Source organism: Pelodiscus sinensis, chromosome 16, assembly GCF_049634645.1.
Source record: "Pelodiscus sinensis isolate JC-2024 chromosome 16, ASM4963464v1, whole genome shotgun sequence".
Taxonomy (NCBI): domain Eukaryota; kingdom Metazoa; phylum Chordata; order Testudines; family Trionychidae; genus Pelodiscus; species Pelodiscus sinensis.
The window spans coordinates 35822423-36110780 of record NC_134726.1 but is presented as its reverse complement, the minus strand read 5'-3'; positions in this window follow the sequence as shown (position 1 = coordinate 36110780).

The following is a 288358-nucleotide window of genomic DNA, read 5'->3' as shown; positions in this document are numbered from 1 at the left end:
CTAGCAGTTAACCAGATCTCAGCTCCTCCGTGTGCCAGGGTGAGTCAGCTAAACAGTCCTGCACCTCTGTAGGGAATCCTGAAACTTGATACTTCCCCCTGCCTCCATTTCTATGGCTGGAAATCACAGTTATTTCATGTTTGTATGCTGGAGATAGTTATCCTCCCCTCTCGGCCTACCAGGTTCCACAACAGCTGGGGAAGTTTATTTTCCTAAGCTAGAGCAGCCCCAAGAACTAATGTGACCTAGAGTACAGGCCGACCAAAGTAGCTTTCACAGGCTCTGACTGTAAGATCTAGCATCAACACTCAGAGACAAGGTATTACCCATCTCCCCACCAACAGGGGAATGAACGTCTAAGTTATTTTAAAGACCACAAGAAACACAAACCTGTACAGTATTTAGCATCCCCTCCTATATTCTCTGCTTACCCTGAAATGGAAGAGGATGTTTTTTATGGCTAGTTACCCGTTTCCCGAGTTGAAGTGGACTTAAAGGGTAAGTTATTCAGAAACAGAAAAAAAAGGATCGGTCAAAAATTGATGGGCCCCAGACAATTTTCCCTCTAATCTTTTCCATCCACGTGCAGATGTTTTCCATGCATGTGTGGAATAAATGTTTCAAAGTGCACTGGGGCTTGTGCAAATGTGCACCACCAGTCGAAACAAAAAGTCCTCATTGCTGCTAATCAGCTGGGCGGCATTTGAATCTGTCTTGAGCGGCCGCACCAGTGCATGGCTTACATTGAACACTGGATTGATTCTCCTGTGAAACAAAGCTATTGTCCTGCAGCATCTTCACAGGTGACCCCAAACCTAGCTCTTGCTGGGACATCTCCAGGCCCAGAAGTACCTCAGCGTAATAAAACCATCAGAAACACGGCCTGTGGAACGCAGGAATGCCCAGCCCCTGAGGTGGGCCTGAGATGTGAAAGCGAGATCCAAGTCCTGCTAGGAAGCCAAGCGTCAGCCAGAGATATAACGTGTAGGGTTTAGTACGGCGGCACCAGCTGCAACGAATTGTCTACGTGTCTTCAGAGGGAGAACATGCCGGGTACTGAATTGTTAATCTTGATCCGTCTTACAGGACCTAGGTGCTTTCCCAGATGCTGCCCCTGCCTCAGAGACAGGTAGGAAAAGGGGATTATCCTCAGGAAGTATTTATATGCCGGTAGTGCCCAATGGGGACAGACTCGTTGGACCCTCGGGCGAGGTGGGGGAGGGGTGGCTCTACTCTGCAAGAAGGGGAGGGGCCTCGTGTGAAGGGGGCGGGGCTGGGGCAGACTGCACCGTGTCTTCCCACCCCGCCCGGCCCTCAGCGCTGCCTGGCCGGGAAGGGCCAGGGCTCCGGCTGCTGCCACGGTAACAACAGCAGCAGGGAGCCCCAGGCCTTTTGAGTCGCCAGGCCCCCGGGCAGTTGCCCCCTTCGCCTTCTCCCCCCTCCTTGACAGGCCTGGCCTTAGTTAGGATCCGGGCCCCACAGAGAATCCTAGAACACTAGGACTGGAAGGGACCTCGAGAGGTCATCGAGTCCAGTCCCCTGCCCTCACGGCAGGACCCAATGGGTACGTCTAGACTCCATGGCTCCGTCGATGGAGGCAGCCGCGTGGCAGGCGGCTAAAGAGAAATGTCACTTTCCCCTTAAAACACCGCTTCTCTCCCACTGGCTCTGTGGCCGCCTGGTTTTCCGGCTCACACCTCCCTCCTGGCCCTGCTGCAGGTTGCCAGGTCTCCTGGACCGGACATCACTGCAGTCAACGGTGTCTGGTCTGTCCAGTCCGGGAGAGTTAGCAACCCCCTTTCCACACAGCTTCAGGCGCCCTACGGGGTGAGGTACCAGTGCTGGACTGTACCAGCACTGGTAGGGACGACTCTGCTCCATCCAGGCTTCCAGCTTGTCCAATGTGCTCCTCCCCCCTTTCTGCTCCTCAGCCTTCCTTCGGAAAAAGCTCTCCCCTCATTCCTCTTCTGGGTCTCCCCTCTCCTTACCCATCCCTTTGTGAATAGGACCAGCGGGGTCTGCTAACTACCCCAAGCCAACGGATCTCCAGCCAAACAGGAGCATCTATGGGTGGGTGGCTGATCCATCAGAGGCCAAAAGACCTCAGAAAGCATACCCTCACTGCCGCTGGGAACAGTCCTCACTGCTGTGCGGACAGGCCCAGACTGGCAGGCCCAAATTTGCACGCTAACAAGCTGTGTGGGGATTTCATAAGAACATAAGAACGGCCAGACTGGGTCAGACCAATGGTCCATCCAGCCCAGTGTCCTGTCTGCCGACAGTGACCAATACCAGATACCCCAGAGGGAGGGAACACAACAGGTAATCCTCACGTGATACCTCCCCTGTCACCCACTTCCAGAGAAACAGAGGGTAGGGACACCATTCCTACCCATCTTGGTTAATAGCCATTGATGGACCTAACCTCCGTGAACCTATCTAGCTCTTTTTTGAATCCTGTTAAAGCCCTAGCCATCACCACATCCTTTGGCAAGGAGTTCCACAGGTTGACTGTGCACTGCGTGAAGAAAAACTTCCTTTTGTTTGTTTTAAACCTGCTGCCTATTCATTTCATTTAGTAACCTCTGGTTCTTATAATGAGGAAATAAGTAAATAACGTTTCCTTATTCCCTTTTTCCACACCAGTCATTATTTTAAAGACCTCTATTGTAACCCCTTAGTCTCCTCTTTTCTAAGCTGAAAAGTCCCAGTCTTTTTCATCTCTCTTCGTATGGAACCCGTTGCAAACCCCTCCCTTGCCAAGGGAGGTGGTGGAATCTCCCTCTCTGGAGATATTTAAGAACAGGTTAGATAGACATCTGTCAGGGATGGTGTAGATGGAGCTTGGTCCTGCCTTGAGGGTGGGGGGCTGGACTCGATGACCTCTCGAGGTCCCTTCCAGTCCTATTATTCTATGATTCTATGAAACCCCTCATCATTTTTATTGCCCTTTTCAGAACCTTTTCCAATGCCAGTATATCTTTTTTGAGATGAGCGACCACATCTGTACACAGTATTTAAGCTGTGGGCATATTATAGTTTGCTACATCAGGACTATCACCACCCCTAGGGTTTGGGTAGGTTTGGACGTGCACACTGCTATTTTTACTGCACTAGCTAGAGAGAGTCCATCTATCCAGGCTGGGCTAGATGGGCTGACCCATCTTCTCTTATTCCTCAGGTCCCCAGTAACAGCACAGGAATGTTGGGGTCCCCCCCCCCCGCTTTGTCTTGTTTGTTAATATTACAAACTCTTGGAGCAAGGGACTAATTCTTACTACGTGTCCGTACCTAGCACAACGGGGCCCTGCTCTCAGCTCTGGGCCTCTACCTGCGACTGTAGCAATGTAAATTCATCCCCGGTGTCATTCTCTCTGAGCCAATAGAGCTACACTAGGAATTCATCTGACTCACGTGTGGCTTTGCCTGTAAACCTTCCTCCATGTCAACTGCAAAGAGGGAGTCTCTCTACACTAATCCCCACCGTCGATCTCATCTATGGACTTCAGCTATGCCAATAGCATAGCTGATGTCGATGTACCCACTGCGGTGTCTTGTGTGCAATGAGGTCGGCAGGGGCTGCTCTCCCATTGACTCCGGCTATTCTTCTCGTCTTGGTGGACTACCGGCGGGACAGCACTCGGAGATTGATTTATCACGTCTAAGCAGACATGATCAATCGATGACCAGTGGATCAATTGCTGCAAAAGCATAATGGAGATGACCCCCTGAAGGGTTTTACTTGGAAAACACTTTTATTTTATTCGTGGTGATCCCCCAAATACCACTTCCCTGCACACTTTGTCCAGGAGAGCATTGGTTCATGTCCCCCCTCACCCTCAGAGCATGTATTGCCATTAAAGTGCTCCTGAATTCTTCCTTTCTGGAAGCCTTTTGTCTCCTCGTTGATACTACACCGGCTCTATGTGACTCCACCCTACTTTAATGATTTCCTCTGGAACGTTTGGTCTGCAATACGCCAGCGTGGTATTAACCTGAGGTGAATCTCTTGCACAGCAAAAGAACAACGGTCCAGGCTGAGGTAGCGGCCTCTCGTCAGGGCCTGCTATGCTAATTATCCCGTGGAAGGGCTTTTCACATGGCTACGGTCCCTGTGCATTGTAGGCCAAACACCAGCTGCTTCTGAGACCTCTAACATTCATCAGTCAACCTGGCTACAATAAGCAGCGACTGTTTGGAGAAAAGCAAGGTCGATATTTTGAACCAACTGTCAGAAAGTGGGGAAGGGGGCAAGGAAGGCTAGGCTCCTCCCTCCCCCTGACTCCCGAGGGCCTCCAGATGGGAGCATGTATGGGATGGAACCAGAAACCAGCCACACACAGGGGTGCAGGAACAATTTGTACAGTGGCTGTGCTGAAAGCCACTGAATCAAACTGCAAACCTTATGTAGAAGGGAAACCACTTCAAGCCAGGGGGTGTGAGTGCACCGCTCGCACCCCTAGATGCACCCCTCAGGCATTATCTTCCCTTCCAAGCAAATCTCCCCTTGCTAGAATTTTGCTGGAAGGCAAAATGGAAGCTGCGGTGAAGCAGCAGAGGAACTGTTCTGCCATAGAATCCAAGAACACTAGGACAGGAAGGGACCTCGAGAGGTCATCGAGTCCAGCCCCCGGCCCTCACGGCAGGACCTAGCACTGTCTAGATTGTCCCTGACAGGTGTCTGTCCAACCTGCTCTTAAATATCTCCAGGGATGGAGATTCCACAAGCTCCCTGGGCAATTTATTCCAGTGTTTTACCCCCCTGACAATTAGGAAGTTTTTCCTCATGTCCGACCTAAACTTCCCCTGCTGCAATTTAAGCCCCTTGCTTCTTGCTTGGGGAGAGGCAGCCCATCTTCCGCATTAGGCTTCTTGGGTCTGCCACACAACTTGCCCCAGCAGAAGCCTCCTCAGTGCAGAAGGCAAAGAAACTTTCTCTCCACATCTCCCCTCCCACTGGCCTCCCATGAAGGGCAGGGAGAGCACTTGGTTCAAGGGGATTGGTAACGGGAGCCTGGCTCGTTAGTCTGCATCCGGTCAGACGTTCTTGGCCACTGGTTTGTAAGCTGCGGGTGAAAATTCAGGGGTGGAGGCTGTAACACAGGGAAAAAAAAAAACAAAAAACAAAAACGCTGCCCCTTTAAGACCAGCCTGTGGCCCAAGCAAGCTTCTGCTGGCCGCAGCATCAGCTCTCACTGCCCCAAGCGGCGCCCTGACCAGAGAAAGGAAAAAAGGTCAGAGCAGGGGAACGCAGAACAGGTGCAGGAGCCAAGCTGCGGGTGCGGGAGGCGCAATTTTTCCTCTGAAGAGTCGCACGTGGCTCATGAGCCGTGGGTTGGCCACCCCTGCAGTAGAGCATTGAGTCTGCCCTGCTGTGTCATGGGGGGTGGGAGAATAGGCAATGCCCCTCTTTCCCGAAAACCCCACCACCTCCCCCACCCCGAGGACCTCCACTGCTCACCGCCTCTCTCCCCTGGAGCAACGCAGAGAGCCAACAGACTGCTGCTGGGGCCGGTGGCTCAGCGGGGTGGGGGGGGAATGTGGCCTCCAGGGCGAGCCAAGCTGGGACTCAAGGAGACGGCTCCATTCTGGGGCTGGCCTGGCACTCAGGAAGGCTACTGGCTCAATCAGACACTGGGGCTGGCTCAGAGGCTGTTGCTGGAGGAGCGGTGGGGATGTGGCACCTTGGGTCAATGTGACTAGGGTGGTAAGGTTGGGGCTTCTCTCATCTGCGGACCCCTCAGGGCTTCTCCTTTTACAGGAGGGAGAGCTCAGGGGGGCTGACATGTCAGGGCAGGGCCTTAGGTAGAAGGAGCGGGGCTGGTAGGCCTGCTTCACCCTCTTCCCAGGACAGGCCATTACATTTCATCCAGATCTCCCTATGCTGAGCCCAGCACCTTGTGTGTGGCTACGGCATGCTTTCCAGAGCAACACCCAGTCTCAATCAGAAGACCTGGAAAGCTGGAACATCCACCACTTCCCCTGATACTTGGTTCCACTGGTGAACCACTCTGACTGTTAAAAAGTTGTTTCTAATTTGAATTTGTCGGGCTTCTGCTGTCAGCTCCTGGTGGGTTGCCCTGGTAGATGGAGACTTTACTTTTGTTCTTATTTGTTTAGCTGTTTCACCTTAAGAAGAAAAGTCATTTAGATGGAAAACACCCCCCTCTGCCTTTGGGTGTGGAAAGAAATGTCATGCTGGTTTCTCTCTCACTCGTGTGTGTGCGCGCGCGCACGATGGTGGTTCTTTTTAGCACACTTGCGCTGCCCCGGATTCAGTTGTGAATAGACAAACAAAACTGCATGGGGTAGAGGACTTGATCCAATGCCAATGGAAATAATCTCACTGATTTCAGTGGCCCTTCTATAAGTAGATGTAAAATCACTCATATAGTTGCGAGCTGTAGCCATTCACACCTGCAAATTATTGTCTACAGTCAAACCTACCTCTGCAGGACCAAAAAAACAGGTTAGGATGTTTATCCCCATATTTAACCTGCTGCGCTTAATTACACGCTCATGCATACACCCAGCAGTACCTGAATATGTTGCAAGATCAATACCTACTCTCCTTGGAAATTAAAGCCTCATCATCTTTCTTTTCATTATTTGGGGAGGAGCTGAGTCTGACTCCAGTGCATGCCGTTTGCTTTGTCCCAGGCCAAAGACTGGGTGGTGTCTCTGCTAGTCAACATCTCTCCAATGAGGAGACTGAAAAGCTAATGGCGACTGTGCAAACGAGCTAGCAAATAGTCATAGGAAATGAGCCAGCGAGCAATTTAGAATCCCCCTCAGAATTAAGAACACGAAATATAAAGGAGTGTGTGTAAAATTGCAGCTCATTGCACGGCGCCCCGGATAATGGTGCCGTGGGACGGGAGGCGAGTGAGTTTTAGGGGCGTTCCTCTCGAAGGAGGAGTCCATCACTGTGATGAGATCCCGTCATGGGGCGAACATTCGCCCCCAGGAGTCCCGGAGGACAACAGCGCTCCCAACTCAGAGGGCCCCCTGCAGGTCGCTGTCCCAGCTTCTGGTGCAGGTCTTCTGCTGCTTCAGCCCCATGTACCTTCCTTCCTTGCACTATGCAAGGTCAGTGCCCCTGCATTCTGGAGTCCTCCCCTCCGAGGGAACCCCCGATTCCCCTACACCCAATGACACACGGCCAGTCATCATCTAGCCCCTGCCGCGGGGCAAACCGCAGCCTGAAATAGCCACTCCTCCTTGGCAAGGGGGGGTGGACCTGCTGCCTTTTGCCGCCCTGGCTGCCTCCCTGTAGCCCTAATACCCCTTGGACCTTGCCTCAGGCCCAAGGAGAGGTCAGGCCAGGATCCTCCACTCTGTCTGCCTGCCTTTCCCCAGCCCAGCTCTGTCTCAGGAAGCCTCCAGCTTCCCTGACAGCCAGGTCCCTTCTGTTCTCCAGCTAGAGCAAGAGTGTGTTCTCCCCTGCCTCCTGAGCCCTTATTTATATAGCCCCAGCTGGGCCCTAATTGGCTGTATCTGCCTCAGCTGTGGGCTCCACACTCTCAGCCTTCTTCCAGGGCTGTAGTTTGACCCTTATAGGGCCAGTGCAGGGCAGATGCCCCATCACAGACCCTCATCAGAAGGTAGAAATCATGCCTTAAGAAAAGGTTCTTTCCTGTGTCTCCAGCAGCCAGTTTTAGATGACAAAAAGGGAGAGGAAGGATGACCTAGTGGTTAGGGCATTTGCCAGCGATGCAAGTTCAATTACCTGCTCTGACACAACCTTCCTTTGTGCCCTTGGGTGTGTCGACAAAACCGCCGCATTCTTTCGATTTACTGTCGACAGAACGTGGCGGCAGTCTAGGCGCAGGTAAAGATTTTTTGGAAAAAAGGCTGCTTTTTTCAAAAAATCCCTGTAGTCGAGACACACCCTGAGGGTTGACTGGAAGTTGAAGCGAGACCCCTTCAGGCTGGCAATGCGGCGTACGTTTTTAACGGTGAGCGTTATTAACCGTGGGCACGATTTACCAAGGGTCATGGTGGGTGCTCTGACCATTTTCGAAACAGGATCGGGTGGGTTTCTAAACGATCTGCCACAGGGACGATCGTGGGGACAGTCTCAGAAGGAGATCTGACTCATTGCCCCAGTGGTCTGCGGTCCGTTCTGGCCTTGGGAACTGTGAAAGAGGCAGGGAATTATCCCGAGTGTACAGATGGGTTATGTCTACACTCGCGGCTTCTTGCGGGAGTAATATGCAAATGAGGCTAAGCGTGGAATATCGCTGAGCCTCATTTGCATACCTAATGAGCCACCATTTTTTTCAGAAGTCTACACTGCCCCTTCTTGCGCAACGCCGTTCTTCCTGTCAATAGGTGTCACGGCGTTGCGCAAGAGGGTTTTTCTTGCGCAAGGAGGGGCAGTGTAGATGCTACTTCTTGCGCAAGAGCATCTTCTGAAAAAAACGGTGGCTCATGAGGTATGCAAATGAGGCTCGGTGATATTCCACGCTTAGCCTCATTTGCATATTACTCGCGCAAGAAGCCGCGAGTGTAGACATAGCCATGGGGCAATGGAGGCTCAGGAAGGTGGGTAGGCCTCCGGGACACACCATGAGTCAATGAGAGATAAGGAAATAGAATTACTCCTTCCACTCCCGTCTGAGACAGGGCAAGGTTCACAGTGCCATGGCCGTGGGTGTGAAGAGGCCTGCCGATGTGGGGGGGAGGGGCAAAGGAGGCAAATGCTCCAGGGCCTGGTGATTCAAAAGGAACCAGGCAGTATTGCAGCGGCTGGAGCCCTGGGCCCTTTCAATTGCTGCTGGAGCACCATGCAGCAAGCTCCGGGTGGCTCTGAGGGCTGCCTGGCGGTGCAGTGCGCTCTGGGCAGTATTGAAAGCTGGCGGACCACAGCCCCACCCCTTTCACCCGAGGCCCCGCCCCTTCTAAGAGCACCCTCCCCCCACCTCGCCCAGGGGCCTGGCGACTCCGTCAGCCCCCGTGGGTGTGAAAACCACACTGCCCGGATTATCTGTGGAAAAGGAGCAAGCGTGGTTTTGGCTTCCCTCCTCTCCAGCTCGCTGCTAAACCTTCCCAAGAGTTTTAATTAACTTCAAATGGGGAAGGGAGGGGATTCAAAAAAGGAACTGAAGCAAAGAATCAGGACAAAGTGTACTGGGACAATCTGACCCTCCAACATGGGAATGAAGCAAACCATCAGCACTCTGAAAAGCAATGCTGTCCCTCTTCCCCCACGATTTCTGCACCAAAAGAAGTTCCCATCCTTGGCCACTCACGTTAATGCAACTCCATCTGCAGCCCTGTCCGAAGCACAAAAAATCATGCCATCCGGGAGTCCAATTAGTCTGATTGCCCGCGGCCTGGTGCTAACGATCCGACTCGTGTAACTCTGGACTTACGGCAGCAGCGGTTTGAAGCGAGCGAGACGCCGAAAGCCGTTTCTCCAGCGTTCAGTTTTTCTTTCAGTCTTCGAGCAGCCTTGCCAAATGTTATAAAAATATATCAGTGTGTGCCAAAACATTTAGCACTCCACTTATTACTTGAAGGTTGTAGGTTAAACAAATTCCTTCTCAGGATTTACTGTGCTCATTTGAGCTTCACGCCACGGCCCAGCTAGTGGTGGATATATTTCACACTGTAATACCTCCCATAAGTATTAAGGGGTGTATGTGGGGGAGAAAGTGGCCGTCTCGATGTTTTATATGAACAAAAGCTACTATATAAAACTAGCTGAAAACAAGTCCTTTATAGAAAATGGTTTGTAAAAGTTATTTCCCAGGAACCAGTAAACCCAGGGGTGTAAAGGAAATTCTGCTTTTAAGCAGACCGATCGTTTTCTTTTCTGCCCTCTGTGTTGTTTGCTAGATCAAAGCGAACGGTGGGCAAAATCTAGGCCTGGGGTAAGCAGGTGCCACTCCACTGATTTCAACGGAGTTGAATCTGGCCTGTGCAAGCCTGCCGACAGAGCAGAGGGGGAACAAGGGGGACAGTTGCCCTGGGGTCTGGTGAGTAGCCATGGTGGTGGCTGGTGCCCCAGACCCCTTTAAACAGCTGCCAGAGTGCTGCATTGCATGCTCCAGGAAGCGCTGAAGGGCCGGGTGGGGGCACAAGGCTGGCTGCCTCGCTCCTTCCTCCCTGGCCCTTCCATCTGTGGCCTCGCCCCTCCACTTTTGGCCCCGCCCCTACTGAGAGCTTGGCGCTACCCCCCATGACGTATGTGAGTTGAACAGATAGCTGGAAACTGGGGCCACTTAGGTTCGAGCTCTAGATCCAAGTGAGTAGTTAGAGGAGGGTGACTAGAATCAAAACTCCTAGGCTCTGTCTACACTCGCGGCTTCTTCCGCAAGTAATATGCAAATGAGATTAAGCCTGGAATATCGCCGAGCCTCATTTGCATACCTAATGAGCCACCATTTTTTTCAGAAGAGGCTCTTGCGCAAGAAGGAGCATCTACACGGCCCTCCTTGCGCAAGAAAAACCCTCTTGCGCAACGCCGTGACACCTATTACTTTTCAGGAAGAACGGCGTTGCGCAAGAGGGTTTTTCTTGCGCAAGGAGGGGCCGTGTAGATGCTCCTTCTTGCGCAAGAGCCTCTTCTGAAAAAAATGGTGGCTCATGAGGTATGCAAATGAGGCTCGGCGATATTCCACACTTAGCCTCATATGCATATTACTTGCGCAAGAAGCCACGAGTGTAGACAGAGCCCTAGGGTCTGTTTCCAGCTTTGCCACTGATTCATTAAGCCAAATGCAGACATTGGAATGATAGGATCATAGGACTGGAGGGGATCTTGAAAAGTCATCCCCTGCACTGTGACAGGGCTAAGTGTTATCTGGACCATCCCTGACAGGCGTCTGTCCAACCTGCTCTTAAGTATCTCCAATGATGGAGAGTCCACAACCTCCCTAAGCAATTTTTTCCAGTGTTTCACCATCCTGACAGTTAGGAAGTTTTTCCTCGTGTCCAACCTAAACCTCCCTCGTTGCAGTTTAAGCCCGTTGCTTCTTGTTCTCTCCTCAGAGGTTAAGGAGAATAGTTTTTCTCCCATCTCCTTATAACACCCTTTTATGTATTTGGAAACAGTTGAATCTCCTCTCAGTCTTCTCCAGATTAAACAACCTACATTTTCCAGTCTTCCCTCCTAGGTTATGTTTTCTAGACTTTTAATCGTTTTTGATGCTCTTTTCCGGACCTTCTCCAATTTGTCCACATCTTTCCTGAAATGTGGTGCCCAGAACTGGACACAGAACTTCAGCTGCAGCCTGATCAGCATGCAGTAGAAACGAAGAATCACACTGTTGCCTCATATGTACCTGGCGATCCACACTGACCCCTAGATCCCTTTCCGCAGTGACTCCTTCCTAGGCAGTCACTTCCTATTCTGTATGTGTGCAACGACCGGTTGCACCTCCCTGGTCCGGCACGGTCGGGACCTGACCAGTCCCGAATGACAGGATTTGCCAGATCAGGGGTGGTGTCCCCTGCCACGAGCCATGAGCCAGCAAGTCCTCTGTCTCTGGCCACATTTTCCATTAAAAGCATTTGTGGAAAATCATGCCAGTCTAGACGTAGCCTATATGTTTAGAAGTCTCTATGCCATGATCTCTAAATTAGTGCCCAAGCTGCTCTTAGCTCCACCCAGAATAGGGCACTGCCTCCTGCTCTGGCCCTCAGAGCTATGCAGAGCATCTGGCACGGTACAGCGCTCTGGCAGCAACTCAAAGGGAACCGGGGCCCCGACTGCCAACGCTGCCACAGTATAAGCAGTGGTGCCGTCCGGGCCCCTTCGAAATATCAGGCTTTCCTTCCAGGTCCATCCAGAACTGGGCTCTTCCAGGTTCTGCCTCTTCCAGGACTCTTCCAAACCACAAGGAATCCTGTGGCACCTTAAAGACTAACAGCTTTTGTGGGTCAAAGCCCACTTTTTTGGGTGCATGGTTTGGGCGTATGCTTTCATGGGCTAAGACCCACTTTGTTGGATGCATGGTTTGGGCGTATGCTTTCATGGGCTAAGACCCACTTTTTTGGGTGCATGGTTTGGGCGTATGCTTTCATGGGCTAAGACCCACTTTGTTGGATGCATGGTTTGGGCGTATGCTTTCATGGGCTAAGACCCACTTTGTTGGATGCATGGTTTGGGCGTATGCTTTCATGGGCTAAGACCCACTTTGTTGGATGCATGGTTTGGGCGTATGCTTTCATGGGCTAAGACCCACTTTGTTGGATGCATGGTTTGGGCGTATGCTTTCATGGGCTAAGACCCACTTTGTTGGATGCATGGTTTGGGCGTATGCTTTCATGGGCTAAGACCCACTTTGTTGGGTGCATGGTTTGGGCGTATGCTTTCATGGGCTAAGACCCACTTTGTTGGATGCATGGTTTGGGCGTATGCTTTCATGGGCTAAGACCCACTTTGTTGGATGCATGGTTTGGGCGTATGCTTTCATGGGCTAAGACCCACTTTTTTGGATGCATGGTTTGGGCGTATGCTTTCATGGGCTAAGACCCACTTTGTTGGATGCATGGTTTGGGCGTATGCTTTCATGGGCTAAGACCCACTTTTTTGGGTGCATGGTTTGGGCGTATGCTTTCATGGGCTAAGACCCACTTTTTTGGGTGCATGGTTTGGGCGTATGCTTTCATGGGCTAAGACCCACTTTGTTGGATGCATACACAGGCTAACATGGACACAGGCTAACACGGCAATCCCTCGGATAAGGCCCAGACAGAATCAGGAGAACCCACAAATCAAAATGAGGTTACGCAGTGAACCTTTGGCAGGACTTTACCCTAATGTGGGGCTTGTCTTCAGAGCAGCAGGACTTCAGCCAGTCCAGTGCTTCCTCCTACCACATAACGTATCCGACCAGCAATGTACATCAGTTTCGGGGCTGCAATCCCACTTCCCTCACGTGGTGGGGCTGACCGCTGCCACGGGCCTGCAGTCAAGGTACGGGGGGGCCCCAGCTCAGTGTCCTGGAAAGGGCGGGGCTTTGGGAAGAAGGGGCGGAGCTTTGGGAAAAGGGGCGGGGCTCAGGGCAGTCTGCTCTTAGCTCCACCCAGAATAGGGCACTGCCTCCTGCTCCGGCCCTCAGAGCTATGCAGAGCATCTGGCACGGTACAGCGCTCTGGCAGCAACTCAAAGGGAACCGGGGCCCCGACTGCCAACGCTGCCACAGTATAAGCAGTGGCGCCGTCCGGGCCCCTTGGAAATATCAGGCTTTCCTTCCAGGTCCATCCAGAACTGGGCTTTAAACTCCCCACTCCAAGGCGGACCTCTGCTGGCATTGCTGCTTGGGTCCAGAGGCCCGGTTCTCTGCTGCAAACCCAACCTGCTTTTTGGTCACGGAAACGGGGACCGTTTGTGAAGACGTCGGTGAGAGTTGCCAGGTGGCCTTTTAAACATCACATGGCGGCTTCGTAAGATCCCGGCGCCCCTCCAGCCACTCCAGCAAAGCTATCTACCCCCACTCACTTGCCCTGAGTCTACCCCCAACGTGTCCCCGGAATCACAGCCCCATTGGTTTCTCGGTGAGTTGCCCGCCTTGGCTGAGAATGAGATTGCTGTGAGGTGGCGCCATCTTAAACGCTGTCCTGTGTCACGATGAGGTGGCTGCATTCTGGGAGGGCGACACGATTCGTTTGGTCTATTAGGGTGGTCAGGTGCTCCAGGGTTTGACTGGAAAGTCCAGTCGGAAAGGGGACCTGACGGTGTCCAGTCAGACTGGCTGACTGGGAACCCAAAGCCTGGTTAATGTGAGTGGAGGAGGCAGGGAGGTACCATCACATATCGCAGCCCTTACTCAGCTGGGGCCATCCCTGGGGGAGGGGGAAGTGGGTGGGAAGGGAAAAGCAGAGAGTGATGGAGGGAAAGGAAAAGGAGTGGACGGGGTGAGGCCTCAACGGAAGAGAAAGGGCCAGGGTGAGGCTCAGAAGAAGAGGTGGCTTTGGGAAAAATAGGTGGGAGCAGGGGTAGGACCTTGGGGGAAAGAGGCAGACCTGGTGTAGATCCACCTCGCCTGGTGTCCAGGTAACACCAGGTTTTAAATATTACCAAGTTGGCAACCTCGGTTTTCTATATGCAATGTGCAAATCCTGCCATTGATTTTGACATAAAACTCCCGATGATGGGAAGTTCTGGCCCATTCTTCGTGAACTCCTCAGAGAACCTTGGGTCTGTTTCAGCAGCCCACCCAGGCACATTCCTAGAATGTAGAAAGCCCAACAATTCAACTCAGAAGGCCCCAAAGTGCTTTTCAAATGATACAGACGGGAATGGTGTCACATGTTTCCTGCTTGCTGGCTCGTCCTCCGTAGCTATCGCTGCCATGTTCGCACCATGATCTCTAGGCTATGTAAACCCAGTGCTCATCGCCATAAAGTGTAATCTCTGTTTAACAGATCGGAATGCTGTGCAAAAGGCAGTCAGAGAAACCAGAGAAGAAACACGCTGCCCGCTGAAAATGCCCGGGGCATTTAGACAGGCAACCTGCTTTTGGAGTTTGCTCAGGAGTCTGGAACTAGCGGCCTGGGTCTCAGGGCCGGCCCACGACATTTTGGCACCTGAGGCGGGGCGCTCAAACGACGCCCCCATGCCCCCTCGCTTGGGCCAGAACTTCGAAAGGTCTCAATTCTGCCCTCCTTCCTCCAGCACAGCACTCCGCCATCTCTGGGCATCTAGAGCAGAGAGAATACACATGCACCAGCAGCAGACACAATTTTCTACACTCTGGGTCCTAGTGGCGCCCCCCCACCATCTGGCACCTGAGGCAGCCACCTCAGTTCACCTCATGGAAAGGCCAGCCCTGCTGGGTCTCGCCAATGGAAGTCTTTCCTGACACCCTCTGGTGGCAGAGTCGTACCTAGCTAATTTGGCGCCTGAGGCAAGACCGTCCGTGGCGTGGGTGGGGGTGTGGTCGTGGCGTGAGGCACAAGCAAAGACAGTGTAGTAGCTGCCTTTTCTGCGTCCCCTCAGCTGTGCACCAGAGGCAAGTGCCTGACTCGCCTCGCCCTTGTTACGGCCCTGCCCGGCGGTTTTACGTTTCTTCTCTGCCAGGAGCACAGGGCCCACAGCACCCTACTGGTGTGCAGGGTCACTACCGGCTCCAGAACGGAGTCCCATGAACGCCACTTACAGAGCCTTGGTTTCCCTTGGGCGGGCAAGTATGGCTCAAGTGGGGGATTTAAGGTTCGCTTCACGGAACTGTAGAATACAGATACAATACCTGGATGAAGACACTAGAGGGAGCTTAAGGAAGGAGGCGGGGGAAGAAAACTGAAAGAGGAGATGGTGGCAAAGCTCATATTTTGCTCAAATAACGAATCCAGCAGAATCCCAGTGCTTGCTCAGCATGGCCATTCTTAGCTTGCGAGATCTGACAGCATCTCCCATGTTTATTGGGACCTTCCTAGCATCAAAGTGCTGAGAGGTACGTAACTCACCGCTTTACTGATCCTATCCACACAGCAGGGGGCGCCAGGACATTCTCAGAATTCCATCCCAGGAGACCCGGCGTTCCATGTAAACCCTCAACATTTGGGAGTGGTCTCTGCTTTGGTGGTGCCCAAGCCCCCGTCAGGAGTCAGGAGGGATGGTTTTCGACTCACACGCATATGGTATCCAGCCCTCCAAGATTCTTACCCACCAGGCTCGTCTCCAGGGAGCAGCCTGTTTTTAAAAGTACAGTTTGGTCCTGGTCCTGTTTACAGCTTGGGTTTCACGTCAGGACGGGGAGTGGAAAATCAGACATCTAGGTGTCTTGTATGTGAGCTAATAAAACTGGGCCCGTGGATTGAAGCCAGAGGCACGGAGGGACCGTTTAGAGGTATCCGTCACATAAATGAGGAGGTGGAGGAAGTCTGGATGATAGTAACCCCATATTAAAAAATTCTGCCCTGTCAACAAGCAAGGAGCTATATGGTGGAAATATGCCTGCGTCGAGCTGTGAAACCAGATGTCCTCAAGCAATAACCCTTGTACAAGCAGGAGGGGACGGTGGAGGGAAATGCTGGTATGGCAGATGAAAAATAAAAAATCAAATCATAATCCTAACAAAAGCTCTCGCAGCCATGGTTTCAACGAAAACGCCCCCAGGCAAATATTGCTGCCATTAATGGCATGGCCAGCTGTGACACCACACTGCAGGATTCTGAGACATTTGCTGGAAGCAACATCTGCAGCATAATCCCAGAAGCCAGTCGATAGACTCAGGAATCCAACAGGTGGATCAAATTTTTCCTGGCGACTTGGGTTTGGGAAAAGGCCCCCCCAGGAGGAGGGAACCCTCCCACCTCCCCCCTTACGGGAGAAGAACCAAGTTGCATTGCAGTCTGCTTATTTGGATCTCCTCTCTGCTCTTGACGGAACAAGAGCTTGGGCTAGTTGGCTGGATCCTTTAGGGGTGTGGCAGAGACAGGAGGATCTCCACGTATGAGTGTGGGTTTAGAACATGAGGGACGGCACTGTTTTCCTCCAGACAAGGAGCAGGTGTTGGATTGTACAGAAGAGGCTGCACTTGGATGGACCGTACATTTAATCTTAATCGGTGTGGTGGGATGCCCCTCCCCGCTCTGTGTGGCCCTGGGGTCGAGCCCTTCCACACACAGGCTCTGAGGCCTAGTCCAGGCTCTGGGAGGATGGGGTAAGGGGACCCGGGCCCTCCCTCTCCACCGGGCCCCAACCCAGGGCCCTATTAATGGTGGGTGGTTCCCACTACTGGCTCAGCAGGGAGTTCGCCCCAAAACTCGCCAAGCCCACCGGGGATTTCCCTGCTCCCTGCCCTGGGTTGCTTTCTATCCCAGCCCCCTGGCCGATGGAGAGCCCACCCGCAGGCGCTGGGCTGGCGGCAAGCCCGATGTCTGGGGCAGCAGCGACGGGGTTGTCCACCATGGTGGGGCTGGCTGCCCACCGTGGTTGGGGTTGCGGTCGCGCTCGGCCTGGGGATTGTAGCGGTGGAGGAGGCAGGCCTGGCGGCTCTTGGTCTGGCAGCAGGTCCGGCTGTGGCTCCGGAGGTTGGGCAGAAGTTCCTCCCTCCCCGGAGGCTAGCCCCAACTGAGCTGTCTCCCTGGCCTTTATACCTGGCCCGCAGTTGGAGCATGCCCAGTACTGCTGTGGGGGCGGGGCCTGCCCAGCTAGGCAGGCCAGCTTGCTCCTCCCTTGGCAATGCAGGGCTGGACCGCTCCGTCACAATCAGTCTTTAAAAATAACGAGCCCCAGTTCTGCAGTGGGTGCCAGCGAGGTACAAGTTTGCAGGACAGATGGCATTGCAGTTACACTTTAGAAAATGATGTTTTAGAGTGTGCAAATTCAGCCATTCACTGGAAGTAGTTTAACTCCCGGAGCAGAGCTTTGCATTTTGGTGCTCTTCCTGGGGGAAGGAAACACAATCAAATCCCGTTTGCCTCCCTCGGATGGAAACTACTCATGGGGATAGGTGTGGGTAAAGTGAGGCGGATTTAGCTCACAGTGCACAGCTTGTGTGAATAATGAACAAATTTGGTGAACAGCCCCATCCTATTAGATAAATGTCTATTAGGGATGGTCTAGACAGTACTGGGTCCTGCCCTCTCGAGGTCCCTTCCCGTCCTAGTATTCTGTGAGTCTATGATTCTTTTAGAAGGTGTTGATCCTGCGGGGAAAGGGCTAAGCACTTTCTGGAGATGGGAGTGACTTTTTGGGAGAGAGGATCTAGGGTGTGGGCTGAGGAGTCTGGGGGAGGATCATTAGGTGTAACTCACCCTGGTAAGGAGGCTTCAGCTGATCTTTACGTCATCACTTTGTTTTATTTGCTATTGAAGTTGACCTCCATGAAGAGGACTTTAATATTGTACAGACTGTATCTGTAGGGTAGGTTGGGAAGGCTGCCTGGTTACAGATTCATTGGATCGGCATAGTTAGCTTCCTGAAAATTATCCTAATCGAAGCAAACTATGTGTATCTCTTACGTTTCTTGTGGTTTTTTTCTTCACCTTAATTTTATGGCTCAGGAGAGATGCAATAAGGCAGGATCTTTACTGTTTATTCATCACAGCTTTTATATCGCCATAGACAACACAATGCAAAATGTCCCCGTCTCAGAGCGCTCACAGTAAGGAGAGCTGTTTGTAAAGAATTCGTACCCAAATCTGTTATATCGTCCCCATCTGAAGCCACATTTCTAGAAGGCCTCCCGGATGCTGTGGATTAAGATGCCATAAACTGATGACAACCAGGTCAGAGTAGAGTGAGGCAGTGGGAAGAAGATGTGGGTTGTGCCCTTGAAAGTTCATGATACCATCTATGACTGTGTCTAGACTGGTGAGTTTTTCTGCAAAATCATCTGCTTTTGCGGAAAAACTTGCCAGCTGTCTACACTGGCTGCTTGAATTTCCGCAAGAACACAGACGATCTCATGTAAGATCGTCAGTATTCTTGCGGAAATACTGTACTGCTCCTGTTCGGGCAAATGCCCTCTTGCGCAAATCATTTGCGCAAGAGGGCCAGTGTAGACAGCACAGTGCTGTTTTCCACAAAAAAGCCCCGATGGCTAAAATGGCGATCAGGGCTTTTTTGAGAAAAAGCGCATCCAGATTGGCCACGGATGCTTTTCCTCAAAAAGTGCTTTTGCGGAAAAGCATCCTGCCAATCTAGACGTGATTTTCCGAAAATGCTTTTAATGGAAAACTTTTCCCAAGCAAAATGCAGGACAATGTAGCACTTTAAAGACTAACAAGATGGTTTATTAGATGATGAGCTTTCGTGGGCCAGACCCACTTCCTCAGAGGGTCTGGCCCACGAAAGCTCATCATCTAATAAACCATCTTGTTAGTCTTTAAAGTGCTATATTGTCCTGCATTTTGCTTCAGCTACCCCAGACTAACACGGCTACATTTCTATCACTATTTTCCGTTAAAAGCATTTCCGGAAAATCATGCCAGTGTTGACGTAGCCTACATGTTTTGTTAGTTTCTAACATGCTGTTACACTATTCGTTGTTTTTTACGTTTGTCCAGTTATGGGACAACTCGCCTCCCCCTCTGAAGCAGTGGGAAGTGTTAGTTTTTTAAGGAATAAAGGCCCTAGGCCTGCAGCCACAGGGTTGGGGTTAGGGTTAGGATTCATATGCATAGTTTCATTGGGGTCTGTGAGACGCACCGCCTGTTAAAAATTAGGCCCGTGTGGGATGGATTTGCAGGCTCACGGCCAACTTTTATATTGATGAAAATCCCCCAATAATAACAAACAAATAAACATGCCAATAAACCAGGATTCACAGACAGATTTGGGGTTCTAACCAGGTTTTTTCCCCCTGAAATCTCTTCATGAGGGCTCAGCTGTTTTTTACAAGACACTTTCAACACTAACCTGGCAAGGAAGAAGTTAAACTCAGACACCCGAAAGGGCTTTGAAGACATGTTAAAGAGCTTCCTAGACAAAAAAGGAAATGCTTGTCAGTGACACCGAGTGGAACTCTATTACAGTAGGAAACTCACGGAAACATGTTAGCGCATGTTAAATTGGGTGTAAAATTGATCTTCACCCTTTCCCTCTTGCCGTGCATGTCATCGGCTGAGAGGGGCTGCCATTCGGCGCATGTGTCTGCTTTTGGAATATGATCCTGCATCGCAGCAGGTGCTTTTCTATCAAAATAACAGCCACACAGATGCGGCGAGCCAGACTCTTAAGTATGGGAGCTTGTGGTTGCTGGTAATGCAGAATGGACAGATATTCCAAGGGAGTGAGTCTGGTGTATTCCACGTGTCCATCAGCCGGCTTGCAATGGTTTGTGTTTGCCAGGGCAGGTCTTCTCAGATCTTTGGTGCCGGGCAGCGTGGTGTCCAAAACAGCTCATTGAAACATTGCAGGAAAGAGTCCTTTCAATTTTGTCCTCATTTTAGGGAAGGGCTTGGTTCAAAGCACCATTCAGATGTCCCCAAACGTCTGGGGAAATCCATTGCCTCAACTGAATGTCATGGCCAACGCTGATTTTTCTACAATGATCATCTCTCCTCTCCTCTGTGGTAAAGAACGGATGGGCCTCATTGTGATTGAGTCTAGAGAGGATTTTTTATTGCACTGTTTGGGCACAGTATTCTCCCCGGTTGTCTTGCTCCTAGATTAACCAACTGGCTTGACTTATCGTGTATTGCCATTCAGGGCGGATATGTCTTGGCTTGGACTTACCAGCCAGGTCTACAAACTATGCTACAAGTTATACATAAGCTCTTTGTCAGGTCCTCCAAAGACTGTCTCTCTAACAGAAGTTGGTTTAATAAGCAAGACATCCACCTGTCCCCCAAGACTGGTTAAAAACCTGAATATGTTCACGCAGACCCCTTCCTCCAGCTTGTAGATTCACTTCCTTTACCATCACGCTGGCTATTTCTCAGCCACCCGAGAAGTCTCTCCCTGGTGGGTTCTCCCTGAGGATCGTCATCAGTTTTCTATAGCAACTGCTGCTAGTTTCTTAGCCTGCAAGGGTAATACCTAAAGAACCGGCAAAGGGGCGCAGTACTAGAATGCCTCTAAAACAGGAGAGAGAGACTGGCCTCTTGGGCTTTGTCTGGAGGAGTGGAAAAGGCCAGGTTTAGGCCAGGTTGAGTTCATATGAATGAGGTCAGGTGGAAATAAACTCGACCACCGTGCCTAGCGTTCATCGGATGACACCTTCAGTTTGATTTTAGCCAGAAGGAGCTGCTAAACGTGGAGCGTCTTGCACCAGTGCTAGGAAAAATCGGCAGCTTCAGGTGAAACTTAACTCCTCTGTGTTAGCTAAACTTGATCCAAGTGTGACCATTTTCCTAGGCTGGACACACCTATTGGATCTATTCCGGAAAACGAGTCTTCAAGAATAATATTCTGGGGAACCATGATTATTCTGTCACAGGCCCTGGTTCTGTAACTCTAGACTCTAGAGCATACACTAGTGGGTACTTGTCACGTTACTGGATTTTGAGGGGAGCAGCCAGATCACTGCTGCACCCCTGGGGGGGTGTTGGCCCCAAAAATGGCATAAAAGGGGGCCATGTGAGGTGTTGAATAGAAGCTTACTGTCTGCTAATCCTGTGTATGCTGTTCATGTGATTGTATAATGCCTGTGTGTGAAATTATAAGAATGTATTTTGTATGGATACTGAATATTTCCCTGCATGTGGTTGAGCATGGGGCAGAGCCCGGCCTAATTAGCGAGGCCCTGTGGGACAATGGCACTCAATGGACCAAGGACACACCTAAAGAATGAGGGCTGACACCTGAGGGCTGCCAGCAGGGAACACAGCGATAGGCCACTGGCCAGGTGACCTGCTGCAGCCAAGAAGAGACCAGGAAGGATGTATAAAGAGTCCATGTGGTCGACTCCATCTTGGTACTCAGCTCAGCACTTCATCCCAGAGGCAGCAGTGCAGGGATTGAAGAGCCCGAAAGACCTGTGGACCCATCCTGATCCTAGGATGCGCAACAAGGACTCTTAAGCCAGCAGCCAATCCTTTAGAATCTACCATCTAAAGGTTTATTACCACAAGAAAGAAAAGCATGAGAGTAAGGTTGCTAAAGTATCATACATGACATGCATCGAATCTCCCAGTTCTCGAGGCAGGCTCTAGCAGAGATGTTACAGCTGCTGGCTTAAGAGACCATTTTTGGGGCCAACACCCCCCCCCCATGGGTGCAGCAGTGATCTGGCTGCTCCCCTCAAAATCCAGTAACGTGACAGTACTTGGGCAATTGGTGGGATGATGTGGATGCCATATGCCTAAATCTGGCCCCGTTACATCCCTCCTTCCCCTGTAACATCCATTCCAAACGAGAAATGGTAAATGCAGACTGAACATCAAAATGAATGTAGATTTATTAGCTCTCATAGACTATGAACGTTTTTCAGTAGAGCTGGGCACCTAACTCCTCTAGGCCCTCTGGAAAATCCCCATCTAAATTCATCACAAAAAACTACAACCTAAACATTCAAATAACTTCCCAGCCCCGAAATAAATCATTACTAACCCCCCCCCCTCCAAACCTCCCTCTGTAGGATGCCAGTTGGCATAACCAACAACACAGGTCGAGAGTTGTTTTCCTACAGACCCGAGGAGATCTCCCTCAGTTTTCAAGACTCATGGTGTTCTCACGTCAGTTTCACATCGCGGAGCACAGAGATTAGGCATGAGAAAAGGAAATTAACTCCGCAGTCTTGAGGCTGTTTTATGCCACTAAAACAAAAGGACCCAGGATCTGGGCTGTTGACAGACCTACGACTAAGAGGGGGAAGCAGAGTGAAGGAATATTGTGAGTGAGAAGAGAAATAGGTCAGAAGAAGAAAGGAGCCGTAGATTACGCAGTAGAACTTTAGTTTCTTAGTATCTGTGTAGCATGGAGGAATACATAATAGGAGGACATATGTCACCGGGTGGCAATAGCTCTTTAAGAGGGAAGAGGGTAATGCAACTGCGCCTTGTCAGCTCATCACTGTTGGGCTCAAAAGAGGGCACCAGTGGACATGAGAGACTTGGGGCAGCAGGGCGGCTGATAGCGTCAATCAGGAACAGGGCAGGGAGGGAGAGTTCTGGCAGTTGGGAGGTGCCTGAGACGAGAAGAAAGCAGGAGGTCCTTGGAGGAATCTATAGGTGGTTCCTGGGGGAAGGGTGATGGCAGGGGAGCAGCCGCAGACGGACTTGACCTCCGCTGACTCTGTGCTAGCGGGAAAACCTAGGTGGGGCCACTTTGTCACAACGTGTTGCTCCACAGTTGGAAAAACCACTCCGTGAGACGAGACGGTCGCCACCACAAAGAACTAAGGGTATGTCTACACTACCACCCTAGTTCGAACTAGGGTGGTAATGTAGGCAACCGGAGTTGCAAATGAAGCCCGGGATTTGAATTTCCCGGGCTTCATTTGCATAAAGCCGGGCGCCGCCATTTTTAAATGTCCGCTAGTGCAGACTCCCTGCCGCGCGGCTACACGCGGCACGGACTAGGTAGTTCGGACTAGGCTTCCTAGTTTGTTTCATGAGGAGTAACGGTAGTTCGGACTAGGAAGCTTTTTTTTTTTGCTCAACAACATTTTTCCCTTGGCTCTTTGTGCTGTATCCACCGCTATTTTGGCTCTTCATCTGTAATGGGTTGGCCACTCCTGCCATAGTCCATCTAGCCCAGGATCCTGTCTCTGACGTGTCCAATGCCAGGTTCTCCAGTGGTAGGTGCAAACCATGCAGCAGTAGGCAGAAGCGGCGCTAGACTTTCCTGCTATAAAGCATTTCAGGGCGAACACAGAATCATAGAACTGGAAGGTACCTCAAGAAGTCATCAAGTCCAGTCTCCCTGCAATCACGGCAAGACCTAGCACCCTCCAGGCCATCCCTAACAGGTGTCTGTCTAACCTGCTCTTAAATATCTCCAGAGATGGAGATTCCACAACTTCCCTAGGTAACCACCCTGACAAGAAGTTGTCCCTAATGTCCAGCCTCAACTTTCCATGATACAATTTAAGCTCATTGCTTCTTGCCCTAGAATCAGAGGCCAAGCAGAACAATTTTTCTCCCTCCTCCTTATAACACCCTTTTAGATACTTGAAAAGTGCTATCATGTCCCCTCTCACTCTTCTCTTTTCAATAGTAAACAGATCCAATTCTTTCAGTCTTTCTTCCTAGGTCATGTGTTCTAGACATTTAATCATTTTTGTTGTCCTTCTCTGGATCTTCTCCTATTTGTCCACATCTTTTCTGAAATGTGGTGTCCAGAACTGGACACAATACTCCAGTTGAGGCCTAATCAGCGCAGAGTTGAGTGGAAGAATGACTTCTTGTGTCTTGCTCACAACACTCCTGTGAATGCCTCCCAGAATGATTTTGGTTTTTTTGCAACAGTCTCACATTGTTGACTCATAGGGTATGTCTACACTGCCACCCTCGTTCCACGAGGAGTAATGGTAGTTTGAATTAGAGAGCCTAATTCAAACTACCTACTCCGTGCCGCATGTAGCCGCGGGCACGGAGTCCGCACTAACGGGGATTTAAAAATGGCGGCGCCCGGCAAGATGCAAATGAAGCCCGGGATATTTAAATCCCGGGCTTCATTTGCAACTTCGAATGCCTACATTAGCCACCCTAGTTCGAACTAGGGTGGCAGTGTAGACATACCCATACTTAGTTTGTGGTCCACTATGACCCCTAGATCCCTTTCTGCAGTGCTCCTTCCTGGACAGTCACTTCCCATTTTTCCCTTTCTCTGAGATGGCTAATGCCCTGGAACTTGTCTTGCAGGGTGAATGCATCAGAGAGATTCAGAAAAGAAACCGTTTTTGGATCTTCCTGGAGGTAAATGAAAATGATAGCCATGTAGAAGGGCTGGCTTATGAGGAATGGCTAAAAGGACTAGAACCAGGAAGGTGAAAGGATGACATGAGAGAGGCACATACAATAAAGAATGGCTTAAGAAACCTCTCCTAGAAAGCTTGTATTTATAATTTCTTGTAATACAAGACCAGGGGTGGGCAAATACCAGCACATAGTCTGGATCCAGTTCCCTGGGGTTAGCTCCTGGCGGGCCTCTGCCACTATATTTACCTGCATCTCCGCATGTACAGGTGACTGCAGCATCTGATGGCCATGGATCTCTGCTCTCATGGGCTGGGAATGGTGATCTGCGGGCAACAGGAGCTGCAATCGCCTGTACCAGTGGAGGCACAGGTAAATAAAGTGGCAGAGGCCTTCCAGGGGCTAACCCTGGGGAACTCCTGCCATTTTACTACCCACCCCTGTACAAAACCAAAGAGATGCACGGCCTCACTCCCATGCACACCATCTGAAGATCTGACCCCATCTATTTAAAACAGATACCAGGAAACAGTGCCTTTGTTTAATCACAATACATAGTTAACCTGTGAAACTCACTGCTGCAGGATCCTAGCTATGCAACTACTGTAGTCAGATTCCAAAAGGGTTTGGCATGTATATGGATTAGAGTAGGAAAGGTTTTGGCTGCAATGAAAACAAGAATAGCCAGTTAGATTGGTGGATACAAAGGCTACGTCTAGACTGGCATGATTTTCCACAAATGCTTTTAACGTAAAAGTTTTTCCGTTAAAAGCATTTGTGGAAAAGAGCATCTAGATTGGCACGGACGCTTTTGCGCAAAAGCACTTTTTGCAGAAAAGCGTCCGTGCCAATCTAGACGCACTTTTGCGCAAGAAAGCCCCAATCGCCATTTTCGCGATCAGGGCTTTTTTGCGCAAAACAATACCGCGTTGTCTACACTGGCCCTCTTGTGCAAAAGCATTTGTGCAAGAGGGATTTTGCCCAAACGGGAGCAGCATAGCATTTCCGCAAGAAGCACTGATTTCAGACAGTAGGAAGTCAGTGTTCTTGCGGAAATTCAAGTGGCCAGTATAGACGGCTTTTGCGGAAAAACTTGCCAGTCTAGACGCAGCCCTTAAGGTGTTGGATCTCTCCTGCTTTCATAATAAACCAGTGCCATGCGCAGAACCCAGGAATCCTGCCTCCCTATGCAGGCTGCCCTATCCTGCCTCAGACTAATTGTGAGTCTTCCCTGCAGCGTAGATGAGCTATTTCGAAATAAGCATGCAATGTAGATGTATTCTAAGGTACCACGGGACTACTTGTTTTGAAAGTTACAGACCAACACAGCAACCCTTCTGAGACTTCTTTGGGATGGAGTGCAAGGTATCACTGAGGGCAGAAATTACCCACTTGTGCGTCTCTTGATTGTTGTGACGTTCCTGTTCCACTCTCTTGGGCATGTAGAGGGCCATTCTATAGGAAGCGAGGCTGCTGTCGTTTTCAATGAGAATGCAGGTGTTTGAGCGATGGTTTAGAAGAGTCCACTAAAGAAACCCAGAAAGACCAGAACCATAGCAGACTTAGCAGACAGACTTAAAGGTGGTTAGAAGTCTCCAGAAAGACAGAGATTCCCCCTTCTCTGCAACCCCCACCCCCCCCAGACTATCCATTTTCAAATACCCCTCCCTTCTGGAACAGGTTTTCGCAGCAGCCGGAACATTGGCCAGCTCAGGTTGGTGGTCCAAATTCAGTCGCTTGTGGGCAATTTGAGAGAAAACCACGGAGGAATTTCAAAACCATTTCTGCCCATCGCAGCCTGGCAATGAAGAGACTGACAACCAAGGCTCGCCACCACATGATAGCATCAACAGAGACATTAGCACTCTTTTTCCAGTTCCCAGGCGAAGGGGAGGGGGTTGGCTAAGTCAGGAATGATGTGTGGGAAAGGCAGCGGGCCAGCTACTGCCGCTGTGGACAAAAGCACGAAAGGGCTTCCAGTTCTTGACTATCTAAAGCTCAATACCCCGGAGAACATCCCAGTCCTGTAGATGACTTCCAGAGTGACCCCAATGGGCCTGGGGGAAGTCGAGAAACACCCACTCTCTCCTCCTCAACAAAGAAAATAACAGAACACCACTGGCCTTCACCTACAGTCCCCAGCTAAAACCTCTCCAATGCATCCTCAGTGATCTACAACCCATCCTGGACAATGATCCCTCATTCTCACACACCTTGGGAGGCAGGCCAGTCCTCGCCCACAGACAACCTGCCAACCTGAACCAAATTCTCACCAGCAACTATACACCGCACCACAGTAACTAACTCAGGAACCAATCCCTGCAACAACCTCAGGGCCAACTCTGCCCACATTCCTATACCAGCGACACCATCACAGGACCTAATCACATCAGCCATATCATCACTGGCTCATGCACCTGCACATCTCCCAATGTAGTATATGCCATCATGTGTCAGCAATGCCCCTCTGCCATATTCATTGGCCAAACTGGACAGTCCCTACGTAAAAGAATAAACGGACACAAATAAACGGATATCAGGAATGGTAATATACAAAAACCTGTAGGAGAACACTTCAATCTCCCTGGACACACAGTAGCAGATTTTAAAGTAGCCATCCTGCAGCAAAAAAACTTTAAAAACAGACTTCAAAGAGAAACTGCAGCACTACAATTCATCTGCATATTTGACACTATCAACTTAGGATTAAACAAAGACTGTGAATGGCTAGCCAACTACAAAAGCAGCTTCTCCTCCCTTGGTGTTCACACCTCCTCATCAGCTGCTAGAAGTAGGCCTCATCCTCCCTGACTGAATTGACCTCGTTATCTCTAACCTTTCTCTTGATTGGAACTCTTTTCTTATACCTCTATATTTATACCTGCCTCTGAAATTTCCACTACATGCATCTGACCAAGTGGGTCTTTGCCCACGAAAGCTTATGCTCCAATAAATCTGTTAGTTTATAAGGTGCCACCATACTTCTTGTTTTTTTCTCTCCTCCATGACTCCTCTGTCTGGGCACCATGGCTTTTTACTCTCCTTTGCTCTGAGAAGAACACTTGACCTTAGATGATGGAGCCAGGTGCCGGAACGCTGCCTATGCATCAGGAGGCAGGAGCAGGCTTTCAAGAAAAAGGCCAGGCTTAAATAGCAGGAAGTAATTCAGGATCCAGGGGGTCGGTAGGAAAGAGGGGCAGTCTACACTGCAGGGGAAGCGATGTGTGTAAAAGAGGGATATCCCCAATACTACTAGAGAGAAGAGAGGGAGGAGATCCAGGCCAGAGGTACTCAATGAGCTCACAACAGCACATAGCTCACAGGGGACTGAGCACCAGAAAATCATGCCAGTCTAGACGTAGCCTCATTGTATGAGGAATAAGGGAATTTGGAAGAAGAGGGCTCTATTTCGAAATAAGTGCTGTGTGGTCACTCCCTATTTCGAAGTGAGATATGCAATTGATGTAGCACAGTTTGTGTAGCTTATTTTGAGCTAAGCCCTGCAGTGCAGACGTACCCAAAGGGGAGGGAATACCAACATGCCTCTGTTTTATTTCTCTGGGAACATCCTAATTGAATACTATGAGGCTGTGTAGATCTCAGAATAGTTTTCGTTATAAGTATTTCCGGAAAAAGAGCGTCTACATTGGCAGGCTGCTTTTCCGGAAAAGCCTTTTTTCCGGAAAAGCATCTGTGGCCAATGTAGACGCGCTTTTCCGGAAAAGAGCCCCGATCGTCATTTTCGCGATCGGGTTTTTTTCCGGAAAAGACTACTAGGCTGTCTACACTGGCCCTTTTCCGGAACAGTGTTCCAGAATAAGGACTTATGCCCGAGCGGGAGCAGCGTAGCTTTTCCGGAATAGCGGCTGATTTTGTACAGTAGAGTGTCGTTGCTTTTCCGGAAATTCAAGGGCCAGTGTGGACAGCTCGCAGCTTATTCCAGAAAAGCGGCTGATTTTCTGGAATAAGTGGCCCAGTGTAGACACAGCCTGAGTGAATAATGCCCAAATAATGCCTAAGTCCCATGCTAGTCTTCTGCACTGGTGTAAATTTCACGAGGCTGAAGGAGTAGCCCATAACGGTGACAAGATATCACAAGCAAAAGCGTGTCCCTGACAATGAATCCCAGTGCGAAAAGTTTGGACGTCTTTAAATGGAGGAAACCATGTTTCTCCTTATAGACTCTCCGTTGGTATAGTCCGGAAGCTCTCCTTGCCTGATGCCAACAGCAGTCATGCCTGAGTAAGGCCGGCAGGAAAGCAAGCCCTCGGCGGAGGGTTGAATTTCACTGCATGCAGATCAGCACATTTCCCCGAATCTCTGCCCAGCTCAGGCCTGGCTTTTCAGAATGACAACAGGGTCGATTTCTCGGGTTGCTCAGCATCCACCTGATTTCAGTGCCACGACTTAACCCACTTCAGATGTTGGGTTCTTTCAAGGGAATTTGCAGTCCAGCTGCGAGCGCAGCCGGAGCGTGGGTTCGGCGATGTGTTTCCCAGGCTTGACTAAGAGTTAAAGGAGAAGAAAACATTTGGCTTTTAGTGGTTTACAACAGCCTCATTACAGCTGAAATAAAGAAACCACTAAATCTTGTGTGGTTACCGAGGTCAGAGGAGCTCTGGAGCACTGGCGCCATTGCCAAGACAAGAATTTCGTTTTCCTCAGAGGAAACGTGCACACAAAGAGGAAGCAATGGCCACAGAAGTCTCTCGCCGCCTTGCTTGCAAAGGGAATGGGAGAACCCCTGGGGCCTTCATGCAGGTCAGTGGCTGAGGTGCTTTCGTTAGCCCCGTGAATTGTCTGCGCACAAGAGAGACCCGTCTGAAGTCAGCCAGGGAGTTGCATGTGGGTTCCAGTTAGAACCGCGATAAACGTGCCAGGGGTGGAGATGGCGCAATTACGAGGGACGCTGCTAGAGCAGCCTTCATCCCAGGAGCCTTTGCTAATGCTCACAGCACCCAGGTTGCGGATGAAGGCACTGAGGCTCTGTCTGTATTGAAATCACAGGGTGTAGATCTACCAGAGCTAGCTCAAGGCTCAGGGAGGCCAGGAAAGCACTGACCACATGGATGGCAGGTGAAAGCCCAGCTGGAAAAGGCAAGTCCAATTCCCGCCCCTTCCACCCCAAACCACACCCCTTCCGTGAGTCCACGCCCCTTCAACAACCTCCCCCGCTCACCTAAGCCCCACCTCAGCGCAGCCCTCAAGCCTGATACTTCCTGGCCACCCAGAGGGCTGGGGCGGTCGTGCAGTGGTCCCAGCCTTCCTGGGTGGCCAGGCAGCGTAGGCAGTATTGGGAAGACAATGCCTTCCTTTGCTGACATTACCCGCTGCCCATGACTGGCCTGAGCTGAGGCGAGTCACCTGAGGAATTATCAAGGGTTTTGGGCAGACTTGGACGGAAGAAGTGTCACTGCTCTGGTACCAAAGCTGGTAGAACTAGTTTAGACATGTCCACACCAAAGAGGAGCAGTGGTGAAATCAGAAGAGCATGTAGGAACGTTGACTAAACCCTGAATCCTCCAAATGAGACACTGGCCTGCGTTTACCCTTGACTACACGACTGTTCTATACCAGGGACGCCATTTCAGATTTTGGTGGGGGGTGAGGGTGGGCTGACCTGGATATGCCGTGATGGTGGGGGAAAGAGAGTGAGAGCATGGGGTGGGGGGCAGATGAGAACAGAAGCTTCAACAGTGCTACTGAGCATGCTCAGTACAAGCCAAGCAGCAGATTGGGGGGTTGACCCTATCCACCTCTCCCCTACATTACCTCTTTCCATGGGCTACTTAGGTGCTGGAAAATACTACGTTTTTTGGCACATAACTTAGCAGTTAGCTGACAGGAGCACTGTACCTAAGTCCTATATAAAAGAAAGCAGATTAAATAAATATTAGAGACCCGCTCAGCTCTAACATTAACATATTCTGACATCTTGTGGCAAGTCACTTAAGGGGCACTGATTAGCCTTACAGTTTTAATATATATTCTTACTTTGTTACCAACTCTGCAAAGAAAGAGAGTGAGAGAAACCCTAGCAGGACTCCTGGGTCCTAACCCAGCTCTGGAATAGGAGTAGGGTCTAGTGGGTCATGGCAGAGGCAGAAACATTTTGTCTCTATATAAGAACACGAGAACGGCCGTACTAGGTCAGACCAACGGTCCATCTAGCCCAGTCTCCTGTCTGCCGACAGTGGCCAATGTCAAGTGCTTCAGAAGGTCTGAACAGAAGAGGCAATCATCGTGAAGCTAGGGACACCATCCCTGCCCATCCCATTGATAGACCTATCCTCCTTGAACTTATTTTGTTCTGTTCGGAACCCTGTTATGGTTTGGGCCTTGCCACCATCTCCTGGCAATGAGTTCCACTGGTTGACCGTGAAGTAAAAACTTATTTTGTGTGTTTTAAATGTGCTGCCTATAAGTGGGTGAGATTCTTGTGTTATGTTAGTGAAGGAATAGATAACATTTGCTTATTCTATTTTTTCACACCATTCATGATTTTCTAGATATATCCACCACCTGTTAGTCATTTCTTTTCCAAGCTGAAACGTCTCCATCTTTTTAATCTCGCCTCATACGGAAGCTGTTCCTTACCCCTAATCATTGCAGTTGTCCTTTCAGTGCCTTTTTCAAATCCAATACATACATGGAGTGAGCAAATCTGCATACAGTATTCAAGATGTGTATGAACCACGACTTTATATAGATTCAATATGGTATTTTCTGTCTTATTATCTATTCCTTTCCTAATCATTTCTAATCGTCTGTCCGTTTTTTGTGTTTTTGTTTCTAGACTGCTAGTTCACGTTGAGTAGATATTTTCAGGGAACTATCCACAATGATTCCAACATCTCTTTCTTGAACTAAACCCTATCATTTTTGTATGTATAGTTGGGAGTATATTTTTCCACACCATTACTTTGCATTTTTCAACACTGAATTCCATCTATTCTTGTGTTGCCCAGTCACCCGGTTGTGTGAGATCCCTTTGTAACTCTGCAGCCAGCTTTGGACTTAACTGTTTTGGGTAATTTTGTAGAATCCTCACATTTTGCCACCTCGCTGTTTACCATTTTTTTTCAGGAATATTTATAAATTTAACAGGGCTGGTCCAAATGCAAATCTCTGCAGCACAACACTCATTACTACTCCCCCACCTCTTTTAAGTGAAATGCCAGGCAATGTTTTCACGATGATCTAACAATCCTTCAATTACTTGAATGACCATCCTTTTGTTATTCTTAGTCATCTGCCTCCCTGCCTCCTCCTACCCCAAAGGCAAAGCTGCAAGCAGCTTAAACTCTGTTGCAGTTAAAAGTTGCCTTCGGAGTCAGGGAATGGGCTTTAAGCAGACCTCAGGGATGAAATCCAAGGGTTCAAACCTGGGCAAGGGACCCTTCCATAGCCCCTCATAAATGTTTCTCTTGGTCTATAGAAGTGGCGAACATACCCTGTGACTGCAGGTAGACATAGCCTGTGACCAAAGAAGTGAAGTGATTTACCTGAGTGAGTTGGGGCAAAATCCAGATGTCAAGACTCCTAATCACCTCTAACCACCAGACTGTTCACTCTCTTTGGTGTGTAGCATAGAGTCCATTGTTTCACTCTCTTCTCTTACAGCGGACATAATCATAATACAAATAATCATATATATTTATTGTGGCAAGGGGCCCCTTTTCCTGGCCAGCGTTTGGGCTGGCAGCCTTTTCCCCTTTGCCAGACGTTGGGCTTGCAGCTGGTTTCTGGGATAGGGAGCCCAGCCACTCCTTCTGGGACTCCCCCCTCCCCACCACCTCATGCTGTCCCTAGCTCTATAACTGTGGGTACTTCATCTCTCCCTCGCTCTTTCTCTGCCTCTTCTTTGCTCCCTCACCTTTTAACTGGGGAGGCTTTTAAAGGCTTCCAGCAGGCCTGAAGGAGCCAGCTCCCTGCCAGCTGCTTCTAACTGTCCTGCACCATCTCTAATTAGCAGGCCTTTTACCCTTTTGGGGCTGCTTTTCTCTCTCTCCCTCTCTCTCTCCCACTCCCTCTCTCTCCTCCACTCTCTATCTCTCTCGTCACAATACACACACACACACACACACACACACACATATACAGGGCTCGCCAAGTGGCGGTGAGCCCTGCTCGCCAGCTCCGCGGAACCGTGTGCTGCGCATGCACAGACTGCGCTGCACGGCCGCACCAGGCTAAAATCTATTTGCCACGGGCGAGTAGATTACATTAATTGTCAAGCCCTGTATATATACATACACATACACACACACACATACACACACTCTAGCAGACTTACCCAGCATTGCTTGTGTCCTTCAGGGTAATTAGAAATTAGTCCAAGGCAGGCTCTGTTAATGTGGACGTGCTACCTCAGACTTAGAGCCCTAGGAAGCCCTGGGGAGTAATTACTTCAAATGCCTCTGGGGACTAGTTATTTCGAATAGCATCACTGGAGTGTCTGTACTACCATTATTTCAAAATAACTCTTTCAGAATTAGCGTTACTCTGGTGAAAAGCAGGCGTACAGATTTCGAATTAAGTGGCCTGTGATTTCGAAATAACGGGCTTGGCAGTGTGGATGCTTCTGCTTATCAATTCGACCTAAGGGGGTTATTTTGAAATAAAGTCCTAGTGTAAACCAGGACTAAAAGAGAAAGTGACTGGAGCCCAAATGCAACTGACTAGTCTAATTTCATTGCCTACTCTGAGAGAAACGCAAACACGGTAGCTTGACCAAGGACACTCAAGAAGTCTGTGGCCAGATGACTGTTCTTCCCTCTTTTTGTTAATTTGAGTGCCAGGGACAGGCTCCGCCACAGTGGTAATAAAGAGCAGAAAAAGGCAGGCAATAGCTTTCCAGACTAGGCAAGGGACGAGGGGAAAGGCGACCCTGAAACATTGATGTGTCTTTCTTCCTTCAGATTTATGTCTCAGCAACAGAATCATCATCCTGCAGTTGCCCAAGGAGGGAATCACCGATGGAATACTAAAGGCAAAAAGAAGCACAGGGTTATGATTTTCATATCCAAATCCCTTTCTTCTCTTAAAGCCCTGCTGGGATGAGATCAGCCTTGAGCTGCTGTTAAGGATGAGATAGACGTTCTCTTTTTCCCTTAGACCACAGGGCTGGGAGAACACATGGCGTAATTAATTTTGACTTACAGAAGCACTATTAAATTGGATAGAACCTGGTGAAAATAGGATTAGGAATAGTGTTTAGCCGAGAGCAAACAGAGCTAAAACTCCCGAAGAGCAGGTCAATACAGCTGATATCACTGATGCAATGGAAGTTGACAGCGCTGCACATTTTTGAGGGATGGTTTAATGGTGCCAGGCCAGAGGAGAATGTTAAAAACTGATTTTTTGGGGGTGTATGTGTTATTTTCTTATCTGCTCTGAGCCCACTTCTTTCTAAGGATTAATTTTGAAACCATTGTGCAGAACAAGCAAAAGTCTCAATAAACCCCAACCGGCCAAAATCTGCCTGGTGCTTTCAACACACAAACCAAAATCTAATTAGTACAGGATTAGGTATGCCAGAATTCATCAGGAATGGAATGATTCTTCCAGAAACCAAGCTCTCACCCTGCCCTTAAAAAAACCCAACAGTGTAGAGCATTTGATAACGTAAAGGATAGGCCAGATATTCAGCTAGTGTAAATCCGGGGGCTCTGTTGACTCTCATGGAGACAGACTGATTTATCCATCAGAAAGTCAGAGGTTTTAAAGAAGTGGGCTAATGCTTTCTTGGGCCAAGAGCAATAAGAATCCATTGAAGCTGTGTCTCGCGTCAGTTGGGCCTGTTGTGTTACATTTCCGAGTTCTGCCTGGCGCATGTGGGAAAAATCTGATGGGCAAACAAGACCAGAATTTGGCCCTGGGATACACCAGTGTAAATCTTGTGCAGCTACACTGAACCTCGTCCTCTTCTTTACAACTGTACAACTCCACTGAAGTCCTTCACGGTTTACACCACTGTCACTGAACTGAATTTGCCCAGTCGTGTGATAACCACACAGTGCCTGGTCAATCTACTCCCCAAAATGCTTTCCAAACATTAACTAATCAGCCTGGAGCTTGACATTTCTCCTCCTTCCCCCCACTTTAATAAATAAAAAATCAATTCAAGGCCACAGGCTGCTAGCTTGCGAATTTGTGCAGGGGTCACCAAGGGCTCTGTTTCTTGTCTGAATCAAATTTCGGCAGCTACTCGGCGCTCTGTGCATAAACACGCACCGTCGTTTTTTGCAGGGTTTCCATGGTGCCTGCCTGGCACTGGATTTCATCTTCTTTCTAAAGCAGATGCTTGGGGTTGTATTTGCTTTGGTTGAGGAAGCACATAGAATTGCTAGGAAACCTTAAAAGTTCTCCAAAAACGGGAACCGTCGAGTAAAATTGCGCATAATCACCAGGGCTCGTGATGTACCCCAATAACGTTGGGCTTCTGCTTCCCACTCCCTGTGGCTGCTAGTGCAGGGGTGGGCAAGATATGGCCCGTGAGCTGAATCGGGACCACTAAGCCATTGGATATGGTCCATGGGAGCCTGATCTGGTCTATGGGCTGCCCTGCCAGGACCCTGGGGCATAAAGCAACCAGCCCCTTCAAAGTAGCCCTATTCTGCTTTAAGCAGCTGGTTGCTCCCTGTAGCTCTCTACTCCGGGCGGAGGGAGGGGGAGGGGAAGGCTTTGCAGAAACCAGCCAATGGGAGCTGAGAGATTTTTCTGGGGGAGGGGCAGTGTGCAAAGCCTCCCCCCTTGCCTGGAGCAGAGAGCCACAGGGAGCAGCCAGTCATTTTGAGCAACTTGGGGCTGCGGCCAGCAGGGAGCCTGCTTCAGGGTCCTGCAGGGCCGCTGGCCGGGAGCCACCTTGGTAAGCGCTTCCTTACCACAGCCTGACTCTGGCACCCCAGCTCCTCCCTGCCCCCAACTCTCTGCCTCAAGTCACCATCCAAACCCTCTGCATCTCCTCTCCCCTCCTCCCCCAGGTCGCAACTCCCTCCCAGACCCTGCCCCTACTCCTATACCTCTCCCTCAGGCCAAAATCCTCTCCTGCACTCATACCGTCCGTCTCCCAGTCCCTGCACCCCAATCACCTGCCCCGGGTCACAACCCCCTCTTTCTCCCAAACTCCCTCTGAATCCTCACACCCTCTCCTGCATCCCAGTCCCCTACCCCGAGCTCCCTTCTGCACCCAACCTCCACCCCAGACCCTGCACCCCCTCCATAGAAAAGTGCGGCCCTTGACCACTTACCAAAACCTGGGAGTGACCTCCCCCCATCAAAAATAATTGCCCACCTCTGTACCAGAGGGTGGAGAAAGCAGTGTCCGGTGCCTGTTTACAAATGGATTAACTGGGGTCCAGAAAAACTCTATGACAGGAGGCCGTGTGCTGAATTGGGAATAGAACCGGGAATCCAGGTTCCCTAGTTTTCCAAGAAAGCAAAGTCTCGCTGTATTTTTTTCTTCTTTTCCTATTTTTTGGACGTGCGGGCCAAACCCAACCAGCCAGACTCTCAGTCAGGTGAAAGGGAAACAGATTTTTGATACCGAAAACCCTCCTGAAGGCTCCGGCACCGGTTCGCCCACAAGAGCACAGCCGCTTAGACATGGGGACCTGCATAAAGAGTCTGTGGCACAGCGGGGAGAAGATGCATCTGAATAAGAAACGAACGAGACAACGGAACAGAAAGATGTGTTGAGCTAAGGTCAGCGAATTAGTTTCAAATCCCTCTCTCGGGCGGTTTAATAGCTAATGGGATTATTTTCATTTGTTACTGTATAATTCTACAGGTGTTACCTCACATATTTGGCTGGGCAGATCAAAGCTAAAATGCTGGCAATCTTACCAGCGTGCAGATTCCTTTATATTTGATCCTACCTGACCAGTCATGCATGCTGAATGCTGAATGAGCAGCCAGCAGAAACTTCACAGGGGTGCTGTCGAAATGAGGGTAATTACAATAGAGCCCTTGCAGTAAAGGCAGAGAGACAGGAGGGATCTGAAAAACAGTTTTTCTTTTCTGGAACAGAGTCTGAAAACTCTAGGGTACAGCATTATGGAAGAGGATTCTCCAGACTGGAGGCTGATCATACTTGTCACTAGTGCTTTTTTGGTGACGGTACTGCCCGGTACTCAGTACAGGTAGTCCCCGAGTTACGCAGATCCGACTTATGTCGGATCCGTAGTTACGAACGGGGATTTCTCGCCCCAGAGAACTAGAGCAGCGGGACGCCTGGTCCCGCCGCCCGCCTTCTCCAGGGCGAGAAAAGCTGCTCCCAGTCTCCCTGGTCTGCTGGCAGAGCCAGCAGACCAGGGAGACAGGAGCAAAGCGGCGGAGCACCCGGGGCCGGACCCGCGCCCGCTTCCAGATCAGCTGGAAGCGGTGCGGGTCCTGCCGGGTGCTCCGCCGCTCTGTTCAGCGTCTCCCTGGTCTGCAGAACAGGGAGATGCTGAACAAAGCGGCGGAGCACCCGGGGCCGGACCCGCGCCGCTTCCAGATCAGCTGGAAGCGCCACGGTTCGGCCCGGGTCCTCCGCAGCTTTGCTCCACGTCTCCCTGGTCTGCTGGGGGGGGGACGCAGCTAGTGCCCCCCAGCAGACCAGGGAGACGTGGAGCAAAGCCGGGGGCCTGTGGTAGAGCAGGTGGGGCACTGCCGGTTGGTCCCGCAGCACCGCTTCTTGGCGCTACTGGACCAACCCGGCAGCACCCCAGCTGCTCTGCCCCAGGCGTCCTGATTCAGCTGCTGATCAGTTTCAGCAGTGGCTGAATCAGGATGCCTGGGGCAGAGCAGCTGGGGTGCTGCTGGGTTGGTCCAGTAGCTCCGAGGAGCAGCCGCGCTACTGGACCAAGCCAGCAGCACCCGAGCTGCTCTGCCCCAGGCGTCCCAAAGTCAGCCGCTGCTGAAACTGACCAGCGGCTGACTACAGGAAGCCCGAGGCAGAGTTGCTCTGCCCTGGGCTTCCTGGAATCAGCTGCTGATCAGTTTCAGCAGCAGCTGACTTGGGGACGCCTGGTGTTCTTATCTTGAATCTGTATGTAAGTGGAACTGGTGTCCAGATTCAGCGGCTGTTGAAACTGATCAGTTTCAGCAGCGGCTGATGCCAGTTCCGACTTACATACAGATTCAACTTAAGAACAAACCTACAGTCCCTATCTTGTACGTAATCCGGGGACTGCCTGTACCCGCACCTCCAGTCAGAGCTTACCAGCACCTCTGTATGCAAATGTCCGACAGTTGTGTGTCTTAAAGGGCGTGCGTGTCTTAAAAGGGGCTCAACAACTTTTTTTTTTTGCTCAACAACTTTTCCCCTGGAGTACCAGCACCTTTTTTTTTTTTTAACAGAAAAAGCACTGCTTGTCACAGTATACTAGTGAGGTATGTCTGGCATTCATACTTTATGATAGACCAGTGGTTCACTAGTGTGGACCCTGAATCACCTCCCCAAACCATTCACGGACCCCCAATCACCCACCCCCCACCTATTTGTGGACCCCCATCAGAGCTAATTCTAGCCACAATTCTAGTCGTCTGTGGAGTATTATTTCATTTTTCATTTACTTACGTCTGTTTGATTATATGTTCCACTTATGGATGCTTCACTCTGCTCATCAGTATCCTTTCTCTTCAGCGAGCCTGATTTCAGCCCCAGATCCACGTGGACTGTAGGGCTAAGGTTTATATGCTTCTAACCACAATTGTTTCATCACATAAAGGCACCACAACATAGATTTTCGGACAGCAATTAATGACATTATTGGAAGATGTTTCATTTAAAAATAATACTTGATTGCAACGGTGCAATTTATTTAAAACTTATTTTCTATGATCCTTTCTATTTATCTTTTATTTTTTTCATGACCCCACTGCAATCCCCTCGCAGGCCCCCAGGAGTCCGCGGACCCCAGGTTGGGAACCATGGTGACAGACAATTGCAAAATGCAAGAACCAAATTCTACCATCAGCGCTAGGATTGGAGGGAGATAGCTGAACAGGTAGGGCATGTCTATACTAGGAATTTATTCTGAAATAACTAACTCAACTGAATAACTCCTGATTTTACAAAATCGAAATAGTGTCCCCCCCGCATGGGAAAATCTTGAAATAAATCCAAGGCAGGCTCCGTTAAAATGGATGTGATACCTCAACTGAGAGCCCCAGGAAGCACTGGGGAGTAATTAGTTCCAATGACTCTGGGGAATTGTTCTTTCGACATAGCAGCACCGGAGTGTGCCCCCTACAGCTATTTCGAAATAACTCTTTTGGCATTTTTGTTACTCCTGATGAAAAGCAGGAGCACAGATTTCGAATTCTGCAGCTTAGGATTATTGCAAAATAAAGTCCTGCTGTAGACCAGGGCACAGAGTAGAGCTTAGAGACTTGGAGGACATTGGCTCAGTCCCCTACCAGATCTGTTGTATGACTTAGGCTCAATCACTTACACCGTACCTCAGTTTCCCAGCTGTAAAATGGGGATAATAGCTGGAAGAGGCTTACATTCTGCGGTGGGAACTGATTAATAATTATTTGATTTGGGACTCTTGAATTAAAACGCCGAACAGCTTAAACCAGGGGGAGGCGAGATATAGCCTGTGGGCTGAATTCAGCCCACCAAGCCACTGGATCTGGCCCACAGGCCTAGACCAGTGGTGGGCAAACTGCAGCCTGAGAGCTGCATGTGGACCATCAAGGTTCAATGTGTGGCCCACAAGACATTTTTGTTGGCTGTTGCCCACACGCAGGGATGGCAGATTCTCCCCCTCTCCATCTACGTAGTTTTTTTCCCTACCGGTGGTATTAAAGTAACACGTATGCAAAGCAGGGGCAGGGGAAGAGAGGCATGGGCTGATTGCACACAGCACTGACTGCGCTCCCCCTGCAGCCAATCACAGCACTGCTACAGTCCTATCGGCACCCCCTGCAAATTCTAGGGAACAAGCAGATTGAACAAAACTGCCCTGTCCTGGGAGACATGGAGGGCCAGTTGCTAGTCTACATAAGAACATAAGAACGGCCGTACTGGGTCAGACCAAAGGTCCATCTAACCCAGTAGCCTGTCTGCTGACAGTGGCCAGCACAAGGTGCCCCAGAGAGGGTGGACCGAAGACAATGATCAAGTGATTTGTCTCCTGCCATCCTTCTCCAGCCTCTGAAAAACAGAGGCCAGGGACACCATTTCTATCCCCTGGCTAATAGCCTTTTATGGACCTGACCTCCATGAAATTATCTAGTTTCTCTTTAAACTCTGTTATAGTTCTAGCCTTCACAGCCTCCTCTGGCAGGGAGTTCCACAGGTTGACTACACGCTGTGTGAAGAACTTTCTTTTATTAGTTTTAAACCTGCTATCCATTAATTTCATTTGGTGTCTTCTAGTTCTTCTATTATGGGAACTAATAAATAACTTTTCTTTATCCGCCCTCTCCACACCACTCATGATTTTATAGACCTCTATCATATCCCCCCTCAGTCTCCTCTTTTCTAAACTGAAAAGTCCCAGTTGCTTTAACCTCTCTTCATATGGGACCCGTTCCAAACCCCTAATCATTTTAGTTGCCCTTTTCTGAACACTTTCCAAAGCCAAAATATCTTTTTTGAGGTGAGGAGACCACATCTGTACACAGTATTCAAGTTGTGGGCGTACCATAGTTTTATACAGGGGCAGTAAGATATTCTGGGTCTTATTTTCTATCCTTTTCTTAATAATTCCTAGCATCCTATTTGCCTTTTTGACCGCCGCTGCACACTGTGTGGAAGTTTTCAGAGAACTATCCACGATAACTCCAAGATCTCTTTCCTGATTTGTCATAGCCAAATTAGCCCCCATCATATTGTACGTAGAGCTGGGGTTATTTTTCCCGATGTGCATTACTTTACACTTATCCACATTAAATTTCACTTGCCATTTTGTTGCCCATCCACTCAGTTTGGTGAGATCTTGTTGGAGTCCCTCACAGTCTGCTTCTGTCTTGACTATCCTAAACAGTTTGGTATCATCTGCAAACTTTACCACATCACTGCTCACATTTATGAATAAGTTGAATAAGATTGGTCCCAGGACTGACCCTTGGGGGACACCACTAGTTACCCCTCTCCATTCTGAAAATTTACCATTTATTCCTACCCTTTGTTTCCTGTCTTTTAACCAGTTCTCAATCCAAGAAAGGACCTTCCCTCTTATCCCATGGCCATGTAATTTACACAAGAGCCTTTGGTGAGGGACCTTGTCAAAGGCTCTCTAAAAATCTAAGTATACTATATCTACTGGATCCCCTTTGTCTGCATGTTTGTGAACCCCTTCAAAGAACTCTAATAGATTAGTAAGACATGATTTCCCTTTACAGAAACCATGCTGATTTTTGTCCAACAAATTATGTTTTTCTACATGCCTCACAATTTTATTCTTTACTATTATTTTGACTAATTTGCCCGGTACTGATGTTAGACTTACCAGTCTGTAATTGCCAGGATCACCTCTAGAGCCCTTTTTAAATATTGGTGTCACGTTGGCTACCTTCCAGTCATTAGGTACGGAAGCCGATTTAAAGGATAAGTTACAAACCACAGATAATAGCTCAGCAATTTCCCATTTGAGTTCTTTTAGAACCCTTGGATGAATGTCATCCGGTCCCGGAGATTTGTTAACATTAAGTTTTTCTATTTGTTCCAAAACCTCCTCTAATGATACTTCAATCCGGGACAGTTCCTCAGATTCATCACCCTCAAAGGACGGTGCAGATTTGGGAATCTCCCTAATGTCCTCAGCCGTGAAGACTGAATCAAATAAATTATTTAGTTTATCCGCAATGGCTTTATCGTCCTTGATTGCTCCTTTTATATCTCGATCATCTAGGGGACCCACAGGTTTTTTAGTAGGCTTCCTGCTTCTAATGTACTTAAAAAATGTTTTGTTATTTCTTTTTGAGTTTTTGGCTAGCTGTTCCTCAAAATCTTTTTTTGCTTTTCTTATTACATTTTTACACTTGATTTGACAGTGTTTATGTTCCTTTCTATTTATCTCACTAGGATTGGACTTCCACTTCTTAAAAGATGCCTTTTTGTCCCTCACTACGTTGCCCCCCTCACTGGATTTCCGCTGTTATTGGGATATTGGTGGTGGTGGTGGGGTGCAGATCAAGGAACATTAAGTTTAAAAACCCAACTTTTGGGTTTCTCAACAAAACAGCTGCCTAGAGCAGCCGCCCACTGAGCCAGCCCCATGCTAACGACACGGCACTAGACCACCAGGCACATGATGCTGAAAGGGCCAAAAGTTAGCACACCGCCCAAACGGTGAGAAGGGCGCTAGAGCCCAGAGGCTCCCTTATGCCCCGAGATTAGCTCAGCACATGATATGGAGCCAGTCTGAGAGCTAGTGATGGCACCTGAGTCTCTGGGCTACTCCGCACTGGCGTAAACCAGAGCAGACACACGTCAGCTGTGCCAGTTTGCAGCGGTTCCTCAAGAGTCCAGACGGCAGCTGAGGTTTGCCAGCGCACACCTTGTTCAGGTCACAGCCTCACACATGGGCCTGCTGTGGGGATGGCTCCGTTCACTGGCTGGGGAGTTCTGCGTCAAGCCGTTGGAGAGATACAGGGCAGAAGACAGCCTTGGAGTTTTAAAAGTCGCGGACTCAAATTCTGAAGTTCTGACTCAATTCAGGGAGAATTGGCTACAGCAAAGATGGAGTAAAGAGGACAGGATTTGGCCTGTTCGGTTTATGAATGTTAGTGGGGGATTGTAATGTGATTTGTATCTCGAAAGCTTCTCATTGCTTTTGGAAAACTGAGAATTCCCAGCTCTCGTTTCCTTTGTTTGCACAATATACCAGCACTTCCACTGCTTGCTGGGCTCTTAGAAGACAATTGGGGTAAATTGGAGCCAAAGAACAGCATAGAACACTGAGAGCCAGGACTGGGGGCTGGAAACAAACTTTATGGAATCGTGTGAAACTTGGCCACACCCATGAAAAAAGTGGCCAGAGAGCTAACTAAAATCATGCTGGACCACGGCTGTTGCCGGACCAGAGAGGTTCATCCTATACTCAGAGGTATGAATTTTTCACACCCTTAAGCAACATAAATAGGCCAATCTAAGTGTTGACCAGGGCTCTGTTTGGGAGGAGGAAGAGGAGACTATAGGGACATAGAATCCTAGAACTGGAAGAGACCTTGAGAGGTCATCAAGTCCAGTCACCTGCCTTCATAGCAGGACCAAGCACCATCTAGATCATCCCTGATAGATGTCTGTCCAACCTGCTCTTAAATATTTCCAGTGATGGAGATTCCACAACCTCCCTAGGCAATTTATTCCAGTGTTTAACCACCCTGACAGGAAGTTTTTCCTAATGTCTAAACTAAACCTCCCTTGTTGCAATTTAAGCCCATTGCTTCTTGTCCTATCCTCAGAGGCCAAGAAGAACAATTTTTCTCCCTCCTCCCTGTAACACCCTTTTAGGTACTTGAAAACTGCTACCCTGTCCCCTCTCAGTCTTTTCTTTTCCAAACTAAAGAAGCCCAGTTCTTTCAATCTTCCCTCATAGCTCATGTTTTCTAGGCCTTTAATCATTTGTGTTGCTCTTCTCTGGACCTTCTCCAATTTCTCCACTTCTTTCTAGAAATGTGGTGCCCACAACTGGACACAAGACTCCAACTGGTGCCTAATCAGTGCAGAGTAGAGCAGAAGAACGACTTCTCGTGTTTTGCTCATAACACTCCATGCTGGATTTAGTTTTATTCTGTTTAGATTCTTACACTAAATTTAGCACCAAAATAATTTGGCAGCTGAAGTTAATCTGGGAGAAGAGAGAGGGAGAGCCTCTAATTTACTCCTAAATATCTTCTAGGAGTCCAGTAAGCAGGGAAAGTGTTGGTGATGCTGCTAGACAATACTGACCTTCCAGGGTTTGGCAAATTCTTTGGTTTGGCACCGGTGAGATCCTGAGGGTGCCAGATTAGAGAGGCACCCTGTATCATAGTTAACCTGTGTGATAGTTAAACCAACCTCCACCCTGGTATAGACACACCTAGGTGGAGGGAAGTCTTGTTCTGTAAACTTCACTCCCTTTGCATGGACATGTCAGTTACCTACCTCGATGGAAAACAAACCCGTTCTTTAATGGAGGAAGCACCTACACTATCGCAGCATCCATAGTGTAGATATGCCCGAAGCAGTCAGACCAGTTCCCATCCCCATCTGTGGGTAATCTAGTGGTGTCTGTCTGATCTAGGATGTCTGTAACCCAGCTCCCAATGCTCACAGGGTGACAGCTGAGCCTAATCTCCGACCAGGATAAAACACCCGTTCGGAAATCAATGAGAGGATAGCCCCTGACAGCAATAGGGCCAAGATTTCTCCCTCTTCCCTTGACTCCCACGGACGATCTGATGGAGACGGTGCTGCATGTTCCAGGGAGCCTCGTCTCGGCTTTCAAACTAAACCACCACCCGCGCCATTGCCTCGGCTCCGCTCCTTTTAAATCGCTCCTCGTCTGGTGGGCTGGGTTCCTGGGGAAAGAGAAGGGCCTTCCAGTCTCCGCACCTGCATAGCAACTGCAGGTCCGCGCAGGAGGGGAGACCAAGCCAAGCCAGAAACTGACAAGGCGCATGAATGAGGTAATTAATGGCCGTGCCGCTGTGTGGGAGCTGAGGGCTTTTTATTTTTGAAATGACAAGTGGGCAGTGTGAGTGGGGTTTTGACATCAGCACTTCCTGTCTGATTAGCTCTTATTCAGCATGTGCTAATGAGCTTGAACTCTGACCTCTCCGGGAATGATTTACATATCTCCAGCCCGATACTGGGGGAATCTGCCTGGGAAGAGAGGCTGTGTTATCCGTCAGACTGAAAGCTTTTCTTTGAGTTATTTATTTATTTGCACTCCCTCAGTATCATAACGTGACCCAGCTGGGAAAGAGGGGAAACTAGCCAGGCCGATTAATTGGTCACTTGCATGCTCGTTCCAGCCTACACCAGGAACTGGCAGATGAATGCAGATTGTGCCAGATTAACCCATTCAGTGCTGGGCATAAGCATTAACATGGTTTCATGGGGCCCTATGAGTTCTATGAGTCCCATAACATAAGAACTAGGGGTGACCAAATGAAATGAATAGGTAGCAGGTTTAAAACAAATCAAAGGAAGTTTTGCTTCATGCAGTACACAGTCCACCTGTGGAACTCCTTGCCACAGGATGTTGTGAAGACTACGACTTTAACAGCCTAATGACTTAACCAACCAAACAATGGGTACTTAACAAGTTGCACCTTTTCTATCAGCTTCTTGTAACATGAGCACTCTAATTCACTACTTTTTTCCCTTCCCCCTCCCCCATCCCCTATTTATTTTGGAACTGGACTTTTAAATACTCCAGCCATCTGAAGAAGTGGGTTGTAGCCACGAAAACTCATGATGCCATGTTTTGTTTGTCTTTAAGGCGCTATTACACTATTTGTTGTTTTTTAAGCTTTTCCAGCTACAGACTAACTCGACTCCCCCTCTGAAGCTCACCCACCTTTGTTTCTCTTCTTCCTAATTAGCATGTGTCGGGTGCTTGCTTTTTGTTGTGCCTTTCTGTGCCGGAGCAAAATGTCCTTTACTACTCAATATTTTCTGCGCCACTCAGCTGGGCCGCCGCGGGGGAGCAAGCTGAGCAAGCGGCTGTTTGGGCACCGTGGTCCCCCGAGTGAGAGGCAGGAGGGGGAGGAGAAGAGACAGAGAGAGAGGCAGGAGGAGGAGGAGAGCTGAGAGAGAGAGAGAGAGAGAAACGGAGGCTCAGGGGAGAAGACCGATGTGGAGGAGAGACCTGAAAATCCCGTCTTATGAAGGGCTAATTGGCTAGTATATTAATAGAAACGCAGTCACTGCTCCAGCATCCACTGGCACCAAAGCTGGGAGGGCCAGTTGGCTACCTCCCCTCCCCCACTTCTTAACAAAAGAAATACAAGCACAGAATTCATGTTCCCCACAGATTCTCCCTCCCCCCCGCAGAATGATCGATTCTGCTGGGGAGGCACGGCCATGATACTTTTCGCCCACCAGGGACTGCTGTGGCACAAACGCTCTGGCTGTTCGGGCACCCTGGTCCTCCATCAGATGCCTCCCTCCCCCAGGCTCTGAGGGAAACCATAAGTGCTGCAGCATGCCGGGATGGGAATCGAACCCCGCTGTCGGAGGATCCGCTCACAGCACCTGTCCCGAAGAGCTCACCATTTGTACACACCGCAGAATAACACCTGCGAGAAAATAAACTAAAGGGGTTTACAGCGAAGGTTAACGCAGACACAGTCTTGGTGAGCCTCTTAACGAGAACTGACAGCCGACCGGTTGCCAAGAGCACTATATTTGCGCTGTGGGGTTCAGAGCTGGACTCGGCCTTTGTGCTAGGAGCTGTACAAACACCAAGTCCCCGCTCCAAGCACCTTACAAGCGCATTAAGATTTGATGCCACAAGTGGGCCCAACAAACAGGGTGGGAGCAGGAGGAAGAGGAGAACAGGGTTGGGAACTGTGGGGGCTACACAGACGCCATAGCCTCACAATACTAATCCCAAAGGCGCTCCAGCGATGGAAGAATTATTTATAGATGTGCTGGTTAGACCTCCCTCGGGGGAGGGACCCTCGGGACCTGACTGGTCCCAGATGAGGGATTTTACCAGACCAGGAAAGGTCATATCTGGCCCTCCAGCTACCAGCTCCCCTAGTGCTGGACTAGCTGCAGGCCACACTGCCCTGCTGGTGCCTGCTCCCCTTTGCCTGCCATGCCAGGTAGCCCTGCTGCAGCGTGCCAGGCTCCCAGCCCCTGCAGGCAGCCCAGCTGGAGCGCATCCGGGTGCCTGGGGGATCTAGGCTCCTGGTCCTGTTGTTGCAACCCTTCCAGCCCAGAGGGCTCCTAAGTACCAGTCTTCCACCTGGACTCTGGTCCTGGAATATCTGCAATCCTGCTGGACCAGGGGTGTCGCTGAACCAGGGAGTCCCAGTTTACAGAGGTTCAGCCAGTAGTAGACTCTCTGTTGCTTCAAACTGTTAAATCAAACTAAAAGAGATGCTGATGCGCTTGGTGCCGAAACTAGGGGGTGAGGTTCTTTGGCCTGTGTTAGGCAGAAGATCAGTCTAGATGGTCATGATGGTCCCTCCTGGCCTTAGACCAGGGCTACTCAACATGAGGCCCGTGGCTGGTCTGTTTGTCACCCGTGGGGCGGTTTGGGTTGACACGAGGCTCAACACGTGGCCCACAGATGGGATCCTTTGAACACAGCCGGTGCTGGGAACATGCTTCACAACGGCAAGTCAATAGAATGGTCTTCTGTTGATATGCGTTTTAGTAGTTACATTCCTGGACTGTCGTTGCTCATTAAGGGTACGTCTACACTGCGACGCTATTTGGAAATAACTAGCGCGATTCCGAAATAACTTAGTCCGTGTCTACACAGCAGGCAGTGATTTCGAAATAGTGTCAAAATCCTCTTACTCCGACTCTGTAACCCTCATTGTACGAGGAGTAAGGGGAGCCGGAGGAAGAGCGCTCTATTTCAAAATAAGTGCTGTGTAGAGGCTCCCCATTTCAAAACAAGATACGGCAATCCATGTAGCTCAATTTGCGTAGCTGATTTCGACTTAAGCCTTGCAGTGTAGATGCATCCTAAAAGTGCTGTCATATGGATGGAAATTGGGTAAATATTGCATTTTATTAATAGCAGCAGAACTGACTTAAATGGGGACTTTGTGTGGTATAGTCTTACCTTAATCTTTGTATTCATGCCTGTCTTTGTGAAAGAAGCGATTTGCATATATTTGCATATATATTTGCGTGTATATGCAACCACACTTAAGTTGCGGCCTTCGGGATGTGCTGTGAGTATCATTATGGCCCCCGGGGCTTCCAAAGTTGAGTAGCCCTGGCTTGGATGCTCTGAATCTGAGCCAGAACAAAGTCCTTTGTGGGTGTTAACACAATAACTTCTCTCTCATGTGGCAATAGACTCCAGAAAGGCCCGAGTGAAGTGACAAGACAGAAGAACAATACTTCACAGGCCCATTCTCTGAAGGAATCGTTAAGTTCATGGGAAAGAAAGGGGAAATGTCGGTTACAGGTCTTGTTCCAACTTCCTGATCCGACTGGAAAATACCCTTAGAACTCACTTGGCAGTGAGTTGCATGCCTTTGATTCACCTTGCTTCCCTTTTAATAAGTGACTGGTAAACACTGAGAAGCAACAATCAGCATTTTGTGGTGAGCAAAAGTTGGAATTCCCTGAAGTTATTGACATGGGAAGAGCACAAAGACAGTCTTAATCTTTCACCCCAGTTTCCCATGAACAGGAAGAACTTCTCGATGTGACAGAATGGGTTTCACCCCTCCCTCCCCGACACTCCTTCCAACAAACTGTAGGCAAAGCTTTTTGATCCCATGAGACCGATGTGGCTGGAGTGTAACTCTGCTGATTTCAGTGGCGCTAATCAGGATTCCAACCAGCATGAAGGATTCTCATCATGGTTGGTCACAGCAGATTTGCTCAGGTGACCCGTCGGAAGGTGATGTCTTCTAGTGATCTTTGCAACAGAATCAACCCAAGAACCCAAATTCCAATGGCAATCTTCATGCCTTTCGCACTGCCATCCTGCAACCAAATTTCAGCTGATCGCTGTTTATGATGCAAGATAGAAGAGAAGCGTCCATCTGCTTCAGACCTGCAAGAGGTACCAGGAATAAAATAGAGGGTTTGAGAGAAAAATCAGCAAAGCTGATTCCAAAGATCCCGAGGGACTGTTTTTTTTTTTTCTTGTTGATGATCCATTGATTTTCAGGGAAAAAAATATGATGGTACGGAGGAGAAAACCTCTCTTTCTAAGGCCTAATTGTATACATACAGCAGCTGCTGTACAAACACCAGGCCAACTGCCGACATGGGACTCAATAAGTTGCAATAGTTGCTATTTGCACAAGATGTCTTCCAGGGCCAGCCCGAGCCATTTGTGCGCCCTGGGCTCCGGAAGCGCGGCACCGCCTGTGGGAGCGCAGTGCCACCCCCAGAAGCGCGACGCATGAGTGGCCCTGCCCCTGGGTGTGCAGAGCATGCGTGGTGCCGCCCCCACCCGGCCTGGCAGCCCCGCATGGCGCCCCCTATACTGAGGCGCCCCGGGCGGTAGCCTGGTCAGTGCGTACCTTGGGCCCTCTCTGATGTCTTCTACTCATGAGATTTTCAAAACCAGATCAGACCACTGAGTCAGGATGTCCAGTGTCTAGCAGTAGCCAATCCCTGACACTTCAGAAGCAAGCAAAAACCCCAACCAACCAAACAAAAAACATAAAAAACTCCCAATCTCCCTGGAGTGTCTTTGTTTCCCTTGGATCTAAAATACATCGAACCACATGACACTGACCCATTATATTCTTACGTACCGTACGATGCTGCAGATGGGGTGAAGGGAGCCTTCTCGAATCCTAAGAGGAGCTCAACAAGTGCACTGAAGCCTGGACTTTGATTTCCCTCCTTACAGTATCTACCAGAATCATTCAAGATCTTAAAATTATCCCTCCCCGCTTTTTACACCCAACCACATAGTTAGTTTATAAGAACATACAAATGGACATACTCGGTTAGACCAAAGGTCCAGCTAGGCCAGTGTCCTGTCTGCCAACAGTGGCCAATGCCAGATGCCCCAGAGGGCGTGAACAGAACAGGAAATCATCGAGTGATCCCTCCCCTGTTGCCCATTCCCAGCCTCTGACAGAGGCTAGGGACACCATTCCTACCCATCCTGGCTAATAGCCATTGATGAACCTAACCTCCATGAATCTATCTAGTTCTTTTTTCAACCCTGTGAAAGTCCTGGTCTTCACAACATCCTGTGGCAAGGAGTTCCACAGGTTGACTGTGGAACTGCGTCAAGAAAAACTTCCTTTGGTTTGTTTTAAACCTGCTACCTATTCATCTCATTTGGTGACCCCTAGTTTAGTGAGCTTTGATTCATTTAGGGCCTGATCCAAAACCCATTAATGCCCATGGGCCTTGAACCAGGTGCTTAATGGCATTGTTTTCATAAAAGCCAATTAGTTGCTAAACTAGTGTTTGGCAGAAATACAGAATTCATTCCTTCAGGGTGGATCCAGCCCAGATGGATTGTTTGTACAGCCGATTCTTATAACCAGGTATTTGTTATCTGAGTTTCCTTGGACTTCATGCTCTTTTCACTCTGCATCCTTTTTTCAGTGGTATTAGCAGGAATACCGTAATAGGAGGACTCTGACAAGTCTGACTAAGGAGACTGGGGAAGGCTAACCTTTCTGGGGGCTCACATTCTAATCCGGGTCTCTTCTCATGCATCCTGTTCACCTCAGTGTTTTTCATCACTTGTGTTCGGGTTATAAGTAAGGTGTCTTTTTTTTTTCTCAACTCTTGCCAGAGTTGAGACTGTTCGATGCAATCAGGCCCATCAGCTCACTAAGCCCACTAAAATATTTATGAGTAGCCTAAACGGCGTGGCCTCTTGATAATTTGATCTAAAAGTGTCTGGTCAGTGATCCCTTTCTCCCCACCCCCCCACTGATGGTGTAGCGGTGCACAGTCATTGCAAGATTTGCTAGACATCGTTAATAATCCTGCCATTGCTTTCTTGAGAGGACGGTGGCCAAATTATCAAGGCTGTCATCGTGGCAGATTCCGGCTTTTGAGTCCAAATCCCTCCCTTCGCCTTTTTTCATTTCCTGGCTGAGCATCGGGGGAAGGGATTATGTGATCGGATAGGTAAAATTATCCCATCAGAGGTGAGCCTTCTAATAAAAGGCTTTGCGGGCCTGGTTGTATGATATCCCTGAGAAGGCTACGTTCCTCTGGAGGTTTGTATTGAAGGGAACTGTCCGTCCCTATGGAAACCCAGCAGCACAAAAGGCCTGCTTTGCCGCAGCAGCGGCAGAAGGAAGAAAACGAGGCACACACAGCGAGGGAGAAGATGGCAAAACGGCCGTGTTGCCTGTTTAGAAATTCAAAACGAGTCGGAGCTTGGCTGGAAAGCTGCCGGGAGTTCTTGCAGCCGGTGAAAAGTTGGGATGCCGGGGGCCAGTAGTTCTTGGCATATTTTTCAAAAACAAATGATCAGGGCTTGCAAGCTGCCTAGCGTGAAAAAAACAAAAAAGCAACTTGCAGGAATCTTTTGCTGTAACGCTAATCCCTTTCTCCACTGTTTAAACAGATACCCTGTTTCTTGCCTAGTAGTTATAGATGGAAGCTTCAGCCGGTAGCCTCTTTATTGATACCTACAAATTGGAGAAGGTCCAGAGAAGAGCAACACAAAGGATTAAAGGTCTAGAAAACATAATGTAGGAGGGACAATTTGTTTAGTCGAGAAAAGAGAGGGGATATGATCACAGCTTTCAAGTACCTAAAATATTTGATACAAGGAGGAGGGAGAAAAATTGTTCTCCTTAACCTCTGAGGATAGGACAAGAAGCAATGAGCTAAAATTACAGCAAAGGAGGTTTAGGCTGGACATTGGGAAGAAAATCCTGATGGCCAGGATGGCTAAGCACTGAAATAAATTGCTGAGGGAGGCGGAGGAGTCTCCATCAGTGGAGTTATTTAAGGGCAGGCAGGCATCTGTCAGGGATGGTGTGGATGGAGCTTGGTCCTGCCATGAGAGCTTGGACTAGACTTGATGAGTTCTCGAGATCCCTTCCAGATCTAGGATTCTATGATTCTACTTGGAGGGATTTTAAATCGTACGTTTTGCACCAGTAAAAGGAGACCGATTGTCAGCCCAGGAGTCTACGTGACAGGGGGAACATCAGCCGGGACAGTGCCTCTTTCTCCTAACCACACTGCCCCACTAATGTCACTTTCGTCTGGACGAGTCGTCTCCATCTCTGTGCTTGCTGAGGGTGCCAGTCTCTGAACAGGACAATGATCATTTAGAACAGGGGTGGGGAACCTTTTTTGGGCTGGCAGCCGCTGACCCACAGAAAAATCAGCACAGATTTTGTGTGCTTCAGTCCTGTGGTGGGGCCAGGGCCGACTTAACCATTAGGCACAGTAGGCACAGTGCCTAGGGCCCACGATACTTGTAGGGGCCCACAAAAATGTTTTAATTTCTTTTAAAATCAGAAGAAAAAAAGTGAACTTTTAGGGTCGAAGAAAATGTTTTAAATTTTTTCTCACATCAGAAAAAAAATGAAACTTTTAGGGCCCATGAAAATCTATTACATTTTGCCTAAAACAGAAAAAAAAAATGTTGAAGTATTGAAAGTTATATCAAAAATAACTTTTAATATTGATATTATTATGGTGGGAGGGGCCCATGAAGGCAAAAGTGCCTAGGGGCCACGAAAGTCATAATGCGGCCCTGGGTGGGGCGGCAGAGAGGATGGGGGGCTGGAGCACCCGTGTGGGCTCCCCAAGGCTGAGGGGAGCCCTGAGCCGCAGGGGGCTGGCTCCAGGGAAGTCAGGGGCTGCATCTGGCTCCCAGACCTGAGGTTCCCCATCCCTGCTTTAGGAAACAGAGCAGCCGGAGACTAACAGCCAACAGGGGTTAACAATGTGATGTCACCACCAGTCTATGGCCAGGGACTGCTTGGGCCTTTTTAAAAAGGGCGACCGACCCCTTCCACCAATGGTGGCTGAGCAGCAGAGGCAAATCCGAGCGCCTGCATTTCTCTCTCATTGCCAGACTTTGGAATCGAAACCAGACAGAGGCATTTCAGCTCCTTTGCAAACATCCCTACTGAACTCTTTGCCTGCCCCTTCCCTGGCTGTATCGCTGAGAGTTTGGGGCAGGGGGCGGGGAACCTTCTTGCCATGTTGCACCCATGCCTCATTTCCCAGAAAAATCTCTTTCGGAACTATGAGTGATAAACTTCCCACGGCCTTATTGCTTCGGTATTTCAGGCTCCTCTGTAAAGCTCCTTTGGCCCGTGCCTCATTTCTTGACTTCTATAAGGCCAGGATTCCACCCACGTAACCAACTCTATGGGCCTCAGAGGAAGAAGCGGCTATATCTTAAAAAAAAAAAAAAAAAAAATCAGAAGTAGCTTTTCATGGTCCAGTAGCGTTATAACGTCAAAAGTCCAATCTCTGAACCTCGGCGAGCTAGAAGCAAGTGCTACATGAACCGGTAAACTGGGAATCTTCTCTTTGAAGTGGTATGAAACTCCTATGTGTGGTCTTACTGGGTCACAAGATATTTATCTAAGGCTATGTCTTCACCACGTGCTTTGCTGGACGAGGCATTGCAAATGAAGCGTGGATTAGCATTTTCTCGCGCTTCATTTGCAAAATCTCTTCCGAATCCGTTTTTGCGCAAGGGGGTTTTTGCGCAAAAACGAGCAGTGTGAACATTTCTGTTTTGCGCAAAAAAAACCCTTTGCACAAGATCCTTATGCCTCCCCCCCGGCATATGTCCACACTGCTTGTTTTTGTGCAAAAACGGAGCGGAAGGTATTATGCAAATGAAACATGAGAAAATGCTAATCTGAGCTTCATTTGCATTGCCTCCTCCGGCAAAGCATGTAGTGTAGCCGTAGCCATAGTGTCCGAGGGCTTGTCTATGGATTGCAGCCAGGCATGCTAGAGGGGCGTGGCTTCTAAACCACAGCCATATGCTGCACACTTATGGCCCATATAGACCCTGATGCCATGAATTAAAAGTCCCCTACAAGACGCTGTCCATTCATATTAGTGCCAAGAGCATTTAGATGAGCCAACATGGTGAGCAACGTGGAATCAACCCCCTCTACTCAGAGAATCCTAGGGCTGGCAAAGACCTCAGGAGTCATCAAGTCCAATGCCCTGCCCAAAGCAGGACCAACCCCAACTCAATCATCGTAGCCAGGGGTTTGGCAAGCTGGGACTTAAAAACCTCTAGGGATGGAGATTCCACCCCCTCCCTAGGGAACCCAGCCCAGCGCTTCCCCACCCGCCTAGTAAAATAACATAAGAACATAAGAATGGCCGTACTGGGTCAGACCAAAGGTCCATCTAGCCCAGTATCCTGTCTGCCGACAGTGGCCAGCACCAGGTGCCCCAGAGAGGGTGGACCGAAGACAATGATCAAGTGATTCCCTCTCCAGCCTCTGACAAACAGAGGCCAAGGACACCATTTCTATCCCCTGGCTAATAGCCTTTTATGGACCTAACCTCCATGAAATTATCTAGCTTCTCTTTAAACTCTATTATAGTCCTAGCCTTCACAGCCTCCTCTGGCAAGGAGTTCCACAGGTTAATAAATAACAATATCCAAGCTAGGCCTCCCGCAGTGAACATTTCTGCACTGTGTGGATAAGTTCACAGATCACTGCCTGTCAGGGATCTTTAGCTGGGATCCTTTGGAGGTGGGAGAATTCCACAGGTGGAGCAAAAGGAGGACATGTTTCTGCAACTCACTTTTAATAGGCAGTGCAGTGATCAGTGGCTGGCACCAGGGGTGGATGAGAGTGCCGCGGGGCCCAGGGCAGCACCGCGGGGCCCCGGGCAGTGAAATTTTGAGGGGGCCCTCCTTTGACACGGCGCATGCGCGGGGCCTCGGGAAGCGTGGGGCCCGGGGCAGCTGCCCCGCTCGCCCTGCCCTAAATCCGCCGCTGGCTGGCACCCTGAAAAACACCATGGGGAGAAAGATTAACGAGCATTGGGACAGCCCATGGTACTGCTCAATGCAGCTCAGCTGGTAGGCCGGCCAATGTTCCCGACCGGATGGTTCCGGTCCATCTGGTTGGCACATGACTCAGCCACTTATCCCTGGCCACTGCAATTTACTACCCCAGCATATGTGGCTAGACCTATGCTTGCATGGAAAGGCAAAATCCCCAATCTTCCAGCTGTAGAGGTCACTTGCTTTTGTTAGATTTGTTCTTCAGCAGCTGGAGAATTGGCCACTCACCTATGGCTCTCTGGTGCTTCTCACACCGGGTCCAGCTGGGCCAGCTCCCTGGCCTACCACAGCCAAGGCACGGAGCTGAGATCCCTGTCCCCCCGCCGCCCCCAGAACCTGAACCTCTTCCGATCCAAGGAAAGTGCAGTTTTTAGGGCTCAGTTTCCCTGGGATACCACTCCCCTACTGGGATCAGAACCCCAAAGGAATTATTTAGGGAAGCCCCCTTTGACAATGAAAGGGGGAATGGACGCCCGGATTTCCTTCCCCTCGCCCTGCTAACAATTATTTACACTGGGCTTGGTAGAAAATAAAAGTGACTTTATTAAGTACAAGCAATAGGATGTAAGTAGTAATAGGTGAGCACAGGCAGAGCAAAGATTACAAACTCTAACTCAACAGAAAATGCTCAGCTACTTCTACACTCAAACTTCAGTACAAACGTATCACAAACTCCCCCTAAAACTGTTTCCTTTCCAGCTAAGCCTTCTAAACCAGGGAAGTCTTTTCCCTGAGGCCTTTGGTTCATTCCCTTGGGGGGTTCCTGTCAAAAACTAAGCTCCTAAGTTTCCCATTGTTTTAAAGAGTCCCATTTTTGCATGGGAAGCTACTTGACCAGTCCCTACCAATTAGGGCGGTCATGTGACTTCCTAAAACCAGCCACAGCTAAGACTTAAGGACAAAAGGCTATTTGCATATGATTGCCCAGACATCGAGGCCTTCCAGTCTTGGAAACACCCTTGATGGCTTCCACTTACACATTTAAAAATCATAACCCGTTCCATCTTCCCTATGTCTAATTTTCCACCCAAGAATGATACACACACCAGAATAAGATAAACAGATCCAGTGGATTAAGACATGAAGTTTGATAGGTTACATGAGGCAAAACGTCCCAAGCATCTTTGAGTTATGCATATTTGTGTCCATAAGTCCATTTCATAAAGCATGCGGGGGGGGGGGGAGTCGCAGAGAGATGGATACAATCCTTCACCTGTAGAAAAGCATGTTTTCAATTAAAAGGAAAATAAAATAAATCAGGGGGGAGGGGAATATTTCAGTAAAACGCATTGGAGCAGCTCTGCCATTGAGATGTAACCAACAGTTTGTCTGTGACCATAGACAGGTGGTTCCTGTTCTTATTAAAAATGAGTAATCCAAGATCTCTGAGGAGGTTTTCAGACAATCTGGATAGATCTGGGAGTCCTCTGTGCCTTTTAAACCCACAACTGTTTCCCCTCAACATCCCAAAATTCTCCTTTTTGAACATTTTAAGGGGCTCTCGTCTGGCAGATCAGAATCCTCTTGCTGCACTAAAGGAGAAGAAAACCAGCAAACATAAATCATTAAGTCTGCCTCCTTCCAGTCTGCAGGGGAATTCACGTGGAGCCTTTTTAGTGTGGGCGCATTGAAAGCATTCAGACAGTGGTCCCATTTTATCTTCTGTTGTGCCTCCCCAGGCCTGTCTGGGGCCCTCAAGAGGAGAGAATTTCACAGGGTTAGCCAAACTTCTGGGATTGTTAGAGTTCACCTACCAATTTCCCAGGGATAGGCTACCAAGCAGACCAGCCATTCGGCTCTGCCCAGAGGAAGGAGTCAATGATAATATTCATTTAAAAAAAAAAAATCATGGTCTTGTTTGGACTTCCCGTTGAATCCTGTTTGGTTCAGAGGGTGACCTCTTGGCCCTTGTGTAGACGGTGCGGTGCTGTCAACCTACTTCAGCTATGTGAATAGCGGAGCTGAAGGCGACTCATTTTCCACGCTGTCTTGTGTGCAATATGGTCATGGGGGCTGCTCTTCCAGTAGTGCCAGCTACTCTTCTTGTCCGGGTGGAATACCTGCATCGATGGCAGAGTGCTCGGAGATTGATTTATTATGTCTAAGCAGACATGATAAATCAACAGGCGGTGGATCGATCAAGTGGAGACAAGTCCTTAGTAGTGGTGATTACTTGTTACCTGCTGTAGAAGATTCTCAATAAAGGTAGTCTCTGCTTCTAATAGGACTACTATGAGAACCACACAAATTCTGTCGGTAGGCGTGGACATGTATGTATGTGAGGGCTATTTCATGCACCCCACTGCCTCTTGGGTCCAGATACTTGCCTCCTTGGATCTCTGAAGGATATGTTGGTGTCCTAAAAGCCTTACATCAGGGCTATTCCACTTTGGAAGCCCCAGAGGCCACATCAATACTCACAGCACCTGCTGAGGGCACAACTTTAATGTGGTTGCATATACATGCAAATATATATGCAAATATATGCAAATAGCTTCTTTCACACTGACGGGCATGAATGCAAAGTTTAAGGCAAGACTACACAACACGCAGGCCCCATTTTAGTCAGTTCTGCTGCTATTAATAACATGCAATATTTACCCAATTTCCACCCACATGTCAGCACTTTTAATGAGCAATGACAATCCAGGAATGTAACTACTAAAACGCATCTCAACAGAAGACCATTCTATTGACTTGCTGTTATGGAGCGTGTTCCCAGTGGAGGCCATGTTCTACGGATCCCACCCACGGGCCACGAGCAGAGCCCCTCAGAAACCCAAACCGCACTGTGAGCGGCAAACAAACGGGCCGTATGTTGAGTAGCCCTGCCTTACATTGTGCTGTGTGCCTATGGGATGCATGGAGGGTGCTGTGGACATTGGAAGGAGGCCGAGAACTGTAATGCTTTCTCAGGGCCCCAAAACCAGAGGTCACCATGTCACCTCCCCTCCCCCCACTCGCCTCTGCAAAAGGGACTGGCTGGGGTTAAACTATGTGTCACTTCTCTGACCCTCTGAAGCAACCTCCTCCAACAAGCTGCCTACCCTTACTTTGCCTTGCAGGTAATGTTTGGTGCACGCTGGTTCTTGAGGCCTTTGGAAGACCATGCCCCTAGAATTCTCAGCCCCCGTCTCTGGACACTCCCAGCAATCACGACCTCCAGAGAGACAGGGCACCCGCCAGCTTGTCTGGCTCAAGGAGGAATTCACACTTGGCTTCCGAGTGCTGCTCTGAGTTGGTCCTCTGAGCAACCAAAGCAGATTATTGAGAAAGGTGGAGATGTAAGGGCTATTGAGCAAGGACAGTGGGAACAGAGAAGGTTACAAGTCAACTGCAGCATAGCACATTTCTAGAAGACAAAGCATAAGATTTTTAGCTCGCTACGGTTTGTCTAACATGCTCAGGAGTTTTCCTGTCCCTGCAGGCAGGCTAAGGGGCTATGTCTACACTACAGGGCTGTGTCTACACTGGGCCACTTATTCCGGAAAATCAGCCACTTTTCCGGAATAAGCTGCGAGCTGTCTACACTGGCCCTTGAATTTCCGGAAAAGCAACGACGCTCTACTGTACAAAATCAGCCGCTATTCCGGAAAAGCTACGCTGCTCCCGCTTGGGCATAAGTCCTTATTCTGGAACACTGTTCCGGAAAAGGGCCAGTGTAGACAGCTCAGTAGTCTTTTCCGGAAAAAAGCCCCGATCACGAAAATGACGCTCGGGGCTCTTTTCTGGAAAAGCGCGTCTACATTGGCCACAGATGCTTTTCCGGAAAAAGGGCTTTTCTGGAAAAGCAGCCTGCCAATGTAGACGCTCTTTTTCCGGAAATACTTATAACGAAAACTATTCTGTTTTAAGCATTTCCGGAAATTCATGCCAGTGTAGACACAGCCCAGGGGTTTTGCGCAAAAAACCCGCGGCGCGTCCACACCTCAGGCGTGTTTTCGCACAAGAAAATGTACAGTAGAAGGGCAGCACAGAGGGCTTTTTGTGGTGTTAGCATAACCTCCTCTTTCTACGAGGAATAACTCCTTTTTACACAAAAGTTCTTGCTCAAAAAGGCACATGTGGACGCTCAACAGAGGTTTCTTGTGCAACCAGAGCCTATCAGAAAAAGCACAGGTGTTCTGATGGCCATCCTGTGAATGGCCATCAGAATTTTCTTGGGTAAGGGTGTCCACGCAGTGTGGATGCTCTCTTGTGCAAACGTGCATCGCTTTTGTGCAAGAAGTTTTTGCGGAAGGCAAAGTGTAGACAAAGCCAGGGGCTCTGTGATGAGAAGCAGGATGAGCTGTGCCTCGCTGCTTTCAAGAGCAGCCTGCTTTTTCTCTCTCTGCGTTTGAATCCTTGTGTTTTGCTCCGAGTTCTAAGGCCCAAAGAAGTGTCGCGCAGCAAACTTGCACGCAACAGCATATAAGTGTTGGTCTATTATTGCTTCTGTGCTTATACGACGAACATAACAATGAGAAGTTCTAGCAATGTGTTTTGATGGCATCCTGTTTTTTACCTTGCCTTCCCCTCACCATCAGTGTTTTATGAGCATTTGAAGTTTTTCAAACTTGTTGCAGTGCTGACTCCTTCGCACATACGAATACGTCTCACAATCCCGTGTTCTTTCCTCATTGTAAGAGGAAGAAGAAGAAGAAAAAAAGACTAAATATGCTTCCCCTTCATGACCACACCACAGTTTAACTTGATCTCCTCGGGGAATAAAAGAATACCACATGCCGCGATCTTTTACTTAACATTGCAATGTTTAATCTTGCACAGTCAGCAGTTTTTGAACATATTCCAGGAAAGCTTTTAAGCTTGATAAAGCCAGGGGCTTTTGCATTTTCGAGTGATACTCTAGCTATAAATGACATGCTCTACTTACATTGTCATTTGGCTTCAAGGGAAGGTAATTAAAATCTTCCTAAGGGTTATAGGAAAGAATAACGTGAATGAAACAAAAAACAACAGCAACAACTAAAGAAACAAAAAAAAGGGTTCAAAGCTAAAAGGATCAAAATGTACAAAACGATTTGGCTGAGGTGGGCTTGCGATATATGATGCTCACAAAAGCGATGCTAGGTACTTCCAACCCACTAGATTTGTATCTATCGTGAGAGTGCCTGGTGGTACAATCCGGGCTCTGTTGTGCTAGGCGCTGTACACACACAGGGTATGTCTACACTACAGCACTAATTCGAACTAACTTGATTCGAATTAGTTAATTCGAACTAAGCTAATTCGAATTAGTGCATCTAGACCTAAACACTAATTTGAATTAGCGTTTTGCTAATTTGAAATAGCATCTCCACATTAAGTGGACCCTGAACCGAGGTTAAGGATGGCTGGAAGCAGTGCCGGCAGGACATCAGGTTAGGACTTAGAGTGTGGAGCTGCTGCTTCAGGCTAGTGAGGGCTGTGCTTAAAGGGACCCGACCCCCACCCCGGACAGACAGTTCTCAGGGTTCCCCGCTTGCTTGTCTACCTCGATGAGAGACAGCAAAGCAGTCCTGTCTTGGAGTGCCCTGAGTGCCCACAGTCGGCACATCACAGCACTTGGCCATCAGCCCGGCTGCACATGCCACAGGCTGCCATCGGGGGGGGTGTCAATCGGAGGGCTGTCAGGATCCAGGAGGCCCTGCAGGAGAGCATCCACCCCAAGGAGCCCTCAGAGCCACCCCAGTCCTCCCCATCGGGGGCTCATGCCCCATTCCTCCCTCACCTCCTTCCAATTACCCCTCCCTAACCCCCCCTTCCTGATGTAAAAAATAAAGGACATGTGTGTTCAAAAATAGAAACTCTCTTTATTTAACAAAATGGGGTGGGGGGGATTAACTTCTGGGGAGACTGGGAAAAGGAGGAGAGAGCGTGGAAGAGGGGAGGGGGAAACCTGGGAGGAGGGAGCTGGAAGGGGGAAGCCAGAGGAAGGAGGAGGGGAAGTATAAAACTATGGTACGCCATATCTTCAGTACTGTGTACAGATGTGGTATCCTCACCTCAAAAAAGATATTTTGGCCTTGGAAAGGGTTCAGAAAAGGGAAACTACAATGATTAGGCATTTGGAACAGGTCTCATATGAAGAGAGGCTAAAGAGACTGGGACTTTTCAGCTTAGAAAAGAGGAGACTGAGGGGGGATATGATAGAGGTCTATAAAAGCATGAGTGGTGTGGAGAGGGTGAATAAAGAAAAGTTCTTCATTAGTTTCCATAATAGAAGGACTAGAGGACACCAAATGAAATGAATGGACAGCAGGTTTAAAACTAATAAGCGAAAGTTCTTCTCTTTAAACTCTGTTATAGTTCTAGCCTTCACAGCCTCCTATAGCAAGGAGTTCCACAGGTTGACCATGTGCTGTGTGAAGAAGTTAGATAAATTCATGGAGGTTGGGTCCATGGAGTTTTATTAGCCAGGGGATAAAATGGTGTCCCTGGCCTCTGTTTGTGGAAGGCTGGAGAGGGATGGCACGAGACAAATCGCTTGGTCATTGTCTTCGGTCCATCCCCTCCGGGATATCTGGTGGTGGCCACTGTCGGCAGACAGGATACTGGGCTAGATGGACCTTTGGTCTGACCCAGTATGGCCATTGTTATGTTCTAAGCTCAGGGCTCAGGGTCGGGGGTCTCACTGGACCAACTTGATTTTCATGGAAACCTGCTCCTGGGTTCGCATGTGGCCTTTGGTGGCCAGGCTGGCAGCTATCCTGCCCTAGATGGCCTCATTCCTGTGCCTAGTGCGGAGGTCATGGACGTTGGAGGCCTCCCCCCAAACCTGGTCCACGATCTCTGCACTAGACCAGGCAGGCGCCCAACTCTTGCGGCCCCAGGCAAGCTCTTGGGAGCCGCCAGCCTGGTCCTGGGAAGAGGCAGAGGGCTGGGTGGCAGTGGGTGGCTGGCTCATGCTGTGCCAGGTGCAGGGTCTGCTGGCTGGGTGCTGGCAGGCTTACAATTGGCACAAGCACTGAAGCCAGACTGTGCCCCTTTAAGGGCTCCGGGGCCGGGAGGGGGGCAGAAGAGTTTCCCTGGTTTGGCCCAGAGTGGCCACCAGGGCAACCTGGGAAGGGCTAGCCTCCCACTAGTTCAAATTAAGTGGCTACACAGCTCTTAATTCGAACTACTTAATTCGAACTAGGCGTTAGTCTTCGTAGAATGAGGTTTACCTCGTTCGAAATAAGCGCACCGCTAGTTCGAATTAAATTCAAACTAGCGGTTTGTATGTATAGCCGCTATTAAAGTTAATTCGAACTAACGGCTGTAGAATTTGATCATCTAAGTACAAGACGACAAACGACAGCTGGACTGTGCACTCTAGCGCGGATCACAGAGAACCAGTAAGATGATTCAGTGTAGTAAGTAACGGTCGTGTTAAATAACGAATTGCCCTTGGCACAGAGAAATGTTAAAGGCAGAACAGTGTGGTGCTCTGCTCCCAGCTTCCTGAGCTGTTTGACAGCATGAACAATGTCTCCAGAGATGTGAAAACCATCAGGGATGGTAAAACTTAACATTTGTGCCTCCCATCTCAAAGCACAGTGCTCTAAAGCCTGATCCAGCACCCAGTGGGGCCAATGGAAAAATGTTAGATCTGACAGCTGAGTCTTAGAACATCCTTGCAAAGGGAAAGCAAAGCAAGAAAGAACAAACATAAAGCACCCATTCAAACGCACACAAGCAACGGCTTACCATTTACCTAGCTAAACACACCACATTTACCTTTTGCATTTTAGAGGTCGACTACTCTGGCTTACATTGATTTTCTTTTGGTAGTACGACGGAGCACTATTCTCTCCTCATGTTTTAGAACAGTGCTGTGTCTGGCTTCTTAGCAACATAAGGGAAAGTTAAAGACGCCTTTAAAAAGTTTGCAATTCATTTATTTTAGGGCTGGCATGGTTAAATGGGGCAGTGTGGTTGTACATTTTTAATAAAAACCTAGATTTGGGGATGTCAAATGAACTTAAGAGCATTCCTGGAAAATTGTGTATTAACTATCTCCATAGAGTGATTGTATTAGTTAGTATGAAAAAACGAGTATTTTTTAAAGTGCTTCCCAGCATGTCTGTGAGCCAGGAACACAGTGCTCAGATGGCTAAAATGAAGTAAGAGATACTTAAAGGATCACTCCAAAATAGAATGTCAGCTGAAGAAGTGAGATCAGAAAATGGAGGCATTCCGGTTCTCTAACCATTAACCACTCCCTAAATGGCATCAGTATTGTCCTTACTTTTCCAATCGGCACATACTCCTGGGATTGCACATTCTGATCCTTCGGTGGGGGAAAGAGGAGGATGACAGAGGTACATCATGCGTAAAGATCTTTAACTTCCAACCAGCTGAACTAATTCAGGGACGCTCCAGCCACAAAAAGGGAGAAATGAACGTTTTCTCATAGGACAACATCAAGTATGTGTCATTCAACAGCCTCTGGCTGATTCAGCCATCAAGAGAGGGCGCTTGAGGAGTTCAGCGAAAACAGACACGGCTCATCCTCCAGGATCAAATGCAAACTAAGAATCTTCCCCACCCCCGCTTTTTTTTTTTTCCTGGTGGCTATCCTGGTATGAGATAGGATTTAACAGCTGGTAAGCTCTTTGTAACCTGGAACTTCCTTCCTGACGGCTGCTTCTCTTGTGAAGCAAGGACAGTTGGCTAAAATAATATTCATTTCTTGTTACTGATCTGGTGGTGTCACTAATTTTAGTTAAACTTCTCTGGGATCCTGAAGAGGGGTAGGCGTCTCACAAAGCAAAGGAGCATTCCTTGTCCTGAAGAGGGCGCAAACCTCAGCTAAGTTGCACCAAATGGCGTTTGTTAGCAGACAAGATGGGAGAAGGAGAGCTGGAACCAATGTGATTGAGCAATCAACAAAGACCAAAGCTGGGATCCCCAGGCTCCAAGCACAGGCCTCTGCCATTTGAAAAAAAGAGATTAAATCCATTTGCTGAAAGGAGTAATTACATGGGCGGTGGGGCTGGCGGACAATGTTCCCTCTAAGTTTTTCCATTCACGTGCAGAATAAATTTTGTTGTGTGCGCCATGGCAAGTGCAGATGCGCACCACCCATAGCATCTCTCTTGGGCGGCTGCTCAAGCGCTCAGCTTACAGGGAACACTGCTTGGGGAGGCAAGTGTGCAGCCCCGCCTCCAACCTCACCCCTTCTGCCCAGGCTCAGCCCTCTAGCCCCATGGGGAGGGAGGAGGACATGTGGCCCCAGCCTCCCTGGCCCTGGACCATGGGGAGAGTGAGTGCGGGGGGCAGCAACACTCCTCCCCAATATGCCCACAGCAGGAAGTCTGGGGGTGTAATGTGGATGGGGCCATGCCTGGTGGTTGGGGAAGGCTGTGCCTTCCCCTGCCTATGATATCCGCAGCCCCTGAGGAATGGCCTGGAATGCTCTCATGAGGTCTAGCAATAAGAGGGCTACAGAGGCATTATTGGCCCATGGGGTTCAGTAGTGGGGCAACCGCCCCTCTCTCGCGAGGGAGGGGTTAAAAAGCAGGCGGGGGGGAATCCCGTTCAATCCCTTCCAATGAGAGAGAGGCTTATAGGTAGCCAATCACAGGGCAGTTTGCTGGGGCAGTTCCAATATAAGGAGCTTCTCAGTAGAGCAGAGGGCAGTTGGGTCTTGACCAACCAAGGAGAAGGATTGGTTGCCTAGGAGAAGCACCTTGGGCTGAGCCGCACTGGGCAGGCTTAGGGGAGCCCAGCGAGAAGGGGGCTTCGGCCTGGTACTTGCCAGGCTGTGGCCTTGATACCAGGGCTGAGACGGTGCAAGGGTCATGGGGAAGTGGCCCAGGGAATGGGAGCAGTCAAGGGGAAGGAAGGAGGGCAGGAGATGGGTCCCTTGTCGCCAGAGGGTCCCTTGTTTGGGACCTAGAGTAGCAGGTGGGCTGGCTAAGGACTGCTGATGCCCTCGCAATGGGGGAGAATGGCGCAGTGTCCTAAAACAGACACCTCTGTCTAGGGGGCGACATGGGTCCACCGGAAGATGGTGGCGTTGAGCGATGATGGGCGAGACACCGTCCAGAAGGTGGAGCCCTCCAAGGGACGAAGCTAATCCCCGGTGGGACCAGTAGGAGGCGCCATGGCAGTAAATCGACCCCAGATTCCTCTTCAGAAGAGTGCACCTAGCCAGAGAAGGGTCCCCGCGATTCCTCTCCCCATCTGCCTGTGTGCGCCTCATCCCCCTACTGCTCTCTTCCCTTTTTGTAGACCGGCGGAGGGGCGGGGGCAGGAGACGAGATTTCAATAACAAACGAGCTGTGCTGAACTGAAATGGAATCGCTGGCCAATGGCAACGCCCCAGGGCCCTCTGCTCACTGCATCGGTCTAGCGCAAGCGGCAGAAGCGCCTTAAAAGGACCCGCCGGGCCAGGCGGAGGAAAGGGCCTGGCTCAACCCCCAGGAAGGGGCGGGGCATCAGGCAGAAGGGGCGGGGCCTCAGGTAGAAGGGGCGGGGCTGGAGCTAGCTTCCTCCAGGCAGCCTTCCGTGCCGCCCGGAGTGCATTGCGCCCTCCTCAGGCGGCCCTCGGAGCCTCTCAGAGCGCACAGTGCGGGGCTCCAGCAGCAATTTAAAGGCTCGGCGCTCCTGCGGCTGCAGCGGTGACCTGGGGCCCTGGGCCCTTTTGAATTGCCAGGCCCCAGGGCCAGGCCACAAGCTCTAAAAATAGCCTTGCGTCTCCAGCGTGGCACAAAGCCGAGGGCCCGGGCGGTCTCACAAGAAAAACTGGTTTCCTGGAATGTGTCTGCGCCGAGGGATCAGGTTGCCAGGTGCCTGGCTTCGGAGCGGAAAGTCTGGCTGACAGGGGACCTGTACAATGTCTGATCAGACGTGCTGAGCGGACACTGAAAGTCTGGTTACCACAGGTGGAGTGGGCAAGGCTCCGGGGCTGCCTCCTTTCTCCTGTCAGAGGCTGAAGCGCCCATTCCAGCCCCAGAGGAAAGCAAGCCCAGATGCAGGGGGAGGGGGAAGGAGGGCTGTGGAGACGATTGAGTAATGAGGAAGCGGGGGAAGAGTCGTGAGCAGTGGGGAAGGAGGAGTGAGGAGTGAGCAAGGGGCGGGGCCTTGAGGGAATGGGCGGAGAAAGGGCGGGGCCTTGAGGGAAGGGGCGGAGAAAGGGCGGGGCCTTGAGGGAAGAGGCAGGGAGTAGAGTCTAGTTTTCCAACATTTAGGAAGTTGACAACCCAGCCAAGCGAGGACGAGCAGCTGCATGGCCTTGCAATGCCTGGCACTGAAGGAGCCCCCACCAACAGAGGTTGATGGGCTGGTGACGCTGGCAAGGAGAGTTGGCTTCACCAGAGCTCACCACAGACATTCGGTTTCACTTCAGGGCAGCTTCTGAAATGTCCACAGAGGTCTGTAGTGGCTCATAACGGGAATGGGCCTTTCTTCTGCCTGCCTCCTCCTTTGCTGCAGGCCCGAAGAACAATCCAGTGCTTCAGGCACTAATCGGATGACCTGGTTTCAATTCTCTGCCCTGCCACAGACTTCCTGGGTGACCTTGGGCGAGTCACTTAAGGCTGGCTTTTTAAATGTATTTAGGTACCCCAAAGGAGTTAGCTGCCTAGGTGCTTTTGAAAGCCCCCCGGTAGGCACCTAAATACCTTTAAAACAAATTGGCCCCTGGAGAAGCAAGGCACAGAAACCACCTGCAAATGCAGGAGAAAGTGCTTCTTGGCCTCACAGGACTGATGGGAGTAGAGGCTATAAACATGGTGGCGTGTTCTGATACCATGGAGATGGGGGCCACATACCCACTCAAACCAGGCCTCCTTCTATACTAATCCTAGGAGGTTGGGTGTGTTCTTCAGTCCCCCTTAGTCGCCTTTCCTACCCAGTGTCACTACTCACAATACTCCTCCTCTCCCTGTATGCCCAGCAGAAGCACCATCCTTTTATGTTGGGGGCTCATAGGGGGAGCATGGAAACAAAATGGCTTCCCTTTTTTTTTTTTGTTCAAAGCTACAAATATTTTTAATCATGGCAGATACGTTCCTGTTTCATTTAGCACGCATGAATCCCAAGTTGGGTCTAATAATAAGCACGTGGCTGCGTAATTGCTGGCCTGAGACTCATGTTAGGTTCTTCACTCCATTCTTCCTTAATTAAAACACACACAACACAGACAACCCCCTCCATGTTGGTTTTAAAAAGCAGCTGACAACGTCCCTGTAAAAGCCGAACGATCTGCCTCTCCTTGCGAATAAGCCGGCGAGTTATTTTTAAGCCAGGGTGAGTCACTGTAATGGGATGCTGTGGTCGAGAGACGTTCGAAAATGACGGTACCCGAAATGCAGCTTTATTTCCGGTTAGTTGTCACAATGACTCAGCAAATAGGTCATGGGTTAAAGCAGGGGTGGGGAATCTTAGGCCCGGGGGCCGGATGCGACCCCCGGCTTGCCTGGATCTGGCCCCCGAGGCCCAGTATTGGGAAGCCCACGGTGATGTTCTGGCTGGGGTGCACAAAATTGAAGAGGTTGGCCCTCCTTAGGCTCTGGTGTGTGAGGAGAATGTGGGGCGTGTCTTTCTCCCTCTCACTCAGGGGCCACATCACTGAGGGAGTTTGTTTTGTCTTTTGCTTCTCACCCCCGAGTGATTTTTCTGTTGGTCAGTGGCCCCAGGGCCGGCCCACAACATTTTGGCACCTGAGACGGGGAGCTCAAATGACGCCCCCCTGCCTCCTCACTGCACCAGCAGCAGACACAATTTTCTACACTCTGGGTCCTAGTAGCACCCCCCCAACCCCCCACAGTCTGGCACCTGAAGAGGCCGCCTCAGTTCACCTCATGGTAAGGCCAGCCCTGAGTAGCCCCTGACCCAAAACAGGTTCCCGACCCTGGGGATAAAGGGTGGGCGGAGACGATTCAGGGTGAAGACACCCATGTGTCCAGGCAAGAGTGCACCAGGTGCAATTTCATCCCGTTTTCCCTTCGCTGTGCTGAATACGATTCCTCAAACTCCCTATTGAACTGCCTCTGGGATTAGCTCAAACCAAAAGTGCTTCCTGACTTTGCACGATCAGAAGAATTTTAAGACCTCCCTATCCCAACAGGCCAGCGTTAATGCCTTAAAGCGATGGCGTCAGACCAACAGGTGTAACATTTAAAAGTGGCGGAGAGCGAGAAAAATGAAAACATCACGTATGTCGCCTCAGAGACAAAGAGAAAAAGGCCTGTGAAGTTCAGTAGCTCAGATCAAAGATGCTGCAATGACTTTTTGCTGACATGTTACAAATGTGATCCTAGCCATTAACTTTAATGACCTACCATTATGTGAGGAGAAGGGCAGGGAGGGAGGGAGAGAGGGACCTAATTTATTGTAATTACCTTAATTACGACCCCATGGTCTCATTTGGGGCCTCTAGTTTTTCAGTCAGGTGATTTAAAGAAAAAACCCACAAAAACACATCTTTTTTTTTTTTTTTTTTTTTTGGGCCAGGCCTTCCCCAATTAGATAAAATCATCCAGAAATGTTATAAACTATCTTTTCAGCTTTAAAAGCAACGATTAAAGAGGAGCAACATGCATCAGTACGACTTTGAAATGCATTAACTGGAGCTATAGACATTTTTTCTTAACCAAACGTAATAACAGCCGCTTGGCTTAGGTCAGGCCTAGACAAAATATGGCCCATGGGCCGGATCTGGATCGATTCCGCAGACACTGTGGGGAGCCCCAAGGAGGCTCCCCGCTTGCCTCGCCCCACCCGCATGCTGCTCAGAAACGCAGCTATAGGGTGTTTTTCTTTTAAAACTGTGAATCCAGAGGGGAGGGGAGAAGCTTTAGGAGCTGCTCCCACCCCCAGCACAATCCCATTGGTCGGTTTCTGGCCAGAAACCGGCCAATGGGAGCTGCCTGTTTCAATAACAGGCAGCCACGAAGCACAAGGGGCTCCAGAGCATATGGCTGCAGCCTGTGTGGGGGCAGGGCAGGGAGGGAGACTGGTTCAGGTAATGTTGCTAGCTGGTAAGTCTCCTAGCAGAGCCTACCTCTGGTATCTCAGTCCCTCCATTCCCCAACCCTCTGCCCCACACTCCTGCCCCCTACTCCACATTCTCTGCCCCCCTCCTGTACCCATATCCCCTCCCGGAACCGGTACCCCAATCTCCTGCCCCAGATCACAGTCTCCTCCTGCCCTAGCTCCCAACCCAAATCCTTGCACCCCCTTCTGTACCCCAATTCTCTGCCCTAGGTCACAAGCCAACCCCCTCTGCCCCAGTCCCGTGCCCCAGGTCACAACTGCCCCCTTCACCCAAACTCCCTCCCCTACCCCTCCCTTCTGCATGCAACCTCCAACCCAGACCCCGCACCTCCTCCATTAATATGGAAGAGTGCAACCCTCGACCACTTTCCAAATTCTTTTCCCCATCAAAAATTATTGCCCGCTCCTGGCCTCTTTGTTCAACTGTGGAGACCTATGGAAATACCAGAGGCCTACGGAATATGTAATCAGTGCCTGCTTTCTAAGGGCCCGATCCTGACAACCGTTACTTCTGTGAGGCGCTCCACTGACATTCACAGGACTGGTCTCCGTAATAAAAATGACCCACATAACTCAGTTTGCAGAACGGGGCTGATAGCGCTGTTTACTTCTCAGCATCTGCAGTGTTCATAAGCAGAGCACCCAAGTGTATTTAGGAGCTCGACAAATTATGAGATAAGGGCACGATACACGAGAAATCGTGTCAGCTCAGCGTAGGATTGTCCAAGGAGGAATGTAAGGTTTACGTAACGTCTATTACAGGTTGAACCTCTCTTGTCTGGCACCAGTCTAGACCTGAACTGGTGCCGAACCAGAGAATTTGCCAAACCAATCTTCCTGGACACACAATTGCAGATCTAAAAGTAGCCATCCTGCAGCAAAAAAACTTCAGGACCAGACTTCAAAGAGAAACTGCTGAGCTACAGTTCATCTTTAAGTTTGACACAATCAACTCTGGATTAAACAAAGACTGTCAATGGCTTGCTAACTACAAAAGCAGCTTCTGCTCTCTTGGAATTCACACCTCCAGATCAGCTGCTAGAAGTGGGCCTCATCCTCCTTGATTGGATCCACCTGGTCATCTCCAGCCTGATCCTGGCCTGCATATTTATTCCTGCCTCTGGAAATTTCCACTACATGCATCTGACGAAGTGGGTCTTTGCCCACGAAAGCTTATGCTCCTACACTTCAGTTAGTCTATAAGGTGCCACAGGACTCCTCGTCGCTTTTGCAGATTCAGACTAACATGGCGACCCCTCTGATACTTGCCAAACCACGGGAGGTCAATATTGCGTGGCAGCATTATCAGCACTTTCACTGTTTGCTGGACTCTTAGAAGACATTTAGGAGTAAACCAGAGCTGTATATTACCAGACACCGAGAGCCAGGACTGTCTGTAAACAAACTTTATGGAACTGTGGGAAACTTGGCCACACCCAAGATAAGTGGACATCCAGCTAACTCTAATTATGCTGGACCATGGCTGTTGCCAGACCAGAGAATGCTGGATTACAGAGGTTGAACCTGTGTTAGTTCCTTCTTCTTCTTCTACCAGATTTGAGTATTATCACACGGAGGGGATTAATAGAGATACAATGAAATAACATTCTATATAGCATCATGAGCTTTCGTGGGCAAAACCCACTTCTTCAGATGAGCTGGAAGCTGGACTGGAAAGAATAGGGACCCAGAATTTATAACAGAAAAGGAAGGGAAGAAAAAAAAATACTTTCAATAGCAGTACTGCTAATGAGGCTGATTGAGTAGGCTGGACGTGTTGTTTTTAAGGTTACAGACTCACATGGCTACCCCTCTGAGACAATAGAATAACGCTTATCACGTGGCCAGCCTGTGTCATTCAGAGATCTGGAAAAGCGGAAAGATGAAGCATTCTCAGTTTTACGCTAAGGAACAGAAGGGTGCCCCTGCTCTGGGCTGCCTCCAAAGGAGCTACTTAGAAACGGACTTTTTAAAAGGGGCTTCACTGGTGGACTGACATCAATTGGGGAAGGATGCACTCGCTGTAACATTGTCTGCTCTGATGACTGTCAGGAAAGGGAGCATCGCTGGTGCCCTCCCCAGAGACCTAGATAGCCTTTGGGCAGCTGTGCGAGGCAGGAAGAGATATTACATGGCTCCATCAGAGAGGATGCTACCTTGCTGGAGAACAGCATGGTCATGGCACTTCCTCCCAGCAGGCCAAAAGCTGGAGGGGAAGATTGGCAGTGGGAGAATGAATGAACGAATGATGGAACGCTAGAATTGGAAGGAACCTCGAGAGGTCATCAAGTCCAGAGCCAGTATCGTCTAGATCAGTGTTTCTCAACCAGTGGTACATGTACACTTAGGGGGACAGTTTTCCCCTGCCATGTTTGGCGGGGGCAGGGGAGGGAGGAGTGCTGGGCCATTTAAAGGTGCAGCGACTTTTTTTTTTTTGCTCAACCAAGTTTGTCATGTTCGGGGCAACCAAACAAACACAGCTGCCCAGGCAAGAGGAGGAAGGAGGAGACCACCACTTAGGATGTGGGGTGCCAGTGTGGATGTGGGCCCTCTTTACTCCACCATGTCCCAGCCCAGGCCCCTAGCAGTGGCAGCCCGGGCTGCCACTGGGGTCAGAGGTCAGAAGGGGTCTGGCCTGCAAGATGCTGACACACCCTAAAGTGTTGTGAGATCAGCCTGACAGTCGTCGGCTTCCCCATGGCCACTGCCTGACTCCCCCATAGCATCTACCTGGCCCCACATGGGCTGCCGGCTCTCGGGGTCATGGCAGTCTGCACCCTTGGGCAGGGTAAAGAAGTCTCTTCTTCAGGCCAGGGGCGCAGCAGTCCAGGCCTAAAGAACAGCACAGAACACTGAGGCTATGTGTACACTCGCGGCTTCTTGCGCCAGAAATATGCAAATGATGCTAAGAGTGGAATATCGCCGAGCCTCATTTGCATACCTAATGAACTGCCCTTTTTGCAGAAGAGGCTCTTGCACCAGAAGGAGCTGTCTACGCTGCCCCTTCTTGCGCAAGAAAATCCCTCTTGTGCAATGTCGGTATTCCTGAAAATAATTGGCGTAATGGCATTGTGCAAGGAGGGTTTTTTTGCGCAAGAAGGGGCAGTGTAGACAGCTCCTTCTGGCGCAAGAGCCTCTTCTGCAAAATGGCGGCTCGTTAGGTATGCAAATGAGGCTCGGCAATATTCCACGCTTAGCCTCATTTGCATATTTCTGGCGCAAGAAGCCACAAGTGTAGACATCGCCTGAGAATCAGGTGTGTTGGCTGTAAACCAACCTTATGGGACTGTGAGAAACTTGACCACATTCATGATAAGTGAAAATTCAGCTAATTAAAATGCCGGACCATGGATGTTGCCGGACCAGAGAGTGCAGGACTAAAGAGGTTCAGCCTGTACTATTCTTTCCACTGTACCTACCAGCTCTAGCATCGACCTAATTAAAGGTACTTCCCCCTTCTGCTCAGCAACTCCAGCTTGGCACTGATGCCCAGACCTTCATTGTATTTGGCCTGTTCCACATACTAATTGTGAGCCTTGATGTATGGGTGGGTGGCCTACATGTTGTGTCTGGTGCTGGCTCACTGGGATATTCAGCGGGGAATCTCCGTCATGATGCTGCTAACCCCACCGGAGCTTCAGATTCTGAAGGCTATGTATGCTCTGGGTTCTCTCGGAGAGGAGCTCCGTGCTGGTTTCGTGGGTCCTGAGGACAGGCTAGTCCTCTGGAAGGAGACGTTCAGTCGCTCTCAGTGGGGGTCCTGCAGAGACATAGAAGGAAATGGAGGCCTTATGCAAATAAAAGATCTCTCTGTTCACTCCAGGGATCTGGCCCATCTCTCCCACGCGTTGACTCTGAAGGCTACTGATGCTCAAGAGGTCCAGTGACTCCTGTGTCTTGTGGTAGAGACAGATACAGTAGAGAGGTGATACTGATAGTGACTTCTCCTCCTCTCTCTACAAGGGGCAAGCCACTTGTCTGGTGGGGGTGGAAGGTAATAACTTCCATCACGTGACCTATGATGCATGCAGTGTTCCACATGCTGGTTGTCCAGTCAGCTGTATTGTCCATTCTGGGGGGGGGGGGGGAGGTGTTATTTTAGGAGCACAGAGGGCACATTGTATACGAGGAAGGATGGTTTAGTGACTAGGCCACACCCCTGAGTTGTGTCTACACTGGCCGCTTGAATTTCCACAAAAGCACTGACTTCCTACTGTAAGAAATCAGTGCTTCTTATGGAAATACTATGCTGCTCCCATTCAGGCAAAAGTCCTTTTGCGCAAAACTGTTGCGCAAAAGGGCCAGTGTAGACAGCTCAGATTTGTTTTGCGCAAAAAAGCCCCGATCGTGAAAATGGCGATCGGGGCTTTTTTGCGGAAAAGCGCGTCTAGATTGGCGTCCGTGCCAATCTAGACGCTCTGTTCCGAAAACTTTTCTGTTAAAAGCATTTCCGGAAAATCATGCCAGTCTAGACGTAGCCTTGGTGTTTTGGAGACCTCACTTCAGACCATTTTGGGTGCAACATGGAGCAAGTCACTTAGTCTTTCCGTATCTCAGTTTCCCAGTGGAGAATAGCCCTGCCCTGTCTCACAGTATGTAGAGGCTACATAGAGTTTAGATCCAGAGAGCAACTTATCCTTGTCTGTCTACAAGAGGCCAGCTGCTCATCTTTTAGCAGTCAGGTGAGTCGATGACGCTAAGCTAATTTATACCCCATACAGAGATGTGTAAAGAGCACAGAATCACTGCCCTTAATGTTTTAAAATGTCAAGTGATTACTCATTTAGTTCTGCTGTCCCTTAGTCCTGATTCCTTCGCTTTACTCTGTACCTGTCACAAATCTTAACATGCCCCAAGCCGGTTGTGAAACCTGGTGAATATACTGTAACATGCTCTGAGAACCTGTGAGGGGAAGCACTGCTTTTATGAATATTACTGTGGCTGCTACCCTATGCTTACAGGGCGGCCGAATTAAGGGCATGGGATCAAATGAGCAAGGGCCCAGCTAGGACCGTGACTCCATGGGACGTGTTCGGAAGTGGATGCCGCAAACCTCCATTGAGTGTTATTCCCCTAGCAACAGAATCTCTGGTGCTTTCACTTTTTCTGGGGTTTGAAACGTTCCCCCATAAAACAGAAAACAACTTCTCTCCCCAGTGCAAAAAGCCATTGTGCGCACTCCCCTCTACCCCCAGCTGCCCGGCTGATTATTATATGCTGCGCATGGTACAAGAAAAATGATGCCTTCAAATTCCTGTCAAAGGCATTGGAGTTGTCACTGAGATTAATCTGGTCACTGTCTTCCCTATCAAAGAGTGATGGATGAGGTACTTCTTAGCAGAGTGATCCTAGTATTCTGGTCAGGCTAATTAACGATTAGGAGGAAGCATGATACTAGGTGATGAAGAGTAATTAGGGGTTAAATCCTGAGGTGGAAGGTGTTATAGGGAGCTTGGGTCATCTGAGCCATATTCCTGGCTCCGTCGCCGTCGGAGCTGAACATAAGAACATAAGAACGGCCATGCTGGGTCAGACCAACGGTCCATCTAGCCCAGTGTCCTGTCTGCTGACAATGGCCAATACCAGATGCCCCAGAGGGAGGGAACACAAGCAGGGAATCCTCACTTGCTTCCTCCCCCGTCTCCCACTTTCAGAGAAACAGAGGCTTGAGTCACCATTCCTACCCATCCTGGCTAATAGCCATTGATGGACCTAACCTCCAAGATTCTATCTAGCTCTATTTTGAACCCTGTCAATGTTCTAGTCTTTACCGCATCCTCTGGCAAGGAGTTCCACAGGTTGACTGTGCGCCGTGTGAAGAAAAAGTTCCGTTTGTTTGTTTTAAATCTGAGGTGAGTCACAGACCACTGCATTTTCAACAGTGGCTGCGGAATTTACATGTTTAATTTTTTTTCATGTGGCCAGCCTGAAAAAGCAGAGGCCTACTTTTCAGAGGTGCTGAGCAGTGCAGCACCCAGTCATTTCACACTGAGGTGTGGAGAGCTCCACCCTCCCACGGAAATCTCTAAAATTGCCTCAGACACCCCAAAAAAGTGGCAGTACCCAAAATCAGTGCTCCCTTTGGGAAGCTTGGGTCTGCCTTCCAGAGGTGCCCTGAGGCCAACTGGAGCTGCCAGGGCTGAGGACTTTGGGAAATCAGGCCCTGAGCATGTATTATATGTGAGTTCTTTCTGTAAAATGGGCATAATACTTTCCTGTTTCACCGGGATGCGAATGGGAACTCCGTGGCCATTTAGGATTTGTAAAGAAGTGGGAGGACCTTGCAGGGAAGGTTTCCATGACAAAACTGGAGCTAATAACAGGCGGAGCCATTCAAACCCAGAGCCCTTGCCAGTCGGACCTGTTCACTCACAATTCCACAGCTAGGGAATTTCAGGCATGGCCAGGAATCTCGTAGCCAATGTAGAATTTCTTTCGCCACCCTTGGCTTACAGCCATTGTGAGCCAGGATTCCAGCGCTCAGGCTGCTGGGAAAAGATGAGCAGCTGTAGGGGCCATATTCTGCGCCATTTCACCATTGTAATTCCAATGACATCCGGGGAGTCTCCCTGGATGTACAGTGGTGGAACTCGAGAGCAAATTTCCTTCCTCCTCCTCTGCCAAAGGTCTCAAAGGCAGCGTCCCCTCCTGAGAAAGTGAGTCCACATGGTTCCTTCTTCCTCCTCAGAACCAAGAGCGATACCATGTGACTTCAAGCCACTCTTCGGGGAATTAATACAATGTCTCTGAACTGTGCCCTGACATTCTCGTGGGCAATTAGACAGCAGGGGGAAAACAATCAGGCTCAGCGTTGATTAACATTCCTGGGGGGGTGGGGAGAGGTAAATCACGGTCAAGATCATGACCTGTCAACTGGTGTTTCCCACCTCAGGTTCATTTTGCATTAAATATTTCATGCAGCCCCCAAAATCCTGTAATTTTCCCAATTTGGCGCAGTGGGGTAGGGATCTTCCACTGTCACCGAGGAGCCATGATTCAAATGGAAAGCCGGACTCTCCCGGGAAGCAGGGTCTGTCACAGGTTGCATCTCTATGAACTGGAACTCTCTGGTCCTGCAACATCCATGGTCCTGCCGGACCATGGATGTTCCAGGATCAGAGTCCTGGCAAGATGCAGGGGATGGGGGGACCCGGGAGCCCGGTACGATGCGGAGGTGGAGGAAGTCCAGCCCGGAACTCAGCTGAGCTGAGGTGGTGGGAGCCAGGAAGACCGGCACGGGGCTCAGCTGGGCTGGGAAGGTTTGAGGGGAGGGAGGAAATTTGGCTGCTGGGGGAACCGGGAAGCCCAGTGGGGCATCAGGGCAGGGGGTGGGGCCAGCAGCAGGGGAGCCAGAAATGACTTCCCCTGGTCCTGAGAGTGCGGGACCAGGGAGGTCCAACTTGTACTCCATTGTAGTAAGTGGAGAGCATTGATAAAACAGGAATGGAAAGGTTAGCAAAGGGGGAGGATACAGCTCCAGGGATGGGCCAGGATCTGGCACTGGGAAGGCAGGATAAGGGATGTCCTGAGGTAGGGAGGCGGGATGGGTTCTGGAGTGGCCGAGAGGACAGGGCAGTAGCCCGGGGACCCGAGGGAGCTGAGCTAGATATCTGCCCTCCCTTGGAGCAGTCTTCCTTCGCCCCCCGTTCAGCACCCCCTCGTGAACAGCAAACACTTGTGCTGTTACTGTTGTAGTGCCTACAGGTCCTAAACATGGACCATCCGTGACCCCGTTGTTCTAGGTGCTGTACAGACAGACTGTCCCTGGCCCAAACAGCTTGGTGCCAGCTGGTCGCCCCATCCCAGAAAGGATACAGAGGAACTGGAGGAGGTTCAGAGAAGGGCAACAAAAGTCGAGTAAGGACCTGGAATGGCTTGCTGCGGAGGAGAGCCTGGAACGATTAAGAGGACAAAGGGGAGTGTGACAGGGAAGGGTAAAAAGCCTGTTAAAAGGGAAAAGGGGCAGCTGCAAACTAATTAAGGGCCAGGTGAGTTGAATTAGGCTTTACAAGCTTTCCCTCGGGTAGAAGGAGGAGGAGAGAGAGTGGAGGAGGAGTGTGGAGAGGAGCGAACAACCCAGGGGTAAGGAGACTCAGAGAAGCGGAACAGGAGGAACCTCCAGCCCTGCTAAAGGCGGCAGGGGGAGGTAAGGGGCATGAGCAGGGAGTGTTGAATGGCTCCCTGTCCCCACAGGGCTAGAAGAGGGCTCGCTACTCAGCTGTGGCTGACCCAGGACTAAAAACTTGGCAAGTGAGAGCCCCGCTGCAGCCCACAAAGGGTGAGAGAGTGGGCAGCACAGGGGTCAGGATCCCAGGAGGGGGACTGACCCGGTCAAAGGGGATATGAGAGATGTCACCATCAGCACGAATGGCGTGGGGGAAAGTGACTAGAGAAGAGTGATTTACCCTTTCTCACAAGACAAAAAACAGGGGTCAGCCCATGAAATGATTAAGCCGCAGGTTCAGCACAAGCAAGAGGAAGTACTGTTTCCCACAGTGCGCAGTTAACCTGTGGAACTCATTGCCATGGGCTGTTGGAATGCGCCTTGTCGATGTGCCCTCTGAGCTGGCTTAGTGCTTGACGCTCATTCCGCCACCAGCTGTGGGACTATAGTCTAGCTTTGCACAGGGCTATGGCCTCAGGCCGCAGAACGAGGAGTTCCCTGTGTACTGCATGCCCACATCTCAAACAGGCTCAGCGGCGGCTTCCTCTTCCGGAAGCGTAATGCCTGCTGGCTTCTGTTCACCGAGCAGGGAAGCTGACAGACGTGCCAGGCCCCTGGGCAAGGTGGGGGAGGGGATTCTGTGCTTTTGGAAGGGGCGAGGCCTCGGCTAGAAGGGGTGGAGCCTGCCATGCCATGCTCCCAATCTCCCAGGCAGCCCTCCGAGCCACCCAGAATGTGCTGCCCGGTACTCCAGCGGCAATTTAAAGGGCTCCGGTCACCACCACTGTTGCAGTAGCAGCAGCAGCAGCCAGATCTCCAGCCCCTTTTAAATCACCAGGCCTTGGGGTAATTATGCGCTTTGCCTCGCCCTGTCTGCAGGCCTGTCACCAACTCACATGGAAGGTGATGATGAGCCAAGGCTGCTGGGGCTATTGCTTCCCTCACTCCCAGGCCCTCTTTCAGGCCCAAGCAGGGTGAATCACCATCAAAAACCAAATCGGAGAGCTGAGGAGGGGGAAAACTCCAAGCCAACAGTTATGAATTCAGCCCAAGCCTTTTCATTTCCATCTGTGCTGTGCTACTCGGAACACGTAAGAAATCTTTCTGCCCAGTTAAGTCCGTCTCTAAATATTCTAAAGGAAGGATTTGTTTCTCCCCTGATCCCAGCCCAGGCCTGAAAACGAGCCTAACTCATCATCAGTAAGAGATGAGCAAAACACAAATCCATTTTTGCCTGCGTTCTAAGCATCCCATCTCCTCTTCTCCTGAGTGTCTTCGAGCGGGGCGGGGGCCTGGTTATGCATGTTGTGCAGCTCTTTGTCAGAGCGAGGGTTTGGCACGCAAGCCTCTCGCCTGAAAGACAGCTTTGGCAAAAGGGAGGGGATGGAAGCGAGGTTTGGGGTGGGATTTTTTTTTTCAGAGCTCGCCTGGTTGTCTGTGGGTGTCTACAAAAAGAAGTCACCCCCAACGTGACAGCTTTATCAATGCAAGAGGATTGCCAGGAGGAGGACGGAGAACGTGGGCCAAATTATTTGTTGTCGTTCAAATAAATTAGGTATCGAGTGATAAAACAATAGCGTGGTGACAGAAAGCTGGAAAGCAAGAGCGGTCCTAATCAGAGGCAAGCCTGCTGCGTATTCTGAAGCCTCAGCAGGACACGGGGAAGGGATCTTTAGTGGCGGGGGAGGGAGGGAGAAGAGAATCTGCAATCCATCTGCTGGCCCGGGGAGAGGGGAGGGGGCTGGGAAATAAACGGCAAGGGACTCGTCGTTAACGTTTTTGAAGGCTAAGCTGTGGAACTGTTTTCTCGGAGGCTCTCACTGCACGTGACAAGGATGAGTTGCTAATTTGGATTTCTGTAGCGCCCACGGGCCATGATGCGCTCGGCGCTGCATGTGCCCGCAGCGAGGGCGCGTCTATACGGCAGCGGCAAACATGCTTCCCAGCGCGGGTGAACAGATATGCCTGAGCGTGCTAAAACCAGCCATGTGGCCATGGGGGAAGGGCTAACTGAATCCGGGGGTGGGGAGCTTTTGAGCAGTTAGCCTGGTAAATTTCCATGGGCAGCCCGTGAAGGTGAACCCCACCCAGCCCCGCCCCTTCTGCCCAGGCCCCGCCCCTCAGCATCACAGGGAGGTGGGGACATAGCCTCCCTGCTCCTAGTAGGCATTGTGGGGGCAGAGCGAGGGCGGGGCCCGGCTGGCTGTTTGCCTTCCCCCACCTAACATACTTGCCGCCCATGTGTATTTTGCTGCAACTACATATTGCAATCCATCTGAAAGAAGCCCAAAGGTGGGGGAAAGGCAGTGTTATTCTCTCCCTTTTGCAAATGGGAAACCCTTAAGTGATGGACGGTATTTGGTTGTGAGCTCCTTGGGGCAATGCCTGGGTTTGTACAGCACCGAGCACAGTGGCTCCATATGTAGATAACATCTGTCTACACTAAGCCCAGGCCGGTGGACTCTGCATTTCCATGCCCACACTTATAAATCCAGGTTTGCAGTGCCCCCTGGACACTCGGTTGCCAGGCGTGGATCTCACCGTTGCGCTACTGCGTCTCATAGACTGGGACCATTATGATCATCTAGTCTGACCCTCTGCACAGTGCAGGCCACAGAATCTCACCCACCCCTCCATACTGCATTGCAGACCTTCTGACGTGGGTCCGTGGCTTGCCTTGCGTCCACGCTGCAAAATGACAGGGCTTGGACCTAAGTCACAGCAAGACTGTGCTTCCCCCCTCGCCCCACACCTCACCAGCACGGTCCTAGGGCCTGGGTCCTGAGCGCTTGCTGAGCCCACTCAGTCTGATATGCGAGGGCAAAAGGCGGGGGGAATGGGGTTCCCATTCACCACTCCTGTGCCTCCTCGTGTCTAGGTCGTGTGGTGTTGAGTGTCTGCTTCAGTTCTCTGCTTGCTCTGCAGTAGTCGCTCTCCGAGTCCTGGTACCTGGGCCCTCTGTCCAAGCACCATGTAGTCCACCCTTCTCGGGTTACAAAGTCCAGCAGGATCCCTGTCCAAAATCCCAGTCGCTGTCATTTCTCTGGGCTCCTTCTGGCTCAGCCTCCCTATCATCCCCACCTGCTTCTGCATTTACCTCTTCCCCTGGCTACTTCAATCCCCTTGCCAGACACCTTCCTGCAGGGCAGGATCTCAGGGCTTATCCTTCCCCCTAGATTTCCTCCTTGTCCTTGGTGGCCTCCCTCATCCCAGGGAGGGTATCTTCCTTTCCCCGGCGCCTTCCCGCTCGGTCTCTCTGGAGCTGCAGTGTCATCCCAGTCCCTCCCCAGCTGGGTTTCACTCTTAATTCACTGTGGGCCTCTCTCTTACAAGTGTCACCAGGGAACCTAAACAGCATCTCCGGCCCTTGTTGACTCTTTCCGGCATGGTGTGCCATGCACACTCCATCACGGGGGGCTTGGGCTCCGAGTTCCTGCCCCTACTTCCTCTGCAATTCACCTAACCAAGACTACGAATGTGCCCCGTGTCAGACAGGAAGACTGTGTCCGTGAATCTGGTTCTCCCGAGTTATGAGTCAATGCTCCAGATCTCTCCTAAGTCATGTTGGACCCCGGCCCATGATGGAGATGCTATTATTCTTCCATTACAGATAAAGAAACTGAGGCACAGAGACAGGGCCAACGAGAGACTCCTCTGGAAGGGGTGGGGCCACAGGTGGAAGGGGCAGAGCTAGGGACGAGCCTCCCTCTGCCAGCCCTTCTGCACTGCCGGGGCTACAGGGCGCATGCCATGCAGGCCTCCGGCCTCTGCTGCTTCTGCTGCCGTAGCAACAGCAGCAGCCAGGAGCCCCGGGCCCTTTTCAATCGCGGGGCCCTGGAGTAGCTGCCTGCTTTGCCCTCCCCCATTGGCGGCCTCACATGGAGGTTATGAATGTCGCCACGCGCACACAAAACACCCGAGACTGAGTTCTCTCTGGGCTAAGTGTCCCCCTCCAGCTAGTTCAGTGGAAAGCCCGGAAATGTAGCAGCCTTTTGGCCCAGGTCCAAGCTGAAAATAAAGGGCAGGAAATCACAACACAAACATGCCGCTCGGGCCAGGTGCCCGATTTTGCTAGCCAGGAGTCTACCCGAGCTGGAAGTGCAGGGCGGCGGGTTTGCATCGGCAGAGCTGGGAGGGTAGAAGGAGCAGGGCTGGGGGAGCGGGAGAGTGGTGGATGGAGGTGGAGTGTGGCACGACCTCAGAGCTGTGAGGGGGGACTGGACAGCAAAGGGCGTTGTGGATCACCACTGAGGCGAGCGGCGAGCGGTGGGACAGGCTAGTGCTGGCGTAGCAGAGGGGTTGTTTCCTGTCAGGAGGACACGAGAGACGAGCTCTGCTGCCGAAAGAGAGAAGCTTTCACACTAGACAGGGCTCTCCCTCGGGACCAGGCCTGGCCTTCGGGCAAGGCGGTTGCCTTGGGCCTTGAGTTGTCTTGGGCTGTTGCCTTCAGGGCCCTGCTCTGCCCGGTACCCACCCGCCTGGTCGTTCGCTCCCTGCCCTGGCTGGGAACCACCTGGCCACGCGGCGCAATCGATCACAGTGTGCCGCCTTAGGCCTTGCAAACTCTTTGGCCGGGCCTGCTCGGGACCTCCTTAATATCCTGGGGCCAACACTGCAAACCACAAAGGAGGACATTGTAAGTACAATAATGACTCGTTTAACACGTGCCCGCTTAATACGTTTTCGCAATAACACGATTATTTTTAAGGGAACATTTTTCGATAATACAACCATCCCCGAAATAACACAAAAATAATCAAGTGGCGGACTACTTCGTGTGGCGGTATAAGTTGGTGAAAACAGCGGTAATACGCATGAGCGGATGAATACACATCGTCACAACACTCCTCTGCTCACTCACGTGTTTATCTTTGTGTTTTAACAAACCGCAGCGACTTGTGTTGCTAGATATCTAATGTTGACGTTGATGACCGAGCACCAACAAAAAATTGACTTTGCCACCACCACCTGAAATGCAACCCCCCACCTTTTCCATTATTTTTAATGGGAAAATTGACCCTGCATAGCATGTTTTTGCTTAGCATGAACATTTTCAGAAACGCATCTTTAGTGTTAAATGAGGAATTCCTGTAAAGACCTGCATGGGCATCTCCCACAGAGCCTGCCTGTACAATGGCCGCCCTGAGCTTCCCTTCACTCTTACAAGCCCGTAATTCCCTCCAATCCTAAAAGAGATGGCTGGCTTCTTAAGCACTGGACCCCCTCGAATGGCTGAGCTCCCTGGACACCCACTTGTCTAGCCCCTTGCAGGATGAAGCCATCAGCTTCCCCTTCAGAGCTCTCCTCCCGACCCACCTTAAGCAAGGCAGCTGGCATCCGGCATGTGGTGCAGACGGATTAGCCACGGCGCATGTACAGCTGTGCATATCCGACACACAGGGGTTGGCTTTGAGACGTGCTGGATTGGCAGATTCCCTGGGAAGGGGGGGGCGGAGGGGCGCAGACACCCGCAGTTGTTGCCCCGAGAGTTTGCTATGTCCACCGGCACTAATTACACTAATAACCCTCCTTCACAGCAGGCTCAGCGTTGGAATCCGAGGCGCCCCCTCCCCACCCCGCCAGGGGCCCTCTCCCCTGATTCTGAGTCACGGTGGGATTCTCGGCCCTGCTCCACAACTGGAAAAAGCCCCCGGGGAGGAGATTATTTCGGGTGGATGGAGGGGAGGGCGCAGATGGTGCCACCAGCTGTGAGGTTTTTATTTCCTGTTGACATGACGCCCTCTCGTAGTTACTGTAAGGAAGCAGGAATGGACGGAGCCGGCGCCAGCGGATGAAGGAGCCAGTTTCCTCAGCACTGGCCCTGGTGCTCTATGTCAGGAGCTGCACGTTCCACAGTGAGAGTGGATAGAGAGTCACGAGCACGGAGCCTGGTCTGGGTTTTCCAAAAGCAAGACACTCTGTGGCACTGGCATGTTCCTTTCCATGGTCTCTACCAGCCTCGTGGCCGTTAGTTTTGCTGCTGTCGGACCACACACTTGCCACTACATTCTTGCTTTCCTTCCGACTGGTACTTTGGGGATGACATTGCAACTCTGGAAAAGATGACTGGTTGGCCATGCGTGATGTCATCTCTAGAAGTGTTGCCATGCTGCTGACAGGGTAGGCCTTTGTGTATGGAAGGCTTCAAGTTGATGAGTAACAACTTGTGTTTATGCTTCGCCATCCTTGTCATGTAGCATGGGAGAGTAGGCCTGTAATTCCTCAAGTGAAAAGTTAAGAAGCTGTTGGACAGACCCGATGGACTACACGGATAACAGTGACAATTACTTTAAGTGGCCAAGCTCACTGAACAATTGTTATCACTCGTCACTTCTAGGAGCCGGAGTTATTGGCTAGAAATGTGTTAGTCAAGTGCTATATGGTCACAGAATTAAAAGAGAGTTTACCATCTAACGGTGCATTTCATTTAGACCTACCGATCCAGTCTTGCACGCACGTTAAATAAGTCGATTGTTGAAATCACCTTTGAGCTTCTGGAACATTCTATCTTATTCTGAGCGTGTTGTTCCAAAACTTTGAAATACATTGTCCATCCAGATGCACACATGGCCCTATGACAATAATATCTGAGCACACTTCAGTCTGGAGTTTCACTTCCACAACTCTCCGGTGACATAGGGCATTGCGGTCCACACCATTTCACACTGGGGGAACTAAGGCACAGAGCGGCAAAAGGATTGGGCCAAAGCTGCAAAGCTCTGTGAACCTGACAGGAACATTATCTAGGACTTCTGGATCCTACCTCCAACAGCATCACTCAAAGACTGTGTTTCTCAAACTGTGGGTCCCAACCCCCTGGGGGGTTGCAGCTACTTAGAGGGGAATCACGAGCAACTTAAATGGGGGTCGCGGTATCACAAAGTTTGAGAACCCCTGCTCTAAGGCTATCCATCCCATTACATTCCCTCCCGGTTGCAGAGAACCTATGGCTGTGGTCCCCAACACGGTGCCCGCGGGCGTCATGGCACCCACGGGGGCACTTGCATGCGCCCGCCAGGTGCTCGGGGCTGACCTGGCCCCGGGCACATGGCGCGGCGCCTGTGGGGAGCGTCGGCCCCGGGCGCGCGGCGCTTGCGGGGGGGCGGAAGGGGGAAGCCCCGGCCCCGGGCGCGTGGCGCTTGCGGGGAGGGGGAAGCCCTGGCCCCGGGCGCGCGGCGCTTGCGGGGTGCTTGCAGGGGGGGACCCCGGCCCCGGGCGTGTGGCTATGGGGGGGGGCCCCGGCGCTGGGCGTGTGGCTATGGGGGGGCCCCCGCCCCAGGCAAGTGGCTATATGGGGGGCCGCCCCCAGGCAAGCGGCTATGGGGGGGGGCCGCCCCTGGCGCGCAAGTGTCCCCGCCCCCCGGGCGCCCGGCGGGCGAACGGCCACGCCCCCTGGTGCCCGACAACGTCAAAAGATTGGGGACCACTGACCTATGGTATAGTCTTTGTTACTTTCTGAGGCATGTAGAACCAGGTCTGCTAACATCCATTGGGCCCTCCCCCTGCTGCTACAGGCTAATAGGGCTGGTTGATTTCTAGGGCTTTGTCTACACTGCAAGTTTTTGCGGCAGAAAATATGCTAATGAGGGACGCATTAGCATGAGTCGCAATGTCATTAGCATATTTTCTGCCGATTCTTCTTGCGCAAGGGGTTTGGAGAGGCATAAGGATCTTGCAAAAAGGTTTTTTTTTGCGCGAAATGGAAGCGTTTACACTGCTTCTTTTTGCGCAAAAACCCCTTGCAGTGTAGACATAGCCTAAGATATTCCTTTTAAAATGCAACCAAAAAATAAGCCCCGTCCCAGACATAATTAGCCGAAAAGGTAGAGCCTGGATTGGTTTCAAAACTCCATTCAACACCACCAGCTCAATTTCCGACTTCCTCCACATGGTTGTTGCTCATTTTCACCAAGACGGTCAAATGGCGAGAGCCCAACCACAGCCACCTTCAAGAGGCTCGCTGTTCAAAAGGCAGGTGAAACTCATCGATGTCTCCACTTTGCTATATGAAAATGGAGGCACCCACTTTTGAAAGCCTCGCCCTCCTGGCCCAATCCAGCTGTCACTGAAGTCTATGGAAGGAACAACATGGACTTCGGGTGGCAGTTGGAACCTGAAAGCGTGAAAGAAGATCAGGTTTAATTTGTGTGTAATCACTAAAACCTCCACTGAAAGCTGTGCTCTGCTCAGGGGGAGATCTCAATGCCATGGAAGCGGTTCTCCTCTCAGGCAGCTTTGACTTTCCTTTCTACAAATACGGAAGTGTTTACACGGCATATAGTCTAGAACCAGGAGCTCTGCAGATTTGTCTCTGCACTAAAGATGTAAACGAGGTACTCTGGATACATATAGCAAACTACAGTCTTGAAAATGGACTGTTTCTCTTGGGCTAGGTCTACACTATAGAGTTTTTGTGCAAAACCAGCCGTTTTTGCACAAAAACTCGCGGCGCATCCTCACCTCAAGCGCGTTTTTGAGCAAGTAAAACGAAAGAACAGAGGAGTTTTTCTGGTGTAGGTACTCCGCCTTCTACGAAGAGTTCTTGCACAAAAAGGTGTGTGTGGATGAGCAAGAGGGCTTTTTTGCACAAGAAGAGGCCATCGAAAAAAGCACAGGTGCCCTGGTGGCCATTCTGTAAATAGCAATCAGAGTTTCCTTTCGAGAATGCGTCCATGCAGTCTGGACGCTCTCTTGCACAAAAGCACGTTGTTTTTTCGATGCGCTTTTGCACTGTGGGCACGCTCTTGCACAAAAGCACGTTGCTTTTCTGATGCACTTTTGCAGTGTGGACACACTTTTGCACAAGGAGTTTTTGCGGACGATATCTCCCGCAAAAAGTTTCTTGCGCAAAAAGCCTGTAGTGTAGACATAGCCTTGGAAGGGACTAGATTTAGTTGTAACATATACCCAGAGCGGGGGAGGCGGGACTGACTCCTATAGCTACTGGAGCATGGCACCATGTCCAAACAGTTGTCTGGCAAGGGGATTCCTGGCAGAAAGTCTCACCACCCGGCATGTGGAATTGTTGGCTTCCTGCGTGTATGTATATATTATTCCTAACACATGTGATCTGAAATTGAAGCCAGCATTAGAAGACAGCTAGCACGTTTGGATTATTAGCTGGAGTCCCTCCAGTATGAATCCTGGAGACTTGTGAAAATTCTCTTTAAGGCAGAGCATCTGTGGAGAGGCTTGAAAACGGATCTGATCTGGAGCGGTGAACGTTTTTAGACACGAAGCCCAGCCCTTGCCCAGGTTTCAGATTTGGTCTTAAAGGCGAGGGCACTCAGAATGTACCCTGAAGCCTGTGAATGTTTTCCACAGGTTGAGTGACTCTGAGTGGATGCAGGGCTGGATTAAGCCATGGGCTAGCCAGGCAGTTGCCCAGGGCACCAAACTATGGGGGGCGCCTGATGGCAGCTGTAAGGGGTGCACAGTGACCCTTATAGCTGCCATCAAGCGCCGCACGTCTGGATCACGGGCTGCAGCAGCTCTCAGCGGCCACCCTGCAGCGGTTGCCCGCGGCGGGGGCCGCGTTAACCCCTGCAGCGGTTAACCCCTGCATCCAGCAACACCCTTCCCCCTGCAGCCACGGGGTCCTGCATGGCCAGGCTCGGCCCGCCCCGGGCGGCCCCGAGCTGCGCACCAACGGTGGTAGCCGGGCTGGGCCAGGCCGGGCACATGCATCCTGCCGCTGCCAGCTCCGTACACCCTTCCCCACACGCTGGGTGGGGGCGGGGCTGCGCATGCGCTCTTTCCCAACCCGGAGCGCAATTAAACTGTCTGCTTGGGGCGCCGGAATGGCTCGGTCCGGCCCTGAGTGGATGTATTGGTTTTGCATTAGAACCATGCTATGGTTTTATTTTTCCACAGTCTCTAACTTATATACTCGATCATAAGCCTGTGTGTTCATAAGCCAACCCCGTCCAAGTAAAAAAGAATGTAAAAAATGCAATGATCTGTTCTCTATATCGGCAATTTGCAAACTTCCAGTCCCAGCTCATCAGCATAAGCCTCTGGCACGTCGGGACATTTTGTTTACCTGGCGCGTCTGCAAGCACAGAGCCTCTCAGCTCCCATTGGCTGCTGTTTGCTGTTCCCAGCCAATGGGAGCTGCAGGAAGCAGCTGGGTCAAACGATGTGCTGGCCGCCACTTCCTGCCACTCCCGTTGATCCGGAATGGCGAATATTGGGAGCTAAGGGGCTCCGTGCCTGCAGCACTCCAGGAACATAAAACATCCCAGTGTGCCAGCGGTTTGCCCTGCTAGGCTGGGAACTGAAGTTGCCGACCTTCCCAAGTTAAAAACACAATGACCCGTTCATAAGCCGACTCTCGCTCCTCACTGCGTCATTTTTTACCAAAAAAATTAGGTTTATGATTGAGTCTATACGGTGTCACCATGGTATCTGGAGTGTAGTCCGCTATCACTTCTCGGATTTCTCAGACTAGGTGAAGAGTTAGGGACAGGACATGCTGTACGGCAGGGATACTCAGCACACGGCCCGTGGCCTGTTTGTTTGCGGCTTGTGGTGTGGTAGGGGTTTACATGGGGCTCCTTTGAACGTTGCCTCCACTGGGAACACGCTCCACAATGGCGAGGCGTCTCCCAGGCAGGGTGAGCATTGAAAGACGCAATCCGACGGGCTGGCTGGAACAGACGGGTACAGGCTGTCGGAGTTTCTAGCCCCCAGGAAGGAGGTGCCGGGAGCAGTGGGGCATTGTGTGAAAGAAGCTATTTGCATATATTTGCATATATATTTGCATGTACATGCAACCACACTTAAGTTGCGATCCTTGGCATGTGCTGTGAGCATCACTGTGGCCCCCGGGGTTTCCAAAGTTGAGTAGCCCTGCTGTACGGTGACAATAGGCAGAACAGACTGTGCGAGTGGCATGAGAATTTCAAGGGCTCTCTGTGGAACCCTGCATGTTTGCTGGCATCCACGGATCGCGGCTCGGCTGTGGCTACAAATTCGGTACCCGGGCAGGATTCTATCTGCGGACAGCGCCCTCAACAAACAACCCTCGGCTCAAGAGACAATTCTGTCCATTCCGTGCGGCGCCCCTCTCCGTACACAGAGGGAAGAGCACAACCACAGTGCAAAAAGCTGTGATTTAGGCATGAGCAGAATCACTTGCGGGGCCAAAGAGAAGCCTGGAGATTTGCAGCCGAGTTTTTGCAGTTCTTACAATCCTGTCCAATTGCCTACAGCTCTCCGCCAGCCGCCCCCCCGTGGAGCAGGACACTGACAGGCAGCTGTAGCTTAAAAAGCGTGTCGCCGGATTGGCCGTTGCATGGGACCCACTGTGCCGATCAGACTGGAGAGTCGGGCATGCAGATTTTGTGATTGTGTGATTTTGTGGTTCCTCTGGCGGAAGGTTCAGAAAAATGCAGGGGAGAGTTTCTCCCACTTTTTGCAACCTCTGGAAGCTTTAGGTTGGAATTGCGGATCAGGCGTCAGAGTGGTTCTTATTTTATCCAAAGCTCTTTTCTTTTCCACGTCCATCAGCAGAACCTGCGGTTGTGAAAAAGGGTCGTGGTGTCAAAAATCTGCCCATCGCCAGTAAAGCTCTAGTCCCAGTTTGGATGGGCAAGGCAGTGGACAACCTCCATGGGCCCCTGGGCAGCGTATGTGTGGGAGGCAGCTTCATGCCCCCAAAAGGGGCAGGGCCTTCGGCTGAACGGGTGGGGCTAGCACACCCCCTTCCCCAGCCCTCAGAACTGCCTGGAGCATGCAGCACAGCACCCCTACCTCCCCAGGCAGCTCTAAGAGCCACCCAGAGCGCACTACGCCCTGCTCCGGTGGCAATTTAAAGGGCCAGGGCCCCAGCTGCCTTCTTCACCCCCTCCCCCCCGCCCACCATATCGGCGGGCCTGATGATGGGATGTGCACCAGGCCTGCCTGTGAGAAGGATTCATGTGGGATCTGGCTGCATCTGGAGGGTGATCAGGGCTTCACCAAAGATAAAGCCCAACTGTGGGAGGAGCAGGGTGATGGCCCCAAAGAATAGAACATCAGACTGAAAGAGGGCTGAGGTCCCTCCACGGGTCTGAAAGCTCTGCAGGGTTCGTACACGTTAGCTGCTGAGCGATATGGGGCAAAGGCGGAGGGGAGCTGGAGCAAGCCAATTACTGTTTCTCTGCAGTGGGAAACTCTCTGAAGTGTTTTAGGGGGGTTTCCCTCCACGAACGTCTGTGGGACGCTGGCAGGAGACAGGAAGGTGGGTTTCACTGCTGCCTTTTCCCGGCGCACAATGGCATTTGGATAAATTACCCACACGACACTTTTTTTTTTAACCCATTGCTCTTTGTTCTTGTTCTAGCTGGGATTTGCTCAGAGCTGGCCGGCAGTTTGGCTGAAAAGGAGGAAGCGGAGACTTTCCTGCCGGGGCATGTACCATTGTGCTGGCATTTTTCAGTTTGCATTTAGATGAGGCCTACCCAGAGCCAGTCTTAGGGGCGGGCAAGTCAGGTGGTCTCCCGGAGCCACCAATAGAGCTGGCCCGACCTCCCAAATCCTCCCCCCGACCTTTTTTTTTTGCTTGACAAATTTTTGTCCATTTTTTTTAAACATTCTGGCAACCCTACGAGCAAGTCAGGCTGTCGTCCAGGGCCGCCAATTGGTTAGGACCAGCCCTGGGCCAACCAAGTCCTCATGTGTCATGATTCTCCATGTGCCCCTTGCAGATCCGGGTTGCATGTTGGGCTGTGGCTGGGATGTGCAGCTGCTCTTGCCTGATGGGCAATAAACTCAAGAGTGAAGTTGCTCTTATCCTCTGGTGGCTAGCAAGCCATGGGAGAGCCCAAGAACGTGGGGTGAACAAAGGTGGCTTAACCCCCAGGCCCAGCAATGGAGAACTGCTGCTGTTGTTTCATTGCTCTCAGATCTGATCCGGGCTGTCAGGTTTGGCTGCGGGTTTATCCTTCATGTCGTCAGGCAAAGATCATGTTTAGTGCCAGTGAACACCTCCCCCCCGCCCCAGGTATTTCCCCTCCCAGGAATGACTCTGGAGTTAGAGCTGCCTGGCTCAAGTCTCCTTGGGTCCATTCACGGCTCTGCTACTGACGTGGTGTATAATGCCGGCCAAGTCACTTAGCAACTCCTTGCCTCGGTTTCCCTTAGGTGGGGTAGAAGAGAAAATATGTTACTGTTTGTAGAGGGCTTTGAAAGCCTTGTATGAAAAGTTCTGCTGGAGAGTTAACTGCCGTGCTGTGATAGTGTGGGCCTGGGAAAGTAATTCAGGGGGCCAGGGAGGAATCAGCTGATCTTCTGAAATGACATATGAGTTATCCTGTCATACATGGGTAACAAAGATTGGCTTGTGAGCTTGCTTCTTGGTTTAATCAAAATATTCTGAGTGACGGACACACAACAGGTTGTGCTGAAGGTAGGTGTGTCTCCAATGGAGTCAATAGACCTATGTCAATTCATACCAGCAGAATATCCTCTGGCCCTCCCTAGATTCCCCCATGGAAAATATTAGTGATGGAAACACCCATTTGGGTTGATTAAACAACTAAACGTTTGGATTTTTAGCTCACGTGCCGCCCAAACCTCCACAGCTCTTGACTGTGCCGAGCAGAGGGGGAAAGCTTCGAACAAGGGGGGCTGGCAGCATCCCTGGTACCACTCATGGTGGTTTTTAGAGGCTTGCCCTGCCGTAAACCCCAAAGAGTCCACTGCCCTTTGTCCTGCAGAAGCAGAGTCATTTCGACGGACTCCTTGGTGAAGCCAAATTCCTTCCAGTTTTGCATTTGAATTTCTTTTTTAGCAGTCCGACAACCTCACGTAAAGGAGCAAGGGCTATTCACTGCTTCTCTTGTTCAAAAAACAAAAAATCTTTTGGCTCAGGAGCAAGGCGGAAGGTGCCTGTAAGAGTGGATTTTGACGTTGCACGTCTCTACGATTTCTACCCCACAGAGCACACGTGAAGGCTGGAGATTAACACCCGCCGCGCCACTCAAAGCGCACACGCGGCTTCCCTCTCGCGGCAGCCATAAAAGCTCAACCTCCGATCCAACCCTTCAGAACAGCGCGCGAGCGTAGCCCCCATTCCACTCAGCAACGGGGTGCACAGGTGAGACTGGCTAGGCCCGCGGCCAGCAGAAACCTCAGCCAGAGGCTGCAGCAAGCCCCTCGCCAGTGGCTTCAAGCCATCGCACGTGTGAGTTTATCCCTGCCTGAGGTTCAGGAACATAAAAACACAGCAGCTCGTCCTCAGCTTCCATTTGCATCTGTGGTGAGCAGGGGTGGCCCCTCACTGATCCCGAGAGGGAAGAACCCTTCTCCAAGCCGGGGGGGGGGGGGGATGAGTCAGGTCCTGCCCCTTAAACTCCCCGGAAGCCATGGGGCAGGGCAGGTAGGATAAAAGCCCAGCCCAGGAGCTCAGTAAGGCCCCAGCCACCGGACAAAACAGAGGCCTACCCTGAGCTCCCAAACCAGGAGGGCCTGCAGACCTTGCAGAGGCTGAGAACAGGCTCCAGTTTACCCCTAAATGCCTTCTAAGAGCCAAGTAAGCAGTGGAAGTGTTGGTGATGCTTTTAGACAATTTGTGGTCCAGCAAATTCTCTGGGTCAGCATCGGTCAGGTCCCGAGGGTGCTGGACTAGAGATGTTCAACCTATAATGATGCATTTAGGCAAAAAAGGGCAGGTCTCTATTCTGCCTAACCTCTTATTTATACCAATGTGTTCAGTCCACAGGTAGGTTCGTATTACCTCCTCTGGACATGGGGAATCCTTATTCCTTACAGGGCCCTGAGGAACCTCTAGTCCTAGTTCTTCTTATGCTAAGTAAGGGGAACAAACCAACCAACCAACCCACCCACCACAGTGGAGTAAAGCATGAATTAAATAAATACAAACTCTAGGGTCTCTGCATATTTCCAATAAGAAATTGGATTCCACATTATCAAGGCATTTTGGCTTGGAAAGAATCGGGCTGTCGCCAGAAATCTTTACATCCCTAATTCTATACTGGCTGGAGAATGGAACGCTTGGCATTCCTGCTCTGAGGAGTGGGCAGGAAAAGAGAGCTGCCCACAAATATGCTACCCATCTGCATACATTAGTGGCCCTTGAACAATTTCTCATTGTCCTGACTGGTCCTGGACTGGCACACAAATCCAATGTTGGGAGGAGGGGGGAAGAACCTGAGTGGGCCGCAAAGATGAAAGCTCAGTTGTGTGGAGGCTGGCTTCTGAGAAGTGCATGGTGCCCTCTGCAGAGCCCCTGTGTAACTGGGAGGAACCATCCGCGGAGATGGTCCACCATGAAATTTTTTCTTTACTGGGAGCTCAGGAAAGCGGTAGCTTTCCAGCTTGGGTACAACCAGTCTACTTACATGGCCTCTTTTATCGATTTTTTTGAGCACCTTACAATTTTTTAAACTCTCTGTCGTCTCAACACACCTTTGATGGGGGGGCGGGGAAAGTGCCCGGGGGCCCAGAAATTCAAAGGGTCCCGGGACCCCTTTTACATCACCACTGGAGCACTGGGCCATGTGCTCTGAAAAGCTGGGCTGGGGAGGGCGCTGCACTCCATGGAATGCTGAGGTCAGGCTGTCCTCAGCCCCGCCCCTTCCACCCTTGGCCCCGCCCCTTCCACCCATGGCCCCGCCCCTTCCCGGAGTGCAGAGCCACCCCTCCCCCAGCAGCCTGCAGAGGCTGTTGGCTTCACTGCCGGTGAGACAGGGGGGAACTGAGGCACAAAGAGGCTCAGCGACTTGCTCCGAGTCACACCCAAAGCATATGGCAGAACAGGGATCTGACTTGAGGTCTCCCAAATGCCAGGCTTGCGGCTGTGTCACTAGACCATCCTTCCTGTTATTCAGTGTGCCCTCAGTGCTCCTAAAATATAACCTCCCCACTCATACAGCTGACAGGACAACCAGCACGTGCAACCCAGAATGCATCATGGACACTTAACGGGAGTTATTGCCTTCCTCTACCCACTCACAAATCAAGGCTCACAATTACCATACAGAGCAGGCCAAACACAGTAAAGGACCAGGCACCACTGCCAAGATTGGATTGCTGAGTAGGAGGGGGAATTGCTTATAGTTTTTACCGTGGGACTCTCTGTCTCTTTTTTTAATATTTGAACTGAGGGTCCTGGTGAGCAATGTATGAAGGAGACAAGCACCAGTGCTCCTTCATATGATGATATCATACAATTAGGCAGGCTCCTCATCTAACTGAGTCACCTGGCATTGGAATCATCTGGGGAGGAATCCGAACGCCGTAGGAGGTTGGCAAGAGGGTAATTCCGACATCACCCTTTTTTAAAAGCAAAGAATGGGAGCGTCAAAGCCCGGTGAGATATGTACACAATGAAGGTTACAACAGCACAGTTGTATCAGCCTGCGTATGTGGGCTTAAGCCTGTAACAAAGCAGCTGTCTACGTGGATGGAACAGGATTTTCCATTATTGTAGGCATCTCCCCGAACAATAGCCACTGTGTTGACAGAAGCAGTCTTCCTTCAACGTAGCCTCGCCTACAAGGAGGTTACGTTGTGTGGCAAAGGTCCAGCCATTCCCCATGGTTCTCGCGCTACTGGTGGATAGAGTTTGCCTCAGTGGCTTGCTCCACACAGCCTCTTTCTCTTTAGTAGAGGCAGAGGGCATGGCTTATTGAGTCATACTCATCACAGGCTAGTTCATGCTTTGGGGGTGAACACCCCTCCATTGTCCTGGTCTCCCTTCTCAGGGGCAGTCTCCGTGTGGGGGAGGGTTGAGGGGACCCAGGCCCAAGCACTCCTCCAGGTTTCGGCCCAGGGACCCTAAGGCAGCAGCTACAGACACTGGCAGCTTTTTCCCTGGGCCACTTTCCAAGACAATCCCTCCCAGTACCTTCCCTCTGGTACCTGCTAGTTCGTCTTCAGCTCTCTCGCACACACACAGCTCTTCTGTACCAAACTTCCTCCTTCCAGCCCATCACTCTTTGTCTCTCCCCCTGGGGGAAACCTTTTAAAGGGTGTCACAAGGAGGAAGGAGAAAATTTGTTCCTCTTGGTTTCTGAGGACAGGACAAGGAGTAATGGGCTTAAAGTGCAGCAAGGGAGGTTTAGATTGGACATTAGGAAAAAATTCCTAACTGTCAGGGTGGTCAAATATTGGAATAAATTGCCAAGGGAGGTGGTGGAATCTCCCTCTCTGGAGATATTTAAGAACAGGTTAGATAGACATCTGTCAGGGATGGTGTAGACGGAGCTTGGTCCTGCCTTGAGGGCGGGGGGGCTGGACTCGATGACCTCTTGAGGTCCCTTCCAGTCCTATTATTCTATGATTCTATGATCTATAATTGGCTGCAGGTGTTTGATCAGCTTGCTCCTTCCGGCAAGTCATTAACTAGCCCCAGGGGTCTAGTTAATTTCATGGCAGCAGTCTCTGGGAGTTTATTTGGGGAAGAGAAAGCTGTTTACCCAGTGCCTTGCATACCTGCCCTCCATTAGAGTGCGGCAACCAGCTGGTTTGAGTCTGTCACAGTGGGCAACACTGTGTCACTCACAGATGCAGTTTTTTTCACACCCAACCATTGTAGCTATAATTGAACTAATTCCTACGTCTCGGGGAAGCTGTGTTAGTCTGTAACTTTAAAAAAAACAAGCAGTCCTGTGGCAACTTAGAGACGAACAAATATATTAGATCATGACCTTTTGTGGGTAAAACCCACTTCGTCAGATGAGTTGGAGTGGAAATGACAGAATCCAGGGTATACAGGGCAGCCCGTCCATATAGGCGAACTAGGCGGTCACCTAGGGCGCCAAGTTAAATGGGGCGCCAAATGGTGGCACAATATCATTGAGGGGTTTGGAGATGGGGACGTCAATTGCATGGTTCACCTAGGGCGCCAGTTGCTGGCAGCTAGTCTAGGGCTGCCCATGAGGGTATATATAACAGCAAAAACAGTTACCTGTCAGTCGTAGGACCAGTGTTAATGAAGCTAATGAAGTCAGGCTGGATGTGTCCCATACATAGCATCTTAATTAGCTTCATTAACACTGTTCTGATAATTGACAAGTAACTGCTTTTGCTGTTATATATACCCTGGATTCTGTAATTACCACTCCAACTCATCTGATGAAATTAACAAACAACAAATGGTCTGGTAGCATTTTATAGACTAACAAAACATGTAGATGGTATCGTGAGCTTTCGTGGGCACCGCCCACTTCTTCAGATGACTGGCGTTTCATCTGATGAAGTGGGTTTTACCCCTAAAAGCTCAATGACCTCATAAAATTGTTAGTCTATAAGGCTATGTCTATACTGCATCACTCTCTCGACAGAGGGATGCAAATCAAGCATGTCGAAATTGCTAATGAAGCCAGGATTTAAATATCCCATGCCTCATTAGCATAAACATGTCCGCCACTTTTCTTTTAAGCAGAGTTTTTTTGAACCCCCCCCCCGGCAGTCTAGACGTGGATCTGTCAAAAATAAAGCCTTTTTTTACAGATCCGGTAAACCCCATTTTTTGAGGAATACAGGATCTGTTGAAAAAGGCTTTATTTTTGACAGATCCATGTCCAGACTGCCATTTTTTTTGAAAAAACTCAGTTTCGAAAAAAAGCGGTGGCTATGTTTATGCTAATGAGGCACGGGATATTTAAATCCTGGCTTCATTAGCAATTTCAACGTGCTTGATTTGCATCTCTCTGTCAACAGAGTGGTGTAGTCTAGACACACCCTCAGGTGCCTCGGGACTGCTCGTACCTTCTAAGTGTGCACCAAACCATAGGCTAAGTCTTAGCACAAGGCTTGTCACCCACTTCTTCAGGCTGACAATTGAAGGTTTATTCACATTTGAATATTAAACTGGCATAGCGCTGTTGGTCAAGGATATGTAAAAATGACTCCTCTGTCCGACGTAACTATGCCAACATAACTGCACTGTATGCTGACAGAGGGGTGCTTCTGTCGATGTAGCTCATGTCCTTCAGGGAGATTTATGTTCTAACATAAAACCCTCTTCTGTTGGTGTAGGCTGCATCTACACTAGGGAGCTATGCTAGCATAGCTTTGGCACTATAATCTCCACATAAGAACATAAGAACGGCCACACTGGGTCAGACGAGAGGTCCATCTAGCCCGATATCCTGTCTTCCAACAATGGCCAATGCCAGGTGCCCCAGAGGGAGTGAACAGAGCAGGGAATCATCAAGTGATCCCTCTCCTGTCATCCATTTCCAGACTCTGACAAACAGGACAACATTCCTACCCATCCTGGCTAATAAGTATTGAAGGACCTAACCTTCATGAATTTATCTAGCTCTTTTTTGAGCCTTGTTAAAATCCTGGTCTTCACAACATCCTCTGGCAAGGAGTTCCACAGATTCACTGTGCACTGTGTGAAGAAAAACTTCCTTTGGTTTGTTTTAAACCTGCTACCTATTCATTTCATTTGGTGACCCTTAGCTCTTATGTTATGGTCCAGACATAATGTATGTCTAGGTCCTGTACTGCAATTGTTAAAACATGTTACAGTGCAGTAGCCTAAGTCAAGACTGGGGCTACAACTCTTATCTGAGTAATGGGTGCTTTTTTTCGCTTCAGTGACAGGAAGTATCTCTAGATGTGGGAAAATTAACATGTCCTATAGCTGTTCCTGAGTCATAGCTCAGTGATCCATAATCACTGGCCAGGCACTCAAGAAGATCAGACGGTGATTGGACCTTGGAAGGAACCGGGTCTCGATTCTAGATCTTCTTGCTCAAGGATCTTGCTTAGCTGTTTCTGTTCTGAGCTGGGCTCCTTGCAGCATTCCTATGCAAGTACACTTGCTATCAAGCTTCTTCATAGAATCATAGGACTAAGCTATTCGAACTAGCGGGGTAATGTATGCATACCGCACTTGCTAATGAAGCCCGGGATTTGAATTTCCCGGGCTTCATTAGCATAAGCGGGGAGCCGCCATTTTTAAATCCCCGCTGCTTCGAACCCCGTGCAGCGCGGCTACACGGGGCTCGAACTAGGTAGTTCGGACTAGGGTCCTATTCCGAACTACCGTTACTCCTCGTGAAGAAGCTTCATAGGTCATGTTCTCTAGACCTTTAATCATTCTCATTGCTCTTCTCTGTACCCTTCTTCATAGACAGCTCAGATTTGTTTTGCGCAAAAAAGCCCCGATCACGAAAATGCCGATCGGGGCTTTTTTGCGCAAAAGCATGTCTAGATTGGCACGGACGCTTTTCTGCAAAAAGTGCTTTTGCGGAAAAGCGTCCGTGCCAATCTAGATGCTCTTTTCCACAAATGCTTTTAACGGAAAACTTTTCCGTTAAAAGCATTTGCGGAAAAGCATGCCAATCTAGGCGCAGCCCAAGTGTTAGGCTTCTGCTTAGAAACCAACCAGTCTTTTGGGCTCAAGACGAGGGATAAACGAGTGAAATACTGTGGCCTGTGAGGCCTAAGAGGTAAGACTAGATGATCTAATGATTCCTTTTGGCCCTGAAATCCACAAAACCCCTGAAATCCACCTTTATCAGCTTCTGCGTCTTGTTCCTGCCTAACGTCATGGGCCCAGAGGAGGGACAGTAGATATTTGGATAGACCAGCAATGAGCAACCTAGGCTAGTGAATGGGCTGCATGGGTAGCCCTCCTCCACCTTGGTGGGCCGCAAGTTTGTAACCAAGAGAGTGTCCCGGGATAGGGCAGTTCTGCCTAATGCACTTGCCTCCCTAGAATGAGTGGGGGGGTGCCATTTGAACCATAGCTGCGCTTTGGTTGGACGCAGAGGATGCACACGGCTCTCGCGGCCCATGTTGTGTGCAATCAGTACCCACCTCCCTTCACGTGCCCCGGCTTTACATGCGTGCCACTTTAGTAATACCAGGAAGGGGAAAAAACCCCTATACAGATGGAAACCAGCGGAACCTGGCAACTCTGTCTGTGGACAAGGGTAAACAAAGTGTCTCATGGGCCACACACAGAATCCGGATAGGCCGCAGGTGGCCCCCTGCTGGGGTAGACAATGCTGTCGTTTTCCTCGCACGCATCCTTTTGCCATCCAGCTGGGAACGTCCAGGCCGTCCCTTCGACAGGCAGTGATTTGGAGACCCTGAGCTGTTGCAAGGCAGGAAGGCAATAATGGCTTTAAGTGGGGAGTCGCCGGGCCTAGACGCAGCTGATTTCAGACTGCATGTCTTGCAGCTATTTGCCAGTTCCTGGAGCATGTAATCTTCCCATTTCCTACACTCAAACTCCCTTTTTTTTTTGCACACTTATAATTAGGCGTGTTTTTTTCTTCTTTCTTCCCTTAACCTCAGGCTCCAGGCTTACAGCTTCCGAAAGCAACTCATGCCGCTTCCCTTCACCCCCCCCCCTCCTGCCCGGGGGTGAGATTATGCTGAGAATCTGAGGAAAATGTTTTGGTCACAGCCTCCCGGAGCCTCTCTGAAATTAGAGGGAGCCAAGGAAGCGCGGTGGAGAGGGGTGGGGGGAAGGGCTCCGCGGGGTTATGCTGAAAAAGGGGGGGGAAGGGAGCCCATGGCTGGCAGTGGGCTGGTCCTGTGGGAACCATATCTGCCGTGAAAGACTCTCTTCTTCACAGTTAACCCCTTGGTTTCAAGCCGCAAACCCTCAAGCAGAAGCAATTTCCCCTCTATTACTTCATGGCTTTGACCTGATTACATAGGCGAACTTACATCTTTCCCTGTATAATGGCTGGTCCCAGCCCAGACACATATCCTCATAAAACAAGACACCTGAATTGATCCCACCTTGATGGCATTTCCCACCTCAACTCCAGCCACGCAGATCGTGGGGTGTTGGCCATATGGCCCCCCGTCCCTCCTCGCCCCGAGCTGTGGGTCTGAAGCCCCAGAGAACGTAGCAATGTTGATGGGCCCATCGATTGGTTGTGTTTATTGGGTGTCCCTTGCCATTGTGTCTAGAAGCCGAGTCTGAGGAGAACAGTGCAACCGGCAAAAAATCCAACACGACTCTCGGAAAACGATTCTCATGGTTAATTGCCCTCACCGTTAAACATTTAAGGAGGGGGAAACAATACCCATGGTAGAGCAGGCATGGAGAAGTTCTGATAATCCCCGGTTTACACACAGGGTCAGGAGACACTTCAAGTGGTGGACAGACAAGAGGTCCAGGTGATTACTTTGGTTTATACACGGGGCAAATAGGACAGCAGCACTCTATTGAGTGTGTGTCAAAAGCCAAACATTTTGTATAAAGATCAGCTGGGCACCAATTATCTTAAGATTAGAACATTTTCCAGGTTAACCCAGCAACCTGAAGCAATAGTATCTCCCCAGTACTGCACAAAAATAAATACGATGAATCACAAGGGGTGTTCTTAACATGGGCTAGCTTTCTCAGGCTCAAGTAACTGTGAAAATGCAGCAACTCCATTTTTGACTCAGTTTGGTCGCTCAAGTTCAACACCAGGCTCCCCTACAGGTTTTAATGGAAGCTGCTAATTCCAGTAAAAGGCAGAGTTGCCGCTGTGATTTGAACCACAGTGAAGAGCACATTGTTTGCACTGTAGAGATACTTTAAAAGATAGGACCAGAGACAAAATCAAAGGAGTAGGTAGTGGGGTGGCTGCCCCACTCTGGCAGGGAAGGGGTTAAAGCCGGCTGCAGACAGCCCTGGCCAATTAGGAAAGGGCTTATAAGAAGCCAATTGGAGAGCAGTTTGCTAGGGCGGCCGGATATAAGGAGCTCCTCTGCAGAGCAGAGGCAGTTGTGCTCTGACCAGCGAAGGGTGCAGGACTGGCTCTCGGTGAGGGAGAAGTACCTTGGGCAGAGCGGTGCTGGCCAGGCAAAGGGGAGCTAGAGGGAGGCTCTGGCCTCTTACCTCCCAGGTTGTGGCCTCGATGCAAGGGCCAAAAAAGTGCAAAGAGTCATGAGGAAGAGGCCCAGGAGTGAGAAGCAGTTAAGGGAGCATGAAGGAGGGCGGGACAAGGCTGCCACCAGAGGGTCCCTGGGCTAGACACAGAGTATTGGGCCGGTCTTTTATTTGTGTGTCTTTTTCAGGGGCATGACGGTTGTCTGCTTTGTGTCAGTTACAACGGGGCCTTGCTGATGAGATAAGGCCTTAGGTGAGGGATAGGGAACCTCCGATGTGCCGGCCGCATGTGGTTGGTCAAGGTTGGTCAAGGTTGGTCACTGGCAGGCCACGAGACATTTTGTTTACCTTGCACACCCGCAGGCACGGCCGCTCGCGGCTTCCAGTGGCCGCAGTTCTCCATTCCCGGCCAGCGGGAGCTGAGGGAAGCAGCGCAGGCCTGGTCACTGCTTCCTACACCCCCTTGGCCAAGCATGGTGAGCTGCGGAAGACTAATTGGCTTGCGGCCCGCCAGTAGCTAACCCTGATGAGCATGTGGTCCCCGAGCCGGAGGTTCCCCAACCATGTTGACATAAAACCTTTAGAAGTCAAGAATAACCTTTGGATGTGACATCAAATTAAACGTGTTGGCACATTGGAAAAAATACTGCGCATTGCGGTATTCTGTATGAGCTGTGAGCACTCAGGAGAGAGGCCTGTTCATCACGGCAGACAGCTCAATGGAAACCTGTGTCCCTAGGATGTTTTGAAAACCCCGCCCCAACCCCGAAATATTAGACTGTATAAAAAATATAGGCTCTGGTCTTCAATGTTACCTCAGGGATATCAGTGCCCAATTCCAATTACAAATATTTATATGAATTAATTAAAATTAACGCCAATTGGGAATCCAAATCCCATAAGCGCCTTCTAAAATCCGAGCTTTCATATATGGTTGCCCTTTCTTCCAACACTACAACCCTGTTCTGATGACATTGGCACACCTCTCCCAAGCAGTCGCGGATGTCCAGGCCAGTTTTCCTGTGGAGAAGTCTAGGTGTTTTCTTAGTGTTTGTTCAAGGACACATGGATATCTACTAACAGAGTCGATCCCTTCTTTCAGGAATTGGAGCCCAACACCAATGCCTGATTCCTAAAGGGCAACCCTGCCTCAAGAATTAACCTTAATCCGAGACCAAGGGACAGAACAAACTCTCGTGCTGCTCTAAAGATTGCTACCTCTACACCAAATTTTGCTGCGTGACCATAACCAAGACATCTTCTCAAGAATGGACATTTGCTTGCACACTGGGGCTACATCTAGACTACAAAGAAAAGTCGGAAAGAGATATGTAAATTGCGAACCGCAATTTGCGTATTTTTTCCCCGCTTTTCTTTCTAAAGAGGCTTTTCTGAAATTTGGCTGGTCTACATGGCCAAATTTCGGAAAAACCTGCTCTTTTGAACCATCCCTTCTTCCTCATAAAACGATATGTACAGGGATGGTGAAAGAACGCGTCTGGTTTTCAAAAAAATTTTTTGGAAAAGTGGACGTGTTCCTTGGACGTGGTATTGCTTTTCCAGGATACCTCTGGTATCCCAGAAAAGCTCTGAAGTCTAGAAGTAGCCTAAGAAAAAGAACTAAGAAGAGTAGGAGCAACATGTCGTAGATGCTTGTGGTGTAGATACATTTCATTAATCTCTGTATTAATCATTTTCTCATTGAAATTTTTATTTTAACTTTGTCCTTTTATAAGTTAGGTCCTTTTATATAGAAACTTTCTATACTTTCATATAGAACATAAAAACTTTTTATTAAGTCTTTTTACATAGAAACCTTGTATTTTGTAGACTTTGTACCCCGTTTTGCTTAATTGATTGTTCTGTCGAGTGAATGAGGTGTGAATGGATAAACTTAAAAAACAACCAATAGTCTGGTAGCACTTTAAAGACTAACAAAACATGTAGATGGAATCATGAGTTTTCATGGGCACAGCCCACTTCTTCAGATAAGCAGGAAAGACAAGCACCTCTGGGCACTTGCAAAGGTTGGAGAGGGGTGGAAACCAGATCCAGGAACAATGGGACCTGTGAAGTGAGCTCATTGAAAGACGACTAGACATATGGACACCTTGGGAGTCAGCAGCAAGTGCCTGCTTTTGGAAGCCCCCTTTTTGAAGGAGAATGTGGCAGCCTTGAGACACCAGCCAAAAGAAGGTGCCACAGATGTCTGACTATATATGCATATAATGACTCTCACAGATGATGCATATGCATGTGATGATTAACTGGTAGAGATCTGCAGGAGAGGGAAGACACTATAAATCTAAGGCATCTTGCAGAGGGACTCTGGGTTTTCGTCTTGTCAACATGGGAGCACCAATTCAGATCGGCAGAAGCCCGGCTCCACCCGTCTCCCCCACCTAACTCACCTGGCCAGTGCAGTTAGGGAGAGCAACTATTGGCAACAACAACAAGACGGGGTGTGCTGGTGTGTGTGTGTGTTTGATATCATAGGCATATGATAAGTGTTGATTGATACATGTGCTACCAATAAATGTGGCGTTTTGCCTTTTCCCCCGGAAAAGATCCCATGCAGTACTTTAAAGTACAACAGTGGGATGGTAGCACTGCCACTATTCAAATTGTGCCAGCACCCTTGCAATGCCACCAACTAGCTGCCACATATCTAGGCTATGTCTAGACTACATCCCTTTTTCGTAAAAGGGATGTAAATTAGACGCATCGCAATTGCTAATGAAGCGGGGATTTAAATCTCCCGCGCTTCATTAGCATAAAAATGGCTGCCGCTTTTTTCCGGCACGGAGATTTGCCGGAGAAAAGCACCAGTCTAGACACTGATCTTGCGGAAAAGAAAGCCTTTTCCAAAAGATCCCTTATCGGGATAAGGGATCTTTTGGAAAAGGCTTTATTTTCCACAAGACCAGCATCTAGACTGGCGCTTTTCTCCGGCAAAGCTCCGTGCCGGAAAAAAGCGGCAGCCATTTTTATGCTAATGAAGCGTGGGCGATTTAAATCCCCGCTTCATTAGCAATTGCGATGCGTCTAATTTACATCCCTTTTACGAAAAAGGGATGTAGTCTAGATGTAGCCCTTATGTTTAAGGAAAATATGGTAGAACTGCAGTTACAAACTTGTTGGGAACAGAGGTTGTTCATATCTCGGAAATGTTGTAACTCTGAACCAAGCATTATGGTTGTTCTTTCAAAGCTTTACAACTGAACACTGACTTAATACAGCTTTGAGATTGTACTATGCAGCAGAAAAAAATGCTGCTTTCCCTTCATTTGGTAGTAGTTTACATTTAACACGGTACTGCACTTGCTTCTTTTTCAGCCTCTGCTGCTGCCCGGTTGCATAATTCTGGTTCCAGCTGAGGTGTGTGGTTGACCAGTCAATTTATAACTCTATTGCTTGTAACATTAAGGTTCTCTTTTCAGACCACTGGTATTTTAAAGTCATAATATATATTGACCAGTGTTCAGTTCCAATTACTCTCTCCTGAAAGAGGAACAGCAAAGATGGAAGGGGCGCAGAGCCAGGTAATGAAAATGATTAAAAGTATGGGAAGGTTTCCACATGAGGGGAAATGGAAAAGGTCGGTTCAGTTTAGGAAAGAGATTAATAGAAAGACACAGGACAGAGGTACATAAAATGATCCAGAAAAGAGCATGTTGATGCTCTTGGTGATTGAACAATGAACTTAAAACATGCCACACTATAAGCAGTCCAGTTAAAGTTAACGGGGCCTGCTCAAAATCTGGCACCTGCTTAAGTGTCTTGCCGAATCGAGGCCTTAACTATTGGACCATTTTATTTTGCTTATTTTTTAATAGCTCCTTTATTTTTAACAGGTCATTATAAACCATTCACACCCCTATTAGTACATTTTCCGAAAACCAGGTGCAACAAAGCAATTTCCTTCTGTTATACAAGAGAATTGCACAACTAGATTTTTTAAAGATACAATTAACACTTATACTGTTGAATATGTGTTACAGAATCAAACCTGGGACCTCTGGCACTTAGTGCATGAGTCTGTGCCACATGAGCTAAAAGCCAGCTGGCTCGCAGTTAAGTGCAGAGTAGACTCATTAGGCTCTCTGTAAGTGGTCTCCCAGGCTACTTCTACACAACAGGGCTGCATCTAGACTGGCATGATTTTCCGCAAATGCTTTTAATGGAAAAGTTTTTCCGTTAAAAGCATTTGTGGAAAAGAGCGTCTAGATTGGCACGGACGCTTTTGCGCAAAAGCCCTTTTTGCGGAAAAATGTCCGAGCCAATCTAGACGCGGTTTTGCGCAAGAAAGCCCCGATCGCCATTTTTGCCATTGGGGTTTTTTTGCGCAAAACAGTTTTTAGCTGTCTACACTGGCCCTCTTGCGCAAGTACATTTGCGTAAAAGGGCTTTTTCTCCGAACGGGAGCAGCATAGTATTTGCACAAGAACACTGATGATCTTACATTAGATCGTCAGTGTTCTTGCACAAATTCAAGTGGCCAGTGTAGACAGCTGGCAAGTTTTTCCGCAAAAATCTTGCCAGTCTAGATGCAGCCCAGGGGTTTTGTGCAAAAACCCGCGGAGCATCCACACCTCAAGCGCGTTTTTGCGCAAGTAAATTTACAGTGAATCAACAGAGCAGAAGGCTTTTTCCGGAGTAGGTATTCCTTTTTCTACGAGGAATAACTCCTTTTTGCGCAAGAGCTCTTGTGCAAAAAGGCGTGAGTGGACGGGTACAGGGGTTTTTTGTACAAAAACAGGAAAGAGGAAAAAGCACAGGTGCCCTGGTGGCCATTCTGTGGATAGCAATCAGTGCTCTCTTTCGAGAGAGCGTCTATGCAGTCTGGACGCTCTCTTGTGCAAAAGCGCATCACTTTTTTGATGCGCTTTTGCCGTGTGGACACTCTCTCGTACAAGAAGTTTTTGCGGAAGATCTCGTCCTCAAAAAGCTTCTTGCACAAGAAGCTTGCAGGATAGACATAGCCCCAGTGCCATTAGGTAGGACAATGCACCATACCCAGAAGGTATGTAGATTGCATATGCACAGATCAAAACGATGCCAATATTTAATAATCCATCAACCTATATAAACAGAAAAATGACAAAATTCAAATGACCACTGACAAATAATGGACAATATATATAAGTGTATCTAACAATCTGCTCTGAATCTTCAGGTGGTAAAACTCCATTAATTTCTTATTATTAATATTATTTTTGAAAAAAATATTATTCAATATTCTTTTGGGACAAGCTTTAATTCAACCGTGCAGCTTTTACTGGGGAAAGATGGGTTATGTCAGATACCAAAAGTTCACAACAGTACGGGTTATTTTCAGATCTCACTTCTTTGACTGCATGGTGCTTGATTTTTTTTTCATTGAAACATTGTCCTAATGAAATCTGCGGTTTCACAGAACTAGAAATTGTTCAAGGGAAAATGTTGAGGGCAAAAGTTTATGATTTTTTTGACGGGAAAATTATAAAAAAAATGTTTTGTATTGGATCAACATTTCAAAATGAAAAAGTGACAGTTGTTAACATTTCTAAAGGAAACATCTCTTTTTGATGGAAGATGGCAACATTTTTCAGGGCAACATTTCCAAGTTGTCATTTTTGGGGAACTTTTATTCCAAGTGATTTCTTTTTAATATTTTAATTTTTCACCCCATGTCTGCCCCCTCCAAGCTGTCGGAGAACTGATCTGAGAATGGTCTCCCAGGAATTAATTCCTTCTGAGAAGCAATTCACTTAAGCCCATTGATTTCAGTATTGGGTGAAAGATTGACCATAGAAATCAGAAGGTGGCCTTTTGGTACAGCCATTTGGGAGTTGTTCAAGCAAATAAGAGGCCATCAGCAGATCACTTGGTCAATGATTAAATGACCGAGTATCTTTGTTCTGTGGTTTTTTCTTCTCCAATACAGTGGATCTTTCAAGGTCAGCCAATTGCCCGGGTTTTATAACCTAATTGCTGAACTTCTCTTCTTTACTGTTTACGTCAGGGTCAGAGAAATGCCTTCGCCAAAGGCTAGAAAGCTACAAGATACAAGATGGGCTTTCCACATGAGCTTTGGTTAGTCCCTTTTCACAAGAAGCAAACATTCGCCCATAGCTGGTTGTTCTCCGCTGACCGGAGCAACCCTCCCTTCTAAAACGTCTGGCTCGTACCACTCTCAGTTGATGGATAGTTGCGGATAGCAACAGAGGCAGATGGCTGATAAGGGAAAGCCTTTTACAACAACAGATTAAGAGTCCTTTGGACAGCTGGCCACTGGTATGTACTTTACTTAGACAACTTTTAAATGTGGGTTAATTTGTTTGTTCAATGGACTGTAACTAGCTCCGGGAACCCTCTGACTCAGAGTGAACCAGCTGGGGGCAGAAACTGTAAAAATGACTGTAAAAATCCTTCTCTGATTTTTTGCCCCAAATTTCAACTAAATCTGAAACCTCCTCAAATCATCATTTTCCCGGTGACCTTTGATGCACAGAATCCTTGGGCTTCGAAATGGAAAAGCCCCACGAGCTCACTCAGCTGCCTCCTGGGTCTAAAGCACAGTTATGCATTTTCTTTAGCCAGTGATTTAGCAGCCAGCTGAGAACAGGCCTCATGGCCAGTGAAGGGACGCAGGGAATCCCGGCTCCTTGACAGCGCTGGCAGGGACTCTGCTCAGGTTCTCTAGTGAGCCGTCTAAAGCCTGCAGGGTGTTTTTGGAAAAGTGACAGTGACGTCGAAAAGAAGCAGACGAGTGACAAGTTACTCCTGGATTGCTTGTGCTGGGGCCTCAGTCCAGGCATGCAGTAATGAGGAACAGAGGCGGTTTTCATTCCCCCCCACCCCGCGCTATATTTTTCTTTCCACAGTTCTCTTTCTGCTGCCTCTCCTTCCTTGTGCCGGCTCTGGTGGGAATTGTCATTGGCCCCGGCTGTATTTCATGGCCCTGCTTGGCATGAGGGAGCAAAACGTGTGCTTTGCAGCTCACCTTCCTCAGTGAATTGGCCCTCTCAGGCTATACAGAAATGCTTGCAGATTGCTATGAACCCGCCGCTCTCAAGGTATTTTAGCTGAACTGTGATTGCTCACCGGGGTAGGTCAAATTTGGGAAACATTTTACTCCTATTTTTCATCCTTCTATAGCAGGGCTACTCAATTTTGCAAGTCCCAGGGGCCACAATGATACTCACAGCACATGCTGCAGGCTGCAACTTAAGTGTGGTTGCATGTACATGCAAATATATATGCAAATATATGCAAATAGCTTCTTTCACACTGACGGGAATGAATACAGTGATTAAGGCAAAACTACACAACACGCAGGCCCCATTTAAGTCAGTTCTGCTGCTATTAATAAAATGCAACATTTACCTGATTTCCACCCATATGATAGCACTTTTAATGAGCAACGAGAGTCCATGAATTTAACTACTAAAACACATATCAACAGAAGACCATTATTTTGACTCCTTTTTTGTTTTGGCTCCTACCTGCGGGCCACGTGTTGAGCTTCGCGTAAACCCAAACAACACTGCGGGCCTCAAACAAATGGGCCATAGGCCACATGTACCCCATGGGCTGCCTGTTGAGTAGCCCTGTTCTATAGCTACCATTAATCCTTCTGGCATCTGCGCACCTCACAATTTTCATGTGTTTATGAGGATCAGCACCTCTGTGAGCAGAAAGGAATCTGCAGCACAAAGATTTAGGCCAGGTCTATACTAGACCCAGAAGGTCGGCTTAAGATACGCAACTTCAGCTACGTAAATAATGTAGCAGGAGCCGACATACCTTAAGCTGAGTTTGGCATCATTGACTTCCTTTACTCCTCATGACCGACCAGGAGCACTGTCAGCATTCAAGTTAGCGGGTCTTTACTAGACCCTCTAAATGGAATGCCAGAAGATCGATCTCTGGCGCAAGAGGAGATGTGGCCAAAGTGACTTACTCAAAGTCACAGAGTAACTGAACATTGGTTTCTGCCAGCACCGATTAGTGTCCTAGCCACTGGCCCATGCTAGGTACCCAAGGTGCTTCCACAAAATACAAATAAATAAAATAACATAGGCAATAAAGAAATACCTGTTTACACATGCACTGACTGTCACTGTGGCATGAGTACTGGACCCAATCCAATGCACAAGTGGTATCAAGGACAAAACTTGTATTGAGTTCAATAGGAGTTGTACACACATTTTTTTACATATGGAGCATGAGCCTTCGTTTTTCAAAACACCAGGTGTTTTATCTTTATCTTTCCCCCCTTAATCCTTTCCTTCTGGCTCAGATCCCCTCCAGCTCAACATACAAAAAAGACAAAACAAGAAGAGCATTCATATGATATAATTGTCCCTCTGACCAACAGGTTGAACATCTCTGGTCCTGCAACATCCATGGTCCAGTATGATTTTAGTGAGCTGGATGTCCACTTATCATGGGCATGGCCAAGTTTCCCATGGTCCCATTAAAGTTTGTTTACATCCCTCCAAGTCCTGGCTCTCAGTGTTCTGTGCTGTTGTTTAGCTTTAATTTGTCCGCTGCATGTTTTCTAGGAGCCCAGTAAGCAGTACAAGTGGTGGTAATGCTGCTAGACTATATTGAGCTCCCATGGTCTGGCAAATACTCTGGTGCCGGACTAGAGGGGTTCAACCTATATTAGTAATTGGCACATGTTCATTTTGAACTGTGCTTCAACACTTTCAATCGCTGCTTTTAATGCACAGTTGACACCTGCATATTTCTATCTTTCCCTTCTTTAAAAATTCAGTGTTATATTGATTTTGGTTCCAGTTTGGAATCACTGTTGAAAATGCCTCCCCAGCTTTTTTAGCTTTACCTTCAGCTCTTTGATATTTCTCCACACACCCGAGACTCTCCATCTCAGTCTGTAGTCATCTCCCTCCTCCTCCAGGCTTCCTAGACATCTGCTGCTTCTCTAATACTCATAGCTTCTTCATAGATTTCACCATGGTGATCATCTAGTCTCACTTCCTGTAAGACACTGGCCATAGACTTTCCCCCAAATAATTCCCTTTTAAGATAGAGCTTATCCTTAAAAATAGCTTCCCTGACCTTTCTTCTCTCCCAGCTTTCTTGGATACCCCCCTAGTCTCTCCTAGTTCCCATGGTCTGCTGCCCATTTGTGGTTGCCTGAAATAGCAGTGTCCTGGGTTTGATGTCCTAGAAAGTCCTGGCCAGCCTTATGGTCTTACGTTTCTGTTTGGATGTGCGCCTATCCACCTTTACAGTTACTTTTATGATCTTTCATTCTCCTCTACCACCTTCTACTCATCCCCCCTAAGACCCTAAGCTTCTTTTGGGCAAAGCTGGTCCCCCAAGGCTCGTAGGCAGATATGTCTCAGGAGCTGTTGATGCCAATAGAAATCGCCATTGGACTGGCCTCTCACATGCCGAATGGGTGCAGAATAGAAAGGGATTTCATTACGGCGGGTCTTTCTTTTTCTAAGCAGTTAGCTGACGTCTGAATGGGAGATATGAATATAGAAATGATTCTTTGCTGCAAGCTGCAGAAAAGCCACAGGCCTCCGATCAAACAAGTTTTTGTGCCACAGCAAAATTAAACCCTTGCGATTTCCATATTCTTCAGTCAACAGGCCGGGGCCCAAACAGTTGCCATGGCGACGTAAGCACAGCCTGTCAGGAGCAAGGGGCGAGCGCAGGGAGACGCACTGTCCCAGGGTTAAGTAGCTTTTTAATTATTCAGCCTGATATGTGGAAAGCACTCCAGCTTGACAAAAGGGGAGTGTCCTGTGATCTCCGGCTTGATGGATCACTTTAACCCTTTCACCGCCCGTGCGGTTCGCTAACCACCGGAGGAATGCGAACCACGTTCTGAGGAGAGGGAGAAAATGTGGATTTTTTTAAAAAAAGATTTGCCTAGACTTGCTGAACACCCTCTTTGGTCCAATGAGCCACTGGGATAAAAAGAAGAATGCGAGATTTGTTAATAAGAATAATAAACAGTGATGCATTCAACCCGGCACATCCGACTGCCAATGACTTCCATTCAGGCTAGGGGGTATAAGAACTTCACCATCAACATGCATCTCTTCTGGGCTGGAGCGCAGAGCACCCAGACAGATTTTGCTGAGTATTCCGTTTTAGCCACTGGAAACAGTTTGAAACAAGGATATAGATTCAGGTTCAGACATCATGGCCAGAAGGGACCATCATGAACTGACTAGTCTGACCTTCTGCACGTTGTGGGCCACAGAACCTCATCCACTCACTCCCGTAGTAGGTCGATAACTTCTGGGTGAGCTACTGAAGTCCTCAAATCTTGATTTAACAGACACGATGACAGAGAATCCACCCTTTAGTTCAAACCAACAAGTGACCTCTGTCCCATTCTACAGAGCAAGGTGACCTCCCCCCCATCCAAGATCTCTGTAATCTCACATGGGGGAAAATTCCTTCCTGCCCCCAAATAGTAGGCCTGGTTCTCAGAAAACATTTAGGGGGAAATTAAAGCTAAATAACAGCACAGAACACTAAGGCTGTGTCTAGACTACATGGCTCCATCGATGGAGCCATGTAGATTAGGGTTGTAGGCAAAGGCAAATGAAGCCGCGATTTAAATGATCGCGGCTTCATTTAAATTTACATGGCTGCCGCGCTGAGCCGAAAAACAGCTGATCAGCTATTTGTCTGCTCAGCGCGCTAGTCTGGACGCTCCCCTGCCGACATCAAAGCCCTTTGTCGGCAGCCCCGTTATTCCTCGTGGGATGAGGTTTACCGGGGCTGCCAACAAAGGGCTTTGATGTCGGCAGGGGAGCATCCAGACTAGTGCGCTGAGCGGACAAACAGCTGATCAGCTGTTTGTCGGCTCAGCGCAGCAGCCATGTAAATTTAAATGAAGCCGCGATCATTTAAATCGTGGCTTCATTTGCCTTTGCCAAAAAAACAAATCTACATGGCTCCGTCGACGGAGCCATGTAGTCTAGACATACCCTAAGAGCCCAGTAAGCAGTACAAGTGGTGGTAATGCTGCTTGAGCTCCCGTGGTCTGGCAAATTCTCTGGTGCCGGACAAGAGAGGTTCAATTTGTATTACTAATTGGCACATGTTCATTTTGAACTGTGCTTCAACACTTTCAATCACTGCTTTTTAGGAGATGATTAAAATGTTGATGTTTCCAGGCTCTGTTTTGTAACTGAGTATTTTCAGTAGCGGAATGGAGCATGGGTTAGTGGTTAGAGCAGGAGACCAGAGCCAAAACCTTTAGGTCCTCTCTTGGGCAAGTAACATACCCTTGCAATGCCTCGGTAGAGGCAAAGGAGGGCTAAGAATCGCTCTTGCCCAGGGGGGCTAACAGGGTCAGCTTATTAATCTTTAGAAAATGCTTTAAGAGCTGGGCACAAAGGAGTGCAGAGAAATGCAAAGTACCGTTCCTGAGAATTGCAAAACACTCAGTGAACTGGCAGGAGGAATCGGCTGCCTTGAGGATTCATCCAGTAATGTTTTTCTCGGCTTTGCATGAGCAGCATATTGGGAACACAGGCCTTTTTTTTTAATGGAGAAAAACAATGAAAGTACTTGGAAGAAGTACAACTATGCTGGTCGAGTCTCCCTCATTAAGGAGACTCTTGCCTTCCCATCGCCTTTCCTCCCCCTACGCCCTAGCAATTTAACCTCAGAGTAGCCAAGACCCTCTCACACCAGGTCCTGGGCTTTTCTTTTTCATAGCTCTTTAGTTTGAAAATGGAAATCAGATTAAAAGAGCTGCCCCATCAAACACCTGGTAATTGTGCCAAGCTGGTAATTGTGCTGTCCCGTGATCTGAGGTAAGACAAGGTAACAGCCCCAAATCCATCATTTAGTTACTGCTGGACACAGAAAAACTGCATCAGTGATCAGACAAATGTGTCAAAAGGTAATATGGACGGCCGCTAGGGCTTTGGCTACCTGACTGGTGCCAACAGAAAGAGACAGATTGATGATGTCTGTACTCCGTTGCTTCTGTATTCTTTTCTTAACCTTTATTTTCCAGAGTAGACTTTTAGACAGATAAAGGACAGTGCCTGGTTAATCATTTATCCATCTGCATGTCCAGCCTCTCTTTTCCTATTCCTCTCTCTGGCCTCAGAGGGAAAATTAACATATTTATTTTCTGGTTTCTCTACCACAATTCTACAGAAGTGATTTTAGTCACAATAGGAAGTCTGGACTCATCCAACTCAGTTAAAAAAAAAAAGAGAGTTGAAGAGTGATTTGAAGAGTCCAGAGACGATGGGGAGATTCTTCCTTCAACTGGCAGCATTTGAAACACTTTCTGCCTCTGTGTATTTTTAGCTACTGCAGCAAAAATGATCCACTTACTGCTCTGTCTGGCTGAGAAGCCAGCTTGCTGTGCTGCAGACCTCCATGTTAGACAGGGTTTCACTACAGACTTTCCTCCTGGTGCTTTTACATTTGCCTTGGACCAGATATGAAATCTTTGCTCAGTCCTGAGTCATGCAAGAGTGCCACGGAGTCAAATTCTTGTGCCTTTTGCTCATTTTGCCTTCCCATGGAGTACAGAGGACATCCGGATATGAACCACTGACTTCCACGATGTGGCTCATTCAGGGGTGCTGGAACAATTTCTATAGTGGAGGTGGAAATAGGGTTGCCAGATGGTTTAACCAAAAATACTGAACACCCTCTTCCCCCCGCAAAAAAACACCAGGGAAAACATTCTGTTGAGAAAAAAAAAAGGGGGGGGGAGACCAAAGTTGTTGAGAAAAAAAAAGACCCCGAGAGTTGTTAAGCATATAAAAATAATTAAAAAAATAAATAAAAAAACCCAGCATGGCCCCTTTAAGAAATGCTTTTGAGGCTTTTTGGTCCTAACAGGCTACTGGCGGCTGTCCACCATCTTGTATCCCTGCTCCAGGCAAGCTGGCTTCCCTGCGGAACCCAGTAAGCACCCGGGATTTTCGCCTCCCGGGTGGGAAAAAATCAGAAAATACAGACGTTTTAGGCGTCCTGTATTTTCTGAACTTTTTACCGGACAGGAGGCAAAAATACCGAACTGTCTGGGTCAATACCGGACACCTGGCAACCCCTAGGTGGAAACCATATATGTGGTGTTCGAGATTACTACTTGAAGCCATGGGGTGTGGAAGCATTTTCAGCATCTCTAGTTCCAGCACCACCAGGCCCGTTGGTCATTTCTGCTACCTTCCAAAGACAAATCACTAGAAACGGAGACTACACAAAATCCAGCGAAGGTCTCAGTCTGTTGATCAGCCATGGTGGCCTGAAAGGACAGGCAGTGCCATTCTAATGCATCATGGGGAATGGTGAAATGGGCAATACCCAGAGCTGCAGGAAGGCATGAACGTGCACCATAGAAAGGGGAGACAGATGGATGTGCAGTACCAGAATTTTGCACAGATGTTGGCTACTTGGTCCAGGTCTACACTAGAAGGTCAGGGTGAGGTATGTAGCTGGAGTCGACTTATCTTAAGCTGAGCTTGGCACTGTCTTCACATGTTAACATTGGCTTCCCTTACTTCTCATGACTGCGAGAAGTACTGGTGCTGCCTGACCGGAGCTACCCTCAGCATTTGATTTAGTGGGTCTTAATTTTTTCTGCATTTTCCTTAGATTCTACCTTGCAACTCATCTTGATGGCAGACTCTTGGCTCACAACCATTGCCTGGCTCCTCATCTTGATCTTGCTTTCCCATTTTTGGATTAAGACTGTTTGGGTATGTCTACACTACCCTCCTATTTCGAAATAGGAGAGTAATGTAGGCATACCGCAATTGCAAATGAAGCCCGGGATTTGAATTTCCCGGGCTTCATTTGCATAAGCGGGGCGTCACCATTTTTAAATCCCCGCTCGTTCGAACCCCGTGCCGCGCGGCTACACACGGCACGAACTAGGTAGTTCGAACTAGGCTTCCTAGTTCGAACTACCGTTACTCCTCGTTACTCCTTTTCTCAGCAGACACCTCAGCTTGAGAATAAAGGACTGAGGGAAGTGAGGTGTGGGAGAATAAAACTGAGCTCTGGAGAAATGTTTGGCTAGAGTTTCCCTTACAATATGTACCAGTTCCGACTTACATACAAATTCAACTTAAGAACAAACCTACAGTCCCTATATTGTACGTAACCCGGGGACTGCCTGTAGTGTCAAAATGCGGTCAAGCTGGAGGACTTCTTACTCTGACTCCTGTAACCCTCGTATGAGGAATAAGGGAAGTCAGAGGAAGGGGGCTCTATTTCGAAATAAGTGCTGTGTAGACGCTCCCACTTTCGAAATAAGATGCGCAATTGACGTAGCTCAATTTGTGTAGCTTATTTCGAGTTAAACCCTGTAGTGTAGACGCACCCTCAATTTGGTAACTGACTGACTTGTGCTTTAGGTCTGGCCTGGCCATGGGTTCATCTTCAGCCTATATATGGAGCCTATATATGGAGCAGATCATCCAGTTCCCACAAGTTCCCCCTACACTCACAATAGTCAGTTTAGCCAATCAAATTAGCTGACTCTTAATCTGGGTGGTGACAGGGAATGATATTTATTGAGGAAAATTTCTTATTATGGAGGAGAATGATGAGAATTTATTATTATTATGCACATCCACTGCCTCCCCGTACGTTTGCAAAACATTAAATATATTTCTTATGATTAATCTGAACGTTGAAATATATTTATTATGCTTAATCTGAGCGTTGAAATTGAGATCACAATGGCTGGCTCTCTTGTTCCAGAGGACTTTTCCTACAACTGCTTGGAAAACAACATTTTCTGAGAACGGATAACACTATCTGTGATATGAGTGGCTGTCAAATTTGCATGATCGACAGCTTAAATAAGGAAAAGTCACGGAGCACAGTGATCATCTGTGGTTTAACAGTATAATTTTGGATTTAGTTAAGGTTGTCTGAATTTTGGGTGTTTTTGCTTTGACCTAAGGCTAAATAAATTACATGTTGAACCTCTCTAGCCCTACATCCTCGGGACCTGACTGGTGCCAAACCAAAGAATTTGCTGGACCATGGGAAGTCAATATTATCTAGCAGCATTACCAACACTTTCACGGCTTGCTGGGCTCTTAGGAGACATTTAGGGGTAAATTAGAGCTAAATAGCAGCACAGAACACCGAGAGCGAACTGGTGGCTGTAAACAAACTTTATGGAACTGTGAGAAACTTGGCCACACCAATGATAAATGGCTAACTAAAATCATGCTGGACAATGGATGTTGCCGGACCAGAGAGTTCTGAACTAGAGAAGTTCAACCTGTACTATTAATAATAATAATAACCCTTCCTTCCAAAATAAACCATGTATATTTATGGCCGTTACTCATGTCCTAGTAGCAACAAACTTCAAAATGCGCAGTGAATTTGGGTGCCCAGCTTGGGACACCAAAAAAGTCTGATGTTGGGAAGCACTGAGCCCCCAGCCTCTGAAAATCAAGTCCCTTTATGGCATCTTGAGTTGATCACCCCAAAAATGGAGGCACCTGAAATTGCTATTCACTTCGGAAAATGTAGACTCTGTGCAACACCTTCCCTGTTCCATGCACGCCCATACATGGAGTCTAGAAAGAAATCATAGGAATAAAAGGCAGTGAAGGTCAATCCAGCCCTTTTCAATGGGGACCACACCAAACAAAGATGGGACATATGCCCAAATAAAGGCCACATACTGAAAAAAGAGTGCTTGCCATCCAAGTGAATATGCAAAGACAGGTCTGTTAATAGAAGGAGCTCTCACTATACTGAAGAAGAAACACGAGTAATGTAAGGTTAAATCAGAGTTCTTAGCCACTGGCCCTGTTGCCTTCTAAGCCAAGACTCCAAATCTTTCTTGGTTCGTATTTAAGGCTCGTCAAGGTGGATGGATATTTCCTAGGGGCAAAGCAGACAGCATAGAATTCAACCAACAGCAAGTTTGCTCTGTCTGCAATGCTAAGTAGCTACTTGATAGCATCTCCTATGAAACACAAGATCATATCTTTGAGTTGGACCCATTCTGACACACCTTAGCCTGCTCGCATGAGGGACGTTTTTGTATGGAGCATAATGCTGTGAAGCCGCCTGGCAGATTGCTTCCAGTAATTCTGAAGTCAGTATGATTTTGGAAAACAAATCAGCCTTATTTATGCCAGGAAAACAACGAGCAGTCCCTTTGGCATCTTACGGTGCATCTACACTGCACTTGTAGCTCAAAATGAGTTACACAATTTGAGCTATGCAAATTGCGTAGCTTATTTCAAAATAGCTTATTTCGAAATTTGGTGCCGTCTACACAGCACTTATTTTGAAATTAAGTGCTATTCTGAAATGCCCCTTACCCCTTGTGAAATGAGGTTTACAGGGATGTCGGAATAGCGAGTCCATTATATTTCAAAATAACAGAAGCGCTGAAAAGACGTGGAATAGCTATTTCGGGGTACCTCCAGTATCCAGAAATAGCTCATCAGTGTAGACATAGCCTTAGAAACTAACACATATATTAGGTCATGAGCTTTCCTGGGTAAAACCCATTTCATCAGATGAGTTGGAATGGAAATTATAGATCTAGGAGATGAGGTGGGTTTTACCCAAAAAAGCTCATGATCTAATATATGTGTTAGTCTCTAAGGTGACCCAGGACTGGTTGTTATTTTTAGTTACAGACTAACACGGCGGCCCCTTTGAGAAAAGAAAGAAAGAAAGAAAGAAAGAAAGAAAGAAAGAAAGAAAGAAAGAAAGAAAGAAAGAAAGAAAGAAAAATCCTTCTGATTTCACAGTGGAAGTCAGACTAACAGGCCTGTGAACACAACAGCATGTGCCTGTGTTGAGATTAATTTGCTTAATTGTTGCATGCTGTTAGCAACAGTCACCATGTTTACCGGATGAGTCAGTAATGCTTGTTAAACACTAATTCAAAGAGACCTCAAGTAATAAAAAACAGCCTTGGAATGATCTTACCCATCAGCTACTGTTGCTTTGCTCCAACAGCCCAATCTGGATAAAAGTCTGTTTCATTCTAAGAAATTACGTCCTCTATGGAGGAGTCCAGGAGAATTTAATTGTAAAAAAGCATCGCTTCTTTTACAACTAGCACATCGAATTTAATGGAAACGGTGCTCTAGAATTGTATGGGATGGTTCTAAAACCGACAGGAAGATCTGATTTGCTCTTACATTTCCTGACCCTGATACTCCCACTCCATTTCACCAGTGTAAAGCCAGTTGGTGGGAAAGGATCAAAGGCTAGGCCATGCTGGTGTTTAGTTTTCTACAGAAAAGAAATGACTATTGCATTTGAATAGGCACCTGCCATTTATAGCTTAGGGAAGGCAAAGGGGCCCATAATTGTTACTCCCTTCTATATAACTTTCCTCTAAAGACCTTTGCATCTAGCCAATTAAGCTGGGACTTTTCAGCTTAGAAAAGAGAAGACTAACGGGGGGATATGCTAGAGGTCTATCAAATCATAACTGGTGCAGAAAAAGTGAATAAAGAAAAGTTATTTACTTGTTCCCATAACATAAGAACTAGGGGCCACCCAATGAAATCAATAGGTTGCATGTTTAAAACAAACCAAAGGAAGTTTTTCTTCATGCTGCGCACAGTCAACCTGTGGAACTCCTTGCCAGAGGATGTTGTGAAGACCAGGACTTTAACAGGCTTCAAAAAAGAACCAGATACATTCATGGAAGTTAGGTCCATCAATAGCTATTAGCCAGGGTGGGTAGGAATGGTGTCCCTAGCCTCTGTCAGAGGTTGGGAATGGGAGACGGGAGAGAGATTGCTTGAAGATTCCCTGTTCTGTTCACTCCCTCTGTGGCATCTGGCTTTGGCCACTGTTGAAGGATGAGACACTGGGCTAGATGGACCTTTGATCTGACCCAGTATGGCCATTCTTGCATTCTTATAATCCAGAGAAAAGAGTGTGTGACCAGTTGAGTTGTGCAAATTAATAATGCATATAAAATATACCACTAAATTGTGCATACTTTCTGTGCATTTACTGGTCTCTCTGCTTCTCTGGATACTGCACATGAAGAAGGGATTTTCTTACAGAAACAGGCAACAATGAGGTGGCTTTTGACCCTGTACAAGCCACACTGACAGGAGGTTCTAATTTCCCCAGACAACCAAAATACGCAGTGCTTATTTTATTCCCCCTCCAATTTTCTTGCCATCCCCTTCCTCTGCCAACCCCCTCTCTCACTCTTGATGTCGATATGCACGATGGCAAAAGCTTAGCAGCATTCTAAAGAGGATCAGCTATTTAGACGGATAACAAGAACGTTCCCAGTCATGATACACACTCCATGAACATCGGGGTTATAAGCCCCTTTGGTTCTGGATGTTCAGCGTTGACTAAATTGCTGGGAATATTTTTCCCTAATTATCCATTGAGGGGGTCCTTGCATCTTGTGTAGTATCTGGCACTAGCCAGTTGTCTGAGACCAGATACAACACAGGTCTGATCTGATATGGCAATGTCTCTTTTCCATAAAGGCAGTTATATGTCAAATGGAAATTTCCGAGGTAGCAGGAAATAAAAGAAGAGAAGGAAAAGAACATGAAACAAGGAAGCAGAGTGAGTGGAAGAGCCACGAAACTTCAAGGTGACGGTGTTAAGTGCCGCAAAATAAAGACAACCTTTATGTAAATGTGAGGTGCGGGCTGATTGTGAGAGCCGGGTGCTCCCTCTGCAGCCAAGCACAGCGCTGCTACGGTTCAGTCAGCACTCCCCGCAAATTCTAGGGACACCAGCACAAGGAACAAAATGACCTTGTCCCGGAGCCTGTCTTGCGGCCCACTGAGATGAAGGAGGCTCACGTATGCAGCCCACCCTCTCGTCTCTGGTGTAATCTCTTCTACCTCTCCTAACTCTTGCATGCTGGCTGCTAAGTATGGCATGGCAGGTATCAGCCACTTTCTGTTGGGTTCCTCCAATGGACATGGGGTTTGGGCAGGGGATGGAATGAGGTTTTGGAGAAATGGTTTTCAGGTGGAAAAAATCAGGGTCATGATGAGATCACCTGGAGGCATCAGCCACATTCACATAGCAACAAGAATGATGAAAGGTCTAGAGAACATGAGCTATGAGGGAAGGCTGAAAGAATTGGGTTTGTTTAGTTTAGAAAAGAGAAGATTGAGGGGGGACAGGATAGCAGTCTTCAAGTATCTAAAAGGGTGTCACAAGGAGGAGGGAGAAAACTTGTTCATCTTGGCCTCTGAGGATAGAACAAGAAGCAATGGGCTTAAACTGCAGCAAGGGAGGTTTAGGTTGGACATGAGGAAAAAGTTCCTAACTGTCAGGATGGTCAAACACTGGAATAAATTGCCCAGGGAGGTTGTGGAATCCCCATCTCTGGAGATATTTAAGAGTAGGTTAGATAAATGTCTAACAGGGATGGTCTAGACAGTATTTGGTCCTGCCATGGGGGCAGGGGACTGGACTCAATGTCCTCTCGAGGTCCCTTCCAGTCCTAGTATTCTAGTCCTCAGGTCATTATAAAAGCGGACTGGCATGCAGACCACAGGCTGGTGGGATTGAGGTCCCCCTCCCCACCCTGGGAGCAGCCGAACAGCCAACACAGGCTGCCCCAGAGCAGGAGCTGGCTCTAGCACTTGGAAGGCCAAGCCAAACTAAAAAAGAGCCCAAGGGAAGTTTACAGAATGTGTAAGCACCAGGAGAAGCAAATCACAGCAGGAAATCCATGAGTTGCCCCCTCTACTTAGGTAGCAAGAACTCTGACTTTCAGCTGATATTGCTCAGTGTTATAGTGAAAGGAGGTGAGCAAACAATTTGCCACCGACAGGTTAGCCATCATATGTCATCTTTTTGTGGTGGTGGTGGAACATTCCCAGTCCGTTCCCAAATTCACCCGTGTACGCTCCTATTTGGGATGAGATGCCAATTCCTTTCACAAATTCCTCCCCAGCCAATATGACTCGAATTCTTTTCTCCGCAGGGTTCATACCATGTTCATCGCTGTGGCATTCGAGTCCTGGTTGTGAATGCTCTGTGACTAAGCTTACAAATTCATGCTGTGTGGGTTGTAGTTATGTAAGCCATATGGTCTCATTTCTGTTATCTGATTGGAAGAGCTCTGTAACTAATTCACACAGCTCGCCTTTGGAAGACAGTCAAGCATTCTAGCTTATAATTCACTTTTCATGCTATTAAATATTGACTGCTCAGATGTCCTATCCTGTCCTTTGGCATCCATTATCCTGGGGCTCTAGCAGGAATCCACTGTAATGGGCTGGAAGGCCTAGTCAGAGACTCCAGTCTCTGGGGCTGGAGCAGCCAAAGCATGGATGTCTGTGCTGGCGTGGAAGAGGGGGTGAAATGGGGCCCAGCTGGGTCCGCCCAGCACCACCCTGGAGCCAGAACTGCCTCTCGGGGGGCACTAAGGACAGCTGGTGCCTGCCTTCCCTCCTCCCCGCATGAGGCCTTGAGAGAAAACCACAGAAAGGAGCCAGCCGGAGACGCCAGTCAGTCGGGGCAGATGCAGTCAAAGCAGGGACGTTAGGTCCTTTAAACCGTTAGAGATCTTGCTACAGTTTTGCCCGGACTTTCTGCGTGCTGTGCTGCTTGGCTGTTCGCTTCATGCCTTCAGCTCCTGCTCTCAGCCTCTTCACCTTGGCTTCATTCCATGCCTGCCTTCTTCTCCCCTGCCACTCCCCTCACCCCTTCCCTCCATTTTTCCTCCCTAAGGATGCCCTCCTTCCCCAGATATGTGGTGACACTAATTAGGCTACGTCTAGGCTAGATTACGTCTAGATTACATCCCTCTGTCGGCAGAGGGATGTAAACGAGGCACTTTGAAAATGCAAATGAAGCGGGGATTTAAATATCTCGTGCTTCATTTGCATAACTGCCTAATGGCGTTCTTTCGAAAAAGTGCCATTTCAAAGTCAAACCGCGGGCTAGACACAGTTCTTCGAAAACAGCAGGCTTTTTTGAAAGATGAGGTTTACAGGATCTTTCGAAAAAGCCTGCCGTTTTCAAAAGAACCGCGTCTAGACCGCGGTTTTACTTTCGAAATGGTGCTTTTTCGAAAGCGCGCCATTACGTGATTATGCAAATGAAGTGCGGGATATTTAAATCCCCGCTTCATTTGCATTTTCGATGTGTCTAATTTACATCCCTCTGCTGAAAGAGGGAGATAGTCTAGACGCAGCCTTGCTTTCTGCCATCACCGTGTCACTCTGCTTGAGCGTTAGAGCCCTTTCCCCAACTGGGGTCTCTTGTGGCTATTTCGACTGGCAGGGTGGGGCAGAGACTGCCAACTACTCTCCCTCCTGGCTGGACGTGGTGTAGCGTCTCTCCTCCTCCATTGGCGCTCCCTGCTGACAGCTGCTGTGGCCCTGAAGCAGTCGGCCTCTTCCAGGGACTTGGCCAAATCACTTTTAGTCCTGCCTCTTCTGGGGAAGCCCAAGGCCAACATGCCACAGTGCTGGTGGCATCATGCCAGAGCTCCAGCCCAATGTCAGTTTTTTGGTGGCCTGCCAGCCCTTGACTCTGGAGCCTTCACACCCCTGCGCTTGGTGGGCCAGTAGGGTAACCCAGGCTGGTCCTGTCTCCTGGGCTCCAGCCCAGGAACCCTACACAAAGAAGAGGGCCCCTCTGCTATATGCCTGGGCTCCTTCCTCCTGTGGCCACCAGCTAGGCCTTCCTCGGCTAACATTCTGCAGGCCTCAAACCGGCAATGTAGCTGAGGAACAAATGAAGCAAAAATGTTCTTCACTGGGCCTATTGGTCCCAAGGTAGTGGAGGAGTCTCCACCTGCAGATGAGCCTTCCTCACACGTACCTTTAAGGCAATCTCCAGTGGGGCTCTGGCCCTGGCCATCCTTCCTACCCTCCCCAGACAGCTATTCCTTCCCCAGACAGCCACCACTGAGCTGGACTTTTGTCTCCTCTCGCCAGGCCTGACAACTGGAGCCAGTGGAAGGAGATGGGGCTGACTGGGCCAAGAGTCTCTCGATAACCCCTTGCTAGTCAGTGGGATGTCTGAATAGTCACATGCCCCTCAGGTCTATGGCTGAAGGCAAGTCCATCACTCTAAGGAATAACTATCACGTCCTAACTTATATTATTATTACCCATGGGTGTAACCTGATTGCCCACAGCAGTGCAAAGAAACCAAACCAAAGATGGGTTCCTATTGTAATCGGTACTGTACAAACACTCTCCGGTCACTTCCTGTGCCTGATGTCCCATTCTCTTCTCAGCACACAATAAGTCAGGGTGGGTGTGTGTCATTCACATGCAAACTCCCCACTTTTCATATTCACATCCGATGAGGCACATCCAGCCTGACTTAATTAGCTTTGTCAACACTGATCCTACAATTGACACGTAACTTCTTTACTGTTATATATACCCCGGATTCTGTCATTTCCACTCCAACTCATTTGATGAAGTGGGTTTTACCCAGGAAAGCTCATGACCTAATAAAGTTGTTAGACTTGAAGGGCATGTCTACACAGCAGGGCTGAAACCGAAATAAGCTAAGCAACTTGAGCTACGTCAGTTGTGTAGCTTAAGTCGAAATAGCTTATTTCGGCTTTTGGTGCTGTCTACATGGTAGGAAGTCTGAGAAAGAGCACTCTTCCGCCAACTCCCCTTAGTCCTTGTAAAATGAGAGTTACAGGAGTCAGAGTAAGAAGCCTTCCAGCTTGCCATTATTTCAACATTATGTCGAAATACACATTCTTGTAGTGTAGACGTGGACTATGTTATTTTGGAATCACCTCAGTGATTCCGTGCGTGTAGACTTAGGCTCATTGTTTTTAGAGAGGAATGGGGTGGAAAGAATCTTTGCTGGGTTCTAATGTCTTCTATCTCTAACGCGGTGATATACAGACTGAGGCTCACAGACCACAAGTGGCTCTTTAATGTGTCTCCCGTGGCTCTTTGTAGCAAATGATGTAATTATTAACCAACCAGGATGCTTTTACTATGTAACTAATCAATTGCAATTGATAAAATAATACTCCTTGGTCAGTCATTTTGCTGTGAATAGATAAACAGACAGACAGACAGACAGACAGACAGACAGATAGATAGATAGATAGATAGATAGATAGATAGATAGATAGAGGGGGTGGGATAGATAGATAGATAGATAGATAGATAGATAGATAGATAGATAGATAGATAGATAGATAGATAGATGGGTGCATGGGGATAGATAGATAGATAGATAGATAGATAGATAGATAGATAGATAGATAGATAGATAGAGGGGGTGGGATAGATAGATAGATAGATAGATAGATAGATAGATAGATAGATAGATAGATAGATAGATAGATAGGTGCATGGGGATAGATAGATAGATAGATAGATAGATAGATAGATAGATAGATAGATAGATAGATAGATGGGTGCATGGGGATAGATAGATAGATAGATAGATAGATAGATAGATAGATAGATAGATAGATAGATAGATAGATAGATAGATGGGTGCATGGGGATAGATAGATAGATAGATAGATAGATAGATAGATAGATAGATAGATAGATAGATAGATAGATAGAGGGGGTGTGTGGGATAGATAGATAGATAGATAGATAGATAGATAGATAGATAGATAGATAGATAGATAGATAGATGGGTGCATGGGGATAGATAGATAGATAGATAGATAGATAGATAGATAGATAGATAGATAGAGGGGGTGTGTGGGATAGATAGATAGATAGATAGATAGATAGATAGATAGATAGATAGATAGATAGATAGATAGATAGATAGATAGATAGATAGATGGGTGCATGGGGATAGATACATCTGTCTGTCTGTCTGTCTGTCTATCTAAAAGATTCACACACACTCTAAATATTTCCCCTGTCATCTTGTTTAAGCACCAATATATTGTACTGTAGTAAATGAAAATCAATTCACAGTGCTGTGGCTCTTCTGGGTAAGACATTTCAGAGGGGGAGCTCATTAGTCTGTTTCAGCACAATCAACAAGGCATTTGGTGGCACCTAACAGACTAAGAAATGTATTTGGGCGTGAGATTTTGTGGGCTGGAGCCCTCTTCGTCAGATGCATGACGAACGGTCTTCTGGGTAATGTTGATTCCTAATTTGTCTCCTGAATGACTGAGGCCTGAGTATCACTGCTCTGAAGTCTTACTTCAGGCTCTGAAGGCGTGTTCTCAAATTCCCAGTAGATATACACACAGGGGGAAAAATCTCATTACACAGAAAAACAAGGCTAGATGTTCGGCATTTACGGCCAGATTTTCACTTACCGCCACGTCTGTGCAATGGAGTAAAGAGGCTTCATGCACTTCCTTGTGCCACCGGGTGGTCTTGCATGACTAGTATCTGGACAAGAGACGTCATACTTGTATTTCTCCTCCCCATCCATGTGAACAAGGGTTGGGTAATATGGAAAGTTTTGTCTCCATTCCAAAGGACTGGCCAGAGCAGCTGAGATTGTCTGGAAGGGTAAGAAATCTGCTACTGATATGATCCAGTAGTCTAACTGTTCTTTCTTGGAAGTAGTGGGAGACTTCCACCACTCCACTCCTTCAGGGCTAGAAGATCAATAATATTCTCGCACCTTGTTATCCCTCATGGTCGCAATCAGGTTTTTATTTAATGCTTTGCTATGATATTTTCCACTGCAGTGACTGAATAAGTACAAGTCCCGGCAATGGTGGCAGAACCGAGATCTCAGATAAGAAACTATGGGCTAAGTACCCAACTGGTACGCATCAGAAGTAGCTGCCATGACCTCCACATGCCATCGCTGGCAAGGATCCTTCCGCATTCAGGTGTCTTGGAAAAGCAATTCTATTTCCCTGTGAATAAAAATAAAAGGGAAACAGCGATAGGAAATATATGTGAACCATCCCTAATCTGTCAGGAAATCAACTCTGCTAGAAGCATGTGTCTCATCTGGGCACAGAATGGGAGCGAGAAGAAACTGAGAGAGAATCAATTTTTACCACATTCTGTGGCGCAAACCCTGCCTCTGACGGACATGAGCCAGCTGCTAATGTCAATGCAGAATTCTTTCAGGACTAACCTTTCAGAACCATGCTGCACTCCTATTGGCTGCACACCCACAAACTTGGGGGGCGGGTAGGGTCTATATGGCCAACAGCAAGTCCCTTATTACTAGTGGTGAGGAGCAAAAGTTCAGCGGAGCCTGAGGGTGCTGGAAAGAACCTGGAGCTCCTAGTGGAGAGGTACACTGGGGACATGTGCTCCAGCAACATTCTTCATCAGATGATGTACTCACCAGTCACTTCTTCTACCCAAGTAGGGACACCAAGATACAAAGCTTAGCCATGATTTACTACCCATAATTCCCTTCTTTACCCATAATTCCCTTCTTATGCTGCCCTGTCCCTTTATTCCTTGCACATGCTCATTTCATCTCCTCCCCCCTCACATTCCCTTCATTTGCTGCCCATCTTCAGGGTCCTGTCTAGGAAGGAGTACTGCAGAAAGGGATCTAGGGGTCATAGTGGACCACAAGCTAAATATGAGCCAACAGTGCGAGACAGTTGCAAAACAAGCAAACGTGATTCTGGGAGGCATTAACTGGAGTGTTGTGAGAAAGACAGGAGACCACATTTAAAGAAAGACATAGAGAAATTGGGAGGGTTTAGAGAAGAGCAACAAGAATGATTAAAGGTCTAGAGAACATGAGCTATGAGGGAAGACTGAAAGAATTGGGCTTGTTTAGTTTGGAAAGGAGAAGCCTGAGAGGGGACATGAGAGCGGGTTTCAAGTATCTAGAAGGGTGTCTTAAGAAGGGGGGAGAAAAATTGTTCTCCTTGGCCTCTGATGCTAGGACAAGAAGCAATGGGCTGAAACTGCAGCAACAGAGGTTTGGGTTGGACATTAGGAAAAACTTCTTCACGGTCAGGGGAGGTTAAACATTGGAATAAGTTGCCTAGGGAGGTTGTAGAATCTCCAAGGGTATGTCTACACTAGAAAGTTAGTTCGAACTAACGGATGTTAGTTCGAACTAACTTTCCTATGCGCTACACTAGCGCTCCGCTAGTTCGAATTTGAATCGAACTAGCGGAGCGCTTAGTTCGAACTAGGTAAACCTCATTTTACGAGGACTAACGCCTAGTTCGAACTAGCTAGTTCGAACTAAGGGCTGTGTAGCCCTTTAGTTCGAACTAGTGGGAGGCTAGCCCTCCCCAGGTTTCCCTGGTGGCCACTCTGGCCAACACCAGGGAAACTCTATGCCCCCCTCCCGGCCCCGGACCCCTTAAAGGGGCACGGGCTGGCTACGGTGCCCGTGCCAGGTGCAAGCCTGCCAGCACCCAGCTAGCAGACCCTGCACCTGGCACGGCACAGAGCCACCCACCCGATGCCCCCCAGCCCACCCCCTCTTGCCGGGACCAGGCTGGCGGCTCCCGGGAGCTTGCCCTGGACCGCAAGAGGCGGGCACCTTCCTGGGCTAGTGCGGACATCGTGGACCTCGTCCACGATCTCCGCACTAGGCACAGGAAAGTGGCCGTCTAGGGCAGGAGAGCTGCCAGCCTGGCCACCCAGGACCAGGTGTGAATGAAAATCAAGGGGGTCCACTGAGACCCCCGACACTGAGCCCTGAGCTTACAATGGCCGTCCTGGGTCAGACCAAAGGTCCATCTAGCCCAGTAGCCTGTCTGCCCACAGCGGCCAACCCTAGGGACCCTGGAGGGGATGGACCGAAGACAGTGACCAAGCCATTTGTCTCGTGCCATCCCTCTCCAGCCTTCCACAAACTTTGGGCAGGGACACCACTCCTACCCTCTGGCTAATAGGACTCCATGGACCCAACCTCCATGACTTGATCTCACTTCCCTTTAAACTCTGTTCTAGTTGTAGCCTTCACAGCCTCCTGCAGCAAGGAGTTCCACAGGTTAACTATTTGCTTTGGGAAGAAGAACAACTTTCTCTTACTAGTTTCAAGCCTGCTACCCATTCCTTTCCTTTGGTGTCCTCTAGTCCTTCTTTATGGGAACTCAGGAAGAACTTTTCTGAATGCACCCTCTCCACCCAACCCCTGCTTTTACAGACCTCTATCCTGTCCCCCCTCCGTCTCCTCTTTTCTAAGCTGAACAGTCCCAGTCTCTGTAGCCTCTCTTCATCTGGGACCTGTTCCCAACCCCTGATCATGTTAGTTGCCCTCCCCTCTCCCAGCCTTTCTCTTCCCCTCTCCCACCTCCTTTTCCCAGTCTCCCCCAGTTTTTTTCAATAAAGACAGAGTCAATGTTGGAAGAAACGTTATCTTTATTTTGTACATCAAGAAGAAGGGGGGCTAGGGAAGGGCAAGTGGAAGGAGGTGAGGGAGGAATGGGGTACGAGCCCCCGATGGGGAGGACTGGGCTGGCTCTGCGGGCTTCTGGGGGTGGAAGCTCTCCTGCAGCCCCCCAATTACTCCCTCTCCCCAGATGGCAGCCTGCGGCAAGTGCAGCCGGGCTGATGGCCGAGTGGTGTGATGTGCCCAGTGTGGGCACTCAGGGCACTCCAAGCCAGAACTTCTTTGCAAGCGGGGCACCCCTTAGAACTGTGTGTCCGGGGTGGGGGTCGGGACCCTTTAAGCGCAGCCCTCGGCTAGCCTGAGACAGTATCTCCATGCTCTAAATCCTCCTTTTATGCCCTGCCGGCACTGCTTCCGGCCATCATTAAGCCCTGTTCAGAGTCCACTCAATGTGGACTTACTAGTTCGAACTAGCAAAACGCTAGTTCGAACTAGTTTTTAGTTCTAGATGCGTTAGTTCGAACTAGCTTAGTTCGAATTAACTAATTCGAACTAAGTTAGTTCGAACTAGCGCTGTAGTGTAGACGTACCCCAACTCTGAAGATATTTAAGAGCAGGTTGATAGACATCTATGAGGGATGGTGTAGACAGTGCTTGGTCCTGCCGTGAGGGCAGGGGACTGGACTCGATGACTCTTGAGGTCCCTTCCAGTTCTCGTGTTCCAGGAATCTATTATTCTTTGCATCAACGAGGCCAAGCTATGGTCATTCCCTGTCTCTCTCCATTGTGCTTACCGGGCCTGACCTTACCCATATGCAGAATACACTGTTGTGCCGGTCACCCAAAGTTTTGGGGCACCACTGGGTCTTCTCGGCCACCCTTCTGCCTCTTCCTGTCCCTGTGTTGTGGCTCTGCTTCCTCCAGAGAGGCTCTAGTGAGCCATAACAGTGTTATGAGTCAACAGTGTGATGCTGTTGCAAAAAAAGCAAATATGATTCTAGGTTGTATCAACAGGTGTGTTGTAAGCAAAACTCGTGAAGTCATTCTGCCGCTCTACTCTGCACTAGTTAGGCCTCAGCTGGAGTACTGTGTCCAGTTCTGGGCGCCACATTTCAAGAAAGATGTGGAGAAATTGGAAAGGGTACAGAGAAGAGCGACAAGAATGATTAAAGGTCTAGAGAACATGACCTATGAAGCCAGGCTTCATGAACTGGGCTTGTTTAGTTTGGAAAAAAGAAGATTAAGGGGGGACATGATAGCGGTTTTCAAATATCTAAAAGGGTGTCACAAGGAGGAAGGAGAAAATTTGTTCCTCTTGGTTTCTGAGGACAGGACAAGGAGTAATGGGCTTAAAGTGCAGCAGGGGAGGTTTAGATTGGACATTAGGAAAAAATTCCTAACTGTCAGGGTGGTCAAATATTGGAATAAATTGCCAAGGGAGGTGGTGGAATCTCCCTCTCTGGAGATATTTAAGAACAGGTTAGATAGACATCTGTCAGGGATGGTGTAGGTGGAGCTTTGTCCTGCCTTGAGGGCGGGGGGCTGGACTCGATGACCTCTTGAGGTCCCTTCCAGTCCTATTATTCTATGATTCTATGATTCTATGAAACGTGAAAAATCTTGACAGAGCAATTAGCAGAACCTGTGCAAGAGCCAGTCATCTGGCAGTGAAGCCATTTAACAGGCATTTGCCAACCCCTGTCAGTTTCTGACTTTACTGTGTTAGTCTATAGCATGGGCAGCAGGTCAAGGCCCAACTGGGGAAGGCAGCCGAAGCCCCTCCCCTTCCACCCAAAGCCACGCCCCTTCCCCTCCCCCTCCAAGCCAAGCCCCGCCCACCCTCAGCTGAGGGACAGGGATGTCACATGGTGTGGCCCCAGCCTTCTCCAGCTACCAGTGAGCAGCACGGCACAATCCCAGCCTCCTGAGGGAGCCGGGCTGCCGCGCGACGCATCCCCAACCCCTCCTAGGTGACTGGGCCGTGTAGACAGTTTTGGGAAGGCAATGCCTTCCCTTGCCTGCATTACCCACCACCCATGGTCTATAGGACCTGACTTTAAAGTCTGTTTTAAAAATATTTCATGAGCATATTGATGAAGATTATAAAATCACATCTCTAAAAAATTGTTGTCTCCTGGCTATGTCATTGGGCATAGCAGCACCTTGCTCCAAGAACACGACTTTCCTTTTTTCCGTTGTCCCTCAACTGCTGGTATCTTCTGATGTGGCAAGTAGTTCTAGACTTGCTCATGGCTGGCAGCAGCTCTGCTCCTGCTTCTAGACCCAGTGTCCAAAAAAAGCTCCATATCCTCCCATCCTCCTTTTATTCAGAAACAGCACCTGAACCGAGTCAGGTAAGGCTCCTCCTTCTTGTATCAGTTCCTCTTTGCATAACAAGGAAACAAGGACGAGATGAGAGCCCCATGTGTGACCTGCCAGATCTTCTCCTTAGACCACAAGCAAATTTGCTGGGAACGGCTAGTTGGACGCAGGGCACATTGGGGTCTGTGGAGATACATCGCTGAGGTGGGACAGTGACCAACCCAACCAGGAGAGTGCAGGAAACAACGGGCCCTCTACAAAAAGACAGTGGTAATTAGAAATCATTGGCTGGATGTAGCCTTCACAATTAAACTTCCGGGCAGCAAACCCACCCAATAAATGTGGCTTGAACAGGGTTCTTGTTCCAATACATAATAGATATTAGAACATAACAAGGGCCATAATGGGTCAGATCCAAGGTCCAGCTAGCCCAATATCCTGTCTGCCGACAGTGCTCCCCTTGGCCTCCCGCTGTGGGGACACCACAAAGCTCAGCTTAAGGGATGCTGACTCCGTCTACGTATTCTGTGTAGCTGGAGTTCTGCCCCTTGAGCCGAGCTGCCGGGTGTAGTGTAGACCTGGCCGCAGGCTTGCAAGACTCGGTCTGCGGGGCTGTTTAATTGTGGGGTAGACATTTCGGCTCAGACTACAGTCCAAGCGCTAGGACCCTCCCAGTTCACAGAGTCCTAAGGCCCAGGGCCCACCTTACCCCTAGACCTCTACACTGCAGCCTCGCAGTGTGAACCCTGCAAGCCAAAATCAGCTGACCCGTGCCAGCCAGGAGGTTTTAATTGCAGGGTAGACAAACCCTGATGTACCAGGAAACAGAATAAGCTACTCTACCATGAGCTCCCATTTAAAGCAACTGCAAAGAACAGAACATAAGAATGGCCATACTGAGTCAGGCCAAAGGTCCATCTAGCCCAGTATCCTGTCTGCCGACAGCGGCCAATGCCAAAGGCCCCCAGAGGGAATGAACAGAACAGGGAATCAAGTGATTCCTTTCCTGTCACCCATTCTCAGCTTCTTGCAAACAGAGGCTGGGGTCACCATTCTACCCATCTTGGCTAATAGCCATTGACGGACCTCACCTCCATGAATGTATTTTTGTATATAAAATCAATACTGACATTCAGTTCAGCACTGGGTGGTATATTTTATATTTGTCAATTCTAAATCATGTGGACCAATCCTCTGATTTACCAACCAAGCTTCTACGAGGCCCTAATGCAACAAAAGGGTCTATGGAACTACCTGCCACTAAAATGAAGCAATCGCAACAGCCCACAGGGCACTCCAGCCACGTGGGACCTCTCAGACAGGGCTGAGAGTGCACCGAAGGAGGAAGTATGGGACTCAGATGCCACCGTGATGGACGGCAAATAGGAAATGTCTCAGGTGTTTCAGAATCCCGCGCCAAAGGTCAAACATATTGTCATGACAAGGAACCCTCTTTCATGAGCTTTAAGTGGTGTGTGCACGAGAAGGATCTTTCTTTTCTTTTTTTAAAAATATAAGTAAAATGTGCTGGTTTTTAGGCCAAAAAATAAACAAACACGGATCCATAGCGAAGATCCGGTTTGGGTGGATTCATCACCTAGGCTGTGTCCAGACTCAGGGGTTTTTTCGGGAAAAGTAGCCTTTTTCCGAAAAAACTTCCCCTGCGTCCAGACTCAAGCCGCGTTCTTTCGAAATTAAATCGAAAGAACGCGGCTTTTCTTTTGATGGCGGTAAACCTCATTTCACGAGGAAGAACGCCTTCTTTCGAAAGTTCCTCTTTCGAAAGAAGGCGTTCTTCAATGTAAATAGGGCTTCTTCAAAAGAGAGCATCCAGACTCACTGGATGCTTTCTTTCGAAAAAGCAAGCCGCTTTTTCGAAAGTTCAACGTGCAGTCTAGACGCTCTCTTTCGAAAGAGGCTTGCAGTCTAGACATAGCCCTAGTAGGAAATGTGCAAATGAATTGGATTCCTCATTGAATCAGGATGCTGTCTTGGTTCCACTATCGGGTCTTTCTCCAGGGAGCAAAGTTGTGATTTTCTAGGACAACTGAAGACGGCTTTGTAAAGACAGCTATGACCTACGGGCAAGTCTGACGCGCTCCCATGATCGCTGGGGTGCTTGCTGCACAGAGTTAATGTTCACACTTCTTTGGGGTATCCCAAACAACCCCTGCAGGCTTGTGGCCAAATTTTGTTTTGACTTGGATCCAAGCATGCAAGCCAACTGTTTCTGCATTTCATTTCTGTCATATCCTGCACATTAAAATGCCATTAATTCAAACCTTTTGTGTCTAAGCACAACTGTGCTGTAAAGCAGCGCTGGAAAAGCTGCCAGAGTTCTTTTTAAACCAGTGGAAGATCACGTTCATTCACTCAAACAGGGACCCCAAACCATAGTTTGGTCAAATACATATTGCAAGTAACAACTTTCTCCCCCTGAATTAAAAAAAAAAAAAATAATTAGGGGGTCAGCCCAGAAGCCAGTTTCTCCCCTGACCGTTGGAGCACCGAGGTTCTTTTCTCCCTTTTTTTCCTTTCGCCGTCAAAGAAAACAGAACAATCTGTTAAAAGAGTCTTGTAGCTGTTGTGAAATAGATTAACCTTGGACTTGTGATGTAAGTTGTCCCGTACTACTTGTGTTGGCTTCCCATGGGTAACATGAGACTCCTTTTCGGATTTGTCCTTACCTACCCGCGTGGCGGACTCATGAAAATCTATACTATCTAGCTACACGCATATGCTCACCACACTATAAAACCTATGCAGGAGATTCCTTCAGAGACATGCTCTAGTGGTCTGACCCCAAATTGGAGCCAGCAAGTAGAAATATAATCCTGATTCTAACACGGTGGCCTCTAGCAATTCCCTTAATCTCCCTGCCTCAGTTTTCCCCATCTCTAAAATGGGCGTTACATTACTTAATACCCAGAGCGCTGGGTTTAATTAGCTCATCCTCTGAAGAAGGAAAGGTCTATAAAGTGCATCTCTTGAAAAACTGCATAATGAAGTCAGGCCGCTGCCACCGAGACACAACTGAAACTCTTTTTACTTAGCATGCATGTCCAGTGCTGTACCATTTGGTCCTACCAAGGCATAATAAGGCATTTGTCAGACCCTGTTGGCGAGACAACAGATTGCGCTGCTGGAGTGAGGTGGGAAAAGAAGATTAAAAGAGATATGTCCAAATCAAGCCTTTGAATTTTTTTTGATGGATTTGGCCTGGGTTGCATAGAAATGTCCATATTCCCGTTGAAAATGGATAACTGGGTACGTAAGAAAAGTGGCTTAGAAAAAATCCCCCCCCCCCATGGTTTTAAAAAGGAGGTCGCAGACTGATGGATTAATTCCCCAGCCCAGGTAGGATTAAGACCATACATAAGGTATGGCTCAGAGCTTTTGTCTCAGGGCATCAGCTGTAATACCTTCCACATTAAACTGGTACAGCACAACATTGGTCCTTTCCCTTCACCAGGCGTCTTCTTTTTCCTGCACAGGTTTAACTCTACAGGACACTTAGGCCAGGTCTACACTAGACCTGGCAGCTCAGCTTATGGTATACAACTCCAGCTATGCAGAATACCAAAGGCTGGATTTGGTTTGGGAACAAACCAAAGGAAGTATTTCTTCGTGCAGCTCACAGCCAACCTGTGGAACTCCTTGCCAGAGGATGTTGTGAAGAGCAGGACTTTAACAGGGTTCAAAAAAGAGCTAGATAAGTTCATGGAGGTCAGGTCCATCAATGGCTATGAGCCAGGATGGGTAGGGTTGGTGTTTGTCAGAAGCTAGGAGTGAGTGACGGGGGATGGATCACTTGATGATTCCCTGTTCTGTTCATTCTCTCTGGGGCACCTGGCATTGGCCACTGTTGGCAGATGGTGATGAGGAGTCCTGTGGCACCTTATAAACTAACGGATTTATTGGAGCATAAGCTTTCGTGGGCAAAGACCCACTTCGTCAGATTTCATGGGTCTTTGCCCACGAAAGCTTATGCTCCAATACATCTGTTAGTCTCTAAGGTGCCACAGGACTCCTCGTCGCTTTTGCAGATCCAGACTAACACGGCGACCCCTCTGATACTTGTCGGCAGTCAGGATTCTGGGCTCCATGGACCTTTGGCCTGACCCGGTGTGGCTGTTCTTATAGTCTTATGTTCTCAAGTTCACATTTCCTGGCCCAGATGCATAGGGTGCGTCTACACTGCCGTGAACGACCTGTGACTGGCTGTGATCAGAGGACTCAGGGTAACAGGGCCATACGTTTGCACTGTAGACGGACGGGGTCAGGCTGGAATCTGGGATCTGACACCCCAAGGGGGGGTGGCCTCCGAGCCTAGGCCCAAATGCCAACCCTGCCATTCTTTGCCCGGCAGCCTGGGTCAGCTGAGCCAGCCACGAGACTTGGGGCAGTCCTGTTGTCTGGTAGAGCGGATGCACCCAGCGCTTCCCGCACTCATCTAGACTGGCCCCTGTAGGCCATAGGGCACAACGCTTCCTCCTGGCGATGGGGCAGCGGTGGGATTCTCTGGGTGGCCCGCGAGACGTTTTGCAACTTGCAAGGTAGCCAGGTTCTGCTGGGTTCCATCTGTGCAGGCTTTGCCCTCGGGTGTTACTCACGTGACAGGCGCGTCAAGCCAGGGCACGTGAAGGGCGGTGGGGACGGACGGCACCCAGCACGGGCCGCCAGAGCCGGGCACTCCCTCTGCGCCCAATCCCCGCGCTTCTGCGGTTCAGTCGGCACCGCCCGCACGCTCTAGGGGCACCAGCTCAGTGAGCAACACGCCCTTCTCCCGGGAGACCGGCTTGGTTACAACCACCTTGCAGCCCATGGAGGGCCATTCACGTGGCCCTCTTCCTAACCTGGCTTGCCCATCACCGGCACAGAGCTTCCCACAGGCCATTGATCCAGCCCACCGGGCTGCGGAAAGGCGGGGGGGTGGTAGGGTTAGCAATGGCATCCAGCTCCTTTAATGGAGAGGACGCTGCCTATTTCCCAGATGCAGGGACTGCGCTCATGAGAGGCCCCTGACTCAAGGAGGCAGTCGCTTCTGGGACCTGAGACCCCCGGACACCTGAAGGGCTCGGACCATCTGGCCCGTTGTAGCGCACGCCTCAGCTATGCACGTGGAGATCAAAGAGAAGCTAGAAGCTCGGGGCAGGAATTGCCGAGTGAGTTTCTCATGCAGGTGGCTGGACTGGCCCAGGGGTTTTCCAATGACGGGGCGCGCCCCAGGACTGGGCGGGGGTATGTCGGGCGCTGCGGCTCGTTGCTGCAGGGGGATCAGGTGAGCGGGGGGTGGAGGGCCTAAGGCAGCTTCCTGCCTGGCCTGGCACCACAGACTGCGCTGTGCCCCAGAAGCCGCCAGCAACAGGCCCGGCTCCTAGGTGCGGGGGAGTGCACAGGGCTCTGTGCAGTGCCCCAAACTCTAGCTCCACACTCCCATTGGCTGGGAACCGGCTGCTGGCTGCTTCTGGGGTGCAGCCTGGTCTGCGGTGCCAAGAGAGGCAGGAAGCTGCCTTAGCCCCCCACTCCCTGCTGCACTGCTGACTGGGAACTGTTTGAGGTAAGCCTCTCTTGCCCCCCCAAAGCCAGAGCCCCCTCCTGTGCCCAAAACCCCCATCCCCGGCACATCTCAGACCTCACACGCTAGTCAAATTATATTGGGGTCTTGGGGTCGCGGCATCAACAATTTTCCTCAGCAGCAAGCTGGCCCCTGGTACCCAAAGGGCTGAGAAACACTGGGACAGATGCTCCCAGCATCCCTGCTCCGGCCTCAGCATCTGTGAAGCCACAGGTGAAAGGCACAGAAGCGACTCTGTTTATCCCCACGAGGCCGCCTCGGAGCTTCTCTCCTAGCATGATGGCTTTTTAAAGGTGTGTTGAAGCCTCTAAGTTAAACCACTGAAAATCGGCACCTGTCTGATTCCCAGCCACGGCCCAGGATCCACCAGGAGATTTCAGGTCCATGATGGTTGTCCAGTAGTGTGCTCTGAGGGGGAGAGGGGACTTGAACCCACCCACCTCCCTGCCTTCAGCCTGTTTCTTATCCTGCCTTCCTAATACAAGAGCCAGCCAGCTGTATCAAAGGGTGTGTCTAGACTACAAGGCTACATGTAAAGTAGTTTAGTCGACATAGATATACTCGAGGTTTACCGGAGTGGACGAAAAAGGCTTCCCTTGTCAACCGCGCCGTGTCTAGACTGCCGCGCTGTGCCGGATCAGCTGATTGTTGGCACAGCGCAGCGGCCATGTTTATTTTAATGAAGCGGGGATTAGTTAAATCCCTGCTTCATTGACTATGCCGAGTAAACTACTTAACATGGCTCCGTCGATGGAGCCATGTAGTCTAGACACACCCAAAGGGGTTTGCAAAAGCCGAACAGGCTTTTTAATCACACACGCTCCACCCCTCTCCTTGGGGCCGACCAGGAAGCCGTATTTTCAATGGAACTGAAAACACCGTGAGTCCTACATTGCTAAAACTCAGCTCAGAGAGAGAAAAAAGAAAGAACAATCCCGTCCCACCCGGAGAGAATGAAAAATCTTTTCCCAGGCTGCAAAGCCTGAAGAAACCCGATGAATTTATGAGCTGGTGGCTAACCTAGGGCTTCTGGCATCCAAGACACGCCGCGGAACAAGCTAAAAGTACAAATGAGCGATGTTTGGGGTAATTATGCCCCCATTTGGTCTAGCCTGGTTTCTAAAATTTCCCAATCATATCCTGATTTCCCCCCCCCCTTCTCTCTTTTCTCTGTGGTTTAAAAACCCTTGCTTTGGCTCTGGTTGCAAAGAATCAGGCAATGTAGACAGGGAGAGGAAAAGAATCCCTCTCAGCTGCTAAATGTATAAACCTGCAGATTTATTTAGTAGTAATCCCTGAAGGAGAAACATATTCAATACTTCATCATCTGAGAAACTGCCCACATCTGTTCCCAGACAGCAACAGGCGGTCAACAGCATGTGCCAGCAACAACAAGACAACCTGTTGCTATTTTTTCCTCCTTTCCTAACACTGAACCTTGCAAATAAGCCCAAACACAATATTTCTAGAAAGTTTTCTTCTTTACACAAATTCCAGCTTCTTCAGGAGGGAGACTGCCTCAGTTTGTTAAGCAGCGTCTGTCCCCTGGGAAATATAGTGCCAGCAAAAGAACATTAGAAGAAAATGAGTGAAAATCCCCTCTCTCTTAAGCTGTTCTCCAGGGTCATTCATTCCCCAAGGGAGTCAGAGAAGTATCTCATTTGTTTAGATTTCATTTCCAGCATTGGTGGCAATGAACTACAGGTTGCGCCTCTATAAACCGGAATTCTCTGGTCCTGCAACCAGACCACTGATGTTCCAGAATTAGAGAGTCCAGTGCACTGCGTGTGTTGCGGGGGGAAGCCGGTGCATGTCTCGGGGTGGGGGGGGGGGGGGGAGGGTGGTAGTTCAACTGGGCTGTGGGGGCAGCCAGGAAGCCTGTGGTGATGTGGAGCCAGAAGCGACTTCCCCTAGTCTGGAAAAATCCCTCATCCAGGATCAGTCAGGTCCCAAGGGTGCCAGACTAGGGAGGTCCAATCTGTGTAGACAGTCAGTCACACCAATAACAGAACTCACCATCCATCACCATTTTAGCTTTCCCAGCCAGGAAAAGCTTTGGCTAATGTGATCTAGGTCAGTGTTTCCCAATTTTATTAGGCCACGGAACCCTTTTCATCTTAAAAGCATTTCAAGGAACCCATAAGGTTGCCAGGGTAAAATTTCTAAGCAAAAAATAAATAAAAATAACCCCCCCCCCCACCAGAATTGGTCAAGCAAAAAAAAAAAAAAAAGCTGAAAAATAGAATCCGTCTCTTTAAGAAGGGGTGGGGGGAGTGCCGCGTTCTCGTGGAACCCTTTTTTTCACTTCATGGAACCCCGGGGTTCCGCGGAGCACCAGTTGAGAAACACTGATCTAGGTGTATTGTGGAGGTGAGACATGGCCATTTATTCTTGTGTGACCCCCTACTGGTCAAATTAAAGATAAGGCAGATGGAACAGGAGGTTGAGTTGCTGCTTTGATACATTTGGTGCACAGGACAGATTAGTTGCATGATGTCATGAGTCACAAACACAGTCTCGTGTTGCACACTTGTGATGCTATTGTGCAGTTGAGTTTCATGAAAATTATGAATATTTTCCAACAATGTTTTATCTGGATGCCTCTGAAATGTTTAGATTCTTCATTAGATGATTTTTTTAAATAGCTTTGAATTTTCAATAGTGCTCAAACATCATTTGAGTTCATTTTTGCTTGGAAATGGGTTTTTGGTCTCACTGGAAAATGGGATCTTATCTATTTTAATTTGTTGCCTACAGAATAAAATGAGGGTGAAATGGAATACGCCGAGAAAGAGTTTGAAAGACAAAAGCAAGAATTTTCACATTTTAAGTAAAGAGAGGTTCATGTGAGCACTTTGGTATCCATCAGTGTTCCCTCTAATTTTTTCCCTCCAGGTGCGGAATAAATGTTCTTATGTGCACTGAGGCAAGTGTAGATGTGCACCACCAATATAAATACATGCTACCACCTGCAGATGGCTATGGGTGCTCTGCTAACCAGGTGGGTGGCACTTGAATCTCTCCTGGGTGGTCACCCAAGAGCTCAGCTTAGGGATCACTGGTGTCCATCTCCTTTGGACACTGACATACAGGGTGCGTCTACACTGCACCGTTATTTCGAGATAACTAGCGTTATTTTGAGATAACAATGTGAGCATCTACACAGCCATTCCGTTATCTTGAAATGATTTTGAAATAACGGGTGGCTTATTCCGAAATCTGTAAACCTCATTCTATGAGGAATAACCCCATTCCGAAATAGCTATTTCGTAATAAGGCGTGTGTAGACGCTCGACTGCTGTTATTTCAAAATAGCCCCTCACCAGGGCCATTCTAAGTTATTCCTCCCAGTGCCTCCTGGGGCTCTAAATCAAGATAGCACGTCCACATTAGGGGAACCTGCCTTGGACTAATTTTGAGGCTTCCCTGCAGTGTAGACATGCTATTTCAAAATAAGCTATTTTGGAATAACTATTCTGGAATAGCTTCTTTCAAAATAAGCGTGCAGTGTAGACACACCTTCAGTGTCCACTTTGTCTATCCTCAAAGCCATTTCTGCATTGCTGAAGTTGGCCTTAAGTTTTGTCATTAACTCTTAAAATCTTTCTCTTTGGCTGATGCCTTCCAGGTCATCTCCAAAGGCAGAAACTGGTAGCTGAACATCTAGCCAGGCTGATGTGGTGTCGTATAACGACAGAAGCCACACTGGAGAAATTTATAAAGATTTAGTTTAGGGAGTTGGCATTGTTATGTCAATTACTTTGCTTGGATAACGTCGGGCCTGAACTCTGAAAGAACTGGTCTCACATTGGAGAGCCCTCCTTTGGGGCATGTGTGTTTATGAAGATCTTTCTTTCTTCATTTGCTCCCGATATTAACCTCCTTCCATCCAGATGAGCTGTATAATGGGTGATGCAATAGAAGCACGGTTCCTAAACTGCACATGACTTATTAATGGCATCCTGGTACCTCATATGTAGCCCAAAACATTCTGGCTACGTCTAGACTGGCCCCAAATTCCGGAAAAGGGATGCAAAGCAGGTAAGTCAGCATAGGGAAATCCGCGGGGGATTTAAATATCCCCCACGGGATTTAAATAAACATGTCCGCCGCTTTTTTCCGGCTTGGGGAAAAGCCGGAAAAAAGCGTCTAGACTGGCGCGATCCTCCGGAATAAAGCCCTTTTCCGGAGGATCTCTTATTCCTACTTGAAAGTAGGCTTTATTCCGGAGGATCGCGCCAGTCTAGACGCTTTTTTCCGGCTTTTCCCCAAGCCGGAAAAAAGTGGTGGACATGTTTATTTATATCCCGCGGGGGATATTTAAATCCCCCGCGGATTTCCCTATGCTGACTTACCTGCTTTGCATCCCTTTTCTGGAATTTGGGGCCAGTCTAGACGTAGCCTCTGTGTTGGGGTCCAGAATCTACTGTGTGCTATGAACGAAACTAGGAACATTCGTGGGTAAATATACTTTTTCATTGTATATAGCAAGCTACTTAGTTGAGAACCTAATCTCAGCATCAGATGTAAAGTTTTCCTCGCAGGGCAAGAGTCTGACGTCCCAGCAGCTCCATTACTGACAGTAGCGATAAGAACATTAGAACAGCCTGACTGGGTCAGACCAACAATCCATCTACCCCGGGGTCCTGTCTACCGACAGTGGCCAATGCCAGATGTCCCAGAGGGAGGGAACACAACAGGGAATCCTCATGTGATCCCTCCCCTGTCACCCACTTCCAGAGAAACAGAGGCAAGGGACACCGTTCCTACCCATCCTGACTAATAGCCATTGATGCTCCTAATCTCCATGAATCTATCTAGCTCTTCTATCTAGCAGCATTGCCAAATGGGTAGGACTCTGTGCCCACTCAGAGGTTCCCGGCTGACACTGACCCCGGGAAGCTGTCTCTCTCTTTATGTGCGATGCTCCCTCACCCCCGTCTTGGATGCATCTTCCCTTTTCAACTGTCAGTTCATTGGCGCGGGGTCTGTCTGTTGCCCTGGGTCGGTGCAGAAGCTCCAGCGGCCGTGCTCTGCTTGTTGGAATAACAACCGGAGAAAAGAAAAATGCCAAGGACCGATTGACATTTGTCCCTTCGGGTAGACAAGATGCTCCATGCAATGTACATGCAACGTTTCGAGTTACTCTGCACCCAGCATTGGTTTGCATCTGCTGTGTCGAGTCCCTGTTTCCATAGATTTATGAGGCTTCTCACATTTTCTCCTGGCTTCCTCCTCCCTCCTACGACTCCCCCCCCCGGCCTCCCCCTTGCCACCCGCGCCACTGAAGCATGTGGAACTTTGCACACCGGGCTCGCGCACGCCCACACGTTAGGGGGCTGCTGTTCTTTAACAAGACGTGGCAGCCACCTGCCTGTAGTTTGATCCTGAGGACATCGGATACGTCTCCACCGCAATGAAATACCTGTGGCATTGAGTCAGTTGACCCGGGCATGCGAGGCTTGGCCTGCGGGGCTAAAAATAGCCACCCAGACATTTGCGTTCAGTCTGCAGCCTGGGCTATGAAGGCTTCCCCCCCTCGGGTCTCCGAGCTCCCCGACCGACTCCCTGCAGCCTGCCGGTCGGAGAGGATGCACGTTTGCGGAGGCACAGCACTTTATTTCCTCCTGACACCGGCACGTGACCACGTGGGGTCTTGCCCACGGAAGCGGATGCCCAAACCCACGGGGGAGTTTTGAAGGTGCCCTGGGATGCCGCGTTTTTGCGGAGGCTGACCCGCACCGTGACCCCGCTGAGACTGATTGCCTCTCTGCTGTCCTGCCACCCTCAGGCAAAGTCTCCTTCTCCAAATTTCAATGAACCCCCGAACCTGATTACTGGCATGAGCTGCGCCCCTCCCCCGCTCGGTGGGGGAATCAGGATTTTTCCAGCTGAGGGAGAGGGAATAGCAGGAGACAGGAGGTGGAGCAGGGAGGAGGCCAGAGGAGGAGACGACTCCCGCCAGGCCTGTCCCATCCATGCCTGCATCCCCTTGCCTGTGCCCAGCTCCTACTTCTGGCTGGAGACCGGCCCTGCTGCCTGGCCCCTAAGAGGTCCCACTATTCACTTCTGGCTGTGGCCTGAGCTCCCGGCAGATCCTGGTGGCAGCATCCCCGGCCAGAGCTGCGTCTGAGCCCCCCGCCTGGCCCTCACCTGCCTGGACTGGCTGCAAGGATGCTCTGAGCCACGGAATGCAAGAGGCCACCTGGTCGGGGGAGGGTGCTGGGACTGGAGCTACCTGCAAGGGGCTTGGGTGGCCGCCCGCTGTTCCATCTTGCTCCTCTACTTTTCCTCCCCGCCTGCAGAGCGTCTTCTGAGCTGGCCTGGGCAAGGAGGACTTAAGAACATAAGCATGGCCAGACTAGGTCAGACTGACGGTCCTTCCAGCCCGGTGTCCTGTCTGCTCACAGTGGCCAATGCCAGATGCCCCAGAGGGAGGGGACACAACAGGGAATCCTTACATGATCCCTGCCCTGTCACCCCTTGCAAAGGTGGGGCAGCATGAGGAGGGTGGGGCCAGTGCTACTGGGAGCCTGGGGTGGAGCTGGAACCGGGTCATGGGGTTGCCCTTTACAGTGAAGCTCCCAATGGGGATCAGGGTGGATCAGCTGATGCCCCGCAGGCCAAAATCTATCCTCTGAGCTGCTAGTTGAAGAATATTGACCTGGCCTGTCTCTTCTTCCTTCCCTGTTCCCTCGTCTTACCCGCTTCTGAGTTTTGATTATTTGCGATAGCACCTGCGAGCACAGGTGTCAAACCAGGCCTCATCGTGTCAGGCGCTGTCCAAACAGAACAAAAGAGAAGGTCCCTGTCTCCGGGAGCAATTGCTCCTCTCAACATGCGCTGCTGACAACGCAAGAGCCTTCTCCCGTGCAGCCTCTAGCATCTGGACAGCCCATGGTATCTCTCTGGGCAGGTCTACACTACCGGAGAAAGTCGAGCTAAGATCCACAACTCCAGCTACAAGAAAAGCCTCACTGCAGTTGACATACCTCAAGACAACTTTCTGTGGTGCCCCCACAATGGGAGGTTGATAGGGGAGGTTCTACCATTGACTTCTCTTACTCCTGGAGGCCCCAGGAGGGTGCCATCAGTGGCTGATTTAGCTGGTCCTTATTAGACCCACTAAATTGAACCTCGAAAGATTGATCTCTGGAGCGTCAATCTCTTGATAAGTGTAGACCTGGCCTCTGTCTCATCCATTTTCCAGCTCATTTCAAATCTCACCTGTGAGGAAAATCTTTGCTCCCTTGCTTGTTCCTCTCTCCCTCCTGATCAACTTTGCATTAAATTTTGACATATATAATGAAAGAAAACAGCTACTGAAAATTATACATAAGCTCCTCAGAGTGTGTTAATCATCTACAACCTAGCCTTAGCTATACTTAAAACATTGGTGATTATGTACAATATAAAGGGTAGTATGTTGAGCAAGTATTTTTCAGTGAAGGTCTGTTTATAAAAATCGAACTAGCCTTTGAACTTATATTCTACCCTGTTCCCCTTTTAGGTACAGAGATTGGTTAATAATAGATAAGAGAAAGGAATACATGGAGATAACAAACAAGAGAAGAAAAAAATCTTGAAGTAAAACAGAGAGCAGAGAAGAAACACAGAAGAAGGGGCTAGAGATGAGTCTGTTCCTCTGAAGTCCCTTCCCTCTATGTGAAGATTTTTAGTTTAATTGATTCTTATATTTGTGTTACAGGCCCTGTGAAGCTGCTCTAGGGATGCAATTCATATGAAAGATGGTAAATAAATTCAAGGTGGAGATGGCTTGGTTCAGTGGGACATAGGAGACCTGACTTTTATTCTTGGCTCCGCCACTGACCTGCTTTGTGTCACCTTGGTCAAGTCACTTCACCTCCCTGTCCCTCCTTGGCTTCCCTGAGCTATGGAGACTCACAAGCTCTTTATTGCCTAGCGCTATGGGGCCTTAATCTCATTGAAGGCCTCTGGGCCTTCACAGAATACCAATAATTAATATTATTGGACTGTGGAAGCTAGAAGTTGGAAAAAGAAATATCTGCTCAGGCAATCAACTGGTACCGTTTCCAAATGGCTGAGCTGTGAATTTAAGTGAACAGCTCTTAATCGCAAATGAAGTTTTGTGTCCTACTCCCACCAGATCGTGTGTTTACATTTGCCGGTTCATATTTTGAAGGTTCCCAGCAATCCCTAAAGCTGCCCACAATCCAATAATGATCCTTAGAAGGACACACACAAAAATCAAAATTACACACGCCATCCGGGTCAAGCCCTTTTAAGAACTCTTTTATTGCAACTTTGCAAAATCCATTAAGAATTTTAAAGAAAATCCTCCCAAAGATTACACCTTTGAAACGATAGCTACCTACATAGTTCTAACACAGTAGTTCAAAGTGTTGGAAAAGGCACTTTTACATTTTGCAGAGAACAGCAGGTTTCAATCTATTGTGTTTCTCCACCCGCCCCCAGCATGTTTCTAGTCTGTTACATGAGTGTTATCTGTCCGGTTTCCAGGTTTTTATAATCCACTGGGGCCTATGTAAATCTCAGGATTTCCTCTGCAGACTCAGCTCATGTTGCACAGCTGTGCTTGAGCACATGTGTGAGGAAATTAGAAATGAAATCAGCTGATCCAGTGCGGATTAGGGCTAGAAGATCAACCAAAGACTCTAAGACTGGCTGTCCTGTCTGATAGGGTCATCTGGAACCCCCCAGAAACGTGTCTCAGTTAGGCTAAAGTCCCCAGAAAAGCTTGGTGGCTTTTCCTGAAATACCGTTCTAAGAGAAAACTGGACAAACACGCAGGACGTTTTTCTAGTTGCTTGCTTGTCTGGCTGCTGGAAATTTGCACGATCACTCAGTTAAGTTAAATACACATGTCTGCGGGAATAATGCCAGGAGGTGTCGGCTTGGAGAGGCCTAAAAGCAGTTCAGTGAGGTCACAGTTTCAGCTGGGTGAAAATGGCAGCAAGTTTTCTGGTTTAAACGTCTTAGCAAAGTGGCTTGGCATGGTTTGTCAACCCGCCTATGCCTGGATTCTCGTAGGTATTCTAGCAAAGGGGCTGGCTGGTAGGAATTTTCCCAGCAGCGGCAAACTTTAAATGAACAATGTAGGACACAGAAAGTAGGAGGCCAGCCCATGTTTCCAGGTCTCTACACCTGGCATCTGATTGGGTGAGTCTTAGCCAATCAGGAGAGAGAAATTTGCCACGTGACCAATGGATGAAATGTACTCCCTCCCGCACAGCGAGCCAGCAAAAGGACAGCACACAACCAGGCTCATAAGGCTACCTTCACCATCACTTTGCAATGTGTGTACAGCTGAGCCGGTCCCCGAGTTGTGAACGGTCGAGTCAAACCGTTTGCATTTATGACCAAAGCTCCCATGGAGCGGTCGTAAAGGCGGTCCCTGAGTTATGAACGCGATCTGCGTTTACGAACAGCGCGGTCTCTATGTAACTCATTGGGTTCCGAGTTACAAACAGATTGAGTTACGGCCAAGTGTTTAGTCCGTAACTCGTTCGTAACTCAGGGAGAGGCTGTAGTCAGTTAGGGTGCGTCTACACAGCAGCGTTATTCTGGAATAACAATGTGAGTGTTTACAGAGCAATTCTGTTATTTCAAAATAAATTTTGAAATAACGGCTTATTCCGACTTCTGTAAACCTCATTCCACGAGGCATAATGCCTCTTCTGAACTAGCTAAATCGGAATAGCAGTAGTGTGGACGCGCCACTGCTGCTATTTCGAAATAGCCCCTCCCCAGGGCCATTCAAAGTAATTACTTCCCAGTGCCTCCTGGGGCTCTAAATCGAGGTAGCACATCCACATTAGGGGAACCTGCCTCGGACTAATTTCGAGGCTTCCCTGTAGTGTATTCCAGCCTTTTTCTTTTTTCTGTGCCATGGTTTGATTTGAATTCAGATCGGTTCTCATTCTGTATGCACCACTTCTCCCAGCCCTAATTAATACTATGAAAATTCATGCCAATTTGCCTTGTCCCTCTCTGCCTCTCTTTGCATCAACTGCAGATGATCTCACAAGTCCAGAGTCAGATCCACAGAATGCCCGTCGCTGAAGCTGATGGAGACGCCACATACTCCGAGAGTAGAAAAGAAATTCTCTAAGCCCTGGTCTCAGCGCACAGTCAACCTGTGGAACTCCTTGACAGAGGATGCAGTGAAGTCTAGAACTTTATCAGGGTTCAAAAAAGAGCTAGATAGAGTCATGGACATTAGGTCCTTCAATGGCTATTAGCCAGGAACAGTGTCCCTAGCCTCTGTTTCTCTGGAAGTGGGAGACAGGGGAGGGATCACGTGAGGATTACCAGTTGTGTTCCCTCCTTCTGGGGTACCTGGCATTGGCCACTGTCGGCTAGATGCACCTTTGGTCTGACCCAGTATGGCCGCTCTTACAGGACTTTATTTCGAAATAACGCCCCCCCAGGTCGAATTTATAAGTGGCGCAAGCACACTATCAAGCCCATGATTTTGAAATAACAGGCTGCGGAATTTGAAATCTGTACTCCTGCTTTTCATCAGGAGTAATGCTCATTCTGAAATAGTTTTTTCGAAATAACAGTAGTGTGGACGTGCCAGTGCCGGTATTTCAGAATAATTACTCCCCAGAGTCATTCGAGGTAATTACTCCCCAGTGCTTCCTGGAGCTCTACGTTGAGGTAGCGCGTCCACACTAACGGAATTTCAAGGTTGCTCCATAGGGTACGTCTAAACTACATGCCTCCGTCGACGGAGGCATGTACATTAGACAGATCGGCAGAGGGAAATGAAGCCGTGATTAAAATAATCGCGGCTTCATTTAAATTTAAATGGCTGCCCCGCTCTGCCGATCAGCTGTTTGTCGGCAGATCGGGGCAGTCTGGACGCGCCGCGTCGACAAAGAAGCCTTTCTTGATCGGCACAGGTAAACCTGGTTTCACGAGGCATACCTGTGCCGATCAAGAAAGGCGTCTTTGTCGACGCGGCGCGTCCAGACTGCCCCGATCTGCCGACAAACAGCTGATCGGCAGAGCGGGGCAGCCATTTAAATTTAAATGAAGCCGCGATTATTTTAATCGCGGCTTCATTTCCCTCTGCCGATCTGTCTAATCTACATGCCTCCATCGACGGAGGCATGTAGTCTAGACACACCCATAGTGTGGACACGCTAGTTGGATTTTGTTAAATCGGGTATTATTAAATCCAATGTACTACTTTCGAAATAGTTTCCTAGTGTAGCCCTGGCCTTAGAGAGAAAACCCGCAACACCATTAAGAAAAAACATTATTGCCTCTTTCTCTTTGCAGGCCCCATTTCTCCCCCTGCCCTCTCCCCTGGCCTTAAAATTCCTCGTTGATTGTAATTAAGCTTGACCCATGGTTATGAACCTGATTAGAGAGACGGCACTGCCGGTTTTCCCAAGCTAAATCAGCTCTCATTTTCCAGGTGATTGGCTCTTTCGGGATCTTTTTGAGTTGAGGCAAGGCAGATGTGCCTTATTATAGTGTCGCTCCAGTGAATGTTACAGAAGCACCAGCTCACCCAGTCGCTACTCAATTAGCAGCCATTGAATTTTTTTCCCTCCCCTCCTTGCAATCTCCCCCAAACCCAGAGGGCAGTGAGGCTGCTGCCAGCCCACACAACCCAGCGAAGCTTGTGCCTGTCAAAGGGGCAAGGAGAAACATTCCATTCCGGCTTTATCTTAACGAGCTGAGGAATCGGCAGATGCCCAGAGGAAGCCAGGAGGATGCCAATACGAATGTCAATGAGCCGGCAGTTGGTAGGCGTTATATTTCTAATCACGTCACCCCAGATAAACCCTTTGTCAAATATTTTCCACCGGCCTGGGGGCAGCGATTTTTCAAACCGTCATGATCTGAGATAGATCAGGGGAAAACACACTGCCGTCCCTGTTCCACACAGGCCTCCTCCCTCTCCTCTACCAGTACCAACCCCTGGGCTTGCTCATTCCTGTTTCCACATGCAGATCTAAAGGGAGCTAAATCCGCAGAGCTTCTGTGAGTTCAGGGGTGCTTGGGTGATTTATCCTATCCGAGGCTCTTGCCCAGGGTATCTGTCTGAGCAAGAAAATAACCACATGGGGCCAGACTTTCAGACTTTGGGGCTTCCTGAGGGGCGCCTAAATTAGGGTCAGCACTAGTCAGGTCCCATAGCAACACTTCAAGTTCCAGGCAATCAACCTAATTACTAGACTAGTCTTCCTATGCTAGTGCAGGGGAGGTGGTGCGTCCTAGTGGATAGAGCACTGGATTGGGGCACAGGATAAATGGGTCCATTTTCATCTCTTCAACAGGGCTGTTGGGTGAGCTTGGGCAGGTCACTTTGGCTTTCTAGCCTCAGTTTCCATCTGCAAAATGGGGATAACAATATTGACCTCCACTGTTCCCTATAAGCTGAGCACTGGGGATGCCACCCAAGAGAGATTCTAGTGTCACCCAGCTGAGTAGCAGAGCACCCACAATGCCGGCAGTATGTGTTTCTCCTGGTGGTGCACGTCCACGTGTGTCTCGGTGCACAGAACAAACTTTACTCCGCACATGGGTGGAAAAAAATAGAGGGAATACTGCTGCCCTCCCTTGGTAAAGCCCTTTGAGATTAACTGATGAACAACACCAGATGAGAGAGTTGGCTAGGGTTATTCATCCTTGTTGTTGGCTTTACTGTAACGCTGGATGTGCCGGGCATGTTCCAGACATCCCAAAGTGATGGCCTGTTTTCCAAGGAGCTCCTGGTTTGAGGAGTAGACAGAAGGCTTGGTCAGAGAAATCATAAACAGCAATTTTTTAGTGTAAGTGATGTAGATCTGGTGCAACATAAGAGAGGGTCTAGAGGAGAAACTTAATGTGAGCTGACTTTATGAGTGAACTCGGCAGTATGACAGACATGGTTTAATATGCCAATTAGCTGAAAGCTAGCTAGTTCCTATGCCAATATCTGGGATGCTACACATACTCTCTGGGCTCAAGAGCTAAACGGAGCTGTCATTTAGGGTGTGTCTAGACTACATGCCTCCGTTGACGGAGGCATGTAGATTAGACAGATCGGCAGAGGGAAATGAAGCCGCGATTAAAATAATCGCGGCTTCATTTAAATTTAAATGGCTGCCCCGCTCTGCCGATCAGCTGTTTGTCGGCAGATCGGGGCAGTCTGGACGCGCCGCGTCGACAAAGAAGCCTTCCTTGATCGGCACAGGTAAACCTGGTTTCATGAGGCATACCTGTGCCGATCAAGAAAGGCTTCTTTGTCGACGTGGCGCGTCCAGACTGCCCCGATCTGCCGACAAACAGCTGATCGGCAGAGCGGGGCAGCCATTTAAATTTAAATGAAGCCGCGATTATTTTAATCGCGGCTTCATTTCCCTCTGCCGATCTGTCTAATCTACATGCCTCCGTCGACGGAGACATGTAGTTTAGACGTACCCTTAGTGTCGTGGAAATGCCTTCAATTTCGCAGGCATTTTTTTTTTTAAAAAGAGGTAAATGTTGCATTCCGTTGTCTGGTTGTAGTGTCTTCCTCTTTCCTGGAGCTGGAGACAAGAGTTAATGAGGCATGAAAAGCAAGTTTCTCGCAATGCCACTATCTAGCTGGAAAACCTCTTTCCCATTGCACTCAAACGCAGTGGAAGAGCAAAACCAGGAATCTGGCCCAGGTGTCTTTCCCCCTCACGCTGAGTCTCCTCTTCTAGGCCACAGGCTTTGAATAAAATGAAGGTAAAAATGTTATAAGGGGAGTTATGCAAAGTACTCAGGAGGAACAATCCGTTTCACACATACAGAACTGGAAGCGACTGTCTAGGAAGGAGTACTGCAGAAAGGGATCTAAGGGTATGTCTGGACTACGTGGCTCCATCGACGGAGCCATGTAGATGAGTTTACTAGACATAGGGAAATGAAGCGCTGATTTAAATAATCGCTGCTTCATTTACATCAAAATGGCCGTCGCGCTGTGCCAATCAGCTGTTTGGTGGCACCGTGCGGTAGTCTGGACACGCCGCAGTCAACAAGGGAAGCCCTTGTCGACCGTTCCATTTTGCCTCGTGGAATGAGGTTTACCGGGGCGGTCGACAAGGGCTTTCCTTGCCGACCACAGCAAGTCCAGACTAACGCGCGGTACCGCCAAACAGCTGATCGGCACAGCATGGCGGCCATTTTGATGTAAATGAAGCGGCGATTATGTAAATCACTGCTTCATTTCCCTATATCTAGTAAACTCGTCTACATGGCTCCGTTAACGGAGCCCTGTAGTCTAGACAAATCCTAAGGGTCATAGTGGACCACATGTTAAACATGAGTCAGCAGTGTGATGCTGTTGCAAAAAAGCAAACATGATTCTGGGATGCATCAGCAGGAGTGTTGTAAGCAAGACTCGAGAAGTCATTCTTCCGCTCTGCTCTTCCCTGATTAGGCCTCAGTTGGAGTATGGTGTCCAGTTCTGGGCACCACATTTCAAGAAAGATGTGGGGGAATTGGAGAAGGTCCAGAGAAGAGGCAAATATAACTTAGATAGGGCCACGATAAGGTGGGTGCATAATTGGCTGGATAACCGTAGTCAGAGAGTTGTTGTTAACGGTTCTAAATCCTGCTGGAAAGGGATAACAAGTGGAGTTCCTCAAGGGTCTGTTTTGGGACCCGTACTGTTCAATATCTTCATCAATGATGTAGATATTGGGATAGAGAGTACTCTTATTAAGTTTGCAGATGATACCAAACTGGGTGGGGTTGCAACTTCTTTGGAGGATAGGGACATAATTCAAAATGACCTTAGCAAGTTAGAGAAATGGTCAGAGGTAAACAGGATGAGGTTTAATAAAGAGAAATGCAAAGTGCTCCACTTAGGAAGGAACAATCAGTTCCATACATACAAGATGGGAAGCGACTGTCTAGGAAGGAGCATGGCGGAAAGAGATCTAGGGGTCATAGTGGACCACAAGTTGAATATGAGTCAACAGTGTGATGCTGTTGCAAAAAAAGCAAATATGATTCTAGGTTGTATCAACAGGTGTGTTGTAAGCAAAACTCGTGAAGTCATTCTGCCGCTCTACTCTGCACTAGTTAGGCCTCAGCTGGAGTACTGTGTCCAGTTCTGGGCACCACATTTCAAGAAAGATGTGGAGAAATTGGAAAGGGTACAGAGAAGAGCGACAAGAATGATTAAAAGTTTAGAGAACATGACCTATGAAGCCAGGCTTCATGAACTGGGCTTATTTAGTTTGGAAAAAAGAAGATTAAGGGGGGACATGATAGCGGTTTTCAAATATCTAAAAGGGTGTCACAAGGAAGAAGGCGAAAATTTGTTCCTCTTGGTTTCTGAGGACAGGACAAGGAGTAATGGGCTTAAAGTGCAGCAGGGGAGGTTTAGATTGGACATTAGGAAAAAATTCCTAACTGTCAGGGTGGTCAAATATTGGAATAAATTGCCAAGGGAGGTGGTGGAATCTCCCTCTCTGGAGATATTTAAGAACAGGTTAGATAGACATCTGTCAGGGATGGTGTAGACGGAGCTTGATCCTGCCTTGAGGGCGGGGGGCTGGACTCGATGACCTCTCGAGGTCCCTTCCAGTCCTATTATTCTATGATTCTATGATTCTAAGAGCAACAAAAATGATTAAAGGTCTAGAGAACATGAGCTATGAGGGAAGACTGAAAGAACTGGGCTTGTTTAGTTTAGAAAAGGGAAGACTGAGAGGGGACAGGATAGCGGTTTTCAAGTATCTAAAAGGTGTTATAAGGAGGAGGGAGAAAAATTGTTCTTTTTGGCTTCTGAGGATAGGACAAAACTGCAGCAAGGGAGGTTTAGGTTGGACATTAGGAAAAACTTCCTAATCGTCAGGGAGTTAAACACTGGAAAAAATTGCCTAGGTAGGTTGTGGAATCTCCATCTGTAGAGATATTTAAGAGCAGGTTAGATAGACATTTCGCAGGGATGATCTAGACAGTGCTTGGTCCTGCCGTGAGGGCAGGGGACTGGACTTGATGACCTCTCGAGGTCCCTTCCAGTTCTAACGTTCTATGATACACTTTCTGCAGAAATTAGGCCAGAAAGATGGAGTCAAGCGTTGTAAAGTGGGGCCATATATTGTTCAGCCACTAGATGTCTCCAGATTGTGTAGAACTCAGCATTTTGTACCTGATAAAGGGGACCAAACTGAGAGCCAGGCTTGGTGGAAAGCCAGTTGGTTTCTGTTTGTAGCTTGCAGCTGTTTCCTTCCGTGAGCGTGTCGGATTTAAGACGGGCCATGATGGCAGATGTCCTAGCAATTACTGACTGTGGCCCTGTGACCGGCTTCTGCCACAGGACGCTGTTGCCTGGATTTGCAGGCTGCCCTGCAAAAAGTGGCTTCCTCTATGCACCATCATCTTCAGGACCAGGCATGCGTTTTCAAAGGGAGCAAGAGAACTCGGCAGGTGTGGGAATGAACTCTGTTTCTACTAGCATGTCACTCTGGTGCCTTGCAGGGCAAAAAATATTGCAGACGGGCCAGGGAGCAACGTCCCTGTGCATCTGGGGAAGGAAATTCCACGGATCCTTTTCCTCATTAGCAAAATCAAACTAGTAAGCGATCTCCAGGCCCAGCTGTTGTCAAGCGCACGCCACATATGCAGAGGGCCAGATTGTCTCTGGTCCTAACAGGAACAACTGAACGCAAGGAACTGCTGCTCCTGCCTGCCCCCCCGACCTCCGGCAATGCACAGACCAAGGCCAGATGCAACTGCAGTCCCTAGGGTTGCACTAGATCCCTAAGGAGGCAAGGAGGGGCAAGGATGGGCGTAAGGCCTGGCTCGGTTCATCCATTTAAAGGGACAGTCAGCATTAGCTCAGGGCTAGGGTTGCCAGGTGTCCAGTAGTGACCCGGACAGTCTGGTATTTTTGCCTCCTGTCCGGTAAAAAAATTCAGAAAACACCTAAAATGTCGGGTATTTTCTGTTTTTTTCCCCTGCCAGGAGGCGAAAATATCAGACACTGGGCAACCCTACGACACACTCAGCAACTGGGCCCAGAAGCCCCCCTCAGCCACCCTGTGGGGCCCCCCGGACGCCTTCCCTTCCCCCCCCTTATCTGGTTCTGCAGGGCTTGTCTTGTGGCTGGAACAGAAAAATAAGATGGCTGCCAGCAAAAAAAGCCTCTTCTTAAAGGGGCCATGCTGATTTTTTTTTAAATTTTTTGCTTAATAACTGCTATCGGGGTCTTTTTTTTTTTCTCAACAACTTTGGTCTCCCCCTTTTTTTTCTCAACAGAATTTTTTCCCCCTTTTTTGGGGGCGGGGTTCGGTATTTTTGGTTAAACCATCTGGCAACCTTACTCAGGGATCTCCAGCTTTTTAAAGCAAAAGGTCACTTTATGAATTTAAATCAATCCTGCCCCTACCTCAAACCCAAATACTGTTGCCCTGCCTCCTTCCCCACCCCTTCTCCGAGGCCTGGCCCCACCTCTTCTCTGAGGCCCCATCCTGCTCCATCTGTGGAGATGGGCTATAGGAGCAGAGGGGAGGGGAACACCCTCACATAGCACCTCCCTTCTGCCTCCCCCACACTGCACAGCAAGCAGGAGGCACCAGGGTGGGGAGCAACTCCAAGGCAGAGGGCAGGAGCAGCATGGCATTGTGTGTGTGTGTGGCGGATCCGGGACAGCACCAACCCCGTCCTTTTGAGAGGCCCAGGGAATCTCTTGGAGTTTATATCTACCTGCCACAGCAAGTCTCAGAACCTGGCTCAATGGACGAGGATAAAAAGAGCAGTGTAAATCGGTGGGTTTCAGATCCCGGTCTCAGCCCGTGCCTGACCATCTACACTGCATTTTTAGCTCTGCAGCATGAACCTGAATCAGTTGATCCAAGCCCTGAGACTGGCTGCCGGGGGGGGGGGGGGGGTTCCCTCGCTGCATGGCAGATGTAGCGCTAAAGTTTTCATCTCAGGCAGCCCACAAGCAGGAGGGGCGTGGAGCCAAAGCAGGGGCATTTTGAAGGGGGGCTGGGGTTTGGGATCACCCCTCTATGACCCAGGTGCAGGGCTCGGACCAGTGTTCCCTCTAACTTTCTCATTCCATGTGAGGAATCAATTTTGTTATGTGCACCAAGGCAAGTGCTGATGTGCACCATCAGTAGAAACACATGATGTGGATGGCTGTGGGTCCCCTGCTAATTAACTGGACAGTTTATAGGGAACACTGCCTGGATCACCCTCCCCCCAGCCACAGGCCCTGCTGGGCCCCAACCCACCTCTCTCTACCCCTTCACAGCTCCACCCACCCCATCCCTTCCTACTCCTGCTCTGCCTCCTCCCATCCCCATTGCACCCCTTGCCCAAGCCCCCTATCCCGAGCAACCTGAGCCGAGGGATTGCAGGAGGCTTGGTGAGGGGTGACAGCAGGGGTTGGGGGCGACCTTGCAGCCTGCTCCGCCTCGCTCTGCCGCTCATCTCCCACCCGCTGCGCTCCGCTTCACCATGGCAACGGAAAACAGAGTGCGCTGGTCCGGGGTTGGGCTGGGTCACTCTGGCTCCTGCGTCCGTGAGGAGTGTGGGGCTGCCCCCCAACCCTGTTGCCTCCCCACACTAGGCCTCTGACCTCGGTGGCTCCAAGGTAATCCCCTGGGCCCACCTGAAGCAGCTGCCCTTGGCCTCCGCACAGTGCAGGGTTCGGGAGGGGGGCACCCCAAATCGTCCTATGGACAGGATGGCTCTTTATGCAGATTCAGCAATCTGCATATGTGTGTGGGGCGCTTTAGCAGCACTTATGATTATGACGGCCCCTAAGAACCGCAAGCAAGGATTAGGGTCCCTTTGCGAGAGGGACTATCCAGTGACACCCCAAAGAAGACAGCCTTTGCCCCAGAAGGCCCACCATCCCCATGTCCCGAAATACACAGCAAAGGAGCTAACCAGACGAGTGGGGCAGGACTGGGGGAGTGGGGCTGGAATAACACCACACTACAGAAGTTGCCGCTTGCCAAAGGGCTCTCCTCAGCACTTCCACCTCCAGCCCCGGGCAGGAGGGCCATAAGAACAGCTCTTCCCACCGCTGGTCCGGGCTAGAATTTGAAGGTGAAAAAAACTTTCCAGAAGGGTTCAGGAGCTCAGCAGAGGTTCAAATCTAAAAATCCCAAGTAAAGGTTCAGAGAGGTTGTTTTCCCCCCTGGAAATGTTCCACCAGCTAGTGGGGAAAGTAACTTAATATTTCTTACGGGTGCTGTCCTCCTGCAACCCAGGCCCCTGCTAGCTCTTTAGATAGCTCCCTGTTGGCTTTTGCTGCAGCTCAGCCAACTCTTGCCGGAGCTGCGCAATCGGGCGCAGCCGCTTCCTTTCACCTGTGCGCGCCAGCCCTTAGTTCATCGTGTTTAGTTATTTTTAAGTTGGCGCTATGGTACCTATGGTGCACTGCCTGGATCTGCAGCCGTGGGAGCAAAAGGTTTGGCAAAGTGATGGCGTATACATGGATTTGATCTGCTATGGACCTCTGACTAGTTATGTGGCTTGTTCTCTCCAACAACAGGCTAGATCCCATGCAGACTTGCATAGAAAACTGTTACTCCCTCCAGGCTAACAGACCCGCCCATTGGACTCAAGCAGGAGTGTCTCATGTTTGTTTAAAACCCTGAAAATCCCACGTCAGCTTCCTGCAGGTGACTCGGTCTAAGTCATCATCCTTACTTAGGTCTCCGCTGCTGGACTGGACACCACGGCCACTCGTAATGGCACACGGATGGCAGGGATAAAAACCTCTGCTGCAAAAGCACATGCCCAGACTCAGCTGAGCCAGTGAGAATCTCCTCTGCTTTTTTGCAGTACAGGAGCTCTGGCACACAGTTGAGCTGGTCCATCTCCATCCAATCAGTAGGAAAGCTACCCTATTGGACAGCTCATTAATGTGTATGCCTTCATACATTTTCCCCCTACTGGTTCCTTTCCAGGCAGGGTCTACTGGACTGATCCCTAAGCCAGGAGCCAGGAATGCCTTAGCATTAATCCCATCTCTGCCATTGGCTTGTTGTGTGGTTTGGGCAAAGCACAGAACATCCCCATCTCAACTTCCTCCTGGTCTGGAAGATGAAGATAATGTTGCTGATTTACCTACCTCATTGGGGTATCATGAGGATTATTAGCTCATGCTCATGCACAGAGGGTGCTAAGGTAGGTGTATTATAAAAAGAAAACATTTGAAACAATCCACAGCCGTGAGAGCAGAACAGATGAGTTTCCCCTCATAGTCTCGGAAGGATGGAAAGGAGCGAAGAAAACAGCATCAGCCAAAATGTTATAAAACAGCAAATGTTATAGGGATGTGTGAGTATATAGAACAGCAGTCTGGATCCAGCTTGGATTGATTCATGTGGTTTTTGACTTAGATTAGCCAAGCTTTCATGGAAAGAGGCTCACATTTCTGCTCCCGATTCCCATCCCTGGCTCTTATTTTTTTTTCCCTGGAAAGAACACTTCCGAATCCTCTTGCGATAGGTGGTTGGCTGGATCGGCATGTCCTGTTTTTCATCCCTTTGCCCCCAAATGGCACTCTACCTCACTTCATTTAAAACCGAGGGCTAGGGGATTAAGCAAATGACTTAAAAAAACAAAACACAAACAAACCATGCAATGCATTTCTCCGGCCCGCAAAAGCAGGAACACATCTGGAGAATGTTTCGACGAGGCTGTTCGAGGAATTACCAGACCAGTCTCCTTTGCTTCATATTAGTATGTGGCTACCACATTAAAAATGACTGGGGGAGGGAGAGAAACCCAGAAGAAATATATATATATATATAAGAACTACAGTAACAGGAAAAAATAAAAAAAGCCAAAAAGCCGCTGTGCTATAAAGAAGAATTTCCATTTGGTCAGAATGTGAAACGGCTTTGCTAAAAGCGATACTGCTCAGGAATTAGTCGTCACAGAACTTGCTATTTATTTAATCCTGCTTTTCCCATGAGGACCGTTTGAGCGACGCACAGAAGTATGGTTAGGCTGGGGAGGAGTCCGGCTCACGCTAAAAAAGCAAAGCAAAGTGCGCCGAAGCTCCAGAGCATCACAGACAAGGAAATTATGAAGCTATGGAGAGGGGCAGAGCAGAGCAGAGACCAGTCACATGGGGAAGAGCCAGTGAACTCAACTGAACTGGGGCAAAAAGGAATTTTTTTTGGCCTGCGCGGGTATGTTTGTGTACCAGTGGCTGAGGGGGGCAACCTTTGCATCTGAATTGTTCTAGAGCTTTGGTTGGGGGCCGTTCTGAGATTTCCTTTTGAATCACTGAAGACCTGACCCAAAATTTGTTGATGTCAATGGGAGTTTTGCCACTGAGGGCCTGTCTTTTGGTTCTTTGGTTGTACAGCGCCAAGCACAAATAATACATGATAATGGCAGTGCTCTCTGGATCAGGCCCCTAATGCAGGAAGGAGCTGAAAAAGCTGTCCTTTGAAGGTTTTTAACATGGGTGGTGTGTGGCGGGTGAAAGCCAAGCTGGAGAAGGCAAGACCCAACCCTGTCTATATCCTTGTGTCCAAGGCCTTTCCCCTGGAGCTAACCCACCCACCTTCAGCCCGATCTTACCTGGCCATGTGGCAGGCTGGATCTGCGGTGTTGTAGCCCCGGCCTGGCCATCCCCAGCAGCTGTCCCAGCCTGTGGCAGTTGGGCATGTAGGCAGTTTTGGAAAGTCTGTACCTTCCCCTGCCTGCATTACCGGCTGCCCATGGTTTTTAATGAAGATACACAGCTTTACCAAAGGGAAACAGTGAGGGATCTATCATGTAAATGGGACCAGAATTCCGTGGACAGCTCTGGAAACACCCTCAGACCGATACGAATATAACTAGAGCCCGTCACAGATATAATATTGGTATCCGCATCCGCAACTGGAGAAATGACCCATGGATATTTGCATCTACAGCCACAGATGTGAATACCTGCGGATATAACATGGATATCCTTGGATATGCCTGGCTTTATGTGTAACCCAGAGCAAAATCTGGCCAATAGTTCCCCCTGTCACTTAATGACTGTGTAACACACGGCCAGTATTGCCAACCCCAACTGTTCAAAAAATCACAAGTCAGGGCCCAAAGAGCATAAGACTGCCTTCAAAAAAAAAAAAAATCACAGGATTAACCGCCCGTCCCCCGCATTGTGGAGTTCTTTTTCTTTGCCTTCTGGTGTCACATTTTCAAATTTCTGTGCCATAGCACAGGTTAGAAACGTCCCTTTTTAGAATCGAGGGGTGACCGTCTCGTCTAATGCCACGACTCCAGGACTTGGGGCTTTCAGAAAAACATCAAATAAGCCACGACACCTGATAATATAGTGGGAGGGTGGAATTCCAGTTTTCACCGGTGGGACAGCTACTTGGTGTCACCCCCTACTGGGCCAAGTGTGGTACTGCAGGTCTTGTGTTGTAAATTTGGTATCAGTCTTTACACTGTTAAATGGCAACACCCTCAGAATCCGGCTGTCTACACCTGTCAATGAACAATAGGCAACAAAGGCCGGCACTTACAGGCAAAGACTTGGGATTCTGACCTCACAGTGAGGAACCCATCCTTCATCCCAGCCTCCAGTTGCAGATTTAGCCTTGGCCAATGGAGCCCTGGCCAGTTGGGAGGCTCTTGGAAAAATGGGCTATCCTGCACCCCCACTTTCCTCCCTGGCAGGCGCACTGGGCAGAGCAAGCCCTCATGCCCTGACACCTCTCTCCACCAGGAGCATCAGGCAGGCAGTGTGGGGCAGCTTCCGTGCCCCAAATCAGCTTGCCAACAGGAGCATGGGGTGAGGGTGGGGAAGATGGCAAGCGGAAGGTGTGGGAAGGAACCTCAGAAACCCCTAACCCACTCTGCCAGCCTCCCCATGAGAAGAAGCAGGCAAGACTTAAGTGGCCTGGCAGCTCCTGGTTGGTCCATGTCTCTTCTTGGCCCTTCTAGGCCTATGGAGGATTAAGTCTTGTTGGTAGCATGGACAGAGTGGGTTTTCTCTGAGCAGGGTGTGCCAGGGTGCCGACACCTCTAGCAGTGGATAGGGAAAGCCTGATACAGCTCATTGCACTATACTATCCCCCTCTTTCCAATCTGTCTTATGTTTCCAATCTGTCCCCTAGACTAGTGTCAGACCCTGCATTTACCTTCACCACACCGCTGTGTGGCAGGAAGTTTTATCACCCCCATTTTGCAGAAGCGAGAGTAAGGGTCTTATTTTAATGGTATTTAGTCATGTAAAGGTGCAGACAGGTGCTTCGTAGTGCAGTCAGACCAAAGATCCATCTAGCCCAGTATCTTGTCTGCTGAGAGGAGCCAATGCCAGATGCCCCAGAGGGAGGGAACACAACAGATAATCCTCACATGATCCCTCCCCTGTCTCCCATTTCCTGACAAACAGAGGGTAGGGACACCATTCCTACCCATCCTGGCTAATAGCCCTTGACCTAACCTCCATGAATCTATCTTACTCTTTTTTGAACCCTGTTAGAAGTCCTAGCCTTTACCACATCCTCTAGCAAGGAGTTCCACAGGTTGACTATGCTCTGAGTGAAGAAAAACTTCCTTCTGTTTGTTTTAAACCTGCTGCCTCTTAATTCCATTTGGTGACCCCTAGTTATATTGTGGGACTAAGTAAATAACTTTTCCTTATTCATTTTTTCCACACCAGTCATGGTTTTATAGACCTCTAGCCTATCCCCCCCTTAGTCTCCTCTTTTCTAAGATGAAAAGTCCCAGTCTTTTTAATCTCACTTCATGTGGGACTTGTTCCAAACCCCTCATCATTTTTGTTGCCCTTTTCTGAACCTTTCCCAGTGCCAATATATCTTTTTTGTGATGAGGCAACCTCATCTGTACGCAGTATTCATGATGTGGGAGTACCATGGTTTTTTATAGAGGCAATAAAATATTCTGTCTTATTTGCTATCCCTTGTTTAATGATTCCTAACATTCTATTTGCTTTTTTGACTGCCGCTGCACACTGAGTGGATGTTTTCAGAGAACTATCCACAACGACGCCAAGATCTCTCTCTTGAGTAGCTGTATCTAAATTAGTCCCCATGATATTGTATATAGAGTTGGGATTATTTTTTCCAATGTGCATTACTTTACATTTGTCAACATTACATTTCTTTGCCATTTTGTTGCCCAATCGTTTAGTTTGGTGCTATCTTTTTGAAGTTCTTCACAGTCTGCTTTGGTCTTAACTATCTTGAGCAGTTTGGTATCATCTGAAAATTCTACCACCTCACTGTTTACCCCTTTCTCTAGATCATTTATATATAAGTTGAATAGGATTGGACCCAGGACTGACCCTTGGAGGACCCCACTAGTTACCTCTCTCGGTTTGGAAAACTTACCATTTATTCCTACCCTTTGTTTCCTGTCTTTTAACCAGTTATTAGTCCATGAAAGGACCTTCCCTCTTATCCGTCTTTCTTTACTTAACAGCCTTTGGTGATGGACCTTGTCAAAGGCTTCCTGGAAATCTATGTCATTGTATCCACGTTTGTTGACCCACTCAAAGAGCTCTAGTAGATTAAAAGCTTCAGAGGGGTAGCCGAGTTAGATTGCAACTAGAAAAACTTAAAAAACAACAAATAGTCTAGTAACACCTTAAAGACGAACAAAACATGTAGATGGTATCATGAGCTTTCATGGACTCAATCCACTTCTTCAGATGACTCGTTGATTAGTAGGGCATGATTTCCTTTCACAGAAACCATGTTGACTTTCCCCCAACAAATTATGTTCATCTGTGAGTCTTAAATAGACTCGCTAAATCGAACTCCGGAAGATCGATCGTAGTAGTGAAGATAAGTCCTGAGTCAGCTGACCTGATGTACCCTCAGAGAACAGGTCACATCAGCTGCCTCGACTTCTTACAACAAATTGTCAGTGCTACTCCACTTAAGTCACCAAGGAAGTCTGTCTCTTAGATGGATGTAGACTCCCTTACAATTTCTCCCCTGGTGCACACATTATGCTCCTTTTTTGAAAGTGCCCCAGGACGATACAGCCGTTGGTGTGAATTTATCCTCCCAGCCCTATTCTGATTTGAGGCTGAAACTCCGGTTGATTCTCAGTTAAGAAAAGGAAAAGTCTGATGGGACATCATGGAAGTGAGAATGAAACTGGGATCTAAACACCACGTTGGTAAATAACATGTGTGCCAAAAGCCTTCTGCTTCCTGCCTCTGTCTTCGGCACATTTCTCGATGAGCTGCATTTGGCAGAGCAAAAAGCACCTGAAATCCTTTATTGGATTGTTCTGGGGGGATATAAAGCATTTCTAGGAACCAATAGCAAACAGACTATTAAGAGCCCTGGTGACAGCTGCATTCCAAAAGCAGACTAATAGCAGAGAGACAAAGGAATGGTAGAATCATCTGTGAGCGAAATAAAGATTTTAATAGCAAAACCAATTCTTCAGAGAGCAAATATGATCCAAAGCAAAGCATAGCCTTATATATGGGGATCTGGGAGAGAAAAAAAAATCTTTTTTTTTTTTCTTTCAGAACCCAAATTACTCCATCCGGAGCCGTTTCAAATATGCTGCTAAATTATTAAACTCCTGTGCCGGGGGAAAAGAGATAAAATAAACATCCACCATTTCAATTGTCTCATAAAGGAGAGATGCTAGGGTGAGTGGAAAAGCAGATTGCCCATGAATAACCAGGCGATTGAAATAATATCATCAGATGCTGGCTGAGCCTGGGAAGATGGGGAGTTCCAAATAAATCAATGGCTTTATTCTAGTTTTTTAAAGGGAATAGGAAAATCACCGCCCCAGGTTAGCAGTACCCAATTTCCCCCAGGTCGGTGTCTACGGTTGGAGGAAATGGACCACAAAGCATTTGATGTAGGAGGTGAAGAATCTGAAGGAATTGAGTTGGAGGGTCAATTAGGAGGAAATAAGCGGTAACCGATATCGGATTATGTCATGCAGCACTGTGGAGGGGTTAGAATGCGTTTTGTGGCACACGTGAGCATTAATCTCCAACCAAGAAGACACCCTGCCCCGTGCTAGGGTGATGTTGTACACACAACGATTAGGTGAAAAGGAGCCATGCAGACATGGAACCTAATCTGTTTATTTGGGCAGAGTTACGCATTGCCAAGTTATTTCTGTCTAGGAGCAGAATTAGGGAAGCGTCTGTAGCTAAGTCCTTTGTTCACATGGCGAAACAGACGTGTTCATTCTTTCACTGTGCCCCTCCTCTTGTTAGATCGTGGCCACTTGTGGGAGAAGACGCAGAAGAGGTTGGAGAGCAGCTTCTGTGCAGTGCAAATGGCACATTTCGGTATGTAGCCTTGGCTTGCACTAGCTCCGCAAAACATCCCGGGGCACCCTGTTCAGGGGTTGGCTGCCTCAAAGGCTACATGAGTCTCCAGCATAGGCTATTGGTCGTGCATGTGACCTCTCATTATGTGGAATTGCTGCTCTTCATGGACACCGACTGAGAGATGGTTGGCGTGAGCTTGGCTGGGCTGTCCTCTGAATACAGGGCCTGATTTTCAAAGGTAACGAGGGGACTCGTACTTCCACACTTGCTTCATTTGGAGCGCAGTGTTTCTGAAAATCAGACCTTCAAAAATACTGCTCCCATGGCGATGGGAAAAAAGCACTTGGTGGCATTTCCTATTCAGAAATCATCAGGAATCAGTGGAAAACCTGGGACAAGCCACCTACTTCCATCCACGTGTGATTTTCTTCTTGATTTCCTAATGGGGTGGATGAGTGTAGGTCTGAATGACCATCTGGGACTCAGCTGGTGCATCAAAGCAAAACAAAAGGACCTGAGGACGGCTGGTCAAGAGCAAAGACCGAAGGTTTTGCTTCGTTTCTATCAACGATTCTGTCTACACAGTCTCCATGAGAAAGCCTTGATGCGATCGTTATAGAGAATAGCCCATATCATAGAATTCTAGAACTGGAAGGGACCTCGAGAGGTCATCAAGTCCATGCTCCTGTCCTGATGGAAGGACCAAGCACTGTCTAGACCATCCCTTATAGATATCTATCCAACCTGCTCTTAAATATCTCCACAACCTCCCTAGGCAATTTATTCCAGTACTTAACCACCCTGACAGCTAGGAAGTTTTTCCTAATATCCAACCTAGACCTCCCTTGCTGCAATTTAAGCTCATTGCTTCTTGTCCTACCATCAGAGGTTAAGGAGAATAATTTTTCTCCCTCTTCCTTGTGACACCCTTTTAGGTAATTGAAAGCTGCTACCATGTCCCCTCTCAGTCTTCCCTTTTCCAAATTAAACCAAACCAGGTCTTTCAGTCTTCCCTTCTAGGTCATATTTTTGTTGCTTTTGTCTAGATCCTCTCCATTTTCTCCACATCTTTCCTGATCTAATTGCAGTCGTCAACTATAATACGAGTATAATATTCCCAGTCACAATGTTAGGGCAGCCTGTGAGGATGAAACCAGTCACTCAGATGAATTTGCCCAGGCCAACTGACTCAGTGTGGTTGTTGGGTTTAGGATTAGGCTCAGAGTCACAGATTTTTAACACAGAAAAGACCATTGTGGTCATCTAGTCAGACCTCCTGTAAAAACACAGAGAAGGGGAACTTCTTTGGTTTAAGTTCTGCTATGAGACTAGTTCTGGGACATTTCATTATAGATGTTAGATTTCAAATTTAAAGCATCATGCTCTTTCACTTAGGTCATGTCTACACTGGGAAATTATTTTGAAATTAGTAAATTCAACTTACCTCCTGATTGAAAACATTGAAATAATGTGTCCACACTATGAGGAAGCTTCCTGATGGGTGGTTTACAAGGGTAACCAGAGCAATGCAAATCTGGAATATCATTACAATCTGTGGAACTCCTTGCCAGAGGATGTGGTGAAGGCTAGGACTTTAACAGGGTTCAAACAAGAGCTAGATAGATTCATGGAAGTTAGGTCCATCAATAGCTATTAGCCAGGATGGGTAGGAATGGTGTCCCTAGCTCTGAGTCTCTGGAGGTGGGTGACAGGAGACAGATCACATGAGGATTACTTGTTGTGTTTCCTCCCTCTGGGGCATCTGGTACTGGCCATTGTCGGTAGACAGGATACTGGGCTGGATGGACCATTGATCTGACCAGTATGGCCTTTCTTATGTTCTTATGTACAATCAAGCAGACAACTTGAAATCTGCTTTCCACAAATATCCATGCTTAACATTCAGTTTTCACAGGTAGCATTGCTGTCAGACTTCAACCACTGGAATGTTCAGTAAGCAGCACGAAAGGGTTGCAAAACACCATCAAACTGACATTTCTTTTTGAAGCTGGACAATTTCTTCCCGGCTCTCGCCCCCGCTTTTCTTGCATGGAGAAAAGCAGAGAGAGAGTCCAGTGTAAAGGGAGCTGGGTAGACATCTCTGAACTGCTGCGGAGGAGAACTGGGGCTGAAATTTGGTCTGGAATCAATACGGTCAGAAAGTAGAAACATTCCGCATGACGTGAGAAACCCAGCACATGGTTATTTCATTACATGTACTCCATAAAATCCTTTTCTTTCAAGTGGGATTAAAATAAGCTCAAAAGTGGTCTTCGAGAAAAGATGAGTACTTGAAAACGCCTTGGCAGCTAAATGTGGATGGTGACCAATATTTTGTCTATTTTCTTAGGGCAATAATTTTACACGGAATGAGTTGCAGTAGGAAATTAACTTTCTCCAGCTGCCTATTTTGGTAAGATATAGAAACATTCTCTACTTTACCCTAAGTCACTCTCTTAGAGGAGACAGTTCCCATCTCTCCATCAATCTTAGCCTGGGCCCATCCATACAAGAGAGCTACTCCGTTGATACTACAGTACAATTAAATGATGGTGACATTAATGCTACCTTATACTGGAAACCTACTGACCGTTCTACTTATCTACATGCCTCCAGGAGTGGCTCGAGGCTGGCTGCGGCAGCTGGTGCCCCAGGCGGAAGGCGCGATCGGCGCCCTCACCTGCACGGCCGTCAATGGCCGTGACGTCATCATTTGGCGACCGCCTTGTCTGCCTAAGCTCACGGGCCGCCCCTGCATGCTTCTAGCTTCCATCCAGGACACAACACACGTTGATTGTTTGGAGGCAGACCCTAAAATACAACCGGATTAGCTCCAATCCCACAGACAGAGACAAACAGCTACAGGATCTTTATCAGGCATCCGTAACACTTAAATACCCACCGGGGGAACTGAGGAAACAGAGCCAGACCGGTACCCAGGAATCTGTTTCTTCAACACAGGCCCAACAAGGAGAATAACAGGACACCGCTGGTCATCACCTCCAGCTCCCAGCGTAACCACCTCCAGCGCATCATTGAAATCTACAACCTTGCCTGGAAAATGACCCCTCACTCTCACTGGCCTTGGGGGACAGGCCAGTCAAGCCCCCTAACCTGAAACAAATTCTTTCCGGCAGCCGCACATCACACCTCAGACACACTCATCCAGGAACCTACCTCCGCTATAAACCCCCATTGCCGGGGGCGGGGCCGTGTACATCAACGCCCCGCCCCTCCTGCCCCGCGGCGGCCTGGCTGAGAGGTGCAGCACTCAGCCAAGCGCCACAGCAGGACGGGAAGGGGGGGTGGTGACGAACACGGCCCTGCCCCCTGGTCGTGTACATCACTGCCCCGCCCCCTTCCCCTCCCTTCGTGGCGGCTTGGCTGAGTGTTGCACGCTCAGCCGGGCCGCTGTGGGGGAGGAAGGGCAGGGCGGTGATGTACACGGCCAGGGGGTGGAGCCGTGTATGTCACCGCCCCATCCCCCCTTCCCCTCCTGCCGTGGCGCTCAGCTGAGTGCTGCACACTCAGCCGGGCCACCGTGGGGGACCCCAAACGGCCACTTGCCGCCGCTTGCTCTCGTGCCACGGCCCAGCTGAGCAGCGCAGCACTCAGCCAAGCCTCCACGGACTCATAGACATTGGGCTACTATATATACAATATTATGTCAAAATAACGGCTTGTAGTGTAGATGTGGACTATGTTATTTCGGAATCATGTCAGTTATTCTGAAATAACACTGCTGTTAAATGTAAGGAAGGCTGGTTTTATAAGATACATCAAACACCTCATTGACATCCAAAGCCAAGTATTGGACACTTCTAACCCACTCAATTAACCTCATTAGCATCAGCACTACAATTGACAGATTTTTTTCCCCTTCTCCCTTCTTTTTCTGTTTTAAATTCTGGGTCCCCCCCTTTTTTTTCCATTCAAGCTCCTCTGATAAAGTGGGTTTTGCCCCCCAAAGTTCATGACACTGAATATATTTTGGTTCGTCTCTAAGGTGCCACAGGACTACTGGATGTTTTTAAAGTTACAGACTAACACGGCGACCCCCCTGAGTCTTACAGGAGAAAACATCTTGATTTAAATTTCAAAGTGGCATTTTGTAAACGTGCTCCCTTGCTATTACAGACTCTCAAACGTACAGTACATTCCGAAAGAGCGAGCCAGACAGCGTGAAATTCACATTGCACGTATCCTGCGGGATGCAACATTGATTCATGCTGCTCATCAGGGCTAGAACAATGTTAGCTGCAAATCTCCTTGCAAGCAATTTGCATCAGCTGCCTGTCATTTCTCCCCTAGCCCCTCGAGGGAACATGCTTAGGGTGAGTGAGAACATTGTGGAAATGCTAGAAATGTAAATATGGCCTCTCCTGATTTTAGGTGCCAATCGGGTGGACATTGCCAGAGGCCGGGGTGGGCAAATACTGGCCTGCGGGCCAGATCTGATCTGCTAGGGCAAAGGTGGGGTACCTAAGGCTCAAGGGCTGCTCAGGACTTTATTGCAGAATGGATGTATACCAGTGCGGATGTATATGGATGTATAGTGGGGATACCCTGTACCTAGAAGATATCTTCATTGTAGTCATTCATTCCTGCTCTCTAGTAGCCTATGGCGGGAAAACACTGCTGCTACGTCCCGAGAGGGAAGTGCGGGGGTGGGGTGAGGGTATAAGACAACTGCTGAACAGGAAAAAACAACTTTCACTTTGCGAGCCCGCAGCTGTCAAGCTAACTGACGCATATTCCATCCATAACAACAGCTGGAACAGCCAAAAATGGAATACCAACGGAGGGCTGCTGATTACGAGCTACGCAACTTCGGGAGGTATCTGTTACAGCCAGCACCTCGCAGATGCCACTTCCGTTCAAAAAAATATAAAATGAAAAAAAAAAATAGCGCCACAGATGGAAAAATTATTCGCCTGACAATTGAAATTCTTTTTGTTACACGAACCCAGACATGTGTTGCGCTATAAAAGGCAAGAGGGAGAGAGAAAAAGAGACAAACTGGAGGGAAACATTCCCCATGAATTCAGTTTTCACCTGTTGTCTTAGAACGCAGCCCCTGGCAGATGCAAGTGTATTTCTGTCATCAGGTTAGTAAGATGGTGAGTCTCAAAATAACAGAAAGGAAAAGAAAAGTTTGGGATTTGGATGATCAGGCAGCTAATTATTAGTTAATTTAATAACAGAATAATACGACTCTTGGTTCCTATTCATTTGTGTACAAGAAACTTGACAATAGAGTTTTTTGCAAGCAAGGTCTGTGTGTTAAACACAGAGCAGACATCTGTTGGAAAGAAGCTATTGGGTGAGTCAGTCAGAGGATCATAAAGTTGTAAAAGATGTGCCAGAGTGTCAGTACAATCCTGTAATATAGTATCTCGTGGACTGCCGCCCATCCTGTTGAGTGTCATCTCTTATTTTACACCTTTCTCTCACCACTATCGCTGTGCCTCTGAGTAGAACATCACTGAAATCTCTGCAGCAGTGAGCTACAGATCATGTTTCCCCGTCCACATCCACGAAGGAAATCTAGTGGATGAAGGGTCATCAGGATGACAGCTTCCACTAAAGAAGATATTAGTATGGAGATGTGTTATCTAGGAAACCTTAACAAAAACCCATAAGCGATGCTTTACATTTCTAAAGCACTCTGCAAACCATGATTACTTACAATTCAGGTTGAACCTCTCTAATCTGGCACCATCTGTGGTCTGGCCTGATTTTAGTAAGCCGGATGTCCAATTATCATGGGTATGGCCAAGTTTCCAGCGGTCCCATAAAGTTTGTTTCCAGCCACCAGTCCTGACTCTGTGTTCTGTGTTGTTCTTTAGCTTGAATTTTCCCCTCAATGTTTTCTAACGGCCCAGCAAGCAGTGGAAGTGTTGGTCATGTGGCTAGATAATACAGTGAAATCTTTGTTATCCAGCACTCTGTTAACCAGAAAACTTTGTTAACCGGCATTGCCCCCAGCCACAATACTGTCACATCTTGAGGAGCACAGGCCTGGCTTGGTTTACCATGATTGGCTTAACAATTTTTTATTTAAGAAGTACTAATCATTTTTAACTCAAAACAGAAATGTGAGACCAATTGCCTCACACTACAAAACTACCAATATTAAAAACTTGAGTTTGACTATTATTGTCCATTAGTTTTTCCTAGGTTGATGGAACCCTCAGATAACCAGAAGTTTTAGACAACCAGAATGCCCTAATCCCCGAGAGTGCCAGATAACACTTAGGCTGTGTGTACACTGGCCACTTATTCCGGAAAATCAGCCACTTTTCCGGAATAACTTGCCAGCTGTCTACACTGGCCCCTTGAATTTCCAGAAAAGCACTGACAATTTACTGTAAGAAATCAGCTGCTTTTCCGGAAATACTATGCTGCTCCCGTTCGGGCAAAAGTCCTTTTTCCAGAAAACTGTTCCAGAAAAGGGCCAGTGTAGACAGCACAGTACTGTTTTCCGCAAAAAAGCCCCGATCGCGAAAATGACGATCGGGGCTTTTTTGCGGAAAAGCGCGTCTACATTGGCACAGACGCTTTTCCGGAAAAAAGTGCTTTTCCGGAAAAGCATCCTGCCAATGTAGATGCACTTTTTCCGGAAATACTTATAACAGAAAACTGTTCCGTTTTAAGCATTTTCCGGAAAATCATGCTAGTGTAGACGTAGCCTTACTGTATTGACCTCCCATGATCCAGTAAATTCTCTGATTTGGCAGCAGGCAGGTCCCAAGGGTGCTGGATTAGAGAGGTTCACTCTGTACTTAATCACGGTGCTTTTCCTTTGCCATAGTTTGTATCAATGTTTGTGTGCCTGGTTCTGTGCACATTTTTAAAGCCATCCATTCAATCAAAGCCACAGTCGCCCTGAATTCCATGAGCTCTGAGGGCCTCTCTGAATGGGGACAGTGGCTCGGTAAGCATAATTGTGTTGCCACCGGAGTGTGAGCCAATGGCACGTAAAGCGTTAGCTCGTTAAAACTGAATGCTGTCTAAGCGGAGTGGGAGTCCATTTACCTCACTGTGGGGATGGTTCCTGCATTGGCAGAGGGCTGGGTTACTCACATTATCAGCTGTTTCCAAAGCAATGGTCTGCTGAGATAGCCGCTCTCGTTCGGGTGCCCTTGTGCTGCAGTTGGGAACTCCAGGAAGGTTGCTCTACACGTCCAGAAGTTCTGTAGCCCCTAGTCTTCGTCTCACACCTGAATGACAATGCGGTCCCACCACTCTGAGCTGGTTTCCCTAGCTCCCAAGCAACGATCCAACGAGTGCCTCAGGCATCCCCTAGCCTGACGATATATCACTTCATCATCCTCTAATTCTGATGAATCTGAATCGGATCCTCATTAATCCGAATCCAAATCTGACGAGTCAGCGTCGGCGTCCACTAGGAGGTCCATAATTAAGTATGGTGCGACGCAGGATGTCTTCTGCCCAGTGCTCACGATACGGGCCTAAAGGCTGGGATCCATGATGTCTTGCCCCGATCGCTCATGCTGGCGTGAAAGCGGGAAAACCAGGGAAGTCTGGGAAGAAAAGAGATGGCTGACGGGATGGTTTTCAAATTCCCAACATGCCTAGTGCTATGTTGTGCTTTCCCACACTGCTTAGCGGATGAAGATGACACAAGGCACTGTGGGATGCATACCCACAATGCTTTGCTCTTTCTGCCAAAGAGGAGCTGCAAATGTGGCCATGAGTTGTCGACAGCGTTTACCAGACAAACCAGTTTGGTGAGTTTCCAGTTAGAACATAAGAACGGCCACACTGGGTCAGACCAACAGTCTATCCAGCCCAGTGTCCTGTCTGCCGACAGTGGCCAATACCAGGTGCCCCAGAGGGAAGGGAACACAACAGGGAATCCTCACGTGATCTCTCCTGTGTCACCCACCTCCAGAGAAACTGAGGCTAGGGATACCATTCCTGCCCATCCTGGCTAATAGCCATTGATGGACCTAACCTCCATGAATCTATCTAGTTCTTTTTTGAACGCTGTTGTCATCCTAGCCTTCACCACATCCTCTGGCAAGGATTTCCACAGGTTGACCGTGCACTAAGTGTAGAAAAATTTCCTTTTCGTTTGTTTTAAACCTACTGCCTATTCATTTCCTTTGGTGACCTCTAGTTCTTACATCTGGTTGCTAGTGGTCCTTGCATTGTATGTGCTTCTGCATAATGACACCCAGCTGATTAGCAGAACACCCACAAGTAGGTTGTGTTTTTCCCGGTGGTGCATGTCCACACACTAGCACTGGAACTAGGAGTGTGTGTGTGAGTGTGCACACCCCTTCATCTTGAAGTAGCTTTCATTATATACAAGGCTTACAGTTGGGTTCAATGGTTCTCAGCACCCCCACTACCAACACTGTTCCAGCCCCACTGCATTCACGCATGCCTCGGTGCACATACAAAATTTACTCCGCACACAGATGGAAAAAACCCACTGGGGGGTGGAAAAGATTAGCAGGAACATTGCTGGTTGCTCTCCTTGGATCTGGGGTGGTTCAGAACTTCTCAAAGCTTGGTTCTGTCCTTCAGGCCCATCTCCACCACCCGCCACTTATTTATTTTTACAACAGGGGCCAGTCCCTCCTTGTCCCTCTCAGCCCCGACTCAACTGATTTCTTCCAGCTGCCTGACGTGCAAGAATCTGGTGCTACTTTCTCTTCTGCAGGGGGAGGAAAGGGCTGTAAGTGAGACGGAGGAGGTGCAGAGGTAACTTTTGCCCGGAACCTCAGCCTCCCCACTAACGTGTGCGGGAAACGTGTGTTCGTGGGAGAACGTCCTGGCGACAGGTCCTAAAATAATTCCGGAGGGGAGCAGAGTGAGCGACATTCGTAATGAGCATGAGTTGGTGGATCTGGCATCACTCGCAGCGGAGAGCTGAGCTCTCGGGGGAGGCTGTTAACGCCCCCACTGGGCCTAATTTAACAGAAAGTTAGGGAGTTTAGACTTCAGCTTGAAGCCAGCCAGCTTGCTTTAACTTTCCCCATTACTCTGATAAAAGATAAATATTAACTCTTGGCTGATTTAAGTCGAGATTTAATGTCTGACTCTTGGCAAAAGCCTTGAGGGAAACATAACTGTGTTGTGAATCACCTCCACCAGAGTCACAAACAAATGTGGACAGCGCGGCTGGACGGGAGACGTGCTGTTTCCACCATGGCCGAGTGACGGCATAGAAAGTTAACCCTTGTCAGGCGGAACAGCGAGAGAATTCCTCGACAAGCCGAACCGAAACGACTGATTCCTTTCACCTGGGGGTGTTTGAGTACTAGGGTGTTTTCCCCCCAGTTGCAATGGCAAGGTCAGAAAAATGTACCTCGGTCTTCACCCCCGAAACGTAACCCACGATTGCCTTGGCTTTGGTTTTCGTTATGGCTTTAGGAGACGTTTGTAGCACAGCAGGAAATTCACAATATTTGCCTGAGAAACATCCAGATCTATAATCGCAAGGCTTAAACCAAGCAAGGCTATTGGAAGGGATATGAATTTGCATGCTTCTAGGTATAAACCAACCTCTCACTGAGGGGTCAGGAAGACATTTCCTAGCAGGTAGGTTATTCTATAGCTGTAGGGTGACCGTATTTCCTTGCAGTGAATACGAGACACCTGGAAAAATGGTTCAAATTCGAGTGTGTTCAATGGCAGTCAGACAGAACGAAGTGGTAGTGCTACCCCCTCAACATACTATAAATACTCCAGGGTCCAGCAGGAAAAGGGGGCCCTGGAGGTCTGCACTGGGGGTCTCAGGTAATAGGTGCAATATGACTTCTATTTTGGGGGCAGCAGGCTCAAGCCAGCTCCATATGGTAGGTCTGGGAGGCAATGCCACCTCCACCCGGATTCACCTCAGCAGGCCACCTGGCCTGTCTTAGCTGGGGTGGGGGAGTGTCACATGATTGGATTTTAAAGTGAGCAGGCAGATCACTGCTGTGCCCACGGAGGGTGTGCGTGTTTGCCCCAAAGTCTATCCAAAGGGGGCCATGTGAGGTGTCAAATGAAAGCGTATGTTCTACTGATTCTATATATGCTACTCGTGTATGTGTGTGATGTTTGTATGTGGAGTTATGACTATGGACTCTGTGCTTGTACTGGGAATGTTCTCTGCCAGAAACAGAGCAGTGGGCCTGGACTGCCTGTTGTAAGGAAGGATTGTTCAGTCAATGACTATGCTAATTAGCACGGCTGCAGGGACAAGGACTCTCAGGGTGGCCCAATACACACCTGAGGAATGCGTCTGGAAGCCTGCAGACCAGTCAGTATCTCATGGCTGCTGGTATGTGAATCATGCCATCATGTGACCAGCTCCAGTTTGGGAGACACCAGAGATATAGAAGTGCCATGAAGCGGACTCCATTTTGTCTCCAGTCTTGCTACTGATCCCAGAATCAACCTTACGAGGGACAGAGAGCCAGGAAGGATAGCTGACCCATCCTGACATAGGATGTACACCAGAGACTTTTAAGATAGAAGTTTGTAACATCTCTGCTAAGAGCCTGCATCAAGAACTTGGTGGTTGGTGCATGTAATGTATTCTCCTTAACAACCATACGCTCAGCCTTTCCTTTCTTTTGTTATTAAACCTTTAGGCTGCATCTAGACTGGCAAGTTTTCCCTCAAAAGCAGCCGCTTTTGCAGAAAAACTTGCCAGCTGTCTACACTGGCCACTTGAATTTGTGCAAGAACACTGACGATCTAATGTAAGATTGTCAGTGTTCTTGCGCAAATACTATGCTGCTCCTGTTCGGGGAAAATCCCTCTTGCGCAAATGTATTTGCGCAAGAGGGCCAGTGTAGACAGCTAAAAACTGTTTTGCACAAAAAAAGCCCCAATGGCGAAAATGGCGATCGGGGCTTTCTTGCGCAAAACCGCGTCTAGATTGGCACAGGCACTTTTCCGCAAAAAGTGTTTTTGCGGAAAAGCGTCTGTGCCAATCTAGACGCTCTTTTCCGCAAATGCTTTTAACGGAAAAACTTTTCTGTTAAAAGCATTTGCGGAAAATCATGCCAGTCTAGACGCAGCCTTAGATTGTAGATACTAAAGGATTGGCTCAGTGCGCTCTTGTGGGTAAGATTCAAAGTGGAAACTGACCAGGGATCTGTGGCTGGTTCTTTGGGGCTGGGAGGATCTGTGCGGGGTAGGTGAGATCGGGTTCCATAACCCCTCACCTGTGTGTAGGCCCGGGGCTGACTGTGCCACAGGGAGAGCTGGGGTGTCTGAGGGGTTTTGCTCATGAAGCTTTCTGCTGGCCGGATTGGCAGCTGGAGCGCTCTGTGTGACTGGTGAATGGCCTATTTGAGAAAGGTCTCCTGTCTGGGGCTGTAAGTGGCTTGGATTAAGGTCAGCCGATTCCAGCGACGTACCTTAAGCCGACCTGCCTGGTCTAGTATAGATCAGGCCGTGGGGTCTTGTGGATTGGAAAGACCCTTCGGACTCAGATGAATCATCAGGTTTAGAGAGGACTCACCAGGCTCAGAACCTGAGAACACTCAACACCTACCACCACCTGGAGTGGTGTGTTAGCTATGTTGGTAGAAGCCTTTTCCATTGGCATGGCTGCATCGTTGGTGGGACTAGCCCTGTCCGGAGGGCACAGTGGATTTCCACAGCCCTGACTGACGTAGCTAAACCTAGTAGACATTTTAAGCACAAACCAGGCCTTACATAAATGAATTTAGCTACTAAATTGCTGAGGCCATTTTCGCTGAGGGGCCTAATTTAGAAATGATCCCTGTTAACATCTTTTACAAATGTGTTTCTTTTAGGACCATAATGGTCAGAGATGGAAAGGGACTTCTTTGAGCCCGAGAGCTCCAAAACTTTGCAAAAGAATGATGCCTCTGCAGTTGATAACAGAATGATCAGATTATAAAAAATAGCAATTTTACAGGGACTATTTATACAGGGTTGTGTGCATGTTTTTTCCCCAAACAGTCATTCCAGAACCACTGCATTTTTGATTGATTGCTGTATTAATCTATATCTATATCCACACACACTGTATATTGAGTATCCAAATCCGAAACTGTTTCATTAGGAAAAAAATACTTTTGCTGGCATCTGGATTGTCCTTTGAGTTTTCACCCAGGTTCAGGGGTTTTTAACATCCCTGGAAACAATCCAGGGAAGGAACAATATTTGCTGTCTCCCCCCTTGCTAGTGAAAGATGTGACTAATACATCCTATTCAGTTAATCCTTTTCAACAATTCAATCCAATCCTCAGACCAAAAAAAAAAAATCATACATGTGTTGTCAGTATAATACTTTTAGGGGGATAATCAATATCTTGTGACCCACAGATTATAGATCAAATTTCAGGAATCTACAAAATATTATGGGTCTTTGTTTCCCTCTAGTGGCTGGCCCTCATAAGACATTTAAGAGTCTGCTATACTTCTAATTTAAAGCTTTAAACTGTTAGTTCAAGTTACATTGGGGGAGGTCTAGGTTGGATATTAGGAAAAACTATTTCTCTAGCAGGGTGGGGAAGCGCTGGGATGGGTTCCCTAGGGAGGGGGTGGAATCTCCATCCCTAGAGGTGTTTAAGTCTCAGCTTGACAAAGCCCTGGCTGGGTTGATTTAGTTGGGGTTGGTCCTGCTTTGGGCAGGGGGCTGGACTTGATGACTCCTGAGGCCTCCTTCCAGCTCTGTGATTCTATGATTCTGTAAAGGCTCTTGGTTTTAGTGTAGTTGGTTCCATGTTCAAATTATGTAATAATTCCAAGTCGGATTATTAAAACATCATGGGTCTTCCAGTCCCTTATAGCAGGGTGGGCATTTGCATCTGACTTTTCATTTAAAAGTAGCCAATCTGATGCAAATTGCTGAAAAAGCTGAGGTGTCATCAGTCATGGAATTGAGTAATTGAATCTGGTGTAAATCAGGAGTCAATGGAGCAAAGTCACTTTGGAGAATCATTTAAAATCAATGGGAAAAAAATGAGTGTAAATGAGCGACAGGTTCTAAAAGTTAGCGTACAATACCAGACCATGGGAAAACGCGGGAACCGCTGAATATAGCTCGACCAGAAAAACTATTGTGTGTGAGCAGCACCACCATAGCTTTTCCAGAAAAGGTTTCTCTCTGCACCCGTGAAGACAATGCTCCGGGATAAAGTGATGTTGATTCCAGAATAGTAGGTGCCTTCCTGGGACGCTTTCATGTAAAGAAACAAAAGGAGACCTGTTAAAAAATTGTCAAGGGATGGGCGGGGGAGAAAATGTCAAAGAATGCTCTTAAAATATTCGATTTTCCAACCTCGTGAGCATTGCTGTTTGGGCAGCATCTCTAGTTTAGGCTGGGAGCCTGAGGAAAGTATGCAACAAGCTGCTCGGTCATGATCGACTCAACCAGCAAATTCATGGTAGAGGATTGTCCATAGCACAGCTGGATCACTCGCTTTCTCTCCCTGGATCAATTATGAGTTATCCTTCATCCTCTTCTACACCCATCCCAGATACTTGAACCTCCACAAATCACTGGGTACATATGTATATATGATAACTACCCATCTGTGCAGAGCAAGACGGCCATGTGCAAGTTATGTTAATCTCTGTAGGTCAGAAATGAGTATCAGCCACATCTCAAAGGCAGCGAGTTTAAATCAAACCGAAGGAAGTATTTCTTCACACAACACACAACCTGTGGAACTCCCTGCCAGAGGATGTTGTGAAGTACAAGACTATACTAGGGTTCAAAAAAGAGGAAGATACATTCATGGAGAATAGCTCCATTAATGGTCAATAGCCAGAATGGGCAGGAATGGTGCCCGTAGCCTTTGTTTGTCAGAAGCTGGTAATGGTAAACGGGGGAGTAATCACTTGGTGATTCTCTGTTCTGTTCATTCCCTCTGGGGCACCTGGCATTGGTCACTGTCAGAAGGCAGGATATTGAGTTAGATGGAGCTTTGGTCATACCCAGTATGGCCATTCCTATGTTCTTATGTTCAGAATTTGGGGAAGAAACCTTCTAGCTGGCAATGGTGACGGCAGATAAGTACTTAGTTGGTAGCACTGGTTAGACACATGCCCTGTTTGTGGGCACAATCCTGGGCATTGCTCATTAGAGACTATGTTCAGGAGAGCAATCAAAATCGATAGGATTGAGTTATCCTGATGAGCCAGATGTCTAAAATGCTAGCTTGGGTTCTTATATGAAAACTGGGCCAAGGTGGCACAGGAATATTGATTTTCTTCCTTTGGCTTGCCCTCTGGAAGTAGTGGCACTTCCTGACATGCTAAACAAAGCAGAGTTATTTGTTGCATTACTCGCCCCCCTCCCCGCAGCTGAAGCAATACGTTGGATGGGCCTACACACACCTGATTGTGAGTGTTGTATGTGATTCAGTGTTCCAAGGCCAGCGTCTCCCTAAAGCCAGGCTCTGCGAATGGTTGTTGGGGCATTGATCCTCAAGAATTAATTAAAGCAACCACGCACCAGATCCTTAACACAATTTTTAAAATGACCAGTTTGTTTGGACTCCACGCGAAGCCTCCCCTGAAAATTATGCACTCTTACTCTTTAGAAGGAACACAAATGAAATCCATTGTGATAGCCTGATAGTCTGTTTAAAAAATCATCACAGTAAAGTTAAAACTGACGTTTTCCTTAGCAATATCTCCTCCCCTCGTCTTTTTTTGTCCTGATCTAAATTACAACCGTGACCTCTAGTGGTACAACTTGTTATTGTTTCATGGAGTTATGCTCTTGAGTGAAAATTATACCCAGAGAAAATGTCTAGCATGTTTTGGCATTTAATGTAATTTAATACACTCAAGCCTCTATAAAGAGTATATCAGATTTCTATATAATACATAAGATCCCTATTTCCCCTGTATCCAGATATGAGAACTCAACATCAACCTTATGTCCTTATAAATTTGTTAGTCTCTAAGGTGCCACAGGATTCCCCGTTTTGTTACAAAATAGAGAACTGTTAATAAATCTCTAGTAAGCATCTCATTAATAGGGATTTTTGGTTCTGAACTGCGAGAGGACCCAAATCTGCTGCCATTACAAATGAGACTGATTGTTTTTTCTAACGATTAGCTTCTCAATAGAAAATGGAATGAAATTTTCAGGATAATGTCCCAGGTAACAAGCATTCTGTTTTTCAGCCATCTACATAGCCAGTTAAAACAATTTCAAATGTTATTTAAAAATATGGGAGATTTTTTTGCCATGTACATTTCTGTTTTTTGACCAACATTAATTATTACTTCAGGGGGTAGCCGAATTAGACCGTACAGGATAAACTTAAAAAAACATCAAAAAGTCTGGTAGGACTTTATAGACTAACAAAACATGTAGATGGTATCATGAGCTTTTGTGGGCACAGCCCACTTCTTCAGATGACCAGATTACTAGTAGTCCTGTGTCACCTTAGCCTTGCTCTACACTACGGCATTATTTCAAATTAACCCCCCTTAGGCAGAATTAATTAGTGGAGTGTCCTCACTACCAAGCCTGTTAATTTGAAATAACAGGCTGCTTATTTCAAAATCTGTACTCCTGCTTTCCTTGAGGAATAACGGTAATTTCAAAATCGTTATTTTAGAATAGTGATAGTGTGGATGTTCCAGCACCCTGTATTTCGAAATAACGGCTCCCCAGAGTCATTCAAACTAACTACTCTCCCCCCCCAGTGCTTCCTGGAGCTCTAAGTCTGAGGTGGCAAGTCCACATTAATAGAGCCTACCTTGGACCAATTTTGAGGCTTCCCCATAGCATGGTCATGCTAGTTGGATTTTGTAAAATTGGGAGTTAAGTTTAATTTAGTTATTTTGAAATAGTTGCCTAGTGTAGACATACTATATATATATCTCATGAGCTTTTGTGAACAAAACCCACTTCCTCAGATGAGGTGATCTCAAGACAGGACTTCTAGTTGTTTTTAAAGTTACAGACTATTAAGAGTGTGCCTCCGAGACTGTTAATTATTACTTAGGGCTCAAGAAACGAGTTTGTATAAACCAACCACTGATCCGAGTCACAAAGCAAAACTCAAAGTAAATGGCTATGTCTACACTGGCATGATTTTCCGAAAATGCTTTTAACGGAAAAGTTTTCCACGAGGCGTACAGATAGTTCGGAATGGCTTGCTAGTTCGAACTATCTAGCCCGTGCCGCGTGTAGCCGCGCGGCACGGGGTTCGAACAAGCCGGCATTTAAAAATGGCGCCGGCCGGCTTATGCAAATAAAGCCCGGGAAATTCAAATCCCGGGCTTCATTTGCACGTTCGGTATGCATACATTACCCCGCTAGTTCGAACTAGCGGGATAGTGTAGACATACCCAATCAGTATAATTCCATGGAACGCCACCCTCAGCAGGAGGAAATCAATGTCACTCAACTAAATATCAGAACGGCCACAGACCAATGGTCAGACCAATGGTCCATCTAGCCCAGGTCAGGTCTATGCCAGACACGGAAAGTCGGCTTAATGTACACCACTCTAGCTACGTAAATAATGTAGCTGGAGTTGATATATCAAACACTCCCATTGTCTTCCCTTACTCCTTGTGAATCGAGGAGTAACAGAGCTGACGGGGGCACCCTCAGCATTCAATTTAGCAGGTCTTTACTAGACCCACTCAATCGAATGCCAGAAGATCGATCTATGGTGCCGCAAATGGAGATGTGGGCCCAGCAGTCTGTTTTCTGAAAGAGAAGCCAATGCCAGGTGTTCCAAAAGAATGATCAAAGCAGGGTAATCATTGATTGATCCATCATCCCCTGTCCCAGCAATCAGAAGTTTAGGGACACCCAGAGCAATTGACTGTGGCCATTTCCACCAGCTAAGGATCTGACAGTCTGTGAAATCCTGACTGGACTTAGTAAGTATTTACTCACATAAGAAGTCATTTCAATTGGCCTTTGCACACAAACTGAATGGTGCCTAGCATGAACACGTTTTGTGTGATTCTAGCCCGTACACAATACACATGATCTCACTCGAAGAATGACATTGTATCATGTTAATGCAATAAACTCCCATATTTATAGCCTGTAACCACAGGTCTGTACGCCACAAAGTTATACCGTCCGCGGTATTCGTATAATTGTATTTTATTCTTTATAGCTTTCATAGTTCTGTAACTTTCTGTCTGCTTCCAGACCGCAGTGGGATGGTAACAGCTTTACATGTGTCAGCCTACTCTTTTTTCACGCAGACGGTCTTAAAGCCAGTAGTGAGCAGGCCATATGGTTTGTGTATAACACTGACTGTGAAACCTGCCATTAGATCCCCCGAGAATAATGAAATCAGCACCTGCAAGAGCAATCATAAGAAATTTCACTGTCCTCAGTCAGGAACATGTGAACACCGCCAGCCCGGGTCTGGTTTTATGGCTCTGTCAGACGCTTGAGCGCAGAGTTCTTTTTACAAGTAGGCATTTAACAGAGCCGAGCTACTGAAAGAGAGGAATGCCTGATTGAATAAGACTTAAGAACTGAGAAGAGGGAGATGTCATGGACAGTCAATTTCCATCATCAAACTGGGGAGATCTTTTATTTAGTGCTGGACAGCTTTTACAGGAGAACATGGGGAATGCGATAGCATGTCAGAGCAGGGAGCTTTCTAATTAGGTATCCAGCAGCCAGATCCACATGCTTGAGAGGAAGGTGCATGACACCCTCTGGTAGGCAGCCCTCGTGGAACCTGTCCCTGGAGAAAGGGTTTTTGTTTTTGTGATTTAGGGGTTTCGAATGGATCCCGTGTGAGGAGAGATTAAAAAGACTTGGACTTTTCAGTTTAGAAAAGAGGAACTAGAGGGGAATATTTTTGGATGGGCATAAAGCTCATAACAAGTCCCTGTTTGGTGGCTCTGGAGACAGGAGTCCTCTGCTCATCCACAATACAGGTGCAGCCATGCAAGCTTCCTGCATTGAACATGTTCCTGTCACTGGCTTGGCCTCACTTCTCAAGAAGATCACCTCTGTGCTGGTTGATTTTCTGGCATTTGATTTAGTGGGTCTAGTAAAGACCCACTAAATCAAATGTTGAGGGCACCCTTTTCAGCTTAGAAAAGAGGGGACTAAGGGGGATATGATAAAGGTCTATAAAATCATGAACAAGGAAAGAGTAAACAAGGAAAAGTTATTTACTTATTCCCACAATATAAGAGCTAGCGGTCACCAAATGGAATTAAGAGGCAGCAGGTTTAAAACAAACAGAAGGAAGTTTTTCTTCACTCAGCCACAGTCAACCTGTGGAACTCCTTGCCAGAGGATGCGGTGAAGCTAGAACTTTAACAGGGTTCAAAAAAGAGCTAGATACATTCATGGAGGTTTGGTCCATCAATGACTATTAGCCTGGATAGATAGGAATGGTGTCCCTAGCCTCTCTTTCTCTGGAGGTGGGTGACGGGGAGGGATCATGTGAGGATTACCTGTTGTGTCCCCTCCCTCTGGGGCATCTGGCATTGGCCACTGTCAGCAGACAGAATACTGAGCTAGATGGACCTTCGTTCCGACCCAGTATGGCCATTCTTATTTTCTTATGTTCTTAATGCAGGCTTAAAAAGTTGTGAGGTTCTGTTGGGGTAGGCATCCTTAATGCCTCTGGTCTGGTTTGTGTCACATGCATCACGAGAAGAAACTTTCTCCTCCGCTTTCCTGGTTTCTGGCAAGGAGGGGCACTGCTGTTTTATTAGAAAGATTGAACCTTGAGGGCCGATATTCCCCTTTCAAACACAGACGGGCCACAGCCATCCTCAATTCTCATTTCCAAGGTTTGTCTCTGTTGGTACCTTCACTGCACATTGCTCCTAACAGAGCAATAATTGCCCTGTAGTGAGGGCTCTAGTTCGGGAGCTGGAAGACCTGGGGTCAGGTCCAATGGATCCTCTACTTTTTTTCCATCCATGTGTAGAATTAATTTTGTTACATGCACTGACACGTGCACCACCAACAGAAACACATTCTGCCAGCTGTGGATAGCTGTGGGCTCTCTAGTAATCTGCTGGGCAGCACCTAAATCTCACAAGGGTGGCCGCCCAAGTGCTCAGTTTACAGGGAACAGAGGTCAGATCCCTGCTTTGAGGCACAGAGACTTTTCGAAGGCCACACCAGGAGGAGTCTGGGGCAGTGTGCCATCTGAACAGTGGGGAGACCAGCCCTGCTCTGCCTTACAATGGGGTTGTTAGGATCAATATGTAACAGTTCTGCAGTGCTTATGGACTGTGGTAATGGGGGCCATAAAATCAGGGCTGTCCCTGGTTTTGGCACAACATTTTCGCACCTGAGGCGGGGAGCTTGAATGATGCTTCCAGACTCCTTTGCTTGGGCCAAAACTTTGAAAGGTCTCAATTCTGCCTTCTTCCTGTTCTCCTCCTCTCATGGCACTCCTCCATCTCTGGGCATCTAGAGCAGAGAGAATACAGATGCACCAGCAGCAGACACAATTTTCTACACTCTGGGTCCTAGTGGCACCCCCCCCACAGTCTGGCACCTGAGGCGGCTGCCTCAGTTTGCCTCATGGTAAGGCCAGCCCTGCATGGCCGGCTTATGCAAATAAAGCCCGGGAAATTCAAATCCCGGGCTTCATTTGCACGTTCGGTATGCATACATTACCCCGCTAGTTCGAACTAGCGGGGTAGTGTAGACATACCCATTTATATTAGTGGAGTTTGATGCCTGAAAATTATTTCTTTGCACTTTGGTTCTATGTGCAGCCAAAGAACCACATCAAACTCTTCTGAGAAAAACTGGTAGGGACCCCCCATTTGTAAAAATGCAAGGCTATCCCAGTGTGTTGCAAATATTTTGTTGCCCCAAATCCCACATTTTTACCCAACATCCTTTTTGTAATTCGTGCCTAAGGAATTGCTGGTTTTCAGTTTGCATTCTCTGTGACAGCTCCCTTTGGGACAAATGTCTGAATTTTCTCTTACATTTGGCATGTGTCCTGATTTGGTTCTGGTTCTCTTCAGAGGTAAGGGCAGGTTGCCCATGTGATTTTGTTCAAAACTGATGCTGCCATCTACCTTGCAGGCTCGCGGTGTATAATTGACGGGGCTAGGGTGAAAAAGGCACCCAGCAGTTCATCTCCGCATGTAGCAGATGCGACGTGGGTGACGTGTGTTGTGACTAATGGCTCCTCGTGGGTTGGGACTGCTAAGCAGGCGGCATGTTTTTATGCCTCTTTTCAGCTGTTCCGGAGCTACGTGGGGGGCTGTGCTGTGGGGCTCATGTTCCAGCTAAGGTCTTCCAAACACTTTACAGGCTGAGTTAACCCTCAAGCCGGCTCCTCCTGAGAGGCAGACACTCGGCTCCTGAGAAAACCAAAGTGAGAAAAATGCCCATTCTACTCCAAAAGCCAAATCCTGGGGCCTGGCACCCGACCCAAATAGAGGGCTGGGTGATGTTTATCTCTGTAGGGTACTGAGAATTAAATCCTTCCCCAGAGCATGGGGTGCCGGCAGCATCACTCTGGAACGAAAGCCAGACGAGCGAAGCTGCCACAATCGATCATCCAGTTTGATTTAGTGGTGGAAAGGGCTCCGCCCTTCTTGTGAGCGCCCCTCAGTGGCTGTGGAGAGTGTTGCAGTCTCTCTACCTGGCTGGCTGCAGGAGGGGAAGTGTCCAGTATATAGCCTGGCACCAAGCTTCTTCTTACCCCTGTTGTCCTGTTGTGGCTGCTGGGGGCTGGGGAGGACCCAGGCCTGCCCACTCCTCTGGGTCCCGGCCCAGGGACTCTATAAGTAGCAGTTACTTGGTGAGTCTCAAAGAGATTGGTTACGGTCATGTTTCCTGGGCCACTTCCCCAGGAAGCTGCTCTGTCCAGCCCTTTCTCTTGGGCCTTGTGGTCATGTCCTCCCTATCCAGGGTTCTGCAAGGGTTGCCATTGGCTTACTGGCTAGTTTTCAGCCACTGGATCTGGTTCTGACTAGGTGTGAAGTCCAGCTCCCACTCAGAGCTGTCCGGAGTGCTGCTGTTCTCCCAGTCGGCCCTTAGGTCTGCCTGGGTCAAGCTCCAGTAAGGAACTGCCAGGCCCTAGCTCAGAAGCTTCTTTTATATTGGTCTGCTGGGTCCTGATTGGCTGTCTCTGCGGCAGCCACTCTATCCTGCCTGGAGGACCTTTCTTCTGTTCCTCTCGCTGGGATGGGGTGTGGCAAGACCTCTGGCCTCCTATAGGGGGTGTCAGGGCTTAGTCCACTCCATCACAAGAGGGTCTAGTAAAGACCCCCTAAATCAAACTCAGAGGGTACTCCAACCAGTGGCCAGTAGTCCTCGCAAGGAATAAGGGAATCATAGAATCATAGAATACTAGGACTGGAAGGGACCTCGAGAGGTCATCGAGTCCAGTCCCCTGCCTTCCATCAGCCTCCTGCTGTGGGGACAGTGGGGAAACTCGAATCAAGGTATATTGACTCCAGTTACGTAATTAACATAGCTGGATCTTGATCCAACCTTCTCCTTTAGTGTAGACCTGGTCTAAGTGCCTGAAATTCAGTAGCTCTGCGTTGCCCTCACTGCGAGGTGAGGACTGACTGTACCGCAGAGAATCCTCTTGCCTTTCATTAAGCTGCTCCCACTCACCCCCTGGGTGACTTTTGTGCCACACAAAAGCTGTGAGTGTCCCCTGCATGGACCCCTGGCCAAGGTCTACACCCCTTTAATCCCCCGCTTCTCATGGTGCACCCAGACACCTTGAACATTTCTTCAAATGGTTTGAGGAAAGCTCCTATTGCAGAATTGTCCGGAATGTTCCACTGGGTTCCACAGACAACTGCATTGCCCCTACGCCGATGCCTGGTCCTGGCCTGCACTTGCAGTGTGGTCTCGGCCTGAACTTGCAGAAGGCCTAATATTCTTCTCAGGCCTTCCTCCTGCATCGGCACGTTCATGGAACTTCTAACCTTGAGCCCAGAAGTCAGGCTCTCTGCTGTTTAAGGTTCCCAAGTGGGGTGCTGCCGGGGCCGGTGGGATGCCGATTGTAGGTTTCCTTCCATAGATACACCTTGCCACATGTTTCCAGATACCCATGATGCCAGATGCCATCCATGCTTGTAACAAAATAACGATCCTGGCTTTTGGAGCCCAGCCAGGGAATTCACAGCGTGCTGCATTCTACATCGAAAGATGGCCGTTCAGTCTGTAGATTACAGCCAGATTGAGTCGTCTCGTGTACGGGATTTAGAGGATATCATCACCACTGTCCCAGTGACCTGCTGGGTTGATTTTTCTCCCAAGCCCACCTTGCAAAGTGAGTGAGTTCTCTTTGCTGAAGGGGTGGGTGCACCCAACTCCTGCAATGGCCTTTTGCAAAAGGAGCCCGCCATTTCTCTGGAGCCAGTCTGCTGCTGTTCCTGTCCAGTCAAGCGCACCTCAGCCTGGCAAAAGGGATACAGCTCCCAAATCTGCATCGCCACAGTTGGGTAAAAAAATATTAACCCCCCAGAAATGCACTTTTCTTTATTTTCTGGAGCAGAGTTTATTAGAGGCTACTTCTGGTGCCCCCGCATTTTATACGTTAAGGGAGGTGGGGAGAGGGGACGAGTCCTCGGCTGAAATCACTGTCAGCAGAGTATGAGGTTTAACATGAAACAATGGAATATCTTGTGAACAGGAAAAGGCTGTAACACGCAAGTAAAGGATCTGGTCTGAAGAGCAGTTGCCCTGCTTTGCCTGTAGCTCCAGCGCTATTTGTAGATTCATTGGATGCTAGAACTGGAAGAGACCTCGAGAGGTCATCGAGTCCAGTCCCCTGCCCTCATGACAGGACCAAGGACCATCCACATCATCCCTGAGAGATGCCTATCTAAGATGCTGCTCTTAAATATCCCCAGAGATGGAGATTCCACAACCTATCTAGGCAATTTATTCCAGTGTTTAACCACCCAGACAATTAGGAAGTTTTTCCTAATATCCAACCTAAACCTCCCTTGTTGCAATTTAAGCCCATTGCTTCTTGTCCTGTCCTCAGAGGCCAAGGAAAACAATTTTTCTCCCTCCTCCTTGTAACAGCTTTTTAAGCACTTGAAAACCACCATCACATCCCCTCTCAGTCTTTTCCTTTCCCAATTAAACAAGCCCAGTTCTTTCAGCCTTCCTTCATAGGTCATGTTTTCTAGACCCATCGACTTCACTTACTTCTCACAAAGGCCGTGTCCAGACTCAGGGGTTCTTTCGAAAAAAGTAGCCTTTTTTCGAAAGAACTTCCCCTGTGTCCAGACTCAAGCCGCGTTCTTTCGAAATAATTTCGAAAGAACGCGGCTTTTCTTTTGATGGCGGTAAACCTCGTTTCACGAGGAAGAACGCCTTCTTTCGAAAGTTCCTCTTTCGAAAGAAGGCGTTCTTCAATGTAAATAGGGCTTCCTCGAAAGAGAGCATCCAGACTCGCTGGGTGCTCTCTTTCGAAAAAGCGGATTGCTCTTTCAAAAGATCTGCCTGCAGTCTAGACGCGATCTTTCGAAAGAGCCAAAGAGTAGAAGTTCCAGTGTTGATGGGGGTGCCCTCAGCATTCGATTTAGAGGGTCTTTACTAGATCCTCTAAATCAAATGCCAGAAAATCAACCATCGCAGTGTGATCTTCTCTGAAGTCTAGACATGGCCCTTGAGAAGTGAGGCCGAGCCAGTGACAGGAACATGTGCAATGCAGAAAGCTTGCATGGCTGCACCTGTATTGTGGATGAGCAGAGGACTCCTGTCTCCGGAGCCACCAAACAGGGACTTGTCATGAGCTTTATGCTCATCCAAAAATAACAACACCCGTAATAAAAACGTTAAGTAACAGAGGGATGACAGCAAATGCACCATTCCCTGCCTGCTATTTTTCAGCCTCCTGTCGTCCTCCATCTCGCTAATGCCTGTCGGTGGCGAGGAGACGGCCCCTGCATTCGGACACAGCTCGGTCTGAAAACGGGGCTCCTTGCGCACACACTTCAAACCCTGAAGCTGTTTCTCGGGAAGTGCCTGTGCAGGCGGCGTCTGTTGCTCCAGCAGGTGGCCTCTGTGAGTCATTCACTGAATCGTCCCTCACCTTTTCCCTAGCTCCCAAAGCAACCCTGAGAAAGTCACTGCCACTCCCGGAGCCTCAGACACCAGCCCCACGTGGAGCCAGCACTTCCTCCAAGGCCTGGGGTGAAAATACCTTCTGCCGCTGGCAGACTCTGCAGAGGGGGGAGGTAGGCCAAGAGCTGGGAGAGGAAGGGGCCCAAGAGCCGAATTCCCAGACTGTTCACGTCAGTGGCAAGAAACCCGCTGACTGCAGGGTGGGCAGGGCCGGATTAAGACTTTCAGAGGCCCTAAGCACTGAAAAGATTATGGTGCCCCCCAAATGGAATTAAAAATAAAAACAATACTATCCCGTAAAATAAAATTGTATTTTTTGAAATGACACAAAACTGACATGTCCTCTGAAATTAAAATAGCGTCTTTCTCGATTTTCTGATTGCAAAATTCCGGATACGTTCATCGAAGCTGACTTGACAAAGCACGTCCGCTTCCATACACAATAGGGAAAGTGAATCCAGTCTGTCCTGACACAGTGTTGTTCTCTGAGGGTTTTATATTCTTTTCAGCTGAGAAAAAGAGCGCTCTGTGGAGTTCTGACTTTTCCCACGATGACAATGTCGATGCTTTTTTCGAAATATCAAATTTTTTCAAAAAAAAAATCTCATTTTTTTGGGTGCCCCTGCTTTGCTGGTGCCCCATGCACGTGCTTAGTCTGCTTATTGGATAATCCAGCCCTGACGGTATGAGACGTTAGGGTGGCAGCGGCTGGGATCATCCCCTTCATGTGCTTCACGACGTCATGAGACCAGCACAGCAGAATCCATCCCCTCGCCTTAGCATGGGACAGGGGTCCTGGGGAGATGTGTAGTGTGGCTCTGGGTCAACCTCCAGCCTAGGTGGACAAGTTCAGTCAAGTTGTGACTTCTGAACCTTCATACTCCGGTCAGTGATTGAGAGCTGTCGATGACTTGGGGGCCTACATAACACACCCCTCCAGCCTACACACTGAATGGCTCTGACTCAGGCCCGGCCTTTGGGGAAAGCAGTTGCCTTGGGCCCCGCGCACTCAAGGCCCTGCACTGCCCGGCTCCCGCCCATCCGGCTGCTCACTCGCTGCCCTGACTGGGAGCTGCCCGGCCGTGTGGCTCAGCCAACCACAGCTTTCTGCCTGGGGTGCCACAAACTCTTTGGCTGGGCCTGCCGGACTCATCTGTCATTCCTTTCTGAGAGATTGTCGAGCGCTCCTTGGCTGGGCCCTCCACCTTGCTATATAGAGGTCCATATAATCGCTATCAGGCCTCGGAAAGGACTCTTCCCAACACCCCCATCCTCTTTCGTCACGGTGCTGCTCCTCTTGGATTTCCTTCTTTCTTTGCCACTGTATGTCGCTTGTCTGCACCACAGCCCAGATCAGCTCTCCTAGGGTCCTGCAGAGAAAGGCCAGGTCCTATGGGTGATCCTCATTCCCATTTCCCTGCCTAAAGATTCCCTACATTGAGGTGTTGCTGCTGCTCTTCATGCGGGCCTGATCCATTGCCCACCCTGGCCCGCATGAAGAGCAGTAGCAACACCTCGTGGAATGAGGAGTAACGGTAGTTCGAAGTAGGAAGCCTAGTTCGAACTACCTAGTTCGTGCCCCGTGTAGCTGCGCGGCACGGGGTTCGAACGAGCGGGGTTTTAAAAATGGCGGCGCCCGGCTTATGCAAATGAAGCCTGGGAAATTCAAATCCCAGGCTTCATTTGCAAGTGCGGTATGCCTACATTACCCCGCTAGTTCGAACTAGCGGGGTAGTGTAGACATACCCTAAGAGCTAGGACCACCAAATGCGGTAGGCAGCTTCCTCTTTTCATAGCTTAAAGCAAAGTCAGCATTTGGGTGTGCCAGGAAAATGGGATGTGCCTAGAATGGGACTGTTTGTTAGAAAACCAGACAGAAAAGAGACAGGACCACCAGGCAGGTGAGCCAGGAGAAAGTGGGTTTGCTGCATTCTGGTGAGGGAGCACAGGAGGAAGACAAACCCGGACCTGTGTCAGCCAGGAGACATGCAGCCCTCCCCTGGCTGTGCCCACTGGAGCGGCGGCAGCCGTGGAGAGAGGTGCTTCTCACTTGCAATCGGCTGCAGTGGGAGAGGAAAGGGTTAGTCCTCTCTCCCCAGGGCAGCCTGCAAACTGAACCCCTCCTCCCAGAGCAATGATTCAAATGAAGAAAAAAAAAAGTAATTGAGTTAAGGATATGAGCAATGGGGGATCTTATTTTGTGAAGTAGGGAGCCATCTGCTGGCAAAAGTTTGCAACATCTCTACTCCATATTTGAGAGAGTAAAACAAAAATTAATTGAGTTAAGGACCCGAGCAACACTGGGTAAATCTAGTAGCAAATATTTAGATTGTCCAAGACTGCCCCTTAACGTAATAGTGACCTACTCTACTATTGTTTGATATAACATAGGAGTGTTTGACATGTTACTGGTGCACCATAGTCCTTTGGTATAATGCTGGAAGAGGTGGGGGACTTCAGCACTGAATATTTCGAAGGCTTGAGTAGTTTAGTTAGGACTAAGGGATTGGTGTGGTCTCATCTCTGAATACTGACTAAGAATCCATATCAACATTTCACTGTGAGTATACTCAAGTCTGCATTTCATGACAAATAAAAATAATTCTATAACTGCTGACAGGAATGACGGTATCTGTTACCCAGCAACACAAGAGGGTATAAATAGATTAATAGAGAATCAACAATAATTGGCAATAAAGTAAGCCTCTCTCTATATCACAGGGGGTAAATGAAAAAAGTTACTTCTCACAGGTGTTTCTTCAAGTCTGGTGCAGTGAGAGAAACTTGGGAAGCCTCACACTTCTTCGTGTGGGGGGCTAAGAACAGGAGAAAAATATAATTTAATTGAATGTTATCTGGGCAGGGTCATGCCCAAATATTGTCCCGTCAGAGGATGCTTCATCGAGCTGTAGAAATGTAGGGCTGGAAGCGAGCTCAAGAGGTCACCTGGGCCAACCTCCTGCACCAAGACAGGACCAAATAAACCCAGAGTTTCCCCAAAAGGGATTTTACACTCTTTCTTGGCCACCTCCCAAGGCAGGAAGTCTGGATTAGGCAGCAGACAGGCTCCTAGGACAGAAAATCTCAACCGGGGGGGGGGGGGGGGGGATCCTGGAAATAGAAGCTCTCTTTGGTGGAGCCTGGGAGAAGAGCTTCAGGAAAGAACACGTCTCCAGGAGACGAGTCATGGTGGGCAGCCAGCCTGGAGGGGATTTCTAATTCTTTTTTATCATTTTTCTTGCTCTCCTCTGGACTGTCTCCAGTTTCTCCACAGCTTTCTCAGGGCTGGTCTATACCACAGGCTTAGGTCCACATATTCAGCATTGAGTCGAATTTGTAATGAGTCTGTTTGTACTGCCTCCTGTCAACTGAATAGGCTTTTAAATCGACCCCCGTACTTCACCTGAGCCCGTGGAGTCAAGCCAGAGGCAACATTCATGCCTCAAATTACGGGCAGTGAACACACTTTGGCCAGGTCAACTCTAAAAGGGAAGGTTGAATTAAGATGTGCAACGGCAGCTATGTGAATGACGTAGCTGGAGTTGAAGTACTTTGTTTTGCTCTTTCCCGCCATCCTCACAGCAGAAGGCTGACAGGAGCAAATGCTCTTGTCAGCTTCCTTTACTCCACAAACACAAGAGCAGAACTGGCCACCAATGGGGGTGCCCTCTGAGTTTGATTTAGTAGGTCTTTATTAGACCCACTAAATCAAACTCTGGAAGATCAATTTGGAAGCCACCGATCTTCCCTGTAGTGAAGACACGGCCTTTGTAATTCAGAGTTGCTGGCTCTCTGCGGGTGGCCCCAGAGTACTCCGTTGTGAATGCTCTGGTGAGTACTTTGAACTCCAAAGGCCGTGTCTTCAGCCAGGTGAGCAGGAAAAGCCCAAGGAACTTTTGAAAGTTCATGTCTCATTGGAGTGGTGTAGGGTGCTTCCCAGCCCAGCTGAGCATGCCCAGGGTCACAAATGCCTCCAGCATGGAGTGTATAGAAGACAGGGGATCCGATTGCTGTGGGGGTGAGGGCAGAAGAGTCCAAGTAAACAGAATTCCCAGCGAGCCAAAGAAACGCTGATATCGGTGCCAAAATTGCTGAGGGCATGGTAGATAAGGGCTACCCCCGGGACACACAGCTGTGCTGTGCGAATACAAAGGGTACCACAGACACAGGAAGCTGAGATATGCACCGATAACCACCCACAACAATCATTTCATCCCATGAGACATTGGAACCCTAGTCCAGAATTCCAACCTGCTGCAGGAATGTGGGATAGCTACCCACAATGCATCACTGCTTGATATCACTACAACTCCTGTCAGCCCGGATGTGCTCCGTCGACCAAAGCCACCTAGTGGGGACTTGCAAAATCACGTTTGTTACATTGGATGCTCAAAGCCGAATTAAATAAAATCGACCTATTTGTCGTGTAAAAGTGGTCTAAAAGTGTAGCACCCAGACCTAGACACCGTACTCCAGCAGAGGCTCCATCCCAGAATGACATTAGCCTGTTTTGGAACTGCATCATTTATTGGAGGATGTTCAATTTATTTTTCAGGTATCTAAAAAGGGTGTCATAAGGAGGAGGGAGAAAACTTGTTCATCTTGGCTTCTGAGGATAGAACAAGAAGCAATGGGCTTAAACTGCAGCAAGGGAGGTTTAGGTTGGACATTAGGAAAAAGTTCCTAACTCTCAGGGTGGTTAAACAGTGGAATAAATTGCCCAGGGAGGTTGTGGAATCTCCATCTCTGGAGATACTTAAGAATAGATTAGATAAATATCTATCAGGGATGGTCTAGACAGTATTTGGTCCTGCCATGAGGGCAGGGACTGGACTCGATGACCTCTTGAGGTCCCTTCCAGTCCTAGTATTCAATGATTCCATGATTCTCTTTGGCAGTATTGCTACTTATCCTGTTATTCCCCCTCCTGCTGTGGTACATTTAATTTCGTTTCCCCTCCCAATTGTCAGGCTTCAACTTGTCTTCATTGAATTTCATTTAATTGATTTCAGACTAATTCTACAATCAAGGTCCTTTTGAATTTTAATCCTACCCTCCGGAGGGCTTGCAACTCCCAGCTGGGTGTCATATGCAAATTGTATATTTTGTGGAATCATCACCAGAACTTCAGAAGTAATTCTTCCACCCTTTAAAAACCATCGTCATGGCCTTATTGATCTCACACGAACAGCTATTTTGTTCTGCTGCAGTATCAACGTTATTTTAAAATGCATTAGTCCTTATTTGAATGTGTCTCACATGTAACGCTGAAAAGCTGCCAGAATTAGAGGCTTCCGTCAAGTATGACTATAAACGACACAAAAACAAACCTATATGAAATTGGTACACTTCTATTCATGGAGAACTGTAATAGCAATGGGATGGACAAAATATATAAAAATCCAGCCCATCAAAGAAATGTTAAATTTGATATTTTGTTAAGCTGAGGACAAACGTGATAATCATAGCAAACTTGCATTTGAAAGTCAAGATTGGCAGAGCGTTAATGAGATTTTTTTTAACCTTTTTCAGTGCGTTCTCACACAGAAAATGTAATTATTCTTGTTCTTCCTGCGTAGACGTTTCACTGAGAGGTAGAGACTGAAGCAGTTTGAGTTGTGGGCCTTGCGTTGAAGGTTTCTTAAACTAAGGCACCGACTCAATAAGGAGATGAGCAAACACCACAGGTGTGAGCTTTATTTTTCTGCCCTGCCTGCTTAAGGACCTCATTTAACTCCCATCTTTACACTCGGTGAAAAGATCGGAGCAGTTTAAAGGGGCCCTAAAAGCCCTGAGTCCAGCAGGGGGAGAAATGTCAAAATCCAGGCTACTGACAGCTGGAGGCCATCTTTTAAGACCACTAGGGGGCGGGGCTGGGTTAGGAAAGGCATTTTGGGGTGGGGCCATGGCCTATGCACCTCCATGCTAAATTACTACTCTGGAACCTGGACAACCCAGGATTGGGAGGGTGCAAAAGTAGCTGAAAGCAACCTCAGTTCTCCCCCTTGTGGGAAAATTCTGTGCTGCACCTCTTAAAAGCTCATCCCTGGAAGGCCTGATCCTGCATCCCTGAGTCTAGCGTAAATCCTAGGAAGACCTGCCTCTGCCGGGACTCTTGGAGATGATGTCCCCAGGAGCTGGGATGAAATATAGCTTCAGCTCAGTTTAAGCGGGGAGATCACTCTTGAGAACCTCCCTCGACAAGTTCTAGGCACTTGCCCAGTGTGGGAAAAGTGAATCAAGAAGAGTTATTTACATCTTTCCATGACACAAGAACTAGGAGACACCCAATGAAATCAACAAGTAGAAGGTTTAAAACATCACACAAAATGCAGTCAACCTGTGGAACTCCTTGCCAGAGGATGTTGTGATGTCCAAGACTATAACAGGGTTCAAAACAGAGCTAGATAAATTCATGGAGGATGGAGCCGTCAGTGAGTTGGCTGGGGTGGAATGGTGCCCCTAGCTTCTGGGGAATGGGCAACAGGGGACGGATCTCTTGATGATTACCTGTGCTACTCATTTCCTAAGGGGCACCTGGCATTGAACACTGTTGGAAGACAGGGTAATGGGCTAGATGGACCTTTGGTCTGACCTAGTATGGCTGTTCTTATGGAAAGAGGCAGCTGCCAGCGTCCATCATCTGCAGCCAGTCTGAGTTCGCATGGAAATCAGACAAGATTGAATCATGCAGACCATAATCCCAAGTGACAGGTTTGGATTTTTCATCTATTATTTCCCTTCTACAAATAATTTATCACCCCATTAATATATGTAGTTCCACCGTGACTCTTCCTTGTGCTTTCTTCCACATTCAGCCGGAATTAAAACAATGATAATAAATACTATTAAAGATGACAGTGATGGGGACGACATAGGAGATTCAGATCCAGTAGCCAATCATACATTGTACTTCCCCAACTGAAATAAAACGCAGTATGATCTAGTGTTAACTTGGACATTTCCTGGCAGACTGGCAAGGACACACACAGCTTCAAAGGGCTAAAAAGGTGTCATTTATTGATGATTTAATGTGCCGTTCTCTTCAATAATATGATTAAATTGAGGTTTTCTTCCAAGGGCTTGGGCTTACAGAAACACTGACATGTGACCTGAAGCAAAAAACAGGACTATGTAGCACTTTAAAGACTAACAAGATGGTTTATTAGGTGATGAGCTTTCATGGGCCAGACCCACTTCCTCAGATCAAATAGTGGAAGAAAATTGGCACAACCATTTATACCAAAGGATACAATCAAAAAAATGAACACATATGAAAAGGAAAAATCACATTTCAGAACAGAAGGGGTATGGGGGGGGGAGAGGTAAATGTCTATGAGCTAATGATATTAGAGGTGATAATTGGGGAAGCTATCTTTGTAATGGGTAAGATAATTAATGTCTTTGTTTAGACCTAGGTGAAAAGTGTCGAATTTAAGCATGAATGACAGTTCAGAGGATTCTCTTTCAAGTCTGGTGTGAAAAGGTCTTTGAAGCAGGATGTAACCTGGGATGCTCAAAATGTGATTGTTTCTTTGTACAGTGTAAACCTCTCTAATCCGGCACCCTCGGCACCTCACTGGTTTCAAAGCAGAGAATTTTCCGGTCTACCCATGGTCAATATTGTCTAGCAGCATTACCAACACTTCCCTTGCTCACTGGGCTGTAAGAGGACATTTAGGGGTAAATTAGAGCTAAAGAACAGCTCAGAACACTGAGCGCCAGGACTGGGGGCTGTAAACAAACTTTATAGGACTGCGGGAAACTTGGTCACACCCATGAAAAGTGGACATCCAGCTAACTCAAATCATGACAGACAACGGATGTTGCCAGACCAGAGTGTGCTGTATTAGAGAGGTTCAACTTGTGCTATTGCTATACAAAGGCTTTGTCATTCTTTCTATCGGGTTGCTGCTATTTGCCACCAGGACAAGTACAGAGGGACTCATTTTCACTGAAAGAAACTGGCCAATAACCAACCCCTATGGAGCAGCCCTCCACTGATAAAACCGTGTATAAAAGCCCGCTTTTGGGCCCGACCCGGTTCTCTGGAGCAGCAAGCAGCCTTACGAACACACCAACAAGTGTAAAGGAACCCATCTTCCACAAACAGAGGTGAGAAGGATGAAGCAGACACCACATGATAGGTTTCATTTCCAAACACTTAATTAATAATATGGGCTATTTATTCTCAGCCGGCTCATCCAGCAAATGGAGTTGGAGCTAGCTAAGGTTGGCCTCTATGTATTGTGGTTGAAGACAAAATCTAGGGTCAAGGCTACCCATAATCTCAATCTCTTGGATTAATGAATCTGTCCAAGCAATCTCCAGTTTTTGCTATTTGGGTTTGATGCTCACTAGTTCCTCCAATGCTCATATGGATGTTCCTCACCTGCCCCAGATTGGCCTTTTACCATCCGCCATGGGTTGTTTACCACAAAATATGGAACCAGCATCATCTCAGTATGGCCACCAAATTCAGGAGCCATTCGAGCCGCATTGCTGGGTGGTTGCGAAACATGGACATGGTACCGCTCAGCCTGAAGAAAGCTGGAGGCTTCTTCCACAAAATGCCCATGTGGTATATTGGGCACGAAGGGGAGCAACTTCATTGGTCGTGCAGATGTGAATGGCTGCGCCAGTCAGCAGACTCTGGGGGCCATTGTCCACAGATGGTGTCTTCGCTTTTCAGACGCATCGCAAGGATGCCGTGAGACATTTTGTCAAAGGCTGTTCTCTGGGCGGCTTTCAGTGTCTGAGGTGAAATTCCGCCCACCATGGAGTGCATATGGCCCAAAGACAGAGTACCTATTACATAGGTGCATCAAATCTGCGCCGACATTGGACCCTTGGCTTGTCTAGTCCTTATGGCTGCATAGGAACCGACCAAGTAGCAAATGATCTTTATGGTCGACTGTTTGGTTAAGTATTGAAGACAAAGATAATCCCTGGCCCTGTATTTACTACATCCCCAGAAAGGGGGTAGTTTGCTTCCCCACTGATGCTGACTGAGGCCTAAACTACAGCCCTCACCTCTAAGTGCCATAGTGACACCAACCGAAGCCCCCATATAGACAGCACCAAGAGGAAAGGAGCTCTTCCCTCGGCATAGGAGGGTCTTCTCACTATTGAGAAGACAAGCTCTGAATTCTACCAGTCAGCAGGAAGGGAAGGAGGATAGCGCTGATAGCAGAGGAAAATAATAGACTCCGCCTACTTCCTACCCACTTGCTCATGGCGGAGTTCTCCGAAAAGCCGCTGTTGGTCCCAACCCAAGATTCCGATGGAACCAGTAGCTTCTTTAGCATACCCATACTCCTTTAATCCTTTGCGCGGGTGGGTCAAACAAAGGCAGCGCGATTATTCTTTGCATTAATCGTTGCAGAATGGTACAAAGTCCTGTTTCTAGTAATCCTCTCATCTTCTCTCTCTGCTTCTATGGTACTGGTTTGCCTCTCCCCTCCCCCATGCCCTCTTTCCTGCCTTAAACACTGCCAATTTGATCCTCCTCAGGCCAGCCTGGATTTCAAGTCATTCCAGAGACTGAGTCATGCAGCAATTCTTTCCCGGAAGATTCAAGGAGGTCTTTTGATTTCGAACGACTGACGTGATTTTAAAGTTGTCCATCCGCATTACACACTGGCCAGAGAGTGTCTGCCAACCTCTCCATCCAGTTCTTAATCCACTAATGATTTAATGAGAAGTAAATATTCTCTCTGCAGAACGAACATTATAATCAACCCCGGTGCCAGCTCTGCCCACACATCTACACAAGCAATTTCATCAGTGGAGCCAACCACATCAACCACCAAATCAGAGGCTCATTTAACTGCACAGCCACTCATGCGATCTATGCCATCAAATGCCAGCAATGCCCCTCTGCCACATATATTGGCCAAACTGGTGACAGTCTCTATGGGAAAGAATCGATGGACACAAATCAGATATCCGAAAAGGCAACACACAGAAACCTGTTGGAGAATACTTTAACCTGCATGCATGAATGGATCTCAAAGTCACCGGGTTGTTTCAAGCCAATTCCACGAGCCAAATACACAGGGACGTGTTGGAACTTAACTTCATTTACAAGTTTGGGAGCCATAAAAAAGGCATGAATAAAGACATTACTTGGCTAGCACACAACCGTCCACAACCTAATGACTTAACCAACCAAACAATGGGTACTTAAGAACAATTTGAACACTCCAAATCAGAGCTACTCAACTTTGAAAGCCCCCGGGACCACAATGATATTCACAGCACACGCGGAGGGCGGCAACTTAAGTGTGGTTTCATAGACATACAAATATATGTGCAAATAAATGCAAATAGCTTATTTCACATTGCTGGGTATGAATACAAAGCACTTCCCATAATGCCCAGGCACTCACAGCACCCTTCCCTGGGTGCAAAAATCGCATACACCCTGTACCCATTAGTTCCAGCCAAGCTGTCTGCTTGCGTCTTTCAGTGCTCACCTTGCCTGGGAGACACCTCACTGTTGTGGACCGTGTTCCCAGTGGAGGTCATGTTCAAAGGATCCCACCTGTGGGCCGCATGTTGAGCCCTGTGTAAACGCAAACCTTATTGCGGGCCACGTGTTGAGTAGCCCTGCTCTAAGTCACTATATTTTCCCTTTCTTCCTGTGATGGGGCTTGTCAACCCCACACTAGACAAGGGGAAGGGGAGCATGCCTATTGGGTAGAATATGCCCCTCCCCCGCAGCCCTGCTGGGCATGCTCCCAGTGCAGCCCAGGTATAAAAAGCTGCCGAGCTGCTCAGCTGGGACTGACCTCCAGAGGAGATGGAGCCACTGTCCAACCACCCGAGGCACAGCGCTGCAGCCAGAGCGAGAGACGCCAGACCAGCAGACCAGGCTGCTAACACCCCCGGGCCGAGCTCGACCGCAACGCAGGCTGCGCCATGCAGCCCCCCGGACGCTGTTGCCGCACCAGCCACTGCTGCACCCCACGCCCGGCCTGCCAATGTCACGACTGCCGCCAGACCCGCATCTACAGGTGGGACCGCCGCCGGCCAGGGGGCTGGAGTAGGAAGCAACCTAGGGCGGGGAGCGGGAAAAGCCCCAGCGGGCTTGGCACGTTTCAGGGAGAACTCCCTGCTGAGCCAGTGGTGGGAATCACCCTCCACTGATGGGGCCCGGTGGAGAGGGAGGGCCCGGGCCCCCCTACCCCTTCCTCCCAGATCCTGGACGAAGAGAGGATCTCGTAAATGACTAGGCCACTGGACCAGCATTTGAAAGACTGAGCCGCGGGGTCTGCATTTAAAGGACCAAGCCTCAGGGTTGAAGGGTGCAGGGCTAGCATTCCCACCATACTCTCCCTCCCTCCATCCTCTATTTATCTTTGGAACTGGACTTGTAATACTCCAGTCATCTGAAGAAGTGGGTTGTGCCCATGAAAGCTCATAACCTCATCTACAAGTTTTGTTAGTCTTTAAGGTGCTGCTAGACTATTTGCTGTATTTTAAATCAGAAGGGGGAATTGGGGTGTGTAATGCAAGCTGGGTGTGGATTTACAAAGATCACTTTGGCAACTCAGGCCCTTTTTATATCCACTTTGCCTTGGTGTAAACACCACAATAGGGCAATGGAGAATCAGGCCTGGAATTCTACACAGTATTTTTACATGAACATTGTCCAAAGAGGAGACATTCCGCTTGGTTCCCACTGTGGGGATAATAACCAGTGTTCCCTCTAATCTTTTCCATCCACGAGCAGAATTTTTCCATCCATGTGCAGAATAATTTTGGAGCGCACTGAGGCATGTGTGAATGTGCACCAACAGTAGAAACAAAGTGCTCTGCTAATCAGCTGAGTGGCATGCGAATCTCTCCTGAGCGGCCGCGCAAGCACACAGCTTATAGGGAACACTGGTCATGACCATCACGTTCAATCTTCAGTCTTCCCTACACGCTAACCGAGTTCTGCTCTCGGTGCCTCTGGTGCTAAGTATTTTGAAGCTCCCTAATGCTTTTCATGCAAGGATTTCAAAGTCCTTTGTGAACATCAACTGCACAATATCTCGGAGAGGTAGGGAAACATTGCTTATTCCTATTTGAACATAACATAAGAACGGCCATGCTGGGTCAGACCAAAGATCCATCTAACCCTGTATCCTGCCGACAGTGGCCAATGCCAGTTGCTCCAGAGGGAGAGAACAGAACAGGAAATTGTCAAGTGATCCCTCTCCTGTCACCCATTCCCAGCCTCTGTCCAACAGAGGCTAAGGATAACATTCCTACCCATCCTGGCTAATGAATATGATGATAATAAGGCGGAAAAATGGAAAAATTTCTTGTACAGCTTGGGAGTTGGACCTAGGAATCCGTTCTTGTGCAGATCAGACACTGAGCCTTTTCCTACTGAGAGATAATTGCAGCCAATCTTTTAGCTCAAGGGTGGGCAAGCATTTTTGCAAGGGGGCCACTTACTGAATTTTGATACACGGGCTGACTCCACCTCCAGACGGGGCGGGGCCTGGAGTGGAAGGGGCGGGACCTGGAGTGGAAGGGGCGGGACCTGGAGTGGAAGGGGCAGGGCTGAAGACTAGCTTCCCCCCAGAGTTGTCTAGGCTTTGAAGTAAAAACACAGCAAAGGGTTCACGGGTCCTGGCCCAGCTACTACCGCGTTGCTTGGCAACCGCCTGGGGTTGCGGTGGCTAATTTAAAGGGCTCACAGCTCCGCCTCCTGCTGGGGTACGGTCGCAACCGGGAGCCCTTTAAAGAGCTGCCGCAACCCCCGGCAACTCTCCGGCAATGCGGGGGGGAGCTTGCAAGCGCTTTCCATAGCGGCAATTTAGAAGGATGGTGGCTCCAGCCCCTGCCAGGAGAGGGCTGAATCCAGGAGTGATGAGCCATTTAAATAGGACCCTGAGATATTGGCTGGGGTAGTTCCTATTGGCCGGTTGTTTCTGACCAATAGGAGCTGAGGATTGGGCAGGGAGAGAGCACCCAAAGCCTCCCCCTCACACCAGAGTAGAGAGTCACACAGAGCAGCCCTGTGTGTAAAACAGTGGCTGCTGCATGCCTGAGGGTTCCCGGAGGGGTGTCTGTAGGCTGGATCCGGTGTCTTGGCGGCTGGATCCGGCCCATGAGAGGTGTCTTACCCAGCTCTGTCCTAGCACCAAATATTTGCTGTATGCATAAGCATTTGCATGAGAACAACTCCACAATGAGACTATAGATGTATATATCTCTTGGGTTCTGTTATTTGCACTCCAACCCATTTGATGAAGTGGGATTTGCCCACAAAAGCTCATGATCCTATATTTCTTTGTTAGTCTCTCTGGGTATGTCTAGACCACACAGCTCCATCGACGGAGCCATGCAGATGAGTTTACCAGACATAGGGAAATGAAGCGGTGATTTAAATAATCACCACTTCATTTACATCTAAATGGCTGCCCTGCTGTGCCGATCAGCTGTTTGGCAGCACAGTGGGGCAGTCTGGACGCGCCGCAGTTGACAAGGAAATCCTTTGTTGACTGCCCCGGTATGCCTCGTGAAATGAAGTTTACCGGGGCGGTCGACAAAGGCTTTCCTTGTCGACTGCAGCGCGTCCAGACTGCCCCGCTGTGCCACCAAACAGCTGATCGGCACAGCGTGGCAGCCATTTTGATGTAAATGAAGCGCGATTATTTAAATCGCCGCTTCATTTCCCTATGTCCAGTAAACTCATCTACACAGCTCTGCCGACGGAGCCGTGTAGTCTAGACATACTCTAAGGTGCCACAGGACTACCCACTGTTTTTATGGATACACCTTCTGAGAGGAATCACCTTTTCAACAATCCAATTCTGGACCAACGTTACTTATGGGAATACGAATAACGCCAGCAGTTTCACTTGCTAAGTAAGGGGCCTCAGTCCTTCTGCTTGGAGGTTATAACTGATGAGCCTGAGCACCAGCTGGGCTTGGGATTCCCACATAAAAATCATTAGCCATCCATAACACCAGAAACGCCATCTCAGTGGTTTTGCAGAGGACAGAAGGGGCATGGAGAATGGGTAAGAGACTAGAGAGCTTACCTATCAGAAGCTGTTAGAATCTTCGAACCGTAGACTTCTAGGGCTGGAAGAGACCTCAGAAATCATTGAATCCAACCCTCTGCCCAAGGCAGGACCACCCCCAACTCAATCATCCCAGCCAGGGCTTTGTCAAGCCGGGATTTAAAAGCTTCTAGGGATGGAGATTCCACCCCCTCTCTGGGGAACCCATCCCAGTGCTTCCCCACCCTCCTAGGGAAATCGTTTTTCCTAATAGTCCCCTTACACCTCCCCCACTGCAACTTGAGACCATTGTTTCTCGTTCTGTTCTGTGGTATAAACAGAGTCCATCTGAAAGGTTGCCACTGAAGTGTCTTTCACCAGCACTCGGCTCGATTCAGAATGTCGAAAGGAAAAACCAGCACATTTCATCGGTGCCTGTGTTGTTCTTTAATTAAAGTTACTTTTACAGGGCACCTACTTCAGTAGCTGGTCTCATTTTATGTTCTCCTCCTCCCTTCAAGATAATAGTGTTATGTAAAGTGCACTCACAATAAGAGGCAAAAGATGTAAAAAAGCTTGAACCAAACGTAATCTCCCTTGGGCACAAACTACATTATGATGCAGTCATATTGCCGTGTAGGTTGGCTTCTGAATCCCAACGCTTCTGTCTAGACACGCTCCGAAAGGGAAGGAGCATTTAAATGGTAAAGATGTGAAGCCTACAGTTATTATCCCTGTGCACATCCTGTTCTGATGTTGAGCTCTAGATTTCTAATGAAATAATTGCAAACATCACCCTCCCCCCTATTTTAAATATCGTTCTCTTAATAAACACCGCTCGCTGGGAATTAATTCTGATGTCAGGCTGCTGCAAAGATAATTTTAGTGTCAGCCTTCATTACCACATGGTATTTTGCTGCAGACACAAGGGGAGATAAAAGCTTTGTTTTACAGCTCTTCCTGTTTTGTTATTCCACAGCCCTCACCAAGGTAGTTGGACAAACGTATGTAAATTTCAAGGCTGTGCAGCAGGACTGTATGTTTCTATGCACTGAGGCTTGGTGCTACTGCAGAGGCTGAGCATTAGGATTTATTCTGGCCCGAGGATTGATTTGCTGAATTCAAGGACAAAAGAGTGGGGCACATGGCTAGAATAAAATCGTGGTTAGAGGCCAGACCGTCAGTCTCTTCTGAGCTCTTTCAGGCTGTTTCTACAGTCTTTTCAGAATGCAGTACATGTATTCCAAGTAAATATTGAAGAGCAAACCTTTTACGAACTCTTCTCTGCTCTGCACCATATTCCCCTCAAATCCCAGTCATTTTATAGGGATTCCACCAAAGTCTGAGTTTTGATTGCAGATGAAAATCAATATGAAGCACAACTCTCTGCTGGCCAAGATTTGGGATCAGACTTGGATCAGGCAATAACTTCTGTGGTTTAGACAAAACAATGAAATCATGTGCTATCCCCCTCTCTTCGTTGCATGCAGCTGTCTTCTGTCATCACACATTTGTTGGCAGAGAACAGTCTTTTTATTATATTCAGGTTGAACCTGTCTAGTCCGACACGCTGGGGACCTGACCGGTGCCAAACCAGAGAATTTGCCTAACCACAGGAGGTCAATATTGTCTAGCAGCATTACCAACACTCAGTGCTTTTTTTGTTAAAAAAAAAAAAAGGTGTCGGTACTCCAGGGGAAAAGTTGTTGGGAAAAAAAAAGGCAGTGGGGCTGGCATTTCCCTTTTAAGAGACGCATCCCCTTTAAGAAACATGGCTGTTGGCCATTTTCATTACAGAGATGCCGGTATGCTCCGTTCTTTCCAGGTAAGCTCTGACTGGAGGTGCCGGGCAGCACCGTCACAAAAAAAGCACTGCCAACACTTCCATGGCTTGTGAAGCCCTTAGAAGACATTGAGGGGTAAATCAGAGTTACAGAACAGCACACCGAGAGCCAGGACTGGTGGCAGTAAACAAACTTTATGGGACTGTGGGAAACCCTGGTGCTAACTCTGTCCACACATCTAGACAAGCAAAATATCACAGGACCATGGTGTCCAACCAGTTCTGAAGCAGTAGTCATTGTAGTGGCTACTGCTATATAGAACTAGCTACATTATTCTGAAAATGTTATTAATTTTGTGAGCTAACTAGCTACACTTAAGTGGCCAAATAGCCACATGTGGCTAGTGGCTAGTGTGTTGGACACCATGGTTCTGTGCCAAAGGCTAAATGGACACAAATCAGGCACCAGGAAAGGTAACATATGGAAACCTGCGGGGGCACATTTTAACCTCCCTGACATTCAATAATGGATTGAAAAGTAGCCATCCTGCTACAAAAGAATTTTATCCCCTGATTACAGAGGGAGAGAGCAGAACAGGAGCTCATTTACAAGTTCAACACTAGCAACTTAGGACTGAATCAGGATCTCAACTGGTTAACACACTACAAAGGCAACTTCCCTGCCTTTGATATTCATATTTCCACATCACATGCTATGCATGAGACACAGCCAGCCTGATTTAATTAGCTTTGTTAACACTGGTCCTATAAGTGACAGGTAACCGCTTTTTTTGTTCTATATACCCTGGATTCTCTCATTTCCACTCCAACTCATCTGATGACATGGGTTGTACCCAAAACTCACAACCTAATACATGTGCTAGTCTCTATGGTGCAAGAGGACTGCTCGTTACTACAGGTTGGACCTCTGCAGTCTGGCACCCTGGGGACCTGACTGGTCCTGAATGAGGGATTTTTCTGGATCAGGGAAGGCTATTTCAGAGCCTCCCACCCCAGATGCCCCTCTCCCTGTTTCCTGGCGCTGCCATCAGCCTAGCTGAGCCACGCACTGGCTCCTTGCCCCCTACCCCAGCAGCCCATCTGAGCTGTGTGCCAGATCCCAGGCCCCCACCTCCCTGCAGCGTGCTGGGACTCTCTGGTCCTGGAACATCCATGGTCATGGCGGACCACGGATGTTGCCAGACCAGAGAATCCCAGATTTCAGCGGTGCAACCTGTATTCCCCAGTTCACAGGGGTGATGTGCAGATCAATTCATTGATGTCTGTGAAGTGCTCAGAGGCTAGTGTGACTGGGCTAATAGTGGTGCTTAGGTAGGAGAGCTATAAGACAAAGAACATACTGCAGATCCTGAGGTCTGGCCTACGCTACAGACTTATATCGGTATACAGTGTGAAAGAGCCACACTCCGGAGTGATGCAGTTATAGAATGTAGCGTAGGCCAGGAGTAAGCAAACTCAGGCCGGGGGAGCCAGATCCAGTTGGTCAAACATTTCTCTTTGGCCCACCCAGCTGATTAGCAGAGGTGCATCCATACCACCAGCAGCTTCCCCTCCCACATCTTGCTCCGCCCTGCGGCTGAGCTGTTCCCAGGGTTCTCCTGCTGGCTGTGCAGAGTGGGGGGTGGAGGGTGACAGCAGGGTGCTGAAGCCAGGTTGTTCCCTTGAGCCGAGCAGGGGTTATACATGGAGACACACAGTCAGCAGAGCTGCTCCAATTTGAAGGGGGGAGACAACTGAGCAGGACAGATTTCCCTTAAAGAGACAGTACCTGGATTCTCTCAGAAACTTAGCCAGCAGCAACTGCCAGCCCACACTCTCTGGCTCAGTCTACAATACAGAGTTTTTGCACAAAAACAGCCATTTTTGCACAAAAACCTGCAGAGCGTCCACACCTCAAGTGCATTTTTGCACAAGAAAATTTACAGTGAATCAACAGAACAGAGGGGTTTTTGCGGTGTAGGTATTCCTCTTTCTATGAAGAATAACTCCTTTTTGTGCAAGAGCTCTTGCGCAAAAACTTGTGTCTGGACGGGAAACAGGGTTTTTTTGCACAAAACAGCCTATCGGAAGAATCACAGGTGCCGTGGTGGTCATTCTATGAATGGCAATCAGCACTTTCTTGCGAGAGAGCGTCCATGCAGTCTGGACACTCTCTTTCCCAAAAGTGTATCATTTTTCCGATGCGCTTTTGTGTGTGGACGTGCTCTTGCGCAAGACATTTTTGCGGAAGATCTCTTCTGCAAAAAGCTTCTTGCACAAGAAACCTGCAGTGTAGACGTAGCCTGAATGTCACTGTCACCCCCCTCCATCTGTGCCACACTGTCTGTGCCACACGCACATAGGCACTGCCACAGAGTCCGTCTCTCACACACAAAGTGTCTCTCTGTTTGTCTGTCTCTCTCTGTAGCTCTCACCCCACCCCTTTTGCCCAAGGCCTTGCCCTTTCTGGGGGAGGAGGCGGACCGGCCCATGACCACGTACCAATATTTGTGAAGTGGCCCTCCTGCGAAAATGATTGCCCACCCTGGCATAGATTGCACTAGGTTGGCAGAAGAGCATCTCCTAGGGACACAGCAATTGCCTCTCGGGGAAGTGGATTAACTGCATTGATGGAGGACCCCTCTCTGTTCACCTTAAAGCATCTTCATTGAGGAGCTCCAGCAAACCAGTGGCATTTGTGCCAACGCCCCTTTAAGTGTAGATTTGCCCCCTCAGAAAAATCTGAGCACACTTCCTGCAGCCTGGTTTGGAGCCAGTGGCTTTAACTAGCAGGAAATCCTGCGAGGAATGACTGAGCCCAGGTAGCCATTTTGTCACCATTTTACAGGTGAGATAAGTGAGGCAGAGTGAACACAAAGCAATTAGCGGGGAGCATCTTCAGTGTGCTGAATGCAAAACCTAAAAAGGTCAGGAGACTCCCAGCTCTGGGCTTACTCTACTAGATCAGAGCTGCCAAAAAGACATAGTTCATATGTTCCTCTTGCCTTTTTTTTTTTCTAATCAAAGAAGCTGTCTTGATTTATGCCCCAGATGAGATGATGGTAAGAGCAGTGGCACTAGTCGGAGACATAATAAATAAAACCCCAATAATAACAATCCCACCAACTCTCAAGCTTCAGGGCAAGAGCTGATCAGGAGCAAGGGTCAGGAAGGTATATCTCCCATACTATCGCATGGCACTTTCCCATGCTGTTGCACTTTCATTGCGACTGTAGTAGAGCAGACATCAGAACGAGCAGATCAGAGTGTGGGGGTAACAAGAGAGTAAAAGGATCAGGGAGTCCTTTCAGATGTCACTGACCAAGGGGTTCCCAATGTCAAGAACGTCTTCTTTGTCAAGATGCAGCGACACACATGAATGTAGGGCATTGCCCTGTTAAAACCAGGAATCAAACCACTAGTGTAACCTTCCGGCTGTCATTTAAATCACCTCCCCTCCTGATGAGGAGCAAGGTCTTACTCAGGTCGGTCTGGAGCAGGCAATTCTGCTCTGATGTATTTTCATTTAGGGCCCAAGGTCAACTTGACGCAAGCCCCCCCTCCACACGCACCTGGCAGCATTCAGGTCTGTTTAATGAGAACATGAGAATAGTCATACTGGAGCAGACCAATGGTCCATCTAGCCCAGTATCCTGTCTGCCAACAGTGGCCAATGCCAGATGCCCCAGAGGGAGTGAACAGAGCAGGGAATCATCCAGTGATCCCTCTCCTGTCACCCATTTCCAGCCTCTGACAAACAGGCTAGCAACACCATTTCTACCCATTCTGCCTAATAGCCATTGATGAACCTGACCTCCCTGCATTTATCTACTTCTTATTTTGAGTCCTGATCCTCTGGCAAGGAGTTCCACAAGTTGACTGTGCACTGCATGAAGAAAAATGTCCTTTCGTTTGCTTTAAATTTGCTACCCATTAATTTCGTTTGGTGTCCCCTAGTTTTTTGTGTTATGGGAACAAGTAAATAACTGTTCCTTATTCACTTTCTCCATACCTGTCACGATTTTATAGACCTCTATCATATCTTCCTTTAGTATCCTCCTTTCTAAGCTGAAAAGTCCAAGTTATTTTAATCTCTCCTCATATGGCAGCTGTTCCAAACCCTTAATCATTTTTGCTGCCCTTTTCGGAACCTTCTCCAATGCCAATATATCTTTCTTGAGATGAGGCGACCACATCTGCATGTAATATTCAAGATGTGGGCGTACCATGGTTTTATATAGAAGCAATAAGATATTCTCTGCTTTATTCTCTATCCTTTTTTAATGATTCCTAACATTCTGTTTGCTTTTTTGACTGATGCGGCACACAGAAGGGATGTTTTCAGGGAACTATCCAGTGACTCCAAGTGCTCTCTCTTGAGTGGTTATAGCTAAATTAGTCCCCTTCATTTTGCATATATAGTTGGGATTGTTTTTTTCCAATATGCATTACTTGGCATTTATCAACCCTAAATTTCATTTGCCATTCCTTTGTGTGATGGGGCTAATCCCATTACAGATGCCGATTAATAGGCTTTTACTGACATGAAATCTTAGTTCTCCTTGTTCCAAGGGGCATATGTCTGGCTAAGTGTAACTATAACACCAGCAGATGCGGCTCATCAGCAGGCAGCATCGAACCTGGGATCTCCGGAGCTTAGTGCAGGAGCTTTTATTGCATGAACGAAAAATCAACCACCTAGGAGCTAAGGCTGTGGAGTAGACTCTGTAAATGGTCTCAGAGTCACTAGATGGGACAGTATTACACTCAAAAGGCAGGTGGGTTATACAAAGAGGCCCAGCTGTGGGAAACCCACAAATCAAATCATTCATGGCAGCACATTCAAGTTAGTAAGAAATCCTGGTGCAGCCAGAATATAAAATCCTCTAAGCACCAGTGCAGTTTCAAGCAGAACTCAGGGCTCTTCTCCCCTCCTGTAGCAGTGACTTCTGCTACCCATAAGTAGTTAGTTACTTGCTTTTTAATTTTTTCCCCACTGACTGCCATGCACTGGTAGTATCAACAGTCCCAAGCAGCAACACGAAAGAAGCCCTGATTTTAAATACCAAGTTGAGCTTTTATTCCGAGCCCACAAAAGCAAATGGCTCTTGCAATTAAAACAAAACTACTTAAGCTCCCTGCCCAATGCATTATGGATTGGTCCTGCTTTGGGCAGGGGGCTGGATTTGATGACCTCCTGAGGTCTCTTTCAGCTCTATGAGTCTATGGATTAGCTCCTAATAGTATCAGTCACCATCCAGCATGTCAACTGTACCTCAAACAAAAAAAGAAAAGGGAGAAGCCCTCTGTCCTCTTATAGCCTCTCCATGTTAATTGCTCCTAGTGGATTCCCTTATTGCTGGGTTCTCTCACTCATCCTCACCTGGGGGTACTTGAGACAGCAGTAAGGGGAGGGTTTTAACCCTTTTATCCCCAAGGGGCAGGGCAGGTTTTACCAGGAGCAGCTGCTGAATTAGAAAAAAGCATCTCTTGATTCCAGCGGTAAGATGAATTGGTATCAGACAATTCTGTATTCAGGTTGGACCAAGGCCATTTACACCAATCCTACAATATTGAATTTGCTGCCAGCAGCGTATCGGCATTTCCCTAGCTAATTAAGTGCAAGGTGTAAGTGGTGCTCAAAATGCCAATAGAGATATGCACCGGGGCTACCAGAGAGCAATCAGCAGGATGGGTTCTGAGCCCGGCTGCACCTGCACACCTGTGTGCCTTTGACTGTTGACCTTTGAAGTGGCGATAATAGCCCTAGCAGTACAGCCCTGCTTTTGGAAAAGACTGTGAAGATCCTGGACAAAAGGCAAACACAAGGCATTAGCTACAGCGATGGGTGGAGCAGCTGCTGCTTTTTGAATCTGGATCTACCCTAGTCAGCAATCAGGAATAATGGGAAATAAATGATAGCAGGTGACAGTCTAATAACACTTTGGTGAAAGAACATGTTGCCTTTGAAACTGATTTCTAAGGACAGGGCCCACCAAAAGTTGATGCCGACCATCTGAAAGCAGTGTTAGTTTTCAAGTACCTATAAGGGGGTTACAAAGAGGAAGGAGAAAATTTGTTCTCCTTGATCTCTGAGGATAGGACAAAAAGCTTACATTGTAGCAAGGGAGGTTTAGGTTGGTCATTAGGAAAAATGTGGTAACTGTCAGTGTGGTTAAACTGTGGAATAAATTGCCTAGCGAGGTTGTGGAATCTCCATCGCTGGAGATATCTAAGAGCAGGTTGGCTAGACATCTGTCAGGGTTGATCTAGATCAGTGTTTCACATTTTTTTTTAATAAAGTACCCCTTTAAAAATATATTAATACCCCCCAGTACCTACAGTTTCCAGACACACACAATTGTTTTCTCCCATTGCAACACATTTGTTTAAACAACTTAATCATAGCTGGGCAGGAGATTAAATTTTTGGGTGTAAAAATACAAAAATAATAGAGTTGTAAAACTTAAAAATTCAGTTTTCTCCAAATTTCAATTGTGTTGACGTACCCCCCCCCCCCCCCAGACTTCTCTCGAGTACCCCTAAGGGGACTTGTACTACTGGTTGAGAAACGCGGATCTAGATGCTTGGCCCTGCCAGGTGCCTTCCAGTCCTGGTGTTCTAGGATTCTATGCACTGCCGTGGAATTACGAGGTTTCCTTTATTTGGTACCTGGCATTGCATGGATTCCCTGTACTCTGTATCCAGCCTGGCAGGAATTAATATGTGGCCATTTACACCCACAGCTTTGAAACAGCAAATGAAAGCATTTTAAGGGCACCTGCCCTACATAATTTAGGCAAGATCGTCCTCTGAAGCAGTGTTTCCCAATTGGCTCTCCGCAGAACCCTGGGGTTCTGTGAAGCAAAAGCAAAGGTTGGGTGAAGAGCCAGCACTCCCCTGTCCCCTCTTAAAAAGACAGTGTCATGGTGGCTGGGCTTTTTTTTTTTTTTGCTCGATGGAATGTGGCAGGGCCCTAGAGGTTCCATGGCCAAATAAAATTGGGAAACACTGTTCTAAAGTATACCACAACCTTTCAGGTTCGAAGTTCAGGGTTGGTTTTTTTTCTGATCTATGAAAGAGCCTCCATCCTGCTATGGTATGCGAGAGCCTCACAAAACTCCATGCATTTTTCTCCCCAACACCTCTGAGGTGGGGTGATGCTGTTATCTCTAGGGCCCTACCAAATTCACAGATATGCACAGCGCATCCCAGACCATGAAATCTGGTGTCCGCCAGCAAGATCTGGCCTAGGCTATACTGATTTCACGGGGCAGACCAGCATTTCTCAAACTGGAGGGGCCTGACCCATAAGAGAGTTGCAGGGGGTCACATGGTTATTTCAGGAGGGTCCCAATATTGCCACCTGGCCTCTCCACTGCTTTCAGAGCTCGGCAGCTGGAGAGCGGTGGTTTTAATGTTGGCCAGGTGCCCAGCTCTGAAGACAGAACCCTGCCAGAAGCAGCACAGAAAGGTGGTAATACCATATCCATGTCACCCTTGCTGCTGTACTGCTACTCTCAGCTGGGTGGCCAGGGATTGGAGGCTGCTGGCTAAGAGCCCGCCTCTGCAGGCAGCTGTGCAGAAGTAAATGTGGCCACTCCATACCAGGCCATCCTCACTTCGGCACGGCTGCAGGCGGTAGCTCTGCCTTCAGAGCTGGGCTCCCACCCAGCAGCCGCTGCTGTCCAGCTGCCCAGCTCTGAAGGTAGTGCTGTCACCAACAGCAGTGGAAGAGCAGGGCTAGCAATTGTGCAACTCCCCCTACAGTAGTAGTGACTCTCACTCAGTGCCTTTTTGGGTGAGGACCCCAACAATTACAACTCCGTGAAATTTCAAATGTAAATAACCAAAATCAGGACATATAGGCTGTGTCTAGACTGGCCAGTTTTTCCGGAAAAACTTGCCAGCTGTCTACACTGGCCGCTTGAATTTCCACAAAAGCACTGACTTCCTACTGTAAGAAATCAGTGCTTCTTGTGGAAATACTATGCTGCTCCCGTTCGGGCAAAAGTCCTTTTGCGCAAAAGGGCCAGTGTAGACAGCTGAGATTTGTTTTGCGCAAAAAAGCCCCGATCGTGAAAATGGAAATCGGGGCTTTTTTGCGGAAAAGTGCGTCTAGATTGGCACAGACGCTTTTCCGCAAAATAATGTCTAGACTGGTGCTTTTCTTTGGCTTATCTCCAAGCCGGAAAAAAGCGGCAGCCATGTAAATGCAAATCCCACGGGGTATTTAAATATCCCCCGTGGAATTTGCAATTGTGATGTGCTATGTTAGCATCCCTTTTCCGGAAGGGATGCCAGTGTAGACGTAGCCCTACTGTTTAAAAAATCTTCTGACCATGAAATTGACCAAAATGGACTGTGAATTTGGTAGGGCCCTAATTATGTCTATTGTACAGATGGGAAACTGAGGCACAAACCACACCTCAGTTCCCCCAGGAAGCCAGTAGTGGAGCAAGGGAGTGCACCTAGATTTTTTTGAAGTTTGGGCTTGTGCCCCTGACCACTGCACCATCCTTCCTCTGTGTTGCTCCCCCCCTTAAATAATCCATTTATTTCCAAAGACTATGTATAACTCTGCTGCTCTTAATGATAAAAGCTCTAGTGAGTCACTTATTAACATGGGGGGGATACTGCCTGAGTAGGACAACCACATACAGAGAGGCATACTAAAGCCAGGAGGGAAGGGTAGCTCAGTGGTTTGAGTGTTGGCCTGCTGACCCCAGGTTGTGAGTTCAATCCTGGAGGGGGCCATTTAGGGAGTTGGGTCAAATCTGTCAGACTTGGTCCTGCTGTAGAAGGCAGGGGATTGGACTCAAAGTCCTTTCCAGCTCTATGAGATAGCATGTCTCTGCATAATACTTTTTTATTATAAAATACACACAGACCAATTAACACCTGCAATGTGCTTTCCTCTCAGCAAAATCCACAAAACACTTTGCCTTCATAAGAGACAATCATATGAGCTCAGTCCAATATTTCTGCATGCTGTGGGTGTCTTGAGGGTAGGTGATCTGCTCTTTACAAATCGAGGGAGAAAGCAATGATGGTCCTTCAGGATTCATGATTTGGGGGTCTGAGGTGACTAAAACACAAATGAAACAGACCTGGCCTGGCTGGTGAATGGCAGCCAGGACTCACCGCCGTGGCTTTTGAAAGAGACAAAAAAGCTTTCTGCCGCTGAGATTTCTTATGCCTGGGACGAGCTACCCAAGAGAAACACTGGGGCTACGTCTAGACTGGCATGATTTTCCGCAAATGCTTTTAACGGAACGGTTTTCCGTTAAAAGCATTTGCGGAAAAGAGCGTCTAGATTGGCCCAGATGCTTTTCCGCAAAAGCACTTTTTGTGGAAAAGCGTCCGTGCCAATCTAGACGCGCTTTTGCGCAAAAAAGCCCCGATCGCCATTTTCGCGCGATCGGGGCTTTTTTGCACAAAAGCGCATCTAGATTTTGGGGCTTTTTTGTGCAAAACAAATCTGAGCTGTCTACACTGGCCCTTTTGCGCAAAAGCTTTGCACAAAAGGACTTTTGCCCGAACGGGAGCAGCATAGTATTTCCGCAAGAAGCACTGATTTCAGACAGTAGGAAGTCAGTGTGCTTGCGGAAATTCAAGCAGCCAGTGTAGGCAGCTGGCAAGTTTTTCTGCAAAAGCAGCTGCTTTTGTGGAAAAACTTGCCAGTCTAGACACAGCCTGGGAGTCTCATGGCTGGAGTCATTGAAGAATAAGCCAGACTAAGCATTAGCAAAAGGCATGGGAGGAAGCATTCCTGTACGGCGGGCTCAATGCACGATTGGAGCTTTTCCATCTCTCTTCTGAGTCAAACTGTTCTTGCATTCACCCGTGAAGCTCTCTTAGTGATTCAAAGCACCCTTGTCTGAGGATAGAATGGCATCTATCCAAGGTTATGCACCCCTTCCCCTTTTATCTTGGTAGTTGCGCACATCACAAACTTTATTTAGAACATAAGAACGGCCATACTAGGTCAGACCAAAGGTCCATCCAGCCCAGAGTCTGTCTTCCAACAGTGGCCAATGTCAGACGCCCCCAGAGGGAATGAACAGAGCAGGGACTCCTCAAGTGATCCAACCCGTCACCCATTCGCTGCCTCTGCCAAACAGAGGCTAGGGACACCAGTCCTACCCATCCTGGCTAATAGCCATTGGTGGACCCATCCTTCATGGATTTATCTAGTTCTTTTTTGAACCCTGTTGAAGTCCTGGTCTTCACAACATCCTCTGGCAAGGAGTTCCACAGGTTGACTGTGCACGGAGTGAAGAAAAACTTACCTTTGTTTGTTTGCTTTAAACCTGCTACCTATTCATTTCATTAGGTGGCCCCTACCTCTCTGAACTTTCATCTGCCTTTGAGATGTGGAGGTTTCTCATTTCTGACCCACAGAAACCTGCTACCTATTTATTTCATTCAGCAACCTCTACTTCTTGTGTGATGGGAACAAATCAATCCCTTTGCCTCATTTACTTTCTCTGCCTCAGTCATGATTTCATAGACCTCTAGCATGTCCCCCCCTTAGTCTCCTCTTTTCTAAGCTGAAAAGTCTGAGTTTTATTCCTCTCTCCTCAGATGGCTGCCATTCCAAACCCCTTTCCTGAACTTTATCCAATACTAAGATATCTTTTTGGAGCTGAGGTGACAGAGGTCTCCAAACTGTGGCGTGTGACCCCCGAGGGCAGGAAAGGACATGTTGGGGGCACAGCTGGATTCAGGCTATTGCCCATGGGGGGGGGGATAGGGAGAGGGCACCCCCCCAGTTCTGTTCCATCCCTAGCTAATAGCCCTGCGCCTGAGGCCCCACCCACCAACCCTACACCCAGGGTCCCACCTGTGCTCAGGGTCGAAGCTGCGCTCCCGCCCCGTCCCCTTCCCTAGCATTGCTGCAGCCTCAGCCCCCTTACTCCTGCCTGTGCCCCCCTCATAGATCCACGGACACACTCCTGGGTCCGATTCCAGGAGTTTGATCAGGACTGGGGGAGTGAGATAAAAAGTTTGGGGATCCATGGAATCAGAGACTGTTTTCCCTCTGTGGAGCAAGGCAGTGCTATTACTGCTGTTGTACCGATGGGGAGCTGAGGTACACTGAGGCTAAGGGACTTGCTCAAGGTTGCCTAGGAAGTGTGTGGCAGAGCAAGGCATTCAGTTCTCCCAGGTCAGTCCCCACTGGAGCACCTTTTCTCCCTCAAAGAAAGAGCACGTGTCCCTCGTGTCTTCTAGTGTATTTATATTCTGCTAGACCCTGGCTGCTAGCTTTAAGCATCATGAAATCTCCATTTAAATCGTTTCAATTCCATTCTCAGTCCAATGTACGTAACATCTGCTGCATCTCAAAGATGCGCCTCATTATGAAATCAACGTTCCTTGGGTAGCCGCTACTTAAGGCTAAGTGGCCATTGATTTTTGACGCACGAGCAATCTCTGTATGTTCACAAAGTGGACGGCTGCAAATCGATGGGACCAGCGTAAATAAAAAAAAGAAAAGAAAAGAAAAAGAGAATCCAGCTTTATTCCGAAGGCAGAGCGAGTGCGGGAGCCCAGAAACCACGGTGCCATTTCCACTTGTTTGCCTGGACACTGGCTCTGAATCCTAATCCGCGTCTCTCCTTGCAGAGTACAGTCTGTGCGGCGAGGGGAGCCTGCTATGCAGGCTGCATCGCAAATGGGTCAGACTGAAACACTGAGGCTGAGAGCAGGAAGCCAGGGCAGATCCCGGGGAGCCCCCATTACAGACGCTCCTCCTGGCTCTCGCTGCCGTAAGCAGGAGGCCGGGCTATGCCGAGGAGGGCCAGGCGCGCAGGGAAGGGGTTGAGAGACTGAGTGAGCACGCTCCGGTCAGCAAAGACCTCTGGGCTAGATTCCCAACCACGGCAGAGCCTTTGCCACTTCAGCTCTGCAACCTCCAGGGCCACCTTCTGCCCCTTTGGCTCCTGGGGAATGGGACTTGACTGCACGACCAGTTCTACTGAACATGAGCCAGAGTCTCCGGGGGCCTGCTCTCCCATCTGGGACTGCAGGGCGAGGGGCTGAAACTCCCCCCACTCCCAATTCGTACAGAAATGTTGCAGGCTGTTCCCCTTCTTCAAGGAGCCAGGGGAAAGTGCAGAGTTTGCTGCATTCCTCACTCTGGCAGGGGGGGGGGAGGGCAGGGGGCTGAAACTCCCCCCACTCCCAATTCGTACAGAAATGTTGCTGGCTGTTCCCCTTCATCAGGGAGCCAGGGGAAAGTGCAGAGTTTGCTGCATTCCTCACTCTGGCAAACTCTTCCACTCCCAATTCGTACAGAAATGTTGCAGGCTGTTCCCCTTCATCAAGGAGCCAGGGGAAAGTGCAGAGTTTGCTGCATTCCTCACTCTGGCTGGGAGGTGCAAGGGGGCAGATGACCCTGCACCTGCCCCACCTGTGCCCACTGGAGCTGCAGCAGCCACATAGCAGCGCTTTTCACCTGGCCTTTACTAATCAGTTAAAGGGCTATTTTTTCCTGTGTCTTCCTCGATTACTCTGCTTGCTGCTAGGCTAAAACCTAGGGGGCTTCCTTCCTTTAGGCATAAAAACACAGGCACAAATAAGAACAACCACACTGGGTCAGACCAAAGGTCCATCTTAGCCCAGTGTCCTGTCTGCCCACAGTGGCCGAAGCCAGGTGCTCCAGAGGGAGTGGACAGAACAGGAAATCATCAAGGGAGTTGGGTCAAATCTGTCAGACTTGGTCCTGCTGTAGAAGGCAGGGGACTGGACTCAAAAGTCCTTTCCAGCTCTATGAGATCGCATGTCTCTGTATATTAGGTTAGATAGACATCTGTCAGGGATGGTGTAGACGGAGCTTGGTCCTGCCTTGAGGGGGGGGGGGGCTGGACTTGATGACCTCTTGAGGTCCCTTCCAGTCCTATGATTCTATGATTCTATGATTCTAAGTGACCTTCCCCTGTTGCCCACCGGCTAAGGACACCATCCTTGCCCCTCCTGGCAAACAGCCATTTGATTTACCGATCCTCCATGAACACTAGCCCAGTGCTTCTCAACCCTTTTTTTAAAATGAAATATCCCTTAAAAACTTAAGTACCCCCTTTTTCAAAGAAAAAAGAAAAGACATGATAAGTACCCCCAGTCCCTACAGTTTTCAGACACACAACATTTTTTTTTACCATTGCAACACATTTGTTCGAACAACTTAATCCTAGCCGGGCAGGCAATGAAACTTTTGGGTGTAAAACATACAAAAATAATAAAGCGCTGTAAAACTTAACACAAACATTCAGTTTTCTCCACATTTCCATTGTCTGGGCGTACTCCCCAGACTTCTCTCAAGTACCCCTGAGGGTGCTCGGACCACGGGCTGAGAAACACTGCTCTAGCCATTTTGTTGAATTCCCTACGAGAATTGTGGCAAAACAGAAAGCCAAGATAAACAGAGCCCAGCGATGCGAAGATGTCAGAGACCACCCGGAGAGGTGTTAGAAGTACTGTACTGCATGCACGCTCTGATTTCTTTCATGAATAATTACTTTTCCGTCAAGGAGAAAAGCCCTCGTCTCAGGTGAATATACATCCCATGATGCTGACCCAGAGAGTTACATTTTCTACAAGCATCCAAGGATGCGTCCGGTGAAGTGCTGCGGGTGGTGCAGCTATTTGCATATAGAAGTATCTACGTGTCTCAGATGCTGCTGTTTGCATGTACCCATGCGGGTGTCTTCAAGGCTCATTGGAATGGAGCCCTCGGCACCTACGGGGATGAGTCCTGCCTTCAGGACAGAAAAATCCCAAGCACTGCTCCTCGGACGGGCTAGGCAGCCGTTCTGCAGGAAAGGATGTGGGGACTACAGCGGATGAGAAGCTAGAGAATAGTGTGCCCTTGTCGCCGAGAAGGCTAACAGCATTTTGGGGTGCATTAGGGGGAGCACTGCCAGAGAAGTGATTATTCCCCTTTATTCGGCTCTGGTGAGGCCACATCTGGAGTGTTGCGTCCAGTTCCCCCATTACAGAAAGGATTCAGGCTCATTGAAGAAAGTCCAGGGGAGGGCAACAAAAATGATTACAGGGCTGCAGCCCATGATTTACGAGGCAAGGCTGAGGGATTTGGGCTTCTTTAGTCTGCAGAAGAGAAGAGTCAGGGGGGATTTGACAGAAGCCTTAAACTCCATGGAAGGGAGAGGGGTCCAAAGAAGATGGAAAGAGGCTGATCTCTGTGGTGACAGATGATAGAATGAGGAGCAATGGTTTCAAGTTGCAGTGGGGGAGGTCTAGGTTGGATGTTAGGAAAAACGATTTCCTTAGGTGGGTGGGGAAGCACTGGGATGGGTTACCTAGGGAGGGGGCGGAATCTCCATCCCTAGAGGTTTTTAAGTCTTGGCTTGACAAAACCCTGGATGGGATGATTGAGTTGGGATTGGTCCTGCTTTGGGCAGGGGGCTGGAAATGATGACTCCTGAGGTCTCTTCCAGCCCTAAAACTCCATGGCTACGTCTAGACTGGCATGATTTTCCGGAAATGCTTTTCACGGAAAAGTTTTCCGTGAAAAGCATTTTCGGAAAAGAGTGTCTAGATTGGCATGGACACTTTTCTGCAAAAGCACTTTTTGTGGAAAAGCGTCCGTGGCCAATCTAGACACACTTTTGCGCAAAACAAATCTCAGCTGTCTACACTGGCCCTTTTGCGCAAAAGTTTTGCGCAAAAGTGACTTTTGCCCGAACGGGAGCAGTATAGTATTTCCACAAAAAGCACTGATTTCTTACAGTAGGAAGTCAGTGCTTTTGCGGAAATTCAAGCGGCCAGTGTAGACAGCTGGCAAGATTTTCCAGAAAAGCATCTGTTTTTCTGGAAAATCTGGCCAGTCTAGACACAGCCCATGACTCTAAGTCTAAATGAATTACAGGTGAAAATTGCAGCCCTGGGGATATATCAACAATAATTCACACGTCCTCAAGAGGGCCTGTAGGGGGGAATGGCTGGTGGAGCCATATAGATCCTCTGACCAACACCCTGTTCATATGATTGGGACAGTCACAGAGGCCACTGTAGACCAGAAATTTCTGCAGCGTAGACCAGCGTTCGAACTCAGGTTCAGACTTAACTCCCCTGTCCATCTACACGTGAATTGCACTAACCCCAGGTTCAGACCCACAAGGCTGGAAGGTCTGAGCCTACATCTAGCCAGGACCTGTAGTTCAAGTCCCATTGCTTCGCAATGTAGATGCAGAGCCCTGAACCTGTGGTCTGGAAGTCTCCCTCCCCCCCCAAAAAAAATTCTGCCACCCCCCACAGGCTGGCTTTCTTTTTCTTCTGGACAGTCAAGTTTGGCGGACAGTCAAGTTTTCCCATTCTGCACCATGAACCAAGGGCTAGAGGAGTAACATTTAGGGTGCTGTGAGGAGGTCTGGGACATGCGTGGTTGGACTCAAGCTCAGGGAGTGCTGAAGCCCCAGGGTAGGACCCAGGTTTCAACAATCCCTAGCCGGGGGTTACAGATAGTTGTAGAGGCTCAAGTTCTGGGTTAACGACCCCAGAATCTGCAAACTCAAGTTCTATTAACCCTTATGCTTAAATTGTAGTACAGCCATATCCTAAGGCAACAGGACTAACGCATTACCTAGCTACAGGGAGCAATCAGATCTGACTAGTGGTCACCACCTAGGGCATGTCTAGACTACAGGGTTTTGTCGACAAAAGTGGACTCTTGTCGACAAAACTATATCCGTGTCTACACTACTGCCGAGTTCAGTCGACATAACGTCGACAGAACTCGGCAGTTGTGTCGACGGCGGTAAACCTCCTTCTACAAGGAATAACACCTTTTGTTGACAGAGTTCTGTCGACAGAAGGCATTATTGCCTCTACACTGTCCTTTATGTCTACACTCTCAAGTCCACAAAGTGGCTTGCTTTGTCAACAGAACTGGATGTCGTCTAGACGCTCTTTGTCTACAAAGCCTCTGTTGACAAAAGCCTGTAGTCTAGACATATCCCTAGCAGATTCCTAATCTGCTTTCCAGTGAGAAACAATGCACAGAACAGCACGAGAAGCAGGTCCTTCTAAGAAGCAGCCAAATGCAGGTGACCATTGAAAGTCTGATCAAGAGTCTTTCCCAGGACTTGAACAGGTTCAGGATTAGGTTGGAGGTGACTGAGCCAACGGGACGTATAATACAACCCCAAACGGCCTGCCCCGTGTTTCTGGTGCTCCCTCAAGTAGAGACAACTTTCCTTTAAGAAAGTAAAGCATGTTTTGCTTGAGCAAAGCATCTACAGGATCCCAAATGAGAGAGAGAGAGGGAGAGAGAGAGAGAGAGAGAGAGAGAGAGATGAACCAGTAAAGTTGAACTATTTTCCAGATAAGACAGAAAGTGCAGTAGCTTGTCCTGTCCAATTTGTTTTACAATTCTATGGATTTCATAGACTCCTAGGCCTGGAAGAGACCTCAGGAGTCATCAAGTCCAACCCTCTGCCCAAAGCAGGACCAACCCCAACTCAATCAACCCAGCCAGGGATTTGTCAAGCTGAGACTTAAAAACCTCCAGGGTTGGAGATTTCACCCGCTCTCTAGGGAACCCCTCCCAGTGCTTCCCCACCCTCCTAGGGAAATAGTTTTCCCTAATAGCCAACCTAGACCTCCTTGTAACTTGAGACCATTACTCCTTGTTCTGCCATCCGTCCCCACTAAGAACAGCCTCTCTCCATCCTCTCTGGAACCCCCCTTCAGGACGCTGAAGGCTGCTATCAAATCCACCTCCCCTCACTCTTCTCCTTTGCAGTCTAAATAATCCCTCAGCCTCTCCTCGTAGGTCATGTGCTCCAGCCCCCTAATAATTTGCTTGCCCTCCTCTGGACCCTCTCCAATGTGGCCACATCCTTTGTGTAGTGGGGGGCCTGGAATTGGACTCTATACTCCAGATGTGGCCCCACCAGTGCCGAATGGAAGGGAATAATCACTTCCCTAGATCTGTTGGACATGCTCCTCTTAATGCACCCTAATATACCATTTGCCTTCTTGGCTGTAAGGGCGCCCTGTTGACATATATCCAGCTTCTCATCCACTGGAATCCCCAGGTCCTTTTCTGATGAACTGCTGTCTAGCCAGTCAGTCCCCAGCCTGTAACAATGTTTGGGATTCTTCTGTCCCAAGTGCAGGACTCTGCACTTGTCCTTGTTAAACCTCATCAGATTTCTTGTGGCCCAATTCTCCTATCTGACTAGGTCACTCTGGCCCCTATCCCTACCCTCCAATGTATCTACCTCTTTATTATGGGGATATCATTTTAGTGCTGAACACTGTGTTATGTACAGCCCTGGCTCCATGAAAAGGTCTTTTTGCTTGCAGAACACGCAGGTTCAGTCACTCCATGACTGCGGCCTTCAGTCAACAATTTAACACTCACAGGAGGAACAGTTAGAGCACATGAAAAATGGAAGCAAATTAATTAATATGTCCATTTGTCTAGGAGAAGAAATCTGACTCCTTGTTCAAAGCGAGCACTTATCTAACCTCTCTGGATCACAGAAATGCTCAATTAATATTCTCAAAGCACTTAAAACATTGGGCCTTCAACACACCCTCCCAATGGTAAAATGTGTCACAGCTGGTGGGCAGTGAAGCCAATGGATCGGAATAGGATTAAAACTCAGAGCTGGAGTCAGGAATCAGGCAACAGAGCCAAAGTTCAGAGCGGGGGTGAGGAAAGAGGTGTCAGAGTGAGAGTCCGTTGCCATGGAAACACTTCTTAAGCTTAAATTTGGCACCCGGATCATAGAATCATAGAATACTAAAGTCTAGGTATACCACATCCACCACTTCTCCCTTATCCACAAGACTCGTTATCCTATTGAAGAAAGCTATGAGATTGGTTCGACATGATTTGTTCTTTACAAATCCATGCTGGCTGTTCCCTATCACCTTGCCACCTTCCAAGTGTTTATAGATAATTTCCTTAATTACTTGCTCCATTATCTTCCCTGGCACAGAAGTTAAACTAACTGGTCTGTAGTTTCCTGGGTTGTTCTTATTTTCCTTTTTATAGATGGGCACTAGATTTGCCTTTTTCCAGTCTTCTGGAATCTCTCCTGTCTCCCATGATTTTCCAAAGATGATAGCTAGAGGCTCAGAAACCTCCTCTATCAGCTCCTTGAGTATTCTAGGATGCATTTCATCAGGCACTGGTGACTTGTAGGCATCTAACTTTTCTAAGTGATTTTTAACTTGTTCTTTTTTATTTTATCTTCTAAACCTACCCCCTTTCCACTAGCATTCACAATGTTAGGCGTTCCTACATCAGACTTCTCGGCGAAGAATGAAACAAAGAAATAAATGAGCATCTCTGCCATTTCTAAGTTTCCTGTTACTGTTTCTCCCTCCTCACTGAGCAGTGGGCCTACCCTGTCCTTGGTCTTCCTCTTGCTTCTAATTTATTTATAAAACGTCTTATTGTTTGCCGTTATTCCTGTAGCTAGTTTGAGCTCATTTTGTGCCTTTGCCTTTCTAATCTTGCCCCTTCTTTCCTGTGTTGTTTGCCTATATACATCCTTTGTAATTTGTCCTAGTTTCCATTTTTAATAGGACGTTTTTAATTTTTAGATCATGCAAGATCTCGTGGTTAAGCCAAGGCAGTCTTTTGCTATACTTTCTATCTTTCCTATGCAGCGGAATAGCTTGCTGTTGGGCCCTTAACAATATCCCTTTGAAAAACTGACAACTCTCCTCATTTGTTTTTCCTCTCAGTCTTGTTTCCCATGGGACCTTACTTATCAGCTGTCTGAACTTACTAAAATCCGCCTTCCGGAAATCCATTGTCTCTATTTTGCTGTTCTCTATTCTACCCTTCCTTAGAAGGGGAACAGGCTCTGGGCTGGGGGCTGGGTGCAGGAGGGGAACAGGCTCTGGGTTGGGGGTTGGGTGCAGGAGGGGAACAGGTTGTGGGCTGGGGGCTGGGTGTAGGAGGGGAACAGGCTCTGGGTTGGGGGTTGGTTGCAGGAGGGGAACAGGCTCTGGGCTGGGGGCTGGGTACAGGAGGGGAACAGGCTCTGGGTTGGGGGTTGGGTACAGGAGGGGAACAGGCTCTGGGTTGGGGGCTGGGTGTAGGAGGGGAACAGGCTCTGGGCTGGGGGTTGGTTGCAGGAGGGGAACAGGCTCTGGGCTGGGGGCTGGGTACAGGAGGGGAACAGGCTCTGGGTTGGGGGTTGGGTACAGGAGGGGAACAGGCTCTGGGTTGGGGGCTGGGTGTAGGAGGGGAACAGGCTCTGGGCTGGGGGCTGGGTGCAGGAGGGGAACAGGCTCTGGGTTGGGGGTTGGGTGCAGGAGGGGAACAGGCTGTGGGCTGGGGGCTGGGTGCAGGAGGGGAACAGGCTCTGGGTTGGGGGTTGGGTGCAGGAGGGGTACAGGCTGTGGGCTGGGGGCTGGGTGTAGGAGGGGAACAGGCTCTGGGTTGGGGGTTGGTTGCAGGAGGGGAACAGGCTCTGGGCTGGGGGCTGGGTGCAGGAGGGGAACAGGCTCTGGGTTGGGGGTTGGGTGTAGGAGGGGTACAGGCTGTGGGCTGGGGGCTGGGTGCAGGAGGGGAACAGGCTCTGGGTTGGGGATTGGGTACAGGAGGGGAACAGGCTCTGGATTGGGGGCTGGGTGTAGGAGGGGAACGGGCTCTGGGCTGGGTGCAGGAGGGGAACAGGCTCTGGATTGGGGGCTGGGTGTAGGAGGGGAACAGGCTCTGGGCTGGGGGCTGGGTGCAGGAGGGGAACAGGCTCTGGGTTGGGGGTTGGGTGCAGGAGGGGAACAGGCTGTGGGCTGGGGGCTGGGTGTAGGAGGGGAACAGGCTCTGGGTTGGGGGTTGGTTGCAGGAGGGGAACAGGCTGTGGGCTGGGGGCTGGGTGTAGGAGGGGAACAGGCTCTGGGCTGGGGGCTGGGTGCAGAAGGGGAATGGGCTCTGGGCTAGGGGTCTAGACTTTGGTGTGGGGCTCGGGATGAGGGCTTTGGGGAGCAGGAGGGTTTTCAGAGCTGGGAGGGCTCAAGGTGGAGCATAGTATGGGGCTCATCCTTACCTGGGCAGCTCCCTTTCCCCTGGCTGTGGCAGTTCAGTGCTAGTGTCAGTGGCGGGGGACTCTCTGTCATATTTCCTTGTTGTTGGAGTGGAGGTCAAGACAGTCCATAAAGTGTTTCTCATGGAAAGCATTCCGAAGGAGTTCAGTAACATAATTACGACTACAGATTTATCTGCCGAGGCCCTGAGTCAGCAGGGTATTTAAAGGAGTCCTGGATTTTAATTGGAAGCCCACATACCCCGATCATCTGCAGGTGGGATTGAACCTGCAACCTCAGGGGGCAAAAGCGACGTGCCTTTACTGTGTGAGCTAAAAGTCAGCTACCGAATAGCAGATGTCACGCTCTCTTCTCAGTCCCCCCCGGCCTCTGGCTTACATAAACACCCACTGAGGTCAGCAGCACTATACAGGTGCTTAAGCATGCTGCTAAATTCCTGTCACAATATGGCCTTTTCGCCTTGACAGACGGAGCCCGGCCATGCCCGTTCCTTGCAATCCAATTATGGAAAACGCTCGTTGCTTTCTCTTTTGAGCCCACCGTATTTGGCAGGGACACAAAGGCTAATTATTTTGTTTTGATTGCTCAGCCATTGGGACTGACCCCTAATTGAACGAATACGCTCTCGGGCACTGCTAGCATGATACTCCTGCCGGGATCTGATTTCCCCTTATGAATCACAACCCAGTTTCACGCCATGTATGTAGCTGAGACCACCTTTTGTTCCTGCCATAGCATCCTTTGCTATTGGCCTTTCTAATCCCTGTTATGGACATTTCTATAGGTGAATATATATCTCTTGGCATGAAATCTTCCACAGTGTTTGTCTCTGCTTTGTTATTTACCCTAGTGTGCTTTGCTATGGACTTCCTATGGACAGAGATTCTTCTTCTTCTGTTGCTTAACAGAGGGGCTCTTGCAAGTGGGTTTGTTGAACGGAATGAGGCAGAGAAATATTTTAAAGGCGTAAAACCCATCAGGTACTGCTGTGTGTATCTTTCTCTCACATATCTTTCTTTCATCACCCTATTTGTGGCACTCCAACGAAAGCCAGTGAAATGACGACAGCCTAGGTCAGTGGTCCCCAACCTTTTGGGGCTGCTGGGCTCCCGGGGGTGGGGCCACTCACGTGCTGGGCACCAGAGGGCGGAGCTGCGCCCAGGCCTGGGGGCGGGGCCACCCATACGCCGCGCGCCTGGGGCCGGCGCTGCTCCTGTGCCGTATGCCATGGGGCAGGGACGCCCATACGCCGCATGCCCGGGGCCGGCACAGCCCAAGCACCGTGCACCTGGGGGCGGGTCCGCCCATGTGCCACATGCCCGGGGCCGGCCCTGATCACTCAGCAGGTGCACAGAAATGGCCCGGCGGGCGCCATGGCGCCCGCGGGCACCACATTGGGGACCACTGACCTAGGCAGTCTTGGGGGATCGAAAGCATTGCCAAAGAACGGAATGTTCTAGAGAGCCTCACAAGCACGGAGGAAAGCCCCAGAACGCACTCGAAACCTGGCTGAAAGAGGAGCATTGATTCCAGAGGGCTTTGTACCAGAGCTATACTCTGCAATAAGCTCCACAACCACAAGCAGTAAATCCACATCAACACACTCAGGGTATGTCTACACTACCCCGCTAGTTCGAAGCCTAATCTGAACTAGCTACTCCATGCCGCGTGTAGCCGCGTGGCACGGGGTTCAAACTAGCTGGGATTTAAAAATGGCGGCGCCCGGCTTATGCAAATGAAGCCCGGGAAATTCAAATCCCGGGCTTCATTTGCAAGTGCGGTATGCCTACATTACCCTCCTAGTTCGAATTAGGAGGGTAGAGTAGACATACCCTCAGACAGGGTGAAATTCCCATTTCCAGCACAAACACACACAACATGCAGGTGTCAGGGCAGTACATGGGAAGGGGGGCAGGGCAGGAGGTGTACTAGAGCAAGAGTTGAGGAGAGTCATATCCCAGAGAGGTTTCCCTCTCATCTCCATATATTAGGGTCTCCCCCCCCCAGCCCTTTCTCTCTCCCCAACCTTATTTATAATATGGAGATATACTGTCTCGTAGAGCTGGAAGGGACCTTGAGAGGTCATCAAGTCCAGTCCCCTGCCCTCACAACAGGGCAACACACCATCCCTGACAGATTTGCCCCAGATCCCAAAACACCCCCCTCAAGGATTGAACTCACAACACTGCATTTAGCAGGCCAATGCTTAAACCACTGAGCTATCCTTCCCTCCACTCCCCACAGAGGACTTTTCTCTTCCCTCCCCCACACCATCAGTCGTGGCAGCCAATGGCCAGAGAGGAGGAATTTGGGAAGAGAGACTACTTACATGGTCTGGTGGCAGGCAAGATGGTGATCTGCAGCCCCAGCTGGCCACTCTCTTGGTGGTGCGGCTGACCCCAGTGGTCACTCTACAGTATCACACCCCTCTAAACAGCAGCCTCTTCCCCTTCCATGTTATGGAAAACAATCCCATTCTTGGTACTTCCCATTTTCCTGGCACAGCCAAACCCTGACCTTGCTTTAAATTATGAGAAGAGGAAGCTGCCTACCAAATTTGGTGGCTCTAGCTATTACTGTTTAGGAGGAGTTTTTGAACAAACGACTGGCAGACAGACAGAGTCACAGAAAGACACTCTAAAATATATACATATATATACAACTGGTCCCCGAGTTGCGAACGGTCGAGTTACGAAGCGGTCGTAAATGCGGTCCCCAAGCTAGGAACGCGATCCTCGCTTACAAACAGTGTGGTCACCATGTAACTCAATGGGGTCCCAGTTACGAACACTTCGAGATACAGCCAAGTGTTTGGTCTGTAACTCGTTCGTAACTCGGGGAGAGGCTGTATATATAGAGAGAGAGATTAGGAAAATTACTGGAGAGTGTTTACCAGTGAACAGTCTTGCCTTGAACGCTGGCAGCTGAACTCCAGATAAGGGCTATGACAATTTTTTAGAATGTTATTCTTAGCTTAATAAGGAAGGTGCATCGAACTTATGTGGGAAAAGAAACAGAGAACCCAAAAGCAACAAACTTGCCAGTGTTGCCACAGTCTGGAGACATCTTGTTACAAAGAGTGAACTGGAACCTGAGCTGAAGCCAAGTCCCGGGTATGTGTCAGGCTTGTTATAGGGGTTGGTGAACGGGGTGGTAGCCCTGGTTGCTGATTTCCAAGGAATGCCGTGCACCTTAGTCTGCAGAAGAGAAGAGTGAGGGAGGATTTGAGAGCAGCCTTCAACTTCCTGATGGGAGGGTCCAAAGAGGAAGGAGAGAGGCTGTTCTCAGTAGTGAGGGATGACAGAACAAGGAGCAATGGTCTCAAGTTACAGTGGGGGAGGTCTAGGTTGGACATTAGGAAAAACTATTTCACTAGGAGGGTGGGGAAGCGCTGGGCTGGGTTCCCTAGGGAGGGGGTGGAATCTCCATCCCTAGAGGTTTTTAAGGCTCAGCTTGAGAAAGTCCTGGCTGGGTTGATTTAGTTGGGATTGGGTCCTGCTTTGGGCAGGGCGCTGGACTTGATGTCCTCCTGAGATCTCTTCCAGCCCTAGGATTTGATGAACTTGCCTGTCTGTTCTGTTTTTTTTTCCTAGGGGAGGGGTGCAGAAACGCTTCCCACCCTGGTGAGCAAAATGGCCAGGGCCACTCCTGTGTGTGCACAGTCCTCTAGCCTGCCCGTGAAAAGCTTCTGCCTCGCAGACCCTGTGCAGCCAGTTGTGCAGCCTCAGGCCTTCTCTATCACGAGCAGTTCAACATCCCAAAGTAGCTGGGGAGGATCAGAACAGAGGAACACCTGAGGCGTGCCCTGTCCCCACTCCTCACCTGCATTATCCTGTGTGCTAGCACAGCCGTTTTCAAACTTTTTGTCTCACTACCCCTTGGTGCCCATGACCCAACATAATTTGACTGGGGTGTGGGCCTCAGGGTGCAGGAGGGGACTCCGGCTTTTGGGTGAGGGCAGAAGGGGCTTATCTCAAGAGCTCCCAGTCAGCGGTGCCGCGGGAGGGGCAAGGCAGCTTCCTGCCTCTCCTGGCACCGCAGACCAGGCTGCGCCCCAGAAGCAGCCGGCAGCAGGTTCCCAGCCAACGGGAGTGCAGAGTGAGTGCTCTGGGCTGCCGCTAAGCAGTGCACTTGGAAATTTTACCTCCCCTCATGCCTCGCTCTGCTCCTTCATTCCAGAGACCCAGTCCTCAGCCGCAGGGTACTCTCTGATGCATATGGAAGGTGATTTTTAAAGGCTACTGCAGGAAAACCCAGCCACCCAGCAGGGCTGGCCTTACCATGAAGTGAAATGAGGCGGCCGCCTCAGGTGCCAGACTGTGGGGAAGGGGGGCACTAGGACCCAGAGGGTATGTATAGATTACATGCCTCTGCCGACAGAGGCACGTAAAATAGGCTACCGGACATAGTCAGTGAAGCTGGGATTTAAATATCCCCAGCTTCATTAAAATAAAAATGGCCGCCACGCTGTGCCGGCTCAGCTGATCGTCGGCACAGCATGCGAGTCACCTGCAACGCCTGCAGTTCGGCGTTACAGACTCACAGGCACTGGGCTACTATATATATGACAGGAATCACTCAGAACTCAATGGTTTATTCTTAATGACTTTCATTTCATAGAATCATAGAATACTAAAAACTGGAAGGGATCTTGAGAGGTCATTGAGTCTAGTCCCCTGCCCTCAAGGCAGGACCAAGCACCATCTAGTGCATCCCTGACAGGTGTCTGTCTAACCTGCCCTTGAATATCTCTAGAAATGGAGATTCCACAATCTCCCTAGGCAATTTATTCCAGTGCTTAACCACCCTGACATTTAGGAAGTTTTTCCGAATGTCCAACCTAACCCTCCCTTGCTGCAGTTTAAGCCCATTGCTTCTTGTCCTATCCTGAGAGGCCGAGGAAATCAATTTTTCTCCCTCCTCCTTGTGACACCTTTTTAGATACTTGAAAACTGTTAGGCGTTAACTGATAAATACCGGTAAAACATCTCACTACAAATCAATGAATGAATGAACGAATGAATGAATTAAATTGGTGTTTAGCCAATAAAGTTTGGAAAAGTTGCTCTGTTCATTTTGACTTCTCTTTTTTCCAGAGGCACTGTGTTTATGTAGGAGATCTGTGCTCCCTGGCTTGTATCTGATAATAGATTCAGCCTCATTTCATAGTGTACACCTGGCCTAAGGGTTCCTCTAGTCATAAGAACGTAAGAACGGCCATACTGGGTCAGACCAAAGGTCCGTTTAGCCCAGTTCCCTGTCTGCCGATAGCGGCCAATGCTAGATGCCCCAGAGGGAGGGAATGCAACAGGTAATCAACATGTGATCCCTCTCTTGTCATCCATTTCCAGACAAACAGAGGCTAAGGACACCATTCCTACCTATTCTGGCAAATAGGCATTGATGGACCTAACCTCCATGAATTTATCTAGCTTGCCTTCACAACATCCGCTGGCAAGGAGTTCCACAGGTTGACTGTGCGCTGCATGAAGAAAAACTTCCTTCTGTTTGTTTTAAACCTGCTACCTATTAATTTTATTTGGTAACCCCTAGTTCTTATGTTATGGGAACAAATAAATAACTTTTCCTTATTCACTTTTTCACCAGCCATGAGTTTACAGTTGTCTATCATATCCCCCCTTAGTCTTGTCTTTTCTAAGATGAAAAGTCAAAGTCTTTTTCTTCTCTCTCCATATAGGACCTGTTCCAAACCCCAAATCATTTTTGTTGCCCTTCTCTGACCCTTTTCCAATGCCAATTCAGAATTATAATGCAGACAAGAGTGGGGGTTGATGCTAGCACGTTCCTCATTAATAGCTGCATGCTGGGAACACTAGAGGATCCCTGGTGTGCTTTTCTGTAGTGCTATCTGAACCATCTTGATGTGAAGAAATTGCTGAAAACCCCCAATTTGGGACATCTGCCTAGAACCGGAACTGCTAAAACACAAATCGTGAAACATGAAGTTCACACATTATAAAAGCCAGAAGCCCTCTGTATATATCCCAGCTGCTTTGGCATTTTTAATTATTTGGCTTGTTGATATTTAAAGGTCGCCTGTATTTATAGTAAGGTTCAAGGTACAGGAACTTTCACAACCGTCTTGACACAAACTCCAATCCGTGGGTATTTGCCACTGATGTCAACGGTGACATTTACGGGGTCTTAAATAACAGTCTCTGGATAAGGGCTGGTGGAACAGAGCTTTCGCATGAAAGGGTCGCGCACTGTGGAGCGAGCCGGAGAACATTCAAACAGCTGAAGCAGTGTGGTGCAAGAGTCAACATCCTGAGACTGAGCAGGATACTGAGCAATTAGAAAACTGTCAGAAAAATGAAGCGAAAGGCCAGCCTAGCAATGCCCATTACAACTGTGTGTGGCAGGGGTCCGCTGGAGTACAACGAACTCTTCAAATGAGTCTGATCCTTCTCTCATCAACGTCACTTATGAGCAGAAACGCTGGACTTCCAAATATTTTTTCCAGGGCCAAATACCCAAGGCTCTAGGGCTCCATGGCCATTGGAAAGGCAGGTCAAGTCCACTGTAAAAATCCTCTTTGATCAGAAGGATTCGATTCTGATCTCCATCCCACACCGATGGAGTTGCTACCGATTTAAGCTGATGCCTTGGAGATCTGAACGTGACCCCTGAACTTTAGGGTGGGATTACGCAATCCTCTCCTCGTGTTGGTAAGGATTTATTCCCACACCCTCAGGAATGAGAGAAAGGCTTGTGCCACCAATCCTTTAATTTAGAATTAATTAATTGTCTCTCATTTGTTGGCCAGAGACTCAGTTCAGTTATACTTGTAATACAGGTTGAACCTCTCTAGTCCGGCACCCTCGGGACCTGAATGGGGCCGAACCAGAGAATTTTCCAGACTACGGGATATTGTCTAGCAACATTACCAACACTGCCATTGCTTACAGGGCTCTTAGAAGACATTCTGGCTGTGTCTAGACTACAGGGTTTTGTCGACAAAAGTCCACTTTTGTCGACAAAACTATACCTGCATCTACACTGCCGCTGAGTTCTGTCGACATAACGTCGACATAACTCAGCAGTTTTGTCGACATATGTAAACCTCGTTCTATGAGGAATAACGCCTTTTGTCGACAGAGTTCTGCCGACAGACGGCGTTATTGCATCTACACTGTCCTTTGCGTCTACACTGTCATTTCAGCAAAGCAGCTTGCTTTGTCGACAGAACTGGATGTAGTCTAGACGCTCTTTGTCAACAGAAGCTTTGTCAACAGTATCTGTCGACAAAACTTCTGTCAACAAAAGCCTGTAGTCTAGACATACCCTTAGGGGTAAATTAGAGCTAAGTAGCAGACCAGAACACTGAAAGCCAGGACTGGTGGCTGTAAACAAACTTTATGAGACTGCGGAAAAAATGGTCACGCCCATGAAAAGTGGACATCCAGCTAACTCAAATCTTTCCAGAACAGAGAGTTCTGGACTAGAGCGGTTCGTTCTGTATTTATATTTGAGATAAATGGTAAACCAATCCTTCAATGCAGTGTTTCCCAATTTTATTTGGCCACGGAACCCTTTTAAACTCGAAATAATTTTGCAGAGCCCCTAATAAGAGTCTAATATATGGAGCTGAAAAAGTAGACCACAAATAAGTGAGAATAATAATAAACAAATGCTAAACAAGGTCATGAGATCAACATTTAGTTGAATTGCACGGAGATTATTAATTGATCATAGTCCATTTATATTTGTCACGGTTACATTTTTAAGTATAAAAATCACATGACTATACTGAAGTAAAGTTTTTGCGAGAGTGCCGACTGTGTATTCCTATACAAGCAACTGGTTTGACAGTGGAAGCTTCGTCTTTGTCCAACGCAGCGCTAGTGTATTCATATTCAGTCCCCCACGAGCCACACTCCCTGTGCTACATCTACATTGGCGCAATCTTGCGCAAAAATGCTTTTGCGGAAGAGTTCTTCTGCAAAAACTCTTCAGTAACAGAGCGTCTACACCGGCATGTGCTTTTGTGCAAGAGATGTGCTTTTGCACAAAAGCATCCATGCCAGTGTAGACACTCCCTTGCTCAAGAAAGCTCTAATGGCCATTTTAACCATAGGGCTTTCTTGTGCAAGAAATTAATGTTGCCTGTCTACACTGGCCTCTTGTGCAAGAACAGTTGTGCAAGAGGGCTTATTCCTGAGTGGAAGCATCATAGTTCTTGTGCAAGAAGCACTGATTTCATACATTAAAACGTCAGTGTTCTTGCTCAAGAACTCGCGGCCAGTGTAGACAGGCAGCAAGTTTTTGCGCAAAAGCAGCTGCTTTTGCGCAAGATCACGCCAATGTAGACACAGCCCCGGAGAGTGTGTCCGGGGATTTACGGGGGTCTATAACAGGCGATCACACCACTGACTGTGCACGTAACACTAAGTAGTGACATCATCATCCCCACTCTCTGGCAAAGCTGGCATTACACAGGGACACTTCTTGTGGCAAACCCAAGTGAAAATTGTTGTCAGTAAAATTCATAAATGCTTAAATATTATTTTTTTTTATCATGAAATGTGATTGTAATGGAATTTTCTCGCGGAACCCTTATTTTCACTCCCTGGAACCCCGTGGTTCTATGGAACACCATTTGGGAAACACCGCTTTAAGGAGTGACCAAGCTTCCTCCATCTTTGATGATGGGCGCAGCAAACATCTCCACATTCCTGAGACAGAGCCCCTGATGGATTAAGGTGATGTGTTTTCAGCTAGCACCCTCAGCACTTGATGTCTTTATACAAATGACATGAGCATCTGTCACGGTCCAGGAAAAGACCCGCCTGATATGTTCTCTCAGCATACTCTTTAACAGTGCAGCAGGAAGCTGCTCCAGAAAGCTCAGTGATTCATGTAAGGTGACTAATTTTGCAGAGTGAGGATTTCTCCAAATTTGTCAATTTCCTCTGCTTCCATCAGTCAATGCCCCATCCGTGATTTTCTCCCTGTTTGCTAAATCTGCACCAGGCATGTAGATTTGGTACCTAGTCCTTCAGAGCGTCAACCCTTTATTCAAACAGAGGTGAGCGAAGCACTGTTGAAATCACTAGTGAGCGGCGTTGTGGTTGGAAAACCATTGTATTTCGAGGAGTTCGTGAATCTTCCCAGTTCCCATGTCTGCAAGCTAGAAAACAGGCTTTGGCCTGCTATTAGCAAGGCAAATTCCCAGCTAGCTAGCTCCTTAGAGAGATAGGCCATGCCCAGCTTGGCTGAGCTCATTGCATAGATGAGATAAGCTCAGAGGTAAACATAGAATCATAGAATCATAGAACTGGAAGAGACCTCAGAAGGTCATCAAGTCCAGCCCCCTGCTCTAGGCAGGACCAATCCCAACTAAATCAACCCGGCCAGGGCTTTGTCAAGCCGAGACTTAAACACCTCTAGGGATGGAGACTCCACTACTTCCCTAGGTAACCCATTCCAGTGCTTCACCACCCTCCTAGTGAAATAGTTTTTCCTAATATCCAACCTGGACCTCTCCCACCACAACTTGAGACCATTGCTCCTTGTTCTGCCATCTGTCACTACTGAGAACAGCCTCTCTCCATCCTCTTTGGAACCTCCCTTCAGGAAGTTGAAGGCTGCTATCAAATCCCCCCTCACTCTTCTCTTCTGCAGACTAAACAGACCCAAGTCCCTCAGCCTCTCCTGTCTGTGGGAAACGTCTCAAACAGGCAGGTGTTTGGTTTTGGTTTTTTTCCCCTCTGCACATAGTTAGTTGTCGCTTCTAGAATTTAGTGGACAGGCTATATATCATTGACTTTTGTCAATGCCCTTTGGACTTCCCGAAGGACCTGGAACTGTACAGAGGTGCCTTTCGGACCTGGCCCAGAAGTCCATTCTTTGCTGAGTCAGAGTGCTCAGCAAGCCAAAGGGATGTTGTCAACTTTCTCTTGCCTTTTCTATTTATATCACCTGTAATAGCTAATAAACCTTGCATTTATTCACATTAAGGGTGTGTCTAGACTACAGGGTTTTGTTAACAAACGTGGACTTTTGTTGACAAAACTATACTTGCGTCTACACTGCCGCCGAGTTCTGTCGACATAACGTTGACAGAACTCAGCAGTTTTGTCGACATCGGTAAACCTCATTCTACGAGGAATAATGCCTTCTGTCGACAGAACTGTCGACAGAAGGCGTTATTACAGCTACACTGACCTTTGCGTCTACACTCTCATGTCGACAAAGCGGCTTGCTTTGTTGATGGAACTGGATGTAGTCTAGATGATCTTTGTCGACAGAAGCTTTGTTGACAGTATGAGTGTGTCTAAACTACATGGCTCCGTCGATGGAGCCATGTAGATGAGGCTGATCGGCAGAGGGAAATGAAGCTGCGATTTAAATAATCGTGGCTTCATTTAAATTTAAATGGCTGCTGCGCTCTGCAAAACAGCTGATGATCAGCTGTTTGTCGGCAGATCGGGGCAGTCTAGACGCGCCATGATCGACAAGGAAGCCTTTGTCAAACACGCAGGTATGCCTCATGAAACCAGGTTTACCTGTGCCGGTGTAGACAGGCAACATGAATTTCTTGTGCAAGAAAGCCCTATGGCTAAAATGGCCATTGGAGCTTTCTCACGCAAGAGAGCGTCTACACTGGCACGGATGCTTTTGCGCAAAAGCATATCTCTTGCGCAAAAGCACATGCCAGTGTAGATGCTCTCTTGTGCAAATACTTTAATGCAAAAACTCTTGTGTTAAAAGTATTTGCGCAAAATCTTGCCAATGTAGACATAGCCTAAGTGATTTGTGTCGTCTTGGTTATCCTTCAAACCTGAGAGCAGAGTCTGGCTGGCTCAGCCTCTGAAGTAAGACAAGCGGCAAATATTTCAGAGGCAGGGTGATGACATTGCTTTAATCTGTCCACAAAATCATTGTTCCATGTAGCGACGGGAAAACTGCAAAGTTTTGGCTGTCCAGTTCCATTTCTAATGTACATGTTGGACCACAAAGTCGAATGATACGGGTGAGAAAGCGGCTCAGCCTCCAAACTATCTGAACCTCTTGGCTCTGCAAACACTGGATAGAAAACTCAGAAAAATGGGCTTTGAGAGATAAAAACAACTGCAATTTCTCTTCTTTCTACTGGATAGAAGTATTATGAGAAAGGGCAGAACCAAGGTGCAAATATCTTTATATATGAAAAAACTTTTTTAGAGCAACCAAAGTTTGACTCAAATTTTTAGCCACGGCTCAAGTTCATTTTTATATCTTCCAATGAGAGCTGCTTGCTCCTGAATGAGGTTACTCCTGAATCCAGGGTGATTAAACACTGGAATAAATTGCCTAGGGGGTTGTGGAATCTCCATCACTGGAGACATTTAAGAGCAGGGATGATCTAGACCAGGGGTGGGCAATCTTTTTCGTAAGGAGGCCACTTAATGAATTTTGGTAGGTGGTCATGGGCTGGCTCCACCCCCAGAAGGGGCGGGATCTGGAGCAGAGGGGATGGGGCTGGGGACTAGCCTCCCCCTAGAGTTGCCTGGGCTGGAGGTGTTGAATTAAAAACACACCAAAAGGCTCACTGCTCCAGCCACAAGGCATTTAAATAGGATCCTGCTGCCTGAGCCACCACCTGGAAAATTGGTGGCATTGGCAGCAGGATATAAATAGAAAACAGCCAGATGCAGCCTGGAGGCTGGATCAAAGTATTGGGTGGGCTGGATCCATCCCCTGGGCCACATCTTGCCCAGTTGTGATCTAGACGATGCTTGGTCCTGCCGTGAAGGCAGGGGACTGGACTCGATGACCTCTCGAGGTCTCTTCCAGTTCTAGTGTTGTAAGATTCTATGACTATTGTGAGTGGGGAAAAGCTAGACACGATTTACAACAGCCATTTTTCCGACAATACCCAAGTTACGTCCATACTGCAATCACATTCTTTCAAACGTAAATCAAAAGAACAGAGGGGTTTTTCTGGCGTTGGTAATCCTCTTTCTGTGAGGAAGAAGCCTCTTTCGGAAAAAGGCGTGTGTGGATGGGGAAGAGGGAGTTCTTTTGGAAGAAGAGGAAAGAGGAAAAAGCACAGGTGCCCTGGTGGCCATTCCATCCATAGTCATCACAGATTACTTGCGAGATAGCATCCATTCAAATGTGGACGCTATTTTTTGAAAAAGCAGATCGCTTTTTCGATGCGCTTTTGTGTGTGGATGCTCTCTTTCGGAAGAAGTTTTTTCAGAAGATCTCTTCCGAAAAAAGGTTCTTCCGAAAGAAGCCTGTAGTCGAGACATAGCCCTTGATTTCAGTTGGAGTTTTACCTCACTACAACCTGGATATCAACACTGAATCCTAAAATAGCACCCATGTTTCAGGGTGGCTGTGGATTTCTGCCAAGCAATAAAAACCTCTCCAGGTGCACAGCAAGTTTTTTGTCTTCCTTGGAACGATCAGATAGTTCAGAGTCATGGCGTGGAAAGAAACTACTGGATGTCTTATCAGCCCTGGCAAAACGTAATGTTCTAGCGTTCTTGGAGCCCCAAACTTCCCCTTCTATCAGCAAAGAAATTTGGCGTTACAGGAACTTGTTGTCTTTCCATGGAACTCACGTTGTAGCATTGGAATTGTCCCTCCAGGACATTGTTTTCGCTAATCACACTTTTTTCATTTCCAATTTAGCTTTGATTTAGTTCAAAAATGAACAATTAGGGAACCTGGAGGATTTCTTTGCCTTTTCCTATTAAATATGAGAATAATTATTGAGCTGTTAAATTGTCTACATTCCTGCTGGATTCAATTTTATTCCAGGAAGGGTCTTGGCACTTTTTCAAAAACTGGAATCAATTCAATCGAATTTTCATGACAAGATGGATGTGTTGATTTTTCAGTCTGAGCCCTCAAAGCCCTGGTCCACAGTAAGGCTTAATTTTGAAATAAGGCCCCCTAAGTCGAATGTATAAGCGGAGTGTCCACACTACCAAGCCCATGAAATAACGGGCCACTTAATTCAAAATCTGTGCTCCTGCTTTTCTCGAGGAATAACGAGAAAATTATTAGCAATAATGATTTCGAAATAGCGGAAGTGTGGACGGGCTGGTGCCGCTATTTCAGAACAACTATTTCTCAGAGTAATTTGAACTAATTACTCCCCAGTGCTGCCTGAGGCTCCAAGCCTGAGGTAATGTGTCCACATTAACAGAGCCTGCCTCAGACTCATTTTGAGGCTGCCCGCTAGTGAAGCCACGCTATTTTGATTTTGTTAAATCAGGAGTTATTAAGTCGAATGTAATGATTTTGAAATAGTTTCCTTGTGTAGACATGGCCCAAGTGGGTCCATTTTTGCTAACTCTTTGATAAGAACAATGCCGCTAAATCTAATCCTGCCTCATATGTTATGTGGGACCGATTTCTGCCCAGCTTCTTCTTATTGACTAACATAACAACATAAGAATGGCCGTACTGGGTCAGACCAAAGGTCCATCTAGCCCAGTAGCCTGTCTGCCGACAGTGGACAACACCAGGTGCCCCAGAGAGGGTTGACCGAAGAGAATGATCAAGCGATTTGTCTCCTGCCATCCTTCTCCAGCCTCTGACAAACAAAGGCCAAGGACACCATTTTATCCCCTGGCTAATAGCCTTTTATGGACCTAACCTCCATGAAATTATCTAGCTTCTCTTTAAACTCTATTATAGTCCCGGCCTTCATAGCCTCCTCTGGCAAGGAGTTCCACAGGTTGACTACACGCTGTGTGAAGAAGAACTTTCTTTTATTAGTTTTAAACCTGCTACCCATTAATTTCATTTGGTATCCTCTAGTTCTTCTATTTAGGGAACTAATAAATAACTTTTCTTTATCGGCCCTCTCCATATCACTCATGATTTTATAGACCTCTATCATATTCCCCCTCAGTCTCCTCTTTTCTAAACTGAAAAGTCCCAGTCTCTTTAACCTCTCCTCATATGGTGATTTGATATGCATTTATCACTGCTGAGTTCCATGGAATGGCATAAATGGTAAAGTATTAGACAGCCTAAGTAAGGCTGTCAGAATCTGCCCCAGAATTAATTGTACTTGAAGAAGTCAGACGGCGGGTGGGAAGCAAGGGATTCACTTTTAAAGAGCCTCATTTCTGACAGCTCAAATGGAGTTTTGTACAAGGTACAAAAACGTAGGGTGTGTCTGTTATTTCGAGATAACAATGCGAGTGTCTACACAGCCATTCGGTTATTTCCAAATAATTTCCAAATAATGGGCGGCTTATTCCGAAACCTGTGAACCTCATTCCATGAGGAATAATGCCTATTCCGAAACAGCTATTTCAAAATAAGGCATGTGTAGATGCGCCACTGCTGCTATTTCAAGATAGCCCCTCCCCATGGCCATTCTAAGTTATTCCTCTCCAGTGCCGCCTCGGGCTCTAAACTGAGATAGCGTGTCTACATGAGGGAAGCCTGCCTCAGACTAATTTTGAGGCTTCCCTGCAGTATAGACGTGCTATTTCTAAATAACCTATTTTGGAATCACTATTTTGAAATAGCCGTACAGAGAATGACTCCATCTTAAATGCATCCCACCGAAATCTACCACACACCCATCCTTGTTCTACTCATCATTATAACATTGATGGAAGATAATATTGAGGATTCTTCTGTGAATATTGTCACTTAATTCTTTCATGGCCTGGCACCAAAGAATGATTTCGAGGAATGGTGCATGGAACACGAGGCCTAAGCACCCTCTGATGCCACGTCTAGACTGTGATCTTTTCCAGAAAAGGAAAAGAATTTCCGGAAAAGCACCGACGATCTACTGTAAGAAATCAGCCGCTTTTCCGGAAATACTATGTTGTTCCCGTTCGGGCAAAAGTCCTTCTTCCGGAAAACTGCTTGGTCCTGCCCTGAGGGCAGGGGGCTGGACTCGATGACGTCTCGAGGTCCCTTCCAGTCCTATGATTCTATGATTCTATGAAATGCAAATGAAGCGCTCATTAGCATTCCTTGTGCTCTCATTTGCCTATCTGCTTCCAATCCTTTTTGTGTAAGAGGTTTTGGTGTAGACAGGGCTTTTTTGCGCAAAAAAACCCTTTTGCGCAAGAACCTGTAAACCTCATTTTTTGAAGAATAAGGGTTCTTGTGCAAAAGAGGGTTTTTGCGCAAAAACCTCTTCGGCAAAAGGATCGGAAGAGGATATGCAAATGAGAGCACGAGACATGCTAATGAGCGCTTCATTTGCATTTCCTCGTCCAGAAAAAGATCACAGTCTAGACGTAGCGGAAATCTCATGTAGGCCCTACTTTGACAGCATAAATAGAACTGAAAGAGTGGGCAGGTATTACACACTTCTTCTGGAAGGAGATAGATTTTATTCTATTGCTCAGATCAGCTCTCTGATTATGAGATCCCTTTTCCAGAACTGAAGAACTCCGTGAAATTGATCCAATAAAAAAATATTACCTCATCCATTGTGTCTCTTTCCTATCCCAGGACACACCGGGCTACAACAACACCGCACACATTGGTTACAATAGCAATTTTGTGGTGTCAAGGCGTCAGTGTATGTCACTCGCACAGTTGGAAGCATGGGATCTTCAGGGTAAGCATAAAATGAACTACCCTGTTCTATAATCAAGAAGCTGAATTTGCGTTGATTCCACACAGGGAGGCTGTGTCTACACTGGCCACTTATTCCGGAAAATCAGCCACTTTTCCGGAATAACTTGCCAGCTGTCTACACTGGCCCCTTGAATTTCCAGAAAAGCACCGACAATCTACTGTAAGAAATCAGCCGCTTTTCCGGAAATACTATGTTGTTCCCGTTTGGGCAAAAGTCCTTCTTCCGGAAAACTGTTCCGGAAAAGGGCCAGTGTAGACAGCACAGTAGTGTTTTCCGCAAAAAAGATTGTGAAAATCCTGCCAATGTAGATGCACTTTTTCTGGAAATACTTATCACGGAAAACTGTTCCGTTTTAAGCATTTCCGGAAAAGGGTGCCAGTGTAGACGTAGCCAGTATGTCTACACTGCAGAGGTTTTCCGGAAAAACTATACTTACGTCCACACTGCTTTTGCGTTCTTTCGACAGAAAGTCGAAAGAACAGAGGGGTTTTTCCAATGGCAGTAAACCTCTTTCTATGAGGAAGAAGCCTTTTTCCGAAAAAGCTTTTTCTGAAAAAAGTGTGCGTGAACGCAGAAAAAAGGGCCTTCAGGAAAAAGCACAGGTGCCTTGGTGCCCACTCTGTCCACAGTAATCACAATTGAAATGCGAGATAGGGTCCAATCAGTGTGTGGTCTCATTGTCTCTGTTTGTCTGTCTCCACCTGCCGTCTCTTCTTTGATGCTTAGATTGGAAGCTCTTTGGGGCAGAGACTCTTTTTGTTCCATGTTCATACAGCACTTTGGCATCCTGGTCCTTGATGGCGGCGCCTGGGTGCTATTATAATGCAACAAAGCTACTAAATACGCGAGAGCATGTGTGTGCCTGTCTGTGTGTCCGTCCATCCATCAGTGAGTCTATTCCTTCAAAAACTCCCCCAAACGGTAAGAGTTCGGACCACCCAATGTGGTAGGCTGCTTTCTCTTGCTATAACTTAAAGCAAGGTGAGGGAGTTTGGTTGTGCCAGGAAAATGGGACGCACCTGGAATGGGATTGCGTCTCGGAAAAGAATACAGAAAAGAGACAGAATCCAGGTGAAAGGGGGCTGGTTGAGGGCACCCCCCCCCCCCATCTGGGAGTGCCCCAGAACCAAGCCTCCCGCCCCTCAAGCATCCTTTAGGAATGGGGGGGCTGAAGCCCCCCCATTTCGTATGGGGACATTGCTGGTTGTTCGCTTTGTCAGGGAGCAGGGGGAAAGTGCACAGTTTGCTGCATTCCTCACTTTGGCTGGGGAGCGGAGGGGGCAGGTGAACCTGGGTCTGCCCCAGCTGGGGGACATGCACCCCTCTCCTGGATGTGCCCGCTGGAGCTGCAGCAGCCATGGAAAGGGGCGTCTCCCCTGGCCCCACGCCGCTGCGGTGGCAGAGGGCTGGGGTTGTCTTCTCTCCCCAGGGCAACCTGCAACCTAAGCCCCTCATTCCCATCCCAGAGCAATGACTCCAATGAAGCACAGGCATTGTCATTGTATTTTCCCAAACCCCAACATTTAATGAGGTAAGGACCAAGCAATGCCAGGCACATAGAGGGGGTTGTAACCTCGTGGTGCTTCTATGTTGCAAAGGGAGAGGAACAGCCTAGCGCAGTGGTCCCCAACCTTTTGAGGTTGTCGGGAGCCAGGGGGCGTGGCCGTTCGCCCGCCGGGCGCCAGGAGGCGGGGACATTTGCGCGCCTGGGAGCGCCCCCCCCATAGCCGCTTGCCCGGGGCTGGGGCCCCCCCATAGCCATGCGCCCAGGGCCGGGCCCCCCCCCCGCAAGCACCATGCACCCGGGGCCGGCGCTCCTCCCGCCCCCACCATCGCCGCGCACCTGGGGCCGGTGCTTCCCCCCCCACCCCCCGCAAGCGCCGCGCGCCCGGGGCCGACGCTCCCCGAAAGCGCAGCACCATGTGCCCGGGGCCAGGTCAGCCCCGAGCACCTGGCGGGCGCATTCAAATGCCCCTGCGGGCGCCATGGTGCCCGCGGGCACCGTGTTGGGGACCACGGGCCTAGCGAGACACCAGCTAGATGAGGCAGGGTCCCTGTGGGAGGCTAGTATGAAAAAGCATGGGCTAGTATGCAAAATATTCAAATCCCCCCTTCTGCTAGGCAAAACCCCATTTTATCCACAGGGAAACGTTATGCCCACTTTCTTAACTGTGATTTAGCTCAGCCACTTCAGGGAAATGAACGTTATGTCTGGTATAGCGAATGGCAACAAGAAAAGTTCCAGCTGCAAGCCTCGTCCCTAGACCAGGGCTACTCAACTTTGGAAGTCCCGGGGGCCACAATGCTACTCCCAGCACGTGCCGAGGGCTGCAACTTAAGCGTGGTTGTGTAGACACGCAAATGTATATGCAAATATATGCAAATTGTTTCTTTCACACTGACAGGCATGAATACGAAGATTAAGGCAAAACTACACAACACATAGGCCCTGTTTAGGTCAGTTCTGCTGATCTTAATACAATGCAATATTTACCTGATTTCCACCCACATGACGGCACTTTTAATGAGCAATGACAGTCCAGGAATGTAACTACTAAAATGCATATCAATGCATATCAACAGAAGACCATTATATTGACTCCTTTTTGATTTTGGCTCCCGCCATGTAAACCCAAACTGTGCCGCGGGCCACAAACAAATGGGCCACAGGCCACATGGGGAGTAGCCCTCCCTAGATGCTGATGAAGTGACTGCAGTCTCCCGGCTCCTCTGCCGTGAAGCTATCACTCGTCTCGGGGTGTTTTACACACAGCAGCAAACTCCCCATGAAAATGCCTTGAGTGTGCAAACCCATTGATTGCTCGTAGCACAAGTGGTAACACAGAAGAGCCGCCGGCCTTCAAAGTAATTTACATTCCAGTGAGGAGAAAACATTCATCACAGAGGGCTTCCAGGTACTAGCTCTTCCACCTTTGTCCCACGGAAGCCAAAGAGCCAACTTCCACTACTTAGGGAGTCTACGTGGTCTGGAAAGCAGTACGGTTTCCTTTTTACATTGAAGCTCCAAAATAGTTAAGCCTGCTCTTGAAATGGCCCGTGGCACTTAAGACTGTGTTTCAGTCCCATTGTCTATTTTAAGGATAACCCACACACCTTCTGGGTGTGATGCACTGTCCCATGTGGTAGCACTGATAGGGAGAGAGAAGGAGTCTGCTCCACAGACTTAGCTGAGAGGCAGCTGGTTTTTAACTCCAGGACTAGAGGCTCATGCACTGAACTCCAGAGATCCCAGGTTTGTTTCCACCCACAGATGACCGGGTCTGCTGGGTTTACGTTAGCACATGCTTAAGGATCAGATTCAACGCAGCCCCAAGCCTGAGAAGCCTAATTTACATTTGGAACAGGTTGAACCACTCTGGTCCGGCAACATCTGTGGTCCGGCATGAGTTTAGAGAGCTGGATGTCCACCCTCTCTGGGGCACCTGGTGCTGGCCACTGTCGGTAGACAGGATACTGGGCTAGATGGACCTTTGGTCTGACCCAGTACGGCTGTTCTTATGTTCTTATGTACTTATATGGGTGTGACCACGTTTCCCCCAGTCTGATAAAGTTTGTTTCCAGCCTCCAGTCCTGGTTCTCAGTGTTCTGTGCTGTTCTTTAGCTCTAATGTATCCCTAATTATCTTTTAAGAGCCCAGCAAGGAGGGGAAGTGTTGGTAATGCTGCTAGACAATATTTGACCTCCCATGTTCCTCAAAGTTCTCTGGTTCAGCACCGCTCAAGTCCTGATGGTGCTGGATTGGAGAGGTTCAATCTGTATTCAACTCCCAGTGAATATCAGGGGGTATTTCTACACTAGCCCCCTAGTTCAAAGTAGGGAGGCTAATGTAGGCATTCGAAGTTGCAAATCAAGCCCGAGATTTAACTATCTGCTTGGTCGGTCGCCATTTTTGAAATGTACAAGTCCGGACTAACTGCAGGAGGAATAGCAGGTAGTTCGATTTAGGGCTTTAATTCGAAATACCGGGTCCCTGCCACATGTAGACGCGGGCAGTTAGTCTGGACTTGTAAATTTCAAAAATGGTGACCAGCCGGGAAGATGCAAATCAAGAGCAGGATATTTAAATCCCAGGCTTCATTTGCAACTTCGAATGCCTACATTAGCCTCCCTAGTTCGAACTAGAGGGCTAGTGTAGACAGACCCAGGGAGACTTGGGCATCTTCTTCCCTTAGAAGGCTTTGAAAAATCACAAGAACATAAGAGTGGCCCCATGGGGTCAGACTAATGGTCCAACCAGCTGAGTGTCCTGTCTTGAAGTAGAGCCCAGTGCCAGATGCTGAGGGCATGAACAGAACAAGGCAATCTATTGAGCAATCCATCCCTTGCTGCCCTGTTCAAGCTTCTGGATGCCAGAGACTTAGAGATACTCAGAGCCTGTGGCTGCATCCTTGACCATCAATTAATAGCCAGTCATGACCTCTCCTCCATTAACTTATCTAATTAGTTTTGAACTCAGGTTACGCTTTAGTCTTCCCCACATCTCCAGTGAAAATGTCCCAGCATGAACCATCAGCTGGAATTTTAGCACCGGTGTAAGTAAGTTCTACGTAGCAAAACGTTGAAACGTGTGGGTGCTCTGGCAAGAGGGTTTTGCTGAAGCAGGGCCTGCGAAAACTGCCCAGAAGTTCGCTCCCACGCAACCTACAACGCCGAGGCCTGGCAGCGAAAGAGAGGCTCCTAGCTCAATTTTCAACTGCGGCCCCGGTTTTGAGCACCTGTGTGACTTGAAACGTGGCTGCAGTCCGGGGTGACCATATTTCCCGCTGGTGAATAGTGGCCACCTGGTAAAACGTTTTGTCTTCAGGCGCGTTCAGTGGCCCCCAGTCAGAACGATGCAGTAAAAACATTCCAATGAATATCAGATTGACCGAGTCCCTGTTAAAAAGAAATACTCCACAACTGAGTTGCTTTTATCCACTCCCTTATCTTGAAGGCGTTAGGGGTCACACGGGGAGAGGTGACACACACGCTCATACACCTTCTCACACGGTGTGTGGGGGAGGAGACCGACTGACCTGACCTTCCTAACTCTCCAGGCCTTCCATGCCTGGCTGGGGCCCCAGAATGGGTCCACCTCTCCTGGTACCTGCCGCTGTACCTTCTCAAGGCAACATGTGGGGGGATGTGCAGGCCACATGCCCTTGTCCCCGGATTTCTGTGGGGGTTCACCCCAGAATGTGGCCAGCAGCAGCCTCTTGGCATTGTGCGGGAGGGAAGCTTCTCTCTTCCCTGCCCCCCCCCACTCCTGTGACCCAGGTCTCAAGGAACCTGACTGCAAGGGCCTCTGTGAACCCAACCAGAGAGGCGTCACAGCAGGGGAGGGGGCCTAGAGGATGGAGCAGCCCCATACTCCCTGGGGGCAGGACCCAGGGCAGGTGCTGGAGAGGGTGAAGAGAGCACTAAGCCCCCACCTAAGGGCATGAACAGGCGGGAAATTGCTTCCTCCCAGACCCTGCCTCTCCAGGCCAGTCTCACACAGCACTGGCACAGGCAGGACTCAGCTCCTGGCTAATGCCCCACACCGGAGGTTTTGAGGCTTTCCTGGGGCACCCGCCGATCCAGAGGCCGGCTGGGGATGGGACAGAAGGAGCCTGATAGCCAGGCTGCCGGTGAGCTGAGCACGTCACCACAGGGCTGTTTCTCCGCGCAGTGCTGGGAGCAGGATGCACTGTGGGGAAGGAGGGCTATGGAGGTACAGTGGGGCTGGGAGGAGTGAAGGGGGAAGCAAGGAGAAGTAAGCAAGAGGGGGAGCAAGGAAAGGGCCAAGGGATGGTGACTTGTACTCAACTTCTGCCTAGCACCGGACCACTTTTACCAGCTACCGCCAGGGAGCGCCAGCCAGATGTGAGATAGGGTCAGGGAGGCACTGTTGCGGGGGGTGGGGGTGGGGATAGAAAATATGGGACAACTTGCCTATTTTGAAGCAAAAGTCAGGATACCTGCAGGAGGGCATTAAAAATAGGGCTGTCCCTTTAGAAACAGGGCAATAGTTATCCTAGTCCCATCAAAAGGCCCCGCAGTCCTCATTTAACAGACTTCGCTGAAGTCAAAGGACGGCTCCCTTAATTACAGTTATCCCTGTGCCGGCTGAATTCAGCCTTCAAGCCATGGATAGGCTCTGCTATAGACACCCACGTTTAGCCAGAAAATGTAAAGAGAGAAAAATCATCTGAAGAGAAAGGATTGATAAGTCACCCTTGGAGACAGAAGCTGCAAATAAAGTATCTGGTCTCAAGCAACTTTATGATGAAAAAAAAAAGTCTTTTAAAAATCTACAGGACTTGATTTCAACCTACCGTGGCTAACTCATTTAACTGAATTTCCTTGCTTCCCTTCAGGGGCCATCTCGCACTAGGAGGTGTGTTTAAAGTAGTCTTTGCTGGAAATGGCAGTGAAGGGCACCATACGTCTAATCCTTAGGCTACGTCTACATTGGCAAGATTTTGCACAAATACTTTTAACGCAAGAGTTCTTGCGTTAAAGTATTTGTGCAAGACAGCGTCTGCACTGGCATGTGCTTTTGCACAAGAGATGTGCTTTTGCGCAAAAGCATCCGTGCCCAGTGTAGACGCTCTCTTGCGCAAGAAATTCATGTTGCCTGTCTACACTGGTCTCTTGCACAAGAACAGTTGCTCTAGAGGGCTTTTTCCTGAGTGGGAGCATCATAGTTCTTGCACAAGAAGCACGGATTTCACACATTAGAACGTCAGTGTTCTTGCACAAGAACTCCCCGCCAGTGTAGACAGGCAGCATGTTTTTGCGCAAAAGCAGGAGCTTTTGCACAAAATCATGCCAATGTAGACACAGCCTTAGTGTAGAAAATAATCCAAACATTGAAGCTCTTCAAACACGGGCCACATTTGGGAGACAAAACACTGTGCAGATGTTACATGATGAATTGCATGCAATTGTCCATTGCCAGATGTTCTCAAGTGGATAGATTAGTGCACCAGAAAGGGTATTAATAGTGAACAAGACACTGTGGCAACTTCTATACTGCGTGGTTTTTTTGGCAGAAGATATGCAAATGGGGCGCATATTTGCATATCTCGCACTCTCATTTGCATATCCTCTTCTGATCCTTTGTTCAGAAGAGGTTTTTGTGATAAAAAGCCCTGTGTAGATGGGGCCATTTGTCGGAAACCCTCCTTTTGTTCAAGATCCCTTATTCCTCAACAAATGAGGTTTACAGGCTCTTGAGCAAAACGGTTTTTTCCCCCCAAGAAATGGCCCCATCTACACAGGGCTTTTTATCACAAAAACCTCTTCTGCAAAAAGGATCGGAAGAGAATATGCAAATGAGAGTGCAAGATATGCAAATGAGCGCTCCACTTTCATATCTTCTGCTGAAAAAAACATGCAGGGTAGCCTGAAAGTATTAATTTTAAGCAAAAGATACCATTGTCTTAATGACCAAAACATTTTTATAAATGTTACCATAGAATCGTAGAACACTAGAACTGAGAGGGACCTCAAGAGTCATCAAGTCCAGTCCCCTGCCCTCACGGCAGGACCAAGCACCTTCTAGATCATCTCTGACACGTGTCTATCCAACCTTCTCTTAAATATCTCCAGAGATGGAGATTCCATAACCTCCCTGGGCAATTTATTCCAGTGTTTCACCACCCTGACAGGCAGGAAGTTTTTCCCAATGTCCAATGAGGACATTATCTTCTTGGAAGACTGAGAGACAGGAGAGGAGATTTTTATTAGCCTTGATGTTGCGATAGTGTGGACGAGATATAGCTGGGCATGAATACATTTGAGGTTTCCAGGTATAAATGTGGCTTAAAGGAAACACTTGCATTCTTTTAATGTACTTCAACTGTGCGTGCGTGTCAATTCAGCATCTGCCGAAATGCAGCTACTTCTGGGGCACAACACAGAAGTTTAACAGAAGGGAGGTAAGCAACGCATCAAAGTCCTGGCCCATTGGTTGTCAGAGCACCATCCATAAGGAGAGAATCTCAAGTAACATACAACAGCCTGGGGCATTGGCTCAGGGCTATTAAAGATCAGAGTGCCTCTAGTGTCACCCAGTCCTGGGAGGTCTTCCCAGCAAATATTAATCTGAGTTGACCCTGATTATCTGGAGGGAACTCCTGGTATCAGAGAAACTCCTCCAGAGGGCAAGGGGTGGGAGAGGTTAATTTTGCCTCGAGCTTATGTCACCTCTTACTTCTTGTGTGCTTGGCAACTGCATAATATAACACAGTTTTTATTAACAGAATTCCCCAGGGGAGTCTTACCCTTAATGAAAACAGAATTTAAGCTAGAAAAATAATATAGCTCAATCAAGTCTAACGTCGGCAAGCCCAAATCCCGGGCTATTCACCTCGCTGCCTCTAGCTAATGCAACCCAGCGCCTGCATGGAGTGCGCTCATTATTTATGCATTGACGTCGTTAAGAAAACCACACAGGTAGCTATCCAGAGATGTGGCTGTGTTTCCCACTCGCCTTCGCTGGTTGGAGCCCCTTTGGTGCCATCAGGCACAGACCACGAACACGTGCGTAAGGACTTTGGCAGGCTGAGTCTCAGTGTGGCTACGTTGGCAGGAGCGGAGAGGGTCTGAGGCTCAGATCTGAAAAATATGTAGGCCGGCAATGGCCATCCCAAGCTAGCGAGAGAGTCACAAGGGCGGTGGGTGAACAGCGGGTACCCCAGCCATACCCCTTCTGCTCTGGGCCCCACCCATTCATCCCCACCTCAGCACAGCTTGCAGTGTGGCTGCTGCCCAGGCCCCCAACCCATTCTGGCTGTTGGCCCTTGCCTCAGGCTCATGTTCCCTCCCCCCAGCCCGAGCACCAGGCAGCGTGGCCACGTACACCCCGGAGCAGGGGCGGCTCCTGTCCCTCCAGCACCTCCGCGAAGTTCTGGCCTCCCTGCCCCAACCACCACATGGGGGGCAGGTGGCGTACGGCCCCAGCCTCCCCGCCCTGGAGCGTGGAGAGGGCCCCCTGCCTCAGTGTCCCCACCCACAGCGTGGCTGAAGCCCAGGGGCAGCAACTCTGACCCCACAATGCCGGGAGCTGTGCTGAAGTGTGTGTGTGGGGGGGCATTCTGAGGCAGAGTGGGGGCGGGGCCATGCCTGTCAGTCTGGGAAGGCAACGCCTCCCCCTGCTTCTTATCCCCGCCGCCCCCGCGTGAGGGGTGCAGGGTGTGTCCACTGAACCGTAGCCGCGCTGGGATTGGCTGCAGAGGGAGCGCATGGCTCTCCCAGCCAGCGTTCTATGCAATCAGCCCACGGCTCCCTTCATGGGCCCCGGCTTTACATGCGTGTCACTTTAATCACACCAGTTGGGGGAAAAAAGGCAGAATCCGGCAACCCTGGACATAGGCCATGGTAAACAAAACGTCTTGCAAGCCACACATAGAGCCCCAATGGGCTAAACACAGCCCTTGCTCCCCCACTGGTATAGACGCTGAAATGCCTGTGAGGAGCCAATGGGAGTTAGGCACCTTTGTGGCTCTGTCCCTGAACACATTAGAACATGAATGCTTCTCACCCCTCTCTATCCAGAACTGACTGACCCTGCTCCTGCGTCCACGGATGGCAATAAAGCCATTCCTATTGACAGCTTGAGGAGTGAGCCGAGCATTGAACTACACAGATACGCAGCAATGGAGGACTCTCGTCATGCGATTCTTCATGGTTTTCCCCAGTCAACGGCTGTCCCGTCTTGCTTCCTTTCATGCAGATTCCCATAAGCACATCCAACCCACTTCTTTGGGGGAAGGGATGGCTTAGTGGTTTGAGCATTGGCCTACTAAAGCCAGGGTTGTGAATTCAATCCTTGAGGAGGCCATTTAGGGATCTGGGGCAAAATCTGTCAGGGATGGTACTTGGTCCTGCTATGAAGGCAGGGACTGGATTAGATGCAAGGTTCTTTCTGATTCTATTAAATGGCATCTCCATTCATTTTTTTCTTCATTTCCCTGTGTCCAGCACAGCCACTTACACAATCAGTGCAAAGGCTGGAGGGGGGGGGGGAGAAGAGGGGAAGACAAGGGTGACCTGCTATCACACCAGAGTGATCATATTTCACACTCATATTGCTTGGGTGTGGCTATTTCAAGAACCAAAGACTCAGCTGAGGATGGACACTGCAGCTGGTTTGAAGCTACAACTCTGAAAAAGTCTGCTTGAGAAGGCAGCGTTAGCACAGCACCATGGACAGCGTTTCAGCAGATGACCCCAGAGCGGTCAGTGGTTATAGCTCCCTGCTGCCATTCTTGACTCTCACTTTTTTTTTCAAATTTGTTGTTGCTTTTCACTGATGAAAATGTTATTTGCAAGCCAGTTAGTTTGCTACCTGGCCAGCTGTGCAGATGGCTGAACAATGTAACTCAGGGTCTGTCTAGACTGCAACCCTCTGTCGGCAGAGGGATGCAGATTAGGCAGGGCGACATGGCAAATGAGGCAGGGATGTAAATATCCCACGCCTAATTAGCATAAAAATGGCCACCACATTTTGCCGACTCCGCACGTTGTCGGCAAAAAGCGGCAGTCTAGAGGGGGATCTGTCGAGAAAGAAAGCCTTTTTCGACAGATCCTGTAAACCTCATTTTTTGAGGAATATAGGATCTGTCGAAAAAGGCTTTATTTTTTGACAGATCTGCATCTAGACTGCCATTTTTTTTCTGAAAAAAACTCCGTTTCGGAAAAAAACAGCGGCCATGCTTATGCTAATGAGGCACAGGATATTTAAATCCCGGCTTCATTAGCAATTTCGACATGCTTGATTTGCATCCCTTTGTCGACAGAGGGATGCAGTCTAAGATTCACCCAGCCTTCTGCACTAAGCTCTGTGGTGACCTTGCAGCTAAGTCTATCATCCAACAGCCAGGGTGAGATAGCACTAATTTCAGCAGAGGTGTAAGTGCCAATAAGGCGAGGAAAATAAAGCCCCGTTATGGATCTGTGGGGTCACGATTCGTGGGTGCAGCTGATGGTGGTTTTACCATTCTGATTTTCACTCATCTTCAACCTCTCATCAGGGAAATGTATCTTTTTCTCCTTCTGAGATCCACTTGACTTATTCCAGGGGTAAAAAAAAAAAAAAAAAAAAAATACACACAAAATTGACTATAGACAGGTCATCCTGTTGCCAGCAGCTGAAAGAAAGCTCTTAAAAGTGTTTCCACACAATTCATTTTCTTTTCTAACCAGCAGCACTTACACACAAAATGCAGTGACATTCGAATATAGTGTTGAATGGGATTTTAAAGCACAGACCTTCCGTGAGCATTTGTTTCACGATCTTTTAACTGAAGATACATCCACTTTCTGCAAAACGCACATATACACACTGACTGGTAGATTCCACATGCAGTGAAATGGAACAACGCGTCTGGCTAAAATTAAATTGGGACTAAAGATCAAAGGAACGTAAAAACCCTTTCCAGTCCTACTCAGGGTACTCAGACTTGGGGTCCAAACACATGAATCATAGAACCCTAGAACTGGCTGGGACCTCAAGTCCAGTCCCCTGCCCTCACGACAGGACCAAGCACCATCTAGAGCAGAGCTACTTAACTTTGGAAGCCCCGGGGGCTACGATGATACTCATAGCACATACTGAGGGTTGCAACTTGAGTGTGGGTGCATGTACATGCAAATATATATGCAAATACATACAAATAGTGTCTTTCGTGCTAACCAGCAGGAATACAAAGATTAAGGCAAAACGACCCAATACACAAGCCCCATTTAAGTCAGTTCTGCTGATATTAATACAATGCAACATTTACCTGATTTCCACTCATCTGACAGCACTTTTAGTGAGCAATGACAGTCCAGGAATTTAACTACTAAAACGCAGCTCAACAGAAGACCGTTATATCGACTACTTTTTTGTTTTGGCTCCCACCAGTTGAGCCCTGCATAAACCCAAACTGCACCTACAGGCTGCAAACAAACGGGCCACATGCAGCCCATGGGGTCACGTATTGAGTAGCCCTGATCTAGATCATCCCTGACAGGTGTCTGGCCAACCTCCTCTTAAATCTCTCTAGGGATGGGGATTCCACAACCCCCCTAGGCAATTTATTCCAGTGTTTCACCATCCTGACAGTTAAGAAGTTTTTCTTCATGTCCAACCTAAACCTCCCTTGCTGCAGTCTAAGCCCATTGCTTCTTGTTCTATCCCCAGAGGCCCAGGAGAACAATTTTTCTCACTCCTATACATGGGGATACAGGGACAAAGAATTGGCGGGGCTTAGCTTCATCCCCCTGCCTGACGGCCAAAGAGGAAGAGGCCAAGCACCAAATTACTACCCTGCTTCCCCAGGACCAAGACTGAAATAGGAAAAAGATTGCCCCAAAGAGGGCTGTCTGAGCCTTTTGGGACTACTCCCCGAAGAATGCTGCTGATGCACCACCCCTGGCTTAGGAGAAGCTGGGCCGAAAGTCATATGCGAACACTTACCTAGTTTTCCTCTTTAGAGAAGTCTAACGCATTGTCCAGTTGCAGAAACCAATTCCTCTTACACCTTCTTCCTCACAGTGACAAGACTGACCAGCAGAGGGGGAGGTGGGCACACTTGGCGTGGACTCGTTTCTAGTCCTAATGTCTTTCTTTCCTTGGCACTCATGTTGAACACCAACTTGGAGTCTCATGCAACCGAGCTCCTCTTTACGTAGGGGGAGTGCTGCCTCTCTTTGCCCCAGCACCCCCTACTCCTCCTCTTTTCCTACCACCCCACCACTGCCCCACCTCCTTCCATCCCCTCTCCTGATCATGAACATAGGAACAGCCACACTGGGTCAGACCAAAGGTCCATCTAGCCCAGTGTCCTGTCTGCCGACAGTGGCCAATGCCAGGTGCCCCAGAGAGAATGAACAGAACAGATAATTATCAAGCGACCCAATTGCAGAGGCTATGGACACCAATCCTACCCATCCTGGCTAATAAAAATGGATGGACCTATCCTACATGTATTTATCTAATTCTTTTCTGAATCCTGTTAAAGTCCTGGTCTTCACAACATCCTCTGGCAAGGAGTTCCACAGGTTAACTGTGTGCTGCATGAAGTACTTCCAACCCTGCTCCTCACCCTCCTTGCCAGTGATTCCCACATGCCTCTGAACAGCTGATCTGTGGTGGGCAGAAGCCACTAGGAGGGAGCAGGAAAGTTGATCAGCTATGCTGCTGGCAGGGAAGAGGCACTAGAGGGAGGAAGGGATCTTGGCTGTTGGCGGGTGCAAAGCAACCACCATTTTTTTTGCCATGGGTGCTCCAACACTGGTTAGACACTCCTGTGGACAGGATGCTCTTCTACATGGCCCATTGGTTTCTTCCAACACGCCTCTCCTTGTGTTCTGGTATCTGCCAGCACCCAGGCACACTGCCTGAGGCCACAGTGAACTTTGCACCCATCTCTCTCAGAAACACGGTGGTTCCACTGCATTCCCTAAGACACAAGGAATGATCCCACAAGCACTTATGGATAGCTAGCCAAGGTCTTTGAAATGCCCCCATTACCTTAGTATCTGAGCACTTTAGGGTTCGGATTATCCTCTTAACACATCCGGGAAGTAAGGACACTGTATGTACAAAAGGGAAACTGAGGCACAACATAGCTAAATGACTTGCCCAAGGTCACATAGGCAGTCTGTTGCAGAGAAGAGAATGCACTATGGCTCTCCCATGGCCAGGCTAGTGCCCTAACTATTGTACCACCCTTCCTTTTATGCCAGCAAACATCCCTGGGCTGCATTAAGTAAATGATTCATCTGTAATTAATGTTGAATATGATAGCTAATGAGCCAACGCAGCAAGGGGCTACCAATACAAACTGCTTCTCAGAGCTGCCTTGCCGAGCCTAGCTCAGAATGGCAGATCTCTTGCTTCTGTTTTCAGTCATGGTGAAGGAGGGACTCTGAGGCTGCCATTAAAGGTTCAACAAGGACAAGTGCAGAGTCCTGCACTTGGGACGGAAGAATCCTAAGCATTGTTACAGGCTGGGGACCGACTGGCTAAGTAGCAGTTCGGCAGAAGAGGACCTGGGGGTTACAGTGGATGAGAAGCTGGATGTGAGTCAACAGTGTGCCCTGGTAGCCAAGAAGATGAATGGAATATTAGGGTGCATTTTGGGGTGCATTAGGAGGAGCATTGTGAGCAGATCTAGATAAATGATTATTCCCCTTTATTTGGCACGGATGAGGCCACATCTGGAGTATTGCATCCAGGTCTGCCCCCCTCCCACTATAGAAAGGATGTGGATGCACTGGAAAGGATCCAGCAGAGGGCAGGGGTGGATATAGGGCAGGGCGAACGGGGCGGCCACCCCGGGCCCCGCGCTTCAGAAAGCCCTGCGCATGCGCCGTGGCAAAGGGGGGGGCCCACGGAATTATGCTGCCTGGGGCCCCGCAAAACAGTCATCTGCCCCTGGCAGAAGGCAACCAAAATAATTAGGGGGCTGGAGCACATGACCTATAGGGAGAGGCTGAGGGATTTGGGCTTATTTAGTCTGCAGAAGCAAAGAGTGAGGGGGGATTTGAGATCAGCCTTCAACTTCCTGAAGGGAGGTTGCAAAGAGGATGGAGAGAGGCTGTTCTCAGTAGTGACAGATGGCAGAATGAGGAGCAATGGTCTCAAGTTGCAGTGGGGGAGGTCTAGGTTGGATGTTAGGAAAAACTATTTCCCTAGGATGGCGGGGAAGCGCTGGGATGGGTTCCCTAGGGAGGCAGTGGAATCTCCATCGCTAGAGGTTTTTAAGTCTTGGCTTGACAAAGCCCTGGCTGGGATGATTTAGTTGGGATTGGTCCTGCCTTGGGCAGGGGGCTGGATTCAATGACTCCTGAGGTCTCTTCCAAACCTAGGATTCTATGATTCTATGAAAAGTGCAATATTTGGCGAAAGAGTATTTATCTTGCAAAGAAAGCAACATTCTGGGTCTTATCGATATCACTCAGCCATGAATTTACGGAAGCCCAGGCCCGTGCTGTGTGAGTGTCCAAGGTCGTATGAACCCGAAACAATTAGACAGTTGTATGGCTAATTGCTATTTATGGGCTTTGCTCATCCCTGATGAGCATTTGAGTGGCTTCACTTACCACGATGAAGCAGCACCCGAAGGCATTTGCAAACCACAGTCCGTTTAGAAGAAGGGCAACCAAAAGGTCACCCTATTCTTTCACAGTAATTGAGCCCTCAAGGCTTGGTAACTAATTATAAGGATACTAATACTTTGAGAGCACTGATAAGATTGAAGCTACTTGTTCTAGCGGGGCGTTTCAGTGAGCGTATCGATTTAGTCATTTCTCAAGTCTCGAAAGCCCCTTCACAGAGAAGGAATGTGAAGGATTGAAATCCCAAACCTCCACCGGCCCATTCCAAAATCCACGGGCGCCCATTTGGTCCTCAAGATGTTTTCCTTCTGCTTCGAGCTACGTTTTGTAGTACTAGTCCTGATGCAGAAATGTGAAAAGAACATAGAAGCATAGAACTGGAAGGGACCTCGAGAGGTCATCAAGTCCAGTCCCCTGTCCTCATGGCGGGACCAACCACCATCTAGATCATCCCTGATAGATGCCTGTCCAATCTGCTCTTAAATATCTCCAGTGATGGAGATTGCACATCCTCCCTAGGCAATTTATTCCAGTGTTTCACCAGATAGGAATTTTTTCCTAATGTCCAACCTAAACCTCCTTGGCTGCAGTTTAAGCCCATTGCCGAGTGAGCAGCTGGGTGGGCGGGGCCAGGAGCTGGGCAACGTGGGGCCCTGAATGTGCCGTGGGGCCCTAAATGTGTGGGGCCCAAGGCAACTGCCTCTCTCCCCTTGCCCAAAGGCCGGGCCTGGCTCCCCTGTCCCGGGAGACTGTCTTGGTTATGACCATCTTGCGGCCCACAGGGATGAAGGAGGGCCGCTCATACAGCCCGCTCACTTGCCTGGGTTGCCCGTCGTTGGTTTAAACATTTCACTGCAGTAGTGAGACCCGTGTTGAAGGTGCCTGTTGCTAGGATACATCCGAGATGGGGGCCTAAGGGGGCCCTCGAAGAGGACGGGGTGCACAATCAGCCACTGATGGAGATGCTGATGGGGGATTGCTTGGAGGAGAGGCCTCTTGGACCTTGCCCATGGCTTGAACCAAGGAGGGTCACCTAGGAAAGTAGAACCTCCATATGGGGATAGGGATTAACAGGCCAGAGCCTGAGGCTTTGGCCTGAGGCGGACAAGCCCCCAACTCCACAGCCCAGAGGTAGTACATGAGAACAAGGGAGCACAGCTGACCCGTTCAGTGTGACACAGAAAGGCACAAAGAAACGCAACTAGAAATAACCATGAAACATGAGAGCCGTGACACGTCCCAGCAGCCCATCATGCTCAGGGGTTGCTTTGCAGGCACCCTGCCTCATTATCCCCCCTCTTGTGGGCCTGTAGTGCACTCCACACCCCTTCTCAGGGTCTGGTTGCTGTGATAACACAAGGTTTCGAAAAAGCAAGCACACAAATGTGGCACAGCCTCTCCTCCTGAGATAGCGCCCCTTCCCGCTGCCTGGGGAAAATGCAAGGTGTAACTGGCCTTCTCTCAAACCCACCCTCCCACACCCAACATTTAGCTGGGTCTTCTTACCTGACCCCAACTCCCTTCTTCTGGGGTCCCTGCAGGAGACCTTCTAGCTCTGTCCCCTTCAAACTCTCTCTGGTATTTTATAATCTAGGTGCACCTGCTCTGGCAGGGAGAACAGGACCTCTTTGAATCACTGCTTCCAGCCATGCTTGTTGAGGGCCAAGATTTTGAACAGCAATTCCTGAAGTGGGGTGCTCCTGTTTGAGGGGCCCAAAGAGATGTGTCGCAGGGTGTGTCTAGACTACATGGTTCCGTCAACGGAGCCATGTAGATGTGGCAGGACGACAAAGGGAAATGAAGCGGTGACTTAAATAATCGCCGCTTCATTTAAATCAAAATGGCCGCCACACTGTGCCGATCAGCAGTTTGTCGGCACAGCATGGCAGTCTAGATGGGGCCTGCTGACCCCAAAACCATTTGTCGCCATATCCTGTAAGCCTCGTTCACTAGGCATAAAGGATCTGCCGACAAAGGGCTCTGGGGTCGGCAGATCCCCGTCTAAACTGCCGCGCTGTGCCGACAAACAGCTGATCACCACAGCGCGGCGGCCATTTTGATTTAAATGAAGCGGCGATTATTTAAATCACCGCTTCATTTCCCTTTGTCGAGTAAACTAATCTACATGGCTCCGTCGACGGAGCCATGTAGTCTAGACGTACCCATTGGGTTCTGACATTCAGCAAGCACTGAGAAGCCAGCCTCAGAACATCCACCTCTTTCAGGTGTCACAAGTTGGAGACTCAACATCAATTTAAACAGTCTTGGTGAGATTACAGCTCATCGCTGTATCATGCAAGGAAGGGCCTAAGATCACCCTGGACATCTCTGTGGGAAAAATGACTAGTTCTTTGGCATGAAGAAGACATAGAACAGCCTTATCTTGTCCTTCAACCTGACTACTTTGGCCTGGAGACCTCAGCTTATGGAATAATTCCTTTGCTCTCCTTGGGCGGAAGAGAAATACCTCAGTGTGCTGCCTGCGCTGTGTCCATGGGGAAGGATTAGGGCCTACATGGTGTACACAATCTATTGCCACTAAAGTCGAAGCAAGGAGGTAGCTAGGCAACCCTGGAGAGAGAAACGTTGGACATGTCTGTCCTGAAAACCATCTTGAACCCTAAAACTCTCTTCAGCAGTCTGAAAAACATGCATTCACAGGGCACCTCAATCTATTTTTCGTTTTGAAACTCGAGAAATACGAGACATGGCTTTGAAATACAAGCAGTGGGCGTCCATCAGTTCTGAAGGTAAAGAGCCAGAATTGACACTGTGGCACCGTTGAAAAAAAATAAAAAATAAAAAATAAAAATAAAAAATAAAAATGAAAAAAAAACCCGTGGGGGAATGCATTAATAGGAGTATTGTGAGCGAGACACGAGAAATAATTCTTCCACTCTATTCTGTGCTGATTAGGCCTCAGTTGGAGTAGTGTGTCCAGTTCTGGGCACCGCACTTTAAGAAAAATGTGGAAAAGAGCAACAAAAATGTTTAAAGGTCTAGAGAACATGAACTGTGAGAGGAGAATGAAAAAACTGGGTTTGTTTAGTTTGGAAAGGAGAAGGCTGAGAGGGGACACAATAGCAGTTTTCAAGTATCTAAAAGGATATTAGAAGGGAGAAAAATTGTTCTCCTTGGCCTCTGAGGATAGGACAAGAAAGCAATGGGCTTAAATTGCAGCAAGGGAGGTTTAGGTTGCCCATTAGAAAAAAGCTTCCCTTAAGGGGGGTTAAACACTGGAATAAGTTGCCTAGGGAGGTTGTGGAATCTCCATCATTGGAGATGTTTAAGAGCAGGATAAATAGACATCTATCGGGGATGAGCTAGCTCAGGGGTAGGGAACCTCAGGCCTGGGGGTCGGCTGCAGCCCTCGGCTTGCCTGGATCTGGCCCCCCTTGCTGTCCCCCAGGGATCTGGAGTGCATCAAATCTATTAGGTTTCGCCCCTCTAGGCTCTGGTATGCAAGGGAAATGTGCGGAGGTTCTTTCTTCTTCTCAGTGGGGGGGTCACAGTGAGGGGTTTTTCCACTTCTCACTTGGGTGTGGCCCTCGAGTGGTTTTTCTGTGAGTCTGGGGCCCCTGACCCCAAAAAGATTCCCCACCCCTGCTCAAGGAGGTGCTGGGTCCTTCCGTGGGGGCAGGGGACCGGACTTGATGACCTCTCGAGGCCCCTTCCAGTTCTAGTGTTCTGAGAGTCAATTCTATAATAGAGCCAAGCTGATTTATACCAGCTAAGGATCTGGCCTGAGGCGTCTCATTTGGGTCTGGGATTTTCAAAGGTGCCTGAGGAAAGTGAGCCCCCAAATCTCTGAAAACCAACGGGATTTAGACGCCTCGTTCCTTTGGACACCCAAACCCCAGTGCTTAACTTGAAAACATTGGCCTGGGGCAATCATTGGGGAAAACATAGCGAATGGCCAACACTCGCTGGCAGCCAAGCCCCGCCCTCTACCGAGAAGACGAGGAAGAGGTGGGGAGTGGACCTGAGCTTGGGGGAAGAGGTGAAATGGGAGCAGGGCCTGGAGCAGAGGGGGTATTTGAGCAGCCCCCCTACCCAGCAAGAGAGGAACCTGGCACCTATACGTTGGCATCTATTGTTTTTGGCTAATGGATTTGTTAAATTCCAGCGATGCGTTCACAACCTCTCTTCTAGGGATCTGGCCCCAGGTACTTGTATTGTGTCGGGAAGCCTCTGAAACCAGGGAAATGTGTTTGAAAAGACAGCTCCTGGCCCCTCCCACGTAGTTCAGTGGCGGGGCAAGGGGAAAGTCCAATTACCTTTCAGTGTCAGCACAATAATGTGATAGAGGCAATTAAGGAAGGGGTTGCTGTCAGGCTCCGTTTTCTTTTGCAGGTGGCCCCTGGAGTTTCCCACAGTAAACCTCCCCCTCCACCCTTCCGCATCATGAGAAACTAAGTCAGAGCTGAAGTATAGACTACAGAAGGCAAAATAACCAAGGTACTTCTGGACACATTTTCCTAACATCTTCAACTGACGTCAGCTGAGAATCTGGCCTTAGTCCAATGAACTCTTACCTGTAGAAATTCAGGCAAAGGGAAAACCTAGTGACTGTGTCTACACTGGCAAGTTATTCCGGAAAATCAGCCACTTTTCTGGAAAAACTTGCCAGCTGTCTACACTGGCCGCTCGAATTTCCGGAAAAGCACTGACGATCTAATGTAAAATCATCAGTGCTTTTCCGGAAAAACTATGCTGCTCCCGTTCAGGCAAAAGTCTTTTTCCAGAAAACTGTTCTGGAAAAGGGCCAGTGTAGACAGCTCAGATTTGTTTTCCGTAAAAAAGCTCCAATCACAAAAATGACGATCGGGGCTTTTTTGCGGAAAAGCGCGTCTAGATTGGCCATGGACACTTTTCTGCAAAAAGTGCTTTTCCGGAAAACTTTTCCGTTAAAAGCATTTCCGGAAAATCATGCCAGTGTAGACGTAGCCAGTGTGTATTCTGTGCACCACAGAGCTTCTTAAATGTATAAAAATCACACGCAGGACATTTGCTCACTACCAAGAGTCAAGTGTTTCTCAAAATCAAGCAGCATTTTTGGCCAGCAACGCCTAGCCCTTTGATGAGAGCACGGCATGGCACTGTAGAGATTTTTCTGAAAGTTTCCTGTAGTGTCATAGGTTTTTATAGCAGTCATTAACGTCTTCCTCTTTTTCAGTGTCGTGGGATTCTTGGTACGTAAGCATTTAGAGTGCAGGAAAGATGGCTATGACAGATAAATTCGTCTCCCCATGATTTATCGCTGATATTTGACTGCTGTTGTTAAGAATGAATTATGAGACTCATACGAACCACATTGCTTTCTATGCAGGGCAGGCTAAGCTTTGCTCAGTCTAATATCACAAGCCAGAACACCTAAGATGTGAACATTGAAAAGCTAGGAGAGACCCAAGGCAGATAGCTCAAGAGCAGGCCTCATGGGCTACGATACAAGGAGAGCCTCTGGTGTCATCTAATTCCTACCACATCCTTACAGTCAGCCCGGAGGTGCCTCTGAGGTATAGAGTATAGCTCACGAAGGCTATGTCTTCACTCTGCAGAAGAATGCTGCTGCTGCGATTGATCTTCCAGAGTTTGATTTAGTAAGTCTAGTTCAGACCTGCTAAATCGAACTCAGAGAGCACCCCTGCTCTTCCCAGTAGTAAGAGAAGCCAACGGGAGGATTTGCTCCCATCCGCCTCCCCCCATGAGGACACTGCCAAGCTTGGCTTAAGGGAAGCCAACTCCAGCTACGTATTCTACACAGCTGGAACTGTGTACCTCAAGCCGAGCTGCCAGGTCTAGTGTAGACTGGGCTTAAAAGATCATTTGCAGCTAAAGTAACTTATGGGAGGGGAATGAGAGGGGTTGGATACACCCCGTGCCGGAGAGAGAAAGGTGTAGAAACAACTCTGGGCTTGGGAAGCTCCAACCTGACAGGCCTACTGGGCATGCTCCAATTGGAGAAGGGGCTTGAAAGGGAACGTCTCCTGCCCAGCAGAGTGGTGGATGGAGAGAGGCTGATCTGTGCTCACAGCTGAAGAGGAACTGGGTCGGGGGGCCATCCCAAGAGAGGGCTGTTGCTGACCCGCTTGCTGGGGCTGTGCGGCCGGCGGTTGGAGGAACTGATTGTGTTGAGGCGGCAGAGGAGTAGCCAGTCGCTGCGGGGGACCACTGCCCACATCAGCAGCTTCTCGCCTCCCCGTGTCTTTCAGCAGGACAGGCCATCATGCCTGTGTGCGCCGCCACTTGTGAGTGGGAGCGGGCATCTCCCCCGGCCGTCTGGGTCTGAGGCAGCTGCCTTGCCTGGTGGCTTGGGGAACCATAGACCCAGACACATAGAATCCTAGGGCTGGAAGAGACCTCAGGAGTCAGAGTCCAGCCCCTCTGTCCAAGACAGGATCAATCCCAACTCAGTCAACCCAGCCAGGGCTCTGTCAAGCCGAGACTTAAAAAACTCTAGGGATGGAGATTCCACCCCCTCCCTAGGGAACCTATCCCAGTGCTTCACCCCCCTGCTAGGGAAATAGTTTTTCCTAATATCCAACCTAGACCTCCCCCACTGTAACCTGAGACCATTGCTCCTCGTTCTGCCATCCGTCACTACTGAGAACAGCCTCTCCCCATCCTCTTTGCAACCTCCCTTCAGGAAGTTGAAGGCTGCTCTCAAATCCCAAATCCCCCCTCACTCTTCTCTTCTGCAGACTAAATAAGCCCAAATCCCTCAGCCTCTCCTCATAGGTCATGTGCTCCAGCCCCCTCATCATTCTGGTTGCCCTCCGCTGGACCCACCCCAATGCATCCACATCTGGGGGCCCAGAATTGGACACAATATTCCAGATGTGGCCTCAACAGTGCTGAATAAAGGGGAATAATAACTTCTCTGGATCTGCTGGCAATGTTCCTCCTAATGCAACCAAATATGCCATTAGCCCTCTTGGCTACCAGGGCACACTGTTGACTCATATCCAGCTTCTCATCCACTGTAATCCCCAGGTCCTTTTCCGCTGAACTGCTATTTAGCTAGTCGGTCCCCCAGCCTGTAACAATGTTTGGGATCCTTCCTTCCCAAGTGCAGGACTCTTGTCCTTGTTGAACCTCATCAGATTTTTTTTGGCTTAATACTCTAATCTGTCAAGATCACTCTGGACCCTATCTACATATCTACCTCTCCCCCTAGCTTAGAGTCATCCACAAACCTGCTGGGGGTGCGATCCATCCCCTCATCCATGCCATTAATAAAGATGTTGAACAAAACCGGCCCTAGAACCAATCCTTGGGGCACTCTGCTAGAAACCTACCGCCAACCTGACATCGAGCCATTGATCACTACCTGTTAGGACTGACAATCTATCTGGCTTTCTATCCACCTTAGGGTACGTCTAGACTACATGGCTCCGTCGACGGAGCCATGTAGATTTGTTGTTTTGGCAAAGGCAAATGAAGCCGCGATTTAAATGATCGCAGCTTCATTTACATTTACATGGCTGCTGCGCTGAGCCAACAAACAGCTGATCAGCTGTTTGTCGGCTCGCATGCTAGTCTGGATGTTCCCCCTGTCGACATCAAAGCCCTTTGTCGGCAGCCCCGGTAAACCTCATTCCATGAGGAATAACGGGGCTGCCGACAAAGGGCTTTGATGTCGACAGGGGGAATGTCCAGACTAGCGCGTGAGCTGACAAACAGCTGATCAGCTGTTTGTCGGCTCAGCGCGGCAGCCATGTAAATGTAAATGAAGCTGCGATCATTTAAATCGCGGCTTCATTTGCCTTTGCCTATGTGTCTAATCTACATGCCTCTGCCGACAGAGGCATGTAGTCTAGACACAGCCTTACAGTCCATTTATCCAATCCATACTTCCTTAACTTGCTGGCAAGAATATTGTGGGAGACCATATGAAAAGCTTTGCTAAAGTCAAGGTATATTACACACACCGACTTCCCTATATCCACAGAACCAGTTACCTCATCATAGAAGCTAATCAGATTGGTCAGGCATGACTTGCTGTTGGTGAATCCATGTTGACTGTTCCTGATCACTTTCCCCTCTTTTCCCAGGAACAGGGGCCCTCCCACCAGATTCTGACTCAGGAACCTTTGAGAAATGGTTAGATCCAGTTAATTCTCTCCCCTGGGTTTCTCTTTGCCTTCCATACCAAGAAGGAACGGGCTCATAGGAGACAACTAGAATGGAAAGGAAGCAAAGGTGTCTTAAAACCACCATTGCTCACACATACACCTCCCCCCTCCTGTGTTGTTCTAGGTGGTCCTTGGCTACAGCCAAATATCTGCTGCAACAGCTCCTGGACTTCTTTGGTTCATTCCTCTGCTTCATCATCATTAGCCTGGAAAATCCAGGACGTTTTGAAATTGCCAGCCACAGCAGAATCGAACTGCAGAGAACCCCACCCTTCAGATACTTGTAGACAGTTTTGATTTCACTTAATCCATCACTTAGAGGAATGGTGCACAATGGGACTGCCCAAAGGTAGGGCCAAGTCACCCTAGACCATCCCTGACAGGTGGAAGCTATTCCAGAGTCCTCATGGACAGAAGGCAGGAATTTAAGAGAAGGCGGGAATTTTTAAATCACTTTGGGAAAGAGAAGACTCTTTTTCCAACTTGGGTTTTCGGACAAACAAAACAAATGACCAAAAATGATTTTTCCTCCCACAAGACATTTTTTTAAATGAAATCTCCATTTTACGACTGAAAAAAACCCAACAAAAAAACAAAAAATGAATTGAGGACAAAGTAACAGCTAGTGCTAGCCCAGAGTCTGGAGCTAATTCATATGTTCCTTGGCTGTTTTCCCCCTCCGCATTTCTTGTATAATTTTCCCATCCCCGTTGATATTTTGGGCTTTCTTGTGGCTTTTAAAGACAGACCCAGGCTGCAGGGGAGACCCAGCAACATGACACCTGAGCTGAAGTTGTTGGAGGCATTTTGCCTGTGCAATGCTGGGAGAAGGAGACTGTCTCTGTGGGTCTTTGAGGGGGACATGTTTAGGAACACAAGAACAGCCATACTGGGTCAGACCAAAGATCCATCTAGCCCGGTATCCTGTCTGCTGACAGTGGCCAAAGCCAGGTGCCCCCAGAGGGAGGGATCACAACAGGTAATCCTTACCTGATCCCTCCGCTTTCACCCACCTCCAGAGAAACAGAGTCCAGGGACAACATTCCTACGCATCCTGGCTAATAGCCATTGATGGACCTAACCTCCATGAATCTATCTAGCTCTTTTTTGAACCCGATTAAAGTTCTAGCCTTCACCACATCCTCTGGCAAGGAGTTCCACAAGTTGACCGTGCACTGAGTGATGAAAAACTTCCTTTTGTTTGTTTTAAAAGGAGTGGTTGCTAAGTGTGCAGTGGGCACTCTTCCCACCCCCATGCTGGCCTCACGTCACCCAGCCAAGTGAAGAGAGAGTGGGACCTTCAGCCAGTCCTTTGGGTGGGAATAGTGACTGAAGAGTTCGAGAAACTGTGCCACTGGCATAAGGTCCATAACACGCCAGCTTCTGTGGCACATCAATTGAACTGGGGCTGGGTTGCCCCACAACGCACCCGCCTCCCTTTTCGGATGCAGCTACACCCGTGTATATAGAAGAACTCACCGCAGGCACCTTTGGGTTCACTTTGCGCCACACCAGGGAATTTGCTGGACCAGAGAATCCAACCCTTCGTCAACCTCTCTAAACCAGGATTCTCTGCTCCAGCAAGTTCTGTGGTCCACGGATGTTGCTGGAACAGAGTCCTGGTGGAGGGCTGGTGGCTGGGAGCCCTTCAGACCAGGAGCTGGGCTGTCCAGTATGGCAGGAAACGGAGGATGGGGAGTGGCAGCAGAAGGAGGCTAGTGACAGGTGGGGCAAACCAACAGTCAGGCCATGGATTGGGTGGCTTGCTAGCAGAGGGGGCCGGATATGACCTGCCCTGGTTGGGCAAAACCCTCATCCAGGACTGGTCAGGTCCCAAGGGTGCCAGTCCCAAGATGTCCAACTTTTACTTGAAAGGTGGCTTGGTATGTGTAGTTTTCAAGTGTTTTAAAATCTATGAACCCATCAGAGGGAAAGGAAGCAAGCGTGCGTTCTGTAGGACACCCATGTTCCCTGACCACTAGAAACTTAGGGTATGTCTAGGCTACACACTTCTTTCGAAAGAGATTATCTAGACAGCCACAACTTTTTCAAAAAAAAATCCGCTTTTTTGAAAGAAAGCACCCAGGCAATCTTTCGAAAAAGCCCTGTTTGCGGTCAAGAACGCCTTTCGAAAAAAGGCATTCTTCCTCATAAAATTAGCTTTACCGCGGTCGAAAAAACCGCTACGTTCTTTCACTTTCATTTTGAAAAAACGCGGCGGCAGTCTAGACGCAGGTGAAATTAAAAAAAAAAGGCCACTTTTTTCGAAACAAAATACAGGACAGTGTAGCACTTTAAAGACTAACAAGATGGTTTATTAGATGATGAGCTTTTGTGGGCCAGACCCACTTCCTCATGAAAGCTCATCATCTAATAAACCATCTTGTTAGTCTTTAAAGTGCTACATAGACCTGTATTTTGTTTCAACTGCACCAGACTAACATGGCTACATTTCTATCACTTTTTTCGAAAAAACTCTGTAGTCTAGATATAGCCCTCGGGTTGCTTGTCCTGGGTGCAGAAAGAACTTCAGAACCGCCTCCCCTCTGCCTTGCGACAAGGATTTTTCACATCGCCTTAAGGCGAGCGGAAGCACTTGCAAGATGACGGATGGGAGATGGAAGCAGACCGACAGAGCTCGAATGCTTGAGAGATTTTTCCCTGACTTGTCCTTCACTTCACTCTCTGGAGGCTCGAGCGGGGAGGAACAATGATTTTTCATCCTTGCAGGCATTTGCTTTGGCGGTTCCTTGCTTTTCTCTCTCTCCAGCTGCTCATTGAAGATAAGCAATTGGGCAGCGTGTCCTCAAAATAAATTAATTAATGATCCCAATTCTGGGGAATAAAACCCGAGTGGATTGTATAACAAACTAACGGCGAGCGAAGAGGCTGCTTCTTGCACGGGTTCGGTTGGAAATCTCTATGCAAATGTTGCCTGGATGGATTCCACAGGCTTTGTCTAACCATGGTTATCAATCCCTATGGCCAGACATGTTTTCTCATGGGGAAATCCAAACGAGGAATCAGTCAAACTGCCTGAAGAGTAGGACATGCGGGTGGCTACACGGCCAGAGGACCAAAATGAAGGGAAATAGCAAAGTCCTCTGGTGTTGATGGCAATGTCATCTTATTGCTTCCTTTTGTTTGGTTTAAACCTGCTGCCTATTAATTTCATTTAGTGACCCCTAGTTCCTATATTGTGGGAATAAGTAAATAACTTTTCATTATTCACTTTTTCCACGCCAGTCATAATTTTATAGGCCTCTATCATATCCTCCCTTAGTCTCCCCTTTTGTAAGCTGAAAAGTCCAAGTCTTTTTAATCTCTCTTCACATGGGACTTTTTCCAAACCCCTCATCATCTTTGTTGCCCTTTTCTGAACCTTTTCTGTTGCCAATATATCTTTTTTGAGATGAGGCAACCACATCTGTACACAGTATTCAAGATGTGGGCATACCACGGATTTATATAGCGGTAATAAGGTATTTTCGATCTTATTCTCGATCCCTTTTTTAATGACTCCTAACATTCTATTTGCTTTTTCGACTGCCGCTGCACACGGAGTGGATGTTTTCAGAGAACTATCCACAATGACTTCAAGATCTCTCTCTTGAGTATCTGTAGCCAAATTAGTCCCCATCATTATATATATATATATATATATTGTATATATACACCTATCAAGGATGGTCTAGATTGGACAGTGCTTGGTCCTTCCGTGAGGGCAGGGGATTGGACCTGATGACCTCTCAAGATCCCTTCCAGCTCTAGGATTCTCTGAGCTCCATGGTTCCAACGAGGTAGAAGTAACAAGAACTTCCCAGAATCCCATCTAGATTCTCTGGGAAACTCAGCCCTTGAGGGCACCCTCCTGGATAACATGGAAGGTGCCCTTGGAAGAGAGGGTGACCCTCCTGGCTGGACTGCTTTTTGGCCAGAATCTGATGGCAGCGTGAGGCAACGCAGCTGCCCTGTACCCTCAGATCTGTCCCTGAGGGTTTCCTGCCTCAAATTTTGTATTTAAATTCCAATTCATGTGGAGGCTTCTCTCCTGTTCGCTTCTCACGAGGCCAGGGATGACCCACAACATTTTGGCACCTGAGGCGAGGAGCTCAAATGACGCCCCCATGCCTCCTCGCTTGGGCCAAAACTTTGAAAGGTATCAATTCTGCCTTCTTCCTGGTTTACTCTACCACCATCTCTGGGTGTCTAGAGCAGAGAGAATACATGTGCAACAGTGGCAGACACAGTTTTCTACGCTCTGGGTCCTAGTGGTGCCCACCTACAGTCTGGCACCTAAGGTGGCCGCCTCATTTCGCCTCATGGTAAGACCAGCCCTGCACTAGGCCTTCCCTCTTATTTTCAGTTGCAAAATGGAGGAAGAAGAGATGAAAGGGAAGCCAGAGAGGGCGAAACTTCAAAAAAAAAAAAAAAGCGGCTTTAGAAACTGAATGTTTTGGTAACAACCTTTCCCAACATTTTTTCAAACAATCGTTCCCTTTCCAAAACCTGCGGAGGGTGAATTTGTTAAAATGTCTGAATGTTAATTTTGCAAAGAGCATTCGTGGGATTTTCCCTGCCCTGTCTCTTGGACAAAGAGGTCCCAAAACTTAAGGCTCACCACAGAGCTCCTACGTCATGGAGTGACTGTGAGCCTATCAATGGATCTACACTGTCTCCAATCCCCCTCTGTCAGGCGGGGATAATATTTTGCTGACTCCCATGAGTGTTGTGATGCAACGACACTCAGGCTGGCTATGTCTATACTGCCTCTTTTGTCAGCAGAGAGTATGCTAATGGAGCGTTCATTAGCAACTTCTTGCACTTCATTTGCATATTCTCTGCTCGAGGCTTTTTGCGCAAAAACAAGCAGTGTGAACCTCTTGTGCAAAAAGCATCGGAAGAGATTATGCAAATGAAGCATGAGAAGTTGCTAAAGAGCGCTTCGTTTGCTTTGCCTCTTCTGCAAGAAAAAAGGCAGTATAGATGTAGCCTCAGGGTCATATATGGAGGTAGGCAGAGACCCTGGATGAACAGATATCTGAGACTGTGTCCTAGCTTTTTGAAAACAGATAAGGAGACAAGGCCTGAGAACAGGTTCAATGCAATGTCTAAGGGAAAATAGAACAGTTAATATGCTGAGTCACTCATGCGCTGAGTTCTAAGTAATAGAAAGCGCTTACTCATAAAAGTTATTGCACAGGTGGGGCTTTTGCACAGAGGCATGTTCTCAGATAACGCTGGCAAAGGTGACTGTCATAAACGCAACATTGTCTTATGTTTTGCAAGCTCCACAACTCCGCCTCCATTATCCGAGGGCCTGCGCATTGCATCTACGGCTGCAGGATTTCAAAGAAGCTGTTTGACAAGAACTGCCGTCAGGACGGTAGGAGAATGTTTGGAAATCTGGGTCATCTTGTGTGTAGGCAGTGGTGTTGAAGCCATGTTGGTGCCAGGATATTAGGCCAGGTCTACGCTACCCCAGAATTGTGTAGCTGGAGTTGATGTACCTTAAACTGAAATTCTGGGGTGGCCCCATTGTGGGATGTCAATGGGAGAGACTTTCCTATTGACTTCCCTGACTCCTCAGGACTCTGAGGAGTTATCTGGGTTGATGGAGGTGCCCACAGTGCTCGATTTAGCAGGTCTTTACTAGACCTGCTAAATTGAACCCCGAACGATCAACCTCCAGCATGTTGAACTTTCTGGAAGTATAGACAAGGCCTTCGAGAGATAAAGAGGGTGAGGTGGTATCTTTTATCTGAACAACTTCTTGTTGGTGCCAGACCTCCTCTTCAGGTCTGGGAAATGTATTTCTGTGTGACATTTTGAAGGTGAAAGAAAAACAAAGTTAAAAGTGCAGGGAGATAAACACCAGAGAAATTACACTTTGGCAACTGCTCTGCGACGGCCACTGAAGAGAAAAAAAAAAGGGGGATGAAAGAATACAATTTAGAGTAAATGCTGGACCTTTGCAGCATGTTATCACATCTGATTGAATCCAGTGGGAAATTGTTGCTGGCAAGGAACGTTCCTTTTCATGGAAAAAAAAATCTCATTCTGATTTCCAAACTAAAGGGAAGTTTCACTGGCGTAAATGAATAGAGTTAAAGCCAAGAACAGGACAATCGCTTGCCACAAAAAAATAAAGTGGACCACATTTGCAGAACCTCTACAGGAGCTTTGCAAGCTTGAATAGGCCTGCTGATGGGGAACAGGACAAAAGAGACAACTGTCCCATGCTTGGAGAGTCAAAAGGGCCGCTTCTGCATTAGCAGCGACGGAGCCCCGGGGCCTTTAAATTGCAGCTGTGGCACGCTCCAGGCAGCACTGAGGGCTGGAGGGTGCCATGTTCTGGGTGGTGCTAAGGGCCAGCTGTCCAGGCCTTGCCCCTTCCAGGATCCCACAGCCACCTCTCATCCACCTTGCCCAGTGCCTGGTGAGGCTGTGGGCTCCTCTGCTCTTTGATTAATGGCTGCCGTTTAAAGAGGTTTCGGGTGATGCAACGGTGGCCATAGTGTCCGGAGCGTACCAATGAGCTGGACTCAGAATCGCCACCGTCTCAGGGGGATTAGCATGGATTCTCCCTCCAAGCCCCCTTTAGTAAAGTAAGTGGCATGTTCTGTAAATGGACTGGACCGTGGCGCACAAACTCTATGCAGGCCTGTGGTATGGTACTTGACTCTTCACCAAGAAATTCCCTCAGTATTCCCCGGAACAATGGGGCATAGGAATTGTGAGCCTGGGTCCGTACCCCAGGCTTATCTGCGTTAACGTTTTGTCATCAGCTGCTTCAGAGGAAGAGAACCCTTCAGGTGATGGAGTTGGGCTGGTCTGCCCCCGCGCCTCAGGGCTCCGAGGGTGTGGCTACACAAGGCGCAGCAAGTCTCAGAACCCAGGTCTATGGGCTTGGGCTCCTGCTCAGGCGCTGAAAATAGCAGTGTGGGCATTTGGGCTTGAGCACTGAAGCCAACAGAGAAGGGTGGGCATCCCAGACCATGCCCGAATGCCCACATGGCCTTTTTGAGCACCAGAGCGTGAGCCGGCGTCTGTAAAGCAGGCTCTGAAATGCACAGTCCCATGGTGCTGTTTGTTGGGCCGACCCTGATAGCTCGGAACGGCGTGAAGCCTGAAACACAAGGTTTAAGATTGCGAGGGAATGCAGGCACAGAAGACCCCTTGAGTCTGCTTCCCCGAGTGCTGATAAAGCCACTCACCCTCACCTCGTTGCTTCTGGGGCTTCTCACCACCCTGTCCTAGTGGGCCAGATCCTCTGGTCTCTCCTAGTCAAGCCACAGAGCTAAGATCATTGCTCTGCACAGTCGGCCTGTGGAACTCCTTGCCAGAGGAGGTTGTGAAGACTAGGGCATTAACAGGGTTCAAGAAAGAACTAGGTAAATTCATGGAGGATATGTCCATCAATGACTATTAGTCAGGATGGGTAGGAATGGTGTCCCGAGCCCCTGTCAGAGGCTGGAGATGGATGAGAGGAGAGGAATTGCTTGACGAATCCCGGTTCTGTTCACTTCTTCTGGGGCATCTGGCAGCAGACAGGATGCCGGGCTAGATGGACCTTTGGTCTGACCCAGGTTGGCCATCATATTCTTATGTTCCCCTGAAGAGCAATGCAGACACTGAACCTCTTCCGGTCAGAGGAGAATGCAGTTCCAGGCACAGCATCCAGGAAACCAACCCAGAGATAGAACCAGAACCTCAAATAAACCATTCTGGCAAGTCCCCTTTAACAATGAAAGGAGCATCCACATGACCATTATTTCAAAATAACGATGGCAAAATAAGAACTATTCCCTGAGGAAAGCAGGAGGACAGATTTCAAAATAACCAGGCCGTTATTTTGAAATAACCAGCTTGGCAGTGTGGACGCTCCGCTTATTATTTTTGAAATAAGAGGAGTTATTTCGAAATAACTCCCTAGTGTAGACCATGGCCAATTGACCAGCCTGTAATTGGCTGAGCTGGACATTTTTTTTGCCGTATGGACATACTTCATGTGGCACTGAGTGAGTCACATTCTTTATGCTACACTTTACCCACCTGTCAGATAAGCACAATAATTCTCAGTGACTTAATCCATATTGGTAAAGGTCTTGGAGACATTTGGACGAAAAGTTTCAGTGCAAGGCATTATAGCTGCTTCGAAATTATGAATTAAAAGGAATGAAAGGTAAAACAGCCTGTTTAAAAAGCACAAAATGCCTGCTCTTCCCAAAGGAAACCATGCAACCCACCAGTAATGATACAAGAAAATATATTCCTCTGATTAGATAATCATTCTAGCTCTGAATAGATGGCCGAGCTAATGAGACAGGCTCTCTCCCATGATCAAGCAAATGTAACGGTATGATTTAATCATGTTGCTATATTATTCCACAAACATCACTAGCATTTAGGGTTTGCTTTTACATTTTATTTATTTTTTCTCTTGTCTGCTTCTCATTAAATGCAAAGCTATAAAACCCAGCTTTTCCGGAATAAGCTGCGAGCTGTCTACACTGGCCCTTGAATTTCCGGAAAAGCAACGATGCTCTACTGTACAAAATCAGCCGCTATTCTGGAAAAACTATTCTGCTCCCGCTCGGGCATAAGTCCTTATTCCGGAACACTGTTCCGGAAAAGGGCCAGTGTAGACAGTCCAGTAGTCTTTTCCGGAAAAGCGCATCTACATTGGCCACAGACGCTTTTCCGGAAAAGGGGCTTTTCCGGAAACGCAGCCTGCCAATATAGATGCTCCTTTTCCGGAAAAACTGAAAACGGAATAGTATTCCGTTTTAAGCAGTTCCGGAAATTCATGCCAGTGTAGACACAGCCAGCAAGTTTTGTCAGCAGCCTTAATTTTTAACAAGCCCAGACACAGGGCAAAGTATTTTACATTAGCACATGGTTAACTGTCTGTTAACTAACACCAAGGAAAAAAACAGCAAGCAAATGGTCTGGTAGCACTTTATAGACTAACAAAACATGTAGATGGTATCATGAGCTTTCGTGGGCACAGCCCACTTCTTCACCAAGGAGAAACATAAAAAAACAAGAACAAATAAATTAGTAAAGGGATATGTATAGAAAAATGCTACTTGTTTCCAGGGGTGGGGGTATCAAGATGCACTCTCTGCAGGCTACGTGCATGCACAGTTACAACCGTTACAAGATGGTAGCGTGTTGCTCCAAATACAGCCAATGAAATCTGCTGGCCAATGGACAGAGGAGGAGTTGTCCTAGATTTGAGGTCTCCTCATCTCCTCTGAGCACTGGGTGTTCAGGTGTAGTTAAGAAGCAACCTCTGCTGTCATTTCTGCCTGCCTTCAGCAGCTCATACTAAGCTACGTCTACACTGCACAGTTATTTTGAAATAAGATATTCCAGAATAGTTTATTTTGAAATAGCACGTCTACACTGCAGGGGAGTCTCAAAATGAGTCCGAGGCAGGCTTCCCTAATGTAGATGTGCTATTTCGATTTAGAGCCCCAGGAGGCATAACTTAAAATGGCCCTGGTGAGGAGCATCTATATATGCCTTATTTCAAATAGCTATTTTGGAATAGGCGTTATTCCTCATTTACAGAAGTCAAAATAAGCCATCCGTTATTTCGAAATTATTTTGAAATAATGGAATTGCTGTGTAGACGGTTGCATAGTTATTTTGGAATAGCAACTGTTATTCTGAAATAACTTTGCTGAGTAGACACACCCTAAGAGAGCACGGCTCAGTCTTATCTAGTGGCAGGTCCACATAAGAAAATAAGGCCCAGATCCTCCAAGGTAGTTAGACTCCCAATTCTTAGGGATTTCAGTGGAATTTAGGACCCTATGCACCTGTTTGCGGAGTTGTTGCAGCCCTGTTGGTCACAAGGCTGGAGATACAAGGTGGGTAAAGTCATATCATAGATTGGACCAAAATCTGTTGTTGAAAGGGACAAACTTTTGAATGCCACAGAACTCTTCTTCAGGCCTTTTTTTGAGAATCTGGGGCTGTCAGAGTCTACTACCACTGCTAGCTAATGGTAGGTCCAGAGCTAAAGTCCCCAATTAAGTAGGTTCTACTTCCTCACTCTAGTCCCACTCAGGACTGGTGGAACCTCTCTAGTCCGGCACTTTCTAGTCTGGAAACCTCTATGGTCCAGCATGATCTTAGTTAGCCGGATGTCCACTTTTCATGTGTGTGGCCAACTGTCCCAAGATCCCATCAAGTTCGTTTACAGCCACCAGTGCTGGCTCTCAGTAACTAGAAAGTTAAAGTCTCTCTATTTTTGGATGTCCATCCTGAGACCATCTTCAGGACGAGTGTTCGTTACATGAGTGTTCAGACTTCTTTGTACAACCAAAAGTTGAAGGTACCCAAAATCACTGATTGTTTTTGAAATCATGGCCTTGGGCTTGACTCTTCTCACAGTTACACCAGTGTAAATCAGAGGCAAGTCCTATGAAGTTCTGGTCTGTATGATGTATACAGTCCGGTCCTTTCTGGGCTTAAAAATCTACAAATATAGCAAAGTTCCCCCTGTGTTAGCTAATATATAGTTCTAAAAGGCTTTTGTGCTTATGCCAACCATGCACCAAAATCCCAGCATGCTCTACACTTATTCCCTGCTGAGGGTGAACTGAATGTAAATTCTGCTGTTTGTGAATGCAGAACATTTCAGAAGGGATGCCAAATATAAACATTATGCTGGGATAATTAATACAAAGTCTTGGTGACCTTCACAATGATTAAAAACTCAGGAAGACAATAGGAATGATCAATACAAGTGCTACACATAAGGGGGATAAATATCACAGTATTCTGAAAAAAACAAGAGGCACAAGAGAGATGCATGAAAATAATGGTTTGTGTTGATTGGAACATTTTCCATATTGTTGTAGTGTGTGTGTGTAGGTGTGCTATTTGTGTGTGTAGGTGTACATACACACACACACACATACACACATACTACAACAAAATGGAATACACACAAACACACACGTTAAATCATCTTTTATGGTTTGGAACAGTGAAAATGTAAAGTTGCAGATCTGTTCCCTAGATTGAGTAATGGTATTAACCCTTTTGGTAGAGTGCCGATTTATTTTTGACTGATAAACATCAATTGAACTGAGCTATCAACATCTTATCAATAAAATAATCTAACAAGGGTGAAAGTGAGTCAACTCTTTTTCAAGTCTATACCCTTTTGGAGCCACTGTGATGTCCAGTTTATTCATCTTAACCCTGGTCTACGCTAGGGGTTTTATTTCAAAATAACCCCCCTTAGGTTGAATTAATAAGTGGCGCATCTGTACGCCACTACGAAGCCCATTATTTCCACACTACAAAGCCCATTATTTCAAAACAACGGGCCACTTAATTCGAAATCTGTACTCCTGCTTTTCATCGTGTGCATCTACACTGCATCCGTAGGTCAAAATAAGCTATGCAAATTGTACCTTATTTTGATCTATTTTCGAAATAAAGCACTATTCCAAAAAGTCCCTGAGGGTTACAGGGATGCCAGAATAGCATGCCTGTTATTTCAAAATATGTTTCAAAACAACGTGCGCATTTAAAGATGCAGAATAGCTATTTCGGGATACTTCCAGTATCCCAAAATAACGCCACTGTCTAGACGTAGCCATCAGGAATAACACTAATTCTGAAATAGTTATTTCAAAAAAATAATGGTACTGTGGATGTTCCGGTGCCGCTATTGCAAAATAACGACTCCCCAGAGTAATTCAAACTAATTACTCCCCAGTGCTTCCTGGGGCTCTAAGTCAAGGTAGCGCATCCACATTAACGGAGCCTGCCTTGGACTCATTTTGAGCCTTCCCTGTAGTGTGGACACGCTACTCTGATTTTGTTATTTTGGGAATTATCCAATCGATTTTAGTGATTTCGAAATAGTTTCCTAGTGTAGGCATGCCTTTAGTGTCCTAACTAAGGAAATTAGAAGAAATAACTCATGAGTGATTTAAACTCACTACAGACCACAGTCAGCAGCGGAGTAACCGGAGTTTTATTAAACAGATGGTATCGTTTAACTCTGTTACGTGATGGCAACTGTTGTGCTAAATAAGTTCACAATCTCACAGTCTAGATCCAAACCGATGGGTGTCCACATCACACCTAGCAGGCGCTGGCACCAAACTGAGCTGAATGGCTGAGGACTGAGTTGATTAAAGAAGACAAAACAGGTTAGGAATGTCCATTCACATACATGGGCTTCAACGTCCTAGTGTATCAACACCTGTAATGGCTTCTGTCCCCACATCTGGTGAACACCCCTTTCTGGCTGGGTGCAGCTGCAGTCTTTCAGTTTATGGTGACCTCTGTCAATGGTTTCTCTGGTACTCGGCCCTCCTGCAGGTTCACACACACAGTATGTGAGTCACCACAGAGCCCCTCTGGGATATATAGACACCTATCTCTGTTGGTGTCTCTAGGGCGCAGTCTTTAAGTGGTATGGGTCTGTACCTCCCACAGGGCTTCCTCCCGGGAGAAACCATCTTCCTGTGGTCCTCCCTGGTCTCAGTTCTTACTCAGTCTCAAAATTCAACCGGGAGCTCCTTCTTCCCCCACCCCTGCCATTCCTGCCCACATCAAGCAGTCCATAATCCAGCTGCTCTACCAGCCATTCAGGAAAAACCTACTCTCCTGCCCAGCTCCAGGCAGCAAGTGACTGAAGCAACTTTTATATGGCCCCGAGTGGCTGCTCCTTGCAGCCTCTCTCATTGGTTGCTCCCGCCTACCACTCTAAGACACTCGTAGGACTTCTCTTCTGCTCCTTTGGGAGTGTGGCAGAACCCGGGGCCCTCCAACAGGGGGCCTCTGGACTGCCAGTCCTCCATCACAGCCCCTTGCAAATCCAAAGGGAACGTCTCCTCTCTGTGAGATGGGGAAGTGCTATTGACCCATGTTACACATGGGCCACCCAAGCAAGGAAAGATGAACGACTTGCCCGTGTTCATACAGCGCGTCTACGCCCAAACGGGGAATTGGATGAGATTAAAAAAACTGCTGAGTCACAGCCCAGCGCCTTCACGATGGGCGCATGCGCCTGCCTGTGAACAAAACGGTTTACCCAGAAGAAAACCTTTTTCAAGGACGTCTTGCATCCTGTGATGTTACAGCCACCCAACGTGGTGCGTCTGGCTAACGCTTATACATGCTCTTCGGCCTTGTAACTTTCCCACTGGAGATGGCGGCAGTGTTTAATCACTGCTGCTAAACGAAGTCTCTTTCATCTTCAGAACGCTTCGTTTGAGGCCAGCATCCCTGGCAATTCTGTGGACCGGCTTCAAGCACAGAAGGATGCGGCATCAGAGCGTCGGAACTTTCCATTTAACGAAGCGGCCCTCTTCATCGAAAAAGGACAGCTCTGCTCTACGGCTCGCACCAGTTTAAAGAGGAGTCTGGCAGAGAATCAAAGGAGGCTGGAGACGGGGAAGGCTAAATGGTTGCTCACATCGGTAGTTACAAAATGAACAATGAATCACTAGGGAACTCCGCTCCAGCAATTACAACGCAACAAAGAGTCACGCAGGAGGTCTTAGAGGCTGTGGAGAGATCCATCTGCCATCTGCCACCTTTGGATAATAGTCCCTCTCTGTGCAGTGAGCCGGCACTGGCCCTCTTCACCATTTCAATCCCTTTAAATCGTATTTTGAGGGCTTGTGTGATGTATCTGCCACTTATTAACCTCTTGCTTCGGAGTGAACGTTACCCTATGTGCAGGGTCAACCCCAAAGGGGGCATGGGACCCGGATAACCTGCCCGCCAATTCCCCAGGCAACCCCTCCTGCTACAGGCCATGCCCCGCCCCTTCTCTGCTCCCTTTCCCCTTGACGCGGAGTGTGGGGGAGTCACCAGGCCCTGCAACCTCATCTGCAGCCAGATGTGACTCTCAGCCATCAGGTAGAGCGGAAGGATTATTGGTTCACAGGGATACAGTATAGCACAGACGTGTTGTCAACACCAGCACCAGAAGCAGTGAGTGCAATCCAACCTGCGGAGAGGGGGGCCCAGAGACAGCATCCTGGGGCCTTGTCCCTGCATCCTCAGCCAGCCAAGACTAACACACCCTCAGCCACCGGTCCCAGCCTGCAGGCAGCCCCGCCTCCTCCTTTGGTCAGCTTCTAGGGCAAAAGGTGTTTTCTGGTTACATCTCCCATCCAGGCTCGGGTTACAAGACAGCCTGAGCCATTGTGTACATGCTGGGCTGGCAGCCTCCCTCAGTGAGTCACACCCAAAGCTCCTATCCCCAGCCGGGCACCAGGGTAGTGCCCAGGGAAACTGAGGCACACACCAACACACAAAGAGTTACTACAGAACAGCACAGGACAATAAGAATCACGTGCAATGTAACGAAGCAAACAGAGTGAACACAATCCCCCCTACGTCAACCCTCCAGGGTACTGTGCCTCTGTCACCCTCCCCCCCCCCCCAAACTCACCCTATGGGCGGAAGGAGCTGGAACAGTCCAGCAACTGGCTCCACTCCACTGCACCATGGTGCCCCCCTCAAAACCTAGTGGTCCTGAACCAGGGAGTTTGCCAGACCAAAGTCAACGCTCCCCTGCTGGCCACTGGCCCTGCTCCCAGCTGCCAGCCCCGGCCACTGGGTTCTCCTACTGGTCTGGCCTCCTGGCGCATGGGGCTACTGCTTCCCCCGCTGCTGCCAGCCTGGCCTATGGCTTCCCACCGGTGCCAGCCCTCTCCCGCCAACTTGGCCTGGGGCTTCCCAGAGGCTGGCACAGCCCCCCGCTATTGGCATCGCTGGGATTTCCTCTCCATTGCCGTCACTGGTCTGGCCCAGGGCTCCCAGCTGCTGCCAGCAGGCCCCCACTGCCGGCCCCAGGCGGGGGATCTTGGTTCCCAGATTCCCAACAGACACTCCTTCCAGCTTCCGGGGCTGTCTGGTTCAGCAACATCCATGGTTCTGCTGGAGCACCGATGTTGCTGGACGCAAGAGTCCCAGATGTGAGACGTTCATCCGGTAGCACTATTCCTTTGCCATAGCTGGTGTTAAAAATAGCTGATCCCTGCAAACGTCAGTCAGGGTGCGTCTACGCAGTGTCGCTTTGTCACAGTATCTCTCTTAGGGCCTGGTCGCCTGCCTGGTCTCCAGGAGAAAGTCCAAACCGGGCCAACTAAACACCCAAAGTTTTACCCACCTGTTATTTTATTGACAATTTCACTGTGCACGCTCTGACCAGTCACAGTAACTAAGTCGTCTCCAGGGGTATGTCTACACTACCCCACTAGTTCGAACTAGCGGGGTAATGTAGGCATACCGCACTTGCAAATGAAGCCCGGGATTTGAATTTCCCGGGCTTCATTTGCATAAACTGGGCGCCGCCATTTTTAAATCCCCGCTCGTTCAAACCCCGTGCCACGCGGCTCCATGGGGCATGAACTAGGTAGTTCGAACTAGGCTTCCTATTTCGAACTACTGTTACTCCTCATTCCATGAGGAGTAATGGTAGTTCGGACTAGGAAGCCTAGTTCGAACTACCTAGTTCGTGCCGCGTGTAGCCGCGCGGCACGGGGTTTGAACGAGCGGGGATTTAAAAATGGCGGCGCCCAGTTTATGCAAATGAAGCCCGGGAAATTCAAATCCCGGGCTTCATTTGCAAGTGCGGTATGCCTACATTACCCCGCTAGTTCGAACTAGGAGGGTAGTGTAGACATACCCCAGGTTTCTCTATGGAGTGGAAGGGAAACCTGAGCCCACCCTCTTTCCAGGTCTCGGCCCAGGGCCCTAAGCACGGGGTCCCTTTCTGTCACAGCTGGTGGGACGTTATCCCTAAATGTACCAGCCCTTGGGCATCCACTCAGCCCTACCCTGGGCTAATTCCCCTCAAGCTCCGGATGAGCTCGACCTCCCTCCCTCTCCCTCCAGACTGTCTCCTTCCCTGTTTCTCCTCCACTCTCCCTAATAAGCTCCCCCTGGTCTCACATGCTCCACCCCCTTGCCTTATGTCCCCCCCCCATCAGAGTGACCTTGCTCAGTGTGCTGTTCCTTCTGCTGGTGAGTCCCACCCCATCTCGGAATGCCCTGCGGCCTTCGGATTCAACTGTGCCGTGGCTTCCGTTTGCCACTCGCGGACACTGTCCACCGGCGGAGAATCCCCCTTCCCTGGCGCTCACAGCACTGCAGCAGGGTGTTCCCCATCGCCCTGCCGCTCTCGCCCCATGACCCCGTCACACGCTTATTTTGAGGTAATTTCGAAATAGCTTTGTGATGGGCTGGACTAGGCCCCAACACCTCCTACAGGAGGCCTTGCCAGACCCCATCCCGTGGGAGGAGCGGAGAAGAGATCCTCCAGACACTATAGAGTGGCTGTCTCTGCGGCAGCCAATCAGGATCCAGCAGAGGGGTATAAAAGAAGCTGCAGGGCTGAGGCCTGGCAGTTCACTTCAGGAGCACAACCCAGCCAGGTCTATACCTTGACTGGGAGATCAGCACTACAGCCAGCTCCCAGTGTGAGCTGAACCTAGATCCAGTGGCCAAAGACCAGCCACAAGCAGAGACTCACTAGCACTGTGGACAGGGCTAGTCAGATCCTGGTTCCAGGACTTTGAGAGCGACCAGACAAGTAGGCAAGGACCCTGCATGGCACCACTTGGCCGCAGTGGGGTGCTCACCAGCGGGTGGACCCATTACAAGCTTCTTTCAAAATCTGGCGCTGTTTACACAGCACCAAATTTTGAAATAAAGAGCAATTCCAACAAGTCCCTTAGCCCTTGTGGAATAGCGCGCCCATTATTTTGAAATAGATTTTGATATAACAGGCGCGTGTAAAGACGAGGAATTGCCTATTTCAGGATACTTCCGGTAGCCCCGCTGTGTAGACATAGTCTCAGATAAAACTAACACAATATATCGCTTGAAAGTTCGGTCTCAAAAACCTGTGCTTGTAATAACTGAAAATGCCTACCATTGTATTTCATTATATTCTGCAACGGGGTAGACAACAAGCAGCCTGCAGGCCAGCTGTGGTTTGCCAGGGTTAGCCCCCGGTGGGCCGTCAAATGTTTTAGTTACCTGAGCTGCTCATAGCTCTCATTGGCTGTGATTCACTATATCCAGCCAATGGCAGCTGCAGGAATCAAGCACGGGCCAGGAAACTGCTATAAGAAGAACCCATTAAACATGCAGCAAGGGCATGTTTGTTGACCTGAAACACGAGTAAAGTGATCTATTAAAATTCTCTCACTTAAATTCCCTGTAATCAACTGGTCCTCTGACACACATTTGGGTCATCCCTTCAGGCCTTGTCCAATGGAGTGCTAGTAATTTGCTTGCCAATTTGGAGAAGAAAACCCTGACGAAGAGCTCAGTGAAAGCTCGTCTCTCGCACAAACAGAAGTTGATCCAACCAAAGATATTTCCTCCCTCGCCTTTGTCTCTCTAATACCTTGGGACAAACTACACTGCAGAGAAGAACATTCTAAGTGTCTCTCATGACTTTACTGCATTCGTGAAATTCTCCCTCACCGAGTCTAGTCAGCGGTGTTCAATAAAACACAAAAGAGAAGTAAGAGAGAAGTGTGGGGGAGGAGGGGAAGTTGTTCTCTTAAAAATGATAGTAGTTAACTTTTTCCAAATCCACAGTCCATACGGATCATCCAGAATCACAGCCTCTGTGCTCAGGAGTTACAGGAAAGGGGGCAGAAGGAGGAGGAAAAGGAAGTGGGGGAGAGAATGTAGAATTGGGTCACGGCCCTCCCCTCATGCTGATTGTTTGTATAGCTCTTGGAGCTCACAGAAGCCTTAAGTCATGGAATGATTTGAACATGACCAACTAGCAATTGGTGGCTGTGGTCACCAGTGGGGTTGGCAAAACACATGCCCTCCAAACTCATTTTGGACAGAAAGCTTTCTTAAAAAACTCAGGGCATGTCTATACTTCACGAGAAGATCGACACGCTGGAGGTTGATCTTCGAGTGCTCGATTTAGCTGGCCTAGGGTAGACCGCCTAAATCAAATGCCGAGGGCAACCCCTACCGGTCTTGTTTTCCTTCTTCTATGAGGAGTAAGAGACACCAAAGGGGGCATTTTGCTCCTGTTAGCCTCCTGCCACTGCTCGGCTTAAGGTAAACTGACTCCAGCTATGAATTTTGAGTACCTCCTACAGTGACCAGCCTGGTCTAAAATAGACCAAGCCTCAATACCCCTCACATGAGAATCCTACAGCTGAAAACAGAATGATTGTAGCCAACCCTCCAACTATTACACTTCTTCAACATCGCAACAGAAGGTCGGAATTTTCCTGGGAAAATACAGACAAAATATGGTCTTTTTTAGGTCCCAATTTTCCCTCAAAGCAAAACTCCATTTTTTTGATCCACTCCAGTCAAAGCTTTGAAGATCATGGATAGAGTCTTCTGGGTTTGGAAAGTGGGTAATGCTTTTGGAGCACCCTGGCAATTAAAGGAATAAAATTTATTTGCCAACTGAAAAAAAACCCCCAACCTTGCTTTACATGATTTTTAATAGGGTATCTGGTTATAGGATGTGCTCAAGGAAAATACGTTTCTAACAAGATGACAGGATGGAGAACTGCATATGCTTAGCTCCTTGACAACCTACCTGCAGAACCTAATATTAGTAAAAGAGATTTCTCTTCCCTATCCACTGAAGGCAGTGGATTTGAAACATATTTTTTTGTTTCCATGGGATTTTCTTTTCAAGTCAGCTGCAAATAACCCAGCAACGTACGTCCAAGGTGGTATTGCGTCAAACAAACTAAGCAGCTAATTGAACTCTGCTTCCTTCTTCTTCCTCTAAAGAAGGTTTTGAGTACAAAAGAGGGACCTCTGTGGATCATTGAGCACATTGTCACAGTGCACAGTAACTGGATGCTAAGATAACGAACAACTAACCAGAACTTTAGACCAATATTCCCTCACTCTTTTCTATCCATGTGCAGATTTTTTTCCCCTCCATGTGTGGAATAGTTTTTTTTTATGTGCACCAAAGTGTGTGTGAATGTGCACCATCAGTAGAAGTAGAAACCTAGCTCTGGGCGTTCTAACCAGCTGGGCAGCATTGAAATCTCTCCTGAGTAGATGCATAAGAACATGTGTTTTAAATTGCTTTGCCATAGGCTCTTCCCAGGAGGTGATTCAGCAATGCAACAACAGATGGGCCTGTTATGAATGTTCTTTGGAAGGGTCCCTAATGGACTAATCTGAAAGCCATTGATTTTTCTCCCCCATCAGGAAGGCCACAAAGAAAACCCAGAAACCTTTCATGGATCCCGCTGCTCCATTCTTCACAGTATACTTCAGAAAAGCATTTCCAAAAAGAGAAACCATGGTCTGATAAAACGATCACCCCCCTGCCCTTGAATTTTCATGCAGAATATGGAATGAGCCAGACCTTCTATGAGGTTGAAAAAAGTTTGATTAACTTCTTGTGAGTCATTACTTTTTAGTTCCCATCTGCCTCTGAATTTCCTGGTAGGAAGATGGCTTGGAGTCCTACCCAACTCCTGTTGCCTACTTCATCAGGGATTGCATTGGGGTCTAGAAGGGGAAGATAGAAGATGCTTAGATTTTTAAAGTTAATGTAATCTGACATTGTACATGTAACAGGGCTGCATTCACCTCCCAAGAGCGCCCCCTCTGGCCAAAGGCATGTGCCTGCATTCTCTCTGTTCCTTGGCCTCAAACTTCTTCAGCAACTCAGCCCCCCAGCTGAGTCATACTCTGTGTGAATCAATCACAAACCTCTTCCAGGAAATATATCTACCAGAGGCTCGTCTTGATGTTCTCTGCTGGTGTCCCTCAGTCTGTTCCCTTCCTGGAGGCACCGTCCTTGCCTTCAGCAAGTCACCAGGTCCTGATGAAATGCATCCCAGGATACTCAAGGAGCTGATAGAGGAGGTATCTGAGCCTTTAGCTATGATCTTTGAAAAATCATGGCAGACAGGGGAGATTCCAGAAGACTGGAAAAGGGCAAATATTGTGCCCATCTATAAAAAGGGGAATAAGAACAACCCAGGAAACTATAGACCGGTCAGTTTAACGTCTGTCCCAGGGAAGATAATGGAGCAGGTAATTAAGGAAATCCTATGCAAACACTTGGAAGGTAATAAAGTGATAGGGAATAGCCAGCATGGGTTTGTGACGAACAAGTCATGCCAAACTAATCTGATAGCTTTCTTTGATAAGATAACGAGCCTTGTGGATAAGGGAGAAGCGGTGGATGTCATATACCTAGACTTTAGTAAGGCATTTGATACGGTCTCGCATGATATTCTTATTGATAAACTAGGCAAATATAACTTAGATAGGGCCACGATAAGGTGGGTGCATAATTGGCTGGATAACCGTAGTCAGAGAGTAGTTGTTAACGGTTCTAAATCCTGCTGGAAAGGGATAACAAGTGGAGTTCCTCAAGGGTCTGTTTTGGGACCCGTACTGTTTAATATCTTCATCAATGATGTAGATATTGGGATAGAGAGTACGCTTATTAAGTTTGCAGATGATACCAAACTGGGTGGGGTTGCGACTTCTTTGGAGGATAGGGACATAATTCAAAATGACCTTAGCAAGTTAGAGAAATGGTCAGAGGTAAACAGGATGAGGTTTAATAAAGAGAAATGCAAAGTGCTCCACTTAGGAAGGAACAATCAGTTCCATACATACAAGATGGGAAGCGACTGTCTAGGAAGGAGCATGGCGGAAAGGGATCTAGGGGTCATAGTGGACCACAAGTTGAATATGAGTCAACAGTGTGATGCTGTTGCAAAAAAAGCAAATATGATTCTAGGTTGTATCAACAGGTGTGTTGTAAGCAAAACTCGTGAAGTCATTCTGCCGCTCTACTCTGCACTAGTTAGGCCTCAGCTGGAGTACTGTGTCCAGTTCTGGGCGCCACATTTCAAGAAAGATGTGGAGAAATTGGAAAGGGTACAGAGAAGAGCGACAAGAATGATTAAAGGTCTAGAGAACATGACCTATGAAGCCAGGCTTCATGAACTGGGCTTGTTTAGTTTGGAAAAAAGAAGATTAAGGGGGGACATGATAGCGGTTTTCAAATATCTAAAAGGGTGTCACAAGGAGGAAGGCAAAAATTTGTTCCTCTTGGTTTCTGAGGACAGGACAAGGAGTAATGGGCTTAAAGTGCAGCAGGGGAGGTTTAGATTGGACATTAGGAAAAAATTCCTAACTGTCAGGGTGGTCAAATATTGGAATAAATTGCCAAGGGAGGTGGTGGAATCTCCCTCTCTGGAGATATTTAAGAACAGGTTAGATAGATATCTGTCAGGGATGGTGTAGGTGGAGCTTGGTCCTGCCTTGAGGGCGGGGGGCTGGACTCGATGGCCTCTCGAGGTCCCTTCCAGTCCTATGATTCTATGATTCTATGATTGCCTCAAGGCTCTATCTGAAAGTCCCAGCATAGTCCATCAGTCTCGAACCAGCTCTTCCCATGAAGCTGTCTGTGTGCTGCTGCTCGCTCAAGCAGGCATACAGCCAGCCTCACAGTCTACACCTCTTGAAAGATCCAGAAACACTGACTGCTGCTCTGTTCCCCAGATTCTTTTATAGGCCTGCCTGGCCCCTGATTGGCCGCTTCTTCTGCAGCCATTCTAGCCTCCTTGGAGGACCTCTCTATGGCTTCTCTTTTAGGGCGGGGTGTGACAAGGTCACAAATCTCCAGCAGGGGGCCTCAGGGCCTGGTCCACCCCATTGCAATATGTTACAGAAGAAAGAATTTACTCACTGTTTTTTACAACAAAATCCAACAACATGCGGCTAAACTAGTGCACATATTTTAGAAAAAAATCCATTCTTGATTTAATTATCTACACTGCAGGCCAAGGTGTAATTTCCAACTCGCATAGCTGTACCCACGCTAGCTGTAATTTTGTTAACGCTCTAAAAATAACAGTGATGATGCAGTGGGGTTCAGGTTGGACATGTTAGTACAGACCTTGGAACATCATAATTATTGGGCTTAAGCAATTTACCTGCATTGAAAAGTGGACAAAAGTTCACAGAATGTTCCAGTCACACAGGGACAGAGAAAAAAGCAGAAAATATCTTATTGCCTTTATATAAAACCATGGTACGCCCACATCCTGAATAATGCATACAGATGAGATGCCTTATCTCCAAAAAGATATATTGGCATTGGAAAAGGTTCAGAGAAGGGCAACAAAAATGATAAGGAGTTCGGAATAGGTCTCCTAAGATTAAAAAAAGACTTGGACTTTTCAGATTAGAAATGAGGAGACTAAGAGGGGATGTGATAGAGGTCTATCAAATCATGACTGGTGTAGAAAAAGTAAATATGGAAAAGCTATTTACTTGTTCCCATAATATAAGAACTAGGTGCTTACCAAATAAAATGAATAGGTAGCAGGTTTAAAACAAACAAAAGGAAGTTTATCTTTACTTGATGCACAGTCAACCTGTGGAACTCCTTGCCAGAGGATGTGGTGAAGGCTAGAACTTTAACAGGGCTCAAAAAACAGCTCAATAGATTCATGGAGGTTAGATCCATCAATGACTATTAGCCAGGATGTGTAGGAATGTTGTCCTTAGCCCAGGGCTACTCAACTTTGGAAGCCTTTGGGGCCACAATGATACAGCACATGTCAAGGGCCACAACTTAAGTGTGATTGCATCTAGGTGCAAATATATATGCAAATATATGCAAATAGCTTCTTTCACACTGATGGGCATGAATACAAAATTTAAGGCAAAACTATACAACACTCAGGTCCCATTTAAGTCAGTCCTGCTGATATTAATCAAATGCAATATTTACTTGATGTCCACCCGTATGAGAGCACTTTTAATGAGCAATGACAGTCCAGGAATTTAACTACTAAAACGCCTATCTACAGAAGACTGTTATATTGACGACTTTTTTGTTTTGGCTTCACAAGAATCCAGGAATTTAACAACTAAAACACAAAACCACCCACACCGCACCACGAGCCGCCTGTTGAGTAGCCCTGCCTTAGCCTCTGTTTGTCTGGAAATGGATGACAGAAGAGAGATCACATGAGGATTACCTGTTGTGTTCCCTCCCTCAGGGGCACCTGCTATTGGCCACTGTCAGCAGACAGGATACTGGGCTAGATGGATCTTTGGTCTGACCCAGTACGGCCGTTCTTACGTTCGTTTATCTGTCCTCTGGGAAATGGGACTGGACTTTAACACTAACATTAACAACAACACAACAAATAGTCTAGTAGCACCTTAAAGACTAACAAAACATGTAGATGGTATCATGAGCTTTTGTGGACACAGTCCACTTCCTCAGATGACTGAAAGTGGGTTGTGCCTATGAAAGCTCAGACCAGCTACATGTTTTGCTAATCTTTAAGGTGCTACTACATTATTTGCTGTTTTTTAAGTTTTTCCTGTTACGGACTAATTCAGCTCCCCCTCTGAAGCGATTAATAACAACAGTTTTGGCCCGTCTCAACTAACTTCTCCTTTCCATAAAAAAAGGATTGTTATTACCAACTGACGAGGAGTCCTGTGGCACCTTATAGACTAACTGAAGTGTAGGAGCATAAGCTTTCGTGGGCAAAGACCCACTTCGTCAGATGCATGTAGTGGAAATTTCCAGAGGCAGGAATAAATATGCAGGCCAGGATCAGGCTGGGGATGACGAGGTGGATCCAATCAAGGAGGATGAGGCCCACTTCTAGCAGCTGATCTGGAGGTGTGAATTCCAAGAGAGCAGAAGCTGCTTTTGTAGTTAGCGAGCCATTCACAGTCTTTGTTTAATCCAGAGTTGATTGTGTCAAACTTAAAGATGAACTGTAGCTCAGCAGTTTCTCTTTGAAGTCTGGTCCTGAAGTTTTTTTGCTGCAGGATGGCTACTTTTAGATCTGCAATTGTGTGTCCAGGGAGATTGAAGTGTTCCCCTACAGGTTTTTGTATGTTGCCATTCCTAATATCAGACTTGTGTCCATTGATTCTTTTACGTAGGGACTGTCCTGTTTGGCCAATGTATATAGCAGTGGGGCATTGTTGGCACATGATGGCATATATTACGTTGGTGGATGTGCAGGAGAATGTACCAGTGACAGTATGGCTGATCTGGTTAGGTCCTGTGATGGTGTTGCTGGTGTATATATGCGGGCAGAGTTGGCACCGACGTTTGTTGCAAGGATTGGTTCCTGAGTTCGAGTTATTATGGTGCGGTGTGTAGTTGCTGGTGAGAATATGCTTCAGGTTGGCGGGTTGTCTGTGGGCAAGGACCGGCCTACCTCCCAAGGCCTGTGAAAGTGAGGGATCATTGTCCAGGATGGGTTGAAGATCACTAATGATGCGTTGGAGAGGTTTTAGCTGGGGACTGTAGGTGATGGCCAGTGGTGTTCTGTTGGTTTCTTTCTTGGGCTTGTCCCGTAGCAGGAGGCTTCTGGGTACACGTCTGGCTCTGTCAATCTGTCTCCTCACTTCCTCGTGTGGGTATCACAGTTTACAGAACGCTTTTGCAGATTCAGACTAACACGGCTACCCCTCTGATACTTATTACCAACTGTGACACCACATAAAACCCGTCAGATGTGGTGTTACCAGATTTGCCCAGTACTCTGGGGTATGCTCAATTATTAGGGTTACTCTTATGGGGCTGGGGGGAGGTTAACAATTCTATCAGTGTGCTGCTTGTGCTTACTTGTGCTCTCATATGGAGCTGAATTCTCCCTGCTGCCAATTCCCCCTCCCACTGGAGCTCTCCTGCAGAAACTAGGTTTCTCAGGACGGGGTTCTTACCACCTTGGCAACACACACAGGCACTCACACCCACTAACAGAGCACATCTCAGAGGACTGGGTAATCAGCACTCACACGCTGACCCCTCATATGTCCCTGCACTCAGCTGGCTGGGTTTCACAGCAATGCCCCACTGCACCCTCATGTGCCTTTCGACTCAGTGGGCTGGATTAAACAGCACTTTAAGCTGCCATCCTCATATGTCCTCAGGTTCAGCACTTCCCTATCCCCATTTTCACACCACAATCATTCACTGGTAAACCATACGATGAGCAAACCCCACAGGATTTTGGGCACTACAGGGATCTTTAGCTTGGGTACAAAAGCGTTGTTGCAGAGCGAATGGGGAAGCCAAAAAACACCCCTTGAGGAAGAGTGAGTGAAAGAGAAAGAAAGAGAGAGAGAAGCAACCAGCTTAATAATGAAAGTGATTTATTTCTGAGTAGTGAATAGATATCAAAGGGTTACAATATTAAATCTAACAGTTACAATATTAAATCTACATTGAAACTGATTACAAATGTTAGGTAACCATAGAACAGTTTACATAGGGCAGGGTTAGGAGGCTACGCTTAGAGAGGTAGTTGACGGGAGGAAGAGAGAGAGAGACCTCACCACTCCGTGGAGCTTGCACTGATCGGGGTTCCCAGATGATGATGGTAGCCGGCGGTCCAGGGGGCAGGAGACAAGCAGAACAGAGCCCCCCGCACGATCAGACAGGAGATGAAGAAGTCTCAATGGAACTGATGCAGTTTAAATCCAGGTATCAGAACAGTTTTTCTTGGGGCAAGGAGAGGAGTTTTTATAAGGATAGAACAATAGATCAAAGAGAAAGAGACAAGACAATAGAGACTGATCACCCCTGGTTATGGGTGATGTTCCTTGAGCGAGCTCACAATGCAACGAGGCAGTTTCAGTATTTTAGATGTCAATAGGATCATTACTAGAATTGGTCTGATAATGACTAATTTGGGTGTGCGCAGGCCTGGGTTCATTAGCCTCTGGAACAGAGATTTCCCATCAGGCAGTGCTTCTCCGCTTTCGGTATCCCATAGTTCACTGCGGTTCCTGCCTTGGAAGAGCTGGTCTGCATTCTGTATGCTAGTGAGTTCTATCTTCAATGCAGATGAGGCTGGGGTGTTTCCTTAATAAGTTTAGGCGTGTCTTCCCTGGCCTTTTCATTGCTTTGTCTGATTCTAGCAAAGGCTTAGGGGAAGAGGGGAGGATGGTTTTTCATGAATGTCACTTTCTGGCTCCCCAAGAGAAGAGGGCTGGTAGGTAACAGTGGAGGTGAGGGAAGGAAGAATGTTCCTTCTGAAAATGCTCTCCAGCAAGAGGGGTAGGAGAATACTGCCTGTTGTTCAGAAAAAAGCCTCAGCTTAATACTTTCCATTTTAAATGCCTTCACTGGTTTCCTTCTTTCCCCTCCCCTATAATTGTAAGAAAAGGTTAAAAGGCTGGCCACGGATCCAAACCACCTGTACTTTCTGGCTACCAGCCCCCAAACCTTGTGGAACATTGTTTACTCTTAGACCAGTTCAGCACCAAGTTCACGCTCCGCCTCTTTGGGCCCATATATCCCATCTGAATTCATACCGCAGATGTCAGGCAAGCTTGCAGAGCTATGGACATGATGTCCTTTCTTCCATTTTTAGCTAAATTAAATCTAGCAGCAGTAGGTCTACGGGAATTGTCAGTCACACCTCCGACTACTGTGTCAAAGCCTCCAGCTGGTGGAGAACTGATCACAGGGACTCTATTCCTGCGATTAATCCCCCTCAGTATTATAAATTGCGTTTTATCTCCACGTTCATGATTTCCAACTCCATCTTCCCGTCATTGGATCTTGTTCTGTCTTGATCTGCTGGACTAAAGAGTCACACCCTTCGGTATCTACCTCCAAACAGGGTCTATAAAGACCCTGATCAAGGAGCCCCTTAAACTTGGGACTAAGCTATGAGGAAAAAGGCTCTTCTGGAGAGATTTCAGAGTAATTGTCCAGACCTAGAAGACTGAAATTGACTCAGGCTAGATTCAAATGAACATCCAAATATATCTTCCGTCTGGCAAAGTATTTTTAGACAGAATCAAATATGTTTTGTCAGATTTTTTTTTCATCTCAGTGAGATGTTTGTTTGTTTTGCAGGACTTGGCATTTTCTTCCCTGAGCTACAAGCCAGCATTTGAACCCACAAGAGGCTCACAGCTTCCACAGCCTCCCAAGTATCCGACTTAATACTAAGAGCTTCAAACCAGTGGAGATCGCTGTGTTTCAAAGCCAGCTATTCTGGTACAACAAAGCCATGTGGCTCAATGAATAAGGCACGGGCTGGGGAAGTCAGGAAACTGCCTTCATTTCCCAGTTCATGACCATGCCACGTTCCCGTTCTGTGCCTCAGTTTCCCATTTTTGTAAGAGAATGCAGCTTTCCCACTTCCACTGAGACTACTCGTGGCTTTAAATACCAACTTGCCTGGTGGCCTAAAAGCACTAAACAGTTTTGTGGTGGCTGCAGCAACTGGCGCAGAAAAGCACAAATTTGTCCCATGTTTCCTACTGGCCTGAACAACCTTTCATAGAATCATAGGGCTGGAAGAGATCTCAGGAGGTCATGAAGTCCAGCCCCCTGCCCAAAGCAGGACCAATCCCAATTAAATCAACCCAGCCAGGGCTTTGTCAAGCTGAGACTTAAACACCTCTAGGGATGGAGATTCCACCCCCTCCCTAGGGAACCCATCCCAGTGGAAATAGTTTTTCCTAATATCCAACCTAGACCTCCCCCACTGCAACTTGAGACCATTGCTCCTTGTTCTGCCATCTGCCACCACTGAGAACAGCCTCTCTCCATCCTCTTTGGAACCCCCCTTCAGAGAGCTGAAGGCTGCTTTCAAATCCCCCCTCACTCTTCTCTTCTGCAGACTAATGAAGCCCAAATCCCTCAGCCTCTCCTCGTAAGTCACGTGCTCCAGCCCCCTCGTCATTTCGGTTGCCCTCCTCTGGACCCTCTCCAATGGGTCCACATCCTTTCTGTAGTGGAGGTCCCAGAACTGGAGATGTGCTTGGGCTGAACGAAAATCTGCCTTGCTGTTCTAGTGACCGAGAGTCACAGCTCCGAGGCCTCAACACTTCCAAAACGCGTCCGATCAGGAGCGGGTTAAAATAGGCTGAGCCCAAACAAAAGACGAGTCCTCATTATTCTGTAATAATATTTCTGTCCCCTTCACGCAACCCGTCTCTACTCCTTCCTTTGCTGCTCATCAATTAATCCAGCAGGGAAAACAGCTGACACAGGTTTCCAGTGAGTTTTTCTTCTCAAGCAATCTCGATACCGCCTCTATTTTTCAGCTGAGTTTTGACAAGTCAATTTCAAAAGCACAAAAGGTGCTTCACCCGCAACCTGTTTTTATCGTTCGCTCCTAGCAGCCAACTCTCCCCCTCCCCCGCTATCCTTTACATTTTATTGCTAACCAATGTCATTATCACCATTGTCCTCATCATTCAAGAGTTTGCATTGTTAACGGACCAGGCTTTGACACTACCTTTGGGTGTGAGCAAAGGCAAAATAAATGGAAACAGCTGTCAGACTTACGTTTCCTAGGTGGGTATTTACATTTTTAAAAAGCACAAGACTGAACTAGCCTGATCTTTAGCAGCACAAAAGCACACCAAATGAAGCAATTGCCTATAATGGCAGCAAATACAATAAATACTGTCGGCAAAAGTGATGAGCCCCTAAGAGCGCAAAATCATGATTATGAACATGAGACATCTCTTAGGCTACGTTTACACTGCGAGTGTTTTGCGGAAGAGGATATGCAAATGGAGTGCTCATTTGCATAGCTTGCATGCTCATTTGCATATCTTCTTCCAATCCTTTTTGAAGAAGAGGTTTTGCCATTAAAAGTCTCCGTGTAGATGAGGCCACTTGTTGGGAAAAAAACCCTTTTGCGCAAGATCCTGTAAACCTCGTATTTTGATGTACTTGGGCTGAGCGAACATTTTAACAATGTGCTTTGTTTTACGTTACTCTTCAACACACACACACACACACGGGTCATCTGCTACGTAACGTCACAACTTTGATTGGAAAAGTGCTAGTGATGCTTGAAGGCTCTGTCACACCCTCCAGCTTGTGGTGTGCCGTCAGGAGGTCAGACTAAGTGAGCGGTTTTCAACCTTTTTTTCTCCTGACCAATGCTGCAGCTAAGGTTTTCAATCCATGTGCAGAATAAACTGTGTTATATGCACCAAGGCACGGGTGGATGTGCACCACCAATAGAAACACATGCTGGCAGGCTGTGGGCACTCTGCCAATTAGATGGGCAGCACCTGAACCTCTCCTGGGCAGCCGCCCCAGTGCTCAGCTTACAGGGAACACTGCTCATGACCCCGCTGAAGAAAACTGTTGCTGCCACAACCCAACATAATGTGACCAATGTGCGGGCTCCAGGGGTGAGGCTGAGGATGGGAGTTTTGGGATGTAGGAGGGAGTTCCAGCTTTGGGCGGCAAGGCTGGGGCAGGTGGGGCTTACCTTGAGGGTGGTGCAGAGGGCAGGGCTAAGGCAGCTTCCTGCCTCACCTGGCGCCATAGACCAGGCTGCGCCCCAGAAGCAGCCGGCAGCTGGTTCCCAGCCAATGGGCTTGTGGAGTCCCTCTCCCCCTAGGAGCCAATCCTGTTTCTGGCCACTTATGGGGCACAGAGCAGTCTGCAGTGTCAGGCCCAGCAGGGAACTGCCTTAGCAGCTCCACTGGTCACCTGATCCCCCTGCA